Genomic DNA, 282243 nt, shown 5'->3' with positions numbered 1-282243 from the left:
TTTCCAGGAATTTTTTAACCTGAAGGTTGCCCTTGGCAAGCTACACTAACTTTTCTACCTATCCAAATTTGCACAAAGTAAATGTCAAATAGCAGTTAATATAAAAAGTATAGTACTTACTGCTATAATCACCATATCCATAGTAGTTGTTGTAACCAGTGTAGTCATATCCTCCATAACCACCGTAACCTTGGCTGTTATATCCATAGTTGCCATAGCCTTGATTCCAATAGTTACTATATCCCTGGTTCCAGTTTTGACTGGGGCCTGCAGCACATTAATAGGTTCACTAAAGTCAGATCAGCAAAGATCTTTACTTCAGGATAAGTAAAAGCAGAAAAGCTTAAGACAGAGTAAACTTAGGCTATAGCTTACCACCACCTCTTCCACGAGCTCTTCCTGCAAACCCTCCTCTAGATCCCCACTGCTGCTGTTGCTGATACTGTTCCTTCGACATGGCTACTTTTATTTCACACTAAAAAAAGAGAAAAAATAAAATTATTATATTGACTCAAGAAAATGACTGTAATCATCAGAACAGCTAATACTGTTTAAATTAAGCTGCATAACCTCGTCCGTCCTTCCACCCCAGTTTTCAGTTACTCGTTGTAACTCGGGAGGGGGCACCCTCGCTTCTGATGTGATTGATCAAAGACATGCTTGCTAAAAATCTACTACTTGTTCTGTTAGGTCCTAAAAATTTGGTAAAAGTTTATATAAAATACATTTTAATGCTGGTGGTGACACATGCCTTTAACCCCAGCAGATGGGAGGCAAAGGCAGGCAGATCTCTGAGTTCAAGGCCACCTTGGTCTACAGAGCCAGGGATCTGTGTATACAAAAACAGCCTCAAAAAAACCAAAATAAATAAATAATAAAAATACATTTAACAAACAAATTCCTGCTGCTCACCAATGAAAGCAAAGAGTTCACTGGTGACTTCAGCTAGTAGACTGTAAGTACAAGCAAGCAATTTGGATCCGACAGCCCAACATTGCACCACAAGTTTTCAGAGCCACTCACTCAATAACTGAACTTACTTTACTAAGACCAACATTGTGGTATTTCTTTTCCATTATCTTCTTCACTGGTTCCTCTTCCTTAAAGGTAATAAAACAGAACCCACGCCTCTTATTGGTCTTGTTGTCCATGGGGAGCTCTATGGATTCCACCTGATAGCAGGAATAAAAAAGAAGACTTAGTATTCTAGTTTGTGCTCTATTGTTACTAATAACAAATTTACACAGGAGGAGGAGGGGAGGAGGGTGGCAAATAAAACACATTTCACTCAAGCTTTATTCTGCTGTCTCCCCATTTTTCTAATCTTTCTACCTAACTCAAAGATCATAAATGCAGAGCCCCACAAGAACAAAATGAGACAATAGCCACCTTGAAAAAAACAAGAGGGAATCTGCATTTGAGAAAAAGATATGATGTAGTAACAGGACTACAAACTGGAGACACAGTGGCTGCAGCAGCTCCACTTTTGCTTGCTCCTATAATCGCATAAGAAAACCTATATACCCAGGCTTTTCATGTGTAATACTTAGGAGTATTAGGCATTCTATTTTTAAGCCCTAACACAAAAGCATGTATTCTTATTTGAATTGAGTAAGAGATGTCAGCATGTTGTCCTTGGAGACCAAGGCCACAAACATCTTGGCTTAGCTTTGATTATTAATTCATGAAAGGAACTGATAGTTCACTATTTCAGTACGTCTACAGCCTCACTAAATTGGCACTTATACATATTTAAATTGGTAAGTTACTACACTACTCTGTTGTTATTTCTTTACTATTCTTAAATGTTTCCTTTTTATATTTCAGGTAACTCAATCTTGACTTCCTCCTCATACTGCCTGTACTTTTCTTCCTTCTAAATGTTCTAAGTTAAGCATGCTGTACAACCCAGACACAATGGATCATTCCTGTAGTTTATGTGGGACAGAGGCAGGAAGGTGTCTTAAATTAAGGAGTTCAAAGAGAATAAGAAAGAAAAAGTTCCAAGGACTGCCTGGGTTTCCTAACAGACCCACCATCTAAGTGTCCAGTACATTACATATGCACATGCTCAACAACAAAAAAAAAAGTTCCCTAATCTTCTGATCTGCTCATTCAATTTCCTTATTACAAATTTTTGCAATTCTGAAAAACACAGTGGCCAAGTCCACTTAATGTACAATTACACATTAATTTTTGACATAAACACACATACCTCACCAAAACCACCAAAATACTCTCTTATTTTCTCTTCTGGTGTATCTGGAGAAAGGCCACCAACAAAAATTTTTTTGACGGGCTCTTTTGTTTTCATGGCTTTGGCCCTTTTAGGATCAATGACTTTCCCATTCAATTTATGTTCTTTCTGATCCATGACCTAAGAAAATTAAGTTTTTCACTTTAATATGTAAAACTTAAATGTACAGAAATAAACTACTTCAGCTAATACAGACTAGGGCCCAAGTATAAAAGTCACTAAGAATGATGGAGAGGAAGTATCACACCAGTTGAATTGATTACTAGGTAACCATCACCTTTAACTGATAAACAATGGTTGCTAATGACTTAAATTAAAAAGTTGATTGTTGTATAGATATCTGCCGGTGTGAGGGAACTACTCTATTCAGAGACTTGAGTGAGACAAATTGCTTGTCTAACAAAAATGTAAAACAGGCACTTTCTGCCAACTTGTCATACTTTATCTTTTTAATTAGACTTTTAAAATTCCCCACTACCTTCTTGAAAATGTCTGCTGGGACTGAACATACACCATGTGCTTATTACGCCTCAGTCCTTTTTAAAAATCACTTTTAATTTAGAAAGGCTGGCACATGGAAAGTATTCAGTAAATAATTCCCAAATCCTCCTCTCCCTTCAAACACAGGGTGTGTTAATGAACCTCCGCTGTCCCAGCATGTGGACAGCAGAGGACAGGAAATTCAAGTAATACAGCCTGGGTCCAGTCCAAGCAAGACACATGTAACCTTGTTTCAAACAAGGAAAGAATGTAAGAAACGTGTCTCATCTTTCTCATGAAAAGAACCCACAAGTAACATACAAGTTTACTCTATCAAATTCTCCATGTTTCATTAATCAGAACATATAACACACTACCTTATCTACACTCTCCGACTCTTTAAATAGCACAAAGCCAAAACCCCTTGATCGCCCTGTGATAGGATCTAACTTCAGAGTGCAGTCTACAACTTCACCAAATTTGGAAAAGTAGTCCTTCAGATCTTTCTTTGTAGTGTCCCAGCTAAGGCCTCCTATAAACATTTTCCTGTAAAGACAAAAAGCAGTATTAAAATGCTAAGAAAATTAAACCTTGCCCTGTATTTACTCACATCAATAACCCACCCTTTTCAAACTACATTTATTCAGTACAATAAAATATTATTCTTCCTACACAAAAACACATATCAAAAAACACTACTGTTTAAAGTTCCACTTAACATTGCCCCTTCTGATCAACCACAATACTAAGCAAGAAGCTAATTGCTGGTATTTACATACATATGCATATATACATAAACATATATATGCATGCATGCCAAATAAAAGTATTAGTTTTTTAAAGGTAAAATCCTGGCTTCTAGATCTTAACAAATCTTCATTAACCATGTCAACGGCTATGCTGCAATCTCCAGTGTGGCAGCCCCCAGCACACTGTCTATGCTGAGACTCCTTTTCTACTTTTTAATAGTTCTCCCATCTACAGAACTCTTAGAACATAAAATGGAAAAATGCTAAGCCCTCCAAACTGAACTAACCTTTTTCACTTCTGAGAGTCCTTAAAAAGAAACAAAGTAATCATGTAAACTGCATGGAGAAAGAATTACCCACTGAATCATATCTCACTAACTTAGATGATTTATTTACTTACAGTAAAACCTCAGCTAACAAGTTATGAAATGCTTAGGCCTATAAAATGGTAAATGGAAAACACCCAAGAAAAGGCCATATAGAGAACAAATTAAGTCTCAACATACAGTAAAATGCCAAAAAGCAGTTCTGGCAGCAGTTGAGATCCTTTCTACATCTGCTTGTTTTACCAATAAGTTAACAGCAGTAATTATAAAAGCACATCTGTACCTTTTACCCTTTAAGAGTCAAACTAAAAACATAAGTTGTCAAAATTAGCCCTATAAGGCTAAAATTTTCACTTCAGAGATAAAACCATGCTTGCTCAAGATGTTCTCACCTTCATAACTTGGGGGGGGGTCATGAAAAGGGATGGGGAAGATAAGGCACCAGCTCTCAGCTCTGCAAACAGTAAACATCTCCCCACTTTGACCTTTAACAGGCTGCCACTACAGCCCACTGGGCAGTAAGATGCTCATCAATCTCTTTATCTTCACCTCTAAGGCATCCAGTTAACTGAAATGTTATCATTCTTACCACAAGTTTGTTTGAATTAATGCTAATACCAAAGCTAACTTAGTACAAATAAACTTACTTCAGGTGACATTCAACTCTTTCCATTTAAAGTTAGGTTTTCAACCTGAACATATTACAGAACGGGCCCCAATTTTCAAGACTCTTTTAGGCCTAAAGTAAGACTTATAATCATTTAGTAATGTTATAATCAAATGAATATAACCAAAGTCCATTATGTACTTTTAAAGTCTGTTTATTGCCAATTCCATGGAAAATTTAAAACTTCTCAATACATGTTTCTTTCAACTCCTAATATATAACCCTTATTTAATAACCACTGCTATATACACAGTATTTTTTACCTACAGGACCAGAATACAACTTTCATAAGTGAAAATTCATTACCAACATACACCTTTCAAAGTGAGGCAGATGCTAGTTTTTAAAGACAAGGATATTAACTACAAAGCAATGGTCTCTTGCTTAGATACTATTAAGTTCTACAACAGAAACAAATTCAGCTAAATTTAACTACCTAGTAACCATTTCTGTTATTACAGAATTTCCACATAAATAACTGAATAATTTAGAATTATTTTGGTCTAACTAAACTGACATCCTAATAAAAGACGGTGTATAGGGTAAACCTGAAAACCAAGAAAAGTCTGTCTAGTCCATTACCCAACTACCAGGGACAGAATTTGTTTTTATTTCATGAAAGCAATGTATGGGGGAAAGTCCTCAATTTAAAATTGTTATATATACTTCCGAATAAAAATAACACAGAGGATTGCAGAGATGGCTCAGCAGTTAAGAGCTCTTCCAGAGGACCCGGGTTCAATTCCCAGCACACACTTGACAAGCTCAGAGCTATCTCTAGCTCCAGTTCCAGGAGATTCGACACCCTCACGTAGAATATAAACAGGCAAAACACAGCGCACGCTAAATAAACAAATCTTCAAAAAGAAATCACACACAGAATGAGGTGTCTACTATTTTCAAACCACATAACTGCTGTTTAGATAGGAAGTTAATTTTCTAAATATTAGATATGTATACCAAGTCACCAACTGACCCAATAGCCTAATGGAAGTGCACTCTTAATGAACAAAAACCTTCACACTCTTAATAGAGCTAAAACTGTTCACTGCAAACACATTCTATAAACAAACCTACTTTATCCAGAATATTAAATATTCTGGTCATCTTTTAACTTTTTATACATTACATAGTGTTACCTTTTTCTCCAAGTACTGTTTGTCCTCCCTAGTCCTGCAACTGTTTTCTATCTCCAACTATTTTAAATGAAATGTTTTAAGACTATTTGTGACGAGGTCTTACACTACAACTCAAGCTAACTTTAATTGATGCCAATTCTCCAGCCTCCAAATCTAGTGGAGCTCCCACAGTTGGCTCCAAGGAATGATAGTCTTCAACACAGCAGTCGTGATTTAACAGCCTATGGACCGACCATCTCTCTTAAACTACCGTAGTATGTTCATTTTATCTGAAGCAAGCTACTAATACATCAGGTGCATCTCACTTGCTTAGCTTTTAGAACACATTTTCTTTCGGTTTTGCCAGCAAGCAATTACTTGTTCTATAATGACTATTAATCTCCCTTTCAAGCTACAAGAGACCAGGTAACATGTTTCCAAATCTTCTGTGAAATTTAACATCTTTTGAACTAAAGCTTAAAATTAGTATTTTGGTAGTACAATAACCAGAAAAGCCAATACATTGCAACAAACATTGTATGCTACCTTTACTAGATGGGAGTATGAAGTCCACCCTATTTTTATTCTGTAGGCACAAGGTTTAACTATATAGTATGCAGCCTAGCGGGAGAATGTCTGCTAAACTTTATGGACAAATAGGCACCTATTATAAACTCTCTACAACACCAGCATGAACTTCCTCTTATTCTGAGATGGCTTGAGATTAACACTAATTTGGACTACTTTATACAGTCATTATCTTGTTTAAAGCACAATACTTATTGTCTGTCCAATAGGGATGGAGCCCGAAATCAAAGGTTTATTCTCAAATTGCTATTAACTCCTCAGACATAAACACCTTTTAGTAAGGGGACAGAACTTAATATCAAGAGAACTGTCAAAGTAACAACAAACTGTCTCCTAAAGCTATAATCTAAATTTAAAATGTGTTCCTTAGCTGTAAGTGAACCAACAATCCCAATTAAAGAATTTACCCTACAAAGGTCATCTGTCCCCTCCCTCTACTCCATTTTTTTTAGGTCTCATGTAATCCTACCTGATGGCAAACTTGTAGCAAATCTTCCTGCCTTAGCCCCCCCAGTGCTGAGTACTGGGATAATAGATGCACCACCATGCCTGACTGACAAAGTTTAATTTCTTAATTCCACTTATAAACAAAGTATTTCAATAGCCCAAAGAAAATACAGACTCAATAATGTGTTTTCACAGTTACTGATAAGAAAGTCAGTGTTGGGGCTGGAGAGATGGCTCAGTGGTTAAGAGCACTGCCTGCTCTTCTAAAGGTCCTGAGTTCAATTCCCAGCAACCACATGGTGGCTCACAACCATCTGTAATGAGATTTGGTGCCCTCTTCTGGCCTGCAGGAATACATGAGGCAGAATACTGTATACATAATAAATAAATAAGATTTAAAAAAAAAAATCAGTGTCAAGCATAGTTACAAAACTTAGTATTGATGACTAACTACCCAAATGCTGATTCTCAGCTCTGCAGGGTCACTCAGAAATTTAGACTCCTTTGTGGAACATCTTATTCCTTTTTAATGCAAGATTAGAGATAGGGGACCAACTGCCAGTTTTTATATGCTAGTTCTACCAACTATACAGCCCTAAAGGAGGTTAAAATGATAACGGTCACCTGCAGTCAGGAATAAAAATTGCCTTAATTTAGAGGAATGTACTTTAATTCAAGAATATTTTTAGAGGCAAAACACAATCTAAATAAAGTTTCTTGTTTTCATTTTCTTTTTTAATAATTTGTTTACTTTACTTTTATTTCCTTTGTATTGGTATTTTGCCTGCACGTATGCTCTGTGTGAGGTTGTCAAATCTTGGAGTTACAGACAGTTGTGAACCGCCATGTGGTCAATGGGAATTGAACCTGGGTCCTCTGAACCACTGAGTCAGCTCCCCAACTCATTTGCTTTCATTTTCAAGTGGAGAGGCTTTATAAATTCTAACATTAAAGGGGAAAACATCCAGGATAAAAGTTTTCCGTAAGATCATGTTTGTTCAATGCTCAAGCTCTAAAATACCCTATAGAAGACTGAAATACCCAGGTTAAGAAATTACGTCACTTTCCTTTAAGAAAAATTCTGAGCCAAGTGGTGGTGTTGCACATCTTTAATCTCAACACTCAGGGAGGCAGAGGCAGGCAGGTGTCAGAGTTTAAGGCCAGCCTAACCTACAGAGAGAGTTCCAGAACAGGCTCCAAAACTATACAGAGAAACCCTGCCTCAAAAAACAAAACAAAATGAAACAAAAAATCCAGAAAGTGTTAATGTCTCTGTGTTCTGTGCATGTGACTGCAGGTGCACCGGAAGCTGGAGTTACAAGGAGCCATGAACACCTGACTTGGTTGGATCCTCTGGTAGAATAAACCTCTATAAATGTAGCTTCTAAAGTCCTCTCAGTAACTCTACCTACATATATGCCAGTGTTTTTTTTTAAGTAATTAAAAGCATAAGAAGCAATACCTAGCAAGCAGTGATGGCTGATAGAAAATGCCTTAATAATTCTAATTACGAAGAACTATAATCCTAGCATTTAAGAAACTGAGGCAGAAGGATCAATAAACTGAGCTATTTGACTGTCTTAAAAAACAAAAGCCACTAGAAAAACTCTCACCAGGTACTGAGAGATGGCTCAGAGGTTAAGAGCACTGACTGTTCTTCCAGAGGTCCTGAGTTCAATTCCCAGCAACTACATGGTGGCTCACAACCATCTATGATGAGATCTGGTGCCCTCTTCTGGCCTGCAGGGATATATGCAGGCAGATGCTGTATACATAGTTAATAAATAAATCTTTAAAAAAAAAAAAGAAAAAGAAAAACTCTCACCCTCTTAGTATACAAAGCTAATTTTCCCCAGACCATGGAGATCACTAGTTTAATACTGCAAACTCAATAATATCTTATTTAAAGATGCTTTCCCTATTAAGTCTTTTGCTCCCACCACTTTTGAGCTAAAGCAATGTTTAACACCCCCCCCCACAACTCATACCAGGTGTAAGCCTGATCAACTGTAACAGCGCATTCACTGGCACCCTTTATAGTGGTGTTATTCAAGCACACTTATTTACATAATTCTCCTGGTTATCTACCATTAAAGCTCAACTTTTAAAGCACTACGATGATAAACTCTACAAATCTCAGCAGCATGTATTAAAGAGCATTTTCTTTAGAAATTATGGATTTATTTTAAATGTAATCACTGGTTACTTTTTAACACTGGGGAACCACCACTTGGTAGGGAGTGACTTTACAATCTATATTAAAGATCATTTTCTTTAGAAATTATGGATTTATTTTAAGTGTAATCACTGGTTACTTTTTAGCACTGGGGAACCACCACTTGGTAGGGAGTGACTTTACAATCTATATAAACTACCCTTGGAAACACCCTGACAAACCTTTAACAGTAACAAGACATATCTGATGTGGTTTACAGCACTTGAAAAATACTTTGAAACTATTTAAAACTGCATTAAAGTTAGCTAGTGAAGAAAACTATTTAATCAGTAAAACCTACATCTCAACATTATCTGCCCATTATTAAACAGGTAATTCCTCCATAAGATTTTTATATTATGGTATTTTAAAGTCAAGTGTGAAAAAGTATCCTAGTATTCAAGACTGACACATACATAGTAAGAGCAAACATTTCAAAGAATGATTTTAAATTATTTTATATTAAATCTCATTACTCCACAAGGAACCCACATCAACTACCATAAGAAAGATAACTAGAGGGGCTGGAGAGATGGCTCATTGGTTAAGAGCATTGCCTGCTCTTCCAAAGGTCCTGAGTTCAATTCCCAGCAACCACATGGTGGCTCACAACCATCTGTAATGGGGTCTGGTGCCCTCTTCTGGCCTGCAGGCATACACAGACAGAATATTGTATACATAATAAATAAATAAATATTTTTTAAAAAAAGAAAACCTCTTCCTAGCGCTCAGATGGCAGAGAGAAAGGTGGATCTACAAGAGTTCAAGGCCAGCTGGTCTATATGTGAGTTCCATGCCAGCAAGGGCTACATTGTAAGATCCTGTGTCAAAAAGAAAAAGAAAGGAAAACAGGCATAACATCTAAATTAAACAAGACAGCTTTTAAAAAGAAACCTTAAAAGCTTAACCCAGTATCTCTACCACACTGTTCAACACTGTAAATAAACTTCCAACCTTATAAAGTAAACTTCCACTTACCCACAAGTTACAGATTGGTGTTTCCTTAACATAGAGGTTAAGGTTTGAGTTAACTGAGGCCACTACCTATTCATAATCTTAGAAGTTTTCTACTAGGTATTAATTTAGATAACACTAATAAAGCAGAAATGGATGTTTACTTTTTTAACCCAAGATTAAAGGTAAGTTTTCTGACATCAAGCCAAATCACCAACCCCTACCATCTTTCAGAATCACATTACTTTTTAACGTAATGAAAATCTAAAGCTCATTTCAAAGACATTTGTTTACTGGTGGCTTGTTCAGTGTATCTGCTGACACTTTCCTCTGTCTCTTAAGACTACAGTGGAGACAGAAGGGGGGTTTCCTAACTCATTATTTACTCATTCATTCATCATTTATTTTGATGGCCAAAATAGATAAGTAAGTATTTCAGTACAGAACCCAATACTTAAAAGCTATCACTATGACTACTGGACAAATATGCCAATACAAAGTCTTCCCCCACCCTAAAATACTTAAGTACATAGCATGAACATACTATTTCACACTCCAGAAACTAAAATATGCTTACCTTTACTCCACAGGAGTAAATCACTGGCAGTAGCAACTATTAGAGCAATGGATAAATACACACAAGACATGAAAGTAGGCTGCGTAGTCAGTCTTCCTATGGTGAGCATTGTTTCCAGCAAATAGATCAGAAAACCAAGTAAAAACGTGTTCCATTACCTGAGACCACACTGTTGTTAAGTAACAGAAACAAATCCCAGGCCTCCTGCGTCAGTTTGGTGTCCCATCTACTATAACCCCAAAGCACAGCTACATCAAATCAAACAACTAACCAGTTCTGCATCACTCCATTTGTTAACATGCACATTCGAAGCATACAGCCCTAAGTGAAATGGGAGAGTCATTCTGTTTGTTTTCTTATGTTCTCAGGCATGGCTTCTAACATCACCTAAAGCTAAAGATCATCAGTTATCTTTCCTGGTGGCCTTAAGTCACAGCAAAATGGACTGTGAGGGACATACATACACAATCTAACAATCTAACTATAGAGGTACATATGAGATGTCTTCTATACCTCAGACTACCCAGGCTAAATTACTGAGACTACATATGCATGTATACAAGGTGTCACTTCAGCTCAAGAACTTGTCCAAATTTAAGACACCGCCTCAAAAACAAGCATTTGCCAAATAGCACTCCATGCCTATTATCTCAGATCCTAGGAGGCTGAGTGTGAGGAGTCTGGTGATTTTTAGACCAGCCTGGGCTAAAAAGTGAGATCCTGTCTTGAAAAACAACGGACTGAAACTGTAACTGACAATGCAGTCTAACCCCAGGCCTGTATATTCCGTGTCTCCTAACAGACGACGAATGAGCCTACTACTCCTAGATGGGAGCATGGCTCAGGAACGGAACATTCGCCCACACAGTTCCATCTCCATTATGGACGAGGAAAACACTGAATGTTGCTCCCCTAAATTTGGAGCTTCAGTTTCTACAATTTTACCCCTGCAAAGGTTCCAAAGCGAGTAAACACGGAGACACACCTACTTACACACCTACTTACAGTCCAGGCCTGTAAATCCAATCTTACTAAATCAAAAGGCCAGTAAATCTGGCATGAGACGAATCTAAAAATACTGGTTTTTCAAACAATGTTCAAACTGTCCCAGAAACACTGGGGTTTCTAACATATCCTCCAACATTCCAAACAAAAACACGTGGGAGTCCCTTCTCAAAAAGGAGAGAACTAAGGACCTCTAAGAAGAATCCCACTCAAGCTCTCACACTAATGGTAACAACACCGTGACACGTCTATACTGACAACTCAGTCAAACTGTTCTATTTCTCACTCAACCCCACCTCCAATGTATCTAATCTGGTAACATTGTCTATAGTATTCCAGGTTCCCAACAGTCTTTACATTTTGAAAACTGTCCCCATAGCTTACAACATGGCATGCACATGCACATTTCCCCAGACACCACCTACCCCAAGAACTGAGACACTGCAGAGTGATTTTACACACCGCATTTATATATATATAAAGTTGTAGATATTAAAGTGGCTAACAAGATAGCTCAAAAGGTAAAGGTACTTGCTGCTGTGTCTGAGACCAGAGTTCAATCCTCAGGACCCACATTATAAAATGAGGACAGACTCTCACCAGTTTCCTTTGATTTCCACATAAGCACTGGTACACAAACAAATCTAACATCAAAAACAATCTTAAAGGTGAACTCAGCCATTTTACTATGGTAATAAACCACTGTTGCCAAATCCCTGTGAAATAAGGAGACTCTTCTAAAAATAACTATTCATTTTCACATGCAAAGGAATTAACCACATCAAATAATGAATTCATCTTTAAAAATATTTTAGGAGGAAAAGCAGGAACAGTGAATGGCACCTACCTACAGCCCCTACCACAGATGGAGACATGAATACTAGGTTAAGGCCAGTCTAGGCACATAGACCATGTCTCAAAAATAGTATTTCAGGACAAAATCTCATTTTAACAGGAACTGCACACAGCAGTGTTTAAGAAATGAACTTTACATGATTTTTAGCCTACTAACCAGTCTCATCTTCACTATAGAAACTATTATTTAAATAACTATATACACTGGTGAGGAAGACAGAGAAACACAGGATATATACACGGGCACCAAAAATGTAATGTTTAAGCATCTTGATTGTTTTGTTCAGAAAGTTTAGCATCTGCAACAAAATGGAGTTGGATAAATGTACAATTATCAAGTCAACTTAGAGAAAGGAGGGATGGGTGAAGAGGATAGAAGGAGAACCTGGCCACATAGGGGCAACACACCTCTAGTCCAAGAAAGAGACTTGCGAAGTGAAGAAACAAGCCTCCTAAGCCTGGGCAACATAGTGAGACTGTCTCCAGAAAAAGGGTTGGAGGGTAAGAATGCCTTCCAAGTGTTTCTGAAAAACCTACCACCTCAAAGTCTGCCAGTGGAGAACTGGCCATCACATGAAATGCTCTGTAACACTGACAAAAGTTACCCAACTTTCTCCAAATGACCACAGAAAGCTCTACACATATTTGCTACTGAACAAAGGAGCAAAGATAATTCTTTTAACAGTGAAAACAATGACCTTCAAATCTAAAGATCAATACAACTTACTACACACAATTAACAATTACATAAGGTTCAAAGAGAAGACGAATGTAGTTAAATTTTAATTTGACATTATTACCTAGTTAACTAACTACACCCAGCAGGCACCAAAATATAAGGTTCATCCAAACATCATTATTTACTATGTCTCATTCAGACCCCACCCAGTCTTTCGCACGTTAGTCTACTTTACCTCCAACTTAAAACTGGCAGTTATGAGTAGATGAGAATAGTTAAAAAATAAACCCCATATAAAATTTAGTATTTCCAAAATAATAGACATGGTCTATAAAGACAGACATAAGGCGGTGTACTGGCTTTTTAACCTCCAATGGTGAGAGACACAGCCCAAGAAAATTAAAATATGAGCCTGAGGGCAGAGACTGACATTTTAGGAGGGAGAAGTGGGATAAAAAGAATACTCAACCTACCAGCCTCCAAAGGGAAGTCATGCAAATGTGAACACATGTCAACCAACTGTAATTAACATTCCAGCCAAATCACACTGAAAATAAAAGATCTGGTAAGAGCTGTAGTGGGAAAGCCACATTTAGCCCACCTATGTATAATACAATCAATGCTTAAAGTGTTTATATTGCTGGTGAAGATATAGGACTTTGCATAAAGCACAGTAATATACTTAAGGAACTGTCTATTTGACAGACTACTTCAGTATAACATGCAAGACATTTCAACACACAATATTTTTAATCAAGTAAACTTTATATTTAGCTTTAAGCTTAGAATTTAAACAAAAACTATTTCAACCTAATAAAAACTAAATGAAGTACAGTAACTTTTCTGCTTGCCCATATTTAAAAGAAAAATTACTAATTACATTTAGTTTAGGTTGGTCAAATTGTCATATCATGCATTACCACAAACCATATACCACGCAATGGCATCAATTTTGCCCACAGATTACTTAGGATATCTAGAAAGTCTTTATAGCCCAGGCACAAGACTCATCCTAGTGTATTAATGTCTAAAAAATCTCCTGGGGCTAAATGGGCAACTAAATTATAGAGCCTCTGCATGTTATGACTACTGAAATCTTTATAAGACAGAAATAAAATTTAAAAGTTTTACCATTCTTCCCGCTGTGCCGTCGCTGCTTCAGTGTGTCGTGGGGAGGAGTTTGAATGGCTAGGGAATTAACAACCGGTACAGCAACCAATCAAAATTCTAGTTTTAGTTTTTGACATTGTTAGGGTTAAAAACTAATTCATTTATAAGTCAGTTCAACAAGAAATAACTACATAGACAGCTAGCTACTTTGTAACTTTCAAAACTCAGGGGTAATAGAAAGCCTGCCCCAGTTACACAATTAACCATTTTGGTGCCTCTGTCCAAAGAACAGAATTCAGAAAGCAAAACCCAAAATGTTAAAAACTTAATTCTTCAAATAATTAACAGTTATTCCTTTTCTAAAACTAAGCCACATTACTATTCAAGATTAGTTCTGTTTAAACTCACTTCCCCTCCCACCAATTCCCCACTAAAGCCAGTACAACCAGTAGCTGACTGAAGAGTGTCAGTCTTGACTGAGATTTTTAAAAACTATATTACAAGTACTTCTCTGATGCCCCAACACCCCTACAAATCTGAAACTTTTAACCACTAAAGGAAATCATGTTTGCTAATACCAGGCTTAAATGACTTATTTTTACTTCCCACCGAAACTTTTTCTTTATATAGTGTAAAAAAATTGCATACGCACAGCCCCATTATTAAAAAAAGTATCGAAACGGTAACTCAAGATCAGCAATCTGTAATGGGAACATGAAAATCTAAGGACCCGGATCCATCCCACCTTCCTAACCTCCTGTGTTTTAACATATTAAAAGCAGCTTTTGGTGGCAAGACAAAAGTTACTTCAATTAGAGGAAGCAGATTAGCACTGAAAAAAATCCTGAAAAATTAACCCATTGAACAACACAGAATTTATTGTATTTTAAAGGGCGAGTGGGCTTCTTTCAACAATAGTAAGAGGGCGAGACTGAGAAGAAACCAAAACAGGCTCCTGGGCACTGAAAAGGCGGGAGAGAAAATTTTAAGTTGCACAGAGTAAGTAAGGAAAGACTACAATCTGTACAAATAGGCAACCCTGAAGGCGCGAAAAGGGTGCACAGCAGAGTAACTTGGCAGAATGGGGGAAGGGCAACCGCAGGCAGGAGGTAGAAGAGCCCCAGTCAAGTGCAGGCCCCATCGACCACAAGGACTTAAATGGAGCCCGAGGAGCCAGACCAACGCGCCATCAGGAAGGAGACCGGGGGCATCAGCAGGCCCAGTCTGTCTACAGCACAAATGCAGGGCCTGGTGTGAGCGTGCCGTGGGGTCGGCGTACAGTGGACAGAACGAACGCGTCCTAAGGCGAAACTTATTTAAAATGCTAAAAACCACTGGCCTGAAGCCGACGCGGGAGAGAGGTGGACAGCCTACACCTTCCTGAAAGCAAGAGCGGATAAATAATCGCGCCGTCTCGGGGTGGTGGTGAAGCACCCACCCAACCTCAGAAAGCCTAGTAAAAAGCATTCTGTGCGTTTGCATTTGTAAGCCTAAGAGGTTAGAAATCCGGGAGAGATGGCGGGGGGTGGAGGGGTAGCTCCGTCAGGCGGGAAAAAATCCTGGCGGCTAAGACGGTGGGAGGAGACCCACGGCGAGGGAGGAAAGAGGGCGGGCCGCGGAGTAGCATGGTGACGGCTAAAGGTGGAAACGTGTGTGATGGGGGAGGGGGCGAGCAGGCAGGGAAGGAGGAAATGCAGGCCCCGGGGAGCCGCAGGTACAAGAGGGGCGACCGGGCGAGCAGGCCGTGGCACTCGGGCCTGCGGGCGGGCGCGGGAGCGAGGCCTAATGGCGGGGAGGGGGAGGGGGCCTGGCGAGCGGCTGCCCGGGGCCGCCCCTTACTCACCCTTCATCCTCCTCGTTCTTACTGGCGTCGATCTTCGCCCCCTCGGCCTCGGCGCTGCCTCCCTCGGTGCCTCCGGCCGCGGAGCCGCCGCCGCTCCCGCTTCCCGCCGCCGCTGCCCCCGGCGCCGCCGCCGCCGCCGCCACCATGGCTCCCTCCTGCTCGCCCGCCGAGCCGCCTACCGCCGCCGTGGCCGCCGCCGCCGCCCCGTCCCCTCCGAACTGCTCCTCCGACATAGCGCTGCTGCCGCCGCCGCCGAGACGACACCCACCGCCGCCGCCGCGAACCGAAACTAGCAGCAAAGTGATCCCCGCCGCCGCCGCGCGTCCGCTCTACCTCGCGAGGCACACAAGACAAGGCGCGCGCGTGGCTGCAAGGGCTCCGGCGCCTCGTCCCCGGCCTGCCCCCCTCGCCTCCCGCTCTCGCGCGGCGCGCACTCGCACTCTTCCCCCGCCGGCCGCGCTGGAAAACGATGAAGGCGCAGCGGCGGCCACTCTCGCCTCCTCCTCGCTTTAATGGCGCCGCCGCGGACCACCTAAAATGGCCGACGGAAGAACGGCGCGTCCCGGTCACGTGACGCCGGAGCGCGCCCTTCGCGCCTCCTCCGCCCCTTCCACCGCGAGTCCCCACCCACCCGCCGCCCCCTCCCCTCGCGGGCCCGCCCCTCTCGTTCCCTTTCCCTGCTCGCTCTCACGCTCCTCCGGCGCGCCGCGCGGGCCTTTAAAGGGAACCGGAAGTGGCGCGCCGGAGAGGGGCGCACGGCTACCATCGAGAACAAGGAGCGCTGGTTCGAGGCCGCGGCTAGAGAGACCCCCGCGTCCCTTGGCCCCGCCCTTCCGCGGATTCCTGGAGTCCCTCGCTCCTCCTAGGCCGCGGCTGGCTCGGGACGGCCAGCCCGGAGGGGTGTGGTTTGGCCACGTCCCGGCGGTGGCTCAGGTCTCAGCGTCTGCGGCCCGGGTGGCCTGCGTGAGACGGTGGCCACGCGTGTGCCCTGCTCGCCGCGCTCCTCCGCCCGTCGTCCCCGCTTACTCCGGGTGACATTGAGGTTCCGCCGCGGCGCCGGCTGCTAGCTTAAGGCCGCTGGCGGCCGAAGCTGCTTTTTCTCAGAATTCCTTTCCAGCTCTTAACGCTTTACTTCCGTTACTAGAAGAGCCGAAAGCCGGCCACGATTCTTTGAAGTTCCTAGGGGTTGGGAAATGTGTTAAAGGCGACGCCGGGGTTCGTATTTTTTTAATGAGTTGCAGTCTTTGTATTAAGTAAGATATATAAATGTCATGAATCATCTTTACAAGATTTCTAAGTCTGCGGTGTTGCGGTGGCGATTTTATAAAAAGAAAAATGAAACACTGTTAGGCGTGTGGTTCAGGATTTAAAAATCATTCGTTAAGAAACCTCGTAGAATTCCTATTCAGGAGTTGGGCTTCACAGTTTCCTGCAAGACTCTTAGCAGAAAATGGGATTGCTATATACCTTTCTGACCTCAGCCACTTGACTGCCTACTAAGTGTCCAGACTGGGCTTCCCAAAACTCAGGAGGAAGAAGAAGGATGGATTGTTGAGGCCAACCTGGAATTATGCCTTTGCAAAACACATCAAAAACATTGAAGTAAATGCTTCCCATGGGGTACTTAATCAATTTAGAGTTACTATATATAATCAAAATATCCCAAAGAGGAAAACAAAAGGTTTATTACCATCAGAATTTATGCTACAAAATTATTCAAATAAAAGAGTCAAATTGGTGGAAATACCTTTAAAATACAATCTTATAAGACTTTAAAGCAGATTACAGAATGGCAGTGTCAAGACTGTTAAGAAGTAGAAGTGATTCCACGTTTGTCTCCTCTTTCCAAATATTAGCCAAATAGGCGGCTTTGTGCTCAGGTCAAATATTGCAGATTGGTGGCAAATGGGATGAACACAGAGAATTATTCCTCTGGATTCAAATGACAGGCCTACTTCTTACTGACTGTGGCAGTTTGAATGAGAACAGCCCCCATAGGTTCATATATTTGAATGCTTTGTGCCCAAGGGGTGGAACTGTTTGGGAAGGATGAGAAGGTATGAGTTTATTGGGGATGTGTCCTTGGGAGTTTGGAATTTCAAAAGGCCACTCTAGACCTGGTGTCTATTTCTACTTGCTGCCAGTGGATCAGGACATAAAGCTCTCAGCTTTTTTTTCCAGTGCCACGCCTGTCTACTTCCCACCTTGACAACCTTGGACTAATCCTCCAAAATTTTAACCAAGCACCTAATTAAATGCTTTTCTCTTCATGTTGCCTAGATCATGGTGTCTCCTCACAACAATAGAGCAGAAAGTCCGTTTTAATTCACAGGCAGCCCTGTAGTTTCTGGAATTTGAGTGATACTCAGAATTCCTCCTATTATGGTCCAGATGTCTGCCTCGCTTTGTGAATGCTAGGAACCGAAACCAGGTCCTCTGCAGGAGCAGCATATGCTCTTCAGTGCTGAGCCTTCCTTCCAGACCCAAAGCCAACTCTTACCCAAAGGGTTTGTGACCCACAGGTTGAGAACCACTGCCCAGAAGTAAGTGGGGGGGGGGGGACACCAAACACTAAGCTTAGGACATGTTGCCAAGGCAGAAGGGTTTGGCTGAGGTAGGAGTGTGCTTGCTGCTCAAGTGAACAGTGGAGGCCAGTGTGGCTGAAGAGAAGGGAGGAAAGAAGGTGCAGAGATTCATACCTCAGAGTGATTCAGGAATGAGGTCACCCAGAGCCTTGTAAGCGTTGCTTTTATTTTTAAAGTTATGAGAAAAGTGAAGGGTTTTGAACAGATGAAAGATTCCAACTTCCTTAAACTTTAAATAGGTCATTTTGGATGCTTTGTAGACAGTACACTGTGGGAAAGCATCAGGAAGGTGAATTAAAGGGTTGCTGTCATAAGTTGACTATTTTAGCCTCTTGGATGATTTGTTCTGTCAGGAAACAAATCTACAAAAACAATATTATTTACATGTGACTTAATTTTTCTAAATGCTATTTTCTGCACAGAGAAGCACATTTTAATGACATTGGTCATTAAAAATAAAACTTAAGGGTGGTGGTAGCACACACGTTTAATCCCAACACTCAGGAGGCAGAGGCAGGTGAATCTTTGAGTAAAAGGCTAGCCTGACCTATATAGTGAGTTCCAGGCCAGCCAGGGCTACATAGTGATACCTTGTTTAAACAGAAGAAGACTTGCAGGACTAAGGTGTGACTCGGTTGGTAGAGTGCTTGTCTAGCATGAATGAGGCCTGGGTTCGTTCCCAGCACTACATAAAACTGGAAGTGCTGGCACACAGTCTGCAATCCCAGCACTTGGAGGATGGAGGCAGGATTCTCAGAAGTTACACTGAATTCGAGACCCTACCTCAAATAAATGAAGAAATAAGTACTTGTACCCAGTGTTCAGAAGTGTGCTTGCTATCCTAGCGATTCTGGGGGCTGAGGCAAAAGGAGCATGTGACTTCATGAATTTGAAACCAATCATCAGAATTTATACAAACATCTTGTCTTCAAAAATAATAAAACTGAGCACAGTGTAGCTGCAAGACCTACATAAGACTGTCCCCATTATGTCCTGACAATGGAGATGGCACTTCATTAACCTCTCTCCCTTCCTGAAGAGCTATAGGCAGTTAACGGTTGCTAGGGGAAAGAGCACTATGTTCCTCAACGGTATAGTCACTGGTAAGTTGCTCTTGTTTGGATAAATAACCTTCCACCCATGCTCATGCAAGCAATTCTAATTAAATGCAGCACACACATACATTCACACATATATCTACACACACAGAGACATATACATTCACACACAGACACAAACATACATTCACATACATATACACACATAGACATAGTATGGTGCGGGAGAATTATCTGTATTCTGTCAATCATATTTTGAATAAACGCTGATAGGCCAGGCAGGAAGTATAGGTAGTTCAACCAGACAGGAAGTAGAGGCAGGGCGATGAGAACAGGAAAATTCTAAAAAGGAGGAAGCCCATTCCTCCCACTCCTGCCCAAACTCCAAAAAAAACAAGATGTAAGCTGCCCCGCTGAAAAAAGGTACCAAGCTGTGTGGCTAGCATAGATAAGAATAATGGGTTAATATAAACTATAAGAGCTAATAAGACTGAGCTAATGGGCCAGTTTTATAACTTACAGAGATCTCTGTGTGATTTTCTTTGGGACTTGCCGACTAGGGTACCGAGCGAGACAAAAACCCCAAGAAGCAAGCCCCCTCATGTTACAATAGTACACACAAACTTTATCTGTCTGTCTATCTATCTATCTATCTGCATACACACACACACAAAGGGCAAAGGAAAGAAGGAGGGGATATGTGTTTCACCAGGTGGTGGTGGTGCACACCTTTAATTTCAGCTATTGGGAGGCAGAGGCAGAAGATCTCTGTGAGTTCAAGGCCAGCCTGGTCTATCTATAAAGCAAGTTCTGGGACACCCAGGGCTACCCAGAAAAATCATGTCTTGAAAAAAAGAAAAAGTGAGGCAGAAAACAGACAGATCCCATCTTAACAGACTCAGACTTTATTGGATCTATGAGGGGCCACAACCTTTCCTCAGGATGAAGGCTGAACACACTTAGGGAGCTAAGGGACATACACGAGAGCTATCAGAAGTTACAGCTATTTTTAATAGGAGCAGGGTGATTTGTTTTCTCTACCCAGGAATATTGTTTTTGCAGGTGGAGCAGAAAGTTCAGGCTGGGGTTAAGTAATTATTCATGGCCCAAAGTTATCACACAATACAGCCTGACTCAATTCCTCATGGCCGCTGGCTATTACCCAACAAGTCCCAACTCTGGAAGGGTAAAAGGAAAAAGGGAAGGGGTCATAGTTTGGGAGTGGTTGCTTCCTGCTAGGCACTGTTGCAAAGGCAGAGGGGGCAAGTTGAGCAGGCTTCCAGGTTGGATATAATCTGGCAGCTTTCAGCCATGAAGAATTCTGTGGCCCTCTGAGTGGAGAAAGTTGTAGGCTTCACTGGAGGAACTCGGACAGGTAAAAGAGCAGGAGCCAAAGAGTAAAGTTAGTACAATCACAAAGACTGAGCCAACCAAGGGGGCAGTCCACGGTCCCCGAGCAGTCTAGGTATTCTTCCAGAAAATATTGTCTACACTTTTTCTGTTTTTCCTTCTAAAAATTGTTTTACATTTTCCCATAGTAGGGAGAACTGGTTTTCATATAAACAGCAATCTTCCTCTCGAAAGGCACAGATGCCTTGCATTTTGACAATCATTAATTCTGGTCATCTGTGGCATTGGAGGACCACTGTAGCCTGAGAATCTGTCTGGTTCTGTAGGGAGACTATGCTGTGTTGTTGTACCAGGGTCAGGTCTATCTGGTTGACCAGTTGGCTGTATTATACCTGCTGGATCCATATCATTGTTGCATCAGTGGTGGCTGCCCACTGCTAGGACACTTCCAGAAGTTTGGGGAGTAGAATAGAGCTTCTCTTTCTCCTACTATGATGGACATTGATAGATTACCTGACCCAGAAGACCAAGTCTGGAATGAGGAAGACTGTGGCACATTTCCCTCCAGGGAGGCAAGTCTAAGTGCCATCCTTACATGTAAAGCAACCATGTGGTGCTTGACTTGGAAGCCAAGTGGGTACAATTTGTTTATCTATAGTGGTTAGTGTTCTATTGCTGTGTTCTATCCCTGGCCCCCATAGGCTTGTAGCTATATCATAATGCAAAAACACATCCAGCCCAACTTCAAAAGTCCAAATAGGGTCCAGGTGTCGGTCTGGGACCTTTGAGGGAATAGGCAGGAACAAGAAAACTCTGTGGGTCCGGGCATGAGTCTGGGACCTCCAAGGGAGTAGATCAGAGCCAGAGACCTTTGCAGGAAACCCCAAGCCAGGGACCTTCACAGGAGCAGATCCAGACCAGGGACATTTACAGAAACAGGTCTGAGTCAGCAACCTAGACCAGAGCAGGCCTGAGAGAGTAAACTCCATGGGAGCAGAGTAAACCCCAGGAGCATTGAGCAACCTCCAGGAACATGGAGTGAACAATGGGGGAACTAGAACCATGGCACTGACTGTACCACTAGGAACAACCATCTGAGCCTTGGATCCTTTGGCACCTAGAAGATTAATCACCATAGTCACGGACAGCCCCAACCAATTAGAGGAAAAGATGAGTAGACAAGGTAAGGACAATGCAACACCACAAAGAGCAAAGTGACACCAGTAAAACCTAGAGACCCTACAACAGCAAGACTTGAACAACCAAATATAGATGAAGCAGAAGAAAATGGCCTAAAAAAATAACTTCAGGAGAAGGTTTGAGACTCTTAAAAAGGAAATGAGAAATTCCCTGAAAGAAATAGAGAAAAAGACAAACAAAAAATTAGAAGACATCAGTAAATCCCTTAAAACCAAGAAAAAGCAATCAAACATATGAAAGAAACTATTCAAGACTTGAAAACTGAAATAGAGACATTAATAAAAACATAAGCCGAGGGAATTACAAAAATGGAAATCATGAGAAAATGGTCAAGAAGCACAAATGCAAGCATAAACAGCAGAATACAAGAGATAGAAGAGAGAATCTCAAGCACTGAAGATACAGTAGAGGAAATAGACTCATCTGTAAAAAAAAAAAAAGAAATTAAATCTAACAAAAGCTTAATACAAAATATTCAGGAAATATGGGACACTGAAAAGACCAAACCTAAGAATAATAGGTACAGAAAAAGGAGAAGTTCAACTCAAAAGCACAGAAAATATGTTTAACAAAATAATAGAAGACAACTTTTCCAACCTAAAGAAAGATATGCCTATGAAGATACAAGAAGCACACAGAACACCAAATAGATGGAATCAAAAAAAAAGTCCCACATAATAATCAAAACACTAAACTTATGGAATGAAGAAAGAATATTAAGAGCTACAAAGGAAAAAGGCCAAGTGACATATAAAGGCAGACCTATCAGAATACATCTGACTTCTCATTGAAGACAATGAAAGCCAGAAGGTCATGGTCAAGCATTATGCAGATATTAAGAAACCACAGTGCCAGCCCAGACTACTATATCCAGCAAAACTTTCAATCATTATAGAAGGACAAAACAAGATATTCTATGACAGAACCAGATTTAACCAATACCTACCTACAAACCCAGCCATACAAAAAGTACTAGAATAAAAATTCCAACGCAAGGAAGTTGGCTACACCAACAAAAACGCAAACAATTGGTGATCTCACAGCAGCAAATCCCAAAAAAGGGAAAAATACACAAATTAACATCACCACCAACAAAAACTAAATTAACAGGAGATAGCAATCATTGGTCATTAATATCCCTTAATATAACTGGACTCAACTCACATATAAAAAGACACAGGTTAACAAATTGGATATGAAAACAGAATCCATCCTTCTGCTGCATACAAGAAACAAACCTCAACCTCAAAGACAGACATCGCCTTAGAGTAAAGGGTTGGGAAAACAATTTAAAGTCAAATGGACCTAAGAAGCAAGCTGGTGTAACTATCCTAGTATCTAACAAATGCCAAACTAACTTCAAACTAAAATCAATCAAAAGAAACAAAGAAGGACATTTCATATTGGTCACAGGAAAAATCCACCAAGAAGAAATCTCAATACTGAACATCTATGCCTCAAATACAAGGGCACCCTCATATGTAAGAGAAACACTACTAAAGCTTAAATCACACATTAAACACCACACACTAATAGTGGGAGACTTCAACACTCCACTCTCAGCACTGGACAGATCAGTCAGACAAAAAGTTAACAGAGAAATAAGAGAACTAACAGATGTTATGACTCAAATAGACTTATCAGACATTTATAGAATATTCCGTCCAAACAGAAAAGAATATACCTTCTTCTCAGCACCTCATGGAACCCTCTCAGAAACTGATCACACACTTAGTAACAAAACAAACCTTAACAGATACAAAAAAAAGTTGGAATAACCCCACACATCTTATCACATCAATATGGTTTAAAGCTAGAATTCAACAAATCCAGCAAGCTCACAAACATATGGAAATTAAATAATGCTCACCTGAATCATCAATGGGTCAAGGAAAAAATAAAGGGAGAAATTAAAGACTTCCTAAAATTCAATGAAAATGACCACACTACATATCCAAATTTATGGGAAACAATGAAAGCAATATTAAGAGGAAATGCCTACATAAAGAAACTGGAAAAATCCCACACTAGTGAATTAACAGAACATTTGAAAACTTTAGAAAAAAAAAGAAGCAAACTCACCCAAGAGAACTAGTCGGCAGGAAATAATCAAATTGAGAGCTGAAATAAAAAAAAAATAGGAAAGCTGTGCAGTGGTGGTGTACACCTTTAATCCCAGTACACAAGAGGCAGAGGCAGGTGGTTCTCTGTGAGTTTAAGGGCAGACAGGACTACACAAGCTAGTTCCAGGATGGGTTCCAAGGCTACAGAGAAATCTTGTCTCCAAAAACCAATATATATATATATATATATATATATATATATATATACACAAAAAAAAACAATACAAACAATACAAAGAGTGGGATCTTCAAGAAAATCAACAAAATAGACAAACCTTTATCCAAACTAACCAAAAGGCAGAGAGAGAATATCCAAATTAACATCAGAAATGAACAGGGGGAGATATCAACAGACACGGAAGAGAATCATCAGGTGCTATTTCAAAAACCTGTACTCCACAAAATTGGAAAACTTAAAAGAAATTGACAACTTTCTGGATATATTATCAAAATTAAATCAAAACCGGATAAGCAAATTAAACAGAACTATAACTGCTGAAGAAATAGAAACAGTCATCAAAAGTCTCCCAACCAAAAAAAAGAAGAAGAAGAAGAAGAAGAAGGAGGAGGAGGAGGAGGAGGAGGAGGAGGAGGAGGAGGAGGAGGAGGAAAGAAAGAAAGAAAGAAAGAAAGAAAGAAAGAAAGAGAGAAAGAGAAACCCAGGACCAGATGGTTTCAGCTTAGAATTCTACAAAATTTTCAGAGAAGAACTAATACCAATACTCCTCAAATTGTTTCACACAATAGAACAGAAAGAACATTGCCAAACTCTTTTTATATTTTTGGTTGTGAGCCTAGCCTTTAACGGCTGAGCCATCTCGCCAGCTCTGCCAAACTCTTTTTATGAGGCTTCAATTACCCTGATACCAAACCACATAAAGACATTACTAAGAAAGAGAATTACAGACCAATCTCACTCATGAACATTGATGCAAAAATACTGAATAAAATACTGAAAATTTGAATCCAAGAACACATCAGAACTGTCATCCACCATGATCGAGTCGGCTTCATTCCAGAGATGCAGGGATGGTTCAACATATAAAAATTGGTCAACGTAATCACTATATAAACAAACTGAAAAGTAAAAACTACACGATCATCTTATTAGATTCTGAAAAAGCTTTCAAACAAAATACAACATCCTTTCATGATAAAGGTCTTGGGGAGAGCAGGGATACAAGGAACATACCTAAACATAATAAAGGCAATATACAGCAAGCCAACAGCCAACATCAAACTAAATGGAGAGAAACTCACAGTGATCCCACTGAAATCAGGAACAAGACAAGACTGTCCACTCTCTCCATATCTATTCAACATAGTTCTTGAGGTCCTAGCTAGAGCAATAAGACAACTAAAGGAGATCAAGGGGATACAAATCAGAAAAGAAGAAGTCACTCTCACTATTTGCTGATGATACAATAGTTTACATAAGCAATCCCAAAAATTCTACCAAGGAACTTCTACAACTTATAAACACTTTTAGTTAATGTAGCAGGATACAAGATTAACTCAAAAAAATTAGTAGCCCTTCTTTACACAGATGATAAAGAAAGAAATCAGAGAAACATCACCATTTACAATAGCCACAAATAGCATAAAATATCTCAGAGTAACTCTAACTAAACAAGTGGAATACTTGTATGATAAGAACTTTAAATTTTTGAAGAAAGAAATTGAAGAAGACACCAGAAAGTGGAAAGATCTCCTATGTGCTTGGGTAGGTAGAATTAACATTGTAAAAATGGCAGTCTTACCAAAAGCAATCTACAGATTCAATGGAATGCCCAGCAAGATCCCAGCAAAATTCTTCACAGACCTCAAAAGAAAAGAACTTAATTTCATATGGAAAATAAAAAAAACCAGGATAGCGAAAACAATCCTGTACAGTAAAAGAACTTCTGGAGGCATCACAATCCCTGACTTCAAACTCTACTACAGAGCTACTGCACTGAAAACAGCCTGGTATTGGCAATAGAACAGACAGGAGACCAATGGAACTGAATTGAAAACCCAGATATTAATCCACATACTTTCAAAAACCTGATTTTTGACAAAGAAGCAAAAAATATCAAATGGAAAAAAGAAAATTTTATTTAACAAATGCTGTTGGCATAACTGGATATCAACATGTAGAAGAATGAAAATAGATTGATATCTGTTGCCATGCACAAAACTCAAGTCCGAATTGATCAAAGACTTCAACATAAAACCAGACACATTAAACCTTATAGAAGAGAAAGTGGGAAGTATACTTGAGCACATTGGCACAGGGGACCACTTCCTAAATATAACCCCAAGCAACATAGACACTGAGAGAAACAATTAATAAATGGGGCCTCCTAAAACTGAAAAGCTTCTGTAAAGCAAAGGGCATGGTCAACAAGACAGACAACAGCCTACAGAATGGGAAAAGATCTTCACCAACCCCACATCACACACAGGACTGATCTCCAAAATACACAAAGAACTCAAGAAATTGGTCATCAAACGAACAAATAATCCAATAAAAAATGGAGTACAGACCCAAACAGAGAACTCTCAAAGAGGAATCTAAAATGGCTGAAAGACACTTAAAGAAATGCTCAACATCCTTAGTCATTAGATAAATGCAAATCAAAACAACTCTGAAATTCTATCTTACAACTATAAGAATGACCAAGATCAAAAACACTGATGACAACTTATGCGGGAGAGGATGTTGGGGAAAGGGAACACTCCTGTATTTCTGGTGGGAGTCCAAGGTGGTACAGCCCCTTTTGATATCTGTCTGGTGATTTTTCAGAAAATAGAAAACAACCTTCTTCAAGACCCAGCAATACCACTTTTGGGCATATATCCAAAGGATGCTCAATCGTGCCACAAGGACATGTCCTCAACTATGTTCATAGCAGCAATGTTTGTCATAGCCAGAACCTGGAAACAACCTAAATGCCCCTCGACCAAAGAATGGATAAGGAAAATTTGGTACATTTACCCAATGGAGTACTACACAGCAGAAAAAAATGACACCTTGAAATTTGCAGGCAAATGGTGGAGCTAGAAAACATCATATTGAGTGAGGTAACCCAGACTCAGAAAGACAATTATTATATGCACTCACTCATAAGTGGTTTTTAAACATAAAGCAAAGAAAACCGGCCTATAAATCACAATCCCAGAGACCTAGACAACAATGAGGACTCTAAGAGGGACATACATGGATCTAATCTATATGGGAAGTAGAAAAAGACAAGATCTCCTGAGTAAATTGAGAGCCTGTAGACCTTGGGAGAGGGTTGAAGGGGAGTCAAGAGGCAGGGAGGGGAGCAGAGAAAAATGTGGAGCTCAATAAAAATCAATTAAAAAAAGATTTGAAGAATAAAAAACATTCCAATGTAGAAAGGATCAGTGGGCCACTTCCCGACGCCCAGCTCCTGGCTACCAGCTAGCTTTACCCGAAATAATTACATGGAAACTGTATTCTTTTAAACACTGCCTGGCCCATTAGTTCCAGCCTCTTATTGACTAATTCTCACATCTTGATTAACCCATTCCTAATAATCTGTGTAGCACCACAAAGTGATGGCTTACCGGGAAAGATTCAGCATGTCTGACCTGGCGGCTGGCTCCATGGCGTCTGACCAACTATGCTTTCTTTCTCCCAGCATTCTGTTCTGTCTACTCTGCCTACATAATTTTCTGTCCTATCAAAGGGCCAAGGCAGTTTCGTTATTAACCAATGAAAGTAACACATAGACAGATGACCCTCCTCCATCAGTCCAAATGGTCTATCACAATCTCAACACTGTTTAAAACTCTACATTTCAGCCAGGTATTGGTGGTGCACACCTTTAATCTTAGCACTTCTGAAGCAGAGATAGGCATCTTTGTGAGTTCAAGGTCAGCCTGCTCTATGGAGCGAGTTCTAGGACAGCCAAGGTACACAGAGAAACTCTCTGACTCCAAAAACAAAACAACAACAATAAAACCCTCCAAAGTTCAAACTCTCTTCTAAAATTTGTGCAATCTCTTAACTATAACCCCCTGTAAATTCAAAAAGGAGATCACATATTTCCACTATCATTGGCCCAGGATATGTATTACCATTCCAAAAGGGAGCATAGGGAGCATAGTGAAATACTAGTGGCCAGATGTCTTGTCAGAGCCACAGAACACTGACTAAGACAGAATGGAAGAAGGCACTAGACCAGAGAGTCAACAGGATGGTTAGGGAACTGGGGAGAGTTCTGGGTTTGAGAGTCATATAAACTGATCACATAGTGTGGCGGAGAATATGCTTACCTGACTCACAGTGAAGGATTGGAACATTCCTAATAACCAAATGATATCAAGGGTTTCTAGGTGAGGAGGGACCATCTCTGTTGGGTCCAGGGACAGTCGCAGATCTTCCTTTATCACAACCAGGAAAAGCAGAAATTGGGAATGTTGTATAACAAAACTTTTTCTGGGGAGGCAAAAACACACTTATCTAGTCACCCAGATAGGGAGCCCACAACAGAAAGTGCAGATACTGCCAAAACCCAACTTCATTCTTTGGTCAAGGGGTGTTTAGGTTGTTTCCAGGTTCTGGCTATGGCAAACAATGCTGCTATGAACATAGTTGAGGACATGTCCTTGTGGCATGATTAAGCATCCTTTGGATATATACCCAAAAATGGTATTGCTGGTCTTGAGGAAGACCGTTCCCTAATTTTCTGGGAAATCGCCATACTGGTTTTCAAAGTGGCTGTACCAGCTTGCACTCCCACCAGCAATGCAGCAGTGTTCCCTTTCCCCCACAGCCTCTCCCGCATAAGTTGTCATCAGTGTTTTTGATCTTGGCCATTCTTACAGGTGTGAAATGGAATCTCAGAGTTGTTTTGATTTGCATTTCTCTGATGGCTAAGGATGTTGAGCATTTCCTTAAGTATCTTTCAGTCATTTTAGATTCCTCTACTGAGAATTCTTTGTCTAGGTCTGTACCACATTTTTTACTAAATTATTTGTTCTTTTGAAGACCAATTTCTTGAGTTCTTTGTGTATTTTGGAGATCAGACCTCTGTCTGATGTGGGGTTAGTGAAGATCTTTTCCCATTCTGTAGGCTGTTGTCTGTCTTGTTGACCATGCCCTTTGCTTTACAGAAGCTTTTCAGTTTTAGGAAGTCCCATTTATTTATTTATTTATTTATTGTTTCTCTCAGTGTCTGTGCTGCTGGGGTTATATTTAGTAAGTGGTCTCCAGTGCCAATGTGTTCAAGTGTATTTCCCATTTTCTCTTCTATAAGGTTCAGACAGGGTTTCTCTGTAGCTTTGGTGTCTGTCCTGGAATTAACTCTTGTAGACCAGGTTGGCCTTGAACTCACAGAGATCCACCTGCCTCTGCCTCCAGAATGCTGGAGTTATAGGCATGTGCCACCACCACTGGTTAGAAGCTCCTGGACCTTCTGGGGGTCTAGTTAGGGCACCTATGAGTCAAACCCAGGAATTTACCTTGTACTGCACAATTGGGTGCATGAATGGCAATGATCTCTCTGTCTAAACATTAGAGAGCATGGGAGGAAAATGTCAGATGAACATGGAAGGGGAGGACCAGAGGAAAGCAGGTGATTGAGGTCAGGCTGTGTTTACATAGTGTGGTAGTTTGATTGTAACTGGCCCCCATAATCTCATAGGGACCAACACTATTTGGAGCTGTGACTTTGTTGGAGTAGGTATGATCTTGTTGGAGGAAGTATGTCACTGTGGGGGTGGGCTTTAAATTTTCCTATGCTCAGGATATGGCCCAGTGAGTCAGTCTACTTCCTGCTGTCTTCTGGCCAAAATGTAGCCAGCATCACATCTGTCTGCATTCTGCCATACTCCTTATCATGATGATAATGGACTGAACCTCTGAAACTGTAATCAAGCCACCCCAGTTAAATGTTTTCTTTATAAGAGTTGCTGTGGTCATGGTGTCTTTTTGCAGTAAAAATAAAAAAAAAACTAACTAAGACACACAGAACCCCAATAGAGTCCCAAGATTCTGTCTCTGGCAATTGTGCTGTTTGTAGAGGCAGTAATCACACAGATAGCAACTCGTGGCCACTTAGCCTTTATAGTGAGCTCAGAGGGTGACTGTGCTCCTGAAGGAACAATCCCTAGTAGAGAGAAGGAGAGCTTCCTGTACTAAGGGCCCTAAAAGTGTCCTGAGTTTTAGCACATGACACAGGGAATGTGAGATAGAGTTGATCAATGAGCTAAGATTGTTTATTGGAACATTGAGGAATCACAACCTTTGTATGGAATGAAGGTTGAGAAGACTGAGGGACATATATGTGTGTGCATGCATGTGTGTGTGTGTGTGTGTGTGTGTGTGTGTGTGTGTGTTTGTGTGCAGTTATCAGTATAGGTGAATGGGAGCAAGATGAATTGTTTTCACTACTCAAGCATACTGGTTTTGCAGGCAGAGCAGAATGAAAAGGTGATGTGGGAGAGTCTTCTGTTTTGTTGTGAGTTCATTGGTTAATAAAGAAACTGCCTTGGCCCTTTAATAGGACAGAAAATTAGGTAGCGGAGTAGACAGAACAGAATGCTGGGAGAAGAAGTTGAGTCAGGCAGTTGCCATGATTCTTCCACATGAGACAGACGCAGGTTAAGAATATTCCCGGTAAGACACCACCTTATGGTGCTACACAGATTATTAAATATGGGTTAAAGCAAGATGTGAGAATTAGCCAATAAGAGGCTGGAACTAATGGGCCAGGCAGTGTTTAAAAGAATACAGTTTCCATGTAATTATTTCGGGTAAAGCTAGCCGGGTGGCAGGACGCAGTCCGCTGCCCCATCTACAAAAAGGTCAGGCTGGGGTTAAGCAATTCCTGATGGCCTACGATTATCACCCAATGCAGCCTGACTCAATTCCTGACTCAGTTCCTGAGGCCTGAGACCCTTCATCACAGCAATGGAGCGAGTGTCTGGAGCAGAGCTCAGGATTCACATCTTAGACCACAACCAGAAAGCAGACACCAAATGGGAAATAGGTGGCTTTTAAAACCTCAGAGCCCATCTCTAGTGAGGCACTTCATGCAGCAAGGCCACACCTCCTATGCCTCCCCCAAACAGCACCACCCACTAGGAAACCAAGCATTCAAATGCCCAAGATAGTTGGGGACATTGCATTCAAACCACCACAAAAGGCTGTTGTGTGAGGTTTCCATCCTGCCTGCTCCCACATGGTCCCATAATAATCACATGAAAACATATTATTTGAAATATTGTTTGGCCAATAGCCTAAGTGTATTTCTGGTTAACTCATATCTTAAATTAACCCATCTTCATTAATCTGTGTATTGCTACAAGGCTGTGGCTTATCAGGTAAAGTTCCAGTGTCTGTCTTTGGTGGGGCCACATGGCTTCTCTCTAACTCTGCCTTCTTTCTCCCAGCATTCAGTTTAGTTTTCCTGCCTACCTATATTATTCCCTGCTTTAGGTCCAAAGCAGTTTCTTTATTAATCAGTGGTAATCACAGCATACAGAGTGGAATCCCACATCAAAAGGTTAACATTTTGGTTCAGTTTCACGGTTTGTTTTTGAGACAGGACCTTGCTATGTAACCCAGGCCAGCCTCAAACCCTCAACCCTTCTGCCTTCATCTCCTATGCACTGGAGTTACAGGCAAACACCCAGAGGGGCCAGCCTTGTAACATCTCTGCACCTGATCCTTCTGCCTCACCTCCAGAATCCTGGAATTATAGGTGGGCAGCACTGTGAATATTTTCCTTTGCCTTCCTGAAGATCTGCAATGAAATTTTGCTCATTCACTGCAGTCATAATTGTCCTTAATTCTACATCAGACCTGACAGGAAGTATAATTGTTGAACAGAATTGAAGTCCAGCATCCTGGATACTCTGAAATTCTTTTCCCAGAAAGTAAGGATAGTAACTCCAACCACAGTTTTACTTCATAATAGTTATTAGTTTTTATTTATTTATTTATTTTTAAGATATGGTCTCACTGTGTAGCCCTGGGTAGCCCAAAATACTGTGTGTAGACCATGTTGACTTTGAACTCAAGATATCTGCCTGTTTCTGCCTCCTGATTAAAGGTGTGTGCCACCACCACTGTCCTTTTAATTTTATTGTTCAAACACTAATTTTGCAGGAAATCACTATGGAAGAATCATAATAGAATCTATGGATTAAAGCTCACAGATCTGTTAGATAGGCGCCTCAGTTAGCTATTTGTCCTAGATTTGAGACCTAACATCATCAAGTACTGAAAGCCTCAGGAAAGAGTCAGGAAAAGCTTTCTGTCCTGTGACTCCACCTATGTTGCAGTGGCTGAGTTATTTGACTTTCCTCATCCCACTCCAGCTAAAGCAGAGCAATCACCTTTCACCTGAGCTGAGCATTCTTGGGGTTTTAAACTTGGTATAACTGCTCAAGGAGACATGTTCTCAGGTAGCCATGGAGGTGTTCCTGCCTCCAGCTCCAGAGTTCTGGGATTACAGGTGTGCACCACCACGCCCCTATGTGATGTCCAGCATCTAAGCCAAGGCTCTGTGCATGCCAGGGAGGTACTCTGTCAACTGAGCTACATGCCAGGCCCGACTGTTTTGCTGAGAGAGTCTCATTATGTAGCCCATGCTGTCTCCACAGTGCTCAGAAGTTCTCCGCCTTGAGAAGTTATTCTTGGGGCTGGGTACCTCCATTTAGACTTAGTCGTGTAACTCAAAATCCTGGGAGGGGTGCAGTAAGGGTGAGAAAGAATTGGAGCAAAGTATAATGATTCATGTATGAAGTCTATTACTTTGTTCGTTAACTTAAAAAGTCAATAAAGCCAGGGAGAGGCTCAGCAAATAAAGTGCTTGTCACGAAAGCATGACAACTGATCCTTGGAACCCGTGTAAAGGTGGAGAGAGAGAACCAATTCTACAGGATTTTCCTCTAGTTTCCACATAAAAACTATGTGGTACAGATGCCCATATACCCATCACACACATATACATGCTAAACACATACTAAATTTTAAAATATGCAAGTAGCAAAATATTCATACAAAAAAACTACCCCTTATTGGTTAAGCAAATATGACTTGCAGTTTCTCTAATGTACTGTAATTGAGCTGATTTGTTAGTTGTCAATTTTGCATCACGACTGCCCTCTTGCAATACCTCTGCACAGAGTAGGAGAAGCCAGGAACATTTCCCATATCTCCTCCCCTTTATGGAACAGAGCCAGAAGTTTGCCAGGTGAGGTACGTATGTCACAGTCCTTTCAGAAAGTTATAGAGAAGTACTGTATTACAGATTGGGAGCTTATCAATAATAGAGATTGATTTCCCTCCTGTGTGACCCTGCAGATGTGATTAAGTGGGAAGATTGGCCTGTCCTTATTGGAGCCAGAAGAGTAGAGCCTTGTAAAGAAAGATGTGAAGGTGCTTATACCATTGAGTTCAGATACAAAGGGGGAAGTCCAGGTATCACAGAATGCAGGTGGCCTCAGAAACTACCCTGATTCAGGAAAGCAACTGTTCTCTCAAGCCTCTATAAGGAACACAGCCCTACTGACAACTTTTTTACATCTGTGAGGCCCCCAGCGCTGTAAATCTTCATCGTTACACACCACCATATGTAACCTGTGTCAACAGTGGTAGCCCATCTCTTGCCGCTTGTCCTGGGAATTATCTTCCTCTGGACTAAAGAGCCTAAAACTGACCTATCTTGAAAGTGTTGCTTCCTGGGGGAGTGAGTGCTGATTCTCCTCAGCACCCACAGCTGCTACTTCACATTACAGCATGTCTAGAGGAATGATTAGACCCCAATCTAAAAGGAACTCAGCATAACAAATATATTGTTTGATACACTGTGGGTCTTGACAAGACCGACAAATTGTGAAAAATTTTTAAAAATATTGTTCAAACAATCTTTGTTTTGTTTTTTGAGACAGTGTTTCTCTATGCAACAATGTTGGCTGGCCTGGAACTCATTCTGTAGAGCAGACTGGCCTTGAACTCACAGAGATTTTTCCCACCTCTGCCTCTGCCTCCTGAGTGTTGGATTAGAGGTGTAGGCCACCACTTTCCAGCTTAAGAGTTTTGAAATTTTATGCATTTTATGTAAATGAATGTTCCATCTGAATGTTTGCCTGCAGGTCAGAAGAGGGCATCAAATCCCATTACAGATGGTTGTGAGTCACCAGCTAGGTGCTGAGAATTGAACTCAGGACTTCTAGAAGAGCAGCCAGTGCTCTTAATTGCTGAGACATCTCTCCAGCCTGGTTAAAACATATTTTTCAAAGGATACATGATGTGGGATTCCCTTCAGTGTGCTATGAATATGTTTTATTGCTATTGGTTAATAAGCAAGTTGCTGTTTTGGTCAATGGCTTAGCAGAATAGGGCAAGCAGGAATTCTAAGAAGATAGAGGAGGAGAGGGTAGGCAGAGTCAGGAAGAAGCCATATAGCCACCAGAGGAGAAAGATGCGAGCTGCCAGTTGGAACCTTGCTGGTAGGCCACAAGCCTCTGGGTAAAATATGAAATAATAGAAATTTGTTAATTTAAGATTTAAGAACTAGCTAGAAATATTCTTAAGCTATTGGCGAGACAGTATTGCAATGAATATGGTTTCAGCATGATTATTTCAAGTCTGTGTGGACAGGAAACAAACAAACAGCCTTCCCCAGCAATTTGGTGCCAATGTGGCTAACTATATCCACATGAAAACCTGAGAAAGCTTGAAAAGAAATTCTAGATAAAAAATAAATAGAATTTAGTGCAGTTTCTTGAAAGCCACAATATTTCCTCCCTGAACAGGCTTGTGGCTCCTTTAAAGGAGGTGCACCAAAAACTGTGTGGCTTCTTTAAAAAACGGCAGCTTTCTGGTTCACCAGCATGAACAGCTCTGACTATTTCAGGAGGTCTGGCTACAGAGCATTTAAATGGGGTTTGTGAGCAGAGTGTTACATTTTGCTTAAGGGCAACATAGACCCGCTTTGTGCCTGAAAATGGGGCTGTGAGCATGGCTCACACTGAACAGACCTCTGCCATGTTGGACTAGGTGGAGTCAAAAGGCAAAGAAGCCTTAGTCCTAGCCATGCTGCTTAGTATTTTTAGAAGTGGTCCTGGTCAGAAAAGGATTTCAGATACACAATAGGACAGACTCAGACATAAAAGACTGCTAAATGAGACACAGTATGCTTAAAAAATATACGAAGGCTTGGGAGAGAGAAGAAAAAGAGTAAAGAGACATTAAATGTAATATAAAAGAGTACAGACAATCATAGATTAAAGTAGTAAAGATAATAAAATAAATATTAAACTTGTAGAAAAAGTAATAGAGTAAGAAAAATAAGCCACATAAAATGGAATATACACATAGAATCTGGATTATATATATTATTGTGTTTTCTTTAACTTTTTGGCTGTAAAGGAGCTAAGTACAGAGACATTTCATTGTATTGGCTGCTAAGCTAAACCAACATATACATTTTAAAGGTATCTTGACTTCAAACTTTGGGTCTAAGGATATGTTGCTTTAGAAAAGAGGCTCCTTTTTTTTGTTTCCACAGAGGATGAGAATCTATGGATTCCTTCCAGACTAATGTTGTTTGATGGACCAAGACCCCCTGAAAGGTCACGGTGAACACCTCTGAAAATTACTTGGCCCAACAAAAAGCAGGAAGCAGTTTGGAAAGAACTACACCCAAATCTCCAAATAATGTTTATAAATGTTTCTTTACATTTAAAGGGGATATGCTATAGAAATGAATACTTTGCATTGTTTTTTTTTAAGATTTATTTATTTATTATGTACACAGTGTTCAGCCTCCATGTATGCCCTCAGGCCAGAAGAGGGCACCAAATCTCATTACAGATGGTTGTGAGCCACCATGTGGTTGCTGGGAATCGAACTCAGGACCTCTGGAAGAGCAGTCAGTGCTCTTAACCTTTGAGCCATCTCTCCAGCCCCCCAATACTTTGCATTGTTATGGATCTTGGTTTATAGATACACATTAAGGTCAATTTTAATATATGCTTATTTCTGCTCTTGATTAAGGTATTGTGTTTGTGCATCTCATTTAAAAATATTATGTATAATTAAGAAATACAGGTTAATAGATAGTCTTCTATAATAATCAAGCTTGTAGTCATGTTAGTTAGGTTTTCTAGATGTACAGAGATATATTTCAGTTAGATCAATATTCTTCAAATCTTTCAGAGACCTTCAGAATATGGAATTTAAAATGTTTTAAGAGCTTAAGACTTTTCATGACAATGAAACACATCTGCTCCTAGCAGCATCAATCTACTTCAATAGAATGATGGGCATCGAAGAGGCTCCTTATGGAGGTTGTTAGCCATTTGGGCAAGAAATTGTTCTTGCCTGAACTGCATGACTGAACTTGCAGAAACAGTCCTTAGGGGTTCCTGCTTCTTTAAAGCATCTGCCAGACATTCTGCAGGACATAGAAGAAAGTGGCTGGCAAACTGCCAATATAGATGGAACTACCTTTGAAATTTCCTGCTTCATGGAAAAATATTCTGGATACTATGGGCTAGAAGGCTGAAGATGGGTGCCTGCAATGTTACAGAAGACTTTGGGTGACTTTCCAGGTAGCGCAATGTCTCTGTCAATTCTAGAGTTTTGGAAGTTGTTTGAAATGCACTTCCTGTTAACTTAGGTAATATTATATCCTTCTGAAGTCTTTGATGGGGTTGAAGGATAGCTATTGTTATAGTTTTTATTATTTATGATAAAAGATAAAGTAGATATAAATATTGCAACTGTAATTCTTGCTGGATACCTGTTTTGTTATATGTAATTTTACTATGTTAAAGTTAAAACCTTCATTTTTTTTAGACAGAAAAGGGGAGGTGATGTGGGATTTCCCTCTGTATGCTATGAATATGTTTTATTGCCATTGGTTAATAAACAAGCTGCTGTTTCAGCCAATTACTTAGCAGATTAGGCCAAGGTGGGAATTCCAAGCAGATAGAGAAGGAGAAGGTAGAGAGTCAGGGAGAAGCCATGGAGCCACCAGAGGAGAAAGATGTGACCCATTAGGTGGAACCCTTCCCGTAGGCCATGAGCCTCTTGGTAAAATAAAATATAATAGAAATGGGATAATTTCTGATATAAGAAGTAGCTTAGAAATATGCTTAAGCTATTGGCCAAACAGTATTGCCATTAATATAGTTTCAGTATGATTATTTCAAGTCTGGATGGATGGGAAACAAACAAGCAGCCTTCCCCAGCAGACAGACACACAACAGATACATTCAAAGGCTGGGGTTTGTCTGCTGGTACTTTAACCCAAAGGATAACTGGCAATCCAGGTGCCATAAAGCTACGCTTATGGGAGTTGAGTTTTTTTCTTTTCATTACACGCCATGGAAGAACGCTGATGGTAATGACAGGGTGGAAGAGAACAGCTGGTGATGTGGGTGAGGCGATGAGGTGGTAATCACAGGAGCAAATTCTTACATAGGTGACTAGAACTGGGCCCACACACGAGGAGTACGTGGATCTGTGGGACCAAAGGAAGATCCCGTGAGTGATGATGTCATCAACGGTTCTCAGTCATTTAAGAAGACCATTGTTCACTGCAGACAGAAAAAGAGACTGAGGGATAATAAGGATATGGAAGGGAAAATTCACCAAGCCCACAGAATCAAAGAGTCTACGTTAATTAGAGAAGAACCTCTGTTGGTGACCAGGCTGCTGCAGGCTATTTTGATATCTACGGTCCGTGTTGCCGATGGAAGCCACGTGGACATCTGTGATCCCAGCCACTAGCTGCTATGGGCTGAGAAGCTTCTTTTGCAATATATCAATGATTGCAGGCTCAAATGAGAATGAGAGACATTGAAGGCTTCTGTGACAACCCTACACACACACACACATGCATGCACACGCATGTACACACGTGCGCGCACACACATACACTCACAGAGAGAGAGAGAGAAGGAGAGAGAGAGAGAGAGAGAGAGAGAGAGAGAGAGACCAGGAAGCTATTGAAGAGAGACCTTTAAAACTGTGATAAAGACGCTGAAGTGTAGCTCTTCACAACGGATGGCTTCCAGGGGCCAGGGAAGGACTTAGTTTTCTTTAAGGGGCTAACCAGTGGGTGTTTTACCCTGCTCTAATGATTTGGTAGGGAATTTTTTATTTTTTCATGGCAGGGAATAAGGGTGGGAAGTAGAAGCAAATGTGATCAGGTATATTGTATGAATTTCCCAAATAGTTAATAAAAATATGTTGGGGGGGAAAAAGGAATACACAAAAACAGTCAAACTCTTGGGAAATGATTTTCCCATCCAAACTGCTTAGGAAGAACATCACTGTACAGGTCCAACACTCTCTCTCTTTTAACTTAATCTTTAATATTTATCATATTTTGAAAATACTTTGCATAGAGCAATTTTATTTGATAAAATCGTAAAGCTTAAACCTCTGGGCTTTGTGTCTCTGAGCCAAGTTTCTGTCAAGAGAGTTCATCTGCAGTTAGATAATGCTTTGTGAATATGCATGCTCCTATGGCTACAATCTCTCCCAATTAAAGGAGTGGAGAATCACCAGGGTTGGGAATGCCCTTTTCAATTGATCTAGAGTGTCTTAACAATTTCAGCTGTATTAAAATCTAAACTTTTTATCAACTATGTCAAATCTAAGAATTCATTGAAAATGTCAAATTTTTCTTAACATCTTATGGTAAACTAAAGCAGTTACAAACATTAACAGGTCAATACCATAATTCTAGAGCAGAAATTAGCAATAAACACACAATTTGTCAAATCACAACTCTCTTAAATCTATTCCAATCAAAAAACAAGAAAAGGTTTCTCTGATGGGTGAGAATCCAACTGCATTGCTGCTTTTAAGTATTGTCCCAGTCTCTGAGCAGCAGGAAAAACCCTTAGGCTACCTTCCTTATATCTGAAGTAGGGCTTCAGTCACTCCTTATCATGAGTCTTTTTTCTCCTGAGGGGAAAACTGAGTTCTCACTTCTCAGGTCATATATTTCAAACAGAAGATTGAATATCATACTGACAAAATGAGTTCTGTGTTCCAAAGAATATAACAGTCAAATGTTCAGTCACATTTCTGGTCTGGCTCCAAGGTAAACAAGTAAACAGGACTCATTAGGTCTAGAAGTCTGTGTAGTAAGTCCATCAATAGGCTGGGAATCACCATGATCTTCTTTCCCTTCTCAGACTGCAGCAAGTTGTTGTAAGTCAGGAACATTGGTTCAGGTATCCCTTTCCTCAGCCTGAAGCATGGTGGTATGAGGAAATCAGGATCACAGGTTCAGCAACCTCTTTCCACTTCTCCTATGGAGTCATCAGTGGCTGCAATGTCATCAGGTGTAGTTGGAAGGTTGTTAGTTCATTCCTGACTGCCCATACTCCTGAAATAATCACACAGAAATCTTTATTAATTGTGATACTGTTTGGCCAATAGCTTATGTTTTTTCTGGATAACTCTTACATGTTAAACTAACACATCACATCTCCATTAATCTGTGTATTGCCACATGGTTGTGGCTTATCGAGTTCCCTGGCATCTGTCTCCAGCAGGGCTACATGGCAACTCTTTAATTCTGCCTTCTTTCTCCCAGCATTCAGTTTAGTTTTCCTGCCTAGCTCTATTCTGCTAAGCCACTGGCCAAAACAGCTTTACTCATTAATCAATAAAAGCAACGCATATACAGAATAACTCCCCACACTGTTTCCCCTTTTCTGTTTAAATAAAAGGGAAGGTTTTTAAACTTTAACATAGTAAAATTATATATGACAAAACAGGTATCAAGTAAGAATTAGAGTTACAACATTTATATATCTACTTTATCTTTTATCATGACTAAGGAAAACTATAACTATCTATTCTTCAACCCCATCAAAGACTCCAGAAGGATCTAATATTACCTAAGTGAACAGGAAGTGCATTGTAAGCAACTTCCAAAACTCTAGAATTGACGAGACATCTCTCTGCCTGGGCAGTCACCCAAAGTTTTTCTGTACCATTGGGGCATCCATCTTCAGCCTACTGACTGGTCAAGAGTATCTGGCAGACTTTTTCATGAAGTAGGAAATTTTAAAGGTAGCTCCATCTATATTGGCAGTTTGTCATTCACTTTCTTCTGTGTCTTGCAAAATGTCTGGCAGACTCTTTAATGAAGCAGGAACCCTGGAGGGCTGTTTCAACTTCTTTAGGCAACTTCAGCAGTCATTTTTCTGTGGGTCCTGCAAGTCAAGTCAAGAAATTCAGGCAAGAGCAGTTTCTTGCTCAAATGGCTAGCAAACTCCATGAGGAGCCTCTTCTATTCCCATCATCCTCTTGAAGTAGATTGATGCTGCCAGGAGCAGACTTGTCTCATTGTCATAAGCTCTTAAAACATCTTAAATGACATATTCTAAAGGTCTCTGGAAGATTTGAGGAATACCTATCTAATTGAAATATAGCTCTATATATCTAGAAAACCTAACATGACTACAAACTTAACTACTATAGATGATTATCTATTAATCTATATTTTTAAAATATACATTGCACTTTAAATGTGCTGCACAAGCACAATACCTTAATCAAGACCAGAAATATATATAACAAAATTGATCTTAAATTTGTATCAGTAAGGGGCTGGAGAGATGGCTCAGTGGTTAAGAGCATTGCCTGCTCTTCCAAAGGTCATGAGTTCAATTCCCAGCAACCACATGGTGGCTCACAACCATCTGTAATGAGATTTAGTGCCCTCTTCTGGCCTGCGGACACACACACACAGAATATTGTATACATAATAAATAAATAAATATTTAAAAAAATTTGTATCAGTAAACCAAGATCCATACCAATGCAAATCTCTATAGCATATCCCCCTTCAAAATGTAAACAAACATTTATAAACAATATTTGGGAATTTGTACATAGTTATCTCCAAATTTCTTTCTACTTTTTGTTGGTGAAGTAATTTTTGGGGGTGTTCATGGCAACCTTTCAGGGGGGTCTTCGTCCATCAAACTACTTTAGTCTGGAAAAAAATCCATAGGTTCTCATCCTCTGTAGAAACAAATATAGAATCTCTTTCCCAAAGCAACATATCCTTAGACCCAAATTTTGAAGTCAAGATACCTTTAAAGTATATATGTTAGTTTAGCTTAGCAGCCAATACAATGAAATGTCTCTCTGTACTTAGTTCCTTCACAGTCAAAAAATTCAAAGAAAACACAATAATATACATAATCCAGACTCTCTGTATATATTTCATTTTTACGTGGCTTATTTTTCTCACTCTATTACTTTTCTACAAGTTTCCTCTGTCTCTTTAAAGACTTTGTTTTATTTTTTTAAAAAAACAAATATACTTCTTTTTATAACTTTCTATACTCTTTTTCTTCTCTCTCCCAAGCCTACGTACATTTTAAAAACACACTGTGACCCATTTAGAGGTCTTTTTCATCTTAATTTGTCTTTATTGTGTATCTGTAATTCTTTTTTGACCAGAACCTCTTCTTACAATGCTAAGTGGCATGGCTAGGACTACATCTGCTTTGCCTTTTGGCTCTGCCCAGTCTAACACGGCCCAGCTGAGGTTTGTTCACTGCTTCTGAGACTGCCAGGTGGGATCCATGCTCACCACCTCAACTCTAGTAACCAGTTGTCCCATGCTGCACAAAGTAACTTGTAGCATGCTTCCTACAAACCCCACTCAAGTGTTCAACCTCCTAAAAGAGTCAGAGTTCCTGATGGCAGCATGGACCAGGAAGCCACCATTTCAAAACCATGCAGGTTTTCTTTTCTTCTACTACTAAATCAGGAAAATCTCTTTTAAAGGAATCCCACTTCTGCTTGCTTCTAGCAAACAGAGCCCAATCAAGAAAATGCTGCTACCAAAAAGTCGTGCTTAACTCTGTGTCTAGGATTCCTTTCCAAGTTTTCTCGGTTTTACATGAATTTAGTCAGTTCCTTGTTGGTGCACCAATTTGTTGAGGGAGACTGCTAGTTCATTTCCTGACCACCCTGACTCGAAATAATCACACAGAAATCATATTATTTGTAATACTGTTTGGCTGGTTGTAAAAGACAGTGTCTGCTCTACACTCTATGGTTTGCATGCCAGGAACCAGGCTGGAGATTTAAAAACACATGCACACCAACAGACAGTGACATGGGGACATGGGTCATCCTTGATACAAGAATGCCACTTTTATTATGCTCAGGGGCAGCTTAGAAGGGATCCTTAACTGATAGCCATGCCCCAGTTCTTGGGATTTTCAGCTGTTAAAGCCACTAGAGGGAGCTGGAGAGATGGCTCAGTGGTTAAGAGCATTGCCTGTTCTTCCAAAGGTCCTGAGTTCAATTCCCAGCAACCACATGGTGGTCCACAACCATCTGTATTGAGGTCTGGTGCCCTCTTCTGGCTAACTCCATACAAAATAAATAAATATTAAAAAAAAAAGCCACTAGAATTCACTCCTCTGCCATCAAGGTCCCGTGCTCAGAGCAGCTGCAGGCACAGGTAATCTAGTTGTTTTGCTCAGTTCACTCCGGCAGGCAAAGGGTCTGAGGCAGGCAGAGAAAGTCAAGGGGCCAGGGGTCTGCAGCCCCCAACAGCCAATAACTTAAGCGTATTTCTGCCTAACTCTTATATCTTAAATTAATCCATTTGTATTAAACTATGTATCACCACTTGGCTGTGGCTTAACAGCAAGATTCCAAAGGACTTCCCACACCATTAGTTTCCCCCTCCATTGTGCTCCAACATTTTGGCTAGACTGGGAAGCTCCCATGATTGGACTGGCAGGCAGCCTCTCAGTGCTGGGGTTCTAAGCGTGTGCCACAATATCTGGCTTTTCATGTGGGTGCTAGGGATTCAAACTCAGGTCCTCATGATAGGAAAGGAGAAATGTGCCTGTATTTGTGCAAAGAGGTTTTGTGCATGATTTATACCTTTTTCCTACAGTGTATTACTATTTAGTATCAAAGGTTCTCTTTTATTTATTTGTTTATTGATTGATTGATTGATTTGGTTTTTTGAAGCAGGTTTTCTCTGTGTAACTCTGGCTGTCCTAGAACTAGCTCTGTAGATCCGGTTGGCCTCAAACCCAGAGATCCACTGCCTCTGCCTCCCAAGTGCTGGGACTAAAGGTGTGTGCCACTAAGTCCAGCTCTCTTTTATTTATTTTTAGTGTGAGGTTGTTTTTCATTTAGTTATAAATGTGTGTGTGAGTGTTCATGCACACACATGACATGAAATTTGTGTGAAGTTTTCCTCTGACCTCCATATGTGCACCAAGATACATGTGCATGTAGGCACAGGTGAGCTTACAAACATATGCACAGCTACACAAATAAATAAAAATAAAACTTATATTGTACCCACACTGTATTATTTTAAAGGTAGGAAATTGGTCAAACTTAAATATTTACCTGTGGGAGAAAGAATTTATTATGGTAATTTGTTATATAGTCATAAGTGAAATATTAAAGGAAAAAATTATGAGAGTCTTTGAATAACATGATGGACTTCATGCCACATTTCCATCAGAGGTGGTCTGAGGAGGTCATGTTTTGTTTTGCTTTGTTTTTCCTGAAAGTTTGAATTGTGGTTGGAAAAAAATATTCTTTTGTTTGACTTATTTTTATGCATATGATTCATTTGCCTACTTGTATGTCTGTGTGCTGTGTGCATGTCTGGTGACCTCAGCAACTAAAAAATCACATCAGGTTCCTTGGAATTGGAGTTATAGGCAGTTGAGCTATCACATGGGTGGCGGAAAGAGGACAGCAAGTGCTCATAACTACCTAAGCCATCTCTTTAGCCCTTGGAAGCAAAAATATTTTGAATGTTTTTAAATTGACCCAGTTAAACAAGTTTCTACATATTTATGTGTACCATGCTGTATTTTTAATACCTCTCTGATCTGTATAATATTTAAATAAAATTATAGAGACAAATTTTTACTGTACCTCACAAAATTGTCACAGCAGTGCAAGACATGGGGCAGGGAGATGATTGAATGCTTAAGAGCACTTGCTGCTATCTGTAGAGGACCTGGCCTTGGTCGCTGACCGCCATATGGTGGCTCTAGACCATCTGTTAGTCTAGTTCCAGATGTACGTGTAGGCACATCTAACTAAGATAGAAGTTGGCACCAGGCACTGAGGTATTGCTGTGATAGGCCTGACTACGCTTTTGTTTGGAGGAATTTGGATTTGGGGATTTTGGATTATTTAAGCAGTGAAATGCTTTAAGCTGTTTAATGGGCCATACTAGTAGGAGCCTAGAAGACAGTGGTGCTGAAGGTGACTTGAAATGTGGGGCCCTGGCTTAAGAGGCTCCAGAGAAGAATGTTAGTATGTGACTCAGAGACTGGTCTTTTGATATTTTGGTAAAGAATTGCTGCCTTTTGCCCTTGTTCAAAAAGTCTGCCTGAGACTAAGGTGAAGAGTTTTGAATTAATTTCATTGGCAAAGGAAATTTCCAAACAGCCAAATATGGACTTTTTCATGTGGTTATAGTGTTTACTCTAATGAAGACCTATAATGAAAAGGAGCAACCTGAGAAAGAAAAAATACAAAATGTATAATTTGGGGGAAAGGAGGGGCACCAGGAAGCAGAATGGAACTAAGTCCTATGTTCAAGGAGATAAAAAGAAAAAAGAAAAGCTTGATGTTACGTGGAAAAAGACCCCATCTGGAAAAGTTTCCAACTTGTGAAAAGGAATTAAGGAAAAGCTCAGAGTCAGATGGTGGTGCACACCTGTAACCCCAGCACCGAGAAGGTAGAGGCTGGTGAATCTAAATTCAAGGCTGGCCTGATATACGGAACCAAGTTTAGGTTGTGAAGGAAAACATCAAAAACAGAAAGCTGATGAAGATGTAATTGAACAAGGGGCTATGTTCTAGCCCCAGCAAGCAGCAGAACTTGGTTTTGGCCTCATGTTTCTGGCTTTAGAGTCAAGGATAGAAGAAAGGTGTTTTGGAATCTCCCTCTGTGACTGAAAAAAGCTACTGAAGCCAGGAATGTGTCAGGGGTGTCCCTGAATAGAGACCTAGAGAGGACATGGTGTGAAGCTGTGAAGGTGAAGCCTGGATTACCTTGGGAACCCCAAGATGTTGGAGATGCCTGAGTCATGTGATCCTGCCGAGTAAAGCTGATAACAGGGAGTGGAATCAGCCCAGGAGAAAGAAGAGTGTTGCAGTCAACAAAGCTGAAAGGATTTGGAGATCTAAAAAAGATGTTGACATCAGACATTGAGATGCAGAGTTTGGAGTTTGCCCATCTTGCTTTTGATCTTGCTTAGGACCAGAATTTCCTCACTAGGCTCCATTTTTGAACAGTACTGCACATCCTGGAAAAAAATGCTATTATATTTTGGAAGTATATGATCTAAAAATGCTATTATATGTTGGAAGTATATGATCTAAAAATGCTATTATATGTTGGAAGTATATGATCTAAAAATGCTATTATATGTTGGTAGTATATGATCTAAAAATGCTATTATATGTTGGTAGTATATGATCTAAAAATGCTATTATATGTTGGAAGTATATGATCTAAAAATGCTATTATATGCTGGAAGTATATGATCTAAAAATGCTATTATATGCTGGAAGTATATGATCTAAAATGCTATTATATGTTGGAAGTATATGATCTAAAATGCTATTATATGTTGGAAGTATATGATCTGTCTTTTGATGTTACAGGGGGTTACAGTTAAGGGATTGTATGAATCTCAGAAGAGACTTTCAACTTTGGAATTTTAAACAAGTTTGAGATTGTTATAGACTATGGGGACTTTTAAAGTTGTATTGAATGTCTCTCTGCATTATGGCTACAAGTCCATGGGGGCCAGAGAGTGGAGTGTGGTGGTTTCAATAGGAACAGCCACCGAACACTCATGTGAGCATCACTATTCGGAGGTGTAGCCTTGATAGGGGAAGTGTGCCGCTGTACAGACAGGCTGAGAGTTCTTAGACGCTCCAGCTATGCTCAGGGTGGCACAGTCTTTTTCTGTTGCCTGTGGATCAGGATGTAGAGCTCTCAGCTCCTTCTCCAGCACCATGTCTGCATGCCACCATGCTTCCTGCCACAGTGATAATGGATTGAACCTCTGAAACTGTAAGCAAGACACCCCAATTAAATGTTTTCCTTCATAAGAATTGCTGTGGCCATGATGTCTCTTTATGGCAATAGAAACCTAATAAAATACCTCCCTTCCCCCTTTTTGAGACAAGAACCTCTGTAGACCTGGCTGGCCTGGAACTTCTATGGAGATCATGCTGGCCCCTAACTCATAGAGACCCATCTGCCTCTGTCTCCCCAGTTATGAGATTAAAGGTTTCCTCCACTGTACCTGCCTACCTTAGATAGGAAACCAGTAACAGATCAAAGTAATATTTACCAAAGTGGTGCAACCTGGCGAACTAATGAGGTGATTGGGATTATTTCCAGGAGCGTGGGTTACTCATGGGAGCAGGAATGAATCACTGAAACACCTACTCAAGTACGTGAGCACTTACGACAGCTGCAACGTTGGAGCTCTGAGCAAGCCCTGCAGGCAGCTTGGCCAGCATCTCCTCCCCCAGTCCTTGCTGGCTCAGTCTACAGCCTTGGAGAAGGACCTTGTGAATCTTACAAGTTCCTGCTTTCCCAGACAGACGTCTGTTTACCCCGAGTCAACACTGCAGGATGGAATGCTTCAGCTAAGTGGAAATGGACACATAATCCGTCTGGCTCAAACAAAGGCCCCGTGAGCTATAATACGACCTCGCTCTTTTCTGGATGTGTGTGCGGTTCCCCCACCCTCGTGGTCTTCTAGAGTTCCAGGACTTTATTAAAGCTTTTAAAAACCCTCACTGGCTCGTTCACTCTCCATTTTTTGACAGCCTATAATTAACCCCATCCTTTTACTATGTTACTGTGCCTGCGGGGTGTTTGAGAAATGACCTCAGGGTATGCGCTTGGAAAGAGCAAACACCCAGTCAGGGGAAATGAAGACAGGGGGCAGAGAGGTATTTCGGGAAGGGATGTGGAAGTGCACCCTGGTTTTGCCTCCCTCGCTCCTAAGCCCCTGCTTCGCACACCACTGTGCTGAGATGCTGTGAGTCTCAAGGCCTCTCTGGAGCTCCAAAAGGCTGACCAGAACTGTAAAGTTAAAAATCTCACAAGGCTCATGTTTCCTGCTGAAATAAAATCAGCTTTTGAACAAAAGCAAGTATTTTACAGATTGTTGTAAAATGTTACTTTCCAGGGTTCTGAAAAGTCCTCGTTTGGGGCATTTCCCCTCCCTTCTTTTCCTTGTTGCCTGTGTGGAGCCAACTTTTGGACATCCATATTCTTGTTCTCATGAAGACTTTTTTTTTTCGTTTTTAAAGATTTATTTTATTTTTCAATTGCGGTATGAGTGTGGGTACCCATACAGTCCAGGATCCCCTGGATCTGGAGTTACGGGATGTGAGCTACCTGATGTGGGTGCTGGGAACTGAGCTTAGGTCTTCTGCTATACCTGCCCTGTCTCCAGCACCTGGAAAAGCTTTGGATTAATGTTTATTATATTCCCGTTCTTCCCTGCTATTTATTTATTTAAGTAAATGAACTTCATACAATGGCTATGATACAGCTGGGTTTGTGGAAGCAGGAAGGATGCTGCCATAGTGAGCAGGACAGGACCAGGGATATGGCTGGATCAGTAGAATGCTTGTTTATATTAGCATTGAGTCCCCAGCAGTGCACAAACCTGCTGTGGTGGTTCATATCTGTAACCCCAGCACTCAGAAGATGGGGACAGGCTGGGCAGTGGTGGCACGTGCCTTTAACCCCAGCACTCAGGAGGCAGAGACAGGCAGATCTGTAAATTCAAGGCCAGAGCGAGTCCAAGGACAGGCTCCAAAAAGCTACACAGAAACCCTATCTCAAAAAACAAACAAAAAGGCAGAGCCGGAAGGTTCAGGAGTTCAAGGTCACCCTTGGCTCCACTGGGACTTAGGAGCAGCTGCAGACGAATGGTTTGGGGACTTATGCATTTAAACTACACAGGCAACCATGGTTCCTGGCATTCTGAGTTTGGAGCTGCTGCCATCTTCAGGTCTATTGGCACTGCCTATCTACTTGCTTCTATCTGCTGTGCCCTGAGCACTGTGGGCTACGATGGCTACTTTAAACAGCTATAGGAATGTCACCTGAGAGGTCCTGAGTCAGAGCCAGAAGGCCTGAGCCAACTTAGCACAAGGGCTGTGTTCCTGACACCCTAGAATCTTCCAGCCTGGACAGGCTTCCCTATATCCATTAAAGAGCAAGCTTGGTTCAAAAGAAAGAGGGGGAGGGAAAGGAGGGCGGGAGGAAGGGAGGGAGGGAAAGAATGAGTCATGGACTATTTTGGAATCTGACTTTCATAAAGGGTTGGAAAACTATACCTGGCCACTCTTGTCAGTAACTGTCTCTAGTCCACACAGACGCCTGTCTCCACTGGAGCTGCTCTTGCTACACAAAGATAACACTGCTTTCGATGTTGACACCATCGAGGCTCCTGGGCATCTCTCGGCCTCACTATCACTTTACTCAAGGTCTGCTGGTGTCACACATCTGCATTCTGGTGTAAAGAAGTCTGGGAAAGTAATTCTTACTTCTCTATATTGTGTGACTCGCGGTTTCTCACTAAAGTCCTGTGGTGGTCTGAAGAAAACTGACCCCCATGGGGCAATAGAGTAGCACTATCAGGAGGTGTGGTACGGGTGGGGTGGGTGTGACAGGGTGGAGCAGGTGCGATGTGGATGGAGTGGGTGTGACAGGGGTGGAGTGGGTATGGCAGAGGTGGAGCGGGTGTGGTGGGTGTGGCACAGGTGTGGTGGGGATGTGGTGGGTGTGTCACTGGTGGAGTGGGTGTGTCACGGGTGGAGTGGGTGTGTCATGGGTGGAGCGGGTGTGTCACGGGTGGAGCGGGTGTGTCACGGGTGGAGCGGGTGTGGCAGGGGTGGAGTGGGTGTGTCACGGGTGGAGTGGGTGTGGCAGGGGTGGAGAAACTGTCACTATGGGGTAGGCTTTGAGGTCAGTTTTCTTCCTGCTGCCTGTGAATCCAGATGTAAACTCGTAGCTACCTCTCCAGCACCACGTCTGTCTCTATACTGCCATGCTTCCTGTTGGGATGGTAATGGACTACACCTCTGAATTGTAAGTCAGCCCCAGTTAAATTTAATGTTTTCCTTTTTAAGAGTTGTCGTGGTCATGGTGTCTCTCACAGCAACAGAAACCCTAAGGCAGCCTCCAAAATGAAAACTTCCCCTTTCCCATAAAACACATCACATACAATGTACATACAGTGTCATGAAGAGCTCATGAGAGAGAGATTCAGTGGGTATCAGACCCTTGCAGCCTCTCAAGCCCTCAGCATCGCACACGGAGGGCCAAGTTTCCAACATAGTAATGCTTTCAGAGAACTCAAGCCATATTCAGATTGCAGCCATACTATGGACTAGATGTTTATGTGATGAGTGATCTTGGTTGTCTACTACACCAGATTTAAAATGACCACGGAAACGCACTTCTAGGAAGATGTAAAGGGGGATACCCATCCAGAACATAGGTAGCACCAACCATGGCCTGGAGTCTTGGGCTGAATAAAGAGGAGAAAGGACGCTTTCTCTACAGATGAGTTCATCACCCTGGCAGCAGTGTGGCAAGCTGCTTTGTTACCCAGTATGTGACTTCTCTGCCATGATGCACTGTACTTTCAAACCCTAACCTAAACCAAATTCTTCTTTTCAATTGTTCTAATCCCTCTCGTTTTAATTGTTTGGATAGGAAAGTACTATACACTCCCCTTTCCCCTTCCACTCCCTTGCCCCTCATGCTCCCAATTTGCTCAGGAGATCTCATCTTTTTCCCCTTCCTAGGCAGATATTATTATTATTATTAGTGGCACACACCTTTAATCCCAGCACTTGGAAGGCAGATGCAGGTGGATCTCTGTGAGTCTGAGGCAAGACTGGTCTACAGAGCAAGTAGGATAGCTAGGACCACACAGAGAGATCCTATCGCAAAAAAAAAAAAAAAGAAAAAAGAAAAAAAAAAGGTATTTTTGTGTGTGTGACTGCCTGTCTGGTATGCCTGTGTACCACATGTGTGTGCAGTACTCATGGAGGCCAGAAGGTGGCGTCAGATCCCCTGCAATTGGAATTAGTTGTGAGTCACCGGGGTGGGTGCTGGGAACCAAACTCAGGTCCTCTGTAACAGTGGCAAGTGCTCTTAAGTACTGACCACTTCTTCTTGAAGCTGCTTTCGCCAATGGGATGAACAACGGACTAGACCCATAACAAACCTGACCACGTGGGCTGTGGGCCTTTGGAACTGGCCTACAGAAGGAAAGCCGAAGCATTTAGAACTTCGGGCAAAGCAAGCTCTAGAATGGCAGAGAACTTACTGGGTTATTTTGCTGGGAGTTTGGAAGACCAGAACGCCGAGAGAAACGCAGTGGAAGCTGGTTTCTGAGAGAACTGGGACTCACTTGGGTATCAAACTCACTATGACGAAGAGTCTGCTGCCTTCTGCGCATGTCCTGGAGTCTGACTGAGTCTGGATTCAAAGGGAACTAACTTCTTCAGTACAGGAAATGTCAAGACATTGCTAGTCCGTTTGCTTGTGAGACAGTCTTCTTAAGTTTCCCATGTTGGCCTGAACTTGAGACATGTGTCAGCCTTCGGCATAGCTGGGATAAGTGGAGTGTGCCCCGTGCCTGCCCCCGATCTCTCAGGTGAGCCCCAGCGTCTGGTTAATTCTTTAGTGCTCTCACGGTTTTTTGTTATTTTGTTTTTCGATTTTAATATTCTGTTGGCAAAGAGTTGGAATTACCTAGACCACAGCTGTTAGAAGCAGAATCACATATATTCTCTTGAAAAATAATGATATGAAGCCATTTGTATGTGTATACACCTCACTAAAGCCCTGTGGTGGTCTGAAGAAAACTGCCCCCATAGGGCAATAGAGTAACACTATCAGGAGGTGTGGCACGGGCGGAGTGGGCAGGGCATACATACTCTTAAAAGAATATATTGGTCAATTCTAATGTATGCGAATGTGAATATGTAGTTCTAAACAAAATATTATCTTACGAGTAAATTCTGGGCTAATTCTGAGGACCTCTGACATTCTGAGAAAAAAGCCAACTTCTGAGAATAAACAGTTAAACTGTGACAGTTGTGCATTATATTATATTATTATTATTATTTTAGATAGGGTCTCATGTATCTCAAACTCGTGTGGCTGAGGATGACCTTGAACTTCTGATCACCTGCTTCACTTCCGGGAGTACCGAATTACAGCTATGAACCACCTCACCGTTTATGGGATGCTGGGAATTGAAGGAACCGCTCTACCAACTGAGTTACCTCTCCAGCCCAGACCATTGTTCTTAATCAAGTTATACTACCAGCGGGCATACTCTCCGCAGTTCTTAGCAATTCTATCTTCTGCCTGAGTCTATATCCACAGTTAGAAGCTTCCTCTTTGATATCCTTAAGGCAGAGAATGCTTTTATCAAGTGGTGAATATTTATTCTCCAGAAAAACTTAGGTGACTTTATTTTTTAGATATTTATTATGTATACAATGTTCTGTCTGTGTTTCTGCCGGCAGGCCAGAAGAGGGCACCAGACCTCATTAGAGATGGTTGTGAGCCACCATGTGGTTGCTGGGAATTGAATTCAGTACCTTTGGAAGAGCTCTTAACGGCTGAGCCATCTCTCCAGCCCTAGGTGATTTTAAAGTAGTAACCTGGAGGTTGTAGAGCTGCCTCTATCAGTCAAGTGCTCACCCCAAAGCATGAGGGCCCAAGTTTGTATCCTCAGCGCCAGTGTAAAAGCTGGGGCAGCAACTTCTGCCTTTCGCATAACACAACCTCAAACACAAAACCAAGCAAGACCCGGTGGTGCACGCCTTTCATCCCAGCACTGAGGTGACAGAGGCAAGGGGATCTGTGAGTTTGAGGCCAGCCTGGTCTACAGAGTGAATTCCAGGCTACACTGAGAAACCCTGAGTCAAACAGCACCCTTATACAAAAGTTTAAAAATCCTAGCCTGCTAATACCATGAATGTTGGCTGTGTGTGTCATTGGAAAGAAGATCTTGACCCATTTAAAAAAAAAAAAAAAAGAGGAGCAACATCACTGGAAATTTTATCATATCATGAAATCCTTCCAGGGACCCAGCACATTAAAACAATAATCTCATCCCAGCAGAGAATTGGAAGTGGAATGAATCATTTGAATTCAATTTTTTTTTTTTTTGAGACAGGGTCTCACCGGTGGTGTTGCTCTGCCTAGCCTTGAACTCCCTATAGAGATCAGGTTGGCCTTGCATTCAGAGATCCACCTGCCTTTGCCTCCTAAGTGCTGGGATTGAAAGTGGATGCCACCATGCTGGGCTAATTTTAACTTTTAAGCAATATGTGTGTGCATGTATGTCTGAGTGGAATGTTTGTGGGTGTGATTGCTGGGTCTGGGGGTATCTGGTCCCCAGGAACTGAAGGTACAGGCAGTTGTGAGCTCCTGAAGTGGGTTCTGGGAATCACACTGAGATTTTCTGCAATACAGTACATATTCTTTAAAAAAATGGTTTTCGAGATTTATTTACACTTTGTGTATGGGTGATCTTCTTGCATGTATGTCTATGCAACACACACATACAGTGTCTACAGAGGCACAGATGGTTTTGAGTCACCACATGGGCACTGGGAGCCGAACCCAGGTCCTCTGGATGAGTAGTCAGCCAGTGAGTGCTCTTAACCACTTAACCACAGAGTAGTTATTTGTCAGTACTGAATAAGAGGGTAAATTAAAAAAAAAAATCCTTTTTGCTAATTAATCCCTGTATCTCGGTGCCCCCAAAGAACAGGTCAATAGCAATTAAATAATTTTAATTAACAAAATTTTAAAAACTAACTAAAAAGGGAATAACTAGGTCACAGTGGAGTTACTACTTATGATAGACTCTAAGACTTTTGTGTACATACATTAACTATTGAAAAAAGGAACATGTATTCGACAAAATTGGGGGTGTCTTTATTTCCAAAGCCATTTAAATGCTAACTTAGAAGCTCATAAACACAGACACCCGCTACCTGCTAGTGCTTAGTTATTCCTTTCCTAAGCCTTTGTCCTTATCCCGATGATGTGCTAAGTGTGTGTCCAAAGTCTTAGGAAGAATCAAATTTCTTGGGCTAACTTTCAGTATTTTAGTAACTATGGCAGAAATGGTCATCAGTAGAACTAAAGATCTCGGCACTCAGGAGGCAGAGGCAGATGGATCTCTGAGTTCAAGGCCAGCTTGGTCTACAAAGGGAGTTCCGGGATGTCACACAGAAACCATCTTGGAAAACCAATCAACCAAACAAAACAATAAAAACCCCAGCATGTCAAAAGCATTGATTTTAATTGGCATGATACCTATCATCTCACAAAGTTCTGAAAGTTACCTATCTTTGGAACTCAAATCCATCACAAACTATTGGGAAAATTGGGCTCAAACAAAATCTAATGCATGGGAAAAGAAGAATCAAGTGTTTTGGTGATGAAAAATTTGGAAATCATACCACTCAAACGTCTTTCACCAAGTTTATTTAAAAAACAAAACAAAAACACACAACACAAGCGAGCAAGAACCCTAGAGAAAGGTGTGATAGTGCACACCTGTATACCAAGTAGTCAAGAGTCAAGGTCAGTCTGCGTTACACAGGACCAGTCTCAAAAATTTGGGGTTGTTGGAGAGATAGCTGAGCAGTTAAGAGCACTTGCTACAGCCAGGAAACAGAGATGATGGTGGTGACACACGCCTTTAATTCCAGTACTCCGCCGTGAGGCAGAGGTAGGTGGAGTTCTGAGTTCAAGACCAGCCTGGTCCACAAGGTTAGTCCCACAACAGCCATAGCTACAGAGAAACCATCTCAAAGATCAAAAACAACAAAAAGGTGCTGCAGAGAACCTGGGTTCAGTTCCTTGGCCCCAAAAGGTGGTTTACAAATGCTTTTAATTTTCATTCTAGAGGATCAGATGCCCTCTTCTGGCCTCCATGGGCACTACACACAGGTAGCGCAGACAAGCTTGAGGCAACACAACATGCAGAGACATGCACACACATACAACTTAAGTCAATTAGAGCCACTGTCACTCTCCAAGGACAGACCTTTCATAGGAGCAAATAGCTGCGTCTATCCTGGGCTTCCATCAGAGAAGTGTCCACTGTCGCCAATTTACTTCCCTCACAGCCAAGGGTATTAAAGAACACTGAACAGTCCCAATGCCCAAGCAGTTCACAATTACTTCATCTGAAAACCCAGGCCAAGATATGCCTAATAGTTAAATAGGAGTTTGATAGGGCTGGTTTATAAATCAGCTAACTGCCCTGACTTGAAAACCATGGAGTTAATGAAGGGTGAGGACCTTTGGCAGGGTGGTCTCCTCTCTAAGCCACACTAACATGTGTTCGCACGCACTTGTGCATGTGGTGTAGGAGGGTCTTCTTCTATGTGTTGCTTTCATTGGTTAAATAGAGACTGCCTTGGCCTTTTCATAGGGCAGCAGCTTAGATAGGCAGAGTAGACAGAATACTGGAGAAAGAAGGCAGAGGCAGAGAGCAGCCCGCCATGAAGCTGCCAGGTCAGACACGCTAAATCTTTCCCAGTAAGCTACAACTCCCTGGTGACATACAGATTATTAGAAATGGGTTGAATCAAGATGTGAGATAGCCAAGAGGCTAGAACTAATGGGCCAGGCAGTAATCTAATAAATACGATTTCCGTGTGGTTATTTCAGGTATAAACTAGCCGGGTGGCGGGAACGCAGCCCGCCGCTCCTTTTACTACATGCATGTGTACCCAAGGAGGCCAGAGCCACCGAAACTCCTGGAGGCAGAGTTACAGGCAAGTGTAAACTGATGTGGGTGCTGAACTCAGGTCCTTTCTTAACAATTGAGTCACTGCTCCCATTGACTCAAGACTTTTGCCTTTGAGAAACCACAATCTTGTATATATACTTTTTTTTCCCCTCTAAGACAGGGTTTCTCTGTAGCAGTCTTTGGACATTGCCCTAGAACTTGCTCTGTAGATCAGGCTGGCCTCGAACTCAGAGATCCACCCACCTCTGCCTTCTGAGCATGATGGGATTAAAAGTGTGCACCACCACATTTTTTCTTATGTATTTTTGTGTGAGTACTCAATTGGCATGTATGCCTGCGTGCCAGAAGGATCAGATCTCATTATACATATGGTACTGAGCTGTCTTATGGTTTCTGGGACTTGAACTTAGGACCTCTAGAAGAGTCAGTGCTCCCAACAGCTGAGCAGTCTCTCCAGCCCGTCTTAACTTTTATAACAATGTAACCTCTATGTGGCCTTTTCTTTAAGTGTTTGAAAATATATTCCTAGAAAAATATGAATAAACCAGCCTGGTCTTCAGAGCAAGTTTAAGGACAGACTCCAAAACCAGAGACACCAACTCAAAACATTGGGGAAAAAAAGTTCAGAGTATAGGTGATATTAGGCCAAGTTTGAGAGGAATTTTTCTTCACAATTAACATTTCTAAAGATTGCTCAGTACCACAAGGGATCCATGTGTACACACATACACACCTTGTTGGGAAGGCTGCCACTGTTGTTTCCTCCCTTGCTGCACCGAGGGGGCAATTTTGGAGTCAGTTTTTTCCATGTACTCCAGGTTGTAGGAACTGGTGCCTGTAAGGGCAAGGCCATTTTACCAGCCTGCCCGCTGCTTTCTGAGCTTAACAGTTTGGTTAGGATGGGAGAGAACATTAATGACCAAACACATTCTTACTAAGAGTCTTAATAAACCATCTCAATGATCTTTGTTTTCTTCAAGCCATACATAAAGACTTAACTAAAATTTTATTTTAAAAAGACTTTATTTTGATCAGGGAAAAATGACAATCTCAACGTCAACTTGTCACCTAATTGTAAGTTTGAACTCACAGGTATTTCTTATTCTGGCACTGTACCTATTAACATAATGTGCTCTCCCTTCTATTGTCTTGGTTGCAGTGATTCTTTTTAATAGCCCAACACTGGTACTTGGCCATAATAAAACGAGGCCAGTGCATTTTAACTTGATAGCCTAGCAAGTACAAATATCAGAACAAAGTTGTTGTAGGCATTTTAAAAAAGGTCATCAGTATAAAAAGCTTACACTGGTCTTCTAAGACCAAGTACTCTAAACTTGAACAAATCCCAAACCTAGAAGTGTCTGTGGAACCATGGAAACCCCTTTTCTAAGTCCAAGCATTCAATGGAAAACTCAAAGCTTGTATTACCTTAACATCTTAAGTTTTTAATGCCCCAGAAGATAGACCATGACTCATCATCTTTTCCACTGCCCCTTTCCTCTGCCTCAACACAGAACTGCTTAAATCTACTTAGCTCATGCATTATGGTGGGATGAATGCACCAGTGTTAGCTTTCCACTGCATCCAAACCTCAGGACAATCGAGGCCCCTACTACCAGTGTGACAGCATCCTTCTCTTGCATTTCTTTATCTATAGTACTAAAACCCCAAGAACTATGGTGATCAGCTAAAGCTTTTTCTAGCAGAAAAGCCATTAACTCTTAAAGCCAGAGCCAACTATTATCATACACGATTTGTCAGATAAGAACAAAGCAAAGATAGCCATTTAACAAGCTTTGTGCTAACAGGCTTTTATGGTGAGAGAAACCAGGGCTGTATGGATGCTCAGCTCAAAACAGCACTGTGCCAGCGAGGCAGTCCTAGCCCAGCAAGGTGCTTCCCTTAGAAACAGTCTGACAGCACAGCTCCCACTAGACAGCGTCAATCCCATAGACTGCAGTGTCAGTCTACAGATACCCCGGGGAAAACATCCAAAGGTATGGAATCAATCTCATTTAACAGAGAAATGAAGCCTTAGACTATAATCACAGAACACCTCTACAGAAACCAGGAACAAGGGGACACTAGGACCAGTCTCTTCCTGTGGGCCAATACCCCCTATAAAACAAGCTGTGCCTTAATTATTGCTTCTTTATAAATTTACATTTCCACAGAACTATGTAGTACCTGACGCAGAAAAACAATCACATAAGGAAGCATTTATTTGAGGTTTAACATGAATACAAACAAAAATTTGTGTAAACACAAATCCACATTGAGTCATAAGACAGATAGCAAAGGACAAAGTAAAAACAAGAAACTAATCGGCAGCTATATACAGTTGGACACAATCGTGTCATGTACACTAGAAAGTCTTTTACAAAATAATCATCTCAGGTCAACACAAGATCAAGCAATCTTCAATGTCGTCCTGTAAGATGGTTTCTTTACACCTCCTAAAACAAAAACAAAACAACCATTAGCTGTGTGCAACCCTCCCAAGTTTGCAAAGGTCCACTTTCATGAATTAAGTCCTCACTTTATTCTTTTCTTCAACAATTAAAGATCACATGCATGTTTATTGACAAAGTGTAGTTTGGGTGTTTGAAAAACTCACTGTGGAGTTCCCAAATGACATTAGGTGGATTCACTTTAGAATACAGGAATGTAATCTTTCCACAGTTATAAGCCTAGCAGATGAAGGCCAACTAGAGGCATAGCTCTAGCTAGCCAAGTAGAATGCTATCAACCAATACAAATTTCAGGCAGGTTTAGAGTATTAACATGACAATGAATTGCTTTGTGCATATGATCTTTAACTTATATCCCAGATTTAAAAGTTCTTGTTTTGGTTTGTAGATTTCACTATTAGCTATAAAAAGAAAAAGCAAGCATTAAATCTTAAAGAATGGACACTTAAAATGAGGCTCCACAATTGAAATACAACACTAAACAGAAGACCAAAATGATTAAGCTGTAAAAAGGCATTTATGTACTTTAACTCCTGCAAAAAACCATTTAAGTTAAGTTTAGACACTTAATCTCCAAAAAGATTAAAAAGAAGCAAAGTCTGAAGTTTCCACTTTTAATCTTTACGCTGGTACATGAAGTTGGAAGAGACCATACCACAGGACAGCCTTTTCTGGTGTATGCCTTGCGCTCTGCCCGCAACGTGCGACCCCCAGAGATAGACGTGGTCAGGGTGACACACGGCCTGCAATGAAGTTCCCGCTGGCGGGTACAAACAAGGTATAATGTCAGAGTTAGAAGACAACATTCTTGTTTTCCTTAAGTTGTACCCATTTCAGTACTTTACCTGTTAATAGTTCTAAAAAGTTTAAACCTCCTGGTACACAAAGCAAACAGAAAAACTCTTAAGTTTTTCTGTAATTCTAAAAAAGGTGAGGTAAGACTTTAAAGTTAAAGATCTATAGACACTTTAGGCAAAACAGGCTCATAAAGCAATTACAAATTTACAATTTAGTAAAGACTACATATATTGTTTACTCTTTTCCATTTGTCTATTGATCTTTAAATGAAATCAGACATTGCCAATGTTTCCTCGTAAGCTCACACACCTGCTTTCTCCCAGGTCCTCCTCAGTAGGGCTGGTAATTGTTCTGGTGATTGCCACCCCCTCGGGATGCCTTGCCGTAAGTGCTCTGTTGACCTAGTTTGAAAGGATACATGTTTTACTAAGAAAGTTTCCTATAAAACCGCCCCTTAAACTATGCATGCTGAACATTAAAAATATCAAGCCACCTTAACAGCCAATAGTTATAATTGCACTTTAAATAGCCATCACTGTCTGTTACTTTCCTATGACTACACAATTGTAACAACTTCAATTATCAATAGGAAACTCATACAAACAACTTCAGAATGGGAAAGTACTTCAAAACTGAATTTAATGCCACTGGTTTATAAAATTAAGTTAAGTATTCTTACCGCTGTAGTCTGCATATCCCTGTCCATATCCATAGTTCCCATAGTTATACCCAGTATAATCATATCCGCCATAGCCACTATAGTTTTGATCACCACCATAGGCACTATTATAATTTCCATATCCTTGATCATAATAGTTATTAAATCCTTGGTTCCAGTTTTGGCCCTGACCTGAAACAATGCACAATGATGGTTAGGAAACCACTTTGGACCCTCTCAATGCTAACACAACATGATGCATTCTGTCCCCTACACTGTACTTTAAAACAGAACACCCCCCCCCCCCCACAAAACAGCCTTTACCATGTGGGTTCATCATAAAAGATTCAATCTAGCTGCCTTTTCTTATGGGCCAATTGCACCTAGCAGTTAACTGCCTCAGCTTAAAAATCAGTGTCCCCCAAATTAAGTCTCACCTCTTCCACGTCCCCTAGCACCACCTCTTCCACCAGCCGTCCCACCTCGTCCACCTTTTTGTTGTTGCTGTTGCTGCCTGTATACCTCTTTGGGTTGTGCAACTTTGATTTCACACTAAAAACAAACAGAATTTTTGCTTATGTTCTAAGCTCTGAACACAAAATCACTTTTCTTTTCAAACAGGCTTTTCACATGCACACTTAATGTAATTCAATCCATTTACCTTCCCAGAACCTATTTGATGGTATCTGCTTTCTAACAATTTCTTTACTGGCTCTTCATCTGTATACGTGATAAAACAGAATCCTCTTCTTTCATTTGTTTTTGTATCCATGGGAAGCTCGATATTTTCTATCTGAAATCAGGTGCACATTCAAAACAAAACCAGCAGTTAAGGGAAGCGAATAGGTACTACAAGCTTCTCACGAACATCACAAGCCCATTCTACTGAGCATCACTTTCTAAAAAGTCGCTACATTCTTTTAAAGCATCTTCTACCCCAGAGTGGCCATAGGTTGGCTACACATCACTTTAAGCCTTTGAGCTTTGGCTACACCAGGCTCCTACTACAGCACAGAAAGCAGCCGCTGTTAAGATGCAGTAACTAGAGCATTTAGTCCTATCCTGTGAAATATTAATGACAACTACACAAAATTGACCAAGCACAAGTATTTCAAAAACACACCAGATGCATGCAAACAAACAGCCCACCTCTCCAAAGGCTCCAAAATATTCTTTGATTTGTTCTTCTGAAGTATCTGGACTCAATCCACCCACAAAAACCTTTTTAGGGGGTTCTTTTCCCTTTAAAGCTTTGGCCCTTTTGGGGTCTATCAATTTGCCATCCAGTTTGTGTTCTTTCAGTTCCAAAACCTGGAAGACAAGTTAATTTGACAGGCGCTTAGAAGCCCGGAGCAATTTAAAGGAGACACTAAAGACACAGTGCAGACCACATCCCTACCTTATCCACACTAGCAGCATCTTTGAAAAGCACAAATCCAAATCCTCTCGATCTTCCAGTGACTGGATCTGTTTTAATTGTGCAGTCTACAACTTCCCCAAATCGAGACAAATACTCAGTCAGATCTTTCTTGCTTGTGTCCCAGCTCAAGCCTCCAATAAACATTTTACTAGAAATAAAGTTATTAAAAAAAAAAGACTTAACAGTAACTTCGAGATTACTTCAACCCTGTAATTAAACAGTAAAAAAAAAGTACAGGGTAATTTATTCACTAAGTGCAAGCAGTCTGTTTTGATTACAAACGCTAATAGGCCACAAAAACCTTAAGATCACTTGCTCGGACCAGCAGACAGGTTGCTTTCTACCGTGCAAACACAAAGCGCCAACGAAATCCCGTAGGGGTTCTGCTCTGATGACTTTGGGTTACAAAGTACAACTTCTACAACCGAATCCCCCACAACCTAAAGTGAACTTTTACCCACAGCTCTAGACTCAACTTGCTACCTAAAGAACTCCACGCATCAGTCAGCTACCGGCGCCCAGACCAAGTTGCCAAATCCTCCCCAGGAAAAGCCGCCCCGGCAGCAACACACAATGAAGAGGCGGCGGCAGCTGCGGCGTGCGGCGCACCGAGCTCGGCCCCTCCCCCGCGGCTCCACGCGGCGCCTGCGCACTCGGGACACCGGCGGCGCCGCCCTCCTCCCCCCAACCCCTCCTCCCTTCCCCCACCCGCGGCGGGCCTCTCGAGTCACCCCGTCTTACTTTCCACTAGTGGGGAAGCTACTGGGGTCCAGCGGGCACGCGGAGAATCGACTCGGGGAAATAGTGGGGGCAGCGCGCGCAGCTCCAGAGGGACGAAGGGCGCGCGCGGGGCCCTGGGGGAGGGGAAGAGCGGAGCGTGCGGTACCCGTCATCCTGCTGATTCTTGCTCGCGTTGATCTTGGATCCCTCTGCGAACTCCTCTATGTTGCTGTACTCGTTCATGTCCTCCATGGTGGCGGAGCCGTCGGCGAGGGGTTGCTGGCGCGCAGTGCGGGTCCCGGCGGCGGCGGCGGCAGCAGAGCGTTGTATGGAGCCGGATTTAAAATGGCGGCGGAAGAGATCCGGCCGCCGCCTGCGCCCTCCCTTTATAGCCGCCCCGCCCGCCAATCGGGAGGGCTGCTGGGCGGTGACGTGGCGCGGGCTCCGGCGCGCCCCCTGCCGGGAGGCGCTAGAAGCGAGCGAAGGGAGGAGCGGGGCGAGCTGCCGCGGCGCCCGCGGCCGCCAATGGGAGAGGTTGCGGGAGGCGAGAGTCGCGGGAGCGGAGGGGAACAATGGCGGCGGCACATGGGAGAGCCGGGGCGGGACCTCCATCGCGGTGCTCCGGGTGAGGAGCGAGGTGGCGCTGGGGGTCGGGCTGAGCGGACAGGAGAGATCAGACGAGCGAGCCCGATGCGCAGCAAATCCCGGGCCGCGCCGTCGCAGGGCCACAGTCCCTCTTGCCTGCAGAGCCTTTTGTGTCGCGCGTCCGGTCCGGCCCACTCCCGTCCTGCGCCCTCAGTCCCCCAGTGCGGAGCCGCGGCGACGGCGGCGGCTGGGACCGCCTGGCTGCTCCGGGAAAAAGGCGGCGTGCACCCGAAGCTGCAGCGCGCTCGCCCGCCCTCCCGCCCGGCGCACGCGTGTTCTGTCCTCGCGCCGGACCCGCGATGACCCCCTGGGTGGTGGCGGCTGTTCCGCCGTCGCCGTGGGGCGGTGTCGCCTCTGGGGGGGGGGGGTCTCGGCTGCAGGGTCGCCGCAGCCCGGGTCCGAGCGGCCTCCCCGGCTGGCTGTGGCCGCGGCGGAGGGCGGGGCCTGCTCGGATGACTGAAGCGGTGCCCAAGCGCACGCGGTGGGCGGGGAAGGGGTCAGGTGCGGGCCAAGGCAAGGGGACACTCACGTCCCCAGCGCGCCACTCCAGGGGCTTCCGTCTGCACGTGCCCCGGCCGTGCCACTCGCGCTGGCTCCACCAGGCTGCGGATGGCTCGCGCCCGCGCTCCGGGCTCCGGGCTCGGGGGTTCGCTTCTTTGTTCCCGCCCACGCGAGGCCCATTTTGACGGATCGCGTTCGCGGCTCGCCGGTGGCCAATCGGCGCACGCGCCCTGTTTTCCACGCCCCTTGGGGGCCCCGGAGCACCGCCCCTCAGCCTGCTCACGTGGTCCGGGCCTGCGCTGCTCCTCTGCTCTTTGGGGTGCAGCACCTAGGGCGGCTTGCTCTGCCATCGCGAGTCCCCGGAGCCGGCCTGTGTGCGTTCTCGCTTCTAGTCTCTCGTCGCTGCCAGCGCTCCGACCGTTGCTGGGCGTCCCGGTGCGCAGGCGGCGCTCTCCCGTTTACCAGCGAGGCCGAGCCCGTGGTAGCATCCGGCAGGGAAATGGTTGTGGTTTCGGTGCCCGCCGAAGTCACAGTTATCCTGTTAGATATCGAAGGTACCACAACCCCGATTGCTTTCGTGAAGGTGAGGGGCGGAAGGGAGCGGCGGAGTTATTTGTGCCTAAAAGCGTCTGAAAAAGAAATTTTAAGTGTTGCGGATTTTGCCTGCGGGCTCGAGGAGACGTGATGTGGATTTGCGTCTCTGGAATGGGGAAGAGCGACGCTGCGGGGGTGCTTTTCCTCGCGCCACCATCTTCTGCCTTCCCTGTCCTTGCTTTTGGCTAGGAAGAGAAGGATAGGAAGAAGTGGAGGTGGTCTCAGCAAAGACTTGGGGGAAGGCAGGTTAGCTGGGAGGAGTTGCGATGACGGCAGCGTCCGTGGCCTGGCAGGTAGATGTGTACCCCGTCGCCTGGTGCCTGAGCGTCCACCACGTGCTGGGTTGCAGCCTGGAGAGATAGTGGCCTTGGTTAGTGGTCCTTGAGGTTTAGGTCTTCCCAGTGCAAAAGATAGAAGGGAAAGTTTTTCCGGTGGCTCTGGTGCCTTGGGATCATTGCTTTCCGCACCATGTCTCCTGTGCTGGTAAGTGACTGAGCTGTGTACACGCTTACTTCTCTTGACCTCCAGAACACTAGACTTAAATTCCATTCATTGTCCCTAGAAAACCACGCTTTGCTTTCTTCCACGTACTCAATTTAATCACCCGTATTAACTGCAGATGTTTATGTAGAATAGCTGAGATAGGATAGGGGAAATTTCTATCGTCTAGTAAATTGTGCAGCCTGTTTTAAGTTCTCTTTTGGTTGTTCACGTTTTACAATTACCCGATTTTCTGAGTGTAGATCATAATATTTGTACACAATTTTAGATTTCCAAATGTAACAGCTACCTTGTTTTTATTTTTATTTATTTTTGTAAGGCAGAGTCACTCCCTCAATTTATAACCCAGGTTGACCTAAGACTCCCGGCAATCCTGCCTCATCCTCCAGGGCTGAGATTATAGACAAGTGTCACCAAACCTGGCAGCTGTCTACTTCCTCCACCCCCACCCCCCAGAAGAGTTATGGTGCTTTAGACGCATAATGGAGGTCCAGAAAAAGTCCACTTGGCCGCCATTTCCCCGAGATTTTAATTACAGAAGAGAGCAGTGGGAAATTTCAAGACTGCGTGAGTGCTGAAAAGTGTATCCGTTCTCATGTTATAGAACTAGCTGCTTTGTGTGTGTGTGTGTGTGGGCTGGGGGAGGCAGGCATAGGGGTTATAGGCTGTGTGAGTCCTCAGGAGGGCCGCCAGCACCCAGTAAGAAATGCTTAGAAAGTCTGAGGGACTAAGCTTTGGAACCCTCTGAAGAGAATGACCCAGTCACATCCGTCTCCAGCTTTTCAGCATGGAGCTGGGAGTTTAAAGGTGTTCTGTTAAAACATTGTTAGTCAGGTAGGTCTTGTTTCCTGCTGTTTACATATGAGATTTAAACTTGTCTTCAAAATTATGAAGATGTATGCGCTATCCGAATTTAATAAGGTTCCAAAAGGTTGCGTAATTTAAATGCCTTGGATTGGAACCCAAACTGTCATGATTAAAACCTCTTACTCTTGACTGGATGGGCTCATTGGTAGAAGCTTATCCAGCCTGGTGTTAAAACAGCCAGACATTAGGTGTCTCAGGGTTTTTTTTATTGCTGTGAAGAGACACCATGACTGTGGCAACTCTTACAAAGGAAAACAGTTAATTGAGGGGGCTCGCTTGCAGTTTCATAGGTTCGGTTCATTATCATCAGAGCTTGGAGCATGACAGCATGCAGGCAGATGCATGCTGGAGGAATAGCTGAGAATCCGGCATCTTGTAAGCAAAGGAAGTGGGCTGTCACACTGAGTGAAGCTTGAGCAAAGATACCTCAAAGCCCACCCCCACAGTGACCTACTTCCTCCAACAAGACCATACACACCTACTCCAACAAGGCCACACCTCCTAGTAGTGCTACTCCCATTCGGGGGCCGTTTTCTTTCAAACCACCACACTAAGTATGGTGTTGAAGGTCTGTGATCCCATTACTAAGGAGGTAGGCACTGTAGAATTCCAAGGTCATCCTTAGCTAAAGAGCAAATTTGAGGCTAGTCTGGGCTACATAAGACTCTCTGTTTTAAAAAAGAGCCACTCAATATTTCTGTTATTGCACCTAACAATTTTAAATTAATTAGTTATTTTTATTTCATGTGCAAAGACCACTTTGTCTTTTTTCCCCCCCTGTGGTGAAGTAATGAGCATTTCCTTGAGCCTTCTTTTAGCCTGGGAAGACAAACTAGCACCAGTCAGCAGTTTTCGTGGTTATCTTACTTGGGAAACCAGCTATCGCTGCTGAGCTTGGGGAAAATTCTCATTTGATAAAATGCTTGCTGTTTCATGCCTTTTCTCTCATTGCATGTAAAAACAGTTGTGATAGTATTAATCAGTACTGAATCATTACCTCAGAGGGAACTCCCACAAGGTTCGGTCCTTGTTTTCATGAAATGATGGTCCTGTTTTCATGCCGATCGGTGCACAGCCTTGTTTTATGTGTTTCCGTTTGCTGTAGTTTGTGTGTGTGTAGGGAGACTCATTAGTACTGCAGTATAGCCATGTGTGTTTTCTCCACACGGTACTTCATGGCTGCCTTGAGCTGGGGAAGCACTAACAGCACATGGACACTCGCTGCCATTTTTAAAGCACAGCCACCAACTACGTGATGAACGGCAAATTGTTTGTGTGGGAGCTTAAGTAGGCGTCCGTTGTTTCTCCTCCTGGTCAACTGGGCTGCGGGCATCTTATCCTTGGGAAACCTTAGTGGTCTTTGTTTGCTTTTTGTTTTTTGGGGTTTTTTTGATATGATAACAAGCATGTGGAGAGTCTGAGGCAGGAGGATTGTGAGTTTTAGGGCAGCTTAGGGTGCATAGCGAGACTTTATCTCCAAAGACAAAAATTAAGTATTCCTTCTAATGTATAATTCCAGGAAAGGGCTCGTGTAGATTGTGTGATTCAAGATTACAGTTTAGTGGTTCATTTTTTTAGAATATTACCTTTTATGATATAGAACATGATCTATAATCTTTTAAAAAGATTTGACACTTGAATTTTTTATATTTGTTTTGTGTATGTGTATGGTGTACACATGCCACGGTGTATGTCTGAAGGTCAGAGGACAGCCTGTGGGAGTATGTTATCTCTTTCCACCATGTGGTTGTCAGGCTTGGGAGCAAGCACCTTTACTTGCTGAGCCATCCTGCTGGCCCAGGCTTTGCTTAGAAAAGATTGCGATGGTGAGGGTTATCAAAGCAGTGCTCAGGGCTGGAATTTGAACTTTGAGAATTAGATACTTGTTGGTTATGAACAAAAGAGGTTATGGTTAACCAAAAATCCCTCAGTTTTCAGTTCAAAATCTCTCAGAGCTGGGGAGATGGTGTAGTTAGCAAAGTATTGATCGCATGAACCTGAGGACCTGAGTTCTGACCTAGAACACATGTAAAAAGTAAAAAAACAAAACAATACCAAGCAAACAAAAGCCCACCAAATCTGGAGCATTCCTGTAATTCCTGTGGACCCCAGGGCTCTGCTGGCCCTCCAGTCTCATCAACACAGCAAGCTCCAGATGGAGTCAGAGTTGCTGTCCCTAAGGTGAACAAGTGCTTACAAGTGCTTGGCTTTGCTTTATTGTCTCCAGAGGTACATCCACCCCCTCTTCCAAGCCCCTTGCTATTAATGTTCAATTGGAATCCAGGGAGTTGGTGCTAGTGAGCTCTGCCACTTGACGACAGCTGCCCCTGGGGCCTGGATGACCTTACCTTGGTACTGGATTTGAGTAGCTTGTAATTGAGTTCTGGATATACTTTGGGACAACAGTAAACCCTCTTGGAACCTCAGCTTCTTCATCTACTAAATAGATGGATAGAATAAATGTGAGTTCTCTACACCCCCCCCCCCCAGAGTCTAGGAATCTGGGCCTGGCTGACACTCAGAAACTCACTGAGGATCTGACATTCTGTCTGCTGAGTTACTTTTAAAAACCTTACTCCACACCCACAGAGACAGTGGGGCTGATCTATTGGGAGCTCACCAAGGCCAGCTGGACTGTGACTGATAAAGCATGGGATAAAACCGGACTCTCTGAACATGGCGAACAATGAGGGTTGCTGAGAAGCCAAGGGCAATGGCACGGGGTTTTGATCCTACTTCATGTTCTGGCTTTGTGGGACCCTAGCCAGTTTGTATGTTCACCTTCCTAGACATGGACGGAGGGGGGAGGACCTTGGACTTTCCACAGGGCAGGGAACCCCGACTGCTCTTTGGACTGGAGAGGGAGGGGGAGAGGAGTGGGGGGAGGGGGAGAAAGGTGGGAGGAGGGAGAGGGAAATGGGAGGCTGGGAGGAGGCGGAAACTTTTTTTTTCTTTTTCTCAATAAAAAATTAAAAAAAAAAAAGATTGCCAGAGACAGCAAACCAAGAAAAAAAAACCTTACTCCAGTTCTTAGCCGGTTGTAATGATCCCAGTTCCTAGCTGGTTGCAATGATCCCAGTTCCTAGCTGGTTGTAATGACCCCAGTTCCTAGCTGGTTGTAATGACCCCAGTTTCTAGTTGGTTGTAATGACCCCAGTTCCTAGCTGGTTGTAATGACCCCAGTTCCTAGCTGGTTGTAATGACCCCAGTTTCTAGTTGGTTGTAATGACCCCAGTTCCTAGCTGGTTGCAATGATCCCAGTTCCTAGCTGGTTGCAATGACCCCAGTTCCTAGCTGGTTGTAATGACCCCAGTTCCTAGCTGGTTGTAATGACCCCAGTTCCTAGCTGGTTGTAATGACCCCAGTTCCTAACTGGTTGTAATGACCCCAGTTTCTAGCTGGTTGTTATAATGGAACTTGTTGTGGTGACTCATAACTCATAAGCTAGGGTTTATCTTTTCTTTAGTTACAGTTAACCTCCAGAACAGAATTTATGAGTTGGGCACTTTTATTTGGAGTGCAGATACCAGCTTTCAAAAGGGAACCCATTGTTTGGGTTCTGCCTCACTCACCTCCCTGGGACAGGGATAGTTTGTGAGCCCTTCTGGCCCCCAGGGCACCGTGGCAATGTGCATCTCTTAGTTTCTGATCTTGTCCTCGAGAAAGATGTTTAGTCCTCAGTACTGTAACTGCTGGGAGGTTCTGGAGATAGTGTGGCCGTTCTGTAAAGCAATTCCCTTGTTAGAAGTGTCCAAAATAAGCGTGGGAGGCAGTTATTTTAGTCTGGTATGGAGGCACATCCCTGTTATCCTAGAGGCTGTGACAGGAAGATTATGAGTTGGAGAACAGTTTAGGCTCGACATTACTCCGTACCTTTAAAAAATTAAAATTAAAAGGAAATTAATTTTAATTAATTTAATTAATCCTTTCAATTAATCAAATTAAAAGAAAAATCACAGTAAGCGTAGAGCTCGTTTGCCAGTGAGCCCAGCAGAATAGGTGATGGGAGCCTCACTTCTCACCAGCAGAGCATGCCGAGGTCATTGCCACAGGCTTGCTGGTTTCACTGGCATGTGTCCATACTGCAGAGACAGTGGTCAGATCATGAGGTTAGTAGATCTTAGGGAGCCATAGAATGTAATGGTATGAATTGTCTAATTCACATCCTCCAGCCACTCTGCGGGTGAATATTATGAATGAATATGCTGAGACTCAGAGGCTTGGGTTGAATCGCCCCTCCCATTCCCCTCCCTCCATCTGCTGGGTATGAAACTGTGTGTGGGCATGACAAATTAGCACGTTCTACCCACCCCCCGAGCTTTATCCTCAGCCCACAGTACTATTTTTGAAGGGAGAAAAAGGGCAACATTATAATTTACGTATATGATAAAACTAAGTTGTTCTTGCATGGGTGGGTAGGTTTCTCCGAAGTCACAAGAGAAGTTCCTACTCCTTGTCCTCTGTATGAAGCTGCCTTGAGACGACGCCTCCCATGTTAAAGGCAGCCTCATTCAGAGTGCTTGTCTTTACAGCCAGTGTTGTGCTGTCTCCCAATAAACACTCCTACCTGCTTTGAGCTAAGTGAATGCTTTACTTTTTTCTTTCTTCCTTTTTTCTTTTTTGGGTTTTCAAGACAAAGTTTCTCTGTCTAGCATTGCCTGTTCTGGAACTTGCTCTTTAGACCAGGCTGACCTCATATTTACAGAGATCTACCTGCCTCTACCTCCCAAATACTAAAGGTGTGCACCAACATCTTTACCAAACTCTTTAGCCATAGTTATGTATGACTAGCTACTCTTGGCTATTGCATTTATTTTCTCATAATTTCATTTAGGATAAATGGCTTCTAATTTGTTTTTTATGGTGAGTAGCTTTTTAAAATATTACCAATAAGCCCAGTGTGGTCGCATGTGTCTATAATGCTAGCACTCAGGTTCTTGAGTTTCAGACCAACCTGGGCTAAGAGTCTATCTCACACCTGACCAAAAAATACTTTTTAAATCTAATTTTATTGTTGACACAGGGTCTCACAAAGCTCAGGCTAGCCTCCAGCTTCCTCCATAGCCAAGGATGACCTGAAACTCCTGATTCTTTGGCCTTTACCCAAGTTCTGGGATTATAGGCATGTTGCTGTTAACATGGATTGACTTTTTAAAAGTTAAACTTTATCAGTTTTGTGCTCTATTATAATTACATGTTTTGGGCTGGTGATATGCTTCACTGGGTAAAGGCATTTGCCTGCAATCCTCATGACCTGAGTTTATCCCCAAGACCCATGAAGGAAAGAACAGACTCCTGACTGGTACACACATGTGTTGATGGAGGTTTCTGTTCCACCCAGTTCTGCAGCCATTCAGTCCCAAAGAAACACACAGAGGCTTACATTAATAATAAACTCGTTGGCCTATTAGCTCAGGTTTCTTATTAACTCTTACATCCTACATTAACCCATAATTCTTGTCTGTATCAGTGACATGGGTTGTTACCTTTTATCAGCAAGGCATTCTCATCTTGCTTCCTCTGCATCTGGGTTACAACTGCAGACTCAACTTTTCCACTTCCCAGATCTCCTGGTCTTGTTGCTTGCTTCTACTTCCTGCTTGGTCACCCTGCTTATACTTTCTGCCTGGCTACTGACCAAGCAGTGTTTTATTCAAACAAGTAACAGATCTTTACAAAGTACAGGACCATTGTCCCACAACATCCCCCCCTCCACACACCTTTTTCTTTTTATTTATTTTTTTGAGTCAGGGTTTCTCTGTGTATCTTTGGCTATCCTGGAACTCACTCTGTAGACCAGTCTGTTTTTGAACTCAGAGAGAGCTGACTGCCTCTGCCTCCCAAGTGCTGGGATTAAAGGTGTGTACCACCATACTCAACTACTTGCTTTCTCTCTTTTTTTTAAAACAGACTTTATTTTTTTCTTTTCTTTCCCAAGAGAAAATACATATTTTTTAAACACACTGTGACCGTTTTAGAGGTTTTCTTCATCTTTTAATCTATATTTACTGTAAATCTTTTTCTGACCACATGAGTCTTTAACTTGCTAGGCCATGTGGCTAGGATTAAAGCCGTGGCTTTGATGACTGGCTCCACCCCATTCCTTAGCTTTCTCAGAGTCTAGCTTCATGACAGAGGTACTGGTGGGAGCCATGTTTATTGCCAGAACTCTATAGAGTTTCAAGGTCCCTGCCACCACCTAGAAGCATGCTCTCAGCTATTCATAAAACACCATTTAAGTGTTTGCTGGCAGGTCCTCTTAACACAGCTCAAGGTTTTTGCAGTTAAAGCTGAGTCAGGAACCCTGTCTTAAATGAGACGCACTTGCCTCTAGCAAACAGAGCCCACCCAAGAAAATACTGCTACCAAGAAGCTGTGCTTAACTGTTTTTGTGTGTGTGTATGTGTGTGTGTGTCTAGAATTACTTCCTAAACTCTCAGGTTTTAATGGATTTAGCTGTCCATGTTGGCACCATTTGTTGCCAGAGTTTCTGTCTGCCCGATCCCGCAGCCGTTCAGCCCCAAAGAAACACACAGAGGTCTACATTAATTATAAACTGGTTGGCCTATTAGCTAAGACTTCTTATTAGCTAATTCTTTTATTTTTTATTTTTTTTTTGGATTTTCGAGTCAGGGTTTCTCTGTAGCTTTTGGTTCCTGTCCTGGAACTAGCTTTTCTAGACCAGGCTGGCCTCGAACTCACAGAGATCCGCCTGCCTCTGCCTCCCGAGTGCTGGGATTAAAGGCGTGCGCCACCACCGCCCGGCTTATTAGCTAATTCTTACATCTTAAAGTAGCCCATGATTCTTGTCTGTGTTAGCCCCAGCCACATGACTGGTACCTTTATCAGTGAGGCATTCTCATCTTGCTTCCTCTGTGATGACTGCTGACTCAGCCTTTCCTCTTCCCAGAATTCTACTCTGGGCGCCCCACCTATACTTCCCGCCTGGCTACTGGCCAGTCAGCGTTTTATTCAAACAAGTGACCCATCTTTATAAAGTATAAGACCATTGTCACACAACACACATGCTGTGGAACACAGAATGCAGTATGGATGCTCACTTGTACTCCCAGTACCAGAGACCAGGTTAGGGAGGTGTTGATTAGGAGAGTTGAAGCTCATTTCAGCCTGCACTAGAGTAGACCTTGGCCTAAAAAGAAAGATAGATGAAGTTATATCTTTCCAAAGTTTTTAATTAGACTATATTAATTATAAAGTATGGGCTCATTATGATAGTTTCATACATGTATGTACTATGACCATACTCTCTCTCCATAACCCTTTCTTGCCATTTCCCTACGCTCGCTAAACCCCTGCCTCTTCTGACCAGTCCCCCTTCATTCATGACTTTTTTCTTTTTTTGGTGACCCACTGAGTGAGTTTAGTTGCCACAACACTGAAGAAAACGCCCCATCTCCCCACCACCCACTCACTGGTTTAGAGCAGCAGGAGGAGGTGGAGCAAAGGTAGGGAGACCCACCCAGAGGGCACCCTACCAGAGCCGTTCTCCTTCCCTTTGTGTTTTATATTGCCCACAACAGGGTTTTACGTTTGGTATTGTGTTTTATTTCTTGCTTTGAAAATTGATTTGTTTTTAAGAACCACTAAGCCATTTCATTTCCCGTTTCCTTTGATCTTAGGGAGACTGTGGCCTCTTAGTATTGCCCGTGTTATCTTATGTTCTGGGTCAACAATTCTTGAGGTCTCAGCCTCTATCACTCGTCCTCTCTGGTTCCCCTGGAAGACTTTAATGGACTTTCTTTAAGTAGCTGCACACTGTTCCTAGGAGGAATCTCTCGTCGCCCATCTTCTTCAAAGAGAACTTGAATAAATATTGCAGCCACTGTTTTATTTTTATTGATCCTGTGATGTTTTCATTAAAACAACCACAGCCATAAAGCACATCCATATTTTGACTTCTAAACATTTACGAGGCAGCTTCTACAGTTAGATCGTCAGAAACGTTGTCTTAATGGCTCCATGAGCTGTCATTGAGCTGCGTGGAATAATATAGATTGCTGTTTGCACGGTATCTCCGTCAGCACTTAGTGGAGTTAATCATAGTTCCCTGAAAAGCAAACACTCTCATAAAGATTTCCAGCCTCCCCTACCCCCAGAGATTAAACCTACCCTTGCACATGCTAGACAAGCACTTTGCCGCTCCGCTGTTGTTCTGCCCCTAACCTTTTGTTCTGTGTGCTGCTAAGTCTAAATCCCTTAGACGTCTGGTGCACTAAAAACACGTAGGTTTATTTGTAGGCTCCAGGGTTAACAGCATCATGGTTTTCATACTAGAATATTTTGAAATTGCCAGCAAATGTGTTATAACTAAAATTAAAAGTTATGATCATTCTGGAATTACTTTTTAGGCCTGAACATTTCATTGGATTGTGTATTAAGCACTAGCTTTTTCAGTTTAATTTTCTTTTGAGATAAGGTCTCTCTAAGTAGACCAGCCTGGCCTTGTTCTGGATGTCTGGTCCCCCTCCCCTGTTGGAATTAAAGGCATGTACCACCACACCTGGCTTCCGTTTCTTTGCTAAACTTTTTTTTTATTACATATAGGTACTTTGCATGTTTGTATATGATTGAAGATACTTGTGAAGCCAGTTTTCTCCTCCCACCATATGGGTCCCAGGGTACTGGACTTGGTGGCAAGTGCCTTCACCCAGTGAGCCAGCCCCCCTTTTTTTTGTTTATTTTTAATAGTGTGTGTGTGTGTGTGTGTGTGTGTGTATAGGGGTGTGTGAGAGAGGGAGGGAGGGTATATGACTGGTGTGTGTGTGTGTGTGTGTGTGTGTGTGTGTGTGTGTGTGTGAGCACGCTTACACATATGTCCATGGAGTCCAGAGGCATCAGATCTCGTGGAGCTGTAGTTATAGGTGGTCCAGCAGTCTAATGTGGATTCTGGGAATTGAACTCTGGACTTCTGGAAAGAATAATGTGTGTTGTTAACCCTGAGCCATTTTCCGGCTCCCATGTATGCATACATACACATGGATGTATGGAGCACAGGGCCTCTTACACTTCAACCCTGTGTGTCCCCAGCCCCACTGCTAGCTTTAGAAGGCATGTTCTAGAGTGTTATATATGTGTAATGGTATATGGTGTAATTAATTATTGGCCATTTCCGTAAGCACCTTAAAGGCATTTTATGTTCACATAGAAACCGAGTAAGTGTTCAAGAATGGATGAAATCTTCAGAATGCACTGTCTGTTTCTCTGCTGTACAGTAGTACTTTCTCACCAAGTAGGACAGACAGATAGCTAACACATGGCCTCTAGATGATGCAAACATGCTGGGTGTCTTTCTTTTTACTCTGCCTTCTAGCTTTCTGTTTATCCCACCATGGGGTGGGAGGCTTTATAGGTAAGGATGGGGGCACGATGGATGAGAAGTTGGTTTAAATAGTCTCTAGCGTTTCAGGCTTTCTCCAAAAGTTTACAATTATCTCACACTTTGCACCTCTTCTCTGGGAGTTCTCCGAGAAGAGTGGCTGCAAACTTCTGACCCCACTATTTCCCCACTACACGCACACCTGCCCAGATTTCTAATACATACCCAGACCCTTGTTTTGGTCTTAAGGAAAATTATGCACACCAAGAAAACAGTTTTGTTCATATTGATCTATTAACTATTAGATATTCTAACTTTATTCCATGGCTGTTACTGGTAACTTCAGTTTTCTGCACAGTACCCATGTGTATTTGTATGTGTATGTGAGTGTAGTGTGTGTGGGAGAGAAAGAGAGAGAGCGTAGTGTGTGTGGGGGAAAGTATAGTGTGTGTGTATGTGTATGCGTGTGTGTCCATTCGTTAGTGCTGTGGCTCAGAAGCTTTGGAGGGGCCCCATGAAGTGAGCAGGCAGTGTCACCTGCAGCACACTGGGTGTACTGGTCCTGGAGGTGGGATCGGGAAAGGTGTGCATTTGTTTCTGTACATGATGGTAGTATGTGCTCATGCTGTGTGACCTGGAGGACCTGTTTTAATTACATAAGACATAGAGAGTCCATACATGATGGCAGCATGTACTGATGCTGTGTGACCTGGAGGACCTGTTTTAATTACATAAGATATAAGAGGACTCATATATTATGGTAGCATGTGCTAATGACGTGTGACCTGGAAGACCCGTTCTAATTACATAAGACACAGAGAACCCATACATGATGGCAGCGTGTGCTGATGCCGTGTGACCTGGAGGACCTGTTCTAATTACATAAGACACAGAGATCCCACTTTGCCAGGAAGAGGATTGTATATTTTCAGGGCCTTCTGTGCACTCTGGTGTGGTATGGATATATTTGAAAACCTGTTATTTTTACACTGAGTAGACCAGGTGACTAGGCCTGAGAGCCTTTTCTGATTGCGGTGTATCTTTGTAGAAATTAGTTTGGATTAACGTCTAACCTCTAGTCCTACATAAGTATTTATCATATTGGAATTAACACTGAGCAGTAGAGGACTTTTCATTGTGTTATAGTTTTGGTTGTGAGCCCAGCCTTTAATGGCCGAGCCGTCTCTCCAGCCTGTTAATTATTACTATTATTATTGCTCTTTTGTTTCTGAGACAAGCTCTCATTGTGTAGCTCTGGCTGGCCTAGAACTCATAGAAGTCCATGCTCTACCACACCTGACGAAGGACTTTTCATTTTAAGGAGGAGCAGTAAACTTCAGTACTTTGTTCATATGAATATCAACATGAAAAATGTTTGTTTAGGGAAACATGTTAGAAGAGTGCATTTTCTTTTCTTTCTTCTTCTTTTTTTTTTTTTTTTTAGACCGAGTTTCTCTGTAGCTATGCCTGGAACTAGCTCTTGTAGACCAGGCTGGCCTTGAACTCACAGAGATGTGCTGGGATTAAAGGCAGTGCACCACCACTGCCTGGCAGAGGAGTGCATTTTCAAGCAATATTTTATCTATTAATAAACAATTTTAGTTACTTCTTCCCTGCTGGACCAACAGTGACAAAGTCCTGATGGAGAGGTGACAGGGAATGAGAAGATAGAGGGGGGAAATATATATATATATATATATATATATATATATATATATATATATAGTGTGTGTGTGTGTGTGTGTGTATGTGTGTCTATAAATGCTGGGTTCTGGCCATCTTGCACAAACTTTGTTTTATGTCAAGCAAATTTATTAAAAAGTACAGCATCATATATACTGTTTGCAAGGGAAAAATGGCCATGGTCAGCAGAGAGCCAAATCAGACAATGTGTCAGCAGAGAGCACAGGACGTCTCAGACTCAGCTGCCTTAGAACTGATAACCACAGCCAAGGAGGAAGAGGTGGGTCTTCAGAAGCCACAACCTTGACTCCTCTGAGGCACTGGCTCCAGCTCTCAACCAGTCCTGCCAAGTCCACTCCTGTGTCAGGGCCTGGTATGCCCCAACATAGAAACTATTTTTCCTTAACGAGACACAATTCACACAGCCATCTTGGAAGGGCATCTCAGGCATTATCCATCCTGAAGATCTACCCGCATTTATTATACCAAACACCTTTTATCCCCCAGGTAAGCCAAGGTGGATACCCATTAATATTCTCTTTTCAGGGGACGTGGGGCTACCGAAACACCTGCAACTTAAGTCACCAGCTTTGGCAACAACACCTCTCCCCAGGCCATCTACGTTTTAACAGAGGAGAAGGAGCCATACATCCTGGCCTTTGTCAGGTGGCTAGCTTGTTTGGCAGGATTGCAGCTGTCTTGGAAATTAAGCATGGCCAGAGAGCCTGTCTGTAAACATTTTGTATGAAATATGGGCCCACAGCTCCTCTGAGGCGCTGGCTCCAGCCCTCAACCAGTCCTGCCAAATCCACTCCTGGACAAGGACACTGAGCCCTTTGTCCCTTTGTCTTTTCATTGGGGCCTCTGAAGAAGTCTTAGGTCGGTCCGACTCCCACACCATCTACCATTTCTCCTCTTCAGCTATCCCCCAACATTTGCCCTTCCTGACTATTTATCATCTCTCTCTCCTCTTTTGAAAATAATATCCCACAGGGTCCATGTAGTGCTGCTCATGTGCCCATGGTAATGGTGTGGGGCCAGCCACTGGAGCAGCGTGTCCTCGGTAGCTTTGTCAACTTGACATCACCTAGAGTCATCAGGGAAGAAGCCCTTTATCATTGCTTAGACCAGATTGGCCTGAGGGGGACTATCTTGATTATTGATTGATTGGGGGTGGGGTCCAGCTCTCTGGACAGCACCATCCTTGGCAGTGACCCTGGACTGTGTAAGAAGCTAGCAAAGCAGTCTTCTTCCAGAGCTTTGCTTCATGCTCCTGCTTAAGCTCCTGTCCTCACTTCCCCTATGGCTGTCTTAGTTAAGGTTTCCCTTGTATGATGAAACACCATGACCAAAAGCAAGCTGGAGAGGAAAGGGTTTATTTGTCTTCAAAAGGAAGTCACAACAGAAGCTCAAGCAGGGCAGGAACTTGGAGGCAGGAGCTGATGTAGAGGCCATGGAAGATGCTGCTTACTGGCTTGCTCAACTTGCTTTCTTACAGAACCCACCATCACCAGCGCAGGGATGGCAACACCCATAATGGGCTGGGACCTCCCCCATAAAAATACCCTACAGACTTGCTTGCTACTGAACCTTATGGAGGGAGGCATTTCTTTAACTGAGGTTCCCTCCTCTTTGATGACTCTAGATTACCTCAAGTTGACATAAAACTAGCCAACACAATGGTGGACTGAGACCTGAACATAAAAGCCAAATAAATCCTTCCTCCCGGGCTGGAGAGATGGCTCAGTGGTTAAGAGCACTGGCTGCTCTTCCAGAGGTCCTGAGTTCAATTCCCATCACCCCCACATGGTGGCTCACAACTCTCTGTAATGAGATCTGGTGCCCTCTTCTGGTCCTCAGGCATACATGCAGGCAGAACACTATACATAATAAAAAATAAAGTCTTTAAAAAAAAATTCTTCCTCCCTTAAGTTGGTCTTTGTCAAAATGTTTTATCACAGCAACAGAAATTGGAACAGTGGGCAGTTGGGGGAGGCTGCTTGTTCATTTCCCGGCTGCCTAGAGTCCCAAAATAATCACACATAAATCTATATTAATTGTAGTACTGTGTTGGGGGCCAGCCCCAACAAAAATACCTTTCTCCAGAGTGGAGGTGTGGAAATTTAGGAATATAGTAAAATGTACAAAGACGTGAACAAAAATAATAAAATACAGAAACCTATAGGACAGGATCAGTAGGGAACTTTTCAGTGGTTGCCAGTGTTTAATTTCCAACTGGTTAATATACCCCGACACCAAAAGGTAGGAGTAAAACAAATGACTGCATTGACATACCAATTGAAAGTCACAGGGTACATTCATCACACTCACACCCTAGACTCACACCCTAGACCAAACATTCTGTAGGCAAACCACTCCCTGGGTAGAATCCCAAGTGATTTCTTTAATGGTCTGTCCTATCCCTTTAAGAGACAAGCCCTGCCCACCCCCTCACCCCCCTACCCCCCCCCCACCCCTGTCCGCTGAGGCAGGCATATTTTTCCTTCCTGCTTGCATCCCGAGTCTCTTTCTGTCTCCCTGTCGAAGAGGCAGCTCTGTCTCTCCCTTCTCCCCACTTCTCCCCTTTCCCCTTCTGTTTCTCTGTCTCTCTTTGCCTCTCTCTCTCTGCCCTTCTCCCTTTCTCCCCTTTCTGATGTGGGAGTGTCATATATCAATCTGTTGATTTCATTGGTTAAAAAAATAAACTGCTTGGCTGGCCCTCATAGGTTAGAACACAGGTGGGTGGAGTAAACAGAACAGAATGCTGGGAGGAAGAGGAAGTGAGCTCAGACTCCACAGCTCTCCTCTCGGGAGCAGACGCCTCAGAGAGACGCCATGCTCCCCGCTCCCGGGAAGATGCATGCGATGAAGCTCCGACCCAGGATGGACGTAGGCTAGAATCTTCCTGGTAAGACCGGTGCTACACAGATGATAAGAAATGGGCTAGTCCAGGTGCGAGAATTAGCCTAGAAGAGGCTAGATGGAAATGGGCCAAGCAGTGTTTAAATGAATACAGTTTGTGTGTTGTTATTTTGGGCATAAGCTAGCCAAGCAGGCGGCCGGGGTGCTGGGAACGCAGCCCCACTGCTCTTATTTCAACACCTTTCCCCTCCATAACCCACTAAATATCCAGCCTCACCTGCTGTCTCTTACCCGCCATACAGCTCCCTGCCCTGGACCAGCTGCCTTCGGAGACCTGTGGAGTGGTCTTTTGGCCTGCCATCAGTCTGCCTCTCGTGGGACTGACTGCCCCATTGAGATCTCTCACCTACCACATGGCTGGGACTTGTGGCCTGCTGCAGCCACTTGAGAAATTGTGCCATCCCTGCCTGGGGTGGCTGCTCTTGGGACCTGAGGCGAGGTCTCATGGCCCACTGGGCCTACTGCGGCCACTTGGGGATTATCCGCATTTTACTTAATCCATTACAGTTTCCATTAAGGGAACTGAATTTAGTTGGATCCTTAGACTTGTAGTAGGAACCAACTACTTCCCTATTTCAGAAGCACAAGGTTTGGCAACTAGCCACACCTGTTGACAATAGCTTTGTGAGAGCAGAACTCTGATTTACAACTAGGTGGGACCTTTGTTTGAGCACAGTAACCTTGAATAAACTAGAAACAAGTCCCAAACTCTTTTGGCCTCTACAATACTGTTTGGCCAATAGCTTAAGTGTATTTCTGGCTAACTCCTATATCTTAAGTTAACCTATTTCCATTAATCTTTGTGCCATGTGACTGTGGTTTACTGTGTAAAGTTCTGGCATCTGTCTCTGGTGGGACTATGTGGCTTCTTCCTGACTCCACCTACTATCTCTGTATATTTCTTTGAGCCTAGCTTTACTTTGCTGAAAGCAGCTTCTTTATTAACCAATAAGAGCAATACATATACAGAAAGACTTCCCACACCAGTGGGCAACCTGCCAGTGCCCATATCCCCAAGGAAAAATGACCCCCTTGTTCCCCTGCAGCCAGCAGCCAGTAGGTCCTTTGCTGGGTGTGCATTCTGGCGTACCCTTCCCCCACCAATGTTGGACTTTTGACTGGCTTGATCTTGTTCATGGCATTTCCCAGCACATTCTGCCTCCTCATCCTTGAGATGTGCCCTGCGTTTTGGGAAAGTGGGGTTGATTTAGATGTGACATTAAGGTTAATAAAAGGAGTGCATGTTTGTACATTCCTTGAACGTCTATTATTGAAGATATCTGGATTCTTGAATTTTTCTATCTGTGAATGTGTGTGTACAGTGTGCATGCAGAGCCCCAAAGAGGGTAGTGTATCCCCTGATGGAAGTTAGAGGTGGTTGTGAGCCACCACGTGAGAGCTGGGAATGGGTCCTCTCCAAGAGCAGCCAGCGCTCTTAACCTCTCCAGCCCTGATGTCTGGGTTCTTATATCTGTCTTTGGTCTTTGTGGTACATCTGTGGCCTCTGGAAAACCCAATTCATACTCTCACTAAAAGAAAAGAAGGGAGGGGCGAAGGCAGTGACATCCTAAAATTTATCAGAAACTATTAATACTTGTTTGAAGGTGACTGAAACTCTGCTAACTTGTCTATAAAGTTTTCTTTATTATTGACAATATCAACATCTTAGTGTTCTGTGAAGGTACTTTGACTTTTCAGGTTCCGTAGAAGTTCCCAGAACACTCAAGGGTTTTGAGTTAATAGTTTTAGAATTTTTGTTTGGTTCTGTTACCATTTTCCTTTGGTTTCTTTTCTAGGCCAAAATGAGAGTATGTGAGCTGGGTGTGGTAGCCTGTGCCTGTAGTACCTGTAGTACTATAGTGCCTATAGTACCAGTACTCACTAGGTCAAGGCACATGGACGGGAGTTCTAGGCTAGCCTGGACGACATAGCAAACTTAGGTAGCAAAATATCCCCCCCCCCAAACTCTGTGTATTTCTTATTTTTGTAGAATTTATTAAATTAAAGTACCTTTTAGCCAAGCATGGTGTTGTATACCTATAATCTGGGAGGCTGAGGCATAAGGATTGCAAATGTGAGGCCAGTCTAGGCCCAATAGTGAGCCCCATCTCAAGAAGGCGAGTTTTTAATGAACAGAGTGAATTTAATCAGGCTTGTTGAATTTAACTCATTATAGAGTCTCACTTAAAATACAAGATCTCTGCAGCATGGATATACCGCACATGGGTTCTGCACTCAAGGTTGGATTTCTTCCGAAGACTGGCTGCACCACCTCACCCTGAACCTGCACGGTGCCCACTGTACTTGGCTGGTTCCCCCACTGCACTGCAGGAAAACCTTTGCACCTGCAGCTCCTCGAGCTCGTTGGCAGTGGGGGCTGGGCCTTCTCTTTGTAACCCACTTGTCCACTCCCTACTGAAGCATTACCATATCTTGATAATAGTAGACGATTGAAAGAAGCTGCTACATGTGCCGGAATATAATTTGAAGAGATACATGTATGTTTAGACATGTTAACTAAAGAGGATCCAAGAGTTATTAGTGTATCAGTAGAGCTTCTGCTTAGCAGGCTAAGGGCTCGGGGTTCAGTCCTCTGCACCAAACAATACTTTAAAAACTAAGTCATTTATGTGGTGTTTTGCTTGCATGCATGTCTGTGCACTACATGCTGGCAAGTTCTCTGGGAGGACAGAAGAGGGTGTGGGGTCCCTCGGGTCTTTGTCACAGTTGGTTGTGAGACCGATGTGGATTCGGGAATCAAATCCGGGTCCTCTGCAAGAGCCAGTTCTTAACTGTGGAGCCATCTCTTTAGCCTAGCCCCCAAATAAATAACATTTTGATCAATGAGAGATTATAGTCTCAGTGCATGAGTTACTGGCATATTATTTGTTAATGAGTTGCTTTGCATATAACTTTGTCTTCTGTTTGGTTTTTTAGTTTTGATTTTTTTTTTTTTTTTTTTTTTTTTGGTTTTTTCGAGACAGGGTTTCTCTGTGGTTTTGGAGCCTGTCCTGGAACTTGCTCTTGTAAACCAGGCTGGTCTCGAACTCACAGAGATCCGCCTGCCTCTGCCTCCCGAGTGCTGGGATTAAAGGCGTGCGCCACCACCGCCTGGCTGGTTTTTTAGTTTTTTGAGACAGGGTCTCGCATTGTATACCATACTGGCCTGGAACTCACTCACTATATATCTGAGGTTAGCTCACTCTGGGGCCGTTCCTCCTGTCTCAGTCTCCCAAGTGTGTACTCACAAGTGCAGGGCCTCACGCCTGCTGCATGTCTGCTGTAGAGTGCTCTCTAGGAATCCGAACCAAGAAAGCCACTTCCTCTCCTACATTGTCATGGCTTACCATCCAGCAGATGTCTGAGCCGGCCTCAGGATGGAGAGGGTTAGTGGTTAAAGGCACCTGCTGCTCTTGCTAAGGACCCACATTCCGTTCCCAGCATCCACATGGTAGCTCGCAATGTCTTAACTGTAGTTCCAGAGCACCTGGTGTCCTCTGGACATACGTACAAAGGGCCACACCCATACGCATAAAATAAAAATGAATAATAAAAAACAAAACAAAAATAAAGCAAGCAAACAGAAAGAATTTATGGTCTAACATGTAGTCTGAGAGTTAGCAGATTTGCATAAATAGCTGGGGAACTTGGTCTTTCTGGGCTACATGGTCTCAGCTCTGCCATTGTGGCCCCCAAATAGCCAGATAAATAAATGTAAATAAATGATTGTGGTTGAATTTCAATAAATCTTCATAAATGGAAGCAGGACCAGCTTGCCAGTTACTGCTCTAGTGTCCCTGTGTTAGTCTCCTTGTGTCCCACTGGGAGACCCACAGCAGCGATTTCCGTTGAGATTCCACTGCTGAAGTTGTTAGATGAGATTATAAAACACAGCTTACATGGTACAATTTAAAGAATAACATTCTTTTTCTTCCTGTCGTACCTTTTTCCCCAGGACACCTTATTTCCGTACATCAAAGAGAATGTCAAGGAGTACCTGCAGACACACTGGGACGAGGAGGAGTGTCAGCAGGATGTCAGCCTGCTGAGGAAACAGGTCAGGACTCTCCTCTTCCACATCCCAGAGTCTCAGAGTGGAGGGAACACGCTGTGAGCGCTGTCAGTCAGTGCCCTGGATGCTGAGGGGTGGAAGCTGCAGGGCCTTGTGGGCCTAGCCATCCACAGCGTGTCATAAAGCAAGCGAGTCATAGCAACTCGTCTGTGGAGTTGCTTCTCTCAGAGGCTGTTTATAAACTTGGGCCTTTCTGGTGGAGTCCAAGAGGTTTGGTAGAGTCATCACATCTCATTGATATCACCAGGTGACAGCACCTTGTCACTTTCTTCTGTCCTATCTCATGGCATGAAACTACCCCCTAACGGCCTCACAGGTCCCCACATCATGCTTCTCTGCCAGACTTCTCAACCAGACTGCACTCTGCTGCTCCAGTCAGTCTGTACTTTTTCCTTCCACATGGTGTGCTGGCGTCAGTGGCAAAGATCTTCATGGTGTGTGCCCCCCACCAGCCGTTTTCCTACACTGGATTGTGGAATGCTCTCTAAAAAACAGGTCTTTTATTTATGGTGAGAAGTTAGGTTTAGAAATAATTGTAACATCCATTGAATCATGCAGTGTTTGGGTTTGCTGAGTTTTCTGGATAATGTGAGGTCAGTGTGAAATAATCCCCTTCATCTTTTTATTGTCTCAAAAATGTTCCATACATACATATTTCATGTTCAGATAATGCATTACATTGTTACAGAGTCCTTGTATATGCATTTCTTTTAATTATGTGTATGTGTGTGCGTGTGTGCATGCATGCATCTATATACACACATGCCATGGTTCACTTGTGGAGGTCAGAGCACAAATTGAGAGAGTCATTTCTCTCCTTTTGATCATGTGGGTCCCCCAGAGATTGAACTCAGGTCATCAGGCTTAGTGGCAAGTGCTTTATACCTAGTGATCCATATTTGCCAGATCATTCCTTTAAGAATAATTTTTAACAGTTCTCAGGATAATTGATAGTCGGAGAAAACTGATCTGCCTGGTTTTGCTCTATCTTTTTTAATATAACTATGCATGGGTATGTGTGTGTGTGCAAGTATATGTGTGTAAGGCTCTTTAAATATATGCATGAACAGAGTTGATTTGTTTCTGATTTAAAGGCTGAGGAAGATGCACACCTGGATGGCGCTGTCCCGATCCCCGTGGCGTCTGGAAATGCAGTGGATGATCTCCAGCGGATGATCCAGGCCGTGGTGGACAATGTGTACTGGCAGATGTCTCATGACCGGAAGACCACGGCGCTCAAACAGCTGCAGGGTCACATGTGGAAGGCAGCTTTCGCAGCGGGCCGCATGAAGGCAGAGTATGTGCTCTAACGCTAAACCATTTCCCAGGCCTCAGATCCACAGCCCCCCCCTTCCTCTTTTTCCCGCGTAACTTGCACAGTTAGTAAAAATAAAGTTGCTAGGTGTGATAATACACCTTTAAATCCTAGCACTTAGGCAGAGGCATGAAGCACAAATTCCAATTGTTCTTAATAAAAATTCAGAGTCAGCTATCAGGGGTGAAAGCTGAAGGACAAGAGAAGCAGAGCGGCAGCCACTAGAGTTCTTACTTCTACCAATGCTCAGACCATAGGGTTGGTCCTGTCCTCAGACTGCACTGAGCTCCTGTCTCCTCCCGCCTTATATTCTTCTCCACCCCATCATATCACTCCTGTCTCCACCTCCCTAGTACTGGGATCACCTTTGTGTGAGCTCTGTTTCTCTTTTAGGCAGATTCAATCTTGTGTAGCCCAGGGTGGCCTTGAACTCACAGAGATCCCTCTGCCCCTGTCCCCCAAGTCCTGGGATTAAAGGTGTGTGCACCGTCCCCTGGCCTCTTGCTCTGTACTTTGATCTTCAGGCAAGCCTGATTTGTTAAAACACAAGCAAAATATCACCACAGAGGCAGGCAGGTTCTAGGCATGGCAAACCAAGGCTACATAGAGAGACCCTGTCTCAAGAAAGGTCAGATTGATGTTGCTCTCATTGTAGCTAATGAGTTGTTTTCTTTTCCCCTGGAAGCTGTGTCCCCCAGATCTGTGCTTTTGTGGGAGGTGAAAGACTTTGGTTCTGTTTTTTAATTCATCCTGGTGTGGTGTTGGGAGCTGGCCTTCCTGAGCCTTCTGTGGGCTAACCAGGTCACAGCCACCCTGTGGCAGGCACACAGTGACACCAGTGACAACACTCGATGACAGCGCTGGGGGTCACTTCTCTAGCCATCATGCTTTTTGCTGCTGAGAGAAGCGAGAGGGCTCAGCAGTCGGCTGGGCAGTTAGTAGTCCTGGGAGACCCAGTGCCCACTCTGACTGCCATGGGCACATACATACATTGTGCATGCAAAACAGTCAAACATATAAAATAATAAACATCAGAAAGAGAGAGAAGTAAGCCTGTGAAACCGTGTTACTTTGAGTTAGTCCCTGGCACTGTTACCTCCTCTGCTCTTTGAGCACCTTCATAATCTCGGAGTCTCAGTTTGGGATTTCTGCTAGTTCTCCTGCCAAGCGTTGTATTGCTGAGACTGAACAACAAATGGTAACAGTTGTGGGCCAGTGAGATGGCTTAGTAAGCAAGGGTTCTTGCTGCCAAGGCCGACAACCTGAGTTCAGTCCCTGGAGCCACACTGTGGAAGGAGATGAATGACTTCTGCAGGTTAACCTTTGACCTTGATATGTGTGCTATGGCATGTGCTGGTGTGTGCAGGTATGTGTCTGCACTTGCATGTACATGCACACAGAGACACACGCAGTTGGTACAAATATTAAAGATAGGGTCTCATCATATGTATATCCTAGGCCTGGACTTGGAGTCTAGCCAACATAGCTTCACCCTGGGATTTTCCTGCACCGGCCTTCTCAGGGCTGGACTTTATGGTGTGCTTCCACACCCAGCTGACCCGAGAGGGTCTTTTTAAAGGATTTTAGTCAGTTGCTTTATGTAAATCCTCAGGTTGAAGGCCATTTTCAGCTGCCTGTTTTTTTGTTTGTTTTTTGTATTTTTTATATTTTGTTTTGTTAAATGAGAGGTCTGTGTCTGCGACAAGATCTGCCTATTAAAGGAAACATTGCTGTCCCAGGGTGTGCCCTTACATATGTGCAGGAAGTACTCTTAACATATGTGCGGGATGGGGAGGAAAGCATTTTCATGGCTTCTCAAAGAACAGTGAAGGTAAATGAGTCTGTTCTTACAAATTGCATCAATTAAGCAATAATATTGTTCATGGTGTTTATTTATATTTAGCTCCTTGAATGAAAACATAGTCACTTTCTTAACTTTATTATTTATTTGTGTAAGTTTTTGGCCTTACACACTTACGTCTGTAAGTACATCACACACATGCCTGGTGCCCATGGAGGTCAGAAGAGGGCATTGGATTCCCTAGAACGGAGTTACAGGCGTTTGCGAGCCTCCATGTGGGTGCTGGGAGAGGAACACTAAATGCTCTTACATCTGAGCTGTGTCTGCCCATTAATTACTTTCTTATTTCATCTCTTCATGCTTTTCTATTGTCAAGTGCTATCCTCTCCATGAAACTTGTTGCTTCTAATCTGTGATCCTGGAACTCAGTGACCTGTGTCTTAGGACCACAGGAGTTTCCTGTCTCATGGAGTGGCTTCTCAGGTTACTGTTCATGCCAGGGCAGAGAGGCATGGCGACTGCGTATCCTCTGATTTTCACCTGGCTCCATGGTGTTTCTGCTTTGTAATTAGCTGCTTTCCCTCCAGGTTCTTTGCAGATGTGGTCCCAGCAGTCAGAAGGTGGAGAGAGGCTGGAATGAAGGTGTACATCTATTCTTCAGGGAGTGTGGAGGCTCAGAAGCTGCTCTTTGGGCATTCCACAGAAGGGGATATCCTTGAGGTCGGTTACTTGGTGGCTGTGTTGAATACCATGACCAAAGCCACCTGGGGAGGTTTTATTTGACTTACACTTTCTCACAAAGTCATTTGGGGAGTTAGGGTAGGAACTCAAGCAGGAAGCTGGAGGTGGGCACTGATGCAGAGACCGCAAATGAGGGCTGCTCTATTGGTTTGCTCAGCTTGTTTGTTCACGCATCTGAGGGCCACCTGCGCAAGGGTGGTACCACGCACTAATCAAGAAAATGCTCCTCAGATAAGTCCAGAGGCTAATCTGATGGAGAAAATCCCTTAATTGAGGTTTTGTTTTTTTATTTTCTTCAAAGATGACTCTAGTTGGTATCGAATTGACAAACTAACCAGCACCCTTGGATTTTTTTGTTTGCTACTGTCAAAACATGAAATATCGACTAGTGAAAAGCACCTACTGAGTAAGCTCCATCGGCAGCTAGACAGGGAAAAGATGTGGGAAACTGAAGGTACCTTGAGTGGAGGGGTGAATGACCTGGGCCACAGGTCATCCATCAGTGACAGGTTCCTTAGAAGTGAGTAGGGGGATGAGAAAATGGGATGCTGGGAAAGTTTGGGGTCAGGAGGTCCTGCACAAGCTGATGGTTCACACGGCAAGCGCATCTTACATACAGCTTGCAAGGGGGAAAATGGGGCAGTGCTGGTCGGGAGTTAATCAAGCACACTGTACAAGGGGACACAGGATGTCTTAGATGTGCCAGGGACTGAGCACAGCCACCTTGGGACTGATAACTCCAGTCTCGTGGGAAAGTCAAGTTTCCAGGAACAGAGACCACAACTCCTTTGAGGCCCTGCTTAGAGCCCCAGATTGGACCTTGCCAAGTCTGCCCTTGAGGGAAGACCGAACTAGGTTCCTTTTGTTCTTTTACCAGGGCCTCTGAGAGACCCTGGCTCTGCATGGCTTTCTGCAGGTGAACTGTTTCGTGTAGTAGCAGCTTTTGAAATAGAAGCCTCTTAAATTTTTCTTGAGCAAGATCACCAGAAGTTTGTTTAAACGTGGGTTCTAGGGCTGGGGTACCTCAGCTGGTAAGTGCTGCTGTGCACGCCGGAGGACCTGAGTTTGACTCCAACACCATGTAGACGCCAAGCTTCACGGCACACACTTTTTGTAGTAATAGGTGTGGCGGGGCTGCGTCCCCAGCACCCCGGCCGCCTGCTAGCTTATGCCTTGAAATAATTACATGGACACTGTATTCTTTTAAGCACTGCTTGACCCATTAGCTTTAGCCCTTACTGGCTAATTCTCATATCCCGATCAACCCGTCTCTAATAATCTGTGTAGCATCAGTCTTACCGGGAAAGATTCTAGCCTATGTCCATCCTGGGTCTGAGCTTCATGCGTCTGCCTCAGAGAGCAGAGCTATCTATGCCTCTGCCTGGGAGAGGGGAGCATGGCGTCTCTGCTCCAAAGAGCAGAGCTGGCGAGTCTGAGCTCACTTCCTCTTCCTCCCAGCATTCTGTTCTGTTTACTCCACCCACCTATGTTTTAACATATGAGGCCAAGCAGTTTCTTTATTATAATTAACCAATGACTTTCTGGAGGGCAGTTGCTGAGGTGTAACCACCAAGGTTTCTAGGGAGGTGCTCTGCCACTCAGCTGTGCCACCATCTCTAAAATTAATATTTTCTGGGCCCATCCTCGGTATGTAGGGTACAGGTTTTTTTTTTTTTTTTTTTTGGATAATGGCATATTCTAATTTCAGTATATGTTCTTTTTGTTTTTTATAGTAGATATAAAACCAGTAATGAGATCTTTTGATCAGCGGTGGCTATTTTCCAAATACAGACAGAAACTTTCTGTCCATTGAGATGGGCAGTTAGGTCGACTTGTGTATGGCACGATAATTACCTACTGATTTCAGTAGTGAAAGTCTCATTCTCCAGTTACCATGTGAGGCAAATAGAGAAAATAAGTATGCAAAATCGGTCTCAACTCTTTTAATCGTCAACCCGGGGGCCTGTGAGATGGCTCAGCAGGTAGATGTGCTTGCCTGGCCAGCCTGACGATCTGATAGTTAATAAACCAACCAAGCAACCCCGGGGGCCTGTGAGATGGCTCAGCAGGTAGATGTGCTTGCCTGGCCAGCCTGACGATCTGAATTCAATTCCTGGAACCCATTTTAAAAAGCCAGACATGGTAGCAGCCTTTGTTATCCCAGCTTTACAGTGTGCTCGGAAGGAGACAGGGACCACCCAGAAGCCAGTCTAGACTGTGTAGCATACAGAAGCTACAAGAGAGACCCTGGCCTCTCAAGTCCCGGTCCTCATACCTTAGGATTACCTTTTTGTTTCTGATTGTTAAACCTGTTTTTAGTTGGCAAAAGACACTCAGACAGTTGAAGCTGAACCTATTAAATATAAACTTACGGGCTGGAGAAATGGCTCAGTGGTTAAGAGCATTGCCTTCTCTTCCAAAGGTCCTGAGTTCAATTCCCGGCAACCACATGGTGGCTCACAACCATCTGTAATGACGTCTGGTGCCCTCTTCTGGCCTGCAGATATGCACACAGATAGAATATTGTATGCATAATAAATAAATAAAATATTTAAATAAATAAATATAAACTTACTTTAATTACTATTGGTTAAATTAGCAAGCATTTTAGTTATGTTTAAGACCTCAAGGGTAGTGTTCAAAGATGTGTTAACTAGAAATTAGAAATGAAGCTGGGTGTGGCTGTGCTTACTAGTAATCCTAGCACTTGGGAATGTTGAGGAGCTCAGGTTCAAGGCCAGCCTTGGCTTCAGTAATGAAAGTTTCTTGAAAGCAGAGTAATAACTAGGGTTCTGGCTAGAGATATCTTTTCACTCTTTGGTTTTTGAGGCAGGGTCTGGGTGTGAATCCCTGGCTGGCCTGGATTGTGCTGTGTGATTCTGGCTGGCCTTGGTAGTGAACCTCCTGCTGGCCTAGAACTGCTGTGATGGCAGGCAGGTGCCAAAACACTCGGCTAGGATCAGAGGGCACTGTCCACAACCTTCTTTTTGTTGTTGTTATTTTTTTTTGTGTGTTTTTGTTTTTGTTTTATGAGACTGGGTTTCTCTGTATAACTGCCCTGGCTGTCTTGGAACTCGCTCTATAGATCATGCTGACCTCGAACTCAGAGATCTACCCACCTCTGCCTGGGATTAAAGGCATGTGCCATCACCGCCCAGACACAACCTTCTTTTTCATCTGGAGCAAAACCCAGTCCAAGAAGTAGTTTGAATAGAAACAGTGTTACAGGGCATGCATATTTAAAGGATTTGGGGCATAAAACAATGCCAATGACAACCAAATGAAGCATAGGTTGAACTAGTAGATTTCTTCCAAGTATTTATTTCCATAAACCTTTATGGAATGACGCCTCCGTGACTGGCGTGCAGTTCAGAAGGCTGTGAGTGGGCGTGGTTCGCACGTGTACGTGTACTGAGTAGTTCCTCCCGTTCTCTCCAGCTTATTGACGGCCACTTCGATACCAAGATTGGACACAAAGTGGAGAGCGAGAGTTACCGGAAGATTGCAGATAGCATCGGGTGTTTAACCAGCAACATCTTGTTTCTCACAGACGTGACTTTAGGTAAGGAGCCGGCTGCTTGGTACGTAGTAGTGAGGGAAGCAGCTTGGCGGGAGCAGAGGTTTGGTTTTCTCATGGTCGCTGTGTCAACTCACACAAAGATCAGGAAGCACAGGAGACCAAAGCAGGTCTGGACCGTACCCTCTCCTGCCTACACCACCTTTTTCCTGAAGGTCCCACAACCTCCCCGATCTTAGCAACACCTGATGGAGACCAAGTGATGCCAGAGCTGTGGGGAGCAGATCACCATCCCGGTAGATCAGCTCTCTCATATGTGGATGTCCGCATCATCCTATGGGAGGGTTCAGGGCTAAGAGTGCTTGCTGTGCAATCATGAGATCCTGAATTCAGTTCCCCAGGAGCAATATAACCAAGTATGGCATTGAGTCAGGCTGACAGTTGAAAAGTTATGGGCCTACCACTTGCTTAGCTCAGTCTTCATATCTGTAGACTGGGACAGAGGTAACGGTGTAAGTTATTTTGAGTTGTTGGGAACCGTGTGAGAACAGGAGCTGCATGAAGATAGGAATCCTATTTGTTCACACGTCTCTCATCCAGCTGTGGCTCCTAGCACACAGTAGATGCTTTTACAGATGGTAGCTTTTGTCTTTTGCATAAAGATAAAATGGAGAGATGAATGTAAGCCACAGTGTATTAGAGATATCCACTATAGCACCTAGCCTTCCTGAGCTAATATGACAGGTCTTGTTTTTCCTCCCTGCCGCCCAGCACCGCCCTAGTCCCTGATCATAAGGTCCCCGCAGTCTAAGGAGGGTAAACAGTAATAAGCTCAGTGATGTCCCAGCGAGCATAGTGGGTGAGGCACACGCAGCTGCTGTAATACAGGGATGGTGACCCTGGATGTGTCCTGTTGAGTGGAATTTTGAAGAGCGGGAATTTGTCAGGCAGAAAAGATGTGGAATCTAGGCAGGGGCATGACATGCATGCTGGGGCCTGAGGTGAGAGTGTGTTCTTTGGGCCGGTTAGATCATAGGTCGCCTTTGTTCTCTGTCTACTTCATTGGTGTTAGACCCTACAGCTTGCCCTTTGAGAAACAGCTCAGCTGTCTGGGGCTAATATGTAGGACTGGATAGAGAGCATGGGCCAGAGCAGGCCTGTTACGTTCGTCAGTCACAGTACAGGATGAGCTGTGTTCTCTGTCGTCATGTACAGTCAGGTGCTTTCTACCATAGAATTAACATATATGTAAAGAATGATATAAATGCCTCAAGGTGTCCGTCTTTCAGCTGCAAGAAAAGCCAGGGCCCAACTCACTTCTTGATCTCTCTCCAGCGACTTGGCTCGTCTCAGGTGTCAGGTTTGCTGCATCTCACCTGTCACCTGTCCTTTGCTTCTCGCAGAGGCCAGTGCTGCTGAGGAAGCAGATGTGCATGTCGCTGTGGTGGTGAGACCCGGCAACGCGGGACTAACAGATGATGAGAAAACATACTACAACCTCATCACATCCTTCAGTGAGCTCTACCTGCCGTCAACATAGAGCAGGTTCTGAGGAAGACTAAACTGTCCCCCTAATGTCTAGCTTTATTCTAATTGTAAAAGTAACTTACTTGTGTGTACACACAGACATATGCAAGTGTATATACATGTCTGTGTGCTCAGATCAATTTCCATGGCACATGTGTGAGCAAAGTATCAGTTCTGTGAGAACCAAATTCATGTAAAGATGCTTTATGTGTGGACCATAACTCTAACTCTTACCAAGGCCAGAGTGTATTTGATAGAAGAAAATCAAATGTGTGATATTTATCAAATTGTTTATTAAAATGGAAAGCTAGTTTTGAGAAATTATTATCCAGAGACCTTGTTATTTTAAAAACTGGAAGTGCTTCACAGGCATTCGTAAGAGGAATCCCTGACTGCCTTGTGAACTCGAATCACACTGTGCACTCAGACTCGCTTCCCGCGTGCACGAGACAGAGCCATTGGTTCTGCTCAGACTCGCTTCCCGCGTGCACGAGACAGCGCCATTGGTTCTCAGACTCGCTTCCCGCGTGCACGAGACAGAGCCATTGGTTCTCAGACTCGCTTCCCGCGTGCACGAGACAGCCATTGGTTCTCAGACTCGCTTCCCGCGTGCACGAGACAGCCATTGGTTCTCAGACTCGCTTCCTGCGTGCACGAGACAGCCATTGGTTCTCAGACTCGCTTCCCGCGTGCACAAGACAGAGCCATTGGTTCTCAGACTCGCTTCCCCCGTGCACGAGACAGAGCCATTGGTTCTCAGACTCGCTTCCCGCGTGCACGAGACAGCCATTGGTTCTGCTCAGAGAAGGGAAATTGGTTTTGGTCAGTCAGGTGTCAGATGGTGCTAGGCAGCATGTCCACCTCTAGAGCAGTGTTCGTGGAGCAGCTGAGGTGACGATGGCTCCGCTCCCCCTGCCAGTGTTAGCACCGTTTTACAGTTGCCTTCTTATGTCTTAGCATAGCTTGAATATATGTTAATGACTATTTTTAAAATGTTTTATTGAAACCAGTGTAACACCACGAAGAACTCTAATGTGTAATATTTCCTCTGAAATGGATGTGCTAGATGTACATTTTATGACAGCATTGTTTATCCCCATGCTTTCCTGACAGGGTTTCATGTCCATGTCCTGGAATTAATTAATAAAGGCATTTTCCTCTTTCAGTTTCATATAGATTGTGGAGTGTACATCATGCTGCCAGAAGCAAAAAGGAAAGTAAGCCTGGAACAGCAGAACAGCTGGACTTTTAGTTTTTGCACTCAGTGTGTGATACACATGTCTCTTTTAACAGGCTATAAATGAAAATCATTACCTAGCTTCAACTTGTATTTAATTCCGGCAGTAAGCATTCATGTATGAGTGAATGTTGTAGCAGGCCGCTTGTTTGTCCCAGCTAGCTTAGACCCAAAATAATCACATAGGAACTGTATTAATTAAAACACTGCTTGGCCCATTAACTTTAGCTTCTCATTGGCTAACTCTTACATCTTAATTTAACCCATCTCCATTAATCTGTGTATCGCCACATGGCAGTGGCTTACCGGCAAAGTTTTGGCATGTCTGACTCTGGGGGCAGATCCATGGTGTCTCCCCGCTCTGCCTTCCTTCTCCCAGCATTCCTTTTGGTTTTTCCCACCTAGCTCTGTTCCCCTACAGCTCTGCTATAGGCCCAAAGCAGTTCCTTTATTAACCAATGAAAGCAACACATAGACAGAAGGACCTCCTACACCAAGTGAAGGTTCTTGGAACTTTTGATAACCGTGTTTTTTTCTTTTTAATTTTTTTAAAAATTTTTTTGTGTAAGTTTGTGTGTGGTGTGAATGTGTGTTTGATACGAATGTGAGTATGATGTCAATGTGTGGTGTGAATGTATGTGGTGTGAGTGTGTGTGGTGTGAATGTGGTGTGAGTGTGTGTGTGTGGTGTGAATGTATGTGGTGTGAGTGTGTGTGTGGTGTGAATGTGGTGTGAGTGTGTGTGTGGTGTGAATGTATGTGGTGTGAGTGTGTGTGTGGTGTGAATGTATGTGGTGTGAGTGTGTGTGTGGTGTGAATGTGTGTGGTGTGAATGTATGTGGTGTGAGTGTGTGTGTGGTGTGAATGTATGTGGTGTGAGTGTGTGTGTGGTGTGAATGTGTGTGGTGTGAATGTATGTGGTGTGAGTGTGTGTGTGGTGTGAATGTATGTGGTGTGAGTGTGTGTGTGGTGTGAATGTATGTGGTGTGAGTGTGTGTGTGTGGTGTGAATGTATGTGGTGTGAGTGTGTGTGTGTGGTGTGAATGTATGTGGTGTGAGTGTGTGTGTGTGTGGTGTGAATGTATGTGGTGTGAGTGTGTGTGTGGTGTGAATGTATGTGGTGTGAGTGTGTGTGTGTGGTGTGAATGTGTGTATTTGATGTGAATGTGTGTGTGGTGTGAAAGTGTATATGAGTTTGTATGTGGTGTGAAGTGAGTGTGTAAGGCAGGACAGTGTGATAGTTGGTTCTCTCTTGTCATCTGGGGTCCTGGGTATTGAATTTAGGTCATGAGTCTTGGTGGCAGAAACCTTTACCCACCAAGCCATCTCATTTTTTTGTTTTTTGGTTTTTTCAAGACAGGGTTTCTCTGTGGTTTTAGAGCCTGTCCTGGAACTAGCTCTTGTAGACCAGGCTGGTCTCGAACTCACAGAGATACACCTGCCTCTGCCTCCTGAGTGCTGGGATTAAAGGCGTGCACCACCACTGCCTGGCTCATTTTTTGTTTTTTGAGACAGGATTTTTCTGTGTCGCTTTGGCTGTCCTGGACCTCTTTTGTAGACCAGGTTGGCTGGACTCAGAGATTCTCCTGCCTCTTCCTCATTATTGCTGGGATTAAAGGTGTGCACCACCACCACCGCCCAGCAGTATCTCATTTTTTTAAGCTATGTAAGAACATGCTTGAAGAAAACAGTTATTTTTCTAATTAATCAAGAAAATCTTGGAAGAATAATTTTAGAGATGCATTGAATAAGGGGGAAAGTCTTGCAAATATGAGGGGGGAAGGGAATAGAAAAAAATGTTATGTTGATGATTCAGATTTTGTATCAGACTCGAAAATAGAATCAAATTCATGTAAGCCATAGAAATGGGACTAATTTGTAAATGATGATAAAACCATAAGCTAATGAAAGGGACAGTTGTGCATATTTTAAGCTATGTAAGAACATGCTTGAAGAAAACAGTTATTTCTAATTAATCAAGAAAATCCTGGAAGAATAATTTTTGGAGATGCATTGAATAAGGGGGAAAGTCTTGCAAATATGAGGGGGGAAGGCAGAAGGCAGAACGGGTTATTGTTTAATAGCAGTGTCTTAGGGTTTCTGCTGTGAAGAGACACCATGACCACAGCAACTCTTATAAAAGAAATATTTAATTGGGGTGGCTTATAGTTCAGAGGTTCAGTCCATTATTACCATGGTAGGACATAGTGGTGTGCAGGCATGGTGCTGGAGAGGCAGCTGAGATTTTACATAGTGCCACCTCCTTTGGGGGCCCTTTTCTTTCAAACTACAACATTCCATTCCCCGGCCCCCAAAGGTATGTAGCCACATCATAATGCATAAATGATTCAGCCTAACTTCGAAAGTCCCCATAGTCTATAATAGTCCCAAACTTATTTAAAAGTCTAAAGTCCCAAAATCTCTTCTGAGATTTATGCAATCTCTTAACTCTAATCCCCTATAAAATCAAAATAAAAAAGCAGATCACATACTTCCAACATATAGTGGCACAGGATACGCATTAGCATTCCAGAAGGGAAGGGAGCATGGTGAGGAAATACTGGACCTAATAAGACTGAAAGCCAGCTGGGCAAACTTTAAACTCTGCATCTCCATGTCTGATGTCAAAACGCTCTTCAGATCTCCAGCTCCTTTCAACTTTGTGGGGTACAACTTCTTTCTCTTGAGCTGGTTCCATTCCTTGTTAGCAGCTTTCCTTGGCAGGATCCCATAGCTTTACCGTCTCCAACATCTTGGGGTCTCTAAGGCAACCCAGGTTTCACCTTCACAGCTTCACACAATGACCGCCTAGGCCTCCATTCAGGGACACCCTGACATGTGCCTGGCCTCAATGGCTTTCTTTAGTTAACTCCTTTCTTCTATTCTTGACTCTAAAGCCAGAACCATGTGGCCAAAGTTGCCAAGTTCTGCTGCTTGCTGGGACTGGAACGTGGCCCCCTTGTTCAGTGACGTCTCCACCAGCTTTCTGTTTTTCTAGTTTCCTTCGCTGTCTAAGCTTGGCCTTTCTGGAACTTGCTCTGTAGACCAGGCTGGCTTCAAACTCAGGTTTGCCAGCGCCTACCTCCTGAGTGCGGTTAAAGGCATGCAGCACCGCACCTGTCCCTAAGCTTTTCTTTAATTCCTTTTCCAGAGTTGGAAACTTAGTTGTCCTGGAGGTCACCACTAACTCTTTTCTTTTCTACTGTCTCCTTGAACACAGGTCTTAACTCCATTCTGCTTCCTGCTGCTCTTTTTCCTCCTCAAATTGTTCTAACATCTTGTATTTTTTTCTTGCTCAGCTTGCTCCTTTTCTTTATAAATCTTCATTAGAATTACCACTAGTAACCACACAGCAGAGTCTATACTAGGCTGGGCTGTTTTGAAATTTCTTCTGTCAACAGAATTAATCCAAATCTCTTCACTTTAGCCTCAGGCAGAGCCTTCAGACAAGGTCAAAAAGCAGTCACTTCCTTCACCAAATTATCACAAGAATGATCTCCAATTCTCTGAAACCTCTTGAGCAGCCCCCCCCCCCAGTTCAAACCACTCCTACTAGTATGTCCCATTAAACAGTGCAGAAACCATTCCACTGCTTTCCTAACCCAAAGTACCAAAGTCCAAATTCCTCCAAACAAAAGTCTTTGGTACCAACTTCTGTTTTAGGGTTTCTATTACTGTGAGGAGACACCATGACCTTGGCAACTCATATAGAGGAAATCATTTAATTGGGTGGCTTAACAGTTCAGAGGTTCCGTCCATTATCATCATAGCAGGGTATGGCAGTCATGGTGCTGAGCATTCTACGTGTTGCTCAGGCAACAGGATGTGAACTGTCTCACTGGGTGTAGCTTGAGCTTATGTGAGACCTCAAAGCCTGCCTCCATAGTGATTCTTCTCCAATAAGGCCACACTTCCTACTAGTGCCACTCCCGTTGGTGGTCATTTTCTTTCAGACCACCACAAGCAGTAATTAGAAAAGTAAGGAATTGAGAGAAAGAGCCCCGTGTAGTGGTATATCGGGAACCAACTCTCAAAGAGAACCTTTAATCCCAGCTGAGGTTGGAGGATCTCTGAGTTCCAGGCCAGCTTGGTCTATATACCCATGAGTTCCAGGACATTCAAGACTGCATAGAGTTTCAAACAAACAAACAAAACCCCAACCAACCAAACAAGAAGCCCCTATCTTTAAGGTGCTGGAGGTTGCCCAGTGGTTAAGATACTGGATGCACCTGCAAAGGACCAGGATTTGGTTCCCAGCACCTACATGGTGACTCACAACCATATAACTTCAGTCCTAGGGGTCTGGTGCCTCTTCATGTACCAAATGTACATGTGGTCCATACATGCAGGCAGGATACTTATACATGTAAAATAAAATAGTTTCCCGCCCTGGTACAAGGGACTCTGGAAACGGTGGGTTTTTATGTCTGTCTAGACAGATATACTTTGTTCTGTGTTTTAGGGAGAGAAGTCTCAAAAGCCGATTATCTAAATCAGAAAATCTGGAGTGGAAAGGTTTGCTATTTATGTTGGCCTTGTTTGCTGAACTTGACTCATGTTTAGGGAAGGCTGACAGCCTTGGCCTTACTGCTAATATGGGTGCAGAACAGGCTCTTCCCAGCAGGTGGTGCTGTTCCCTCACAGACCTGATCAAATGGCTTCTCATCATCAGAGGGAGCAGGGAGGGAGAGGGGAGATGAATGAACAGTTCATTTCTCTTTAAAAGCCAATAGCATGGTTTACAAGAACAGAGTAGTTGGGCAAACTTTTGGCAATAATGCCAACTATAACCTGTCCGCTAATTCCCCTTCCCCCTCTTGTATCTAATACATTTAAAAAAGAACAACTTAATTTTTGAGTAGACAGGTTCTAGCAGCACTGCTTAAAAGGGCTCGCTTTCATATGTCTCTCATTGCTATCAGAGAAAAATATTAAATATAATATGTCCCATAATAATTTGCTATAGTACCACTTGGGCCTTTGTGTCAAAATTATACTATCTTAAGTAATATTCAACAATTACTTGCAGAGCCTAGCCTGGTGGTTTTCATCTATAATCCCTGAAGGTAGAGGCCTGGTGTGGGAGATCCTTTTGTATATGTGTTGCTTTTATTGGTTAATGAATAAAGAAGCTGCTTTGGGCATATGGCAAGGCAGAATAGAGCTAGGCAGGGAAACTAAATGAATGCTGGGAGGAAGAAGGCGGAGTCAGAGAGACACCATGTAGCTGCTGAAGGAGAAATGTTGTATTGTGAGAGGCAGGGCTGCTTCCCGCCACCCGGCTAGCTTTACCCGAAATAATTACACGGAAACTGTATTCTTTTAAATATTGCTTGGCCCATTAATTTTAACCTCTTATTGGCTAGCTCTTACATATTGATCTAACCCATTTTCTAATAATCTGTGTAACACCATGAGCTGGCTTACCAGGAAAGATCTTAACCTGCGTCTGTCTGGAGTGGGAGAATCATGGCGACTGCCTGACTTGGCTTCTTTCTCCCAGCATTCTGTCTGTCTACTCCACCTACCTAATTTTCTGTCCTATCAGGGCCAAGGCAGTCTCTTTATTTAACCAATGAAATTCCACAAAACAGAAGACTCTCCCCCATCAGAGAAAGACGCCCGCTGGAACCTTGCCAGGAGGCCACAGCCTCATGGTAATACACAGAATAATAGAAATGGGTTAGGATGTAGGAGCTAGCTAGAAATACACTTAAGCTATTAGCCTAACAGTATTGTAATTAACAAGGTTTGTGTGTGGTTATTTTGGGTCTGGGCTGCCAGGAAACGAACAAGCAGCCTCTTAACAGAAGCCAGCTTGGTTTGTATAGGGAGTTCCAGGCTAGTAGCCAGGGCTACATGGATCCTGTGTCAAAACAACAAAATCTATAGTTCTTGCTAATTGAATAACGAGTAAAAGCTACCCTCAAGTTTCACTCACATTCTGTCAAGATAAGAGTCCTGAGTTTGCTGCCACGGACACATTCTCCCTACGGTCGGAACACAGACACTCTTAGAGGTGTGAGAAAACTAAACAAAGTCAACACAGAATCAAGTGGAGGTGGAGCTGGGAATCTAATCAAGAAAGGTTAGATACAGAAGGAGGAAAGAACATTGCCTGCAGATTAAATGTAGAGATTTCAACATAGCTCTGCCTGGACCAGGGGATTAGGAGTTCAGTGGCTGGATCCCATTAGGCATGCAGAAACCTGATCATTAGGTCTTAGGAGCCTAGTAAAACATTTAGACCATAATCTAGATGCTGGAGAATTCGGGAACTATTTGATGGAGAATGGATTGGGGTACGGCCTACGAGCAGAGAGTTTGAAGCAGCAAGCACTTAGGTATCTTAAATGATTTAATATTTGTGTGTGTAAGGGGGGTGGAGGCTGGAAGATGGCATCAGAGCCCCAGAAACTGGAGTGACAGATAATTGTGGGTCGTCTGATGTCGGCACTGGGATCTACACTTAGGTGCTCTCCAAGAGCAGCAGGTGGTCTCTGCTCCATCTCTCCAGCCCCTACTTAGGTATTGTTGATCACAAAGGAATTTGAAACAGGTGTAAGGCTTTACACAAACCAATGGAAGGCTTAGAAGAGGAGTAACTAGGGGAGCTACCCCAGGAAACTCCACTGTAGTGACATCAGGAAGCTTGCCACGGAGGTCACAGCTGCTCCCCCGTGAAGCTGGCCAGGTGACACTTGTGTTTAAGTGACCTTGCTTGCCCACACCAACAGCGATAGGAAGATTGCACTACCACATTTAATTGAGTAATTCCACCCCAGAGCCACATGTGGGTATGTCTGGGGAATATTTTCAGCTTCTAGCTCCTCTAATCATGTTATTTGCTGATTTCAGTATCAGAGACTGTTGCAATGAAGGACTAGCTGTGGCTGGCTTCGGAGTGGTAACAGTGGAAATGTGGACACATCAGGGGTGTTGTAGAGGTGTCGATAGCTACGCGTGATTGACAGGATTTGAAAGGGCAACTGCTAGGTTCTTGGCTTGAGTCGCTGGACAGACAGTGACTTACTGTGGAGTGGAAAGCCGATGCAGACAGGGATCACCAAAAGCGGTGAGATACGAACCCAGAGCCCAGCCTGAACACGGAGCAGACCGAGGCTGAGGCCAGTTGGCAGGGAAGTGCTGTTAAATCATGTTGTTTGGTTTGGGAAAGACCTCTCTATGGAGGAGAGTCAGAGAACCCTGAAGTTCCAACATTTGAGCTCAAGCCACGGAAGGAAGCAAGCCAAGCAAATAAGGAAGAGGGTACATACAAGTCCCAGCAGTGATGCAAGCAAGGGTCTCCCTGCATTTTAATCACACACACACACACACACACACACACACACACACACACACACACAGAGTGTCCTGTGTCTTTGTGTTAGCACACCAGTCATAGTTGGTTAGGGGGTCTATCTTCATTTTAATTACACACAGAGACACATACTTTCTAAGTAAGCTTGCATTCTGAGTTACTAGGGACAAGACTTTCGGTGTATCTCAGAGAGGCAGGGAAGAGGGACACACAGAAGCCCCTATCAGCCAAGAAAGCACCAGGACTGCTCAAAGCCCTACTTCACTGAGGCATCTCATTTTCCATCTTTCCTAACAAGCTTTTTGGCTAAGTCTGTTGTTTGCCCAGCTGTTACTTATTTCACATAACCGTGGTTAATCTTTAACTGTTTCAGCTGCCTGGAAACTGGCAGAGTTCCAAGTTAGGGGAGGTTAAAGTCAGTCCCTTTGAGCCATTCTAAGGAATCATCCGACTGGTTGCTACGGTGCCCTGCCAGAATTGTGTTTTTTTAACTCATATGTTGAGTTCTAATCCAACATGGCCACATTTTGGGGTGGGTATTTAGGAGGTCATGAGATTAGTGGAGCTAAGGATGGTAGCCAGTGTCTGTAATCCCAGGACTCTAGAGATTGAGGCAGGAAGATCTGAACATGCGTTCCAGGCTAGCAGGGATGGATAGGATTCTGTCTCAATAACTGAAGAAAGAAAAGTATACAAATAGGTAGATAAATGTCATCAGGATAAGGCCCTAATCCAATAGGGGAGACAGGAGAGTGCTCGGTTTCATCTTAGTCCTGTGTCTACCGTGTGAGGACGCAGTGAAAAATTAGAACCTATAAGCAGAAAAGCCTTCACCCAAACCCCTAGCCACTGAGCCAGTCTCCTGCCTCAGGGCTCTACTGTGGAAGTTGTGTTGACTCTAGCTCTTTTGTCAAATGCTGGGGTTGGCACATTTGCTCTGGAGAAGCCAGCTACCATGCTGTGTGGAAACCCAGATTCACACCGCAGGCAGAGGAATGCACATTGAGGAACGGAGGCTCCAAGTGGATAGGCAGCCCCAGCTCCCAGCCATAAGAATAAGTCAGCACTCCACTGCTTCCAGCCTCTGCCTTCCAAGTCATCTAGTTGAGACCCCGGGTACCACGGAGCAGAGATGTCCCAGCTGTGCCCTCAGGTGCGAGTATGGAATCTGGGAGTCCAATACATGGTTCTATGCTGCTGCGTCTTGTGACAGCGTGTCCGACAGTCACAGTAGCTAGAACGGTCATCAAGTGGATCAGTGTTAGTAAGCAGTGGCCCAGGCAGGCCACAGTGTGCACGTAGGAGCATCAGGAACACCCCATCTTCCGCCCCAACAGTGGCTTTGCTCTTCTGGGATGTTGCAGTTGTTCCTGGCTCTACAGTCATGCAGGCTTGAAACCACGAGGGGTCTGACCTGCCTTCACCCTTCTCGTACACAGACAGTGCCCTTTTCACAGCATCTCTTGTTTTTTACATTCCCATGAATCTTTGCATTCAATCCCCTACGTTATAAACACAACACCCTATAGAAGGACTACCGTTGGCAAGTGTGCATTCAGGTTCCTCATTGATTAAAGGGCAGTGCTTGTTGGACATGGTGGTGCATGCCTATAGTACCAGTACTCAGGAGGAGGAGGAGGCTGCATATCATGGTGGTGCATGCCTATAGTACCAGTACTCAGGAGGAGGAGGAGGCTGCATATCATGGTGGTGCATGCCTATAGTACCAGTACTCAGGAGGAGGAGGAGGCTGCATATCATGGTGGTGCATGCCTATAGTACCAGTACTCAGGAGGAGGAGGAGGCTGCATATCATGGTGGTGCATGCCTATAGTACCAGTACTCAGGAGGAGGAGGCTGCATATCATGGTGGTGCATGCCTATAGTACCAGTACTCAGGAGGAGGAGGAGGCTGCATATCATGGTGGTGCATGCCTATAGTACCAGTACTCAGGAGGAGGAGGAGGCTGCATATCATGGTGGTGCATGCCTATAGTACCAGTACTCAGGAGGGGGAGTATCAACCTGGGGGCTATCCTGGGCTGTACAGGACCCCATCTTTAAAAACAAACAACCAACCCCAGAGCAAGGAATGATGATGTTTATAAACAGGAAGCACACTGTATTTTGAGAAAGCCGCTACCAGGGCAACAGAAAAATTGGACCATTGGCTGTTCTGAAGCACAGTGGTGGCTACAGTGAGTCACTGTACCTGTGTTTAGTCTGAACCCTGCTTTCCAGCTCCTACCTACCTGGGCTAGAAATCTAAGTCTGGCTTACAAAAGTCTAGAGGTGGTAAGTAGTACTCTCTTACTGGAAAATGAGCTCCTCAGCCTTGCTTCCTGCAGAAATACTGGTGGGATAGTGTTTCTTTATTCTTATCCACACACTTGTAAGGACTCTATCTGAGCAGCTAGACCAAGAAAAAAATAATAAAATAAAATAAAAAAGCTGACGCAAAGAGTCAAATTGGCTCTTTGGTTTAAAAACATGGAATTCATTGAGTTTTCCTCAGCCAGGAACCAGTTATCCTCAATGTTCCACAGGAAGCCACACAAGAGGACACCAGTCCTGTCTAGAGCTTGGGAATGTGGCCTGTAGTAATTGCACACATTATAAAACATAAGACTTTTTATAACAGCATTTGCTGCTGAAGACAGAAAGCTGCCTGCTGGGATGAGCAAGGGGACAACAGCGTCCTCTGAGAGCTCACGACAGTGACATGGCTTCTTATGTGCTTTGAGCACGAAGTGGCTTGTGGCAGACTAAAATCCCAAGAAGACAGTGAGAGGAGAGGAGTGTGTGTAAGTTGTGGGCTCTCTCTTGTTTTAGGTTATTTTTTATCCGTGTGTGTGTGTGCGCATGCACATGTGTTCTTGTGGATACAAATGCATGCACATGCAGAGGATGGAAGACAAACCTAGGTGCCAGCCCTTGACTTCCACCTGGCTTCAAATGCGCTCTCATTGTTCACTACTGCATGTGCCTTGCTAGTTGACCTGCAGGCTTCCATGGCTCCCCATCTCTGTTTTCCGTCTCAAGATAGCAATAACCTCTATTAGTGGGACATGCTATCCATGCTTGCACATGCTTACTCAGTGGGCCACCTCTCCAGTCTGTTTTTTAAGGGGACAGTCTTGCTGTGTAGGTCAGGATCACCTAGAATTTACAATCCTCCTTTCTCAGCTCCTAAGCGCTGGGATCACAGATACAGTTTTATTTTAGATAAATGTATGGATCACTTAACTCTGTGCCAGGAAGTAGTCTAGGTGCTAAGTGCATGGTGGACAAAAATCTTTGCCCTCCTAGAATTTGCAGTTCAGGAGAGAAATGCTAGACAATGACAAACTGTGCCAATGTCATATATTATAATTATTTTTTTAAACTTAGGAATGTTTTGCCTGCACGCATGTCTGGACACTGTGTTATGAGCCCACAGAGGTAGAAGACGGCATTGGGTCCCTTGGAAGTGGGGTTACAGACAGTTGTGAGCCACCATGTGGGTGTGGGGAAACAAACCCAGGTCCTTTGAAAGAGCGAACAATGTTCTTAACCACTGGGCCAACTCTCCAGCCCCACGATTTATAATTTATGTGCATTGGTGTGAAGGTGTCAGATCCCCTGGAACTGGATCTTCAGACAGTTGTGAGCTGCCATGTGGGTGCTGGGAATTGAACCTGGGTCCTCTGGAAGAACAAACAATGTTCTTAACCACTGAGCCAACTCTCCAGCCCCATGAATTATAATTTAAACCAACCACAGGGGTCGTACTTTATTAAATTTTTATTTACCTTGTGCATGTGTCCTGGCATTTATGTGGAGGTCTGAGAAAAAGAGTTAAAGGTTTAGAACCATGTTTGGGGCCTGCGGGGCTTTGTAGTGGTTTGAGATTTCAGTCTGAGTACACGGGGAAACAATGGAGCGCTCTCAGGGGAGGGGGGAAGTGAGCAGCCTTAGCTTTTAAGAAAGATGACTTCGTTGTATTAAGAGCAGGTTGAAGGGAACATAATGGAAGCAGAGAGACCAGGGCTTTGTTGTTTTGAAACTTCAGGAGGGATGGTTGATAGTGACAGTAGAAATTCATGGTCAACTTTAAAGCTAGGGTCTCATGTAGACCAGGCTGGCCTTGAATTTCTTTTCTTCTATTTTCCCTCCATGATCTCACTATGTAGCCCTGGTCATCCTGGAACTCACTAGGTTGACTTTGAATTTGCAGAGATCTGCCCATCTCTGTCTCCTAAGGGTTGGAATGAAAGGCGTGCTTGGCTCGTAGTCAACTTTGAAGGTAGCACTGCTAGGATTTCCCCACAGCTGTGCGAACAGACATAGGTGAGAAAAAGAGATCCTTGTAAACATCTGGAAGACAGACATCTTTAACTTACATGGGACAGCTGTGTGAAGGGTAGGCAAAAAGGCCTATGATCAGGGGTTAAAACTGAGATGCCCTACCGTGGAGATGCCATTAATTAGTAGTTAACAGACAACCAATCAGGATGGAGATCTGGGCTGGACAACTCGGAAGGGTCAATATGTGGTAATACTTAAATCTTTCTCTTCTCCTTGTTTGAGATAGGGACCTTACAATGCAGTTCAGTCCAGAATGGAAACCGGCCCTCCCACCTCTGCCTCCTTAGTGCTGGGATTACAGGTGTGGCCCATAACATACTTCTGGCCTTTTCTTCTTCAAGAGGCTCAGTTGAACCACCAAAATAAGTATGTCTGGAACTTAGGGCTGCCCATTCTACGTGCAAATTCCCCAATTATGGTTTCCTGTGTGGGTGTTGTGACTCAAACATTGATCTCCCCTTTTATTTGTGAGATAGCTTTTTTAATTTTTTTTTTTAAAGAAAAAAAGATTTGGAAGATCTCCTCCCAACCCCATATCCCTTACTAGCTACCTCTGTTGTTTTTGGATGGAAATATATATAGTTTAAAAGCTGATATCCACATGTAAGAGAAAACAGTGTTGATCATTTTGGGTCTAGATTACCTCACTCAGGATGATGATTTCTAGCTCCATCTATTTGCTGCAGATTTTAAAATTTCATTTTTCTTAACAGTTGAAAGGAGGGTGAGATGGGGTAGTGTTATAAAGAGATTAAAGGTAATCTAGAATAGGGTTAAATGGGAGAGGAGGGCAGTGTAAAGGAAGGGATATGGGAGGGACAACTACCCTAAAGACCTTTTGAAAAGTCATATGAAACTTACTATTGTAGAAGCTTCCTAATATGTGTATATGTATGTATGTAAATCTCTCTCTCTCTCTCTCTCTCTCTCTCTATATATATATATATATATATATATATATATATATATATGGAATTTAATTGGAGTCACCATATAATGGGGTAGCCAATGCCCAACTAGCCCTTATGCCACCAGTGAAACATCCAGTGCCGAGAATAGGTTATATCTTGTTGAGTTGTTGGCCAAAGGTTCCCACTGCTCCTCCTACCCCCAACATCAGAGGGTATTGGTTACTTTCTAGAACTTGAGGTAAGGCCACATTGCTGAAGACATACATGACTTCTGTCACTGAACATGGAGAAATCGAGCTGATGTCCAACTAGAAGCTTCATTCCTACTGACAAGTGTTCAAGGTGCTAAGAGGTGCTTTGCTCCATACCAGAGAAGAGTAGGCATAAATATCACCTAGCTACAAACTCTGTGACCAAAACAAAGAAGTACTTCCAGATATACTGGTGCAATAGTAGCGCAGATGTTACGGGAGTCACCAGCCACTTTTGATTGGTTCCAGGACAGGGAACACTGTGAAAGTAGCCAAGAACCGAGGCTAGATAGGTCGTGAGCCTGGGGGAAAACCTACTACTATGATTCTGCTAAAGAAACAGCAATAAAATGAATCCTAATGACATCGCTATACCCATTACTCATATCCTCAACCCTCATCAGAGCTTCTTGCAGTAGATGGCAATTAACAGAGACCCACAGCTGGACAGTGTGCAGAGAAAGAGAGGAGTGTGGAGTGCTTAGGACTACACAGGATTTCTTTATCAAACACCTGCTCCTTAAGGCTCAGAGATCTGTGCAGAAGCGGAGGCAGAAAGACTGCAAGTACCAGAGGTGATGGATGCTACAGGGAAACTGTTTTCTAGGCAGACAGGAACTCAAAGAGACAGTGCTAGCACACACAAGGCCCACATGGGTTCAAACCAGACAAAATCCCAGCACTGAGAAGGAAAATGGACACACAATTCCAAACCTTACCAAGAAGTGATTCCTGCTTGGAAACAGGAAACCCGTTTTCTGGAATGGCATCACTGGGTACATCAGCCACTCTCTAGGGCAGGTCCATGATCAGGAGTAGCTGGCTAACATAAAAAAAAAACAAAAAGCCCATGTTCTTTTGTGAGCTTTCTGGTTTTTGTTGTATTTTTTTGTGTTATTGCTTTTTTTTTTTCGTTTGCTTCGATTTTAGCTTTTTGTTGAGAGAGAGAGAGAGAGAGAGAAACTGGATGGGTATGGAGGTTGAGAAAATCTAGGAGAAGTTGGGGAGCGGAAAGAATATAAAATTTTATTGTATGTAAACATTTTCTCAAATAAGATGTTTAGCTTTTGTCTCTATTCCTGGCATGGAATTTCTAACATCCACAGAATATTAACAGCAATGTTTTATTTGTAATGTACCCCTTTTAGCATACCAGAGTTCATGCTGCTGAGGTAACTTCAGGATGAGGGCTGGTTACCTCAACTACCAAGTGCTTAGAACTCCAGCCCACCCACTTCCGGGAGGTGGAAGGGCAGTTGGGGGAAAGAGACCTAAGTCAGCCCTCCCTGCTCCTGAACCATGAACTGCAGATGGCTTCCAGACTGAGGGACACTGTGGGGAGCCAGGAGAGTGGAATGCTCTGAGGGCAGGCAGCCCCTGGCCCTCCTTTCCTCATGCACCTCTTCCGTTTGCCTGATCCCAAATTGTATCCTTCATAGTAAAACAGCGGACGTAAAGACAGTGTTCTGCATACTATTACCAGCCAACATGGCTATGGAGACACACACCCATGAAGAACTGTTAGCGGAACAGACAAGGAAGTCACAATTTTGCAAAAAACAACTTTATTTAGTGGCCAGATCCCAGTGAGTAACGCCAGACTTTGCTAGATTCTGCTAAGATGTGCAGTTACATATACTCCTAAGACAGCAGACGAGTGGGTCACCAAAAGCTGTTTAAAATAAAACCGTGTTTGTTCTTTGATAAAAAAATCTTTAAAATATAAAAAAGAAAGAAAAAGAAAGCCCAAAGCAGTTTTAAACGGAGACGTCACCCTGTACTATTTACAGTAAGAACACTTACTGCCTTTTCGATAAGAACACTCTGCTGGGGGAGGGGGCTCACATTCACTGCTGAGGGAGTCTCCCCCTGTTTCTCTTCTTCTCCTTCCTTACTTGAGATGGCTTCTGTTCCCAGTCACTCAGCTTCAAATCTCTTTGATACTCCTTACCTCCACTCGGAAACAACCTATTCAGTGGCCGCTTGCTCAGACCTACTGTGTGCCAGGCACTGTGCTTTGGGCTGCAGATTTAGGTGAACCAACATTTGAGCCCCTCTGTGGGAAGCTATACTTTGGATTGAATTTACAAAATTCTTCACATTATATTCCGGGGTATCCCAGGCCCTGTGAATTTTGGGATTTCTTGAGACAGTGCACTTGGTCAGGGTCATGGTGGTGTCGCTTATGCATTTGGCACACTGTTGGCACAGGGATCTAGGATGACCCCTAGATCACTTCTGAACTTGTAGGCGAGACACCCGTGTTCAGCATTGTGGTTCTGTTTGTACCAGTGTGGTTTGGGGGAGGACAATGTTTTAATTAGCTTCTATAAATTCCAAATTTGAAAAGGCCTCAGACCCTGAACTATAAAATTTGGGCAACACATCTATGTGAAACTCTCTCCACTGGCTGGGATATGTAGCAAGAATTCCAACCTTCTGTCTTTCCTAAAGATCACAGGCACCCTCATACCTCACCCACCCCCACCCCTGTGCAGGTTTCTTTGTGCTCCTTTGAGAATTCTCCCCCTCCCCCCCTTCTTTTGCTTCAAACATAAACTGAAACCAAAACAATGTTCTTGATTTCGGTTCACATCTTTGTTCATGAGGCCTACAGACACCATGAGGGTTGTATTTAAAAAAAAGAAAAAAAGAAAAGGCGGGCTATAAACCCAAAATTGTGCAGGACACAGCGTGGAAGCAAAAACTAAACTGTGCCCTCTCGACTGTACCCGTGCCATGCCTCGCAGCCTATCCCTGCGAACATTCAGAGTTGGAGATCTTTCTCAGGCAGAGTGAGCCAAGTCCAAATGGCGGTGGTGGGCCCCTCTCGCGCATGTTCTCTGCGTCCATGCTCCTTTCACTGGATCCACAAAGCCGAGCGCTGAAGGGTGGTGAAGTCAGCCTGGCGGCAAAGCTCTGCCTATGCCTTCCTCAGGCCACAGTCACAGCTTCAGTGCGGTGTGCATCCCGACAGACGCTGCGCGGGTGTCCACATCTCCCCAGGCTCACTCCAGGCCCTTCGGACCTGAAGGCGACTTCGAGAGTTGGCATCATTTTTATGGTACATCCGGTCAGCCGTCCTCTGCTGGAGGTAGATGCCAGGTTCGAAACGTGACGAAGATGAGAGGAGCAAGGCATACTGGGAGGGTGGGACGGGAGGCAATCATGCACAAGCTTCCGGCTCGGTCGTGCATATTTTTTTTCAGTGTGACAGCGTGTATTTCCACACATCAGGGCTTGTGCTTGTTCACAAAAGAAATAACCCGCCCTGAAAAGCTCTTTCTGCAAATGTGGCCACGAATATGTGTCCGCGGGTGTGAAACGTGTCATGAGGTGATGTGTCAAAGTCTCGGGAGTGTATCCTCCCGGCCCCTCCTCTGTGGTCACACCCACCGCATCCCCCAAGGACAAACTGATGGGTTACACCTGGTCGGTCTGATATTCAGAAGCTTCTGACAGGCTCTCCGAGAAGCTCAGGAAGTTCTCCTGGTACTCAGAGCACACGATCTCATAGCGGTAGTGTCGGAACTCCACGGCCAGGGTGCCGAAGTACGTCAGGAAGCACATAACGAGGCCCCACTGGACCCGGGCTGCAAACATGTGGATGTCTTGGGCCATGAGGATGAAGTCTGGGGAGCAGCCGTCAAGGAAGGTAACCAGACATCATTCTCCCCATCCCGGGCAAAGCTGGTAGCCAGAGCCACGCTCAAAAGTAACGTGGCAGGTGGAGCTGAGAGCTGGTGTTTGCATGCGTTATTAGATGTTATTGATCTATGCCGTGCTGGGCTTCTTCTTCTTTTTTATTAATATTTATTGAGTTCTACATTTTTCTCTGCTCCCCTCCCTGCCTCTCCCCTCTGCCCTTCAGACCTCCCCCAAGGTCCCCATGTCCCAATTTACTCAGGAGATCTTGTCTTTTTCTCCTTTCTACTTTCCATGTAGATTAGATCTATGTAAGCCTCTCTTAGTGTTTGCATTGTTGTCTAAATTCTCTGGGATTGTGGTTTGTAGACTGGTTTTCTTTGCTTTATGTTTAAAAACCACCTATGAGTGAGTACATGTGATATTTGTCTCTCTGGGTCTGGGTTACCTCACTCAAAATAATGTTTTCTAGCTCCATCCATTTTTCTGCAAAATTCAAGATGTCATTATTTTTTTCTGCTGTGTAGTACTCCATTGTAAATGTACCACATTAAAATATGGAACGCTCCACGAATTTGCGTGTCATCCTTGCGCAGGGGCCATGCTAATCTCTGTATCGTTCCAATTTTAGTCTGTGTGCTGCTGAAGCTAGCACAGCTGGGCTTATTTCTAGATGCCTTCGCAGAAAATCCCTCCTAACCCTCAGCGATCCTATCATCACGGACAGTTTTAGAGGCGGAGTAGGCAGGTTGCCTGAGGCCATTCTCACTCAGGTATGAATTGGTGGGTTTGCACAAACACCTGGGCCATGCCTCAACCACTCTGCTCCCGCCTGATTAAACGTGAGTATAAAACAGACTGCCGCCCTGCCGAGCAGTGCAGACCACAGCTATTCCACACAACAGCCTCCGCTCCGCAAGGCTAACAACGTGACCCCCTCGGCTCTTCTTTTAGGCAGTACTGTATAGGCTAGTCTCATTCCTGGTGACACGCTAAAACCTGTGACCAGATGAAGAGAAGCAACTTAAAAAGGCTTAGTGAGTTGTTTATGCCTGTAACCCCAGCTCTTGGTCACCTCATCTACACCATGAGTGGTGTGTGCCTGTATCCCCAGCTCTTGTCACCTCATCTACACCATGAGTGGTGTATGCCTGTAACCCCAGCTCTTGGTCACCTCATCTATACAGTGAGTGGTGTATGCCTGTAACCCCAGCTCTTGGTCACCTCATCTACACCATGAGTGGTGTGTGCCTGTATCCCCAGCTCTTGTCACCTCATCTACATCATGAGTGGTGTGTGCCTGTAACCCCAGCTCTTGTCACCTCATCTACACCATGAGTGGTGTATGCCTGTAACCCCAGCTCTTGGTCACCTCATCTACACCATGAGTGGTGTGTGCCTGTATCCCCAGCTCTTGTCACCTCATCTACACCATGAGTGGTGTATGCCTGTAACCCCAGCTCTTGGTCACCTCATCTATACAGTGAGTGGTGTATGCCTGTAACCCCAGCTCTTGGTCACCTCATCTACACCATGAGTGGTGTGTGCCTGTATCCCCAGCTCTTGGTCACCTCATCTACACCATGAGTGGTGTGTGCCTGTAACCCCAGCTCTTGTCACCTCATCTACACCATGAGTGGTGTATGCCTGTAACCCCAGCTCTTGTCACCTCATCTATACAGTGAGTGGTGTATGCCTGTAACCCCAGCTCTTGTCACCTTATCTACACCGTGAGTGGTGTGTGCCTGGGGGGTGTTGGAGGCAGGAGAACCCAAGGTTCATGGATAACATCTATACAGTGAACTTGAGGTCATCCTGTCTCAAAACAAAAAGGTTCACAAAAGCAGGACGGGACAAAAGGACTAGAAAGGGGGTTAATATGACCAAAATACATTATATATACATGAAATGCCATAATGAAGCCTAATTTTTTTAATTTTAAAATTAAATTGATTAATTTTATCTTACACATGAAGAAGTATGCATCTTACATGGTACATGTGCACCATGTCACGGTCAGAAGAGGGTGATGTAGCCCCAGGAACTGGAATTATGAATGGTTGTGAGCCATCAACATGCATTCTGGGAACTGGACCCAGGTCCTCTGCAAGAGCAGCCAGTGCCTTCACTACTGCATCATCTTTCGGGCTCCACGAAGCTCATTATTATATTCAGTCAGCACCCACACGATGGCTCAGAACCATCCATAATTTTAGTACCAGGGGATGACTCTTCCTGATCTTCGAGGGAACCAGGCACAAACGTGGTACACACAGAAGTTGGCAAAACAGTCACACAATTAAAAAATAAATAGAAAAACTTTTAAAGAGCAAAAGAATAACAAATGCTAATAAAAATCATGGTGGCCCCATTCCTAAAAATATATAAACCTATAGAAAAGAAATATATGTATTCAATACATAAGTGTGCATGCACATACATGTGATTGTGTGTGTGGAAGCCTAGGAGCTGAGAAAAGAGCAGGAAGTCCATAGCATATTCTAGTTAGCTATGAAAAGTCCGAGAACCAAAAACATTTAGAAAAATGAGATACGTCCCTAGACATATCTGAGAACTTATGTCTGTGCTCTCTCTTTAAATTACAGACCTATACTCTCCAGGGACTTTAAGAGAGTAAAAGGACAGGTGGAGCTGCGTCAGGCATCTTTGGTCTCTTGACTGAGCCTAGATGCAGGAAACCCAGGTAACTAGCTACAACACGATCGGAAACATTAGCTGTCAGCCTGAGAGTCACTGCAAGTCAGGGCACATTCTAACCGAGGGTAGAAAATATCACCAGGGCCGTGTTATCTCGCCGGGGAGATGGCGGCTTTGATTTATTTGATCATATTTTATCAGGTCGCTACAATCTTTGTGATCCTGGACAAATTAACCTACCCCTGAATCTCCACCCGTGATTAGAACAATCAATACATTCCAAGTGCTTAGGCTGATGGTTAGACACAGGAAATGCTCAACAAACACTGCTGGCTACTATAACCCAGGCGTGCAAGTGTTAGCTGTGTTTGATCACCTAAGAATCATGACCCCCTCTTCCGGTTTCTGAGGAGAGCCTGTGTGAGTAAACACAGGTGCTACAGGGTGTAGATGAGCCATTCCTCCCAATTTGCTAGGTATAAATCGGCTGATTTTGCTTTTCATCTGCTGTCTGCACTGGGTGACTGACGTGAGTGGTGGGGTGGGGTGGTGGCTGGAATGAGAAATGCCAACCCTAGGCTCTTGGATTGAATAACTCCATCCCCAGTTGGTGGCTCTGTTTGGGAAGCTTACAGAGCCCTCAGGAGATGGAGACTTGCTGCAGGAAGTATGTTGCTGAGTGCAGGCTTTGGAAAGCTACAGCATTGCCCGCTTCTGTTCTCTCTTTGTTTCTTGTGTATGGATGAAGACGTGAGCAGCCAGCTTCCTGCTCCAACCATCATGCTTTCCCTGTCTGTGGCCATGCTTTTCCCGCCATGATGGACCATAACCCTCAGACTCCGTAAGCTAACAAACCCTGTCATCTTCTAAGCTGCTCCTGGTCAGGGCATTTTATCACAGCAACAGAGAAGTGACCAGCACAGGTGGGAACTGGCAACTTCTCCCGGACCAGGTTCCTGTGGTATCACTGAGCCCTACGCCAGCTAGCAGGCTCTTGGGGACTTGTCTGGGCTTTAAGGGAGTAAGGCCTTTCCCTTCTGCTTGTCATGAGCAGGTGAGTGGACTATAGGGTGTGGATGGAGTCTGAGCCATTCTTCCCTGGTTTACTAGGAGTAAAAGCTGGTTTTCACCCAGCTCTTCTTTGTCTGTTCTCCATTGGTTCAAACTCCAAGAGAAGAAAAGGAAATGAACAACAGTTCAAAGCCTCACATATTTATTCAAGAAAACCACTCACTGTAGGTGGTCTAGTTCCTGAAACTGTTCTCCAGGAACATTCATAATCCTGAAAGATACAGACATGTCTTTTGACATTCATGTTAAGGCTAATAAATGCCCCGACTCTAATAGGAGTTAAAGTCATAGATGAATTTTTTTTAAGATGACAAAAAACCCCAGTACATGTTTTTTGGACTTTCTGTGCCATCGTTTCATAAATGGAATATTATATGACTAGAGACAGAATTATGACACTTTTCCCATAGGCCAAAGTAATCTTCAGACACCAGAATCTGCCTTAGTTTTAGTTCGTTGTCTCTCTTTGGCTTAAAAATCTGATCTTAATGTTTTTTAAAATTAATTTTAACTTACTTTTATTTTTGAGACAGGGTTTGATGTAGTCCAATGTGGTCTTGAACTCACTATGTAACCAAGGATGATATTTTAAACTCCCAATTCTCTTGCCTTTACCTCCCAGATTCTGGGATTACGTCTATAGTCCACCGTACCTATTCGTTTTTCTTTATTCATCCTTAAAAGACTTACAAGTATGTATGTGCACCCCTAGTGTGCCCAGTACCTGAGGAGGCCAGAAAAGAATGTTGGATCCCCTCTACCTGGAGTTACAGATAGTTGTGAGCCACCATGCAGGTGCTGGGAATCAAAGTCCCACTGTCTGCAAGAGCAGCAAGTGCTCTTGACCACTGAGCCACGTCTTTAGCTCCTGGCTATTCATTTTTAAAGTGATGGCTTCATTACGGCATTTCGGTCTGATTCTCTTTGATCTGACAGTTTTCCCACACCCCAGGAAGGGTCATAGTCTCGTCTTCGTCATATAAAACTTACCTGAGTCCTACTGTCCCTGGCAATGAGCCTTCAAAGGATACACAGGACTACACAGAGCGTGATCACAGCCGACAGAACAACTCGAGGAATCCCAACTCTCCGGCCTTCATTCTTGATGTTGACCTTGAGTGTCAAGGCGGCCTGGATCCAGCAGGTCAGTGTGCCAAACCCAAAGGTCAGGGACGTCCCCACATTATGGATTTCTTCATCGTTTGTGAGCTAGGGAACAGAGGAGCTATGTGGAGACTCATTCTGAAACTGTGCAGACGGACGAAAAGTATAGCGGAAAGATGAGGGAAGAACTTCTCGACAGCGAGAAACTACACCTTTTCATCTCCATAGACTCCTTGGGTCTACTCTCAAATGGCGAAAATCTACAGAGGGGGCAAAGAAACAGTTTTCCCGGAACTTAAAAACATTTGTTTAGAAAAGCCTGCAAGAGGCAGGGATCTATTTCCTGAATTTGTTTGCCAGAAAAAGCTTTTAAGGAAAGGAAATGAAGGAGCAGGAAATTACATGAAAAGGGAAATGTCAAGTTTCTATGGGCACACACCCCAGACGCAGCTTTCCGAGCTGAGGGAAGGAAGCTTGGGATGCTGCTGTGTGCTTACTGAGAATCGACAGTTCTGGCACGGGAAGATTTGATGGGCACACCATGATACCCCTGGGGACAATTGGCCTGTCCGTGGAACTCAACCTACTCAGTGTTGATAGGAATTCCCTGGGTCTTGTTTTCCTATAAAGAAAACTGCAAAAGCTCTGAGTGTCAGCCTGAGTCCCAGGCCATGAAGAACTGGGTCTGAAGAGCCACACTCATGGCTTCCGCAGAGTTGGAAGACGGAGGCTCTTGCTATTGCAGTCAGTTGTGAGAACTGTGAATATTCCCCGAGTCATTACCTAGCTGTTTTAAAAAGGCGCCTATCGCTAAAAACTCCTTCTGAAATCATCTGCATTTTAACTGCACACACACAAAAGTGAGACCTGCTGAAGAGACAGGTGGGTGGCCGTGTTGCTGTAGTGCTGTATCAAATCAATACACTTTCCCTATAACTTTCCTGTTGATTTTGGTTGCAGCCCCCACCCACTGCTAGGAAGACACTTTCTCCCTCATAATTCAAAAGGTATATTTTCAAATTTTATTTAAAATAATGACTTCGCAAGCTAAATTTCACATCCACGGAATCAATCTCTCATATCAAATGCAACCCATTTCATTTATCATCAACATTTTACCCGCTTTTAAGATAGGTAATACCGTAGTCATAGGGTTCAAACTTTTATAAATTAATAAAGAGGGGCAGCGACGGAAGCGATTCTCATCCCATCCTCCAGGGGGCTGATTATCGCACTCACGGACAGGACACTCCAGGTCTTCATATCGAGTGCCACCATTCATAGCTTTACATTTGGTCATTCTCCAAGACCACCCACTTCCGGGATTCTCCTAGGACTTTAGGGGGAAGCATGCACTTCCTATTCCTCAGCACTCAGAGCCCTGGCAGGCAGCGCAGGACGGCCACCACCATGATCTCAGCAGCAATCTCAGTGGACATGCTCTTGCTGAGTCTTCATCCTATGCAGTGCGCTCTAAGGATGCAGCTTTCGGGCTATCCAGCTTGATCTGGAATGGAAATGCCAAACAACTCACAATGCAAAACATGTTTGCTACCGTGTGCCAAGGTGAAGTCGTGAGGAATAGACGGTCCTGGTTTCGTGAATCAGCAAGAGCGAGGGTTAGAGAGAGACGGAGGAAAGCCATGAGTGTGTTTTGGTAAGAGCACGACTAAGCATTCCCTAGGATGCAGAGGGTCTGGAGTGCCTGTGGCATTTGGGGTTCATTCGGCAGATGGGGGAGGGTCGGACCTATCTCTTTGTTTGCTCATGGGAAGTTGGTAGCAGGGAAGGGTGGACTACAGTGTGCAGTGAACAGAGGCAGGGAAATCATCCAACTATCGAAATAGATGAAGCTGTTCAGAACAAGAGGAAGATGAGGTATTGGCAAAGCAAACCACTCTTCCGGGTGTGCTCCTGGGCTTCTGAGTTCTAGGAGGATGGACCAGGGATTCTGGAGAGGTTCTGGACTGTCCCTCTCTACTCTCACAGACACTTGTTATTCCGATGTGTGTGCTTTCATCAAAGACGGATAGTCAGAGGCAGTGATCTTAGTAATTTTCTAGAAGAGCGTACTGGGATACGATTTATGATGAAGAAGAGCGTGAAACACTCTGTAAAGACATCCTTTTAGGAAGTTCACGGCTGCTCTAAGATAACTCCCCAGTTGTCATGTCATCTGCATCAGCAGTTAGCACTCACGCATCTGACGGGAACAGGCGTGGCGACCCTGGGGATAACGGATGTGGAATCAAAGTGCAAAGTGTTTGTTTCTGAATTCACGCAGAATTCTACGGGTCACACGGAGACGGTACCCTAGGCTGCAATAACTTAGAAGTGGATAATCTTACCAGCATGAGAGGAGGCGAAAAAGCCAAAGGAAGTACCTGGAAGTTACCAAGCAAGGTCATTCCAAAGGAAGCCAGACACAGCGCCACCAATCCACTGATATTCAGCCATGGGTTTAAAACCTTTGGTTTCAGCTGGATGAAGCGCAGAACAGCTACCACGAGGGCTAGGAATAAGACAAATCTTAAAATTAAAGAATGTACTAGATTAAGGCAGAAGTGTAAAACCATAATGTACAAATACATATATAATAAATGAATAAATAAATAAAGACCCATTTAAAATCTTTTCTGAGACAAGGACTTGCTATGTAGCCTAGGCTGGCCTAGAAACTCGGTATGTAGTCCAGGCTGGGCAGGAACTCAGTATGTAGTCCAGGTTCAAACTCAGGATCTTCCTCCCTTAGCCTCCTGAATGCTGGGATTACAGACATGAGCCACCATGTGTGGCTCTCAGAGATCATCTTTAATCTCACCACAGAAAAGTTTTCTTCATTCTTTGATTTTTTCTGAGACTATAATTATATCATTTTCTCTTTCCCTTTCCTCCCCGCAAATCCTCCCATATACACATACATACTATCTCCCAAACTCATGGCTTCCTTTGTTCATTAATTGCTGTCAGACATATAGATGTATGCACATGTACACAATATACCTATAAGGGAATACAATAATGACTACCTGTGACTATTTTGATACTATATTTCAGCAGGAAAGACAAAATTCCCCTATTCATATAGCAATTAAATTGGAAATTATTTACTAAGGGTTTAACCTTGACGCCAGACCTTTGTCTCTCTAGCCATTAATACAGAAAAGCCATCCACATGATTGCATTACGCTGGTTGCTAGATTTCACTGTGCCAAGCTCTGAGGTCCTCCGACCAATGGGAGTAAAACATGATTCACATCTGGATTTTGCAATCAAAATGTGGATAACCCATGATTTACAAAACTGCAAATTATTCATCCTGATACAACTTTTGGTACACGTCCCAGCCAAGGTCTATGACTGATCAGAGAATAACTGCATTGACAAGAGTTCTCCAGCCAGTATCCCTGGAGTCACACTGGAGGTCTGTTAACCACACTGTATCCTGTGGGATGAGGAAGAAGCGTGACGCTGTATTTGCTTGTAGGCCGTGAACCGGAGAAGGAAGCTGGGAGAGCACTAATTACAGGGGAGCTAATAAAGAAAGTCTGATATGAGGACCGAGGGGCTCAGCACAGGACCCCATGGGGACACTTGCTAATCAACACCATGTGAAGCCCCCCACAGGAGGACAGAACACAAACAGCGCATTTGATCTGTTTAAAAGACAACTAGCAGAAAGCAGTTCCCTGGGAACTCTCTGCTGGTCACTTAAATTGGTGGGACATACTGTTCTAGAACTTTAGCCCACACTCAGACCCCAGTATGGCTCCTCACACGGACCCACCTGACAGTGTCTCTCCCTGGGAGGACTTGAGTTGCTTCGGGCACGATGCATGTCTTGCCACTGGAAGCAGTGTCTTCCTGTTTGGGATATGGGTGAGAAGCCACTTTCTAACAGACAGAAGCCTACTTGACTGTAATAACTTCACCCAGTTCCGACAGTTACATTCCAAACACGAAGCTTTGCCCTTTTCACCCGCCAGCTCTATACTACTCAGGTGAGACAGACTCTCCCTTTAAAAGAGCCTCGTTAGAAGGCTGGAACTAATGAGGCTTTGGCTTTATCAGAATTTATGAACTGAATTTGCCTCCAGGCAAATTATCAAATTTTCACCAAATAGTGTTTAAATTATAACTTCATAAAAGTAATTTCTAGGAATATGACCATTTCAAAATCATCTTTATATTGTATATGTTGACGTTTCCTCAGCACAGGACCAATAGATCCACTTAAAACTTTAAAAGATTATTATTTTTATGTGTTTTGCCTGCATATATGTCTGTGTACCACACATTTGTAGTACCTGCAGTGGTCAGAAGAGGGAGTCAGACTCCCTAGGACTGGATGGTTGTGAGTCATGTGGTTGCTGGGACTTGAACCCTGGTCCTCAGGAAGAGGAACCAGTGTTCTTAACAGCTGAGCCTTTCTCCAGCCCCTAATAGATTAATAGATATACTTTTAAGTTTCATTAAAGAAAATTTCAATTTGAGGCCAGTGAGATGGCTTGGTAAAGACACTTGCCACCAAGCCTGTCAACCTGAGTTCAATCCCAGGACCCACATCATAGGAGAAAACTAACTTTTAAATGTTTTCTTCTGGGGCTGGAGGTCCTGAGTTCAATTCCCAGCAACCACATGGTGGGTGGCTCACAACCATCTGTCGTGAGATCTGATGCCTTCTTCTGGCCTGCAGGCATACGAGCAGAACACTGTATATGTGATAAACAAATTTCTTTTTAAAGAGTTGTCCTCTGACTGCCACACACATTATGGCATGTCACCTCCCCTGACACAGACCCCTCAGTAAGGTGTAGTAAGTTTAGATTTGTATTAGCAGTTTTAGAAGAAGAACTTTTGTTTTGTGTTTGGGTTTTTTTTTTTTTTTTTTTTTTTTTGTTCATTGGTGTTTTTCAAGACAAGGTTTTTCTCTGTAACAGCTCTGGCTGTCCTGGAACTCACTGTGTAGAACAGGCTGGCCTCAAACTCACAGAGATCCGCCTGCCTCTGCCTCCCGAGTGCTGGAATTAAGGGCGTGCACCACCACCACTGGGTTAGAAAAAACTTTAAAATCTAGCCCTCTGCTATTTTTGTCTATGTAAGGTTTTGTTGTTGTTGTTGTTGTTTTTATCTAAGTGTCCCCTGTCTGATCTTCTATATTTTAAAAGGAACACAGATAGAACACTGCTGACTTTTTTTAAAATTAATTATTTATTAAAGATTTCTGCCTCCTCCCCGCCACCGCCTCCCATTTCCCTCCCCCTCCCCCCGGTAAAGTCCCCCTCCTCAGTCAGCCCAAAGAGCAATCAGGGTTCCCTGCCCTGTGGGAAGTCCAAGGACCACCCATCTCCATCCAGGTCTAGTAAGGTGAGCATCCGAACTGCCTAGGCTCCCACAAAGCCAGTATGTGCAGTGGGATCAAAAACCCATTGCCATTGTTCTTGAGTTCTCAGTAGTCCTCATTGTCCGCTATGTTCAGAGAGTCCGGTTTTATCCCATGCTTTTTCAGAACCACTGCTGATTTTTAACAATGAAATGTTTAAGATGTGATTCGAGTTTTCAAGTCAGAAACTGAGCAGCGTCTCCCCGTTCCAGTCCTAAGCTGGTACCCGGCCAACTTCTATTTTTTTTTTGTTTGTTTGTTTTGCTAGTTTTACTGTATGTGCATCAATGATTCCTATTTATGGCTGCGGTAAAGCAAGCCAGCCAGGGAGTTTTAGCTGCAGGAGGGAGGCAGCCAGGTTAGGTGACTGAAACCACTTAGCTGTTAGCTTCGCTCTCACACCCTCTCCAGGGCAGGGGAAAACATTCCTTTCAGCACCTTTGTCTTAGGTTCCTCCCCACAGCGGAGAGGAAAGCGTACATTTAGGACGAAGAATGTAGCTAAATCTGTGGAGAAAATAACCGAGCATTTAATCTTTGATTAGTCTGTCAAAAAGATAAAAGATCTTTGCTAACTAATTTTAATAAATGCCACATGGACTCCTTTTTAGACTATAAATTACACTCTATACGACTGTCAAAAACAGGGACTCGTAAGCAGAGAAAGCTATTTTCAGAGGCAGTTGGAGAGCGTGAAGTGATAGCCTGAAGTCGATCAGGGACCGGCCTGGGGAGAAGAAAGCGCCCGCCATATATAGCAATAATCTCTAGTGAGCAATGGATTCTTTGCCACTCCCAGAGTTGATAAATAGGTAATTGCTGCTTTGCTCTCATTGAACACTAATCTTAATCAGTTTTGTGTCTACCAGATGGCATCAAACATGATGAAAGATAATAGAGACTGAGCGCTGGCTGCTGCGGTACCTTCCAGCAAAAGCCGGTAAAAGCTTAATTGCTTCTTGGTGGAGCGGGGAGCGCTAGAGAATGAGACGATGATGAATGTCACCTGGAAGAGGGGCTCCGCTCGCGCTGCCTGTGTCTGCAAGCGCTTTTATAATTAGTTAATCACAGGCTGTGATGATGTAAGTTGGGAAGTGTGCAAACTGGCTGTTTTTAGATGCTATACCAAAGACTACTGGGAGGGGCTGGAGAGATGGCTCAGAGGTTAAGAGCATTGCCTGCTCTTCCAAAGGTCCTGAGTTCAATTCCCAGCAACCACATGGTGGCTCACAACCATCTGTAATGAGGTCTGGTGCCCTCTTCTGGCCTGCAGGCACACACAGACAGAATATTGTATAAATAAATAAATAAATAAATAAACCAAAGACTACTGGGAGATAGCAATTTGTCCATAGACTACGAAGGAAACAACGTGGAGCTTCCAATATGCTCGCTGGTTTCCTTAAAGCCCCATGGAGGACAGTCTGCAAGGGCATTCGCATGAACGCAGACTCCTGTGTGTCGTGATCAAAAGAGGCAGTGTTTAGAGGGCTCTCAGTCGTGGCTCTGGAGTGGAATCACGGCTGTTAATGTCCGTGTTGGGCCCTAGGGGATTCCCGGTGCAGAGTTTGTCAGCCTGTGGACCCCTGTGCCGCGACTGCAGAGCGTCTGGGAAAGGCCCCAGCCCTGCAATTCAAGTTCGCTCTTGTCTGTTAACTGCAAGGATTTGTTAGTAGCCACTTAGGCCATGGTGGATACTAACAAATGAATGTGCTTACCGGGTCATTTATTTACTTACTTATTTGTAGGCAGAGGCTTTCTATGTAGCCCAGGCTGGCCTGGAACTCACTATGTAGCTTAGTTCAGGCTGACCTTGAATTCTTCTGATTTCTGGGTTTAAAGGCACGAGCCACCACGACTGGCTTGGGGGTTTTTAGAGGAGCAGGTGTTAAGAGAAGGGTAAAGAAGTGTAAAGCTGGTAGTTATAAGACTAGGAAGATGAACGGTAGCCACACACTCTGCTTGCTGCTGAGTGCTGTGTCCTTAGACACTGTGACCATCTGAGACACAAAAACCCTGTGGTCAAGGGCAGGAAGGAATGCCCTTTGACCCAGAGACCCAGCATCATGACCTTCTGGTGGTTGTGGGGCAGACACTTCCAGGTTAGGAGACACCTCGGCAGGAAAGGCATTGACAAAGCACATTTAGCTCTAGGGCAAAACTTTGTGAACTTCAGGGAAGTCCTCTTCGGAGTCTCTCAGAGTGTTCTTCGTGTTTCTCGTGGTTTGAGCTTTTTGGACCAACCAAGACTCTACCCATGTTGCATCCTGGGCTAACAATCTTCCAGTGAGTTTGCTAAGTCTTCCCTTCCCTAAAGTAAACATTTTCTCAAAGTACACATGGGGCTGGGGAGATGGCACAGCAGTTAAGTGCACTTGCTGTTCTCGCAGAAGACCTGATTTGATTCCCAACACCCATGCTGTGGCTCACTAATGTCCGAAACGCCAGTTCCAGGGCATCTGATACCTCCTTCTGACATCCATAAGTTCCAGGGCATCTGACGCCTCCTTCTGACATCCATAAGTTCCAGGGCATCTGACGCCTCCTTCTGACATCCATAAGTTCCAGGGCATCTGACGCCTCCTTTTGACTTCCATAAGTTCCAGGCATGCAAGTGGTGCACATACATGCATGTAGGCAAAAGCCATATGCATAAAATGACAATAAATATTTTTCTTCTTTTTGTTTTCTTTTCTTTCTTTTTCTTTCTTTTTTTTTTTTTTGAGGCAGGGTTTTTCTGTGTATCCCTGGCTGTTCTGGAACTCACTCTGTAGACCAGGCTGGCCTTGAACTCACAGAAACCCACCTGTCTCTGCCTTCCAAGTGCTGGGATTAAAGGCATGCATCACCATACCTGGCTAAAATAAATAAAAATTAAAAAAAAAGAATACATGGCTCTAACCCAATGCTTGTGAGATGCAGGCAGGAGGATCAGGAGCTTAAAGCCATCATTACATAGTTAATTCAAGGCTAGCCTGGGCTAAATTAGATCCTATTTCAAGAAGAAGGAGGAGGAGAGGGGAGGAATAATAATATAATACACATGAGGCTGGGGATGGGGTTCAGTTGGTTGAATGCTTGCCTACCACGCCCAAAGCTCTGGATTTGATCTCCAGAACCATAGAAACTGGGCATGGTGGTGCGTGCCTGCAATTCCAGAACTCGGAAGGTAGAGGCAGGAAGTTGGAAGTTTAAGATCATCCTGGGCTACACAGTAAGCATTAGGCCAATCTGGGTTGCATAAAACCATATCTCAACGTGTATGTGTGGAGGCAAACAGCAGGTATGAGTAGGAAATTGTTTGGGATGGAGAGGCAAAGCTCTACATGTAAATGAACTATGTGAACATAGGGGATAAGGACACCCAAAGCCGACACTTTCTTTGCAGTGCTATCTATCTGTATCTTTTGCTAGGAATGAAAGTCTCACTGTGCAAAAAAAAATCCTTCAAAAAACTGGCATTGTTGTGCTGTTCCTGGTCCTCTCCCGACAGCATGCCAGCAATGACAGACAGCTGACAAGATGCTTAGAAGGCCTGGCTTGGTGGAAAATGGTATACAAAGTAGATTCAGCAAGAGAAAAGAGCATGGCTGGTTCCCACCATCTCCAGAGGACTGGCAGGGTTCAGAAAGTACCTGCAGATCCTGGGGGACAGGACATTGAAGGAGGGTCTTGGGTCTCAAAGAAATGGTACTTTTTCTTAAACCTACTTTTCTACACAGTGGCTTGATATGTATGTGGGCACACAGGAGGATATCATCCTAGGGTCAGTGTTAACAGAGATATGCACCACAGAGCCTACCTACTTTCCCATGACCGTGGAGTATTACTTTAACTAGGCGAAGGTGTGTTACGTTTGTTTCGGCTGCATTTGTTTAATGATGTAAAGATGGGCTGCTGTTTTACCTTGCCTGCCTAAGGCACCTGATTGGTCTAGGAAAAAGCTGAACGGCCAATAGCTAGGCAGTAACAGGAAAAGTGGGGCAGGCAGGCAGAGAGAATAAGTAGGAGGACTCTAGGCTCAAGAGAACAAGAGGGAGAGAGGAGAACAAGGAAAAGAGACAGCAGCCACCAGACAGACATGGAGTAAGACATACAGGATGAGAGAAAGGTGAAAAGCCCCAAGGCAAAATGTGGATGAGGAGAAACAGGTTAAATTCAGTTATAAGAGCTGGTGGGACAAGCCTAAGATAAGGCTGAGCATTCATAACTAATAGTAAGTCTCCCTGTCATGATTTGGGGGCCGGTTGGCTGCTCAAGAGAAAGCCTGCTACATCCATCTTTGCCAGGGAAGGAATAAATAAGGCGTCCTCTTTATAGAGCTACCATGTGGCATCCTAGTACCATCTCAGCAAGATTTCACGACATGTGAAATATATTATCTCACACAGCAGAAGAAATAAAGTTCCGAGTATGAAGAACCAGATAAAGATGGCAAAGGGAAGAGGGCTGGGAAGGAGACAGGGGATGCAGAAGGATTTATGGTGGCAAAGTGTCATTACTACAAAAACGTGCCTTCAGCATCCTGACACTACAAGATACTCAAAGGTCAGCGGGTCCCCCATCGTTCTGGTGTGGCTTCAGGAGGATTTAACACAGAAATGGAGCAGAGCCCATAAAGCACCGTTCCTGCCCATCTTACCTAGGAAGGCGGCCATGTTCATTACTTGGCTGAACACACAACTGGCGGGAGGATCATCGCCTGCAAAACTGGAGAAAGACGTAGCCTTAGCGGTTGGCTGTTCAAATCGGTAGCATCATGCATCACTTTCCTCAAACTCAACAGGTCAGGAAGAATCAGAGTTACCTGATGTACGGAGCATGCTTCACGCCAGATTTCCTAGAAACAAGAAACACAGAGGCACAGGTTAAGGCAAAGTCACTGCTGACTCTATGACGGAGCAGTGATTTCTCTAGATGTAATCTTTACCTTGAGGCTGAATTTAATGGCAAAATTTTGTCATCTTCCACGGCTATAAAGTACCTAGCAAGAAAGAATGACCAGTTTATAAAACAACACAATTTAAAATACCCCCCAAGAATTAATATTTCTCATTTTAATTGAGTTAAATATCTAATTTATTTATATCATGGGTAGATGTCATAGCCATTATTTTCTAAGAAACGCTCATTAGCTAGGAATGTTTGAACACATACAACTGTATTTCCAATATTTGGGATAGAGAAACAGTAGGATCAGGAATTCAATACCATCCTCGGCTACACAAGGAGTGGAAGACCAGCCTGGGCTACGTGAGACTCCCTCTCAAAACACTGAACTAACCAACCAACCAACCAACCAACAGACAGAAAAAGATCTTTAACTACATTTATCTTTCTTTTTGGGACAGGATTCCATTATAGCACTGGTTGGCCTGGAATTTGTTATGTAGCTCAGGCTGGCCTAAAACCTATCATTCTCTTATTTCAGCTTTCCAAGTGCTGGGGTTACAGCTGTGTATCAGCACAACCGTGCCAACTGCAATTCTTTACCCATAGATCACTGGTGCTTTAAAGCTCAAATGCCACGGTCGTCAGGCCCTGGAGATGTGGCTCAGCAGGGAAGAGCACGTGCTGCTCTTCCAGAGGACCTGAGTTCAGTTCTCAGCAGCACCCATGTCAGGTAGCTCACAGCTCCTGTGACTTCAGCTCTGGGGGAATCTGATGCCTCTAGGTTGCACACGCATCTACACTTAGCTGCACATATCCATGCAGAGACATAAGCATCCTTAAATTCCTTAGAAGAATTCATGTTCAAACAGTGACAATTATAATCTGAAAACTGGGGGCGAGGGATGAACATCACAGCTTTCATAAAATTTCTCAGGCATATATGACTACCATTTTTCCTTTTCTGTCTTCTTCCCCTCTCCTGGCCATCAAGCCTGTGGTGGTTTGAATGAGAACGGATACTTGGTCCCCAGTTGGTGAAACGGCCTGGGAAGGATTAAAAGGTGCGGTGTTGTTGAGGGAGGTGCCTCTGAGATGTGACCTTTGAGGGTCAAAGGACTCAGACGTTCCCAGTTAGTTCTCTCTACTTCCTCCTGACAGATCAAGACGTGAGCTCCCAGCTGTTCCAGCCTCCAGACTCTAACCCTCTGAAGCCAGAAGGCCCCAATAAAATGGTTTCCTGTATAAGCTTCCTTGGCTATGGTGTTTCATCACAGCAATAGAACAGTAGCTGCCCATGGCCTATTGTTTGGCTCTCCAAGCACTCTGTCACTGACCTACATCACAGGCCAGTGAAACCATTCTTCGTGAGTTTTCTTAAGACAGTACGGATTGAAATCAGCAACTATGGGACCTTGCTTTTGGTAGTAAGCCAGGCCTTCCAGTGTAGAGACACCTATTTTATAAACACCTCGGAGTTGGTCACGAGTTGGTTGCAAACAGAGCCCACAGCGCATTGACTGGTGTCAAATGAGAAAAGTTTGTAAATATGAACTCATGCAACCAGCTTTGAAAATATTCGTTACATGGAACAAGCCAGCCATCCTGGAACAGACTTCACCTGCCTACACAGTGCGACTCTGCCTGAAAACAAAGAACAGCTTCACGAGAAGAACAAATGGCTATGTAGTGGCACAAGCCTGTAATTTCAGTGTGCAGGGGTGGAAGGATGGTTGCAAGTTCAAGGCCAGCCTAGTCTACACAGCAAAACCTTCTGTTAAAGAAGGATGGGGTGGGGATCTTCATTACCTATTTTAAATAATTTATTATTCAACTTTGTTATTTTACTTTAAGTAATAAAGGATGAGAAAAATTGACAACTTTAGTAAGGTTGAATTAACACACACATATATTTACTTTAGAAAAACTATTTGATATATATATATATACATACATACATATATATGACATTTAGAAATACATCTATACAAATATGTCCTAGTACCCAAACCTGGATTTTCTCGATATTACACGTGACTCTTACATTGCTAACCAAAGTGTACTCACACTATCCACAAGCCAGCTGAAGTAAACACAGTAAACACGAGAGGTAGAAACAGCCACACGCTGCATTTCTTCCCATCCATGCCTGCACCACTGCAATCAAATGAACAGGCATTAATAGTGAAGGCAAGAATCCACAGGACTCTTTCAAGATGGAAAGTCCAACTGAGAACAACAACAGCAAAGAAACCCACGATTTTATAAAACCACGATTCAAGTCTGTTATTACTGCCACCTTCTTAGCAGGAAAATCCCAAGGTTAAAATAGGTCACCGTTGTCTGGTACTAGCATAAAGATTCCTAATCTCAGCTATGACCCAATGGGAGGGCTTTCATGAAAATGTTCAGCTTCACACATGCAGTGATATGTTCAAAGTATTTTGAGACAAAGTATTTTGAGATGCTGAGTATAGAAGTCCAGAGCAAGTATTAATATAAACAGCCTGATGGATCTGACATGTAGCTAAGGCTAGAGAAATGAGTGTTAGAAACAAATAGGTACGAAATAGACTAGCAGTTCATGGGGGAAGCGCCAGATGCTTTGCAAATCTGAACTTCACTGGTAGCAAGTTATTGAGCGGTTCCAGTGGGTTCTCAAGATGAACAAGGCTTTCGGTTAGCGCCAACCAGCACAGTGGAGAAATGACAGACATTGTGTTTGGGTGACTTAGCTTCACTTCCCGTGACTGTGACAAACTGCCCTGACAAAAATACTAGGGGACAGGAGGTTTGCTTTAGCTCACGGTTCCAGCTGACTGTTCACCATTATGGAGAAGTCACAGCAGCAAAAGAGAACGGATCACACACATTCCGCTTAGGAGCAGAGAGCAACGAACTAGCATGCACACTAGTGTCGGCTTGTCCTCTCTCCCTTCCATTCCGTCCAGGGCCCAATCAAATGGTGCTGGTCACATTCAGGGTGGCTCCTCCCACCTCCACGGACCCAGCTAAGAACTGCTCACAGCCTGCTCTCAGGCCAGCATAGTTCAGACGACTCCCCACAGATACCCCATTCCAGGCAATTCTACATTGTGCCCATTTGACAGCAACACACTAGCCACCACAGGGATGCCACATTTTTAAAGGCGGTGCAGGTCTTTATTGATGGTGGGGTGTTAGGATAGGATAATTATTGAAACATTTATTACATGTTTCTTGCTTGATATTGTTTATGCTGGTTGTAATTCTAATTTTTATGCCTGATATTTGTTCTTATTGTATATAACTTTGTATTAGGTTTAGAACTTTCTTTTTTCATTTGTTTTTTGTTTGTTTTTTTGTTTTTCGAGACAGGGTTTCTCTGTGGCTTTGGAGCCTGTCCTGGAACTAGCTCTGTAGACCAGGCTGGTCTCGAACTCACAGAGATCCGCCTGCCTCTGCCTCCCGAGTGCTGGGATTAAAGGCGTGCACCACCACCGCCCGGCTAGAACTAGGTGCTGTAGGAATTCCTACTGCCAGTAGCCTTTAAATTACCCACCCACTTGGGCATGACCTCTTACACTGTATTTGCTGATGTAAAGCGCATGTCCAGCCTCTTTTCCGGCTGTGGGATTCGATTGCTGTTCCCCATTCCAGCAGAGGACTGTGATCTGTGAGCCTACCCCTAAATAAATAACCCTCTATTATACTCAGTTCTGAGCTCGTGTGGGATATTTTTTTTTAAGCATCCTTCTTCAGTGATGGGGAACCTGGAAGGGGAGGTCTCTGTAAAGTCAGAGCCCCCAAACCTTACAAACTGGGGTAGTTACAGGGCAGAATTCTACAGGGTGTGGAGAATGAGGGTGAAAGCCCCGCCCCTTTTGGCTCAAGATTGGCTGTTGCTAGGAGTGACAACAGAATGGTGAGTAGTAAATAAAAGATTCCATTGGGCGGTGATGGTGCACGCCTTTCATCCCAGCACTCTGGAGGCAGAGGCAGGTGGATCTCTAAGTTAGAGCCTAGCCTGATCTACAGAGTGAGTTCCAGGATATCCAGGGCTACACAGAGTCTGGGAAAGAATTCCAGGTGACCAAAAAACCCCATCCCTTATGGAAAGCCAACATTAAGGATCTTCAGAGGTGGTGTGGAGCTTGTGTGACTTGCTTAGGTTTTCCAGTTTCCCACCATCTTCTGGAAAGCATCTGCCGTCTTAAGCCCCAAGCATAAGTCCATCTTTACTAAAAGCATTTCGATTCCTACATCTTTCCAACATCTCTTTCCCCCCTACTTACTGATTCCCCTTTATTTTTTTCTTAAGACCATGAGACAGTAACAAGTTAATTTATCATATTAAAAGAGAGTTGAATCCCAACTACACATATAGCATAATCCAATAAGTTAATATTACCTGTCTTCATACTGTTACTACGAAACTTTCTAAATTCCCGGCAAGTCCCAGGAAACACAGGACAATGAAAAGCCTTTTAAGTTTCTCATAGTCTGAAGACAGGTCTACCATCACAGTGCTTTTGGTTGGGAAGAGCCCAAGGAGCAGATAGAGAGGTAAGAAGAAGACGCAAACACCTTCCCATGGATGTTTACAACACCCAGCAGAAATCGGCTATGGAAGCCCTGTTAAACGGTGGTGGCAGAGTCAGGAAGATTCCCCTTAGCCGTTCTCTACAGGTGTCTTAGGCTATGAAATACAGCAGCCTTCTAGTTGCTCTCAAAGGCACAATGCTTCCACTTTGCATTTTAAGCGGTTTTGTTCTATTTTCAACCTGTTCCAGAGTCAAGGAGCAACTTGACCCAAGGCAGGAGAGTCTGAAGGACGCTTTGAGATCAACCGTCTTGAGTCTGAAGTGAGAGGATCACATCTTAGCTCTCCAGTCAGTTCCTTGGTGAACTCAAACAGCACAGACAATCTACCAAGACGGCACAAAAAACATTCACCATGCTTGCAGAAGATGGCTGATAAAATCAGAATACCAACCTGTAAACACACAGTGAGAAACAGAACAGTCAAAGGAGCCAATGCATTGACTCCTCTGCCAGGACTATGGGAAATCAGAGGTACACAAAAAGAGTTAAGAAGCCACCTCTAGGAACATGGCAACAAGCTGGCTGGCTGCCATCATTTCCTTGGAAGATGCAGTAGGACAGAAATGCCATGGACAGACCAGGATGTGAACGACGTCGCCAGCCACTAGCGACACGGTCTCTGGTGGGCTATCCCACCTCTTACACCTTAGTTTAACTAAGAGCAATTTCTGCTTTATAGGGTCGTGTTGCAGACCATCAATGGTGCAGGCTAAGAGCCTTGTATACAATCCGGTTCTAGAAGTGCTGTAACTGGACTGACTGAGCAGACGAATCCATGTGTTGGGACTGGGCTCCTATCTGCAGAGCACAACTCGGAAAAACAAGACTTTCTTCTCCAAGTAGCACTTATTCTAGAAAGGCACAGATAGCTTTTCTGGTAATATTGTTTTCCTTCAAATGACTTTCCAAAAAAAAAAAATCTTAACCACTTAATGTTTAGTCTGCCTTCCTGTGGCTTTATCTGTTTTTAGTGATGGGATATGCTCTTCCACTAATCCACAGATATGCTCTTGGTGATTTCTACATGTGGTACAGGGGAGTGCCAACGTGTGCACACACACGCAAAGGCCACAGGCTGACATTTGTGTCTTCCTGTGTTGCTCTCCACCTTATTTTTGGAGACAGGGCTTCTCCCTGAACCCGAGGTCACTATTTCAGCTAGACTGCTGACCAGTTCTGGATCCGCCGGTCTTTGTGCCCTCACCTCACTCCTGTGCTGGGGTCGGGAGAGTTTTCCCAGGCTTGGATTTTCACCTGGGTGTTGGGGATCCAAACCCAGGTCCCTATGTTGTATGGCAAGCACTTTACCTATGGAGCCGTCTCCTTAGCTCTTTCCATTCTGTTTTTTGTTATTGTTACTGTTATTGTTCGTGTTTTTGTTGGTTTGGTTTGAACCAGGCTGGCCCTAACACAACCTTCCTGGCTGAACTTCCCAAAGGCTGGGCTCTCAGGTCTCCCTCCCCATGCAGGCGTGTTTTTTTTATTTTTTCATTGTGTTAGTTGTTCGTTTTGCTTTAGAAAAACCTAATGTGACCAAGGCTTCTAAACCGTTTTTATTTTTTACTGGTTTAACTCTCCTAGGACAACTTATGTCCAAGTTATGGAAAAAATTCTCTATATTCCGCCTGAGGTTAGGTGAAAATTGCCCTTTCTTAGCATGAAGTGATGCTTTGGGAGATGTCTATGCATGACTGTATTACTAGCTTGCAGCAGAACTACCCTGGTGCATCTTCCAAAGGATTTCACATAGACTATGCATTTCTTCCCTTTAAAGATGATTGTAAATTCACTTCACTGCAAGGAATGACACAGTGCAACCCTGTCCAGTCATCATGCCTTCTCCCCACCAGCAATCCCCGGCATACCAATGTCTACCATCGTCAACTAGTAACTCACCTTACCATGACCCCTCACCTCTACCCATCATGCTCCAGAAATCTCCATGCCTAGTTCAGGGCTTACAGGTACACATGACCACATCTGGCTTCTCCAGGAGTGCTGGGGACCAAACTCAGGCCCTCACACTTGAGCAGCCAAGACTCTTCCCCACGGACACATCTTCTGCCTCACCTGTTTGTCTGAGGCAGGCTCACGGATAGCTTAGGCGGGCCTCAAACTCACAAGAGGGCTGAGGATGGCTCTGAACTCCCTTCCCCCTCCTGCCCCTCTCAAGAGCTGGGGCTTAGGAATGTGCCACATATCCCTGTGGCTCATTTAGAAAGTTACTTGCAAAGCAAGAAATTCTGCTTTTTAAAAAAATCTAACCTGCCCAGTTCTCTTTTTATAGGTCCCCCTTTTAAACTGTCAAACCTAGGAACTTCTCAATTATCCCTTGATCTCAGATTTCCCCCCATGTCCTTTTTACTAAAGGTTTATGGTTTTATACTGAAATCTCTGATCTGTTTTTTTTCTTTTAAAACTGTGAGTCTCAACTGTTTCATTGAATGTTGTTAGATCCTCAACAGTTTATAAATTACTGTGATAAGACTTGAGAAACATGTATGAGCTAAGTCAGATGAAGTCACAGAAAAAGATTCTTACACCGAAGGACATAAATCAGACACACAGTAGAACCCACCATGCTATGTTCTTCTGGTAGCTAACAGGTATGCTTAAGACCAGAGTGGTGTGTGTGTGTGGTGTGTGTGTGTGTGTGGTGTGTGTATGCATGGTGTGTGTGGCATGTGTATGGTATGTGTATGGTGTGTGTGTATGTGGGTGTGAATGGTGTGTGTGGTGTATGTGGTGTGTGTATGTGGTATGTGTGTGTATGGTTATGTGGGGTGTGGGGGGGTATATGTGTATATGGTATGTGTGTGTGTGGTGCATGTGTGTATGGTGTGTGTGTATGTGGGTGTGAATGGTGTGTGTGGTGTATGTGGTATGTGTGTGTGTTGGTTATGTGGGGTGTGGGGGGGTATATGTGTATATGGTATGTGTGTGTGTGGTGCATGTGTGTATGGTGTGTGTGTATTGCATGAAGGGGGAAAGTCCCCTTACTTACTCCATCTCCCTACTCACCCTTCCTTTGTAGGTGGTGCCAGCCCTGGGCTGGTGGTCCTGGGTGCTGTAAGAATTCAGACTGAGCAAGCCATGAGGAGCAAGTCAGTGGTCAGCACCCTCCATGACCTCAGTGTCAGCTCCTGCCTTCAGGATCCTGCCCTGCTTGAGTTCCTGCCCTTACTGCTTTTAATGATGAACTGTTATATGGAACGTATATTATATAACATATATTATATGCAGAATGGACCCTCCCCTCCCAAAGTTACTTTTGGTCATGGTGTTCAATCACAGCAAAAGTAACCCTAACTAAGACATAAGGGTAAGTTTCATTCTTCTCCTGAGCTAAATGAAGAAGCCTCTTCAAGGAAAGAGGAGATATTTCACATTCTTAGGAATTTTATTTAGGGCTGGAGAGATGGCTCAGTGGCTTAGAGCACTGCTGTTTTTGCAGAGGACCCTGGTTCAATTCCCACCACCAATATGGTGGCTGATAACCATTTGTGACTCCAGCTCCAGGGGATCTCAAGCCTCTGTGGGCACAAGGCACATACATGGTGTGCACGCACATGCAGGCAAAGCACTCGTACACAGAAAATAAAATAATAAGTCTAAAAAAAGAACCTTATCCATGTATAATAAATGCACTGTGATTCTTTTCATTCTGTGTGGTATTTACCCTGCTGATATTAATCTTCCATTGGTATTTCACAGTGAAAAACCAGGCATAAATGTTCCCCTGACCCCAAAGAGCTGAGCATAACAGGAATGTGACCTAACGAGTCTTTGACAAAAGGAGGGTACGAGCCAAAATTGCAAAAAAACCTTGAAAGGATTCTGGCCCTCAGCTTTGGTTTGAAACGCTCCTCCAAATGGCATTATTTATCGAAATGACTTGCTAAGCTGTTACCCAGATGGCCACATGGCACAGAGTCAGCACTGCCAGCTCTGCACGTCTTGCCATGTGTTCTCTTCCAATAAATGTCATTCCGTGAGTGTGAGTGATGTACACACTTACCCAATCTGTGCGCCAGGCAGGCTGCACAGCAAGGGGCGAGGTGGCGAAAACCTCTGCTCCCTCTGCTCCTTCTGTGTTTCCAAAACTCTTGCTTTTCCCCAGAGGGAAAAAAGAACCACAGATAAAGGATGGGGGCATCTCCCACCGTTTGCATTGTGATGTGTTAGAAGTATTCTGGCTTCAACAGACTGAGAGAAAAGTTAAACTCTCTTGAAAGCATGTATTCTATGCCCACATGAGCTTGTCCCCTAAGACCCCATGCACTTTAACTTGTCCAAAAAGGGGCACTTTATAAGTCAAAGTCACAACTAGATTCGGTGGCTCATGTCAATCAGCTCAGTACTTGGGAGGCTGAGGCAGTCTGAGACCAGCAAGGGTTTCATAAAGGGGCCCTATTTGAAAAAGCCAATGATAACAGTAATATTATTCATACTTTGTTATCAAGTGTCACGTAGCTCTTCCAGCACAAAGGAGGCTATCAAAACCTGGGAACATGGCATCCCTGCAGACAAATCTTCCATCGTACCACATGATGGACAGACAAACTCCCACCTACAGATGGAAAGGGAAAGCCCCCTGGATCATCGTTGCTTCAGGCCCTTGAGACCACTCTGACTGGTGACTGACAAGCTGCAGAACTTAAGATAACACTTTCCAGCAGCGGAAAGTGTCTGCCTGTAAGAGAGAAGGTTTGTCTGGCCTGAACCAGCAGGAGGAGGCAGTGTGGCTAATCCGCATGGGACCGGAGTTCAGAGTTCCAGCTCAGCTAATACTAGTCGTTATGTGACATTGGCTAGGCTTGCTCTGTGCCTCCGTCTCTTCATGGAACCGACCTTCCCACATTTTTTTTTTTTTTTTAATATTTATTTATTTATTTATTAAGTATACAATATTCTGTCTGTGTGTATGTCTGCAGGCCAGAAGAGGGCACCAGACCTCTTTACAGATGGTTGTGAGCCACCATGTGGTTGCCGGGAATTGAACTCAGGACCTTTGGAAGAGCAGGCAATGCTCTTAACCACTGAGCCATCTCTCCAGCCCCCTTCCCACATTTTTATAACAACTGCAAACACAGTTGAAGGCACACCTCCTGCCTGGTCAGCCTCCCAGAACTGCTCGCTGTCGTCACGTGCCGTGAATTAGCATTTCTGGTCGGGACAAACCTTGTCCCGTGAGATTATTGCCGTCGACCCCTGAGATTATTCCACCTGGCACCGTGTAGTCAGTGTGTGTAAGCATGTTACCATGAGGATGAGATCATCAAATGACACCCGTCTCAGGATGTGTCTCTGCGGCTAAGTGACACATGACCCTGAGCTCCGCTGCAAGCACCACTTGAGGTCTTTGCTTATCTTTTTTCACTTGGAAGTTTATCGGGAGATGAGCCCCTTGCCACAGCGATTTTTCATATACTCACAGGGCCTGCTGGTGTGGAGCACAAAAGATGAATGAGCCACCCACTAATGGCCAGGACCGTCACTGTGTCTATGAACCAGGAGCCTCCTGGGAGCCTCTGCCAGGCGTGTCATGAGCAAATGTGGAGGGCTTATATTATGTTGAAATCCATTGGCAATCACAGGTGAGAACGACAAGGATTGTTTGTTTTTTCTATAATTTTGATAGACTCTGAGATGCAAAGCAGCATGAGGAAAAGGAGCCAACTATTAAGTCACCAGTCCTGACATAAAAGTTGTTTTTACTGCATCCTAAGTTTTGGATACCACAAGAGTTAGGTGACCTGGTGTCCCCTGCAGAGTCTATGATGACTTGTCTTGACCAGCAGCATAAACAGCATCATTAAATCCACAAGGTCAGGCTCCACCACAAAATAATGTTTTTAAGGATGCTGGCAAAAAAAAAACAAAAACAAAAAAAAACATGCGCATAGTGAAGGCTTTCTATAAAATGTTGCCTTTCCCCAAATATGATGATCCCTAGACAGAAACAGCAGTGGTTGTTTCTCTCCGCCATTTTCTTGATTTCTAGTTTCACCCAGCAGATGACTACAGGGCCCTCCTAGACTCATGGCCCGGAGGATTATTTTTCTCAGAAATAGATGCAGCTCATTGTGCCAACACCATCCAAAAGAGAACCCCAACTTCCCTTTCACTAGCACAGGGATTGAATACGACCTCAGAGTCTCCATGCCATAGCCTCTCACAATTCGGTTATATGTTTAAGAATGAGAACAGACACTGCCCATATGTGGAGGATATAACTTCTGATTTTCTTAGTCAAGAGAAGTACCATTTTATTTGGGACAGCAATGTGCTTCGCCCAGGGATACCATATATGTCATGGTTGGTTAGGCCCAATAACTACCTCGTTTTTTTTTTTTTTTTTGCCGATACCATTCCAGACTCCCTTGAACCTAACCACTGACATGCAAAAGGAAGTCTGCTGGGTAGCAGATGGGAAGGGGCTGCATCCTCAATAGGGAAAACCCTTTCTACATATGCTCCTTCTTTCTTACTTGGGAGAGTGCAGTAAAAACACAGCAGCTGGAGCCATGGCATCCATCTTGTAACCACGAGACAACATATATGAGGACCCAAGGCACCATATTGAGGACAGCTGAATAGAAGGTGAAAAGAATGTGTCCTTTGTGAAAGCACTGAACTTCCAACTCCACTGCTCTGCAAACATAGTGAAAGTCAACCAGAAGTCCTCATTACAGGTTGGTACAGCACCAAACTCTCTCCACCCATCTCCCGCTGTAACGGGGCAAGTGACCTGTATTAGAAGGACTTTCTCTTGCCAGTGGGGCTTTGTGAGAAAATTCCCTCTCTCCAAAAAATGCTGAAGCCATCCACGACAGTGGGGCAAGGGTCCTAATTTCTAGAGACAAATACCAAAGTATTTAGACACCAAGTGTCATCCAATAAAATTGACTTAAAATTGTTCAACAGAGAAATAAAAAAGCTAGGAATAGGGTGTGATAGCTGCATGGCTCTGTGACTTAGCAGCCGCCTTTGAACGGTACGCTTCACAACGCTGGACAGATGGCTCAGTGGTTAGGAGCGCTGCGGATGCTCTTCCAGAGAACCCAAGTTTAGTTCCCAGCACCCACATCAGGCAGTTTACAATTCCAGCTCTAGGAGATCTGATTCCCCTGCGTCCTGTGTACACACCGGCACGCATGAACACACTCGTGTTCCTGATCCTGACACAAATCTCTGCCTCTGGACCTGTAAGCCAAAAATAAACACTTTTCTAAATTGTTCCTGGTCATAAAATTTTATCACAGCAGAGACAAGGACACAAACCACAGGAGTAAAACCAGGCACACTATGTGTAATCCAATACTTAAAGCAACAGACATTACATCAGCCAAAGACAGAAACAACCCAAGCGCCAATCAGTGGATGAAAAGAGTGGTACTTTACATACAATGAAACATTGTTTAGCTTTAAAAAGGAAAAACAAAACAAGCAAGCAACAACAAAACAAGCATGGTAGCTCACACTACAATCCCAGCACTCAGGAGGGTTGTCACAAGAGCAAGGCCAGTTCAAACAGGAAATTCTGACAAATGCCATACCATGAACAAAAGGACAATGTTGTATGATTTCACTTATGAGGTAGCAAGGTGGAACCAACAGAGACAGTGGAGCGGAGAGAAAGCAGGTGCTAGCTGTCAGGCCATGAATACAGTAAGTGTTTCCATTTGAAAGTAACAGTTTCTGGGTAACACACTGTCCTTTCCACACAGGGCAGATGCGATTGTTTTATATATATTATCGTGTGTATAACGTGTGCGTGCACACATGCACAGACACCATGGCATTTGTGGAGTCTCTCCTGCTGTTATGTGAGTTCTGGGGATCCAACTTAAGCTGACAAGCTGCACAGAAAGCCCTTTTACTCAGCGAGCCTAGAGGTAGTTCTTAGAAGTCTAACAAAGTGTAAACTAAATGCCAAGTTACCCACCGTCTACACTCAGGCTTGCACCCCGGTTACAATGGTGGAACGGTGTAGGAAGTAGAGATTTGCTGGGAGGCAGGGGAGTTGGCTGTGGCAGAGATTGCCCGCTGTCTATGGATGTCAGTTTCCTGCTTCTTCCGCTCTGTTAGGAGAACAGGTAAGCATACAGCTGCCTCGGCTGTACGTGGTATGGCTACATGATTAATTCCTTACCAATGGGGGACAAACAAGAGGGATTTCTCATGTATCTCCTCTGACCTAAGGCAACGGCCACCAATGCACTGATGCTATGTTGCAGATGGCCGCGCTGTTATCAACCCCTCCTCTCCGACTGATTCGGAACCTCCATCCCCTATGCTATATAAAATAAAAAGTCCTCCTGTTTCAAAGCCATCGTGTCATCGAATTCTTATTGCAGCTGCAGGATCTTTTATGGTAGCAATACGCTCAGATACACTTGGAGCTGAAGTCCAAACTCTTATCAAATGGCAGAGTCACCCTGTTCATGACCTACCTGGAAAGTTCTATCATTCGTAGGTGATACTAACATAGCCTTGCCTGGGGATTAGGTGACATCCAAGAGATTGGAGTGACTAGGCAGTTTCCTCGTGTCTGTGGTAGAACTGAGGCCAGGGAATGACTCCCTGAGCTAACAATATCTAATTTTTTTATATACGCACCTTTTTTCAGTTTTTTTTTTCCCTAGAGAGAGATGCCCAGGCTAGCCTCAAACTTGCCTCATAGTCAAGGTGACCTTGAACCCTGATCATCCTGCCTTCACCTCCCAAGTCCTGAGATTAGGACACACACCACCACATCTGGTTTATGTGGTGCTGGAGATTAAAGGAAGGTCCATACTAGACAAGCACTCATCGAGAGGAGCCTTCAGTCCTGTTCTCACAAAGATCTCATAAACACACGAATCCTTTCCCTACTGTCAAATATTTTCTGCATCAAGATGCACTCAAGACCCCTCTGAGACAGGGGGAAGACCGAGTTTCGTCACTGATGTAATTTGTAGATGGTGAGGTGATGTAATTTGATGTAATCTGTAGGTGGTGGGGTGATGTAATCTGTAGATGGTGGGGTGATGTAATTTGTAGGTGGTGGGGTGATGTAATTTGTAGATGGTGGGGTGATGTAATTTGTGGATTGGGAGGTGATGTAATTTGTAGATGGTGGGGTGATGTAATTTGTAGATGGTGGGGTGATGTAATCTGTAGATGGTGGGGTGATGATGTAATCTGTAGGTGGTGGGGTGATGTAATCTGTAGATGGTGGGGTGATGTAATTTGTGGATTGGGAGGTGATGTAATCTGTAGATGGTGGGGTGATGTAATTTGTAGATGGTGGGGTGATGTAATTTGTAGATGGTGGGGTGATGTAATTTGTAGATGGTGGGGTGATGTAATCTGTAGATGGTGGGGTGATGTAATTTGTGGATTGGGAGGTGATGTAATTTGTAGATGGTGGGGTGATGTAATTTGTAGATGGTGGGGTGATGTAATTTGCAGATGGTGAGGCTATGGATCTTGTCATCATAGGTAGGGTTTCTATTGTTGTGAAGAGGCACCATGACCACAGCAACTCTTACAAAGGAAAAACATTTAATTGGGGTGGCTTACAGGTTCAGAGGTTTAGTCCATTATCAACATGATGGGACATGGTGTCGTACAGACAGACACAGTGCTGGAGAAGTAGCTGAGAGTCCCTACATTTTGAGTCACAGGCAACAGGAAGTGGTCTGACTCACTGGGCATTGCTTGAGCATGTAAGAGACCTCAAAGCTCGCCTCCACAGTGACACACTTCCTCCAACAAGGCCACACCTCTCATTAGTGCCATTACCTTTGGGGGCCATTTTCTTTCAAACCACCACACTTCATTACCTGGCCTCCAAAGGCTTGAAGCCATATCATAATGCAAAAATGCATTCAATCCAACTTCAAACGTCCCCATAGTATAACAGACTCAAACTTACTTAAAAGTCTAAAGTTTGAAGTCTCTTCTGAGATTCATGCAGATTTTATAGCAGAATAGATTCTTAACTGCAATCTGCTATAAAACCAAAATCAAAAAGCAGATCACATATTTCCAACACATAACGGCACAGGATGTATATTATTATTCCAAAACACAGGGAGGGGAGCATTGTAGCATGAATTCTAATTGTTCTCAATAAATAAATAAAAATCTGGAGTCAGATATTAGGAGGCGAAAGCTGAGAGATCAAAGAAACAGAGCAGCCAGCCACTAGAGAGACCTTTTCCTCTACCAATGCTCAGACCGAAGGGGCGATCCTGTCCTCGGACTGTGTCCTCAGACTTTATCCTCAGACTTCAACTGCCTCCACCAAACCTCAGACTGCAGTGAGCTCTTGTGTCTTCCCTCCGTAGATTCCTCTCCTCATCTAGCCATATCCCTTTCTGTCTACACCTCCCTAGTGCTCGTATTAAAGGCGTGGGACTCCCGAGTACTGGGATTAAAGGTGTGAGACATTACCCCCTGGCCTCTACTGTCTTAGTTCAGCACTCTGATGTCCAGGCAAGCTCTATTTGATAAAACACAAGCGAAATATCACTATAGAGCACAATGGGGAAATACTGGATCAAAGCAAGAGCAAACACTCGCTGGGCAAACTCCAAACTCTGCATCTCCATGTCTGATGACAAAACACTCTTCAGATTTCCAACTCCACTTAGCTTTGTTGACTGCAGCATGCTTCTTTCTCCTGAGCTGGTTCCACTCCCTGTCAGCAGCTCCACTCGGCAGTCGTCTCTGCTGTGGCATCGCCAATATCTTGGGGTCTCCGAGGCAATCCAGGCTTCACATTCACAGCTTCATGCAGTGGCCTCTTTGGGTCTCTATTCAGTGACACCCATGACACATGCCTGGCCTCAGCAGATTTCCTTAGCTGTGGATGCAAATACCATAACACCCTTCTTTCATCCTTGACTCTAAAGCCAGAACCTTGTGGCCAAAGCTGGCAAGCTCTGCCACTTGCTGGGGTTGGAACATGGCCCTGTTCTTCTTCAATTGCATCTTCACCAGCTTTCTGGTTTCCATGGTTTTCTTCACTGCCTAAGCTTAGCTGTTCTGGAACTTGTTCTGTAGACCAGGCTGGCCTCAAACTCAGGCAATCTCTGCCTCTAGAGCGCTGGAATTAAAGGCGTGTGCCATCATGCCCAGCTCTAAGCTTTTCTTTAATCCTTTTTAATAAATTGGAAACTTGACTGGGTGGGATCTTGCCCTGAGGTCACCACTCCCTGAGTTCCGTTTCTTAACACATTTATCTCCTTGCACACAGGATTAGTTCTATTCTACTTTCTTGTGCCCCTTTCACAATCTGTACATTTTATGTTTTTATTTGCTCAGCTCCTCCTTTTCATTATAAATCTTCATCAGAGTCAACACTAGCAACCACACAACAGAGTCTGTACTAGGCTGTTTTGAGATTTCCGCTGCCAATGGAACCAGTTTGCAGTTTCAGAAGTTTAGTCCATTATCCTCATGGTAGGACATGGCAGCATGCAGGCAGACATGGTGCTGGAGAAGGAGCTGAGAGTCTCTGCATCTTAACTCACAGGCAACAGGAAGTGGTCTGACTCACTGAGCATGGCTTGAACATACATGAGACCTCAAAGCCTGCTTCCACAATGACACACTTCCTCCATCAGGGAAACATCTCCCTTTGGGGACCATTTCCTTTCAAACAAGCACAGATCAGGATTATTTTCTAGGCAGTCATCACCTAGCTGTCCTTTCACGACTCAAGACGTAAGTTCTTTCCATCACCTTGTCTACTTCTCCAGGAAGGTGGGTCATCTATCGACATCCTCCTCCACTCCTAGGCAAAGGCTGGTGGGTGGAGACCATCTCCTGTGGCACATGTGTGGGCAGCAAGCTCCTCCCTTTGCCCCTTATGTGATTTAATTGCCTGGTTTCTCAATGGGGGGTACTCAAGAGTCCCTCTCATCCTGTTGCTTGCCTACGCTGTTTTCCCTCCTCCCCAGAAACTGCATAGTTCACCCTTATAGCAGGGCTACAGAATCTGGTAGCATACCAAGAACAGGCTGAGAGACTGAGTATTTCTTAGGAATCCCACATGAGGGACCAGCAACATAGCTCAGTAAGTAAACAGGCTTTGGTACAAGCTTGATGACTAAGCCTACCTCCACAGCGGAAGAACTGGCTCCTCTAAGCTTTCTTCCGACATCTGTACGGTCGCAGGCGTGTACATGCACACGGTGCTAAGTGACATTTAAAACTAACTTAAAGGGACTGCTCATCACGGGCTTGCTCCGTGGTAGCATATGCAAGACCTGGGTCCCAGCACAAGAGTGGGCGTGAAAAAAATCTCATCAATTATTGGGTAATCCATTTTCCTTTCGATAAGAACAATTCGCAGAACATTAACTGTATATTCAAATAAGCTGGGCTCCCCCTAATATTTGGAGTTGTTCCTTGTCTAGGATAAATGAAGGTGAATTCACTGACTATGGGTATGTAACCATTAGAACTCTCAGTGTGTTAGAACAGTGCTGTTGTATAAGGGGAAAGTTGCTTCAGTTCTGAGCAGCTGCCTTAGCTTTCTGGAAAGAAATGACAGTGAGGAATAGTGACTTGACCTAGTGCCTGGGGGACAGAGTTAAGGGGGATCGCCATGATCGCAGATCCCGGTCAGCTGGGGTGACACAGTGAGATCTTGTCCAAAACAAAAACAAATGGTTACATAGACAGAGCATATCAAACCAAAGAGCTTGCACGCAGCAAAGGAAACAGCCAACAGAGTGAAGGCATGATCCCAGAATGGGAGAAAATCTCTGTAAATTACACATCTGAAGAAGGGTCAGATCCAGAATAACCTAGTGTAGCCCAGTCGACTTAATAGACTTAATATCCAGAATAGCAAAGGAGAACCAGTCCCATCAAGACAGGCCATAGATCTAAAGAGATACGCCTCAAAATGATGTAGCAATAGCTACCAGGTGAATGAGAAAGCATTCCAGTAATCATCACAGAAATGCAAATCAGAATTACAGCGGAGTCCCAGCTCCACCTCACTCCAGTGAGGATTCCTGTTGTGCAACAGGCACAAGATAAATGTGGAGAAAAGGGGATCCGTGCACTGTGAGGATGCTAGTTAGCAGCCATTCTGCAAAAAATAGTATGGGAATTCCTTTAAAAATCAAACCACACGACCCAAAGATATTACTCCTTCTAAAGGAAAGGAAGCAAGCATGCCTAGCCGATCCTACATTCCCATGGCTACTGTAGAACTAGTCACAATATCTAAGACATGGAAACAACCTACCTGTCTATCATCTGATAGAAAGATGCAGAAAATGTACATTCGGCAGGGAATACTATTCAGAACTGTAAGTCTGTAATTTGTGAAGACCATCATATTAGATGGAATGCCAGGCTCAGAAAGACAAATACCACACGATCTTATCACATGTGGAATCAAAAACAGCTGATCGCATAGAAATAAGGAGTGGACTGGTGGCTGCCCGAGACCGGGTGGGGGCTAGGAGCAGGCAGGAAGTTATAGTCAGAGAAGCCAGGTTGCAGCATGGTTCAGACGGGGACATATGGAGCTCGATTGGACCAGAGCTCGATTTTTCCTCCAACACAGTTGGAGGAAAACATGTCAATGTAATGATGTCTAACCATATTCTGCTGTACTCATAGACTGGTGCCCATCCCAATTGTCATCAGAAAGGCTTCATCCAGCAACTGATGGAAACAGATGCAGAGACTCACAGTCAAACATTAGGTGGACCGTGGGGAACCCTGTGGAAGAGGGGGAGGAAGGATTGTAGGAGCCAGAGGGGTCAAGAACATTACAAGAATAACCACAGATTAACTAACCTGGGTTCATAGGGTCTGAACCGACAGCCAGGGAGCCTGCATGGGACTGACCTAGTCCCTCTACATATACGTGACAGTTGTGTAGCTTGGCCTACTTGTGGGACTCTTAGTAGTGGGAGCAGGGGCTTTCTGTAGCACGATTAATAATAACCCAGAGATGGAAATTAGGGTTCAACCTGAAGGTCAGAAAATCAAAACAGCCAGTCACTGGCTCTTACCTCTGCCTCAGTCCGAAATGGTGATCCTGCCTCCAGGAATCTCAGAATGAGACTGTGTCTGAGAGCTGTCTCCTCCCGTCTTAAATTCCTCTCTAGGGGCTGGGATTAAAGGCATGAACCACTACTGCCCAGTTTCTATGGCAAACTAGTGTGGCTACTGGGATTAAAGGTGTGTGTCACCACTGCCTAGTCTGTAAGGCTGATCAGTGGGGCTGTTTTACTCTCTGATCTTCAGGCAAGCTTTATTTACTAAAATACAAATGAAATACCATTACAGCTGCCTCTAATGCTTTAGCTGGTTTGGGGGAACCTATTTCTCATACTGAGTCACCTTGCCCAGTTTTACTACAAGGGGAGGTTCTTGGTCCTACCTTGACTGATATGTCATGTTTTCCTGGGAGGCCTGACTCTTTCTGAACAGAAATGGAGGAGGGGTGGATGGGGGGGGGGGGCGGAAGGGGGGAAGGGAAAGAGAGGGGAGGAAAGAGGGGAAACTGCTGTAGGTATGTAAAATAAATAAATACATTTAATTAATAACAAAAAGCCAGAAGGATTCTGAGTTGTACCATAAATAAGTAACAGCTGTCTGAGACATTCTTAATCTGGTCCAAACATCACGCTACACACACAGGTGGCAAAGCATCTTTCCATGGTTTAATGTAGCAGTTTACATGTTTGTTTGGTTTTTTAGCAGAAAAAAAAAAAGCAACTCATCTACTAGGTCTTACCTGATGAAGGCATCCTCCAGGCTATCATTCTGAGTTTGATTTTAACCCTTCACCTGCTGGCCTAGGTGTGGTTTTCTACACAGAGTTAACGCCCAAGAAAGAATTCTCACAACAACTAGTCCTGCCTTGCCAGCATGCTGCCTGCTTCACTATTCCAGGCACGGATTCACCAGAGTGAGCTGTGGTTATGGTCTCCAGAGCGTGCAGCTTCTAGAGAGTGAGGGGTTTAAACCTTGGGTGGACTGGGGGATGGGGGTGGGGGTCCTGCTGCCGTCAGGAGAGTGAGGGGTTTAGACCTTGGGTGGACTGGGGGACGGGGGTGGGGGTCCTGCTGCCGTCAGCTCTGCTGCTTTGCTTCCTTGTGTGTACACTGAGGACAGGGATCTCACGCCCTCATAATTTTGGTCTTAGTGTTACCTGAACTTGTGGATTACATACACACAGAAGTAAAAACTGGAAAATGAGAAATAAAAATCCCTGATAATTAACTCTAAATATCTCCACATGTGCCCTCGTAGACCTTCCCCGGATGTAACTCTATAATGTCCTTTATCTGCATGTGTTAGAGCTGGTGGCCTTGCCCCTCCTCAGTGATAGTGGTTCTCAGCCTCAATGGCTCAGGTCATCTTAGAGACCTCAATCTTTGTGAATCCCTAGATTCGGGAAATCCTAAGGTTCCCGCCTAAACACTGCTCTCCACAGCAGTCGGGAAGATACCTTTAAAACATTCCAGGCTCCACTCCTGCCAGGCATAAGGGTTCAAATCCCCATTTCTTTGGTCTTTGCCTACAGTCCCCCATTCCCCACCCTGGGAGGGGGCTTCAGACCCTGGTCTCCTTACACTGGTTGCATGGTGAGGGTTTGAGAGCCCTGCCTTGTTCCTCTAAGATGTGCTTGCTTCTAATGTGAAACATGGCTGCTCCCTTGCTCTGCCCCAGCCCCCTTGCCCATCTCAGCTCTCTTCTCTACTCCAACCCCCTTGCCGTGCCCCAAGACTTTGCAAAATGAAGATGCCCTTGGAACGCTTTTACTGACATTCTGCTTAAAAGCACTCCCATTCCTCGACCCCAGAATTTCCTTTGGCAGCCTGATGCCCTCTCCTCCAGAGAATCCTGTCCTATATTTAACCTATTTATTCTATTCATGAGTTTTCTTTTTATCGCTAAATGGAAGCTCCATCAGGGTGGGAATTAAAAGAATCAGTCTATATTTGAATTCTTTGACTAACGAATTTAGTCTCATCCATCCTCTGCCACTTCCCACGCCACCTCTAACTTAAACCTTCTCATTCCCAACAAGTCCAAGGGCAGGAATTTTTGTCTTTTAGTCTATATTTTATTGACAGTTTCAGAAAAAGCCTACACCCATAGACATTTGATGGAGAATACAGGAAAGATGCCGTGCTGGGCATGGGAAACAGGAGATTCTAAAAAGCAAGATGAGGGGCTAGAGGGGTAGCCCAGCAGCTAAGAGCACTGGCTGCTCTTCCAGAGGACCTGGGTTAGTTTAGGTTCAGTAAAGAGGGAGAAATTACCGTGTTGAAAGGATCTGTGGACTGTTGTAAAATACGTGTGTAAATGAGTACAGCCAGGGCTAATCAATACAGAAATGGAGTACTAAGGCCAGAGGGACTGTATTGTTTTTCAAGTCTAGTTCAATCATTTCCACCATTCAAGTGGCCACAAACCAGAAAAATCTAATTAGAGATGGAAAGAGGGGAGGATGAGGATCAAAATTTATAGGAGATAAAGATTTATGAAGCCCTGGTGGTAATCAAGATGAAGAAAGTGATTTAGAACAGCCCCTTAATTAAAGGACAACATTCCTCTCTTTGTTTTTCATTGTTTAACAAACACAGGGAGATGCCCAGCCCATTTTTCTCAGGCAGCACTATGTCTAACAGCTTCTGAATACGGTTTTAAAACGGTAACCACAGTTGTGGATGATCACAGGCCATCTTTTCCACAACTAACAACTCAGTGACAAGGTGGCCAAGCGACCACTCCTTTGCACAAGTGGCCTGTGCACAAACACAGTCGTCACCCACCTCCTGAGCAGGCAGGGTGGTAGTGGCTCCAGCCACTGAGCTACACGCTCGTCCGAGGGCCCGGCACAGCAGGCACTGAACAAAAATGCAAATGAAAGACTTTTTACAAGAAAACTCAGGGACACTTTTGGGGTTGGACTCTGGAAATTAAATTTGAGACCAAAGGAACCACAAAAATAAGTAAAGGAGAGTTCTGATAACGGAAAGGCCACCTACCGAACTGGCCTGCCAGCCACACAGTCTTTGCAATCAACCTTCCCGGAAAGCATTTCCTGGGAAAATAATAGCCATAAAAGTAAAAGGCACAGCCACGATGATAACGAATTATTGGCAATGGTTTTGCCAATCGCTTTACATGAAGTCCATTCATCATATTTCAACTGTGATGCACAGACCAGCTTTACGGGAGACCACAATGGCCTGGGCTTTAGGGCTTTGCTCAGGGCTGTGCAGCTTGGAAGTGGTGGAGCCGGTCCAAGCTCTTGGACTCTTACCAGTACACTCTACTAAACTTTATTGCCCTTTGTTATGTGCAACACTCGCCAGAAACTCTCGGTTAACTCTAATGCTTAGATGATGAGCTAATCACTTAAAATGAGAAACTTCTCTTCCATTCCTCACTGATAACCGTTTCACAGCCCATCCTCCTGGTAAGACAATATACTGAACACAATTTTGTCTTTCATCGGTTACTAACGTCATCCAGGGAGGAGCAGTTTTGGCTCCCAGGGATGTCTTTCCCATGTAGTTTTCACTCACTGCTCACTGCAAGCTAACTCGTGAAGGGTTTCTCTCATTACCTAGTCCATATTGAATCTTGTTTGTTTGCATCGCTTTTGAAAAGGAGAAAATCACCCGAATCTCTGATCTTTTGCTTCAATGACTAAGCCTCTGGTAGTATGACATTTCAAAATCAGACATATGGCTTTTGTGGTGGCTCCAGGTCAGTTTGACTTGCCTCATCTGAATTAGATTCCTCAGAATTCCCTTCTTTATGTTTCTGGTAAAGGTGGAGGTCAAGGAACATCCACACAGGAGATCTGGAGGACAAGATGAAGCAGCAACAGTTGGAACAATATTAAAAAATAACTGTGAAATGATTTCTAAATGCAAACCATTTGGCTTTTATGCTTGGAATGTTGGGCATGTGTTTTGTAGCTAACACATCATTGTGTGTCTGCTGGCATCCCTCTTTTGACACAGAACAGCTGTTGGATCTGCAACTACTCCCCTTCCTCTGGACCTTCTGCAGCTTCTCTAACAGTTACACCAGAAATGAGCTTATCTTTATAGTGGATGGCACCCTGTTCTCTCTAGCTGTTCCCTCACAGCATCGAAGTTGGAGGCAGGAAGGACCAACCCAGTCCCAGCATCCTGCGGTTCCTCCTCATGTCCTTGAGCTCTGGCATGTGCTTGTGGGATTCACTTTTCCTTTGCTATCCCTTTGGGCCTCCTTTACATTCATGTTTCCTTTCTCAAGTGTCTTCCAAGTGGGAGTCAAGCCCCTGCCTCAGAGGAAAAGACAATAGACTTACACACTAGCACAAACATCTCCATGATTCTGTGGGTTCTGATGTCTGTAACCCTAACACACGTGAGTGTAGAGACTCACATAGGCTCTGACACTGTAATCTATCACACGTGTGTGAAGAGACTGTAGTTCTGACATTTGTAACATACCACACGTGTGTGCAGACTCATGTGGTCTGCTTCTTTCTTTGAATCTCGACTGACAACAGACAGACAAGAGGGTTAGAAGCCTGAATTCTATGAAACTTTGCCCTGTGCATGGCAAGATCTTTGTCATATTCATACTCAGAGGACGGCTTCAGGAAAAGATGGAAGAGTGTGGAGGGAAAGAAAAGGGATCCTGGGGGCAGAAAGCAGAAAGATAATCTGTGATAATGTGATATTTGTCTGTTTGGTGCCAGGACCGTGCCTGGTGCTGGAAATACGAACATCGATAACAAACTTAGAGCATATAATCTAAGGGGAAGGAGGACTCTTACAGAGCTAGCTATAATAGAATAAGTGCAGTATAATTGGTATGGATAAAATGCTGTGGGGACATGGAGAGGAAGTCATCAATTTTGTCTGGAAGAGTCAGTAAGAGCTCTGCAGATAGATAGGGTACTGATGCTTCACCATGGATAATAGATAGGCAGCACTGATACTGCACCATGGAGAATAGACAGGTACCACTGATGCTTCACCATGGAGAATAGATAGATACCATGGATGCTGCACCATGGAGAATAGATAGGTACCATGGATGCTGCACCATGGAGAATAGATAGGAACCACGGATGCTGCACCATGGAGAATAGATAGATACCATGGATGCTGCACCATGGAGAATAGATTAGATACCATGGATGCTGCACCATGGAGAATAGATAGGAACCACAGATGCTGCACCATGGAGAATAGATAGGTGCCATGGATGCTGCACCATGGAGAATAGATAGGAACCACGGATGCTGCACCATGGAGAATGGATAGATACCATGGATGCTGCACCATGGAGAATAGATTAGATACCATGGATGCTGCACCATGGAGAATAGATAGGAACCACAGATGCTGCACCATGGAGAATAGATAGGTGCCATGGATGCTGCACCATGGAGAATAGATAGGAACCACGGATGCTGCACCATGGAGAATAGATAGATACCATGGATGCTGCACCATGGAGAATAGATTAGATACCATGGATGCTGCACCATGGAGAATAGATAGGTACCATGGATGCTGCACCATGGAGAATAGATAGGAACCACGGATGCTGCACCATGGAGAATAGATAGATACCATGGATGCTGCACCATGGAGAATAGATTAGACCATGGATGCTGCACCATGGAGAATAGATAGGAACCACGGATGCTGCACCATGGAGAATAGATAGGTACCATGGATGCTGTACCATGGAGAATAGATAGGAACCACTGATGCTGAACCATAGAGTAACAGGCTTAGCAGTTAGCAGACATCTAATAAAAATGAACCTGCAGGTGAGAATGCTTGTAGACTTGCAAATCTTTCTAAATTTGCCAAGCAGGTTGGATGATACAGCCCAGGCTACTTGTAAGATAAATTAGTGGCCACAGTATTTTCATTACCATAAAGGAAGGAAGGGAGAGAAGAACTTAGCATTCTCATTATTCATCTAGAAAAAGACAGACAAAAAAGGAAATGAGGAAGGTGCTAACAATAAAGCCAAAGCAACAAATAATGAATTTTTTAAATGAACAAAAGTGGAGGGGTAGGGTTTCCCCATCTTCCTTAGTCTCGCCTTGGACTCCTGGGTTCAAGAGATTCATCTGCCTTTGATGTATTATTCTCTACAACCATTTATAGAATGGTTGATTTCAATGTAAAAAAAATGCCAGAATATGGAAAAATATGGTAAGGTATCCAAAATTTTTTGAAGTAGGACTATTTCTGATGCTCTAAGTCAGTAAGTTTATTTCTAAAAACTAAACACTATAGGCCGATTTTATTTCTAAGTAAAGATGATAAAGTCATGCTCATAGTTTTAAAATGGTGCAGTTTTATATTCCCCTGTCTTGGCCACTTGCAAAACTAATTTCATTAAAGAAAAAAGAAGAATAGAAGGAACATAAGTCAGGTTTTTGGATGTCTGCCTCAAAAGCGTTGGTCTCCAACACAAGATGAAAGTGTACATGGCTATCAGGGTACAGAATAGGTGAGAAGTTGAACCCCTGATGTGTTCATCCTCACATCCCAAGTCTGTGGGCTGTCTTTGTATCAGCAACGAGTGTCCCAGAAGTCTCCACAGGATCATCAGTGTCTGTCTATATAGCTCTCTTAGCTTTTACATCTAATCATTCCAGAATCGGAGCAGCTACATTGATAACTGCACTTTCTGAGCCAAAACCAAAGGTATTTGTCTAAAGCAATAGGCAAGCCCTTTCTGTTTGAATTGTTTTATCAACTGAATCCTTTAGGCTGCTCTTGAACCAAAATTGCTGTAGGCTTAACAGGCAATTGTGATCTTGAAGAAGAGTGTAGTCAAAGCCAGAACACCTGCCTTATAATAAAATCCACGTGTGTGCTGTCACTACCTCCCCGCCTCTCCCTACTTACCATCTATCTATTATTTTGTGGTACTGGAGACTAAATTCTGGTTGTAATCAATGTTCAGCAAGTACTATATCACTGAGTTATGTCCTGAGCTATCCATCTTGAAAGGATAAACATCTGTGAGATATTTTTCAAAGAACTTGGACCAGTCATGGCTGTGGATGTTCTTAAATTATTCCTGTTCTTGTAGGGAGGGCCTTGGACCTTCCCCAAAGCAATGTGCCTTACCCTCTCTGAGGAGTGGATGGGAGGTGGGGTGGAGGGGTAAGTGGAGGGAATGGGAGGAGGGGAGGGATTGGGAACTTAGATTACTATGTGTAATGAAAAAAGATAGTTTATTTTCCTTTTTAAAAAAAATTAAAAAATTATTCCTGCTTTCAATCTCTTCTCTTTTTTCTCTTCCCATCTCTTTTCCCTCCTCCCTTCTTCCTCCTCTTCTTCTTCCTCCCCTTCCTCCCCCTTCTTCTTCCTCTTCTTCCTCCTCCCCTTCCTCCTCCTCTTCTTCCTCCTCTCCCTCTTGATAAAGCCCCATATATCTCAGTCTAGCCTCAGACTTGTCTTGTATTCAAGGATGAGCTTGAAATCGTGACTCTTCTTATACCTCCACTTCCCAAGCACTGGACTTATAAATAAATATGCTCCCACTGTGCCTGGCTTATGCAGTGCTGGGGGCTGAACCCAGGGCTTCATACATGCTAGGCATGCACTGTATATATTGATCCATGTCCTTGGTCCCTATGTATGTTAAGGAAGCCAGCATCTAGAAACTACTTTAGCTATAAATCATCAATTTCTCAATGATACAAAGGCAGGAGGAATGCTTGTTAAATAGGCAGAGGATTTGCAGGAGTGGAGAGATAAGGAGCGGTGATGGGGTGAATATGAGCAAAATACAATAATATACATGTAAGAACAAGTAATGAAGAAAGTCACTATTTCCTATACTCACTAAAAATTAATTTTACAAGTATGAAGAAGGGCTAGAAAGAGGCTCAGAGGGTAAGAGAGCTTGCTGATAAGTGTGAGGCCCTGAGTTCTGATCTTCAGCACTAGCATAAGGAGCGGTGTATGGTGGGACAAATTTGTACCTTCAGCAGTGGGGAGGGAGAAACAGAGGATCACGAGTGAGGCAGAGGCAGGGGGATCACGAGGGAGGCAGAGGCAGGGGGATCACGAGGGAGGCAGAGGCAGGATGATCATGGTGGAGGCAGAGACAGGAGGATCATGGGGGAGACAAAGGCAGGAGGATCACTAGACTTATTAGCTGCTGGCATAGCTTGCGGGAAGAGCACAAACAGATCCAATCCAAATTTAATGAGAGACTCCATTTCAAAGGAACAGGCACAGTGATAGAGGAGAAATACCCAGCATCTTCCTCTGACCTGCACACACACACACACACACACACACACACACACACACACTATAGACACACAGCCAACACACAGATCTGCACATATATGTGTATACACACATACACATAGAAAGGGAGACACACACACACAAAGGGAGAGAGAGACCTGCACATGTGTGTATATATACACACACATACAATCTTTAAAAATTTATAAAGAAATGTCAATTATTACTGTCCTTAGGGCTGATGTGTATTTCCAGTGTTCTAGAAAGATCTCTTCTGGCTCCATCTTCTCAGTGTGTGGCTTCCTAGAGTTGGAAGTCTCTCGATAAAGTACCAGGGTCATGGAGATGTGACCCCTTCAGTTAAAGAATGTAAATCAAGAGATCCCACCATTGCCAACAAATCTGTTTGTTTTAGAGGAGGCGTCTACCTGGAGCCTTCACTCCTCAGCCACAGGCCCCTGGAAGCTGCTTTGTCTAAAGAGCATTGACTGCTCACATGAACTACAAGGTAACCAATGGGCAGGGTGAAAGCCTGGCAGCTTTGCCTTTGGTTTGTCTCTCTCTCCTCTGCTTTGGACCAGAATCCTGTCTGCTTCTATCTGCCTAGCTTACTTTTCCCCTTCCAAAGGTTAAGACAGGAGAAGTCACTGTCCTAGGCTGGCTGTCGCTCTGTATTCCAGGAAGAGCAGAACCTCGGAGGAAGGACAGCTTCCCACCCTCCTAACCCCACCGCCATGTGACACAGTTGCCCAAAAGAGCAAGGCTGCACCCTGGAACAGGAGAGAGCATCATGTAGGAACCAGACTAGTCCCCTCAGGTGATGAAAGCAATTACAGATGAACAATTTATCAGACCATCTCCCGGGCCCAAAGCTGCGGTGACAACAGATGTTTCATTATGCTTATCTTCTCCCCCCCACTCCGCCCCTGTTTTTCCTCAGGTTAAACCTAATGCTCTTGTCAGTACATTCAAAATGAACATGGAGGGGTCACTGGATCCTTCATTGTTCCTCTTCCCAGTGCCTATTTACTGAATCTTGTCTCTCTGCTTTTCAGCACCATTCCTTAGCTGACACATTGGAACGGGTGGCCAAGTCTAGCCAACGGGCAGCCGGAGCAAGGGCTTTCGCGGTAAAACCCTAGTTAAAAAGAGGGGAGAACAGGAGAGATGGCTTAGCAGTTAAGGGCCTTGAATGCCCTTTGAGAGGATTGGAGCTTGGTACCTGGCTCCCACTGTTGCTCAGCTCACAACTGCACACAACTCCAGCTCCAGGGGAATGTGACACCCTCTTCTGGTGTCTGTGGGTACCACACTCACAGGCACATACCCACACACAGACACAAAAATAAAAGTAAAATAAATTGCAGTTGTGTATTAAAAAAGAGGAGAGGGTAGATGGGGTGGGGGAAAAAGGCTATATTTAAAGCTATCTTCTTCTGAAGCATTATTTCAAATATGTGTATTAATGTTAATTTTTCTTGGAGACAAAAGAAATATGTGTGATCAGAAATATTCTGGTAGATAAGGAATTAAAATGTTTTTTATTGTTTTTTTTTGTTTTGTTTTTGTTTTTTCAAGACAGGGTTTCTCTGTGGTTTTGGAGCCTGTCCTAGAACTAGCTCTTGTAGACCAGGCAGATTTCAAACACTATACAAGAAAATATCCAAGCTGCTTGTAAAACATTTTCAAATGTTGGCCTCCATGGCTAGTGCTGGCCTCTCTGTAAGCAATAAAGAGGCACAGGCCACGTGAAGCTAATGGCAGAAGATGGACAGACACAGGGGTTTGACAGTGGCCACAGGGCTCAAAGGGGAGCTGATGACAGGATGGACAGTTAGCTTCCATTCCTTCCTATGTAAGACACACCTTGAGCTCCAAGTCACCTAGAGCCACTCTAGGGGGACTCAGACTGAATCAGATGATATGATGACAAACTTTTCCTATCTGTTTTCATGCCCCAGACCCATGTCACCCCAGAGGAGAGCAATTCTTTACCCCTTGAATAAAACTACAAGGAGCAGAGGCCCTGGACATCGGTTCTTTTCTGTCCCCCAGCATGTTCCTCTTGTCCTGCAAGGTCCTCTCATAACTCTCTCCTCTGTCCTCCTTCCTCCCTGCCCCCTACTCCCAACCTCCCCCCCTCCACTTGCCTGCCCTGCTTCTCTTTCTCTTTGACTCCAATAAGCTACCCCGGAGTTCCCTTCTGAGTCCATTTGAAATTTATTATATTAATGACACCTGCAAAAGGGACACTGTGCTCACCCCTACCTTCCCGTGACAAAAGCGCATTAAGAAGTGTTGGGATGTCCAACATGGTGGTGCATACCTTCAACTCCAGCACTTAAGAGGCAGAAGCAGGCAGATCTCTGTAGGCAGAGACTGCTCATTTGTTCCCAGCTGCCCAGACCCAAAATAATCACACAGAAACTGAATTAATTAAAATACTGCCTTGCCAATCACTTAGGTGTATTGCTAGCTAGTTCTTATATCTTAAATTAACCCATCTCTATTAATCTGTGCATCACCTTGAGGTCATGGCCTACTGGCAATGTTCCATGGCCTCCCGTGGGCGTCTTTCTCCTTCAGCAGCTACATGGCATCTCTTCTGACTCCGCCTACTTTCTCCCAGCATTCATTTTAGTTTTCCTGCCTAGCTCTGTTCTGCCCTGCTGTAGGCACAAGCAGCTTCTTTATTCATTAACCAATAAAAGCAACACATATACAGAAGGACCTCCCACATCAGATCTCCGAGAGTTTAAGGCCAGCCTGGTCTATATTGTTCTACACAGTGAGCTCCAGGTCACAGAGGGTTATACAGTGAGAACTGCCCTCTCCCCCTAAAAATATACTGGGACTGATATAAAATCAATAGGCAGTGCCACTTCTGACTTACATACCATGGCAGTAATAGATGTAACACTGTAAAGAAGGTAAAAACTATTTGTTTGCAGGTGAAGGACTTCCGTCAACTGCACCTTTGTCTCCTCACCTGCAGAGGTGTAACTATTTGACAAAAGAGCTGGGCAAATTGGTTGGATACAAAACATTTAAAAAATCAATACTTTCCTGTATATCAACAATAACAATTACAAGATGTAATAGGAAAAAGAATCCATTTACCATGCACAGGTGTACAGCATGGAGGATAAAGTTCTGGAAGATAATCAAGAGGAAAGGCAGTAAAAGGCTGCTCAGGTTGGACACGGCTTTCACAGTGGCATCTCCCTAAGTGGGGTTGAGGGAGGGCTACTTCAGAGTAACAGCGGGTGTCCCTCAGAATGCATATTCCTGGGCCTCCTTCCAACTTCCATAATGAGAAGGGAGGGAAGGACATTTTCAAAAAGTGTGTGTTAGGCCGGGTGTTACAGCATATAACTATAACCACTGTAGTGGGGCAGCTGAGCAGAAAAAATATGAGTTAGAGTCAGCCTGGGCTACACATCAATGCTTCTCCAAACAAAGCCAGAATAAAAACAAACTAACAAGCAAAAACCCAACCAAACCCTGAAAAAGGGAGGCATGTCTCGACACACAACATACCTCTGTGCAATGCTGGTACACAACACACCTACTGTGCAGTGCTAACACACGACACACCTACTGTGCAGTGCTAACACACGACACACCTACTGTGCAGTGCTAACACACCACACACCTACTGTGCAGGGCTAACACACCACACACCTACTGTGCAGGGCTAACACACCACACACCTACTGTGCAGGGCTAACACACCACACACCTACTGTGCAGGGCTAACACACGACACACCTACTGTGCAGTGCTAACACACGACACACCTACTGTGCAGTGCTAACACACCACACACCTACTGTGCAGTGCTAACACACGACACACCTACTGTGCAGTGCTAACACACGACACACCTACTGTGTAATACTAGCACACGACACACCTACTGTGCAGTGCTAACACACGATACACCTACTGTGCAGTGCTAACACACCACACACCTACTGTGCAGGGCTAACACACGACACACCTACTGTGTAATACTAGCACACGACACACCTACTGTGCAGGGCTAACACACGACACACCTACTGTGTAATACTAGCACACGACACACCTACTGTGTAATACTAGCACACGACACACCTACTGTGCAGTGCTAACACACGACACACCTACTGTGTAATACTAGCACACGACACACCTACTGTGCAGTGCTAACACACGACACACCTACTGTGTAATACTAGCACACGACACACCTACTGTGCACTGCTGGCACACGACACACCTACTGTGTAGGGCTAACACACGACACACCTAGTGTGCAGTGCTAACACACGACACACCTACTGTGCAGGGCTAACACACCACACACCTACTGTGCAGGGCTAACACACCACACACCTACTGTGCAGGGCTAACACACCACACACCTACTGTGCAGGGCTAACACACGACACACCTACTGTGCAGTGCTAACACACGACACACCTACTGTGTAATACTAGCACACGACACACCTACTGTGTAATACTAGCACACGACACACTTACTGTGCAGTGCTAACACACGACACACCTACTGTGTAATACTAGCACACGACACACCTACTGTGCAGTGCTAACACACGACACACCTACTGTGCAGTGCTAACACACGACACACCTACTGTGCAGGGCTAACACACCACACACCTACTGTGCAGGGCTAACACACGACACACCTACTGTGCAGGGCTAACACACCACACACCTACTGTGCAGGGCTAACACACCACACACCTACTGTGCAATGCTGGCACACGACACACCTACTGTGCAGGGCTAACACACGACACACCTACTGTTCAGTGCTAACACACTGGGAATTAAGCTGCCACAACTTTCCTCACTCTGGTTTCATAGAAGGCTCATGAAGATCACTGTTCTCACACAGGTCAAAGATAAAGTGTATCATAAACTTCAGCGTTAAAAATAATGGTGTCCTGCACAGAAACCAACAAGTCAACGGAGCAGAAAACATAGCCCTAAGACAAACTCCTCTACTCGGCTGCAGAAGCAAAATGCTTCATGTCCATTATACCATCACCAGGAAACTGCTGCACTTCCGCCCAACCAATTGGGAGAGTTCGCTTGGACCGGTCTGGCCACGGGGCATAGAAGCAATTTAGGTGTGCGGTGGGGAGGTCACAAGTACATCTTGGGGAGGATGCAAACCAGAGGCCACCCAACTTCAGGTCCCACTGATGAAAAGGTGCATGGTACCTATAAGGGGTTTCAGTTCAACCTACGGAAACGCAGGTACTGATCTGAACCCTGGCTGTCCCTCAAAGGGGCCACGCGCAGCAAGGCTGGAGTGATGAGGAATGGGGGTTTTACATATTTAAAAATGTTCTGGGATGAATCCCCACGAGCCTGGGTTCTCTCTCAGTCCAGCTGCAGCTGACATCTTGTGTCAGTTAACCCTTGCTTGGAGGACTGCCCTGTGCATTGTGAGGTTCGTAGCTGCACCCCTTCTTCTGCCTGTTGGCTCCTTACCCACCCAGCTCTAACAACAGAAATGCTGATACTGCCCAATATCCCTAGGGCAGGGGAGGCAAAAAGCACCTCTCACTGAGAACAGGTGTTTTAAAGGAACCACAGATAAATACAGCAATCATTCAAATCATTCAATAAATGTGCTGGGAAAATAAAATTTCAAATGGAAAAGATAACTATTCATTTAGATCCTGGTGTGCCAGTCAAACCAAAGTTTCCCTTGGAATAAGGTGATTGTCAAGTTGATGGGATTTATAGCCACCCTGGGCATGCCTATGGGGGAATTTTCTAGATTAGGTTAAGTGGGATGAGAAGACCTACCTGTAAAGAGGGCAGCCTGACTCCACAGGATGGAGTCCCAGACTAAATAAAAGGAAGAAAGGGAGCTGTGCAAGAGCGCTCATCTCCCTCAGTTTCCTGACTGTCGACGCAATGCAACGAGCTGCCCCCAGCCCCTGCCACCTGCCTTCCCTGCCATGATGGACTGTGTTCGTGACCTGAAGCCAAATCAACTCCTTATCCCTCAGTCTGCTTCTTGCTGGGCATTTGGTTGCAGCAAAGGCAGGAACCTGGGGGAACATCCTCAGCTCAGGGCTGCCTAGGGAAGCATTTTCATTCCTCCCTCTCTTTTAGATTGCCTTGTTTTCTTTTTGTGTGCGTGGGTGTTTTGCCTGCAGGTAGGTATGTGTATCCTGTGCACACAGGGAGGTCAGGAGAGTGTCGGAGCCCTAGGCACTGGAGGTTCAGGGAGTTGTCAGCCACTGTGGGTTCTGGGGAAAAAACCTAGGTCCTGCACAAGAGCAGGAAGTGCTCTTAACCAAGTCTTCTCTCCAGCCCTCAGAAAGTATTTTCTTCAATTTGAAATATAGGAAGAAATCACAAATGGATACCGATATTTTGACCACCTAGACTAAATTTTTGGGAAAACTAAAAGGTAAGTGATAATCTGTGGGAATTCTTATAAGCAGCATGAGGAAGAGCAATGGTCTTTACAGATAATGTCACAGGAATATAGCTACTGCACGGGGGAAATGGGTGAAAAATGATGCAAATAAAGATTTACGGGAGAAGAAAGAAATGCCCTGCTGTATGCAGGAATTTCTGCTGAACTCACCAAAGTTTTCGTTTTTTTCTCTGTCCAAGAGGTAAAGACCTAAAACCAGATTCTTAATGCAAGGGCAAGTGTAGGTAAACGGGGGTGATCTATACCCTGATGACAAAAACGTCAGGCTCCAGACAGTCGAGGAATACAAGTGTAGGTAAATGGGGGTGATCTATACCTTGATGACAAAAACGTCAGGCTCCAGACAGTCGAGGAATACAAGAGGCAATGGGATCGGGAGGCTTGAGAAATCTGTCCTCCAACACAAATCTATGGTCGGGGTGAACCTGGCTGCCACGGAAAAGATATGTCCAGGTCTTCACCCCCATTTCCTGCGAGTGTGACTATCTGAAAAAGGGCCTTTGTGAGGTGGGTGCTGACAATCTTAAGAGGTCCTCAGAGATTCATGGTGCTGCTGGTGTCCTTGTGCAGCGAGGGGAGGACACAGACACAGATGACAGCCACAGAGAGCATCGATGGTGCCACACACCAGGGAGGCAAGAGAAACTAGTCCCTGGACTCTTTAGAGGGAGCAAGACTTTAAAGGGCCAGCATCTTAATTCTAGATTTCTGGCTTCCAGGGCTGCTGTTTGTGGTGACTTGTTGAGGCCTCTGGAAACAAACACACTAAAGAAATGGCAAGGGGTAGGAACAGAGGTTCATACTCAAACCTGCATGTGTTGTAAACAGTAAACAATCAGGGAAAACTTGAACGATAAAAGAATGAATACAGGGAGTAACTGGTTGGCAAGATGTCTCAGTAGGAAAAGGTGTTTCCTGCCAAGTCTGATGGCCTGAGTTCGATCCCAGGACCCACCAAATAGGCAACTTCTGCAAACTGCCCTCACATCCCCCACAATAAATAAGTAAAAATATAATGTTTACATTTTAAAACTGGAAGGATTAAGTTATAATGAACCCATAGTATATAATACAGGCATTATAATGTGTCTTAAAAAACAATCTAAAAATTCTTATAGTATATAGATAGAAAATTCAGAACATAAAAGTATGTGTACAGTGTAATCCCCGAAGGTAACTGCATACAGTCTACCTGCTTACCGTTCTTATGAACAAATGGGGAAGAATCCAAATTGGATACAGCACATGAAGTCAACAAAACACTAGCATATGCACACCTATTGTCCTACATGTTCAGGAGGCTACGGAGGGAGGATAAACTGAGCTCAGAAGTTCCAGGCTGATCTGGCAACACAGTCAGATTTAGTCTCAAAAAAACTCTCATAATCTAAAAGAGTTTATCCTGAGAAATATTTATATTGATATCATCAGCATAAAGCATTCATGAGTCAAAGGTGAGCTCCATGGATATTGAATGATATTTAATAAAACACTGCTCATCTCTTAGAAACTACATGGGCAAACTATGGTCAGAGGGCTCTATGATGTTTCTCCCTGCTCTTCCTATTTGCCAATAGTATTCATTAGGATGAGAAGAGAGCTTTCCCCATAAACAAAAACTAGAGTAAATTAATACTATTGTGTTTATTTCTATTGTTCTAGCAAGAGACAGAAATAAAGACATATGGAAATGGGATTATTAGCAAAAACCGTGAGACCAGAGAACAGACTAAAATATTAGAGAAGTTAAAGAAAATTTATATAGAAGGTCAGATAAAACACATAAATCCAAACATCTCAGAATCATACAGCAGAAATGGACAAATGTATAAAAGCACCCCCCCCCCTAAAATGTGGGGCCTATCTGCAGCAATTTTCAAATGTCTGTTATATTGTTACCGACTCGAGTATCAAGAAGAATAGTAAACACCATGGATTTAGTATTCCAAGATAGGGAACAGGGTGCCTTGAATCCTGTCTGACTTTAGGAGACTTCTATCACCGTGGAACATGCCAATTCATTTATTTTTAAGTAGATTACTGAATCAACCTCAAATATTTGCATATGAATGTGGTCATATAATTTACCTAGCTCAGTGCTTGGCACATGCTAAAAGCATAAGTGTGAGTGACAAACTTCTACTTCTTTCTCTGTACAAAGTTTGCCTGCACAGCTCACTTAATCCTCATCCGAGTCAATCTCATATCCCCATTAGCTCACACTGGCCCTGCGGCTGTCTGCGGAGCTGTGTTTTCTTAGGGGAGGCGATGTTTCCTGCTCCTACACATCTACAGGGTTCCTAATAGAAACTACTTTTGATTCCAGTTACCCACTGGGAAAGAATAGGAGGAGAAAGGAGAAAAGGTGACACACACACTTAATGATACATGCTCAGCATACAGTAGCAGCAAAATTATACTCATTATGCCTTAAATTTACTAAAATCAGTATTTGAGAGGATGTGTTAAATTAGTACAGAAAGATAAAATAACAGGCACAAATCAGACTAAATCAATGACAACCCTGTGATAAACCCCAAATCACTCTGTCTACACTCTCTGAATTCCCACTAGACACTTAAACGCTCTCAGTGTTCTGGTTCTTATTCCTATAGTCCAGCTGTGCTGGTTTGAATGTAATTGGTCCCCATAAACTCTTACAGAGAGGCACTATTAGGAAGGATGGTTTGTTAAAGTAGGTGTGGCCTTGTTGGAGGAAGTATATCACTGTGGAAGTGGGCTCTGAGATCTCCTTTGTTCAAACTTTGCTCAGTATAATACTGAGACCACTTCCTGTTGCCTGGGGTACCAAGATGTAGCTCCTTCTCTACCCTCACTTCCTTCTCCAGCACCACGTATCCCTGAGAGCCACCATGTCCCACCATGATGATAGTGGACTAAACCTCTGAAACTACAAGCCACCCCTGATGGAGGAAGGTCATTGGCTAATAAAGGAATTGCATTGGCCCATTTTATTGGTTAGAAGATAGGTGGGAGGAGAAAACAGAACAGAACGCTGGGAGGAAGAGGAAGTGAGGTCAGATTCGAAAGCTCTCCTCTCGGGAGCAGATGCCTGAGAGAGACGCCATGCCCCGCTCCCGGGATGAAGCTCCGACCCAGGATGGACATAGGCTAGAATCTTCCCGGTAAGCGCACCTTGGGGTGCTACACACAGATGATTAGAAATGGGCTAAATTAATATGTGAGAATTAGCCTAGAAGAGAATGGGCCAAGCAGTGTTTAAATGAATACAGTCTGTGTGCTGTTATTTCGGGGCATAAGCTAGCCGGGCAGGCGGCCGGGGTGCTGGGGACGCAGCCCCGCCACCCTTATTACTACACACCCCAATTAAATGTTTCCCTTTTTAAGAGTTGCCATGGTCATGGTGTCTCTTCACAGCAATAGAAACCCTAACTAAGATACTAGCTATGGGTTGACAGTAAAGAAATGTGTGTACACAAGAATGGGCAAAGTCTCCCGGATTTAAAAGTACATATAACTAGACATGTTTCCTGTAACAGTACAGCCTTTGCCATATACTGCTATTTAAAAAATCTGTTTTGATAGATGGAGATCTCTCTCTCTCTCTCTCTCTCTCTCTCTCTCTCTCTGTGTGTGTGTGTGTGTGTGTGTGTGTGTGTGTTAATATACTTACACATACTAACAAGTATTACTTTTTCTTCAAGGTTGAAATCATTTTGCTGTAAATGTGGTGTATTCATACAGTGCAGCATTTCGGCTATAAAAGAGGAGCTTCCCTCATCTGCGGCAGTGCGAGTAAGCCTTGGGAAATCACACTAAGTGAAGCTCTCATTTACGAGGACACAAGCCAAGTGCGATGTGCACACTTTACAGTCCCAGAGCCCGGGAGGCGGGGGCAGGAGGACCTTGAGTTCCAAGCCAGAAGGGCTCCACTCACTTAACCTCTTTTTCACAAAACAAAAAAAGTCACTGGTCTGGTTCTACTCTGAAGAAGTCCCTAAGATTGTTGAGTCACACTAGGTTGGGGAAGAATTCACTTGGCGGAGCTCTCTGAGCATTTGTTCTCGGTTCAGTTTGTGATCAATTGTTCACGCAAAGATGTGCTTCTATCAGCATCTCAGTGACAACAGAGCCCCCACTGTGGGGTCCACCTGCTTTATTTAATGTCAGAAAAGAATGAATGAATAGAATCTGCAAATGTGTGACCAATGGAAAGGCACCGATCAAGAAGAGAAGAGGTAGGAAGCCACACAAGAGACAAAATGTTAGGCATGAAGAGGCACTGGCTTTGGAGCAGACTGGAGGAGTGACTGTCTCAGAATTTCTGTGATAAAACACCATGAGCAAAAGCAGTTTGGAGAAAAGGGGGTTTGATTCATCTCACGGCTGTCAGGCCACCCCCATCACTGAGGGAACTTAGGCCAGGAACTCGGGACAGGGACCTGGAGGCAGGAGCAGAAACAGAATGGTGGTGGGATGCTGTTTACTAGTTTGCTCCTCATGGCTTGCACAGACTTGCTTGCTAATACACTTCAGGACCACCTGCTGAGGGGTGCTCCCCCCCACCCACAGTGGACGGTCCTCCCTCATCAGTCATGAAAATCTCTACAAACTTTCCTGCAGGAAATTTTAGGAAGGGATTTTCTCAACTGAGAGTTCGTGCCTCTTCCCAATGACTCTGGCTTATGTCACGTTGACAAGGGGTCAGTTGCGTTGGCTAGTTTTTATACCAATGTTCTCTCCCAATATCCCATGCTTCTTCAGTATTATGCTATCCCAGGCTGTTTACATGTCTGCTCCTCCTGCACTGGGCACGTGCTTATCTCAAACATACGGTCACGGCAGAAATGTGTTCTGAAGGTATAATGTAAAGCCCTGGACATAAGAATCAGAAGAGGTTCCATGTTTCCTTCTTTGAAGCTAATCTGTAATACGCAAATTGGCACTTTGACACTATGGGGTAAGTGAGTCCTTGTTGCTATGACAACCTGTTGGGCCTAGACTCGAACCTCAAAGATTTGTCACAGTCTTCATGATTAAGATAATATCAGCCCCATTAGCCTTCAGACGTTCATTTCTGGCCACTGGCCCATAGGCACACTCTGTAATGCCCCAAGGGGACACTGTGGTACACAGACTGCCTTGTCACCCTCTGATGCCACCTCGCCAGCCAAACTTGATGGGATCACATGAGAGTTTTTAATAAAAATGTGGTACCTGTAAAGAGCCCCTCCGCCCCGAGATTCTGATCTGATTGATCAAGGATGCAGCTTGATCGTTAGCTCCTCGGATGCTTTTACCATGCAACCAGGCTAGGAACCTCTGCCCCTGGTTTGCCTGTCCCCCATCAAGCAGTGGCGCTGTCTGAGGTAGCAGCTCATTAAGAACTCTATCATTTCAGCACATGCCCATGCCTGTCAATGGACAAGGGTCTCTCTGGACTACTTAATGGAAGGATGCTGCACTTTAGACAGCACAAGAAGGCAGGTCACATGCTAACTACATCTAAAGCCACATACGGCTGGTAGAATTAAGTTCATAAAAATCTATCCCACAACAGGCCCGACTATAGATATCATTAGCTTTGGGGGCCGAATAGTCACTGACCCCGACACTCAACTCTTTGGTGGTATAGACGCAGTCTAGGCAATGTGGGGACAGATGAGTGGTTATGTCTAGTAAAACTTTATAGTATTTTGCTGGACTCTGCCATTAGATAGTCAAATGCCCTAAGATAAAACTAAATTGCCGACTATAACTTCTAAACACAGAGAGTACGGATTAATTGTAAGGTGAAGAGAAAAAGCACATTTGAAGGGGAAGTGAGTCTTAGGTATAGACCAGGAACCATGTTAAGACAGCCTGGATCACAGTATGTAAGAACTGTAAAATGGTCGTGGTCTGAGAGAGTAAAGAAGACTCCTCCTTTTCCTGTGGCGACTGGACTCGTGCCACCACTCCAAGAGATAAATCACATGACTTCCAAGGTGTTGTGTAGCTTTCAGACACCCTACAGGGAAACCATTGCCATCTAGAACACTTTTAATTTTCCACACAGAAAGAATGAGTTAAAATCTGTGTTATTAATAAGAAGGAAGTAACAGGGAGAAAAGGAGCCATCCTGAGAGGCTGGGCTGATGGCTCAGTCAACACAGTGCCTGCCACGCAAGTTGAGGACTTGAGTTCAGACCCTTGGCACCCTTGTAAAGACCAGGCATGCACACCGCCATGCTACGATTCGGAGAGTGGAGATGGACATTTTCCTGCTGCCTGCTGTCTAGCCAGACTAATCTAAAGGTGAGTCTTGGGATCAATGAGAGACGTCTCAAAACTCAAAAGGAAGAACAACTGGAGGAGAAACCTGGCATTAAACTCTGGGACGGACATGCATGCATCATACACAATTGTACATCCCATTCCTTCCCTCAAACAGTCATTCTGAGCCTCTGAGCCAGGAACCATGCTACAGGCACCATTAGAGCTAGAAGCCACATCTTTGAACTCTGTTAATGGCTTTGCAAGCATACATGACTTGGAGAAGTGGCCTGGTCTTAACAGATCACAACGTGTCCCTATCTGGTCACAACTGGAGCTGTTCTGCAATTCAGTTAATGGAGAAATTTTCTCTTTAGGTCTACAAGCCTAGATGTGCAATCAAAATTATGTTATGAAATGGCAGCCCACTTCCCTCCATGTAAATCAATTTTTATGCCACATATAAGCTGAAATTAAAAGGGAGAAATACCAATCAAAATGTCATAGGGAAGATAATTGTCTTTTTAAAGATCAATTGCATTAGCCGCTAAAGTTACAAGGGATATAAACATGGTCCTTGCAGGCGCTGTGCTGTCACTGATAAAAATGATAAAAATTTAAAAATATTAAGAGCGTTGAAGTGGAGGGTGTGTGGGGATACAGTGTCACAAAAGGAAGCACTGTTACCCCTAGCTTAACATCCTGTTACTGCTCCATCTTCATGATTCTGCCTACATCACTAAGTCTTGGTGGATCTGGAAGCTTTAACTTTTACTTCTGTTAGGAGCCCCAAGAGAGCTACATCGCAGAAGAAGCCTCATTTTAATAAACTAACACCCAAGTTCAATTAAAACTAATACTTCTGCTTGTGTTGTTTTTACAACAACGTCACCATTTTCTTTATTGATTTCATGTGTGCACGTGTTTTGCCACGCGTATACAATGTGTGGTGTGCAGACAGAGGTCAGAAGAGGATGCCATAACCTAAACTGGAGTTACCCACGGTTGTGAGCCACCAGTGAGTTCTGGGAATCCAACTCAGGTCCTCTGTGAGAACAAGCACTCTAAACCCCCGGGTCATCTCCCCAGCCTCAGTGTCACCATTGCTTAACTATTCTGTTCACTCACGAGTTGACAAACAGTGTGCAAGACTCTAACCAACTAGTGTAGATTTCCAGCATTGCAACACCCATTTTAGCTATTTTAAGAAGCCACTTTTTAACATGTCTTAAAACTCCCAGCTAATGCCATTTAAAACATTTCCTTGTCAGCCGAATCATCACAAATGTGAAAGAACAGAATAAACCTAATCAGAACATTTAATTTTGTCACATGCCTTAATCTCAACCTATGGGAAGAGGATCTGGGATTTTGGGTCATCTCCTGATGTTAACGTATAAAGAGATCAAGGGAAACAGAGGACGAGGGAATCTGAGGGAGAAGGGTGTGCGTGGAACTGGGAGGAGTGGAGGGGAGGGAAACTGAAGTCTCCATCTCATGTGTGGGAGAAGAGATATAGACATATATCTCAAAACAAGCCTGGGCTACATGATACTATACCCGAAAAAACACACAAAATGGGTTTTAAAAAATAATATTCAATGAGGGGTTGGGGAAATGGCTCAGCCTCTTGCCCCCAAACGTTGGATGAACGGTAGCTGTGTTCCTAAGCTCTGTTTGGAGATGCTTGCATTTACGTTAGTTATCATAGTCATTCACTACGAATGTTTCAGGGTGAGATGATGCCATTTCAACTGCAGGCTGATTTCCTCTACTGCCGCAGTTAAGAACGATTACTTCTCAGGCGTTGTCTACACGACTTGCAGTGTTTTCTCAAAGACAGTTCGTCAAGCTCGGTTCCACAGGCACAGTCGATGCCTCCGTTCAGAGAAGCAGACAATTCTGTGGCCTTGAACAAAGTGAGTCATTTACAGATTTTTTAGCGTGTTCGCCACAGCCTCTGGACTTTCAACAGAGGGAAACTAAGCTTGTTGGTGAGCTGTGGGTTCTCCTGTTCTACCCAGCACGGTCTCTGGTCACTTGTGTTTAGCCCTGTTCAAAAGGAAACCTGGGATCTGCTTCTAGATGACAGTGGAGCAGGGGGGAAAGATTTCCAGCCTCAGTCTGAAGACCTCCGAAGACACTGATTTTCATTTATGTTCTTATTTATATTAAACATTCTTTTTCCAGTTGTGGGGCTTGGGGTCAGATCCAGGACCTCTCCAGCACCAGGTAAGCCTGCACAACTGACTTAGCCGCCCAGCTGTTTTCCATTTACTGTCTGAGGACTACGCCAAGAGGCCCTCACAGGAAAGAAGTACTTTTGAAAAGAAAATGTTGGTGATTTTGCACAGCGGGGGACTTAGGAGATGGACCTGTTTCCTTAGAGTACTTGTCATTTGCTTGTTGCAAACCAGAATGCAGAAGTTAAGGGATGCAGGCAGGAAGAACACACTGCTGGAGATGTAATAGGTTGTCAGTCTCCAGGATGCTCAGATTTTGTAGGCACCAGGCCGCCTCTCCTCTTGAAGGGCATTAACCTTCCGAGACCACTGGCTGGCAGCAGTGAGGGCTCTTCACCCTAGAACTGTAGTGATTTCCCTCTCCCCATCACGCGCAGTCTCATGCAGAAAAATCACTATATTTGCACGAGTGCCATGATACACAGCGCCTGAGCGTCACAGGTCTGCAGATGTCCCGTCTATGTATGTGACGCTATCACATACGGGGCGTAGGGTGACTGAACCCATGGACTGTCTGTCTCCAGACTGATTGCTTCACTGCCAAATGAAACGTAGGTAGTGTGGGGAATAGAATTCCCTCATCAAAGGAAAACAGGATAACTTACGTAGGGCATGCAGCATGGAGTGCTTGGTAAGCACTGGTTATTGCTGGGGACCACATGTGTCTTCTCAAAGAGGGGTCACAAGATGAATTTCACAAGCGGGACTTTGCATCTGAGCCAGCACACACACACACACACACACACACACACACACACACACGACTGCAGATAATGAACATGCCTAAATCATGTTGAAGAGACGAACTGGGCTGTGCAGTGAAAGTTTAAATCCAGAGGTCCATTTCTCCAGGGCTCAAGCCACATCTGCCTGCTTCCTTGTGGCCTGGCCATGGTTATACATGGAGGAAACAGAAGGTCCCATAGAGGAATGTACAGGCATCTTTCTGGTTCTGTTTCAGAAGGGAAATGCTGATTCACATCTAGAAATTGATTTTAAGACCCAAGATAAGCAGTTTGAAAATACTATGGTGTATGAAAACACGAACAAAGTTTTTTTAAAAAAGCTAAAAAGACATGCTACTTTATTTCAGAGACTTTGGCATGGTATTGGAACTATATGAAGCATTCATTAAATTTATCTGAGCATCCCCATCACCTTGTGGGATGGCCAGTGTCCTTCTAGACTGATAATATCTTCAAGTCAAAAATACCTTAGGGCTATTTTAACCTAATTCTAATAAATCCCAACACATTCAACAATTCCTAAATAACTGACTGAAAGATTGTCCCTCCCTCAGAGACTGGGACCCCGATGACTCTCAGCTCTCCCCTGCAGAGGGGCTCGTAGGCCTCTGGGTGAGGGTTACTCATTCAAGAAATGTGAGAGGCAAGGTCTTGTGAAATCATCTCATTATAAAGTGTGCTTTCTCCACCACCAAAATAACAGTTTTAATCAAAGCGAATTAGTTTAAAAACGGTAGCCATCCAGTAGAAGCTGAATCAAATCCCACTTTACTAAAGATGATAGTAGGCAGTATTTTAAGTGGATTTGGTAAACCCCACAGGCGGTGTGGAGCAAGGGCGGGGGAGAGTGTCTAGATTGAAGTCCCAGAGAAAGAAGCCAGATATGAAGGGCTGTCACATGAAGACTTCAGCCTTCAATTGTCCCCGGAGTAAGCTGTTTGTCGCTTTTCTCAGGGATGAGAGGAGAGGAACAGTCAGGCGGTTGCCCTCCTTTCTCTATACCTCTTCCCCTCGGCTTTAAACTTATCAAGTGCAGAAACCAACACCGAGAATGAATGAGATCCACAGTGTGCACAAGAGCAAATGATGCTTCTGCGTGAGCACCCACCCACGTGCTCCTGTGTGAGCACCCACCCACGTGCTCCTCCTGTGTGAGCACCCGCCCACGTGCTCCTCCTGTGTGAGCACCCGCCCACGTGCTCCTCCTGTGTGAGCACCCGCCCACGTGCTCCTCCTGTGTGAGCACCCGCCCACGTGCTCCTCCTGTGTGAGCACCCGCCCACGTGCTCCTCCTGTGTGAGCACCCGCCCACGTGCTCCTGTGTGAGCACCCGCCCACGTGCTCCTCCTGTGTGAGCACCCGCCCACGTGCTCCTGAGTGAGCACCCACTCAAATGCTCCTATGTGAGCACCCACCCAAACACGGTGCCAACACCCAGGAGTGATGCTTATTTTTGTAACAGTCAGAGACAGGAATTTAAAAAGCCAACTGTTTTTAGAGTAGGAATGAACTCCAGCACAAATCCAAGTGCTTTTTCATAAGGCAGGATTCCCAAGTTAAATCTTAATTCCTGGCAGTATAATGCAAATTTCTACTTCTCCCTAATTAAGGGATAATTGTCATCAAAATGTATCTCTATCAGAAATGAGTGGTGGGAATTCAGAGTTGCACTACCTAATACGGTAGCCACTATGCCTATGTGGCAATTTAAATTAATTAAACTTAAATAAAATTTAAAATCTGTTCCACAATTGTACTGGCCACGTTTCAACAGCCACACGTGAATTGTGGTTATAAGACAGACTTATAGAATATTCCCATCCATGTGGAAAGTTATACTGGGTAGTACTGATCTCGACAGGGTTATATATAAAAAGGAAACTGTTCATTTCTAACCCAGTAGGAGAGCTCCAAACCTTGCCTAATCTACTAGAGCTGGCATGACCCAGGGAACACCCAGAATTTCCCATCATCTCATATCGTTCCTATTGTCCCATCTGAACTCTCTGTGTTGAGTATTTCCACTTTGGGCTGGGGAGACGGCTCAGCCTATAAAGTGTTTGGCAGGCAAGCCATGGGACCTGGGTTTGAATGCTCTAGTGCTCATGAAAAAGGCTGAGCATGGTGCTTGGTACCTACAACCCAAGCCAGGCTGACAGAAAGGGAGGTAGTAGACTTCTGAAGCTCATTGGTCCAGACAACCTGGTACAATCAAGGAGTTTCAAGTTTGGTGAGAAACTATCTCAAAAAACAACCGTGGCGAGATTAAGGAAAGACATGCAACATTGACCGCTAGCCTACACACACACACACACACACACACACACACACACACACGTATGCACATGTGCACACCACACTCCTACCCAAGACCACACAACAGTATGATAATGATAGTCACGTGGGCCTGACTAGAGCCTCACTCCTACTAAGTCTTGAGGCCAACGTCACAGGTTCTTTTTAGGAAGAGGAAGACTGCCAACCAGGTAGTGCATCATCTTCTCAGTATCGTTCTGCATAATTGGCCACTGAAACGATCCCAAAGGGCCAGATTACAGCGACATGCATTCCCTCTCTCAGGGCTCCAGACTGGCCACTGGACTACAGAGGTACTGGCCACAAGGAAAGAGTTTGGCAGTCACAAAGCAACACAGGTGAACACAGTCCTGCCAGCAGGCCGGAGCAGAGACCAGCAGGAAGCATCATCATGCTCATGAAAAACGATGACCCTGCAAAGCAAACCGCCCTCCTCACAAAGCGTCTGATGAGAAACACATGGGTTAAGCAACTGCTATCAAGATATTATAATGCAAATTTAGACAAGCCAAAGAAGTGTCATTCAGCTAACTGCAGACTATAAACATGCATTTTTCAAATAGTTTAAGTTTGTTCAATGTCAATTTACTATGTCCAGTTTCTGAGCTTCCAACTTGGGAGGCTTGCAAAACATTTAAGCAATTTATACATCAAGGACAAATCATTAAGATCCCCATGCTCACGCCGTGAAGATTAAATTCACACTTCTAGTTCACTCAGAGATGGCAGCTGCTAGGTGTGGCGGGGCACGCCTTTAATCCCAGTATTTAGGAGGCAGAGGCAGGTGGATCTCTGTGAGTTTGAGGCCAGCCTGGTCTACAGAGTAAGTTTCAGGAATCCAGTGCTACATAAGAGAGACCTTGTATGTGTGGGAGAAGACAGAGACAGAGAGAGAAAGATAGATGGGGGGGGGCAGGGAAGGAGATAAAGACAGACAGACACAGAGAAACAAGAGACAGAGAAAGATAGATGGGGGAGGGAAGGAGATAGAGACAGACAGACAGACAGACACAGAGAGACAGAGACAGAGCAAGACACACGCATGAAGGGACGGAGAGACAGCTACAGTTAATGTTAGAAGTAAGATCCTTTCTGGGACACATGTAAGAAAAAGTTAGGTATCTGGTGCATTAAAGTTGAGACTGTAAAATTACTCACTCTGCATTTATTACATGTATGTGCCTAACGGTTCACCCTCAACATGGGAAACGTTAAGTGGGTCAGCTTATTACTGCTACCATGGCTTTATACATTCACATTCGCCTCCCTTTTTATTAACTGCAGCCCAGAATGGAGCTACAGTCCTGCATTATTAAAATCTGTCTTCGATTCAAGCAGAGAACTGGAGAAGCAGAAACTAATATTGCCCTTTCGGCAGTGTTACTGTAATAGATCTAAGAACTGCTTTATTCTGCCCTGCTTTTTCAATATGCCGGTGTATTTCGGTTCCTTAACAGGACCACACATACAGGAGGTCGGCGTGAGATCGCCCAGGGAGATCGGCTGGCTTCCTTTCCACCTGGGCTGTGTTCTCACACTGGCAATCAGAACCCTGGCCCAGCCCTGAAAGACTTGGCCATAATAACCGCAACCGAAAGACCAGCAAAGTGCTTAGGGTATAATAAAGTGTCACGAGGGTAGGGGTGAATGGAGAGGGATGAACGGGGTGGGGTAGGGGGGGCGAAGGCACATGGGTTTCAACTGGGAAACCCCTCATTCTCCCTTGATTCATTTCAGGAGGGGAAAACCATTCTCTCAGTGAAGGCTCTCTCCATAACCCGAGGCTGACGACTTTTTAAAATTATTATGACCACGGACAACCAGAGCTGCCTAGTGCCCGGCGACCGGCACCCCTGCCCACACTCAGTCCCAAATCCCCGATTCTTCCCAGGAACGCGCGCCCAGCGGGGCACCGCAAGTTAGCGCCCGGGGTCGGCTCAGCTCTGCCGCTTTCTCCCGGTCCCCACCCGGGAGCGGCCGCGGAGATGGGACACCTGTCACCGGGCCGGGTGGGGGCCGCGGGCGGCACTGCGGCGGCGGGGAGCGGGACGGGCGAGCCGCGGAGCCGCACCGCCTGCCTCGGGCTCGGGAGCACACGCTCGGGGGCTGGGGAGGCAGTGCCACCGCCCGGGTGGTGTCTCCGCGGGGACCCGGAGCCGAACGAGCCGGGCAGCGGGGCTGAGGGACGGAGGAGGACGCCGCGCCTACCTGCTCCGGGCGGCAGCGGCTCGCGGGCCGTGACCTGCGGCGGCGGCGGCGGCGGCGGTGGCGCGGTGGTGGCAGCGGCGGCAGTCGCGGCGGGGAGGGCGCTTCCTTCAGGAAGAGGTGGGATCTGCCCGCCCGCCCCCTCCCGCCGCAGCGCGGCCGGTCCCCGACTTACTCCGGGGTCCCCGCTGCGGGGCCTCGGGTGGACGGCGGAGCCCCGCGGCCCCGGCTTCTACCTCCCCCAGTCCCCGGGTGCCTCCAGTCATCCGGGGCCGCGGCCGGGGTGGACGGTCCAACAGCTTCCTTCCAAAGCCTAGGTAGACGCGTTTGCCTGGCGCTCCTCACCCAACAAAAGGCAGAACGGAATCCGGGATCCTCCGCCTGCTGGTTATTTATTCCTGACCTGTTGTAACCTTCCTGCTGGCTCCTTTCTGTCCACACACCTAGGGCTTTGCACACAGCAGCTAGGATTCATTTTCAGGCCCGCCAGCCCTGGGTAGTTCTCTGTCACCCGCTGCCCTCCCGTGGCTTTTCTTTCGTCTTACTGAAGGGACACAGGGCCAACTTCTGACCCTGACAATGAACGGAGGACTTCAAGGCCGCGCTCCTACAGCCAGCTCACTCATCTAAATCCCTTGTGTCCTGGCCTAGTGTCATAAAACTGTATTCATCAGCATTTTTGTGGCAGCCCCCACCCAAACCCCAACTTCTGCGGTCTCACTCTCACTGACCCCTAAGCACCATAGCCCAGTGCCATTTTAATCTCAGATTCATAGCTAACTTACTTTACCGGCCTGCTATGTATGGTAGGGTCCCCTAGGTCAACTTGCCACACCCATCTATTTAAAGCCATTGCCTCAGAGTACAAATTTGTAAGGTCTCTCCCCAATTCAACCTGTTCAAATTCTCCACCACTGGCTTATAGTTATCCACATACGTGTTGATTTCTGGTCACCGTTTTTGTTCTGACGCTGGGCTGTTAGGTTTTTGAGGACTTATGCATGACTTTCTGTTTAGCATACATTAAGAAATGGGGCTATTATTTCGTCAATTAAGGCAGCAAAGCAAAAGTTAATTCTGGCGTAGAGTCAACGGTGCTGGAGTTTTTCTGAAGACTTGTCTGTGGTTTCTTCAGACTCCTGTGAGTCCCCCAAAGTTAAGAATTGCCTGAGGCCCACCATGAACCCCAGCTCTGAAAATTCTACCCCTACTCCCTGTCCCCTTGTTTGTTTGAGACAGAGGTAGCCTGTGTTGCCCAGGCTGGCATGTTGACACCAGAGGGCCCTTCTGCAGAAGGCCATTAAGACTGCATTTTGATCACGAGTATATAGGATATGCGTAAAAAAATCATTGATTCATGTTGCTGCTGGGGGTCATGACCATGGTGGGTTGGGGTGGGGAACGTTATTCAAATGCTGATGGGTACATTTTTATGACTGCCTGACCAAGACGAGAGAGGAGAAGAGCAAGGTGGCCCTGGAGAGCAGGTTTTTAGCATCCTTGAGGTTTTCTCCCTCCTCAGTCTCCCAAGCACTGAGGTTTCAGGTGCTTCTGCCTCTCTCCTTCCTAAGTCGACTGGACAAGGACTCTGGCTAGACTTCTTCCCACTCATCTTCTAAAAACGGTTTGGTTTTGTGTATACTAGAGTGCTGCTGTTCGGGTGTGTGCACTTGAGGGCAGCTGCCTTTGGAGCCCACAGGCGTCCGGCCAAACTCTGGGAACTAGAGTTATGGATGGTTGTGAACCACCCAATGTGGGTGCCGGGACTGAACTTGGGTTCTCTACTAGAGCAGCACATACTCTTAACTACTAAGACTTCTCTCCAGTTCCTTTAATTTATTCTTCTGCGTGTGTGTGTGTGTGTGTGTGTGTGTGTGTGTGGTGTTTGAGTGTGTGTGGTGTTTGAGACAAAGTCTCACACAACCTAGACTGGGCTAGGACTCACTGTCTTATGTAGTAAGGCTGGCCTTGAACTCCTGCCTCCACCTCCTGAGTGGTAGGATTCTGGCCAGCTTTGTTTTTGTCTTTGGAGAGGGTTTGTGTCGTGGTTACTATTGCTTGTCAATCCCAAAGAATCTAGAGTTACCTATGAGACCAACCTCTGGGCATGCCTGTGAGAGATTTCCTAGACTAGCTTATTCTCCAGATATGTCTGTAGGAAGTCTCTGGATTAAGTTGATTGACGGAACATGGCTCCATTCCATGGGCTGGAGTCCTGAACCGAATAGAAGGAGAAAGAGTGAGCTGGGCACTATCATTTATCCCCTTCTATTTCCCAACCACAGATGCAATGAAGCTGTCTAGCTCAAGCTCCTGCTCCTGCTGTCACAACTCCTCAGGTGATCCGCTCTACCCTGGAACCCTGAAACACAGTCAACCTTCTCTTCCTTAAGCTACTTTGTCTCCTATTTTGTTGCAACAAGGTGAAAAGTAACTACCAGTCCTGTTGTGTGGCTGATAGGGGCAAAAAACAGTTCACTAACCAGCTGAAGCAAGGATTCTAAGTTGGGTTTGGTAAAACTGAGTTTTTCTTCGGGTTACTTACAGAGCTTGGGTGAGGAATTGCTTACAGGGGCAAGAACTACTCAAAGGCAGTTGCGTCACCAAAAGATCCATTCCAGCGTGGTCAACACAGACACTGCATTTTGATTGCAGTAGGAGACCCCAGGCTGCAATGGGAACCAGTGACCAGAAGCAAAACATGAAAACCTCCAGTTATACCCCATCTTCGTCACGTTACCTCCACAGCCATGAAATATTCTCAAAGTGAGGAGGGGACTGAGATGAGGGCTAAACTGAGAACCCTTCTCAGTTTTCTGGGCTTCCCTCTGATTGGTTTCTGCCTTACACTTATTTTTCATACATACAGCTAACCAGTCAGGGCCTTCCTAAACCTACTAAAAGGCTCTAGACCCAGCCTCTTTGATGGCAAGCACTTTCTTTTTTTAAATGAACATTATTAAAAAAATAAAAACTTTCAAATAAACAAAAAGACCACATCAAAATTAACCAAATACAAACTCTATACATCTTAATAAACTTATATAGATCAGGATAGGCATTCAAAATAAAGGCTGTATAGGTTCACATTAAAACTTACATTTTCATTATTGAATATATTTTATGCCTTTATCCACCACCAAGGAGGAAATGTGGGCAATGGACAGGGGTTATGGAAGAGGATATAATTGTTTTCCTCCTTCTCACGCTGCCACGGAGTTCCTGGTTTTGGTGGTGGACATTTTCCAGTCTCCTGCTGCGGCATTGTGACCCATCTACAGCTTTCTTTTTCTCTTTGGCTTAAAAAACCCTTGTTCCGCTCACTCCTTTTGCTTTCTCATTCTTATTAGTCAGGAGACAAGAAGTAGGCAGAGAAGGAAGTCTGCAGCGACTCCCTGGACAGAGAGTGGGTTCCCCCCTGGACAGAGAGTGGGTTCCCCCTTCCCAGCCATTGCTCTTTCTGGTTATTACATTGTTATTCCTTGGGGGCGGGGCCTGTGACTCTTGTTACCGCTTTCTCACAGTTGTAAATTGAGTTTACTTTCGGCCTCTTGTGAACTTCCCTGTCCCTCCAGCTTGTGAATCCAGTTAAGGCTTTCTCTGCTGTAAATGTTGTTTACCTTCTGACTATGAACTTCCGTCTCCCTCCAGGAGTAGGAAATCACTCTCCCAGGGGCACACCCTGGGTTTTGCAGGCCACAGCTTGCAGTCCGCTTGCCTCAGCTTTCCCAATATCTGGGATCATAAGCACATGTCATAAATGTGTGCCACCAGGACCGGATAAGACACAGGTGATTGTCTCTTTCGATTTATTTCTTTTATTGTATGTGTATGAGTATTTCGCCTGTATGCATGCCTGTATACCACATTAATGCCTGGTGCTCAAGAAAGTCAGAAGAGGGTGTTGGATCCTCCAGAAGTGGAGACGTGGATGATGGTGAGCCATTATGTGGGTGTTGAGAGGCGATCACCTGCCCTCCACAAGGTCTGCAAGTGCTCCTAACCGTGGAGCCACCTCTCCAGCCCCAGGATGTTTCTGATGAAGAACCAGATGTAGTTTTTGACATGACTGTGAGGGGCACAGCCTTTTTTGGAAACGAGGAAGCCTCCAATCTGTGAAAGTTCCTTCCTTGGTTCTTGGTAGAAGGGTAAAGTTCCTTCCTTGGTAGAAGAGTTGACAAAGCTGGGCCCATGTTTACTTTTGATTTCACTTAGGGCCCTGCCCACTTTTACTTTAGAAGCCAACTTGAGTCTGGGAAGATAGTAGGCTCAGGGCCAGTTATCAGTAGTCTTCACCACTGCCGCCTTCATCTCCAAACTGTCCTTACAGATCAAGGCACAGAGTGAAGGGAATCCCGGTCCTGGCAGTGACAGTCTGGAGCGACATGTTAAAATGCTGGATACAGAGAAGAGCTCGGCACTAAAAGCAGATTCTATACTCACGTGCCTTACTTCTGTTCTATGTTCTACAGTTCAAGAGAGCTGGAGACAAATTACAGCTTGTCTGTGCTTTTCTATTCCTTTAATTGATATCCCACCCATTAAAAGTCTGTTGTCTGTTATTCACTTGGTATGGTCTTAGACATTAAATCCATATATGGCTAAGTCAGAGCATGGTAGCCCACAACTTAATAGCAGCATTCATAAGGTGAACACAGGAGGATTGCAAGTTCAAGGCTAACCTGGGCTCCATCGTAAGAGTTTATCTCAAAGATAAATAAATAAATAGCTAGCTTCTGAGAGCCGATTATCTTTTAATTCTTGTAAGATTCATCTTGTACCTTCAAGTGACCTATTGGTGGGATTCTAAACCACTTCATGCTGTGAGGAAAAGGCCGAGCACAGAGTTAGAGATCAAGTGTGGCGGGAAAGAGACTTTAGGCCTGTTTGCTGGTGCATGCTCACCACAGACTTTATCGGGACAATGGGGATCAGTATTCAGGGACATTATTCTGCAGGACCATGACAAGACATTGTGATTTTGGCACCATCTTGCTCTAGAGGCCCGCTGTCTGACCTCTGGCGACTTGCACAGCAGTTCACGCAACTGAGTAGGGGCACTGGATTTTCTGATGTAAGTGGTTCCTAGCAGAAGTCATGGCAGAACACTTAGAACTACAAAGGAACTCTATATTCTTGTGTATTTTCTTTCTCCAGGGCAGCCGGTTTGTTGTTGTTTACGATTCAAATCACTCCCCTTATTTATCGGAAACATCAGACTCGCACAGCTCATAAAGTCTCCGAGAGACTCTGGAAATTCAGGCTGTTGGTGAAATTGCAATGAATTCCATTATGATAAAAACCCCTGCATAACAAAACTGTCAGCTCTTCTCCGGCAGCTGGGAACTCAGCTACTGCACAAAGTTCCTGGGAATGCCATTTGATCTGCTTGTTAAAGAAAACCTTAGCTGGAAATAATGACACACACCTGTAATCCTAGCACCTGGGAAGCTGAGGCAGGAGGATTGCCCACACTGTGAGGCTAGCCTGGACTATTTAAGATAACTTAGGTTCTCTGTCTTGAAAAATGACCCTGTCCCACCAACAGCAACCAACGAAATGACAACAGAAGGAGGAGGAGGAGGAAGAAGAAGAAGAGAAAGAAGAAAGAAAGGAAAAGGAAAAAGGAAGAAAAGGAAACTGAGGTTGTGCTAGGAGGAGGGTGGGATGCTCTTGGAGAGGACGCCAAGCAGAAGGCATCATTTTCCTCTCACTCTGTGAGGCTCCTTCGCTGATAATAGTTGTCAACACTCTAACCACACAGTGTGCTATCCTTCACCAGGCAGGATTCCGATTACCTTACGTATAGATGCTGGCAGGGCGGTTGAGCATTAGGGAGGGTTTCTGTAGACATGGTTCCAAGGCTCCTTCGCAACCACAGTAGGGAAGCCAAGACAGTGTTTCTCTCTGGTGGGTGAGACTTCTCACACAGCCAAGTGAGTGTCCCTTATATTCTAAGGAGCGCCACAGACTGCCAGACTGAGGTGTGGCTCAGGTTTGAGAAACCAAAACTGACCAAAAAAATAAAAGCCTGCCTATGAATGGGAGGAACAGCAATGTAGTCCACAGATGTCAAGCCTGAGAGAGCACCAGGGGGTGGGACTGTGATCCCACTCAGTGACCGCCTAGAAAGAGCAAGCAACCTCAGCAGAACGAGGCAAGGGATTCATTTCTGCAGGTCCAGAACTGGAAGCCATCAGTGGGAGGGTAACGTGATCTTCCTGTACTAAAGGAAGAACTGGATGGTCAGCACCCACCCAATTGGCACTGGCGAGAAGCCAAGTTTTGACAAGCCTGTGAAAATAACAGGAGAGTGTGGAAGCGTGGCTATGGGCAAAAGCATCCTACCTGCAAGCCCTCGGAAACCATTCCATTTCCTTAGCTTTCTTCTTCCACTTCTTCCTGGGGGAGCTGGCCAGCTTAGGAAGGGGAGAAGTGCCTACATTACCCCCTTTCCCACTGGAGGGGATTTTTGTTATTAGCCTGTACCAGATATATTAATTACTGAGATGTCTGCATTTTTGACTAATGTAACCACAGACTCATTTAGTTCTTGAGAGTGGCCCCCAAAAGAAGAGGCCCTAATGCTTTCACTAATCAGGAGATAGGAAAGAGTTTACAGGCCAGCTCTGAACAGGGTCAGTGGGAAAGAATTTGATGGTTAATGAGTGTATCCATGTGGCTGGCTAAGTGCACCAGGCTTAAGGCATTCCATATCAGACTGTGAGCCTCTAAGTTCGCCCCTGGGTCTTTACCTGAATCCTAAGGAAGTGATATGCATCATGAAATCCCTTTTGGTGGCTGTATAATGATAATTTAGGATTTCCAACACAAATGTTGTAAGGATTTTGGATGAAAAGAACCGGACTCCTAAATGTAAGTTTTACTGTCTAATAAATACTGGTCCACAGAGGTCTCTTCATCTCTATTGGGCCCAGATTCGATGATTGTCAAGGTCTCCATCAGTCAGAAAATTATATTTCAAAGAAGGCTACAGAAAACCATACATCAAGGGCCGATATTTCAGGCCCTACTCTGTCAGACTCGGCTCTCACACTGGTATAGTTCTCTCAATGTTTCCAAAAATGGGGTTCTGACAAGGACAGCAGTGTCTTCCTGCAGAGGCAGACATGTGACTAGGGCTGATGTGATTGCCATGGTGACAGTCTCCACATTGTATGCCAGGCATCACCTGGGAATCCCCACACACTGTCCCATAGTCCCCTGAGTGCTCATTGCTCTTGCTGCTCTGCTCCGGTGGGAGAGGCTGGGTTGCACAGCATTGACGGCTGGCGTTCCTAGGGAGAGCCTCAGCCAAAGAATGGATTCCAGGCTGTGAAGTTCACTGTAGCTCCATAGGCCCTGTTTGCTAAGAGTCCGCTGCTGCTGCAAAGAACACATGCCAAGAAAGTGTGAAGGGTTTTCATTTCAATCAATGCTTTCTTTGGACCTTTTAGCTTCATGTGTTTCATTTATGTAAGGCATTCATTATTGACTTGCTTTTTTAAAAACCACTCTAAAGCAGAGAGCTAAAGATGAAGAAGTTTATGGTGTGGTATTCTTTTCATCATAAATGGCTGCTTTTGAGGAATTTAACGAATTCTTATTCAGACTTTTTCAAAGTTCTAGCCAGGAGACATTTCAGTGGTAGGGTTTCATTTTCTTACTCTGTGTCCTGCTACCCAAGTACTCCATCTCTATCTGCCCTGAGGCCTCACCAGCAACTCCTGAATCCTGCCAGGAGTCTGATGCGGGCTCTCCTTTCTGCCATTGGCTGCTAAGCAGTTTACATATCAGCTCTGGATGCAGGCTCACTGAAAATATTCTCACCTTCTCTCTACCCCAAATAACTTGTTCTTCCCTGCAGTCCTCCCTCCTTATGGTTCTTTCTACCCTTTTCCACTTTTCGAAGATGAGGGCCCCGACTTTACATCCAAGCCTACCACTTGCTACTCTCCTCTCCCACTTCTCTCTTAATGATTTCTTAATCTTCCCTCATCCAAAGACAAGATTCTTACATCCTCAGCTTACAAATCCATTTCCTCTGCTCTAAAACTGCCTTCCATACCTCCGGTGTGGCTCACACTCCTGTTTCATCTCTCCCCTTTCCTGCATGGGAAATTTCTCAAAAGTGCAGGTTTTGAGTGCTAGAAGTCTGAACTCCATCTCCTCTGGCGAAACACTCCCTTGAAGAGCCCCAGGGAATGACCTTGCAGGCACTGGGTCCTGCTGACTGCTGCTGGCCTCCTACCCCACCTTTCTGTTCTTCAAACTCTCTGGCCAGTTATGCTTGGTTGTTGGTTGTGCACTTCTGTAGTCCTAACATTTGGGAGACTAACTCCAGAGCTTCACAAGTTTGAGACTGGACTGGGCTATACAGTGCACCTTTGCCTAAGAAAGAAAAAGAAGGGAAGAGAAAGGAAGGAAAAAGTCTCACTGGTTCTTTCACTCCTGTGCTGTTCTGGGGGTCGCCTGAAGCTTTGCATGGGTATTGGTGATCTGAGCTTGGGTCCTCACATTTGTGTGGCAAGCATTTACTTACTGAGTCATCTTCCCGACATTCCCAGCCATCTTTTGATGACTCCTTGGATTGTTTCCATCTCTCGGTGAGTTGAATAATACTATTGTACGTAATAATGTTCATGTTCTTTTGTGGGTAGGTGTATTTATTTCTTTTAGGGACATGCTGTTTCTACAGTGATTCCACATTTAATTTCCAGAGAAACTGCCTATGTCTTTTCCAACATGGCTATACCATCTTACAATAGCACTAGGAATTATGAGAATTTTTAATTTCTCCACATCCTCACTAACACTTGTGACTGTCTATTTAAAAAAAAAAACACAGTCTATCCAAGCTGGAGAGATGGATCAATAGCTAAGAGCACCAGCTGCTTTTCCAGAGGACCCAGGTTCGGGACCTAGCACATCCACATGGTAGCTCACAACTGTCTATCACTCCAGGGGATCCACTGCCCTCTTCTGGCCTCCTTGGGCACCAGCCACACACATAGTACACAGACATACATGCAAACAAAACGTTCATACACATAAGAAAATTATCAAAAAATTAAAGCCCCAGGATACAAGATCAACTCCAAAAAATCAGTGGCCTTCCTATACACTAAGGATAAGGAAACAGAGAGGGAAGTTAGAGAAGCATCACCTTTCACGACAGCCACAAATAGCATAAAATATCTTGGGGTAACTCTGACCAAGGATGTAAAAGATCTATTTGACAAGAACTTTAAGTCTTTGAAGAAAGAAATTGAAGAGGACACCAGAAAATGGAAGGATCTCCGTTGCTCCTGGATTGGGAGGATCAACATAGTAAAAATGGCAATTCTACCAAAAGCAATCTATAGATTCAATGCAATCCCCATCAAAATTCTTCACAGATCTGGAGAAGACAATAATCAACTTTATATGGAAAAACAAAAAACCTAGGATAGCCAAAACAATCTTATACAACAAAGGATTGTCTGGAGGCATTACCATCCCTGACTTCAAACTCTATTACAGAGCTACAGTATTAAAAACAGCTTGGTATTGGCATAAAAACAGAGAAATCGACCAATGGAATCGAATAGAAGACCCTGACATTAACCCACAAACCTATGAACACCTGATTTTCGATAAAGGAGCTAAAAGTATACAATGGAGAAAAGAGAGCATCTTCAACAAATTGTGCTGGCAAAACTGGATGTCAACCTGTAGAAGAATGAAAATAGATCCATATCTATCACCATGCACAAAACTCAAGTCCAAATGGATTAAAGACCTCAATATCAGTCTGAACACACTGAACCTGATAGAAGAGAAAGTGGGAAGTACTCTACAACACATGGGCACAGGAGACCACTTCCTACGTATAACCCCAGTAGCACAGACATTAAGGACCTCATTGAATAAATGGGACCTCCTGAGACTGAGAAGCTTCTGTAAAGCAAAGGACACTGTCGCTAAGACACAAAGGCAACCCACTGACTGGGAGAAGATCTTCACCAACCCCGCAACTGACAAAGGTCTGATCTCCAAAATATATAAAGATCTCAAGAAACTAGACCGTAAAAGGCTAATCAACCCAATTATAAAATGGGGCACGGAGCTGAACAGAGAATTCTCAACAGAAGAAGTTCAAATGGCCAAAAGACACTTAAGGTCATGCTCAACCTCCTTAGTGATCAGGGAAATGCAAATCAAGACAACTTTAAGATACCATCTTACACCTGTCAGAATGGCTAAAATAAAAAACACCAAGGATAGCCTTTGCTGGAGAGGTTGTGGAGAAAGGGGTACACTCATCCATTGCTGGTGGGAATGCAAACTTGTGCAACCACTTTGGAAAGCAGTGTGGCGGTTTCTCAGGAAATTCGGGATCAACCTACCCCTGGACCCAGCAATACCACTCTTGGGAATATACCCAAGACAGGCCTTATCATACAACAAAAATATATGCTCAACTATGTTCATAGCAGCATTGTTTGTAATAGCCAGAACCTGGAAACAACCTAGATGCCCTTCAATAGAAGAATGGATGAAGAAAGTATGGAATATATACATATTAGAGTATTACTCAGCAGTAAAAAACAAGGACTTCTTGAATTCTGCATGCAAATGGATGTAAATAGAAAACACTATCCTGAGTGAGGTAAGCCAGATCCAAAAAGAGGAGCATGGGATGTACTCACTCATATTTGGTTTCTAGCCATAAACAAAGGACATTGAGCCTATAGTTAGTGATCCTAGAGAAGCTAAATAAGGAGAACCCAAAGAAAAACATATAGGCATCCTCATGAATATTAACCTTCATCAGGCGATGAAAGGAGACAGAGACCCACATTGGAGCACAGGACTGAAATCTCAAGGTCCAAATCAGGAGCAGAAGGAGAGAGAGCACGAGCAAGGAACTCAGGACCGCAAGGGGTGCGCCCACACACTGAGACAGTGGGGATGTTCTATTGGGAACTCACCAAGGCCAGCTGGCCTGGGTCTGAAAACGCATGGGATAAAACCGGACTCGCTGAACATAGCGGACAATGAGGACTACTGAGAACTCAAGAACAATGGCAATGGGTTTCTGATCCTACTGCACGTACTGGCTTTGTAGGAGCCTAGGCAGTTTGGATGCTCATCTTACTAGAACTGGATGGAGGTGGAGGTTCCTTGGACTTTCCACAGGGCAGGGAACCCTGATTGCTCTTCGGGCTGAGGAGGGAGGGGGACTTGATTGGGGGAGGGGGAGGGAAATGGGAGGTGGTGGCGGGGAAGAGACAGAAATCTTTAATAAATAAATAAATTAAAAAAAAAATTAAAGCCCCATCCTAACAATTCAAATGTTGTCTCCTTGTGGTTTTATGTTTCTTTCCCGATGGTTATGACTATGAAAACCTTTTCACGTTGTTATTGGCCATTTGTATATCTTCTTGGGAGCTATCCTGATCTTGGCCTATTTTTAAATTGGGTTGCTTGACCATTAGATATTGAGTCGTGACAGTTCTTTGTGCTGGGCGCTAACTAGGTATGAGCTTTGCAAATGTTTCCTCCTGTGCCATCACCTGTCTTTTTATCCTCGCCCCAGCATCCTATGAAACCAGCATCTTTAATGTTTATAAGTTCCTGTGGTCCACTTTTGTTTGTTCTTTCTGCTTTTGATGTCATGTTTAAGATGACTTTGCCTAACCCAAGGTTACAAAATATACTGCTATATTTTCTTCCAAGACTTTTATAGCTTAAGCTACTACATTTGAGTCTTTGCCTTATTTTATGCTCGAGGAAGGGGTCCAACATCATCTTTAGCATGCAGCTATCCAGCTGGCCCAGTGTCATTTGTTGAAAACACTATTTCCCTCCCACTGAACATTCTTCGCACCCTTATTGAAAATCAATTGACTGCAAATGTAGGAGTTTATTTCTGGCCTCTTAATTCTCGCCCATCGATCCATGTGTCTACCTTATGTCAGTACCACACTGTCTTAATTACTGTGGCTGGGTTTGAAATCAGGATGTATGAGTCTTCTGCTTTGGTTCGAATGTGTCCCCCAAAGACCGTATGCTGCACACTTGGGAAGTAGGTCACAATAGATATAATTAGGCTTCAAACCGTTTGACCCCGAGAGTGGACTAGTGCCGTTGCTGCAGCGTTCTGAAAAGGGCTTCTCAGATGCCAATCCTTTGGTCTTGGACTTTGCAGCTCTCAGAGGCCTAAGCCAATCCATTTTTGCTCACGACAAATTACTCCGTGCTGCTGTTCCAGGCTCAGCCAGCCTCCACCTCGATTCCCCACTTTTGATGCAGTTTTGGTTCTTCTCAGGCACTCTCATTTGCATGTGAGTAATTAGATTAACTTGTTCATTTCTGCAAAGCCAGTTGCTATTTTTATTTGGGTTGCATAGAATATGCAGAACAATTGGGAGAATATTGTCATCTTGTTATCTATTCTTCAAATGCGTGAAAAAGTGATGCCTTCTCATTTACTTAAGTTTTATATTTTTAAAATTTGAATTTATTTTATGTGGGCTGGTGTTTTACCTGCATGTATGTTTGTGCACCACATGTGTGCCTGGTGCCTTTGGAGGCCAGAAAAGAGAATTGGGTGCCCTGGAGTTGGAGTTGCAGACAGTCGTGAGCCACCATGTGGGTGCTGGGAATCAAACCTGGGTTTTCTGGGAGAGCAGTCAGTGCTTTACCTACTGTGCAATCTCTCCAGCCCTTAATTAAGTTTTCTTTAATTTACTTCAACAATACGTTTATCATTTCTAAAGTATGGATTCTTCTTTTGCTGAATTTATTCCAAAATATTTTACATTTTTTTGGTACTATTATACATGATTTTTTTTTTTTAGTTCTTATTTTAGTTTGTCTTTTGTTTCCAAGGAGAAGGACAGTTTATTTTGCACACTGACCTTGTAACCCAAACTTGGCTGAACTCAATGTGTGTGGTGTGTGTTCCTTAGGATTTTCTTCCGCAGATAGTTACAGTTTCCTGTCCTCCTTTCCAGTGTGGATGTGTCGGTTTCTTTTTCTTGTTCTACTTTGAACATCGAACATAAAACTGAATGACGGGACCAGAGTGAACATTTTTCTTCTCTCTTGATCTTAATAGAAAGCACCAGCCCTTTACTAGTGACCACAGTATTAGCTGTGTTTTTTTGTAGTTGGCTTTTCCATAAACCAAACAAAAGTGGACACGACTCTCACTTCCAAATAAACAAGCTGAGCTGTCCCATTTCAGAACCTTACAGAGTACCCAGTTTGAACGTATCACACTTCATTTTAACATAATCTATTGGTAAAACATTTAGATTGTTTCCTTTTCCTTCCCACAATTTACAACATAGAGGATAAATATACTTAAGTACGTGTGCTTTTTTTTTTTCCTTTTGAGACAGGGTTTCTCTGTAGCTTTGGAGCCTGTCCTGGAACTAGCTCTTGTAGACCAGGCTGTCCTTAAACTCACAGAGATTTGCCTGCCTCTTGCCGCCTGAGTGCTGGGATTAAAGGCGTGCACCACCACCGCCCAGCGCAAGTACGTGTGCTTTCAGCATTGAAACAAACTCCTAGATGTGGGGCTGGGGTATAGCTCAGTTAGCAGGGTGCTTGCCTAGCTTGCACTGTGTTTTATCATCAGTACCACAATTGGCCATGGTGCACACCTACAATCCCAGCATTGGGAGGTGGAGGGGGGAGAGTCAGAAGTTCACGACCATCCTGTACTACAAAAATCAGTCTAGTTAAGAAGAAAGAAAGAAAGAAAGAAAAAAAGAAAAAGATTCCAAAATGTGAGGTGTACAGTTTTAGCGTTCACTAATATTTCCAGGCAACTTTCTAAAGATTGTAGTGATGTTTAAAGATATTCGTTTCTGCACATCCCAGGTTTGATTCTTATTATTTTTAAAGATTTAAAAATAGACAACATGATGCTTCTCCCATTTCTCTGCTCTTTTTCTGGTGACTGGGGATAACCTTCCTTTTCTGCTATATATCTAAAAATACATTTAAGTTTATCTTTTCTATTCTCACTTTGGTTTTTGATGATTTTTAACATAAGATAGTTTGAATTTTAGGTCAGGCATTTCTCTTTAAAAAAAAAATCATCTGCATTTCCAGGATTACTGGAAAAGTATCTTTTCAGCCAAAGCTACTCAGACATTATTAATTTTTCCTAATGTTTTCATCCTGTGCACATGAATGCTTTTCTTCTTTACTTTTAACTTTTAATTCTCTGGTCTAGTCCTAATTGTAAAAACAGATGTGAAGGTAGCAGCCTGCCTTGCTGGTCTCCTCACGGTTTGGTTGATAATTATATCCCACGTTTAACTGCATAAATAGTCTCAGTGCCTTGCCCAAACTGGCCTCAGATCCTCCGGCCTCAGCCCCCTGAGCAGCTGAGATTATAGATGCGCATCCGCCCGGCCACCTCAGACTGCTTTTCCTTGTCAAACTGGTAACATCGGTCTTAATGCCGACTTACCTGGGCCGCACGTTTGGGTTCTCTCCAACCGTATGGTTCTGTTTGGCTGGTGTTGACAAAGGCAGGCGGGTTGTCCCACGTATCCTTTTTCATAACATCCCTTCCGTGTCCTTAGCATTGATTCTGCTCTCTGCAGTGGACATCTGCCTCCTCAGAGCTCATGCCCACTGTAGCCGTCACGCAGTTTGAGTAGACTGATGCTGGCCACGGGCACAGCTGCAGCTGCCCGACCAGTAGCTCAGTCTTCTCTCTAGTTACGTCACTTTGGTCACGAGAGACACAATGAGACTTAAATGAGTTCAATAAGGGAAATTTTAGACTTTTTGTTAATGGTTGGAGAAGCAATGAAATACCCTTGTATTTTGTTGGTAGCTATATGTAACTGTGAATGGAATCTTCAGCATTTAGGATGTTTGGTGGGAGGACCATGAGTTCAAGGCCAGCATGGGCTACATAGTGGGAGACTTGTCTCAGAAAGAAAGTTCAGAGCTGCTGTCTTACTGGTATGATGTAATCAGAGCCACTGTGGTTACCTGAGGGTGAGCCTAACAGAATCAGGCCTACTAACCTCTGGCTGGAGTGGGGGAAAGGTCACCAGATTCTTCTACAGTTTCAGCCACAGACTCCCGTCTGCCTTCTACCCCAGCTGGAATCCTGCCTTTGCTGTGGGTGGTCTCCTGAGGTGGTGCTGATTATATTATACTGCTAGGGGTAGATTATATTATATGGGGTGGAGGGGGGGATCCGTGGCGAAGTGAAACTTCTCAGTAGCGTGGTTTCTGTGGACTCACCTTTTTCTGGTATTCCTAAAAGTGAACCCATAAAGCCGTTGCTTTGTCAATCAGGACTTGGAAGGAATAGTTTCTTTGGTCTGTTTTTGGTACCATCTATATGGTGAATAGGTGTTTGTTCATGTTTGCCTGGGAAATGGTGTGTGAGTGTGTGTGTGTTTGTGTGTGTGTCTGTGTGTGTACAGGTTGAAGCTGACACCTGTACATGGAGGAAGAAGAAAACCAAGATATCAAAGAGGAATAAAGGTTGAATTGTGATCAAATTATGCGACATTGTACCTGAAGCCCACATGATTTTTCTGCTTTTTAGGTTTGCAAATAAGTAAATCCTTCTCTTTGTTGAAATTTAAAGTCAGGTCATGTGATGAGGGAATGGCTGACTGGAAACATACTTACCTACCATGAGTGAGGTCCTGGGTTTAGCCCCAGCATCAGACAGACACACATATGTGTACGTGAGTACACACACACACACACACACACACACACACAATTGGGTTATTATAGAAAAAAGTCATTATAAAGAGTACACATTTGGCCTTTGTGAGAATTTTATTTCTAAAACTGTGTGTGAAAATGATCCTTTATTGTCCTCCAAACCTTCATTCTTACCACAGGCTACAAAATGATGATCTAGCGGGTGGTCTGGGGTGTGACTCAGTCAACGGAGTGTTCAATTAATGCTCACCAAACGCTGGGTTCATCCTCAGCTCCATGGAAGCCCGGTAGGGCAGCACACACCTGTGATTTTATCACTGGGGGAGGAGGTGGAAGGAGAATCAGAGGTTCAGGGCCACCCTTACCTACGTGAGTTCAAGGCCCCATGGCTACATGAAATCTTGTCTCAAAATCAGGACAAAAAAAAGCTAAAAACAATCCAGCCGTTCAGCACAATCTGATCATTTCCAAGCTCGCTCTCCTCTTAGTGCCCCCCCCCCCACATGGACACACATCTGAACTTACCTCATCGCCCTGTTTCCAGTCTTCTCTTTCCTCCCTCGAAGGGTCAGCCCTATTTAAATTTTATAGGCATCTTGCTATGAGGTTTTAAATGCCTCCTCCAGTGGGAATTGCCCGTTGCAAGGTGGCAGAGACACAGATATGAATTTGAGATGATTGCCGCCCAAGAGAGCATGCTCCCAGCGGTGGGTTCAGGCTCATGAGCCCATCGTGTCAGTGAGATGGGCCGCCTGCTACCTGGCAACGAGGAAGAAGTCTAAACAATAGACTCTAAGGCTATGCTAATAAATTGTGGAGTCTAAACCCTTAAAGCTGTATTTATGCAAAGATAAACTATTGATTGGGGAAATTAAGAAAGCACATGAACTGAATGGGATCTTTTACAAACCAATTAGAGTACTTGAATAGTTATTTTCGTGTAATGTCTTTGGGATCATGAGTAATACAGGTCTCGGTAAGGGAGTTAAGTTAAATATTTTTGTACTAGCTTAATAATATTCTATAACTTGCTAGTACTCCACACTCAACCCACGTCCCTGTGCCCGCTTTGGGGTGGTGGCAGGCGGGAAAGTGGAAGCGAGATGCAGAGAACCAAGTCAGGAAGAGGAAAGCAAACCTTAAAAAGGATGCCTGATCGCCGAGCTCAGAGCAGGCTGTGAAGAGGGAGCCTTGGCTTTGCCCCCACCAGTGAGTCTCCGCCTTCTCCAGCTCCTTACACTGAAGACAGGCACTCAGTCGCTGCTTACTGAGCTAGCTGCAAACCCTACCCTCGACTCTCAAAAAGCTGAGGCTGCCTCCTGACTCACAAAGCCTGATTTTTAGCACCTGCCACAAGCTGTTTGTTTCCCCTCCCCATTCCTTTGTCCTTGAAAGATACTCACACCTCTTCTGGCTCCACAGTGACCTGTGGAGGGTGGCTGGGAAGGTAGGCACCACGCTCCCCGAATCCTAAGTGCGCTTAAGGTCTTCCCCCAACAAAAATAACAATAAACATCGATGATTGCTTTTAAAAAACAGGTTCCTGAAAATCAGTTCCCTTCCCCCCCACCCCTGCCTTGCAGTCTCAGACCCTGACTGCCACGTTTGTCGTGCAGCTCTGCCCTGTACACACACACACACACACACACACACACACACACACACACACACACACACATCAGTACCTTCCTCGCCTCGCCTGTGGCTTTTTTTTTTTTTTTGAAGGCACTAACTAAAAGGAGGGCATTGAGCACCACCACCTGCAATCTCGGAAGCGGTCTTTGCAGATCCGAGCCTCTGCACTCTCCCTCGGGTGACCCCTTTCAACCAAGAACCTTTAACCTTGCAAAGGTAGGCTGACTCGTCATTTCCCTGAGTGATGCGACCTGACTTCCTCTTGGCTGTCTCCCCGCAGCAGTTTTTATCACTATGGATACAATACATGAGAAAAGCAAGCACCTTCATCTTAGGCTTGCATGATGTTTCCCACAGGTTCAGCGTGACTCCTGATTTATGGTGAATTGGCCGGATTGGGTGTAAATACATAAGCTTCACGGGGACATGATCTATAGGCCAGCCAGACCCTTGAGCACTGGGTTAGGTGGTCCCTGTAGGGTTCCAGGGAAGGGGATGACCGTACAGCCTCCTAGTAGTACACGGAGTACAGGAGGGTTCTTGTGTTGTCGGCTGGCCATATCACCTTGGGTGAGCCAGTCTCTGGCTCGCGGCTGCGAAGGGGACCTAAGACATTTTTCCAGCTCTCACGGACTACCTTTCCAGGTGGAGATTTTCCACGTCCTTCCCCAATAGAGGTGCGCAAATGAATCCTGATTGGAAATGACACCAAGAACATCAAGCTTGGTTGATGAATTCAAGCTTCCAACACTGGACAGGGAGAATGGATTCTGGTTGCCAGGCAACCAGCCTGGGCCCTTGTTGGCAGAGGGGCTCAGGTCTTTTTAGCGATAATTGGCAAGGCTCCCTGTGACCTCCTTTTGACCAGAGCTAGCCTGTGGCGCTTTAACCACACTGTCCTTGCTGGATGGAGAAACGCTCCCACTCTCCCTCAGCTCCGAAGTTGGCAGTGAACACAGAGGAACTTACTTCCCCAAGAACTCTGCTGTCCAATTTCCATCCTTTACATATGAGCTAATGTTTGAACATCTCTACTTCATGAAATTCTTACCCCATTTGCTCCTCGGAGTTTACCCTTGCCCTTGACAGAGAGGTAAAAGTCTCCTCCACCAAAGAAGGGAAATCATGAGCTGCAAATACAGATGCTTCATGGCTGACACAGTATAAGGTATCATCGTGAATGCATTTACTGTACCTAGCCTAACCAGGTACCCAAATTACAGGTTTCCCTCCATGTAGTATAGGGGTGGAGACGAGAAGGCAAAGCCGAGGTAGAGGAGCATCTCAGTCTATGAGACACTGCGCTTCTTCCAGAGGAAGCTCCACCCATCGCCAATGTGAATGGGTCTCCAACCAGTGCCTGCTCTCCTTCTTTTGGCCACGATGGGCAGGCACCAGCCCATCCCTTGGTCAGGGATGTTGCCTTTCCCCAACCTCTTTGCAAACTCCCTGTACAACAGTCCGGGCCCTGCCACGTATCAAAGCACTCTCCAGAGGTGAGGTGTGCCTCTCGACACCCCAGGGGTAAGGTGAGATGAGAGGGCAGTCCTAGCTGATGAGAAAAGACAGCCTGCAGTCCTCCACGGAAACCACATGATACTGGAGCATGAGGCCAGCACTTTACAGACATGAACACACACACACACACACACACGTGCACACGCATGCAACACACATGAATGCACGCACACATGCACACACACGTGCACACACATGCAACACATGCTCGGCCCTCCCCCCGAATCTCTCTTCTTTTTACCATCCCTTTCTTCAACCTGTGATTATTTATAGCTTGTCTCCTTGTGTTTATTCTCCCCCCTCTACAATGCATTCCCCACTCAGCAGCCAGGTGGTTAAAAAACAAGCAGATCAAACAGACACACTTTTCTTAAATGGCTCTTCTCTCTGCTGAGACACAACTCCAACACCTCCCCCTTCCTCTGCGCTGCTGTGTGGTCTGGAGCCTAGACAGGTCTTCAGTCTTATCCAGGCTGCAGCCCCATCGCTGACCGTGTTCCAGCAGCCTTGGCCTTCAGCTCCAGCCCAACTCAGGCCAAACTCTTTCCTCCCCTTTTCACCAGCTGTTCTCACTGTCTGGGGAATTCTGCCCTGGGCTTTTCCCTGGGCAGACTTCCTTTGCCTTCTGTTTTCTCTCATCCCTGTGTATCTCCTTCACAGTATTCAGCACAAGCAGGAATTACAGCTGTTATACATTTCCTTTTACTTAGTTATTGCTGTTTTCTCCCACCAGAATGCAAGCTCAGTAAGATCATAAGACACCAATCTGGCTTGTGCAGGGTTTTATCCACATCTAATCCACTGTTTGGCTCATATCAGATTATTTGGCTCATATCATTGTTGATTAATGAAAGGGTGACAATGAACAATAGATATGCCAAAATTACACATTTACATGCAACTACACACATACACTAAACAACCCCCCACATAGAGCTTACTGTGCTGTGTGCTCAGTTCTTTGTACTGATAACTCACTTAGTTCTTACGTATCCCTGCTGAACAGGCAATGTAGCTATCCCTTTTCCAGACTGGTCTCGAACTCACAGAGATCTGCCTGTCTCTGCCTCCTGAGTGTTGCTCCTGAATCCTGGGATTGAAGGTGTGCGCCACCACCACCCAGTTTTAGCCCCTTTCATTGAGAAGAAAACAGGGGCACAGAATAGTTAGTCAAGTCTAAGGGCAAAGATTGGGCTAAGTAAGTGGTTGTGTTAGGATTCTAGGGCCTTTACAATGCCTTAAACAAAGACTCAATCTTCCCACAGCACTAGAGTTTGGAGGCTTCAATTTAGGGTGACAACAGTAACAACTTCAATTAGGGCCTCCCTTGTTGGTGGGCAGCTGGCTCATCTCTTCCTGTCTGTTTGCACAGTCATTTCTCTGTGCTCATGGGCCCCTGTCCTGATGGTCTCATGAGAACGCTCAGGTTTCATGAGGGTCAACCCTAGTAGCCTTATTTTAACTCAGTCACCTCTTTATGGGCCCCCGTCTCTGAACAGCTACATTCTGAGCTACTGGGATTGGGCTTTATCATATGAATTTAGGGTGATAGTTCAGCTGTAGGAGTGGAGCTGGCATCGCACCTTACCTGGCTCTCTCCAGCACCCGTGTTTGTAGCCACCATGCCATGAAAACGCTGAACATCTCATAACAGTTGGCGCGTTCTGAGTCTCCTGGCATGGGAGATGCTCTCAGCTGCCCACTCAAGACCCATCTCTGCAATTCTCCACTCTTTTTCTCTTGCCAACAAACCTGGCTTTGGTTCAGGAGGCAATGTGGCCAGCTTCAGCACTCAAAGTCTGGACCGCTCCCCAGCACTCTTGTTGCTCTCTGTTGATGTCCTCAGACCTTCCTGCGCTGGGTGGGGACAGGGGCATGGCTTCGTTCTGTTCTGTGAGCAACAAGAAGCCAGCGGTGGTGGCTTGCACTCGGATGAGCCACTAAAGAGCACACTGGGGCCACCTTTCTGTCTTTTCTGGGAGTCTGTTTCAGAGCTGTATGAGGGGAGCGCAGAGGGGTGGGAGGGTGGCAGTGGGTGAGGTCTGGATGGTCTTCAGGACTGGAGACTGGTTTCAGGGGGAAGATGGAAAAACTGCAGAATGGCTGGACCAAACCGCACTGCTCCCAGACATGTTGTTATAAGAGATCGCTAAATATCCACCCTCAGCTGACTTTAGATGAGCCCCTTCCTTCATTCCTGCTGTTGCTGGAAGGTGGTTTCCTTGTTGCAGACATATCCATGGGCTGTGAGGACCAGGTAGGAACACACCAAGCTACCAAAAGGAAGTGCTTCATGGAGCATCTAGAGAAGGCTGTCTGTGGACACAGAGGCGAATTAGCTTTCCTGAGACCCTGAGGACAAAAGCTCACTGCCAATTGATAGGAAAGCTCGTGTCCTTTGTAAAACTAATAACTTTCTCATCTGTGAAGTAAGGGGAGCCCAGTGAGTAACTCATCCTCCTCCATCCCCTCCTTCATGCCTCCTCTCCTCCTTTGCCTGATTCTCCTCTTCTCCTTCTTCACCTTCCTCCTCCTCTTCTTCTTCTTCTTCTTCTTCTTCTTCTTCTTCTCCTTCCTTCTCGTCTCCTTCCTCTTCTTCTGGACAGGATATCACTATGTAGCCAAGACTGGTCTTGAACTCAAGCTCCTTTTGCCTCAGCCTCCAAAATGTTGAGATCACAGGCATATACCATCACCCTTGGTTTGGCTAAAGACTTAACCTCCCCTTCAGCACTAATGTTATAAGAAATAAAACCAGTATTGAGTTGAGATAAAAACCCTACATCATTAAAAAAAAAAAAAAACAAAGCCATCTTACAACACCTCACCCCCTAAATGTTTAAAGTCGTGTTAGCATGGCTATTGTACTATATGAAAACTCAGAGCATCAGAAAACGTCTAGCAAGAGAGCTGCATTAGACAGGAAAGCGATTATATGCAGAAGAGATTAAACAAATTATGGGAAGCTTCATTTTGGCTGGGTACAGTGCCACAGGCCTATGATCCCATCGACTAGGAAGGCTGAATTAGGAAGGGTCTCAAGTTCAAGACCAGCCTGTGTAACAGCAAGAGGCAATTCTCCCCAAAGTGAAACCAAACAAAACACTGTTGTGGTAGGCAGCTGGCCTAGCGTGGATAAACACCTGAGCTGTGTCCCCAGCACTGGGGAGACAGAGGTGTGCTGTGTTCATGCGGATCTCTTACAGAACCAAGGGTAGAGATGGCTTAGAACACATTCTGTGTAGGACACTCTTGAGTGCCCAGACAGGAGCCTTTCCTTCGTAAGAGGGACAGTGTGGATTAGACTGTGACATGCTGGGGCCACTCATGGTTATAAAGACAGAGTCACATTTGTCCTTGAAGACTTACTGGTTGCTGCTCTTTGAAAAGGTCTGATGACGGATGGCATTGTTGCCGTGAGTGAAGCCTCCTGTGGGGTGACGTGACTGTTCTGCGCTGAGATCATAAGGACGCTTGCACAAATCTACACTGAGGTCATAAGGACGCTTGCACAAATCTACACTGAGGTCATAAGGACGCTTGCACAAATCTACACTGAGGTCATAAGGACGCTTGCACAAATCTACACTGAGGTCATAAGGACGCTTGCACAAATCTACACTGAGGTCATAAGGACGCTTGCACAAATCTACACTGAGGTCATAAGGACGCTTGCACAAATCTACACTGAGATCATAAGGACGCTTGCACAAATCTACACAAGTGTGAAAATTCACAGACATGAACTCAACGCATTAGAAAAGACAAGAGCAGTCTTAGCATATGCTAATTTTAAAATTAAACTCAGAAGTATTCTTATCTTTTGGAAGTACATGGTGAAATATTCATGGATGGAATGGTAACAGTATCCAATGTTTGCTTCGGATAACAGGAGGGTGGTAGGCCTGGGGTACAGATGAAAGAAGGCTGGCTGAGAACCAAGAATTGTTGAAACTCGGATTTTTTTTATATATGACTCTCCAGGGGCTCATTATGTTCTCTTCCTTAAAAAAAAAAATCTGTTAAAGATCTCCATCCTAAAAAGATAAAAATAGAAAACACTGGTGAGCAAGAACTTCAGAGAAGCTGCTGGCTGAGTGTTGGGCCTATGGCTGCCTCTAAGATAAGGCTTCGAAACAGAGCGAGAGATGAAGATTACATGACTTCCTGCAAAGCTTGTCAGGTCTTACAACAAGTGTGGACTTTAAAAAATTATCTGCAGCTACAGTAGCATCAACAGAACTTAAAAAAAAGTATCGAGGAGGTGGTAGCACACACCTTTAATCCCAGCACTCAGGAGGCAGAGGCAGGTGGATCTCTGTGAGTTCGAGGCCAGCCTGGTCTACAGAGCGAGTTCCAGGGCAGCCAGGGCTACACAGAGAAACTCTGACCCCAGAAAACAAAAAGACAAAGAGAGAGGGAAAGGTGGTAAGACTTTTCAGAATAAAGGCATGTGGTCCTACTGGGCTGCGAACATTTCACAGTTTACCTTTGTGTTGAATTAGAAGTGAGAGCTAACTAACAGAGATTGAAAACCTGCTTATGACTGTCATCAAAATACTCCTTCCAACTACTGATCTCAAGTCTCCCCCCTCACTTAAAAGCTTTTATTCTCATCTGATTAAGGAAACCAAGTCTTAGACTGTCAGGTGGTGTATCTGGGATATCCGAGCTGGGATGTAAATTCAGATCAGCTTCCACTGACGGTGCTTTTAACCAGTGGGCTGTGGTTTGCCTGCCAATACGAGCAGGACGCCTCCGTGCGTTCTGTATGCCCAGCCCACTTCTGCCTACTTCTTCTCTAGCAGTCCACACCTATAATCCTCTCCAGAGGACTTCCCAGCAGCTGCTCAGTTTATTCAAGTCTAGAGAGCCAGATGTGAGGGGTGCGGGCGGAGGGGAGGGGGGTAGTTGATCCTCAGAGCCAGTGCCTGCCTGGCAGGAAAGTACCAAGGTTCAGCTCCCTGACTTGCCAAGGTCAATTCTGGTATATAATTAACACTCCTGCGCTCCCCAGGGGTCAGGCAGGAATAGAAGTTTCACGTACCCTCCTGTAGAGCCCCCCTTTCCTTGTGTGGCTTCCCTGGCTTCCCCAGGAGCATTTCCTCAGGAAAACACTTGCTCATGACACCTATTCAGGGGCTGCTTCTTGGGAACCCAGCCAAAGACAACGTCTCTGTATTTGGGTTCAAGTTCATCGCTAATAATTCCTCACAAAGGAAACGTGTGAGCACACCCCGCGATGGAATAGACAGAGGTCATGGCCGCCAACACATTTAGGTGTGCAGTACCACATCTTCTGTTGTGACTTGTGATCAGAATATCCAAGGAGGACAAAACCTACCTTCTAGGAAGATCATTTCGATGAATAATAAAGACTAAAGAATGCATTTCTTCCCACGTGCACCCCCAGAAGAGCGTCCTTACCAGAAGAGGCTTGAGTCATCAGCCCAATGCTGTCTGAGAACACAGAGAGGGTTAAGCCTGACCGTGATGGGTGACAAACAGGAAGAGACTTGAGACGCGGTCTGAAGCAATGCTCTCCCATGGCCCCATCGGAGCAAAGACCACAGAACCCAGCTGCACCCCTTGCCCCGGAGAGGGGAGTTTGGTTCACTAAGGATTATCCTATTGGCATGTAGTGACCTAGGAGAGATGGCATTTATGCAGCTAAACTGGGTGAGTTCCTAGCTGCCTCCAGAAGTTCTGGGTAGTACAGACAGCCCTTGAACTCATGATCCTCCTGCAGTAGCCTCCCAAGGATGGGGGTTACAAGTGTGAGCCAGCTCTCCCTCGGTCAATTCTGTGACTTGTGTGAGCCTGGCAAGTTATTCTTACATCTCTGAGTCTCAGTTGTGAGAAGTGGGGAGGGCAATAAAAGTAATGGCCTCACATGTTCACTGAGAGGGTTGCGTTCTACTCTATGACAAAATTCAGAAAACAAGTTGTCGTTGTTACTAATATTATTGAGTCTCACGCTCCTGCCTTTGAATGCCTTTGGTAATAGCACTGGGGGCAGAGAGCCCACGAGGAAGTCGGAATGCCCATGCATTGCTGTGGGCAAAGAACATGACATCCTTCACTAGGAAATAGAGCCTAAAAAGCCAGCTCCAAGACAAGGGAGTCTGGCTTCACTGCGCATTGTTCTTCCCTTTGAGGTAACACTTTGACACGGCTTATTCTAATTTGTCTGCTATTATCTGTCTATTGCTTGGAAGAGAACTCTTTTTAACACTTGATTTTTATTAGTGTGCATGGATTATCCATGTTTTGTGATGGCATTTTCATACATACATATAACGCATCCTTGTCATGTGTACCCATGACCCTCTACTGTTTGTGTCTTGCTTCCTCTAGTCTCCTTCCTCCTCCTAATTCTCCTACTTCCATGTATCTATTTATCTGTTATTTAATTACTTTGGATGGCCCAGTCCATTTCACCAGGTTGCCTACAGAGTCATGGGTGAGGGGTCATTTAGAGCAGCATGGGGCTTTTAGCGCTGGAGAAAATGTCTGTCACTTCCTGCAGCAACCATTAACTGCCTGATGACACTCAGGGTGGGGTGGACCCTCGTGAGCTCGCTCCACTATCTACCATTATCAGCCTATGGTTCCTCCTTGGAGCCTCATGGACACGCACCCCTGCTGTGGCTGGATGCTGACAGGCCCAGTCTTGTACGGATCTTTTATTAGTCTTGCCAGCTGCTGTGAGATCCAGAGGGTGGCAGTCGTGTCTTGTTCTGACAAGTGTTCTGCCTTGTCACTCCACTCCTTCTGGCTCTTGTATTTTTTTTTTTTTTCTGGTCCACTTTCCAGGACAGTCTCTGAGCCTTGGATGGGGCTCCCATTCATGGCCAAGCACTCAGTCGTCTCTTATTTCCATTACTTTGATGAGTTATGAGTTTCTGCTGTTACTACTGTCCACTGCCAAAGAATAGTGTCTCTGACCAAAGCTAACAGTAGCGCTGATCTATGGATATAAATATAATCATTCCGATGACAGTGGGATGGGCACATTCTACCCTTTTAGCAGAACGGCAGCAGCAGGTTATCTTACCACCACCCTACCCAGACATGAGCTTTTGACCAGGTTTGCAGTGCCAGACATGGACTCCATCCTGTGGTGCAGGCCTCAGCTCCGACTAGAGAAGAGTTAGGTCCCCCATAACAGAGTTGCCACTATTGCACCAGGGACACTTCCCTGCCCAGTCAGTAGGGTCACATGCAGGGACCACAGCTGAGTAAGACTTTTGACGACAGCCTCCCCCTGTACCTGCATGGCACCCTCTGGCATGCCAGCAGGAAGGAGACAGGAAGGGAACACTTTGAGAGGCAGGACACTGCACCATTGTGGCTGTATCAGTTAGCAGCCAGAGTACTAGATTCTCAGTAAACGTCCATTGTTGAGCAAAGGTTGAGCCTTATGCCAGCCACAGGGATCTGGGCAGAGATATTCTACAAGAATCAAACTAAAAGAAGAGAAGAAATTATGTGATATTTTCCAAAGAAACCATATCAACAACAGATGGAAAGGAGGAAGAGACTGAGAGAGGAAATGGAGGAGAGAGAAGTGGGGGGAGTGAGCAGGACAGAGCGAGGAAGCGAAGCAATCTGAATATCAGTAGGAAAATTTAAGAATTTAATGTATATTTAATTAATTAAGATACCACTAGCTATTATTAAAACTTAGGAAGTCTAGACAGCAACAGAAAAAAATACTCAAACTATAATTATTACAGGAAATACATTTTTATCAGAAGGATCACTCCCGCCCTATAAATGGTATAGATACATATGATCAGGGGCTAGCGGGGGGGGGGGGGGAGGCGCTTTGGACACAGGCTCTATTGTAGGGATGACATTTGGATGAATTTTTTCTTGTTTAATATCTCAACGAGTATTGCTACACATTTCATGCATGTGAAGTTAGATTTTTTAAAATAAAAGCAGTTGGTGAATGCTCCATGACAAATGATGTCATGGTTCCAGACATCAATGACCTCCCATGGCTCCTTCTACCCCAGGAGTTGGGCATTTACCAGTTCCTGTTACAGCACTCAGAGGCTCTGAAGGGTCAGAGGCAATAGCTTGTGTTTGATGTATATGTTGTCAAAGCTTAATGCGAAAACAGAGTGATACCAAGCCAGGATCGATACAGGATGTGGAAGGTTGAATCCTAACTCAAAAAATACTTTCTAAATAATTTGAGTGTCTTCTGTATGCCAGTCCCTTGATTCAAAAGACAAGCAGGCCAACTTCTAACCCTCCAGGAAGCTCAGAGCCGCCCAGGAAGTAACAGTTATGGTGTGATATGATTAGTGTTAAGACAGCACATGGAAACGATCTGAGCGCTGGCTCAATGGTATGGAGCGCCGCCCGCGGAGTCCGAGGTCGCCTGTTCGAGTCCCAGGTAAGTGAGTACTGTGTGTGAATGTGTCTGTCTGTCTGTCTCTGTACTTGTGCTGTACTGTGCTGTCTGTGTGCTTGTGTGAGTGACGTGTGCTTGCATAATTAATCGGAAAAAAAAGTTTAAAAAAAGACAGCACATGGATTTAATACCATGGAATGTTGATTAGAGACGGGCAGGGGTGTTACAGGCTGCAGGGGAGACCCCAAGGAAGGCGGTACACCTGGCTTCATCAGATCCAGGAGCTGGAAGGAGAAGTTAAGCCAGGAGTCTCCCCCTCCTCCTCCGGGTGCCTCTCTCCCTTCTGGGTGAATGCACCCTCCATCCGTCTGTCCTTCGTCTGTCCGTCCGTCTGTCCTTCGTCTGTCCGTCCGTCTGTCCTTCGTCTGGACTCTTGCTGCGTACTAACCCCAACAATCTTCAGACCCAACACTAAACAGAGTTCTAACTCCAAACTCCCGAGGAAGAAAACCGTGTAGGGCAGTCTTGGATCTGGCCCAGTGTGGTGGTGCAGGACTCAGGAGCCTGCTTGTTTAGCAAAGGGAGAGAAGGGAGCCTGGGAAACAGACAATGACCAGCCTATCTCTTCACAGGAGAGCCAGGCACTAACTCTGACGGCATATACCAAGCAGATAGTCTGGGGTTGAGTTTTGTGGGTGATGGTGAAGAGGTTCAAGTTTCAAATTAAATTTCAAAGAAGCTGACTGGTTTATGGAAGGAAAGCTGCAAATCCCATGGCTGCTTTTGCTTGTTCTGAAGGAGTCTCCAAGATGTCACTGTGCTGGGAACCACCAGGATTATTTTCCACAGACACAACCAGAGAAACAATGTCCCTGTATCCATCACCAGTTCCAACTGCAGCAAAAACAGTCCCAGAAAGCAGTCTGATTCCTCAGAGGGATCTGACAAATCCTTTGAAGTTTAAGATTTTTGCTGAATGAAAAATATGTGCATACATGCCCACACATACTCATACTTGCACATATACAGATGCATGCCATACATATATATGCACACAGACATACACATATGCGTATACAAGCACACATGCTTACACACACATGCATTCGTGTATTTTCTGACTGTTTACCCTGTTTTTCCCTAATGTATAGAGCAAGTTCTCCTGTCAAATAGTTGAGAATTACTTTACAGAAGCTTGTGTTACAGTCTTTCTTTCCACTGCATGTAAATACAGTGTATTTATAAACACAGAGACTGTGTAGATGTCTGCTGAAAGTCAGCTCTGTGGGTGTTTTAAACCAGGGAGCTGTCAGTTTACAAATTATTTCCTTTTTGAACATTGGTTCTTCCTATATCTACCTTTCTACCCCCATCAGCTTGCTTCCGCGTTATCAACAGCATGCTTCCGCGTTATCAACAGCATGCTTCCGTGTTATCAACAGCATGTTTCCATGTTATCATCAGCATGCTTCCGTGTTATCATCAGCATGCTTCCGCGTTATCAACAGCATGCTTCCGTGTTATCAACAGCATGCTTCCGTGTTATCATCATCAGCATGCTTCCGCGTTATCAACAGCATGCTTCCATGTTATCATCAGCATGCTTCCGTGTTATCAACAGCATGCTTCCATGTTATCATCAGCATGCTTCCATGTTATCAACAGCATGCTTCCGTGTTATCAACAGCATGCTTCCGTGTTATCAACAGCATGCTTCCGTGTCATCATCAGCATGCTTCCGCGTTATCAACAGCATGCTTCCGTGTCATCAACAGCATGCTTCCGTGTTATCAACAGCATGCTTCCATGTTATCATCAGCATGCTTCCGTGTTATCAACAGCATGCTTCCATGTTATCATCAGCATGCTTCCGTGTTATCAACAGCATGCTTCCGTGTTATCATCAGCATGCTTCTGTATTACCGAGGCTTTCATCAGGGCCCTAACTGCTTTCACCAGATTTACATCCTTGCATGCATCCCTTGCCAAATGGTTCTCCCTGAATGCCAGCATCTTTTATTCCATTGGACCCACCAAATCAAGTCCAAAGTCTGTGTTCTAGCGCATGGCTTGGGACGGTCCTCCAGACTTCATGTGCTGGAAAACTAGACGTCAGGCCTTTGGGAAATAGGATTAGATGTCAGGAGACTGAGACCCGTGTGGTAACTTGTATGCTCCTCTCTCTAACCCTGTGACGTTCTCCACCAGTGGCAATGCAGCAGGAAGGCTTTGTCTGTGATGTCCTTACCCTGTAACCCCATAGCAGGAAGGCCCCACTGGAGGCTGGCACCATGCTCTTGGACTACTGCTTCTGAGCTGTGAGCCATATAAACATCTGTCCTTTACCCAGCCTCAGGCATTCTGCTACAGCAGCAGAAACGGATTAAGACACATCCAACATCCAACATCGTTAGAGTGCGTGGCCGTGGCCTTCATGCATCAGGTAAATTGGAGGCCTGCGCTGTCAGATAACTAACTGTCCAGTCAGGATCTAGTTCCCTCTGTTTTCCTTTCAGCTGTCTAGCCAACCTCACCTTTCTACTCTGTCTTTGCTAGGCTTTCAGCAGGAAGTGGTTGCGTCATCCTTCACATACCCACAAACTTAGCACATACGTGTGTGTGTGTGTGTGTGTGTGTGTGCAGTTCGCTGTCCTGCATGTGCTGTGACTGCTCACTACCATCCACTCTGGACGAGACAGCTCCCTTATCCATCTGTGCTTCAACCAATAGAGCTCAACCTTGCTTCTCCTTGAGCAATTGTTAGAAGGGTCTGGGAAATCAAAATCTACCATGCTTGAAGAGAAACAGGAACAAGAAATTAAGGAGAATGGTGACGAAGAAACACATCTGTCTTCGTGGGTTTCTGGGGCCACTGTGGCTGGCAGTGCTGCTCTTGGCTGCCTCTGAAAAGATCGCCACATGCCTGCATATCCGCTGTTGAGGAATTTTATGCTCTCTTTCTTTGGCCTTCTAGACCACAGTCTACACCCTGGGCTGAGGGAGTCTGAGAAACAGAATCGTATGAGTACACCCTCCTCCCAGGAAGAAAATGGAGCCTTTCCCCACTCCATCTTTCCCTGAGGGGGTTAAACCCAGTGACCCAACAGCCATACAAGATAAGAAGCTGATCGCATATAAGAGGGTGACTCAAGCTTGTATCCACAAAATGATGCATGTCAACAACATGTTTGCATGCGTTTGTATTAATTTAAGTTCCATTATACTATTTCAGACGTAATGAAAGGCCTGCTCTCTCCAGGTTAAAATTATCACATCAATCTTTTAATTTGCTTTTCTTATTTGCACATATGTAGGTGTATACGTACCTATGTGTGCGCTTTTGTTGTTGTCCTGGCTGTGCAGACTCAGTAGGAGAAGGTGGACAGTGACCTGTGGTAGTGATGATAATGAAATGTTCTTCATCAATGGATTGCCAGGAACAAAATCCCCAAGTTCATTTCTCCTTCCTCCCTGCAAGGACAGACACCGTCTTGTTAACAGCCTTGAAGTGGTCATCTGTCATGATATTCTACTTTTTTGTTTTGTTTTTTTCAAGACTGGGTTTCTCTGTGTAGCCCTGGCTATCCTGGAACTTGCTCTGTAGATCAGGCTGACCTTGGATTCAGAGATTTTACTTGTTTCTGCTTCTGGGTGCTGGGAATAAAGGCTTTCACCATGCCTGGTTTGACGTTGACGTTTTACTTTTAACCTCTCCCATGATCCATGTGGTACAGTGAAGAGAGTGCACGTTCTCCACGAAAGGCCAGGTTTTCCTGCCTCTCTGCATGTGGCCTGAGACAGATATGAAGACAGTGAACATGATGTTCAAGCCTCGATTGTGTGCCTCTCCCAGGCCTGGGCTATAAAGCCTCGATTGTTGCGGGCCTCTCCTGGGCCCTGGCTATAAAGCACATCCATGCTGTGATGGAGCCTAAGCGGCCATTTTTTATCATGGAAAAGAATCAAGACCCTGACCCCTAGTCAGCTTGAAAGTCAAGTGTCCCAGCAGATGCTACACGAAGCAGCTCGAGATAGCACCTACCCATCCCTGGCCTAATATCAGAATTATGAGACTCTAACCGTGGAGATAGCGTTAAGCCACCTGACTTTAGCCTGATGGACACAACCCCTAGTTGCTTCCGATTTTTTTTTCCTAGAGAGACAGGAAAGCTCTTATCTCTGGATAAGAGCCAGAAACTTGAGCCTCCAGTTTCCAGTCCCAATGTGAACTCCTAAGCTCTCTGACATTTAAGTCTCTGTATGGATGCTCTGCCTGTGGGTGTGTCTGTGTACTGTGTGCATACGGTGCTGGAGAATGACAGGGCAGGGAGCGGATCCTCTGGGGCTGGCGATACAGACAGCGGTGAGGCACCAAATGGGTGCCCGTCTTGTGGAAGAGCAATCAATGCTCATAACCACTGAGCCATCCTGTGGCCTCCCACTTAAGTGCCTTTAATGACTGATCAAGGTTTCTAGATAATTCTAAGAGCCTTTAATTTTGCCCTCTAAAAGAATAATCTTTCTAGCATCTGATGTCTAAACATCTAAACTCCAAAGAGAGCGAGTGAATGAGGGAAACACTGATATTTCCATTTTATTTAGGCCTCTTCATCACAGCTTCCTGGAGGCCAATTAGCAGTACCCCAAGACCTTATAGTCACCCAAAGATGCACCCATCTCTCTGATCTTGGCCTGTCTAGTAGGTGGCTCAGCTTCCATCCACTGCCCACACTTTGGCTGCTTGCATGGCACCGTATTAAGCCCACAGAAGCTGCCATAACTTGAATCGCCTTGTGGCAAGGCAGTGGGGTGTCTCTCCCTCGGGTGCTGCTTTCTAGACCCTGCACTTTCCTGCGTTTGATGCCCTTCAGAGGTTTGAGCGTCACTCCAGCGATGTCAATCATTCCCTCCTTCAGCTCTGCAGAGGGCTTTGTCTCCTAGTTCTGAGGGCAGCAGCAGGATGGGTTGCCGGGACTCCAGGGGTGACAAACCAGGGGAGTCTTTTAGAACACCCCCTTTCCTTTAGGCGGGAATACAAACACTCCAGTAAATAGTCAGGACACCAGTAGCTGAGAAAGACGGCTTTCTACGAGACAGCTGAGGCTCATCCAAACCAGCAGCTGCTCTCAAATCAAGCCTCCACGGTTGAGATCCCAGCACTTATGGAAAACCTTGGCAATCTGAACAGATCCTGGGTACACGCCATCCTGAGTCTGGGGAGTGATGGCGTGAAGATCCTAATGTGTGCCCTGGGAGCCCTCTAGTCACCTAAATAAGGACATCTTTAGAATAAAGGGTTTTCAATCAGTTACAAGCTGGCATTTTGTAGGTAAACAAGAATGCAAGTTTCGAGGAAGCCTAAGAACAGCAGGTGGGGTGACAGCAAGACACCACAGTAGTGTCCCCAAATGTACCTTCCACGTCCTTTGGGGCTTAGAGATCAACGGGTCTCAGGTTTAAATTGCCTAGTTGCTTTTCAAAAAAAAAAAAAAAAAAATCTTACGCTGCAGAGCCCCCATAGGCCAGCTGTGCCAGAAGTACAGGGTGAAGACCAGGATGACGTTCTTAATGCTGTCAAGTGACTTCAGCATTCAGGTGGCTGAGGACCACACCTGGAGCCTTGGGAAGACCAACACTTAAGCTCACACGGGTGCCAGCGGAAGCCAAAGGACTGAACCTAATCTCGCATAGCTAGGCCTGTGATTCAGGTTGCCTTCTGCTGTGAAGAACAGAAAACTCTGGCAATCAATAATGAGCTACTTAAAATAACACGGGTCATTACTTCCCATAGCGTGGATGCCTATGGTAGGGCCTAGGCTTGGCTGACTGAGCCTTTACCATACTCTTCCACTTTCTCCGCCATTCCTGCTTGCTGGCGCTCTTCTTGCCTAGTTCCCTACAGTTCTAAGAGGGTTTCCACAGTTCTAGGCAGCAGAGGGAGGGGTGAAGCTCCCAAAGACAGTCTCAATCTAAGGTCCAGAAGTTTCCAGAAAGGCCTCCTTGCCCAAGAGAAAAAAGTTACTCTTGCCATGGGGTTTGGGAGCAGTGAGCCCTTTTCCCGGGGGGCAATAATTGAAGGCTCAGGGTTCTACCGTCAGGGCTGAAGGAACCACGGTGCCTTCAACAACTGTCTGAAGTCAGGTTGGCTTGTGGGTAGGAAGATGCCTAATGAGGTTGCTCTGAGGACATTTGCAATAGTATACAAAAGTGTGTACACTGGATACTGTTTCTATAAACACCTTTAAAGTTCCTTTCTAAGGAAAAAAAAAACCTAAATACTGTTTTCTAGTTTCCCCAAGTGGTCCTCCTCAGAAGCTGTCTGAATTATTGATCCGTGTTCCCCACAGGTGGCCAGCATGCTCCTTAAAATATTCTCCATGGACTTCCTACAGTTTAGCTTTCTGCCACTCAGCTGCCAGTTCTTCCATTAGAATAGGAGAATATGTACAAAGGAAACTCAAAACAGAAGCAGAAAGAAATACTGTTGCAAAAAAAAAGAGTGCATTTGGAAAACATTGAGATTTTTAAATATATTATTGGCTTAATTAGTCCTACTATTAATTACTACTGACTGGCACAGTTGACGCCTATTGTTGTGTTGCTTAAATAATAACACCTACGTCAAAGGGAGTAAACAATACGTATTATGTGCTTTCAAACCAATAATCATTTTACATATATTCATGCTAAAGTAATAATGAATATCATATTTTTTGTGTTATTATGAAGCTTCTGGCAATGGCCAGATGGTTCTAATATAAAAAGTCAATCATAGACTATTTAAGTCAAGAAGAATCTCCAGAAATACAAACACGTGCGGTATCTTAGACAGGAGACTGCATTCTAAGGAGACCCAACCAGCTGTGGATTTCAATTAATAATGATTGAACTCACTTTTGCGATTATACCTGCCATATTAACATCAGGGATGAACAGTAGGGAAACTGGATTGGGGTATGAAGCTGCTGTTCTATTTGTGTGACTTTTCTACAAATGCAACATGATTCTAAATTTTAAATTTTATTAACAAACCATGTGTGATGATTGTTCATACTGTAATCCCAGCATTCAGGAGGCTGAGGCAGGAAGATTGCTGGGTTTAAGGCCAGGCTTGGCTACATCGCAAGAACTTGCTTCAAAATAAGATGGCAAAAGAATCATTAACAGATAAAGGAGGATCCTGACCGGGTGTTGTAGAAATGTTATTTATTGCAAACAGGGAAAGAAGAGATCAGTATTCCGTGTTTGGTAAGACTGCGAGAGCAAGAACACTCAGGTCACCTAAGAAAGGAAGAAGTCCCCGGGCGTGGTGGTGCAGTTCTTTAATCCCAGCACTTGGGAGACAGAGGCAGGTGAGCCTAAGGCCAGCCTGATCTACATCCTGAGTTTCAGAGCAGACAGGGCTACACAGAGAATCCCTGTCTTGAAAAACAAACAAACAAAGAGGAAGAGGAAGAAAAGAAGAAGTGAAAACAGACTGGTGATCCACAAACATCCACAGATGTCAGAAGAAGCCTTAAGAGGAAATTTTGGGAGGCAGGACATGATTTGTCAAGCTTAAAAAGGTTCAAAACACACGGTGTTGCATAGCGGGTTTCCGAATCCCAGAAGAATCTGTGCAGACGCCGATGAAGACAGGTGAGGCCACTGGACATGCATAGGGCAGGGTGACAGCTCCTGGGACAGACTCGCAAACGCCTGGGTGGCTTCTAAAGGAAAGAACAGAGACCTGAGACGGGCTCGCGCCTGAGATCTTCTGTTGAGTTCTGGAAACGGTTCACTTAGCACTTTGAAAGTGCGCCCATTGCTTCCGTTCCCTGCACACTGTCTCTCCTTCAAACCCTTAGCTCCAAGAGAAGCTGTTTCTTTGTGTTCTCGGTGTGGGTGTAATGATATGTTTGAGAATTTTGAAGACTCGATCATGAAACAAAACGTTCTGTGTTAAACCACAGTGCTATCAATAACCCTAACCAGCTCCCGACTCGTGCTTACTTCCTGGCTGGACTTGTTCCATGCAGATCCCAGCCTACGGTTGGAAGAGTAAAGCCAACCGCAGTAGAGCGATTCAGAGTTACACAACAGTTCAGTTCGTAGTAAAGGCATCTAAACAGGCAGAGCTGCTCTTGGGCAGAATTAGAAAGAAGGCAATGTTCCTCCGGGTGCCCACCCACTTCCCTTCCGCACGTCTCTGAGCACTAATTCCTTCCTTTCCCTTAGTGAGAGGATTAGAGCTCTCGGGCTTCAGCAGCATGCCAGAGTTCTCTGGGACACCATTACTTCCCCACCCGCCTCCCCCTGGCTCCGTGATGATAACACGCCTCAGCCCTCGGCACATACGTGAGAGGCACCCCGGTCTACACTAGGGACTGACAAACACCCATTGAGTATGCTAGCACATGCCTGTAATCCTAGGACTTGGGAGGCTGAGACAGGAGGACAGCCAGGAGTTTGAGGCCAACCGGGGCTACATAACAAGTTTAGGAATGCGTTCACTAGAGTTGGAAGGTAGAAAGATACTACCATTTGTGTAAGAATGGGGCAAGTAGGAAAAATACATGTGCGTATACGTACGTGCATCTATTCATATTTTGTTTAATATAAGCTATAAAAATAACAAAGCAGCATCTACTCAGAGAAAGGGGTAAGCGAGTGAGACAGAAGGCCAGGGAGTGGGAGTCTGAATCTATTGTACAGCTTTTGGATTTTTTTAGTCCTGAAAATGTATTCTGTGATGTGCATGGGCCTCTGAGGGGGTGATAGGCAGCCTGTTTAGGGCCAAGCACCTCCCAGTCACTTATTCTCTGCACAGTAAGCAGTTGGGAGTCTCTGCGGCTCACTGTAAACACAGAGCAGCCGCGGGGACCCAAATAAAACCACCAAAGACACGCAAGTGCATGGATGTTTTTAGGGCTAATCCCAAAGGGGTCACAAGCCCCCAGGTTGAGAACTGTTGGTATATACTGTACAAAATTCAAAGAGGATACAGATGCCTTCTTTTTGTTCTTGCTGTTGGGGAGTTGAATCCAGGACCTCCTCGCCACTGAACTACATACGTGTTCTCTTACATGCTTTTTATCTGAGGTGTAAGGTGTGGGTTCCCAGACGGTTTTGACCAGGAGGATGCAGAGGGAGTGACTCTACGCTGGGGCCTGGCTTGGGCAATAAAGAACAGCAGCTTCTACCTGCCCCTGCTTACTGGAAGGCTGGCCTGGAGCCCAGCACCTCCAGGCAAGAGGCAGTCTACCCTGCTAGAGAGACCTCTCCAGAGAGAAAGGGGCTGGCTCTCGGGGCATCAGGGATCCACACCTGTCACTCCAGCGCCATTAGTCACCAGCTGATTTCTACTAATGACATAGACCATAGGCGTTCCCTAGTCAAGCTCCGAGTCCTGGTCCACAGAACAGTCTAACGTGGCCTCTGTCTTAGGCTACCAAGCTTTGAGGAAGTTTGTTACACACACACACCACATACATCTCTCACACACAGCAAACACATCACATACACACCCATCATACACATGCACACACCTCTCACATACCTATCTCACACACATACACAACATGCATACACACACCACACAGAAAACACATATTTCTCTCTCTCTCTCTCTCCCTCTCTCTCTCTCTCTCTCTCTCTCTCTCTCTCTCACACACACACACACACACACACACACACACACACACTTTTATGGGAACCCAGCTTAAGAACATTTAGACGTGGAGATTTAAAATGCTGCAGGGACAAAATTGTGAAAAACTTGGTCCTTGGTGGGCCAAAAATATTTAAGTATTTGAAATTCAGGACAGCAATTTTTCAGGCAGGCAGGGTCTCTTCAGTAAGGAAACTGAAATCGGAGGTTGTGGAAATTTGCTTTTGGAGTCTGGGTAATTCTGCTAGCTTTCTTTCCATGCCAGCTTGGTTGTTGACAGAGCTAAGGAGAAGCATCAAATTCTGAACTCTCTCAAGAAGACAGAAGCTGCTGTGAGTATCCTCAGCCACATCTTACCAGGACTTGGTCTGCCGGCTGCTGGTCAGCTCCCACTGCTGTCCTCTCCAACGGACCCCACGTGTTGTGGAGCAAACAGACTTAATGGTGTTTCGTGAGCAGCTGCGGGTTTTCTAACCCAGCAGATTCATCGTTTGCCTTTATAAAATGCAATTGCTTTAGGTGGTAATTTCACATAGTGGATTGATTCTGTTAGCAAAACAACAGAAAAAAAAAACAAAGACAAACTGCGTGAGGGTGTGGCTTGCTTTATTAAAATCCTCTCTCAGGCTGGCATACAGGCAGCCTGATGTGGTTTTACCATCTAGCACCTCTCTCTCTCTCTCTCTCTCTCTCTCTCTCTCTCTCTCTCTCTCTCTGTGTGTGTGTGTGTGTGTGTGTGTGTGTGTGTGTGTGTGAACGTGTGAGCCACAGCCAGAATGTAGACATCAGAAGACACACTCAGGTACCTAACTTTTCTGAGGATTTTTTCATAGTTGCTGCACGCAGCAGGCCAGCTGGCCTGGGAACTCTGAGGCTTCTCTTCTCCCTCTCCTTGCCGGAACTTCGGCCTTGGATGCAGGTGCTACACATCTGGGCTTTACCGGGTTGGGGGGACTCTCATCTGCATGGCACCAGTTTTACCCACTAAGCTATCATCCAAGCCCTGTCTTCCATTTTCCTTCAGGTGTTTGCTCTTTTTCCTGCACTCGCACTAACTGTGGGCTATTTGAAGAAGAGGCCTTCAAACCCTACTGAGCTTGAAAGAATGGCTACCATGTTGGTATGTAACATTTTTATTTAACGAGTGAGGGCTTTCATTTCAGTTAATTCATGGTGGTATATCACCTAAAGATATCAAAATGTGAGGAAAGTTGCTAAGTTATGTGTTCCCAAGAACAGGAAGTAGCCTTTGTAAGCTAATGACTCAGCAGTTCTGAAGTAGAGGGGACAGGAGACCTTCAGCAGGTACCCCGGGTCTGCAGGAGCCCTCAAACACGTTCTTCTTCTTTTGGGAAAAGTGATTATTTACCTGAGTAGCAGAGGACAGACGTCCATGGCCCAGGTGAAGAGACTGCATTCTCTGTGGAACCAGCGAGCTCTCCAACTGCTTCTGCCAGCAGCCGCTCTGTGAGACGGCTCACTGCAGAAGGAGCCCGAGGCGTTCTGACTGGAAAGTGGCTGAGAGGACCACAACCTTCCCAGAAGTTCCATGTTAGATCATTTTCCTGGGGTCAGTTGGGAGGATCCTAGGCTAGTCCATCACCAGGGTCAGACAAAGGTGTCTTGAAATAAGTTTACACTGTAGGTGGACAGAGATGGCCTGGTGGGCAGTCTGGGCAAACAAACACGGGCCCATGAACAAGGAGACACGAATCTATTCAAGGGCAGCAGTTTGGGGAGAGTGACCTTATAAGGACTATGGTTACCATGGCAACTGACTCTCAGGCTACCTGTAACACTGTGCATTGGTGGAGTTCAAGCTACAGGTTCTATGACCCTAGAAACACCAGTTTTCTCTCAGGGGTCTTGGATAACACAGAAGCACCAAATTTCATCCCAGGGTGTCTCATCTACCCGAGTCAATAAATGGGTGCTCAAGAGAGTGAGGTGTGGCAGGCAGCTGGGCTAAACTGCCTGGGCTAGAGGCCACACCGAAGAGGGGATTCCAGTACCGCCCTCTGGGCTACTGTGGGGATGGAAAGACGTATGCATAGCTTGATACATGGCCGAAGTCAGATGTGAGATGGAAAGATGTACAGCTTGTTACGTGGCCGAAGTCGGATATCTCACTACATGCTGCACTGTCGGCTGAGTGAGCTCCTGGATAACCGGATTTATCTGGAGCACATGCAGATGAGCCGGCTAAGAAGAGAGCATGCTGCACCAGGAGGGGGGATGACATCAGATGACCGACAGCCTCACAGGTCCTCTGGACACATAATAGAGACACACAGGGAAAGGCCAGGTGAAGAAGCCAAGAGGCAGGAAAGGGCCCCGCCCTCAGGACCTCCAGGTCTTGTTTGGATCTCATTTCCAGGCTTTTAGCTCCAGCACTGGGGGAGAATACATTCTCGTTCTAAGTGACCTAGTTTGAGGGACTTTGTGTGGCAGCTATGGAAGTTAGTATATATGAATTTCTTGAATGTTCTTGATTTTGAAAAAATAAGCACATATTCACACACACACACACGTGTGTGTACGCACTGGGGAAAGTATACAGGAAAGTGGCACAGTACATGCGAGATTGTATAGCAAAATGTTAGTAATAACTATTTTTAAATATGCATTTATTTTTATTATTAGTGTGTGTACATTGTGTGTGTCTGTGTGTGTGTGTGTGTGTGCGTGTGTGTGTGTAGGGCATGCCACAGCATGAATATAGAGGTTAGAAGACACCTTTTATTTTTTTAGTTTATGTATATTCGTGTTTTGCCTGCATGTATATCTGTGTGAAGGTGTCAGATCCCCTGGGATTGGAGTTACAGACAGAGCCAACCCTGTGGGTGCTGGGAATTGAACCAAGATCCTCTGGAAGAGCAACCAGTGCTCTTATCTGCTGAGCTATCTCTCTGGCCCCAGTGGTAATTAGTTTTAATGGCAGAGGAATGAGCAACTTGGTTTCTGTTTTTTTTTCTTCAAATTCTCTGTTATGAAGTTATTACTTTAATAATCTGATCTAAATTAAGTGTTCATCTAATTGATGCTTCTGGGCAGATTAATATCCAAATCTACAAATCAGGAAGTATTAAATCCCATTCCAGAGACGACTTACTCTGGTGTTTTTATCAGTGTCAGTGGAAGTCTTTCTAAACTCACTATGGCGTGCCTGTATTTAGTGCTTTATGCTTTTGCCTATTTATCTGCCAGAAGGCAACTCCTGTGATTCCAGTCTTCTTAAAAATAACTGGTGTTATCTCCACGACAATGACAACTTACCATGTGTCAGGCACTCTTCTAAGTCATGAGCTGCCAGGCCTGGAGCGACCTTCCATCTCCAAAAACCCCATGAGATGCTCTTGTTGGCTCCATTTTACATATGAGGAAATGAAAGCAGGAAAGCTAAGCAGCCTGCTCAAGTTCTCACAGGGGAGCAAGTGCCAAGGCTCTGAAGTGGATCCGGGCTCCAGACTCCACACACTTAAGCATCCTGTGCAGCTAGGTAGAGGCTTGTCTGGCACGCCTTGAGGGCTCACACTGACGAGAGAGGAGGAGGAGAAAGCCCGATGTGGTCAAGCACACCTGTGATCTCAGCCTCAGGAGAGTTCAAGGGCAGCCTAGACTACGTACTCTACAGAGAGAGTAGAGTAGAGTCTTAATGGGACTCTACAGGGAGAGTACCTGTGTGGACTGTATCTCTTTCATTAGGTTCTTGAAGTGTAGCTTAGAGCCTGAAGTCTGTTTTATGTCCTGCCACCCCTGTGGTAAGGAGTAAGACTGGTGTAGAAGGTTCCAGTACAGCTCTGGGGAAAGGTGCAAACTGTTCACACATACCAGGGCAATGAACAGGCATTTACAGTCAGCTTACCAAAGACACAGTGGAGAGGTTGACCCTCCATTGCCTACTGTCCACTAAAAATCCAGTCAACATTCATGCCAGGCATGGTGACCTGTAAGTCCTGGCACTCAGAAGCTGACATAGGAGCCTGTGAGTGCCAGACCCAGCCTGGGTTATAGAATGAGACCCTGCCTCAACACACACACACACACACACACACACACACACACACACACACACACGCATACACACCAAAAGGGGTGGAAACTTTATAAGGACTCCAAGACCCTTCCCATCTTCTCACTTCTAGACTTTTTTTTTATGTTTCTGGAACATTCTGTTCCCACTGCCTTGCCAAGAAAGTTCAGCCAGGTGTTTCTTCGCTCCTGCTCCCGTCTCCCCTTCAGTGATGTACCCTGAGGGGGTGGCTCTGTCTGCCCAACTTTTCTTAATGGGGCTCTACTGTAACAGGGTGAGGGGCTTCCAGGAGCTGTAGAGCTGATGTCTACCTTGCCCTAGGCTGAGTCTAAAGCATAGAACATAAAGCGAACTATAATTAGCCAGCCTGCTGGCTACAGACTGATCAAGGGGGCCAGGCTTACAGTTCAGGCTTTAAAACGTTCCAATTAGTAGCGGCGCCAACAAACAAGTATCTCTAATGGTAGCATTGCAAGATCAACAGCCTGGTAGTGGTGCTGAGGCTGGAGCTGAACTACTCAGTTAACCAAAGCTGATTCTTTCTCTTTGAGAGGAATCGATAATTGTGGGAAGTGATTGAACTACAAAACCCGGCTTGCAGCTGGGATGCTCCCTCTCAGAATTGGAGGGCCAGTCTGTCTCAACCCTCGCGTTCTGGTAGAGATGACGCACAATAGCTGGACAGCCAGTGGAGTAGACATATCTCTGATTTCAAACGCCACACCGCACTGGCCATTCCATTTCTCCCTGCGATGCAAAGAGCCTGACTTCCGGTGGGTTTGCCGCCGTTGTTTTCTTGCCATCGGAGGGACAAGGTGCTTGTTTCCCTTAAGATGGCACGGCTCCAGAGTTGTCTGCGCACCCAGCCTTACAGAGAGAGACCTGTTGAGTTTGTGGCATTCCAGCCCCCCCCCCCCCCTCCCCTGGTCCGGGCCCCAGGAGTTGCACAGGTGCCTGACAGAGTTCGGGTCTGGAACCTGGCCTTCGGCCCTGGGTTTGCAGCGCCTTTCCTCACAGGAGTGTGTGCACGCTGCGGCTTCATTTCTCCCTTCATTCTGCTGAGATAATTGTACATTTGGGGAAAAGCATCTCAAATACCAGTAAGCAAATAAGAAAGGAGAAAGGCAATTTCTTAAGGTGGTCTATTAATTTGTCTTTATTTTGCTAAACTTCCCTCTGGCATCTGATTTTCTGTATTTACTTCTCAGGGTTGGGATAATTACATTTCTGATCTCTTCGTATGCAGGCAACCAGCATCGGCTTAGTAGTACCATTTTAATGCTTCAAAGGGTTCTTTTATTCTGGTCTGTTGGGTTTCTTTGTGTTGCATATCCTTGGTGTTCTTGCTGCTTCTGACTCCACCTCTCCCCCCTTTTCCCCTTTTCTCAAATTTTCCACTCTTTGCACACAGATCTCTTCACACTGGGGATTGCTGCCTGAGATGGCTGTGTTCTGCAGCCAAGAGGAGAGGTACTAAGATCACCGAGGTCCACATCTCACCCCCACAAAGAGATCTTTAACAGCACTATGGTTAAATCTCTGAGAACTAGACTCCTTCAGGACCCAAATGGTGCGAGACTTAGCTGCTGCCCTTTTGGTGGGGCTGTTAGTTTTAAATGAGAAAGAGTGACTACATAGGAAAGATTTATTCTTCTCCAAGGCAGCGATTTAACTGGTTATTATCCATTTTTAAAGGGAAATTCTTATTTTGGAAAGATGAAGGGGGGAACTCCACTAAATAGCAGCTTAAAACACCCAATCACCCAAATTTAAAAGTAGGTGCCACAATGTTGTCAAATGATGCCATTCTAGATACTGGGACACAATCACCAATTAATCTTTCCAGTTGCCTTGTCTATCTTTGAACACTGCTTCTATGGGAACAGTTGTCAAGGAAACCTGTAGAGCACGGCTCTTGTGTGGTTCCCTGGTCCCTGACGGCAGCACGGCCACATGGTGACGCCTTTCTCCGCACCTTCACACTGCTTTTGTTTTCACTAATACGAACCATCAGTGATCTGAAGAGGGGGCACTAGAAAAATTAACCTGCTATTTCGTGTGCAGGCTGGGTGCTAACTGGCATACCGCCTCACAAAATTCACAGATATTGGGTAGGGTTGACCACCTCCAATGTTTATAAATGAATTTCAACTAATATCCTAATAAGAGAGTGAGTCACAAAAACTGCCCAGATTTTCAGTTCTGCAAAGGGAAAAGTTGTGAGTTAACTACTGTTTGTAGGGCCCAGGCACAACAGCTCCACAGAGACCACCCAGGCACCACCCAGCCACGACAGCTCCACAGAGACCCAGGCACCACCCGGGAAGGGACCGTCCAAGGGTCACCCGATGTTCCTTAGCCCAGCACACACCCATCCCCTTTCACCAGAGCACCCCCATGTAATGACATTTCATTTGTATTTTAATAAATAAAGTTTGCCTGAAGATCAGAGAGTAAAACAGCCCCACTGGTCAGCCTTACAGACCAGGCAGTGGTGACACACACCTTTAATCCTAGTAGACACACTAGTTTGCCATAGAAACCGCGTGGTAGTAGTGTACGCCTTTAATCCCAGAACTAGAGAGACATTGTAAGATAGGAGGAGACAGCTCTCACACAGTCTCATTCTGAGATTCCTGGAGGCAGGATCGCCATTTCGGACTGAGGTAGAGGTAAGACTGTTTTGCTTTTCTGACCTTCAGGTTGAACCTCAATTTCTGTGTCTGGGATTTTATTAATTGTGCTACACCCCTAGACAAATGTCAGCCAATCAGGGGTCCTGAACCTTAGAAATCCCTCATCCCAACTTCTGTTACTATGAAAACCCCACCCCAAATGAGCTCAGGGCTTTCTGATCATGGCGATGTGTTAGACACACAGATTCCGAGTTTGAACTTGAATAAGAATAAAAGCTTTTTGGTTTACATACAGGACTCGGTCTTCTTGTTGGTTTTTGGGGACACTATTCACAGCCCCCATTTTCCTACGGTATGGGTGGGAGGCTCACTGAAGGGGCTCTTCACACCTCAGTGCGAGTCTGCTGGTGTCCTAGGAGTCCCTTTGCTGAAGCCACAGCTTCAAGGTGAGGATTTAAAACAGACACCTTCGCTCTCATCTCATTCAGGGAAAATCCATAACGCTGTATTCTGAATTTAGTTATTACCTAAGTCATATTTCAAGGAAACTGAGGGACCTGAAAAGCTCGTGTTTCCAATACAGCACAAAAGCAGCCTGAACTCAGCAACTGGTGTCAGCACCCATGGGCTACTGAACACACAGTCAGAGCTACGAAACGTCAGTCCCATCCTGCCCACCTAACCCCCCCAACATTTGCTTTGAGGAATAATTATGTTTTATTGCCTTAAGAAAGAAAATCATGCAACCTTAACAAAAGACTCTGAGGTATCTAGTGTTGCTGGGAAGCTACCTTTCTCAGGACCATATGACGCACACGTATACCCTGCACCACGCCACACACATACACACTACACGACACACCCATACACACACACCACACACATACACACACAGACCACACCACAGCACACACATACCACACATACACCACACACACATACCATACACCACACGACAGCACACACACACACACCACATACCTCACAAACCACACGCACCCAGGGACTTTTCTGCTGCAATTTTGTTAGTAGCTAGGGCAGCATCTTTGAAAGCTCCGTAGGAGACAGTAGGACCTAATAAAAGGTAGACCTGTCTACTAACAGGCTTCACTGGTTAGTGTGAGAAGCTATTCTCAGGTCTTGCCCTCAGATCAGATGTTCGACGACATGAGTCCGCCTTGAGGAAAGACTCATTGAGGCCTCATTCATGAGGCCAGTTGACCAAAGAAAGGCTGAAGTATTAATTACAATGAGAAATGTAACAATGCATAGGTTGTAATACTCATAGGGGAGTCAAGTTATTGCCTGATGAATATGAATTGGAGCAAGGGAGGCCCAAGGCCATGTGACACTGGCTTTAGGTTCCAAGAGCTTGCCCATCAACATCTCTGCTTAGAAGTACCCAATTCCCAGCCTGTCAGGAAGCAGTGGATGAGGCTAATGCCACCTATGCCAAGGGTCCAGCCCTCTCGCAGACCTGTGGTCCGTCTGGTCCACTGTCCCACTGTCTCTCTCTTCCTTTCTGTCCTTGAACACTAATCTCTTACAGCCTGATCACACCAGATGCTTTACCCTGATAAAACTTTTGGCTTCATCTTCTCAAGATTCTAGACTTTCATTCATGTGTTCCTAAGTTAGGGATTGGGATTCCCTGCTGCAGTTTCTGCTTATGGTTCACTGTTGATCTCGGTGCCTTTCTAGAAAATACCTTGAGGTTTTGTCTTCACAGAAGCTCAAATCTTTGTCCCTGCTTTGGATCTGTGCCAACTCCTTCAGCTTCTGGTTGGCATGGAGCCCTGAAAACCACCAACCAAAGAAAGAGACACTAAGATCTGACAGTGTGCCTTTGCACTACCCTGTAGGTTACAGTTAGTTCTGAGGGCAGCACAATGTATTCACAGATGGATACCTTTGGTTTATTCTGATCTACCGAGCATGTGAGGTGAAGAGGTAGATGAGAGAGAAGTCACAAACTCATGTGTCTCTCTCTCTGTCCTTGTCTCTCTTTTTCCCTGTATCTCTTTCTCCTTCCCCTCTTCTCTCTCTTGTCCTGTCTCTCTCCATCCCTGTCTCTCTCTCCATCCCTCCCTCTCTCTACTACTGTCACCGTGTCTCTGACAGTTGAGAAGGAAACGGCTTTCCACCCACCTCGATTAAACCAACATTTATTATCTATTGTATGACAGGCTTTCTATTATGTTTCAAATGAAGAACCTCAAAACACACTGTTTCTAGGACAGAAGAAATCCGCAAATCAGCTTTCCTAGCTGGCATCTTAGTAGCGATCCTTGTGAGGAATTAGGCAGAACAAGTAGCGGCGTAAACGAATGCAGACAGATTGTAAATATATATATCTTTAATGTAGAAATAGACTTACAGAACCACCGTTCCTGCAGAGACCAGGAAAGCAGAAGCAGCAGCTGGGAGCATGCTCACCAAATTTATAGGCAAACATTAGCTCGAGGCGAACACACCCCTAAGGGGAGGGACTTATCCCTACATCTCCCCTTTTTGTCTAAATAAGACAGAACTAAACCAAATACAACTATATACAATAATAACAAATAATAAATATAACAAACAATATTGAGAACAAAAGTTTTGCTAAACATTCTATCTCAAGGAGTCTAAATAATGTAGAGAGTAACTACAATTATATAATCTTCAACTCCGTCAAAGATCTGAGAAGGGAATAAATATTACTTAACAAATGAGACATATCCAAAATGTGCAACAATTGACAGAGACAACTGACTACCTGGGCAATCACCCAAAGTCTCGTTTGCAATGTTGAGCCAACCAACTTTGGCTAAGGCCTAACATAACTGACATACCATTATTAAAGGCAAGGAACTTTTCAAAACTATCTTACCCCGTCTTGGCAGGATATGACAGTCCTGTTTTATCCATTGATGCACGCTCTGTATCTCTGTCAGTAGTTGAGGTATGGGCATTTCTTTGCCCAAAGGCCAGTTCTGCCAAAAAGAAAGGCTCCAGGTGGAGTGTCTTTGGTGCTCAACATTCTCTCGGGAATAGAGCGGTGTTGCCAGGAGCAATTGTGTCTCACTATCACGAAACTCTGAGTTAGATTAAAGGCCATTTTCTACAGCTCTTTGAAGAGGTTGAAGATTATCTATCTATACTGAGTATAATCTCTATATATCTAGAGAACCTGATTAGTCTAATTATAAATGACAAACTTAGATGACTATTTATCTATATAATTCTCAATATCTATCTAACTTAAAGACTAAGACAATAAACAACTGTGTAACAAATGAGGATAATGACCTCAAAATATAAACACTGTACAAATATACATTGCAATATGGTAAATATATATCAATACACAGACATTATATAAGTATTTTAATCAGAGGTAGAAATGTACACTGCAATATGGTAAATATATATAATATATATCAATACATATGTCAATACATAAAAAATGTTTTAAACAGAGGTAGAAATATGCATGCATACAATAGTCAATATAATTTAACTTTGTATCAATATACAAGAATTGATACCAATATATTTGTCTAAAAGCAGTAACTCACAATTATAAATCTATTATCCCATCATTCCCTCTTTTTTTTTTCCAAAATGATCCCTGAGCTTATAAAATTCCTCCCCCAACCTCCCAACCCCTAAATGATGTCCCTAAACCCAGGGACAAACTTTACTGGGAGAGGGGACGTCGTCCTCTAGAATTACTTCCAGCTGTCATGGGGGCGACGTTCTTTCTGGGGGATCCTGTGAAAGTAAAATGATGGTTAAATTTCAATATCAATGTCTTCTAAAATTGCAAATAGTCTCTGAGTATTTTGTGGAGGTCTGGCCAGAATGTTGTACAAGATGTGCACCATTTCAGCTAACCAAGTTGGGATCGTCTTGTGCAGCTGGTACCCAAAGCAGGTCTTGTAGTAGCGCTATCAGTATCATGACGTCATATCAACCAGGTAGAGTTGTTGTTGTGGGGCCCCATCTTCTTCCTGGAAACTTCAAATGTCACTTCAGGAAAAACTCATTGTTCATTGTGAAAAACTTAAACATTAATCATATAGACATATATAGACATACATATATATATTCAATGAAAGGCATGATAGATATATTCAATGAAAAGTATGATAGATATGAAGAAAAGCAAAGATGTTTTCTAAACTCATATTTCTTTCTGTCCCATATCATGGCTCTTGACATGAGACAGAAACTCCAGAAACTCTGGGTTTTTCTCTTATTAACAGGCTTGGAATTGGAGAGGGACTGAGCCTGAGTCCAACTTCAAAACCAGCTCTACGTATTTATAAAGAAATGTTTAATAAGACATATATATAAAACAATTCTTACAAAAATGTGTCCATCCATCAGTAATTATATATTCAGGGTCCCTCAATTTCTTTGAAGATGAGTATTATCCTATGGAGATAAGAAAAGAACCCTGCCCCCAACCTATCTGTATTTCTTACCATAAGTATGCTCACCATCCTTGTGAATGAATTATTTATCTTTTCCAAGTGGCTTCTCTTCTTCAAACTGAACCTTTATTAATTTTGACGGTATCCACAATTTTTCCTCACTGTGGAGATAAGAGAAAACCCTTTCCCCAACGCAGCACATCTCCTGGCTTCCATTGTGAGGTCAGCACATCCTTGAAATAAACTGGTTGATTTAGTTCAGCAGACTTTTCCATTATCCTATGTCTTTCTGCAGCCGTCGTTCCCTTCTCATTAGCGTTGAGAAAATTCAAGGTTAACAAAGCATTATGTAACCTATTTCTGGGGGTGTTTTCCACCCCTTTCTGTTTGTTCAACATATCCTTTATAGTTCGATTTGATCTTTCTATGACTGCTTGACCTGTAGGATTGTATGGTATACCTGTAACATGCTTGATATTGTAATAATCAAAAAACCATTTCATTTTCCTAGAGACATAAGCAGGACCATTATCCGTCTTTATTTGTGTAGGTATACCCATGATAGCCATGACTTCTAATAAATGAGTGATTACTGAATCAGCTTTTTCTGAACTTAAAGCAGTTGCCCACTGAAAGCCTGAATGAGAGTCAATGGTGTGATGAACATATTTTAATTTGCCAAATTCTGCAAAGTGGAACACATCCATCTGCCAGATTTCATTCCTTTGGGTGCCCTTTGGATTAGCCCCTGCTGGCAGTGGCGTTTGGTTATAGAAAGAGCAAGTAGGGCATTTCTTTACAATCTCCTTAGCTTGTTGCCATGTAATTGAAAACTCTTTCTTCAAACCTTTGCTAATAACATGATGTTTTTTATGAAATTCAGAGGCTTGTAGCACACTACCAATCAATAATTGATCAATTTCTGCATTACCTTGTGCTAGAGGACCTGGCAGACCCGTATAGGATCGGATGTGTGTTATGTACATAGGGCAAAGTCTGTTCCTGATCAAATCTTGAACCTGGAGAAACAATGAGGTTAGTTCTGTATCATCAGGTATAAATTCAGCAGTTTCAATATGTAAAATAACTCTTTCTGCGTATTGTGAATCAGTGACTATATTAATAGGTTCTTTAAAATCCCTTAGCACCATAAGAATGGCATATAATTCCGCCTTCTGGACAGAATTATACGGACTTTGTTCCACCTTACCCAAGTCTTCTGATTTGTAACCATCTTTCCCTGATTTATTGGCATCAGTATAGAATGTACGGGCTCCAGTTATTGGAGCATCACGGACGATTCAAGGAAGAATCCAAGAAGTTCTCTTTATGAAGTTAAGACGCTTGCTTTTTGGATAGTTGTTATTAATGTCTCCCAAAAAATTAGCACAAGCTCTTTGCCATGGTTCATTATCTTCCCATAATTTCTTTAGTTCATCAGCAGTGAAAGGCACTATCATTTCTGCTGGGTTTATGCCTGCTAGTTGACGAAGTCTCAGCTTGCCTTTTATAATTAACTCAGAGACTTTTTCCACACAAGTTTTCAGTTTCTTACTTGGTTTATGTGGTAAAAAGATCCATTCCAAAATAATATCATCTCTCTGCATTAAAATTCCTGTAGGAGAAATTTTTGATTGTAGTATGACGAGAATACAATCGAGCTCTGGATTCACCCTGTCCACATGTGCCTGTTGTAATTTTTCCTCAATCATTGTCAGTTCCTTTTCTGCTTCAGCTGTTAATTCTCTGGGACTGTTTAAATCTTTATCACCATCCAAGGTTTTTTTCAAATAAATTATTAGATCAGGTGTTATTCCAATGGCTGGTCGTAGACTGGAAATGTCTCCTAACAGTCTTTGAAAGTCATTAAGAGTCCGTAGGCGATCTCTCCTAATTTGTGCTTTTTGTGTCTTAATTTTTTGCAAACCAATTTTATAACCTAAATAATTAACAGAATCTCCCTTCTGAATCTTTTCAGGAGTGATTTGCAATCCCCATTTAGGTAAAATTATCTTTATTTCTTCAAACAGTCTGTTCAAGGTATCCATGTTTGAATCAGATAACAAAATGTTGTCCATGTAATGGTATACTATAGATTTGGGAAATTTCTTGCGTATTATTTGCAATGGTTGGTTCACAAAATATTGGCACAGGGAGGGGCTATTTAACATACCCTGGGGGAGGACGGCCCAGTGGTACCTCCTCGAAGGTTGAGAATTGTTATAAGTAGGCACTATGAGTGCAAATTTTTCTCTATCTTCTTTCTGCAAAGGATAGTGAAAAAACAATCCTTTAAATCAATAACTATGAGAGGCCATCCTTTTGGTAATAAAGAGGGCAAAGGAATTCCAGATTGCAGAGGGCCCATAGGTTGAATAACCTTGTTGATGGCCCTGAGATCTGTCACCATTCTCCATTTACCTGATTTTTTTTAACCACAAATACAGGAGAATTCCAAGGGCTGGTAGATTCTTCTATATGTCCAGCATCTAATTGTTCTTGTACCAGCTGTTCTAAAGCCTGTAACTTTTCCTCAGCTAAAGGCCATTGCTTTGTCCATATTGGTTTCTCAGTCAACCATTTTAGAGGCAAGGCTGTTGGTATCTCTGAAGGGACATCAATTGCTTGTTCTTGTACAGCCCAAATGGCCGGTTTTCTCCGTTTGTAATATCTTTTACTATTATTCTCAGAAATATAGGTTCTAGAGTAGCAGGAATGTTAATTTGGGTATTCCATTGTTGTAATAGGTCACAACCCCATAAATTCACTGCAATATTGGCTACATATAGCCTTAATTTTCCTATTTGTCCCTCTGGCCCTATACATTCAACCCATCTCGTGCTCTGCCTTACTCGAGATAGGATTCCAATTCCCAGGAGCTGAACATTTACATTCTGAAGAGGCCAATACGGATGCCAAGATTCTGGGGCAATGATACTTACGTCAGCACCTGTGTCCAGCAGGCCAGTAATAAAAATGCCATTTACACACACTCTCAGTTTAGGTCTTTGATCATTTATAGAAGTTTGCCAAAACACACGTAACTTATCTTTCTGATTATTATTGCTTGTAACAGTAGGCATGGGGCTTCCTAATTGTCCTGACGAGGCACATTCTCTGCCAAAACTGGAAATGACTGAACCATGTTTGCCATGGGGGCCTGTGAGGCCCCCCCTCTCACGTTTCCCGTCTGTATCAGGTTGCCTTGTCTATCTCTTGTAGACCTGCATTCATTTGTCCAATGTCTGCCTTTTCCACATCTTCTACATAAACCTGAAGGCTGAGTCCTCCTATTTCTGTTATTTCTAGAAGATGCATTATTATTATTATTATTTCTGAAAGATGCATTATTATTATTATTATTTCTGAAAATCCGTTGTCTACAATTCCTTTTCATAGGACCCATTTTGCCACAATTAAAACATTTGGTATTCTGGTGTCTCCTTTTACCATTGGAAATTGCTTCTTCTACCCATGCTTCAGTGCCGTAATCAAATGTATCAACATTGAGTGTATGCAAGACCCATTCTTCCAAGGGCACTGATCTGAGCTTTAAAGGCCCCAAAATCCTTTTGCATCCCACATTTGCATTTTCATAAGCCAAAGACTCAATCATTGTATGTCTTGCTTCTGGGTCAGATATCCCTATTTGTACAGCCTTAGTTAACCTTTGTAAAAAGTCACTAAAGGGTTCTCTCTGACCCTGTTTAACTCTGACAAATGATTCCATTCTCTGTCCTGGGTCTTGTACCCTGTCCCAAGCCCTTAAGGCTGCTGTAGTACACATGGAGAGTGTGTTTTCATCCAAATTAGCTTGTTCCTGAGGATCGGAAAAGAGCCCTTCACCTAGAATTTTATCTAGGGAAATGTCAATTCCCTTCGCTTTTTCCGGCCGTTCTAAAAGTCTAGCCTCTTGCCTGAATAAGCATTTCCATTTCAATTGCGGTCCATTCTCAAGTCCCGCAGAGCTCAGCTGGAGCCAGTCCGAGGGGGTTGCTCTGCTTGTTGTGGCCCAAGATCTTAGCATTTCTTTAACAAAAGAGACTTGCATCCCAAAAGTCATGACAGCCTGTTTAATTTCCTTGAGGTCATTCATACGGAAAGGCTCCCATGTATCCTCCTTGATGACCCTAGGGTTTCTGGAACCAATCACCTTCTCTGTAGTTATTACTGGAAAGGCAGGTAGAGCTGTAGGTAGAGCTTTATGGAAATTGTCCCGGAGAGATTTACCCACAGATGTAGTTAAAATTTGCCGTTCTACCCTTTGCTCTTCTTCATCAGAATTTAGAAATTCCTCAATCTTTTCAATTCTATTCACCATTGCCTTCTGCAATGTCTGAATCTCCTGTCCAGAATTATGTTCCAAAGCCTTCATTGAGGATTCTAAAGTATGAAGTTAGTCCATTAGAGATAATATCTCATCTTTGGACATAATTTTTATGGCATAAACCGTGCCTTCTTGTATTGACAATCTCTCCGCCAATCTGTCATAAGCTTTAGACAAAATCCGATTGTCACATTCAGCAGTTTTGATTCTCTCAGTTAATGTTTCATTTCCTACAGAAAGGGATTGAATCTTACGATCCAAATCAGCTGTTCCCTCTTCCATAGTAATGAATTTCTCCTTAACATCAGCCTGGAGAACTTCAAACTGATTCTTGAGAAGATTGTTGTCATTCTCAATTGTTTTTAGGCGTTCAATCTCTGCCTTAAGAATCCTGGATTCGTCTCATAAAGACTTTATCATATTTCTATTATCAAACCATTTAATGCCAATGAAAACTACGAATCCCAGAAAGATCCATAGATGTGGGGTGATAGACACATCTTGTAAAATCTCCCACACTGTACAATTAAAAAAACTGTTAAATTCTTGAATAGTAACATGTTCAGACATTTTATTTATAAAAGAAAAATTTTTTTACCTGCAATGATCGGTTCCTGCCAGTGATGGTCTCTGTGTTTTTGGAGCCTGTCCTGGAACTAGCTCTTGTAGACCAGGCCGGCCTCGAACTCACAGAGATCTGCCTGCCTCTGCTTCCCAAGTGCTGGGATTAAAGGCGTGCACAACCACCGCCCAGCCAAGTCACTTTGTATCAGACCAAATCTGCTGCTGTGGCAGCTTTTGTTGCAAAACCGCAGGTACTTGAGTTTCTGCTAATTCAGGCAGTGGGGTTCCGCTGCAAACTTAGCCAAAGCAGGCAGGGAGGAATTAATTGCTCTGGTGAGCAGGCGGGGCACAATGGGCTTGTGTGGCCGAGTGTGTCTCGAACTCGGCACTGGGGCCCAAGTCACGAACTAAAAAACAGCACCCAGGAGCGTGCTGTGTTAATTAGCGGGCTATGTGCTTGAGTCGGGGGCAAAATAGCCCCATGTTGGGCGCCAAAATGTAGCGGCGTAAACGAATGCAGACAGATATATATATCTTTAATGTTGAAATAGACTTAGAGAACCACCGTTCCCGCAGAGACCAGGAAAGCAGAAGCAGCAGCTGGGAGCACGCTCACCAAATTTATAGGCAAACATTAGCCCAAGGCGAACACGCCCCCTAAGGGGCGGGACTTATCCCTACAAGAACATGTAACTGCCAGGACACAGATCTCATCCTCTGAGGACTCACAGCCTAGTGGGAACAAACTATGCCCATTTATTGAGGGCTTGTGATGTATGTCACACGCACTCCTCTCTCCTGACCCTCTGTGCTGTCTCACTTCCTCTTCCTGGGTCAGCTGAGAAGCAGGAACAAATGGGCTCTACTGAAGCAAGGATCAAGAGGAGACAGAAACAGTCAAGGTCACGCAGGGAGCCAGGCAAGGAAGAGCCTGGCTGAGACTTTAGGCGAGGTCCACGGATTGCCCAGAATACAGACAAACACGTTGGGGGACACAGAGGCAGGAAGTTAAACCAAGACAGGCACTTGGATCTGGGCCATTATTTTTGTGCAACACAGCTTTTGGCTAATGATCAATTCAGGCTCAGACATCTCTAATAACTGAGTGGAGACTTTTCTCAGAACCAAACACGAGTGGGCTCGTCCTCTGAATCCTGCTTTCCCACAAGCCATCTGCAGGTCCTAATTGCACCGCAGCTCAGATGTTCTCTGTGATTGTTCTCTCCATCAACTTCATGGATCTTCCTCAGTAAGCCCTTGGTATACCTAGGCCTACCCTACAGTCTGGTATGTCATCTTACAGCAGGAGACAAGCGGTAAGAGGCCTGGTGGGTGACTCCATGTGGCGGAAGAACAGATGTGAGCAGGCGCTGCGGTTTGAATACGAACTGTCTCCCGCAAGCCTGTGTTTGAAGACTTGGAAACCTGATGGCTCTGGGAAGTGTGGAACCCCTGTAATGGTGACTGTGGGGTTACCATTTTAACCCTGATCCACCTCGCTTCTAAACTATGTGGGAGACCCCACAAACACACACACACACACACACACACATATTATCTGAGCCTTTTATCTGAGTGTTTCATGAACACCCAAACAAACTCTAACTGGTACAAGTAAGTTGCACACGTAAACAAAATGATCCTAAGGCTGAAGAGAGAGAAGCTAGGTAAGGTGCGAGAGTACTTGGCATGAAGGGTGTGTCTAATAAAGCTGAGGTCGAGGAAGGAGAGGGTGGCCATGTGAATGTGGGGTAGGGGTGTCAAAGGAGAGGAAGCTTTAGCATGTGGGGTAATGGGTTGGACATCAGTGCGAAGAGGCCAATAGGACAACAGTGACCTCTCCTCTGGCCCTAGTGAGTGTGGATTGATGCAGCGGAGGAGCCTGTACCTGGGGAGGTTAAAAAGGAAAAGTTAGTTTCCAATGGGGATTTGGTGAAAGCAACGGAGATAGATCTGGTAGCACTAACTAGTGAAGGGGAGGAAGAAAACAAGAGTGAGAAGAGGAGGAGGAAAAGAGGGAGGGAGGATGGGAGGGAGGGAGGGAGGGAGGGAGGGAAGGGTGGCGTGTGGGGAGTCTTGAGGAGAAGGGTTGCTGGTTCTTTCCAACTGGTAGATCAGACCTGGGACCTAGAGGAAGGGACTGGGATAGGGGAAAATGATAGGACCTTTTTGGGAAATTGACTGTCTCCACACTGTCAGAGCGGCCCCTCAGTCCCCTGGCGGAGAGCAGGATCCCAGGAAATGAATGCTCTTGAACTCTCATTCACTGCCTGAGACTTCAGTGCCTGAGAATTGGCATTTGCTTTAAGTCTAGGAGCCTGGGAGGCTTTCCACCCTCTGGGCATTTTCTTATGCTTCCCCCATCTTACCCCCACCTCAAGGCAATAAACCACTACCCATCTAAGCATTTGAGTGGGGAGACACTAGCTAAGTGAGAAGACAGAACTGAATCAGTAGTTTGGATGCTGAGAAATACTCCAGCCACCATTCCCGTCTCCCTGTCTTTACTTCTGTCTTGAAAACGCTGCATGACAAACTGGACCAGATTTTCTGAACCCTAAAGAAAATGTGTGGTCCTATAATAAACATATTTGGTTAGCAGAATAATGTCTTTGAAATTACACCAACAGCCTTAGAAAATGCTGGCAGGGAGCTCGGGCTCTCTTCCCCTTTTCTTTTTATAAAAGAAGTTAATTTTCTTTTTCATATTATGTGACACAGGACAGAACGAGAAAACATAACTCTCACACAGAAACACACACACATCCATGCACACACGAATCCTAAACTTAAGCCATCAGAATGGTACCCACTTTACCATCTCTCCTCCATCATGTGGATCACGTGTGGAGAAGCCAAACAGCTGGCTCCAGGTTCAATCCTCAGTCAGTGTGGGCACCAAGACTGATGAGCAAACTCTGGCGCTTCCTTGTGTGACTCTTGCCTCCACGCTTCGATGACTTTGGACAGATTCTTCCAGTGGATTAGCATCAAATGGCTTTCCTCAGGTCCTGTTGAGAGAGCCACAGACCTGAGTTTTTCCTTTCCAGGACTGCTCACTGCCCACAGTCCAGTAGCTTCTCCTCCTGCCGACTTAACCTGGCTCCTTAGTTTCCGGGGTGTAGGGTGAGGAGAGAGGGGCCCAGATGTGGATGGTGAAGCCGGAAGATGTTGGTCTCTTTGTCTACAGGCATGGGCACAGCAGCTCCAGTGGAGTCCAAGCCAATACCACCACCCATAAGGAATGTTATTAAATCTGCTTCCACCTGCTTCTGCCAGGAACCTGACAGAAGGCCGGTGCACAGAGTTAACACTGATGAGCTACAAGGTCAAGTCAACACGACGGCCCAACTTTCCAGCAGGCAGCGTTAATCAGACTCAGTGGGTTGCAATAAACAAGCAAACAAACAAAAAATGCACAGCACATGAAGGGGACAGGATGACCAGTTGGCACCAGCAAAAGGGGAGGGAAGCTGGGTGGGAGATATCATCGTCAAGACACAGTGTTTGCGTGTATGAAACTGTCAACAGGTAAAGAAAAGATTTCATTTTTAAAAAGCCAAGCTCTTGGAGTTACCATGAAGCAGGTGTTAGATTTATTGTGGGCAAGGCTTGCGGAAGATAAAGTTGGGAAAGGAGAAAAACTTTCCGTCTTTAATGCAGATTTGACATAGAAAGGAACCAGGGAGCAAAGCACGCTCCCTGAGTACCACTCAGATCTAACCCGAGTCTAGACATCCCAGAGGAGCTGGAAACAGAGAGCTCTGGTTATGCAGGAGACTGCTCAGGAGGAAATGGCCAGGCCAAGAGTTGGGCAAGGCTGTAGCAAGAAGAACAAAGGGCCGAGCTGGAGGACTGAACCGCAGGCAGCCTTGCAGACCAGCCCCAAGTTCTTTCTTGAAAGAAGAGCAGAGGCACCACTCTGTGCTGTCCTGAAGGCTGCTCACAAACACTATATGGGGCAGAGAGAAGATTTAAAGGACTAGCAATGAGGGGTGCCATCCCTCCTGTGTCCCAAGGAACAGCATTGTGATCACACCAGAGGGAGGGGGCTAAGTGCTCACCCATCTCCCACCTCTGCCCACAGAAACTCCCTGTTCTTTATTCTCAGCCCATGGTACAATGAGGGGCTCAGCGCCTGGGCAGCGGAGAAGTCGGGGGAGGGGGACGGGGGGACGAGTATGCAGCCTACTCACATGTGTGCGTGTGTGCAGCCTACACCACATGTGTGCATGTGTGCAGCCTACCCACATGTGTGCGTGTGTGCAGCCTACCCCACACGTGTGTGTGTGCAGCCTACACCACATGTGCATGAGTGTGCAGCCTACCCCACACGTGCATGAGTGTGCAGCCTAACCACACATGCAAGAGTGTGCAGCCTACCCACACGTGCATGAGTGTGCAGCCTACCCACACGTGCATGAGTGTGCAGCCTAACCACACGTGCATGAGTGTGTAGCCGACCCCACACGTGCATGAGTGTGCAGCCTACCCCACATGTGTGCGAGTGTACAGCCTAATCACACGTGCATGAGTGTGTAGCCGACCCCACACGTGCATGAGTGTGCAGCCTACCCCACATGTGTGCGAGTGTGCAGCCTAACCACACGTGCATAAGTGTGCAGCCTAACCACATGTGCATGAGTGTGCAGCCTACCCCACATGTGTGCGAGTGTGCAGCCTATCCCACACGTGCATGAGTGTGTAGCCGACCCCACACGTGCATGAGTGTGCAGCCTACCCCACATGTGTGCGAGTGTGCAGCCTAACCACACGTGCATAAGTGTGCAGCCTACCCCACACGTGCATGAGTGTGCAGCCTACCCCACATGTGTGCGTGTGTGCAGCCTAACCACACGTGCATGAGTGTGCAGCCTACCCCACACGTGCATGAGTGTGCAGCCTAACCACACGTGCAAGAGTGTGCAGCCTACCCCACATGTGTGCGAGTGTGCAGCCTAACCACACATGCATAAGTGTGCAGCCTACCCCACACGTGCATGAGTGTGCAGCCTACCCCACATGTGTGCGAGTGTGCAGCCTAACCACACGTGCATGAGTGTGCAGCCTAACCACACGTGCATGAGTGTGCAGCCTAACCACACGTGCATGAGTGTGCAGCCTAACCACACGTGCATGAGTGTGCAGCCTACCCCACATGTGCATGAGTGTGCAGCCTACCCCACATGTGTGCGTGTGTGCAGCCTAACCACACGTGCATGAGTGTGCAGCCTACCCCACATGTGTGCGAGTGTGCAGCCTACCCCACACGTGCACGAGTGTGCAGCCTACCCCACACGTGCATGAGTGTGTAGCCGACCCCACATGTGTGCGAGTGTGCAGCCTAACCACACGTGCATGAGTGTGCAGCCTACCCCACATGTGTGCGAGTGTGCAGCCTAACCACACGTGCATGAGTGTGCAGCCTACCCCACATGTGTGCGAGTGTGCAGCCTACCCCACATGTGTGCGAGTGTGCAGCCTAACCACACGTGCATGAGTGTGTAGCCGACCCCACATGTGTGCGAGTGTGCAGCCTAACCACACGTGCATGAGTGTGCAGCCTACCCCACATGTGTGCGAGTGTGCAGCCTACCCCACACGTGCATGAGTGTGTAGCCGACCCCACACGTGCATGAGTGTGCAGCCTACCCCACATGTGTGCGAGTGTGCAGCCTAACCACACGTGCATGAGTGTGCAGCCTAACCACACGTGCATGAGTGTGCAGCCTACCCCACACGTGCATAAGTGTGCAGCCTAACCACACGTGCATGACTGTGCAGCCTACCCCACATGTGTGCGTGTGTGCAGCCTAACCACACGTGCATGAGTGTGCAGCCTACCCCACACGTGTGTGAGTGTGCAGCCTACCCCACACGTGCATGTGTGTGCACTTCTGCTTTCCTGAATTCTAAACCCTGGTGTAGGAGGCCATGGGGGAGCAGAACAAGAACACAGGCACTCCTTGTAGTGGTTACCTGCCCACCAAGTCGTCCACATTCTACTCACTCTGCCCACTTCTAGGGAGCACTGGTCTGGTCTGAGCCCCTCAGGATGCCCTTACAGCCCTGTGCATCCCTGCCCACGCCCCTACTCCCAGATCTTACCCTTTCCTAGAGTGTTCCATCCACTTCCATCAGCTCACTCTCCCCGGCTGTCTGCAGACCTGTATCCTGGGATGCTATTTCCCAGACATCCACAGCCACAGGAAGAGCGGGCGATGCTGGGCAAATGACTTCTGGCAGCGAGCAGTTACGATAATTTTTTAATGATACCAGCTGTACTGAGCCGGTAGTTTGATATAGGCCTGCTGGAGCAGAACGGGGCTGACGGAGGGCTTCTCTCCTAACGTGGTTTGACTTAGTGAGACGTTTGATTTGCACTTTTATTAAAGGGAAGTAATGTATTAAATTGGTCTGCTGCTGCTGCTCGGTTTACTCTTGGTGGAAGGATGCTCTCCATCCGTATCAGTGGTGGAAGGATGTTCTCCATCTGTATCAGTGGTGGAAGGATGCTCTCCATCTGTATCAGTGGTGGAAGGATGCTCTCCATCTGTATCAGTGGTGGAAGGATGCTCTCCATCTGTATCAGTGGTGGAAGGATGCTCTCCATCTGTATCAGTGGTGGAAGGATGCTCTCCATCTGTAACTGTGGTGGAAGGATGCTCTCCATCTGTATCAGTGGTGGAAGGATGCTCTCCATCTGTATCAGTGGCCGGCTCCCTTCTCCCACCACGCATTCACTCACAAGTCCACGGCCAGGTCCTCCTTTCAGTGTTTGTAGCCAAGCATGACCTTGAACTTATGATCCTTTTGCTTCCAGCTCCTGGGTGCAGCAATTACAAGCATGCACTGTTTTTGTGCCGTGCCGGCAATTGAACACAGGGCTTCACACATGCTAAACCAGTTCCTTAAGTGAAGGCTCAGGGCTTTTCTAAGTTGCTTATTTTTCTTCGGTGTTTGCAAAAGCAATTGTCACATCCAAATGGCCTATGTTTAGATGGTGGCCAGAGCCTGAAAAGGGTCAAAGTAACCCTCACTTTCTGTTGTGCATACTTCTACTCTCACCACAGAGAAAAACAAAACATGGGTTAGTGTTTTCTGTTGGGAGGCTGGAGAGTGTGGGTTGGCCAGGCAGCTCTGTCCTCAGGGTGTCCGGAAAGCCTCAGCTGAGCAGCCTGGGGTGAGGACTAGGAGGGGGAGGGGGCATCTCTTCTTTGTCTCCTGTTCATCTGGGGTTTGAAAACTTTTGTGCTGTATCTTTAGTCTGTCGAACAGTAAAAGGAAGACTAAAAATGTTTCCCCCATGTATATATATGCCTGCAATAATGTGTACCACAGACCCCGCAGCGCCCCGGGGATCTATCGTCTCCTGGTTCTGGAGGCCCAAGCATATTTGGAGGTTCTGCAGATCTGGCTTCTTCTGAGGCCCTGTTTTTACTAACAGACATCTGTCTTCTTGTGATGCCCTGGGTATTCCTCCACTCAGGCTGACAAGAGCTTACTTCAATCACTTACTTTTATCTGAAACACCCTTTTAAGGCTGGCTCTCCAGATGCAGATGCATCCTGGGATATTAGTGTGCTAGGATCTCAGCGTGAGAACGTAGAGGGAATGCATCCGCTCTGTGACTCTCTCCTAGTTACCTTTATTTGGGATATAGTCCTGTTCTGGTGGCTTACGGTGCCCTGTAAGGCTCTAACCCTGGCCATCTGGAGCTGTGATCTTGGTAGACAGGGGTCTCTTGCATTCACAGCACACTGCCCCTTAAAAGCGATGGCAGGCTTTCTGTGAAAGAAAACCTGTAGCAAGTGCTTCTATACAGCCAATAATTTTCTTCATGTGTATTTACTTTTGTAAGTTTGGATTCTGGGTCAGTAGGTCTCTGTAAGTACGGCCTACCTGTATTCACAAACAACAAAAGCTCAAACAAAAATTTCAAGAGTCTCTGTGTAGTCAGTCGGCTCTCACTGAGGAACTTGGAACACACCTGTGCACAAGACAAGCCTGGGGTCCTGTCTTCCAGAGCTTGGCATTTGTTTTCTGCTGTATTGAAAATTAAAGCCAGGACCTCACTCATGCTAAGCAAATACTCTTGAGCTAAATTTCTAGTACTTTCTAGTACTTGAGCTTTTAAAGGTATATTTTAAGGATTTATTCATTTTTTATGTATAAGAGTGGTATACATATGACATATACTCTGTGACAGATCAGAGAAGGACATTAGATCTTCCAGAACTGGAATTCCAGATGCTTGTGAGCTGCCACATGGGTGCTGGGAATCAAACCAAGGCCTCTGGAAGAGCAGCCAGTGCTCTTAACCTCTGAGTCGTCTCTCCAGTCCAGAGTCCCTAATTTCTCTTTCTTATTTTGAGATAGTGTCACACACTAAGTTGCCAAGACTGGCTTTGAACTCTCCATGTAACCCACGAAGGCCTTGAACTTGTAATCTTCCTGCTTCAGCTTCCCAGGTAACTGTGGTTACAGGTCTGTACCACCAAGATCCCTAGACTTCTCATTCCATGAAACAAACAAAAGATGTAACAAAGCAATGCTAAACAGTGTCCTTCTGCACTACTGTATGATTGTGTCTACCTGTCATCATCTATCCCTTCATCCATCTGCCCAGCCCTTCATCCACCCATCCATCCACACATCCCTTCATCCATCTGCCCAGCCCTTCATCCATCTGCCCAGCCCTTCATCCATCTGCCCAGCCCTTCATCCATCTGCCCAGCCCTTCATCCACCCATCCATCCACACATCCCTTCATCCATCTGCCCAGCCCTTCATCCATCTGCCCAGCCCTTCATCCATCTGCCCAGCCCTTCATCCATCTGCCCAGCCCTTCATCCATCTGCCCAGCCCTTCATCCACCCATTCATCCACCCATTCATCCACCCATCTACCCATCCCTTCATCCATCTGCCCAGCCCTTAATCCATCTGCCCAGCTCTTCATCCACCCATCTATCCACACATCCCTTCATCTACTCATTCATCAGCCCATCCTTTCATCCATCCATTATCCATCCATCATCCACACATCCATCCATCATCCACACATCCATCCATCATCCACACATCCATCCATCCATCATCCACCCATCCATCCACCCATCCCTTCATCCACTCATTCATCTGCCCAACCCTTCATCCATCCATCATCCACCCATTCATCCACCCATCTACCCATCCCTTCATCCATCTGCCCAGCCCTTAATCCATCAGCCCAGCTCTTCATCCATCCATCTACCCATCCCTTCATCCATTCATCATCCATCCATCATCCACCCATCCATCCACCCATTCATCTAGTAAATATGTAACAAGGACCTTCTGACTCTGAGGCCCTGTTGTATGAGCTAGGACAACACTAGTAAGAACTTCATGTTCTGCATGGCTCTTCAACAGGAGTGACAAATTCTCAGTGTATTGTTTTATAGATGTAGTTATATTTAGAAAATTGAACCAAATGTGATTAATGTTATGTATAGTTAGGGAAAGAACATCTTTCAAATGAAGCCTTCTTTCCTTCCCTCCCTCCCTCTCTCTTTCTCTTTTCTCTCTCTTCGTTTCTTCTCTCTCTTTCTTTTATGGTCAATTTCCCCCTTAAAACTAATGCGGTGAGCAGAATTTGTGAGATCTGAAATACTAGCCACCAGAGGTCCTACTAGTGATTTTTCAAGTTGGCTATGTTTTCGTTTGATTTCTCTCTCCTTTTTTTAATGAAAAATAAATGCTTAATGTGTGCTGTAATAAATGGCCTGGAATTAAAATAATCCCCAAGAGCAGTAACACTGATTTGTTGAGAGCTGGAAACTAAAGTGAGTTGAGACCACAGAGCTCAATCTGCATTCTCTCAGAAGAGCAATTGTGCTATTGCACCTCTTTAAGTGGCTCTGTGTGTGTGTGTGTACGCGCACGCATGTGTGTGTGACAAACTTAAATTACATGGGAAAGCAGCAGACCTGATGTCACAACAAAAGTTATTTTGTTTTATCACCAGATTAGCCAAGGCAAATGCATTGGGAGGTTTTTGAATCAAGTTGCCGAGTTGCTCTGCACACTCAGTGTTGTAATAGGAGTGGTGGGGCTGCGTCCCCAGCACCCCGGCCGCCTGCTAGCTTATGCCCGAAATAACAACACACAAACTGTATTCATTTAAACACTGCTTGGCCCATTTCTATCTAGCCTCTTCTAGGCTAATTCTCACATATTAATTTAGCCCATTTCTAATCATCTGTGTAGCACAGCTAGGTGCGTTTACTGGGAAGATTCTAACCTACGTCCATCCTGGGTCAGAGCTGAATCGCGTGTGCCTCAGAGAGCAGAGCTATCACGTCTACCAGGGAGAGAGGAGCATGGTATCTCTGCTCCAGAGAGCAGAGCTGTCGAGTCTGAGCTCACTTCCTCTTCCTCCCAGCATTCTGTTCTGTTTACTCCTCCCACCTATGTTTTAACCTATGAGGGCCAAGCAGTTTCTTTATTGCTTAACTAATGAAATCAACAGGTTGATATATGACACTCCCACATCAACTCAGTGAACTTTCAACAGAGAGCGAAAATCTTTGGCAGCCAAATCATCACAGCACATGCTGGCCACCGACCTTATTTTGAAGCAAGTCATTACATCATATTGTAGCTTCCTGTACCCATTGATGTTCAGTCTACCCTTTAAAAAGAAAAGCAGAAAAACTTTAAAAAGAGGCAACACAAAAACTAAGAAGCCATATTATTCATAATATCTGTTATAAGATGTTTTAAGATGTGTTACATTTGTTTATGGTGTGAAACTATTGTTTAACGATGCAAAAATGGGTTGCAGTCTTTTATGGTGCATTTGTTTAACTCCGTGAAGCTGTGTTACTTTGCCTGTCTAAAAAACACCTGATGGCCGAATGAAGAGCCAAATGGCCAATAGCTAGGCAGGAGAAAGGATTGGCTGGGCTGGCATGCAGAGAGGATAAATAGAAGAGGAAGGAGAAGGAGCAAAAGAGAACAAGGACAGGAGGACATCAGGGACCAGCTACCCAGCCAGCATGGAGTAAAAGTGAAAGTAAGATATACAGAAGCAAGGAAAGGAAAAAGCTCATAGGCAAAAGGTAGTTGAGATAATTTAAGAAAAGCTGGCTAGAAACAAGCCAAGCTAAGGCCAGGCATTCCTAAGTAACAACAAGACTCCCTGTGTGTGATTTATTTGGAAGCTGGGTGGAGGGCCCCCGAAAGAGAAAAGAACAAAGAGCCAAAAGAATAAAATAACAAGCAGCAATAATTATCTGGTCATCAAAATGTCATATCTTAAACATCAATCAACTTCATGATCCTGTCTGACACAGAGGGGATTATGTAAGAAGGTCTTCACCACAGGGTCAGCTCACTGCACAGCGCTCTGGCCCCAAGTCTCTTCCAGTTTTTCTTTTGGAGACATAAAAGCACGAGGGTGTGGGCGTGGGGGTGGGAAACGACACTGGTTTATGGCCCTATTTTTTTGCTTGGGTGGAAAAACAGAAACTAGTATTTCCTAAGTTTGCTGTGTTGGTTACTTTTGCTTGTCAGTTTGACTGGACTGAGGAATGTTTAGAAAATTTGTATTGAGAAGCCAGCATATGGCCATTTTTCTCTACCTAATAATATGGAAATGCCTTTAAAATGATTTATAGGAAGAACTTGAAAATATTTGGAGTAGTCTGGAAGCAGCTGAGCATTCTCTAAGTGGAGTTTAACGAGTGGCTGTAGTTGGGGTTCAGAAAGCCAGGGTGCTGGCAGGCATATGGACAGACAGGTGGAACTCAGGACTCGGGAAAGTGGATGGAGGCCATCCTTGTCAGACGATGGCAAAGGACTGAGCTGCACTTTGTCCATCCCTGAGACTCTGTGGGAGGCTGAGCTTAAAGACAGCCGCCAACTTCATCTGGCAAAGAACAACAAAGACAGCCCTGGGGCTGTGGTGTAATGGTCACGGAAGCTTAGCCACCACCACAGTCAGAATCCGGAATTCAAAAGGGCCAAGCGGAAAGAGTTGAAAGGTTTGCTATTGACCAAAAAGAGGGCGTATATATGTCTTTATCCAGGTGTGACTGAAAAGCCAAGCACTTTCTTTAGGATAATGGAAGAGATGGGTACCGGGAAGGCATCTGGGTATGGGGTAGCCCACAGCCACCAGAAGCTCATAGATAATGAAACTTATTTCAAATACTTCTCAGGGCAGAGATTTAGGAAAAGAGCCCCAGGGTGGGTGCTTAGAGAATTGTATTTTCATGTATGCCAACAAGGTATTCAGGAATCCACAGAAACAGTAAACGTTTTGCTATCTGTGAGATGTTGGTTTTGAAGGCATGCAGAATGCAGAGGATCATGGAAACATCCACTGAGAGATCACAGGAAAGCCTGGGAGCTCAGACAGAATATGATAGGTTTAGTGTCCCTATGGGCAGTCTCTGAAAGAGCAAGCTATGGCATTGGAAGGATGAACCAAAACAGCGGAGACCCTAGATGGTCAATGATTCCAGGAACGTGGTATGCTTGCTGGGAAAGCAGCAGGCAGCAGGCAGAGCCAGACAGAGTGAACACGTGGATTGCAACCAGAGCTCACAGAGCCAGGACTGCCCAAGCTCTGGGGAGCAGCTGTGGAGCAGATGTGAGCAGATGCCCAAACTCTGCTGGTTTTGGTGTTACTTCTCCATCACCCTCCTTGCTGGTGTGCTCTGCTCTCTATTTGGAATCCCTAGTCCACCACTGTATCTCAGAAGCATGTGATTTGTGCCTTTGATGTCTCTTAGCACACAGAAGCTGAGTTCTCCTTGACAGGAGATTTTGCCCTGACTTGGACTTTTAAGCAATGCTGAAATAGTTCAGAACTTTTTTGAGTAACTAGTGATTGTCAAAGATGAACAGTGTGAATTCTACGCCATGTGACAGACAGGAGGCTTTGAGAGACAGACAGACATAAGATGCTACTATACCTTGGATCTGAAATTTCAGTAATCAGCTGGCTGGGACCCTTTTGCCCTACCTGGACATGAGTAGTTTAAGAGGAGCTTTTAGTGTCAGGAGCACCAGGTCCTTGAGTGTCCAATGCCCAGATCCTGGACTGCCAGACTCCGGAGTTCACAGCTCCCATCTGTGGCAGGGGCCTGCTGTTTGGGGTTTTAAAAGCTGTTGTTCTAGATACTCAGGATGAAAACTCATTGCTCTCTGGATCGTGACCATCAACAGCTCTAGTACTTAGCAGCTCCAGTTCTATGTGGTTCCAGCAGCAGGCAAGGCCTGCTAGGGGTCTAGCTCCTGGACATCCTCAGGCATTGGGGCCCTCGGCTCCAATGGAATTGGAATCCTTGGTCCTTACAGCATACAGGTCCCTGGAATTCTTCCAGTGTTTAAGGTCCATGGTTTCTTGTCTTCAGCTGCTCACAGCCTTTGTCATTTTCACACCTGTGTCCCGGGTCCTGGTCATTCTCAGGACCTCGGCAGCTGTCTCTCACAGCTGGTGTGACTGTCACCGTTGGTCCCGCTGCCTCCACTGTCTCCTCTATGTATTCCCACCTGGGCTCACTCTACTAATCATAAAGATAAAAAATAGTCTAGAAAAGCCACTCGAGGGAAGCAAATCATCAGGTTTAGTATTGCAGCACTAGGGGACATCCCAGGAGGGTGTCTGTGCTGACTCAAGAAGTGATTGTAAATGACTGCTTTTATAATCAGGAGGGGGCGAGCGAGAGTGTTTGTCCCAATCATGGCACAGATTGCAGCAGAGTCCTCCCTACAAATGAAAGACTGCTGATTGTAGGAAGTGCTCCCTCTCTAGCCTCGAGGGAAACGGGCACCGGAGCTCACTGAGATGCCCGTGATGGAATCACTGAGATGTGATGGAAAAAAGTCCGTACAAACTGTTTGAAAAATCAGCAGCTTGAACAGCACCTTCTGGAGCAGGCAGCTGCGGTTACAGGGAAGCTTCCTCCAGGCCTCTGTGAAGAGTTCCAAGCAGTGAGGCTGCTGTGAGGGCAGTCTGTGTACAAATGGGATGACAATGGGATCTTCAGGAGTGGGGCCAGTGGGAGGTCTCTGGTCAAGGAGAACATGCTCTTGAGTGGACAGTGGGGACCCAGCCCTTTCGTATTCTTCTGCATCTTGGCTATGAGATGCCTTTTCTCTTCCATTTATTCTCACCAGGATGGGTCACTAAAGACCCAGAACATCAGGACCAATCAGTCCTGGGTCGTGACCAAAAAAGTTATCAGCCATAATTAATATTTCCCTTTTATAAGTTGATTATCTTGGATATTTCCCCATAGTTTGTGAGCTGAAAAGAAACCTCAGCAATTGTTGACTCTAACTTATTTATTATAGATGTGTGGTTTTCCTTAAGCTAAATTTGCACCCAACAATTTAAGAGTGTCTATGTGGGCCAGAGTTAGGGACTGTACTACAAACAAAGCCACATTGAAATGACCTGTTGAAGGGCTGGAGAGACGGCTCAGCAGTTAAGAGCACTTGTTGCTCTTGCAGAAGACTCATGTTTGGTTCCTGGCACTCCTTGATGGCTCACAATCCTCTGTAACTCCAGTTCCATGGAATTCAATGCCCTCTTCTGGCCTCTGAAGGCACAGGCTCACACCTGGTACACACGCACACACACACACACACACACACACACACACACGGTACACACACATGCATATGTGCAAGAAAAACACATGAATAAAATAAATAAATTTAGAAAAAAAATTAAGTGCTGTTTTGTCTTCAGTATCTTAAAGCTGACCTAGATCCCTGCCTTTACATATAGAAACAAGAATCAAGGTCCTTGATTTTTAGATAGTGCCTTGATACCATGTATCGTCTCAAGATCAAACCAAGATCAAAGCATCCATGTTGAGGCTGCCCCCCCCCCCCAACATCATTAGTTGTAACAAAAATGTGTACACTCCAAGACCTGAATTTCAGGATTTTGCTTGACCCTGTTATAAGCCGCTCAGTCGCAGGAACTGCAGAGGACTGTGCAAATGGATGCACTCACTGCTTGGCACCTCTGGAAGAAGCACTTTCTGATGCTAGACGCGTAAGTGCCCTTTAGTTCTGAGGCGAAGTGAAGGGAGCTCCATCAAGTCTGGCAGAGCTGCTCTTGCATTTGTAAGCAGCAACTGCAGAGCCAAGGAGCTGATGGGAGACTTTCCTGTTCCTTTATCCCAGCTAAGAGACACTCACCATCTACACAAAGATGCCCCAGACCGGGGCTGTGAACCCAAAATTCGGTAGTCAAAGTATGTAACTACACCTCATTCAGGTCCAGCCCTGCTGCTTTATCCATGGATGGCACAGGCAGAAAAGCAACTTCTGACGATTCTGCCAATAGCCACGTTTTCATGTTGCCTCATAGAGGAGAGAAAATAGAAGGACAGGAACTACAAGACAGACCCCAAGTTGTGAATGACATGGACAAGTAACCCAAGGCTTGTTTTCTCAAAAAACACAGGTCAGGGGCTGAAAGGAAGGGTACCCTTTCTCGGGGATGATGTGGGATTCCCCTCTGTATGCTGTGAATACCACTGGTGAATAAAGAAACTGCCTTGGCTTATTGCTAGGACAGGACTTCAGTTGGCAGGGAAAATTAAACTGAATGCTGGGAGAAAGGAGGCAGAGTCAGAGAGAAGCCATGGAGCCGCTGCCAGAGACAGATGTGCTGAAACTTTGCTGGTAGGCAAAGTGATGCACAGATTAATGGGGATGGGTTAAATTAAGATGTAAGAGTTAGCCAATAAGAAGCTAGAGCTAGTGGGCCAAGCAGTGATTTAAATAATATGGTTTCTGTGTGATTATTTCGGTTCTAGGCAGTTGGGAACCAACAAGTGGCCCTTCCTCCCACACAGGGCAAGGTCTTCCTAAGAACTTCAAAATTCTGTGAGACAGTCACCATCAAGGTATGGCTGGCTGCCCTTCCACACATGGGGTCAGAGAGACTGTGGAGGGCAAGAGGAAGAAAGTCTGCTGAAGGCTGTGGCAGAGCCACACCGTTTCTTCCCCACCAGGTTTGCTGTGCTCACAGGTGCCTGAGACCAGGACTTCCTCCCAAGAGGAAATCTGATGTTGTACATTTAGAAATCAGGGTTATTCCCAGGGGTGGGGCTGGGGTGGGGCCTCAGGCACAGAGGTCCGCAGGGGAAGGGCAGAGAGAGCAAGGAAGGAAGAGGTTCCAGTTCATTTATAACACTTCTGTGACGCGGAGGAAAGGAGTGTGAGTGACTCCTGGAAATTTGGAAACCTAAACAAAGGATCACAAAGTTTAGTTGGATGTGTGCTTCCTTCAATGTCCCATCATCAGCCAATGAGGACACAGCTTTACGCCATTGTCCCTGTGCCTGGGGACAGGACTGAAATAAAGAAATGAACCACACACAAGTAACTCCAAACAAAGCTAAGTGTTCATGAGCTTCGACCTCCCTCCTCACCAGTCCTGCCGTCCTAGCCCCCAAGTGAACCCTGGGATAGGAACAATGTGAGGCGCAGGGATAAGCCAGAGTTTCAGAGAAAAAAGACTCTGCTGGATGACACAGTGTTATGGTTTGGGGGTGACGTGCACCCCAAAAGCTCTTGTGGTAAAAGTTGGGTGGCCAGTCAGTGGGTTTGAAAAAAGTGAGTGGACCACAGGGCTTCAACCTCCTCAGTGGATTCCGAAACTGATAGAGTATGTAAATGAGGAGGTGGGGCCTGGCTGGAGGATGTGGTCCCTGGGGACTTGCCTCTGATGCAGGTGTCTGGTCAGATGCCCTGACTCAATACCTGTTGATGGCTGTTGGGAATTGTGAGTCAAAATAGAAAGGGCTCCTTTAAGCTGTGTGCCTGGATACTTCATCGCTGTGCTGAACACGGACCAACACACACGGCTGCTCTTCACACAGAGAGAATTTCGGAATGACAGATTCCAACTAGTGAACACCAAAATCAGGCCTGGAGGCTTCCGGCCTGTGACCCCTCTCTCTGCACCCCATTGGCAGCTGTGTCTGAGCCACGCTGCCACTCCCCTCTGCTGCCGTCTCTTGGGCTCCATGCTGCATCCCGCACTGAGGCGGGACACCTTGTGGTGCCGCATATCTTTCCTGTCTTGAACCTTCCCGATGCCAACACGACTGAGCCTTCCTTTCGCCCTCACATCTAACACAACTGGCATGCTGTCCCATCAATTCAACACGCTCTTTACAAGGCAAATTAGCATACAAAACTGTTCTGATCTAGACGCTACATAATGATCACTTTATATTTTGCAGCGAAATCAGTGATGGCCACATGCACATGACACATTAGCAGACACAGAGTTCCAGATGAACCGTTGGTTATTAAGTGGTGGTGGCCTGGTGTGGAAAATTAATACAGTTATTTAGTAGAAGTCACTAAAGTAACATGCATCAGTGGCTGAGATCAATTAGAATATAAATTAGGTGAATGAACAGTAGAATGAAGGCTTAATTTGTGTTTAATTTGATGTCTGGCATGTCTGAGTTATACACCTTTCAAATGGCAACAGCAAAGAGGAAATCAAACATCTAAATAGGCATTGATTTATAGTGTGGGCTGAGCAGTGGATACACGCCCTTTACAAACATTTTAAAGTTATGATTACTGTGTGTGCGCACAAGTGACTGTGAGCGTGCACGTGCACACATCTGGGTGTGCAGGTTCACACATCCACTCATGTGTGCTCGTTTGTGGGATCCAGTTCTCTCCTTTCACCATGTGGACCCCAAGGTCAGACTCAGCAAGTGCTGTTCCCCTCTCACCCTCTGGGCCACTTCACTGGTCCCAAACAGACAGTGGAACAACACTTATACTACAGACACATCTCCTTTTCCTTCTTCTCTTTTGGTTTTTCAAGACAGGGTTTCTCTGGGTAACAGTCCTGGATATCCTGGTTATCCTTGCTGTCCTGGCCTCAAAGCCACTGAGATCTGCCTGCCTCTGCCTCCTGAGTGCTGAGATTAAAGGTGTGTGCCACCACACCCAGCTTTGAGAACCATTTTCTCCATCTTTCCCTTTTACCTTTTCTTGTGCCATACACAGCGTAGTAAATTGTAAGCCAGGAGCCCTGCTGTCACTCACCACTGAGGCCCCGCCCTGTCTCTCTGCTCCTTCAGTGTGATTAGAAGCAAATGCTGTGTTCGTGAGCGAGAAGGAAATCAAATGCTCTCTGGGGTCACACAAACACAATTCCATGTTCATCCTGCCCTTGTTAGCATGTGTGAGCACATATACATAACACTGTGTATTTGATGATATAGCCTCAGTGACTGAATCACACATCCACATTCTAATAGTGAAAAATAGTTTTAATGTTGACTCATATCTTTTGTTGATATGTTGTCTGAGGTTTTCTGTTCTGTCTGGTTCCTGCAGTCATTAAGTCCCAAAGAAATCACATGGAGGTCTACATTAATTATAAACTGATTGGCCTAGAATCTAAGGCTCTTCTTAACTCTTATAGCTTATATTAGCCCACAATTCTTATCTGTGTTAGCCACATGGCTTGGTACCTTTTTCACATCTTGCTTGCTCTGTGTCTGGCTTCCTCTCAGTCTGGGTGACAACTGCAGACTGAAACTCCCCTCTCCCCAGAATTCTCATTTTACTTTACTCCCTTCCTGGCTACTGGTCAATCAGCGTTTATTTAAAATACAAGTGACAGGGTACAGACCATTGTCCCACAGCATTGATAGTTATAGTTGACACTGTCTGAGACAAAATTTCCCAGTTAATATATAGTTCACCCTCCCCCCACTACCCCTTCCTCCAAGCCAATGAGCAAGAGGACTGTAGAGACGAAAGCTGCTAGCCGGTTGTCATGGTAGCCACTGTGGACAGCATTCGGGAGGCTTCAGGCACTGCCATCTCCTGTCTTGGCTCTGCAGGCCTCGATCATCTGCTTGGTGGCCCATTTGAGGTCGGTGGAAAGTCCCAGGAAGCACATGAAGTCAATGAACCAGGTGGTTGGGTTGAAATTTAAGCCAAATTCACTGGCAGAGAAGTTAAGGGAAAGGTGTGGTGGTAATGGTGGAAGCCTTCCCCTGGAAGACTAAAGACGCAGAGTAGTGGGTTTCATTGCAACATCTTCACACACAAGTGCCATTCTTTCATTCTCAACTGTCCCCCCTCCCTTGCTGCCTTCTCTTCTATCCTCTGCCTTGCCCCGGCTGGTTCCCCTCCTTCCCCAGTGAGTCCACTCCTTGCTTTCTTATTGAAAGTCCTCAATTGCCTGCTCCTTTCCCTCCCTCCCTCCCTCCCTTGAAACCTCCCCCTTCTAAAGATCCCCTTTCTAGTTTTCTGAATGACATGCACATAAACACACATCTGTTCATACATATTATTTTAAATCTAGATTCTACATATAAAACATGTGGCACTTGTCTTTCTAAGCGTAGCTTATTTTGCTTGTCATAATGCCTGGTTCCAGTCATTTTCCTGTGACTCATGAGTTCACCTTGCCTTGCCATTGCATGAAATCTCACTGTGCGTATGAACCATATTCCTTTTTTTTTCTTTTTTTAAACAATCTTTTTTTTTTTTTTTGGTTTTTCGAGACAGAGTTTCTCTGTGGCTTTGGAGCCTGTCCTGGAACTAGCTCTATAGACCAGGCTGGTCTCAAACTCAGAGATCAGCCTGTCTCTGCCTCCCAAGTGCTGGGATTAAAGGCATGTGCCGCCACCATACCAACCCCAGTTTCTCCTCCCTCCCCTCTTCTCCTCCTGCTCCCCCTACCTTCTCCCTACTCCACACCCCATCCACTCCTCAGGGAGGGTAAGGCTTTTCTTTGGGAGTCATCACTTTGAGGCAGGACCAAGGCCCTCCCCCCCCCCAGTATCTAGACTGAGCAGGGTATCCCTTCATAGGGAATGGGTTCCAAAAAGACAGCTCATACACTGGTGGGGTGTGTGTGTGTGTGTGTGTGTGTGAATACCTCTCACCCTCCCTACTGTTGACTGAGGTTTCTTTCTCACCTGGTTCCACAGCTGTTCAGTGCCAAAGAAGTACACAGAGACTTACATTAATTATAGACTGGTTGGCCTATTAGCTCAGGTTTTCTTATTATATTAACTAACTCTTACATCTTAAATTAACCCAGAATTCTTTTTCTATATTAGCCATGTGGCTTGGTACCTTTTATCAGTGATACATTCTCATCTTGCTTCCTCTGTGTCTGAGTGATGACTACAGACTGAGCCTTTCCTCTTCCCAGAATTCTCCTATTCTGGTCACCCCACCTATACTTCCTGCCAAACTACTGGCCAATCAGTGTTTTATTAAACCAATACAAGTGACAAATCTATACAGAGTACAAGACCATTGTCTCACAACACCCTACATCTTCCAGTACCCTGTGACCCAGTTTTGCTCCCTGCTTCTTTGAGTTCCACATTTTGAGGCTCAACAAATATACAAGATGCTAGAGCCTTTGTCTTTCTGTGCCTGGAGCACTTCACTAAGTGTCTCAGCAAAGCCTTCAAGTTTGCTGCATATGACAGTTCCCCTTCTCCGTTCAGGCTGAAGAGCACTGTGTATCACACACTCACACATCGTGTTGTCTGTGACAACCCTCCGTTGGTGAATGTTCACTCAGTGTCCTGCTACTGTGAACAGTGCTTCCATAAACATGGGAGCTCAGATGTCTCCTCAGGCCGAGTTGCGTCTGGAAATGTGCAGCTAACAGTTTCGAGTCACTTACTGCACGCTGAGCACAGCACTGAGGGCTCCGTGGTAACTATGATTACCTTCATGCCTTTCAGCTAACTGCCATTGTAGTAATAAGGGGCGGCGGGGCTTCGTCCACAGCACTCCAGCCGCCTGCTCGGCTAGCTTATGCCCCGAAATAATTACACGGACACTGTATTCTTTTAAACACTGCTTGGCCCTTTAGCTCTAGCACTTACAGGCTAATTCTCACATCCCAATCAACCCATCTCTAATAATCTGTGAGAACCAGTCTTACCGGGAAGATTCTAGCCTAGTCCATCCTGGGTCGGAGCTTCATGCCGGGAGCGGGGCATGGCGTCTCTCTCAGGCGTCTGCTCCCTAGAGGAGAGCTGTCAAGTCTCTGAGCTCACTTCCTGTTCCTCCCAGCGTTCTGTTCTGTTTTCTCCTCCCACCTATCTTCTAACCAATAAAATGGGCCAATGCAATTCCTTTATTAGCCAATGACCTTCCTCCATCATTTCCCCTTTTTCGGTTTAAACAAAAAAAAAGCTTTAACTTTAACATAGCAAAATTACATATAACAAAAACAGTTATCAAGTAAAAGTTACAATAATCTTTATCATAACTAAGGAAAACTATAACTAACTATTCTTAACTCCATCAAAGACTCCAGAAAAATATAATATTACCTAAGTAAACAGGAACTAAGAAACTTCAAACTCTAGAAATGACAAAGACATCTCACTGCCTGGACAGTCACCCAAAGTTCTTTTGTACCGTTGGGGCATTCATCTTCAGCCTTCAGGCCCATGGTATCCAGCAGACATTTCCATAAAGCAGGAAAATTCAAAGTCAATTCAGTAACTATCTGTTGTGTCCTGCAGAATGTCTTGCAGACTCTTTCATGAATCAGGAACCCCGAAAGATCATCTCACCTTAGGCAAGTTCAGTAGTCCTCTCTCTGCGGGTTCTCTGTGTCCAGTTTATGCAATAGTCCAGGCAAGAGCAGTTTCTTGCCCAAATGGCTATCAAACTCCATAACAAGCCTCTTCGATGCCCATCTTCCTCTTGAAGTAGATTGGTGCTGCCAGGAGCAGAGTGTCTCATTGTCATGAAAAGTCCTCAGTTATTAAAACATTAAATGTCCTATTCTGTAATCTTTGAAAGACATGAAGAATGTCTATCTAAAATATATCTCTATGTATCTAGAAAATCTAACTAACATGACTACAAGCTTTACTATTATCGATGATTATCCATTAACAACCTATATTTCTTAATTATACAGTACATATTTAAATGAACTACACAATCACAATACCTTAATCAAAATCAGAAACACTTATACATATAACAAAATTGACCTTAAATCTCTATCAATAAAGCAAAATCTATACTAATGTAAATTATTCATACCTATATCATATCCCCCTTTAAATATAAAAGAACATTTATAAACCATATTTGGGAACATGGGCGCAGTTTTTTCTCTCCAAACTGCTTCCTGCTGAATGGGGGCGTCGTTAATTAGGTCTTTCATGGTATAACCTGTGTGCTAGTTTCATCTCAGTTTGTAGTTGAGTGAAGCAATTTTTTGAAGGCATGCACAGGAACCATTCAGGAGGACGTGGTCCATCATACCAAATCGGAATAGAAGAAATGAACAGGGTCTCATCCTCTGTGAAAACAAAATAAGAAACTCCTTTCCAAAGTATCATATCCTTAGATCCAAATTCATAATATCTATGTTGGATTAGTTCAGCAGTATTTATAAATAAATATCTTTTAGCAGCTGTTGCTCCTTCCTCAGCATTTAAATAATTCAAAGAGAGCATAATAGCATACAGTATCAAAATTCTCTGTGTATTTTCCATCTCTGTGCTGCTTTGTTTTAACCTCTATTTTGTTTATTTTTACTTTTAACTCTTTGCTTTTTGAGACAGGTTCTCTGTATCTTTGACCTGAAGTAACTCTGTAGACCAGGCTGTCTTTGAACTCTCAAAGATCCGCCTGTCTCTGCCTCCCAGGCATTTGGGATTAAAGGTGTACACTACTACACCTTGAACTCACAGAGATCTGTTTGTCTCTGCCTTCTAGGCACTGGGATTAAAGGCGTGTGCTACCACACACAACAACTCTCTTCCTTTTTTTATGTTTTTTACTTTAAGAACTTCAACTTTTAGTCTGCATATATTTTTAACACACTTTAAACCATTCAGAAATTTTCTCTGTCTTTGAATCTCTCTTTACTGTATATCTCTCTTTTTCTGACCACATGAATCTTTAATTTACCAAGCGATATCAGTAGGATTAAAGGCGTGGCTTTGCCAGCTAGATCCAGTCCATTCCTTAGCTTTCCAGCCTCATGGCTGAGGTACTGGCTTTAGCCAGCAAGCGAGCTTCAGCAGCCTGTGCTTGCAAACCGCACAAGCCGCCTGCGTAAAAGAGTCAGAGTTTGCCCTGGCAGGACGGCACAGAAAGCCGGCATTTTTAAACGGCGCAGCTTTTTTCCTGTTATGGCTGAAAACCGAAAAGCATGTGTTCAGCTTTTCGTCAACACCGTTTAAGTGTTTTGTGGCAGGACCTCTTAATGAGCTGCAGGCTTTGCAGCTAAAGCTGAGTCAGGAAGCCTCTCTTAGATGAGGCGCTTGCTTGCCTCTAGCAAGCAGAGTAGAACCAAGAAATTGCTGCTACCAAGAAACCAGGCACAATGCTTTCATTTTGTTCTAGAATTACTTCCCAAGCTGTCTCAGGCTTTATGTGGAAGCAGTTGTCCACGTGGGCGCCATATGTGGTAATAGGGGCGGCGGGGCTGCGTTCCCAGCACCCCAGCCGCCTGCTCGGCTAGCTTATGCCCCGAAATAATTACACGGACACTGTATTCTTTTAAACACTGCTTGGCCCTTTAGCTCTAGCACTTACAGGCTAATTCTCACATCCCAATCAACCCATCTCTAATAATCTGTGAGAACCAGTCTTACCGGGAAGATTCTAGCCTAGTCCATCCTGGGTCGGAGCTTCATGCCGGGAGCGGGGCATGGCGTCTCTCTCAGGCGTCTGCTCCCTAGAGGAGAGCTGTCAAGTCTCTGAGCTCACTTCCTGTTCCTCCCAGCGTTCTGTTCTGTTTTCTCCTCCCACCTATCTTCTAACCAATAAAATGGGCCAATGCAATTCCTTTATTAGCCAATGACCTTCCTCCATCATGCCATGATTATCCCTGTTTTAAAATGAGCACAGGCATGCACAGGAGGGACAAGTAACTCACCTAAGACCATGAAGCCGGCCCAGAAGGCAGTGCCACAGAAGGCCTATTTCATGCTAAGCACTGTGTATCAACTCAACTCACCCTCCAGTGACCCAGGGAGGAGGGAAGGGCTACTTGTTGTCTGAGGAGTTAGATAGTACACTACCCAGAGAGAAAACAGAGGACCCAGGATGTAACCTAACTTGGACTCTGCACTGGCCTTACTTTTAGCTACTTGTGGTCCCATGAGCCCCTTTCTTGCCATCACCTGCCTGAAGACTTTTTTCCCCTGACAAATGATTGGATAGACCAGCCTAGAGCAGTCAGGACTGTTTGAGAGAAAAGCAATTGCTACTTCTCCTGTGGGAAATTTTCGTAATGAAAGTAACTGTTGTACCATTTATGGATCGTCTTCTGTGCTCCAGAGCGACACGGAGTAGTGTGTATGCTCATGAGGAGACATTGTTATTTCCCATCTAACAGATAAGAAAACCATACATCAGAGAAGTCACCCGACCTGTTTAAGAGCTAGGATGCCAAGGCCAAAGTTTAATTTCTCCACACCCCTCTACTCTCTTTCTTATAGCCATAAAACCCTCCCTCCCTCAAAGTCAATAACATCTTGTTGCTCTCAACACCCCACTCACCAATGGCCCCCTTAGAGAGCTGCCCTGGCCTCTCTGGCTCTGAGAATTCATTGAAGTTTGGCTGCAGCCTGCAGGGTTTAGCCTCTACTCAAAGCCCTCTGCCTCCTCCTTGTAAGCTGCCCAAGGAACTAACTATACGGCTCCAGTTCCCAAAACTCTAATTGGCCAAGGCCATCAACATCTTGTGCAGAGAAAAGGCTCCCAACACGGCTTCCCCAAATGCAAGAGAAAAATGCAGTTGGCTTCACTGGCTAACGAGATCACATCCAGCCTAACTCCCTTTCCCTGAGAAAGATGTTCCTTACCAAAATGAAGCAATACGAAACCAACCTAAGAGCAAACCCTAGATCCTTTTCATCCCAAGCACAGCAGGTCCAATTGCAAATAGTCCATCCTGGTTCCCTGCGAGGCTTCTATGCGCACAATGGTGTGGATGGAAGGGGGAGCACAGGGGCCAGCGCAAGTCCAAGTGGGATGATCGCGGGTTGGGTTTTTATACCCTAAACCGTTACTCCCCCTGACCATTCCAGACTCCACAATTCTGTCCCCTGTGGACAAGAAGCCTCCCCAACATAGCACCATCCAAGCTGGTCTGCCTTTCATTACAGGCGTTGGCCTCTGTGTCCGAGGACAAGCCCAACACGAGATGACTCATCGGCTTCCTTCCTCAACAACGCTCAGTCTAAATGGTCTGATGCTCTTGCCAGCTGCCCACAGACAATCTCCAGAAGGCCTCCAGCGTGGAAACCCTGCTCATTTAAAACTCCTTTCTTCAGTCAGTGGCAGGGAGGAAGGCTGGAGAGGGGCCGTTGGTAATGTCTGGCTTTTTGCTTAATGGGTTTTTGAATTTTATAGAACATCACAGAGCATTTAACTACTCAACTTGGCTACTTCCGAGCTATGTGACCCTGAGTAGAATATTTCATTGTGTCAAGCCCCTGCTTTCTCATCTGTAAAATGCTGAACTAACAGATTTATTAAGTGCCGGCCCTATGCCAGGTTCTTCCCTTAGTACTGAGACTCCAGTGAAGTCAACAGATAAAAATCACTTCCTGTGTGGAACAGAGGCAGCCTGTACGGCTGATACATTCTGATAAGAAAGGCAAAGGCTGAACAGTATAGATGGAGCATAGAGTACGTTAGTCATCAGTGCAAGAAAAACAACGAAGGACAGTAGGCTATATTAAGGGCAAGTACTGTGAAATAAGGGGTCTGGGAAGGGCTAACTTACACCATGACTTCTCAGTGAAGACCTAAAGAAAGTGAGGCGCTACCCATTTATCTAAGTATGGCAGGGGAAACACAACACAAAGGCTCAGGAGACTTCAGGTAGGCGCAGGAGAGGGCAGTGGAAGGAGACAAGTGGTGGGGATGGGGGACCAAGAGGAAAAGGTCTCGAAGGGACTGTGGCAGTAAGGATGGCCGGGAGTGGCTAAATTCTAGGTCTATTTCAAAAGACAAGTGATAAGATTTGTTTTTTAAAGACGCTGATGTTGGAGAGAAGAGATGGAGTGGAAGAAGACACCAGAATGGAGACACTGTTAGCTGTCATGGGCAAGAGCTGCTATCTGCGAGCAAGTAGCACATAAGGGCTTAGGCCAGAAGTCAGAGAGGCTGTTTGTGTATTTAGCCAGGGATCCCAAGTTGGGGACACTGACACGGATTAGGGGCATTGACACAGGTGCCTAGAGTTAAGGGGTGCTCCAGACAGAGGAGGCAACAGGAGTAGACATTTGGAACATGTCTGCATCTTTATGTGTGCCAGGCACACGCACTTTCCCATCTGAATTCCACAACAGGCCACAAAGCTGTTTTATCATCTCTCTTTTGCAAGCGTGATACAGTGGTCCAGAGAGACACTGGACATACTCAAGGTCACAGTGGTTCAGAGCACAGCTACCCACCGAGGCCGCGGGAGGGAGGGGAACTTACTCAGGGGTGACCCACTCGCCCATGCACTGTAAGTGTTCACACAGAAGTGAAAATTCTGTTTTTTCGTGGTCAGACTCAAGACAAACTCTAGGTGAACTGAGCTACTACCCCACTCCTGGATGAACCACATTCCCCCTGCTCCGTGAGTCTGACTGTCCATGCTTCCTTATGCCCGTGTGGCTGACTCGTGCAATATCGGCCTAGTTATGTCTTCTTAGAGGCTTCCTCAGTCCCCACAGGCCAGGAAAGGTACTCTATAATGTGCCAGTCTCCCAGTGTTCCTACCTGCTGCGTTAATGCAAACTCTCACATAGAGATCAATGCTCTTAGCCCTCACTTCATGTGAAAAGCAACTGGAGAACGTTTTAAAGAGATGAACACTGGAAACACATGGTGCAGACCCACTGACTCAGAACCTCTGGTGAGCGTTTCTATTTTGAAGGCCTTCCTACATTGTAAACATGGAGGCCTATATGGTCCTGCTTTCTGACAGGCACTGCTTTTGTCCAGGCAGGGACTGCTTTTGTCCTCCTCGTAGCTGTGTGCCGGGGAATGCTGATCCTATCTATGTCAGCTCATTGGCTCAAAGCTGATTGTGATCGAATCTACCTCATCAATAATTATTTCTGGAATGGGCATGTGGCACCGTAGTGACTAACAGGGTAGGAGAGAGAGGATGACTGTTTTTCAAAAGGAAATAATAAATGCGGAGAAGGTCCAGAGAAATTACAGTGCGGACCCAGATACTGGAATGTGGGGATGGTAAATGGGGAAGCCATGGGGAAAAGAAAAAAGGAAAGAAGGAAAAGCTGGCACTTTCTCGAAAAGTCCAATGTCAAGTGATGACGTACTCAGTACTTCTGGTGTATAGCAAAGCAGAGACCCGAATAGAAATGTGTTTGCCGCTGGAGCAGTGTAATTCATAGTAGCCAACGTGTACAATCAATGCATGTGTTCATCAATAGATGGATGCACAGACAAAGGGTTATCTGTCCATAAAGCGAGGGGCAGGAAGAGAAGACACAGGACTGTTTAGTAACCACCAGGACTTTTGGGGGTGAGGATGATAAAGGTTTGGGTGATTTGATGATGACATCCTAGTGTCTTTTCTATTACTCAATAAACAACATGACCACAAAGCAACTTGGGGGGGGGTAAGAATTTGTTTTATATTATAGCTTTCTGTCTGTAATATTAAAAAAAAAAAAGCTAAGGTAGGAGCTCAAGGCAGGAACTGCAGCAGAGATCGTGAAGGAATGCTGCTCCCCATGGCTTGCTCAGCTACTTTCCCTAATAACCTAGAACCACCTACCCGGGGAGGTACCATCCACAATGGTTGGGGTTCTCCCACATCAGTCATTAATCAGCAAAATGCCCTGCCAGACACACCCACAAGCCAATCTGGTGGAGTCAGTCCCTCCATTGAGAGTCCCTATTCCCAGGGATGGCTAGGTATGGATCAAACTGACAAAAAAACAAAACAAAAAAACTAGGGCAGATGGTTATATAGCATTGTGAATGTTCTTAAAGCCACAAACTTGTACACTTAGGAATAGTTAAGATGGTAAATATTGTGACACATACTATCACGACAAAAAAAGATGGATACGAGGAACCCTTTTCTACAACATGAAAGTCACAGGGACAGACATGGTTCCTTGTTTCATGCAGTGACCCCTTGTTCCAGCATCTGTGGCTCTGACCAGAAGCATCCAGAATGTTGGAAGGACCTTGAAAATGTCATAGAGCCCTTGTGCTAACCAGTCTGGGGCTGCTGTATCCCGGATCCTTTTCTTTGTTTAAGCCAGTTGAATCAAGATTTTTTTTCAGGAGATTCTCTAAGGACACTGTCGTACCCCACACGGATCCCTTCTTAGAATGAAAGCCCCTAATCTCCCAGCTGCTGCACTGCTGCCACTGGCCGAGAATCATGCTGCACCAGGGACAGTCCCTCCACGGATAGCCACCACAGTGACTAACAGAAGTAGACCAGTGCCTGGACCGGGTCCCTGTGGTCTTGGTCGGTTCTGCTATGGACACTACACAGAGACTAGCTTCTTCTCTTGTCCCTTCCTGGTCCCATTGCTTCCTCTGTGGATGCTCATCCTAGGAGCACTCCCAGGTGACTCCCTCTGAGCTGGCCTCTTAGGTGACTGTTGATGATAGTTTCCTACCAGATAAAAGCATCCCATCCTGCAGGAAGCTCCTTAAGCAGGGAGGCAAACAACTCAAAACGGCTTCAGAATGTTCCTGAAACTGAACCGATTCACTAGGCCCCTCCCAGCCAGAGTAAGCAATAAAAACTGAGAGTCCCTCTTAGACAAGCCAGACTGCAAAGAGAACTCTGAGACCAGACCAGCTGTCTCAAAGAAACAGAAATCAGAGGAGCTTCCCGGGAGTGGTTTAGACCATGAGTTTGAGGCCAACCTGGTCTATAAGAGCTAGTTCCAGGACAGCTAGGATTGTTGCACAGAGGAACCCTATCTCAAAAAACCAAAAGAAAAAAGAAAGGATGGATGGAAGGAAGGAAAGAAAAAGATTTTGTCTTTCTTATTTATTTATTAAAAATTTCCACCTCCTCCCATCCTCCCATTAAGAGCTTTGTCTTTCATGTGTGGTGTCTTTAAGCAAAAGCAGGAATGATTACTGTGTTCAAAACATCCCCTGAAAGCTCTGAACCCAGACTTGACCGTTCTGAGTCTTTAACATCAGTTATGCAAGGTTAACATCCCCATGGAAGGAACCCTGTTGATGGGATCTCTAGAGGCACAGTCCTGGGTCTTCCAGAAGAGAAAGGGAAGATGATAGACCACAGCACCCCAAAACCATCAGTTAGAACCTTGCTGAGCCATGGGGAAATGGCGCCCCTGTGTTCTCTCTCTCCTATTGGCTTGATCTGCCTGGTTAAACTGCACCAGGTAGAACTAAGGCTGAGGAACCATTTGTCAGGTCACGTGCCCTCCAGGACCATCCTGGCTTTTCTCTGTTTCTCCTTTCTCTGTTTCTCTCCCCCCTTATTAGTCACCATTTGTACTCAATAAACTATATGGACAATAGCCCAGCTGCTAGTGGCTGTAGCACAGGATTACTGAACTAAGCAAAAATTATTTGCAAAGTTATCTTTTAAAACCAAGTGGCTGCATTTCCAGTGGCTTTCACCTTTAGGACCCCATCTGGTTCACTCTTCCTTCATGAGATAAACCGATTTCTGCAGGAGAAGACATAACTGCTTTCCTTAATCTGGGACCCATGAAATTGAATGCAATTCATTTGTGGGTTTCCATTTTCCTGGGGGGGCAAAAGCTATAACTCTTATGACATTGTCAGAGAGATTAGCTACTCGAGGGAACGTATTTGTAGCAGAACAACTGTTTTCTTTGATGATGGTACTGTTATTTAACTGTGATTTTCTTTTTTTTTAGGATTTACAGGAGAAATTTAATTCAATTTAAAGTGTGATCCTTTTTTAAAATGAGACTGCCACCCCCAATTTTTTTGTCAGTGAAAAAATGGAGAAATAATTATAGTGACATTAGATAAGTGTGTGTTTGTGTGTATGTGTCCCCTTGATTATTCTGTCATATATATATGTGAAGATCTTGTTCTGGATAGACAACTGCCAACCAACTCTGCCACGTCTATCAGTGATAAGCAGTCAGCCAGGTTCTGAGGGGAAAGAGGCAATGCAGTCATTTAGAGGTCCCTTCAGGACCAGCCAGCCCACTCCAACTGAAAGGATTAGGTGGATGGGCCATTGTTCTCTTTGGGGACACAAGTCAACTGGCTGATCTAACATGGCCACTTTGTTCCATGTGCAAAAGGCACACCCTTCACACATGTCACATGGGCTCCATTCCTGTGTTCAAGATGTGCTGTTCTTCCAAATTGCAGAAGCCCTCACTGCTAGGTCTGCTCTCTGTTGTGACTTCACATGTTCTGAATTTCATTGTGGCTGTGCCAAGACCTGAAGGTTTTCCTACTGATTGACAGTTGACAGGCTTAGCCACGGAAACTTATGAAAAATCAGTGTTTATGGGCAGGGATGTTGGAGCACACCTGTAATCCTAGCACTTGGGAGACTGAGGTAGGAGGGTCACAAGTTCAAGTCTGTATGGACTACACCATAAGTCTGAGAGACCAGTCTAAGTTATGTAGTGAGACCCTGCCCCCATTGCAATATATGTATATACATATTCAATATATAGTATATTAATATTTTTGTTCACTTTTCTGCCCTAATAATCAAGACCTTGATCTTCTTCGGATGGTAATGGAGGTCTAAAGCTGAATTGTTAGACAGGATTCTCTAGAGGAGCAGAACCATTAGAATATATCTATATTCTTCAGACTGTCTACTTTACCACTCACTCGTTCTTCTCCTAGTGAAATTTCTGGTAACTTATCAGGGTAAGTGCTTACTTAACTTTATCAGATTGACTCACAACAGAAGCTGGGTAGTCAGTAGACTGTGCTCACTACATTATGGACAGACAGAGATCCAGGCTCCTGACATGGGAAGGGAGATACTTTAGTCCCAATCTAGTACTGACAACTTGGATGATCCCTGGAAAGTGGTTGGCATTGAGTCCACACTGAACGTGCTCCTCACCACTGAGCCAACTCTCCAGCCCCTACTTAGCAAGTCGTTGACCCTTAGTACTTCATCCAGAGTTAAGCTGCCACTTCCGGTCACCAGTGTCCCCTCCTACTCTCTCTTCTCTGTCCCCTTGGAACTCAGTTTTCTTAATCTGTGAAGAATTTGAAAATCAGAGATCGGAGTTTGTTCATTGTGTGTGCAGATCAAGAACATGGAGGTGCTCAGTGAGCCCTAGAGGGTTTGCACGTGTGTTTTATTCCTGAACCTAGGGGAAGCTCATTAATACACAAAGTACCTTAATGAGAAACCATCTTGTAGTCAGCTTAGTTAGAGGAAACTACCCTGTAGACAGCTTAGTTAGCATTGACCAAGATATGTCATGTGTCAGAGAAGGAAATTTTCATTGGTAAAAAGATGATACCTAATTGGTGGAAATGCTGTAAGTAAAGTAAGAGGCAGTACCATTGGTGGAAACACTGTGTAGGCAATGCAAGAGGCAATACCATTGGTTGAAACCCTGTGTAGGCACCTAACTTTCTTCAGCATGCTGTAACTTGGGTTTTCCTTTGTTTCTGCTGGACCACGATGGGGTTCTGTGGTGAGATTCACCAAATAGTAAGCTGTGCTGCTTGTCACTTTGAAAGACTACCGTTTCCTGCAGGGGACTGCCAGCATGTCCAAAGGGAAGCACTTGGGGTATCAAGCTGACAGAAGTGTAGCATGGTGGGTTTTGTGTTTGGTCAAGATCAGCCAATGACAGGCAGGAGATCCACCTCATTGTCTATGTTCTTGTGGGCCTCTCTCCATACCTGTGAGAGGCACCACCCTTTAGAAGACACAACCAGCCCAGTGGAAGAGTGATGTTGAGGTAGGGATGGACCATGGTGTAAGAAGAGATCTGTTGCCGGGCGGTGGTGGCGCACGCCTTTAATCCCAGCACTCAGGAGGCAGAGGCAGGTGGATCTCTGTGAGTTCGAGGCCAGCCTGGTCTACAAGAGCTAGTTCCAGGACAGGAACCAAAAAGCTACAGAGAAACCCTGTCTCGAAAAAATCCAAAAAAAAAAAAAGAAGAGATCTGTTGAAAAGAAGAAGGAAGGTGAGAACACAGCCTCCACACCACTGTGCCCACATCCGTGGGGTCAGCAAACCATGGTCTTCACCGTGAAAGAAAAGCAGCCTCAACTGTGAGCAACATTTCTCGCCTTCTATCCTGTATCATGATAGGAAAAAGAAATAATTCTTGTTAAATCACCTGCCCCCCCCCCCACAAAAAAACCAGCAAAAACCCAGATAACCCTGTCCCCTAGATTAGCAGAAAATTTGCAAAAAACATCTGTAAAACATGACTCTTAAGAAGGTCCCTCTCTCTTTCTCTCTCTCTCTCTCTCTCTCTCTCTCTCTCCCCTCTCTCTCTCTCTCTCACCCTTTCCCTCTCCCCCCCCCCCAGACAGAGTTTTGCTATGCAGCCCAGAATGGTCTTATACTCAGGGTAATCTTCATGCCTCAGCCTCCGAGTGCCAGGATTACAGTCATGTACCACTGTGCCCAGTTCACCATCTCTGCCTTGAGTGTCTACTTCCCCTAATAAACCACACTTTCTTGCTTCTCTTTCCTCTGCCTCGTCTCTGAATTATTTTTCCAAAGGTGACAAGAACCTGGAAGCGTTAGGTTGAGGTCTCAGCTTCCCCGTCTCCTCTCAGGATCTCCCTAGCCCTCATCTATCAGTATTGGTGAAAGAAAGATGGGCAGTGTGCTCACTGGCCCTCCATACACCTCCCGGAGCTAGAACAGCCAGCTACTGAGCAAACCCAGAGGGCCAGAGCAAGCCAAGGACTGTTGCTGGTGTGGTCTGCACGTGACTCACGTCTTGATACACGCATCATCGACCTGGACTGACTACTGCTTTCTGTAGACTGCATAGTAAACACGCTTCATAGTGTCCAAGGGTTGAGGGACTTCGTTAAGTTCAACAAGCAAGAAGATGAACAGGACACAGCTGTTCCCCACACACGTGTGTGTGTCATATACTTGTTCTTATATGATATATATGTATATCATAAAGTGATAATTATTAAAGAAAGACAGTCCTGCGACACTGCAGGCCTGTTGAGGAGGGACACCTAATCAATCCCAGGAAAATGGATCTCAAACTTTTCATCTCAAGACCCTTTAACATGTTAAAATACTGAGGACTCCACTGTGCTTTTGTTTGCGTGGGTTATACAGCCTTTGATATAGCTGTGTGCCTTTGAAGGAAATTTAACCCAGAAAATTGTCAGTAACCCATTAAATATTAAATAAAAAATTAGGCATTTAATGTCATATGTTAAATATATAGTGTTAATAATATAAGATGTATGAATATTAAATCAACCACCTATTGAAGCAATCTTTATTTTATAAAGGAAAATTATACTTTTTTTCAAGATAGAGTTCCTTGAAAATTATACTTTTCTAAAGTTGATTTAAAAAAAAACTCTGTGAAGTGTTTTATAAACTCACTTTTGAGTTGTATTTTTGTTGTCATTGATACTTACTTATTTGAGGCAGGGTTACCTGTAGCCAAGCTAGTCTCAAACCCTCTAGGCAGCTGAATCTGACCTTGAATTCTTGATTCTCTTGCCTCCATCTCCTAAGTGTTGAGATGCAGGTGTGCAACGTCATGTCTGAGATGCAGGTGTGCACTGCCATGTCTGAGATGCAGGTGTGCACCGTCATGTCTGAGAGTGCAGCTGTGCACCGTCATGTGTGAGATGCAGGTGTGCACCGTCATGTCTGAGAGTGCAGGTGTGCACCGCCATGTCTGAGATGCAGGTGTGCACCGTCATGTCTGAGATGCAGGTGTGCACCGTCATGTCTGAGATGCAGGTGTGCACCGTCATGTCTGAGATGCAGGTGTGCACCGTCATGTCTGAGATGCAGGTGTGCACCGTCATGTCTGAGATGCAGGTGTGCACCGCCATGTCTGAGATGCAGGTGTGCACCGTCATGTCTGAGATGCAGGTGTGCACCGCCATGTCTGAGATGCAGGTGTGCACCGCCATGTCTGAGATGCAGGTGTGCACCGTCATGTCTGAGATGCAGGTGTGCACCGCCATGTCTGAGATGCAGGTGTGCACCGTCATGTCTGAGATGCAGGTGTGCACCGTCATGTCTGAGAGTGCAGGTGTGCACCGTCATGTCTGAGATGCAGGTGTGCACCGTCATGTCTGAGATGCAGGTGTGCACCGCCATGTCTGAGATGCAGGTGTGCACCGTCATGTCTGAGATGCAGGTGTGCACCGTCATGTCTGAGAGTGCAGGTGTGCACCGTCATGTCTGAGATGCAGGTGTGCACCGTCATGTCTGAGATGCAGGTGTGCACCATCATGTCTGAGATGCAGGTGTGCACCGTCATGTCTGAGATGCAAGTGTGCACCGTCATGTCTGAGATGCAGGTGTGCACCGTCATGTCTGAGATGCAGGTGTGCACTGCCATGTCTGAGATGCAGGTGTGCACCGTCATGTCTGAGATGCAGGTGTGCACCGCCATGTCTGAGATGCAGGTGTGCACCGTCATGTCTGAGATGCAGGTATGCACCGTCATGTGTGAGAGTGCAGATGTGCACCGTCATGTCTGAGATGCAGGTGTGCACCATCATGTCTGAGATGCAGGTGTGCACTGTCATGTCTGAGATGCAGGTGTGCACTGCCATGTCTGAAATGCAGATGTTCATCGTCATGTCTGAGATGCAGATGTGCATCGTCATGTGTGAGAGTGCAGATGTGCACCGCCATGTCTGAGATGCAGGTGTGCGTCATCATGTGTGAGAGTGCAGGTGTGCACCGTCATGTGTGAAATGCAGGTGTGCACTGTCATGTGTGAGAGTGCAGGTGTGCACCATCATGTCTGAGATGCAGGTGTGCACCGTCATGTCTGAGAGTGCAGGTGTGCACCGTCATGTCTGAGATGCAGGTGTGCACCGCCATGTCTGAGATGCAGGTGTGCACCGTCATGTCTGAGATGCAGGTGTGCACCGTCATGTCTGAGATGCAGGTGTGCACCGCCATGTCTGAGATGCAGGTGTGCACCGTCATGTCTGAGATGCAGGTGTGCACCGCCATGTCTGAGATGCAGGTGTGCACCGTCATGTCTGAGATGCAGGTGTGCACCGTCATGTCTGAGAGTGCAGGTGTGCACCGTCATGTCTGAGATGCAGGTGTGCACCGTCATGTCTGAGATGCAGGTGTGCACCGTCGTGTCTGAGATGCAGGTGTGCACCGTCGTGTCTGAGATGCAGGTGTGCACCGTCGTGTCTGAGATGCAGGTGTGCACCGTCATGTCTTAGATGCAGGTGTGCATCGCCATGTGTGAGAGTGCAGGTGTGCACCATCATGTCTGAGATGCAGGTGTGTACTGCCATGTCTGAGATGCAGGTGTGCACCACCATGTCTGAGATGCAGAAGCCTGTCAGCTCCAATTCTGTAGCTATAAGACAACACAGAGGCAGAACCCAGGAGTCTGCGCTGTGCAAATCGGGTGTGGTGCAGGTTTATCAGATACCAAGAACAGTCTACTGTGTGTATACAGTCACTCTCTGGACGTCAGTATGCCTGTGTTACAGAAGCAATACACCCAAGGTCACCACTGTAACATGCGACTTACATTCCACTAAGGAGAAGTCTTGCGGGTTTTGAGAGCAAGCTGTTCTAGGTGACCTGCTGAGGGGAATCCTGCACACATGTTTTGCTTATTTACACACGAGGCATTGTCCCTTGTGGTCACCCACAAAATAGAGGAAGTGGGGATGTAAACATGCTGCTGGCAATTCAGTGAAAAGTCTGACTTCAAGTGACTCAGCCCTGCTTCAAACCAGCTTGGCCCCACTTTCAATATGCCCATGAGTGGTTTGACTCGTATTCTCCTCTCCCATCGTCCTCTCTCTTGGTATGAAGGCCTGAAGGGCTAAGAGGAAGAAAGTGTCTATCGAATAGAATCTTTATCATTTTAAGACCCTCCTCTCTAATATCCTCTTATAAGAAAAAAAAAGACCCTCCTCTGCCTGAGCACCCATGTCAGAGGGCTTCCTAATTCCTATTTCTCTCTGGAAACACTTGGCCTTTAGTGTCCAGAAATCCCCTCCTCACCAGCAGGGATTCTGAGAGCTCAATATCTCTCACTTGCCCTAAAGCTAACCATAGCCACTCAGGATGTGACCTAGCTGCTCCTGGAGCTGAACATCTCGTCATCACGAACTCCAAGTACCTATACACATGAGAAAGAGAGAGAGAGAGAGAGAGAGAGAGAGAGAGAGAGAGAGAGAGAGAGGGATTGAATTTGAAGGAGAGCAGGGAGGGCATATGGGAGAGGGGAAAAGGAAGGAGAAGTGCTATATCATATTATAATCTCAAAAAGAAAACAAAAAATCTGTGTGCATTTTTTTGATGAAATAAACAAGCCTTCAAGTTCTATCCACTAAGACAGACACACACACATGCATGTCCACACATACACACACATCCAGAAACATACAGATAGACAGTCAGACATACACATATACACCAGAGAAAGAGAGGTACAGACACACAGATAGAAACACACACACACATACACACACACACACATCCAGAGACACATAGACACACACAAAACAACAGTCAGACACATACTCTTACACAGAGAGAGAGAGATACAGATACACACACACACACACACACACACACACACACACACACACACAACCTCCCTTCCACACACACACTGCTTCTTCCGATCCCTTGACGGTAATGCTTCTGACTTTCTCTATCATGGAAGGCAGCTAAAAGCAGTTCAGGAGAGCTGGAAGGCAGCCAGCTCCACCGTTCTGTTGAGTAGATGCATGCTCTGGCAAATTGCGTTATCTCAGCCCGGCTCCTTATCAGTGCACCCCGCTCGTGATATAGGAAGCAGGCGTGGAAAGAGAAGGGCACTTAGTGCCTGATCTGAGGGAACTCCTGACACAGCTCATCCCTGCTAGGCGGATGGAGGTCGCTCTGGTCTCTCTTTCATTTCACGGGATCCTTTCTGATCTTAGGAAATGTAGCATTTCGACTAAGACATCAACTCTTAGAACACTGCAATAAGGCATTCTTTCCCTAAGAAGGAGAATGCCCATGTTCCTTTTAATTTTTCAAATTTTATGAACCCATGAAAACATGTGTTTAAGTCAAGGAGAGAGAAGAGGGTGAACTTCTACTCTCAGGGCTGGATTGTGTTAGCTATCCAGACAGTGGGCCTCTACTGGGCCTTCCTCCTCCTGTAGGCATCACGCTGGCCAACCACTCAGAAGACGGTCTCTGCAGGCTGTGGCTCCCATGGTGCTCTGCAACTTCCTGGGCCACTTGTCAGTTCTGTGTTAACCAAAGCTGCTGAAGCAGGCCAGGCCAGACGTCTGCATATCTTTCCAGTGTGTGTCAGAAGAGCTGTGATCCCTGTGGACAACAACAACAATGATTTTATGTTGTTTGGAAACAAACCAAGTAGGAAACATGTAAGGCCCACACCACAGGACTTCAAACACAGACAAAAGTGGATATTAGTGGTGGGGCTGGCACTGTAGCTTAGTGGTCGAATACTCGCCTAGCACAAGCAAGGCCCTGGGCTCACGCCACAGACCTCACATGCACACAGACAAGAGTTGAGTCTGTATGGACTCAGTTCCTGAAGAGAAGCACAGACGGAGAGATGTCGCTTCCATAAAACTGCCAGGACTTCCATCCACCTTGGTCCTTGCGGGCAGGGAGTGCCTCAGCTTCTGATAAAATCATCACAGAGAGTCACTTTTGATGAGAACAGAAGATAAAAACTACATAAGCGTCTTAAGGCAAGGTCTCCAAAAGCCTCGGTTCTAGGGCAGTCCTTGCTGAAGGCCAGAAGAGGGCTCTGACTTAGTTCCTTGTTCTCTCTCCTCCTTAAAGAGCTCTTACCCTAGACCAGTGGTTCTCAGCCCTCCTAATGCTGTGGCCCTTTAACACAGCTCCTCATGTTGTAATGACCCCAACCATAAAATTATTTTTGTTGCCACTTCATAACTGTGATTTTGCCACTGCCATGAATCATAATGCAAATATCTATCTGGTGTGCAATCCTCCCAAAAGGGTCGTGACCCACAGAGCTCTCTAGGTAGGTGTCATTGAGACGCCAATCTAGACATAAACTCCCGATGTGGGATTCCCCTTTGTATGCTGTGAATACCGTTGATTTAATGAGTAAAGCTGTTTCAGCCAGTGGCTTAGCAGAATAGAGCAAGGCAGGAATTCCAAGCAGCTAGAGGAGGAAAGAAGGCGGAGTCAGAGAGAAGCCATGTCGCTGCCGCAGGAGACAGACACCAGACGCCAAATAGAACCTTATTGGTAGGCCACAAACATGTGGCAATACAGAGATTAATATAAATGAGTTAATTTAAGGTATAAGAGCTAGCTAGCTATACACTTAAGTGACTGGCCAAGCAGTGTTTTAAATAATACAGTTTCTGTGTGGTTATTTTGGGTCTGGGTGGCCTCCGACAACAAACTCCATGATAGAGATGGATTATATCTATTTCCCAATTTCAGCCCATCTCCTCAATGATGTGAGGGTCCTCCCACCCCCAATTAAGAGATCAATGTAACAGGCACCTTAAAGATCTTCCAGGATGGACCTTCCCTAATGGAATCTACCTCTGGTCCTGGGTGAAGACATGACCTCCTGAACTGCTACAGAGATTAGAACATTATATACGGCTGTGTCCTCCGTTAAGAGTCAACCCTTTAAGACGGTTAGATCACCTAAAGCCAGGTGAAAGAGAGGAATAGTTATCTGCTTAATGAGATAAGGTTTCCTTCCCGGGAACCCTGCCCTCTGTGCACTCACTTATAGGGCTGCCACCATGTAGCTAAGCCTGCCTGCTGCTGAGTCATGCTGCTGCTTGCTGACATCCACTGCTGAATATGCCAGCCTGACTCAAAGGACACATCTTTCTCTGTTCCTCTCCTCCATCTCCCTCCCTCCATCTGCTGCCAACATTCATAGCTTGAATGCCATTGTCCTTCTCTCTCAAAGTCTGGCCAAATTATTTATTAAGACGACTAAGAACCCAAAGGGGGCGCCCCAGTTTCCTTCCTATTATAGGGCACCCAATGTGGGGCTCTCTAAAACTTCCAGCAACCCTTTCATGTGTAGACAGGATGGTGGTGGGGTCTCTGGCTGGTCTTCATTTATGTCTTTACTTACCAGTCACGGTATAAGATCACAGGGACCATCTCTCTTCTCCCTCTATGTTTCCCTCTTAGTACAGAAATGCCTCTGCTTATAAATTTTCCATTAAAGATGGTCACAGGTACGAACAAAACAGAGTTTAGGAGACCCACACTGCCCACTGTGGCAGATGGCGTTAGTAGCCACACACTGCTGGTTACGCGGGGTATGAGAACAAGATTTGTACACAGCCTGGGATATTTCATGAGCATCAGTGCATTGTCAGTTTGAAGAGTATAAAAATGAATGTCTGTTAAAACACTGCTAAAAAGAGGCACATGCTTAGGATTGGGGAAAAAGTAGAGATTTTTTTCAAATTCGCAAGTCAGGGGACAATGCTAAATGTTAGAAGGAGCCTGTGGCAAAACTGGGGGGAAATGAAGTCCAAAGAGTGAGTGATGATTTAGAAGCAAAGAGTGGAAATGGAAAAATGAAAAGGGCAACTTGTGGGGTCGCAGCTAAAGGTTAGCAGCAACAAGTGATCGTGGTCTAAGCTCTTTAGTGCTGGGAAAGGCCAGGAGTTCAGGAGGGAAGATAAGACAGAGCCTGTGGATGACAAATCGGATAGAAGCCAGGGTAGTTCCGGGGGCCGAGAGCTGCACATTCAGGCCATCAGAACACCAGAGCAGCAAATGGCTGGATGGCAGTGGAGGTGTCACCATCCCTGCAGGAGTAACAGTATTCAAAGAGACGCCTGTGCCTCTTTCTTCAGCCATCAGACTAGAGAGACAGTAATTGGAAATTCCCCAAGGACTTGAAATTTCCTCGGGAGTCTCATATTTGGAAAGAGAAAGATTTAAGGTCTGATGCCCACCTGGGGAAGAACCTGTCTCTCAGGAAGGGATTTTACAAAGTGCTGACCACTGTAGGACATGTCAGGAGGCAGGTTCCGAGACAGTAAGGCAGTTTGGTTAGGACCATACCAGGACCAGGACTGCTTAGCCATCATTCCTCTTGCCTTCTGTTTAACCCAAAATGTCATGCCAATACCCCCGCTGGGGAGGCTGTTCCTGAAGCTCTTTGTTCTTCTTCCCATTGTGGTCACAAGGAGTAAATCTCCCTTTTCTGCTTCTCATTATTAATTGTCTTTTTAAATTGGCATACTGAAGGCCAATGGCCAAGGCCAGCTGGTTAGGACTGTCAGGGCATAGGCTTTGAGCTCCAGTAACAAGGAGCTGTAGACAGCAGAAGTCACAGTGAGGACGGCATGCAGCAGAAGACGAAGAAGTGTGTTCCTAGTTTAAAGCTTTTTGGGGGGCACTGCTGCCTGTAGCTATGGAGATGAGTCCAGACATCAGTAACTTAAGTGGATCTTAGTCATTTGGGGGTGATTTCAAGGAATGGAAACTAGGGGCTGAGAATATGGCTCAACAGTTAAGAGCATGTACTGCTCTTGCAGAGGAAGCAAGTTTGACTCCCAGGACCCACGTTGGATGCCTCACAATCACCTGTAGCTGCAGACCCAGAGGGACCAGGTGCCTCTGGCCTTTGTTGACACACTCGTGTTTCCAACCCCCTACATAAACACATAAACAAATAAACCTTTAAAGAAGAGGAAGAGTTATGCCTTTAAAAGGACAGAAATGGCAGCTGGGTGTGGCGGTGCATGCCTATAATCCTAGAACCGGGCAGGCTGAGTCAGAAGGATCATGAGTTTAAGTCCAGCTTGGCTATGAAGTAAGATATGGTCTTAAATAAAAAGCCATACAAATGACTTTTTGGGACCTAAACTCTTCATATGTGGAATGGCTACACTACAATGCTGTGTATGCAATTAAAAACACAGATATTCCATGTTCGCCTCCTCAGTAAGCTCACCCATAGTAAGTAACTCATTCAGCTATTTTGGAAGGGGGCTATTAACTCCATCATCATTTATCACTGCGGAAACAGAATCTCAGAGAGAGGATGAACGCATGGGCATTTTCCTTCTCGTATCTTACACTTCTGCAGCCGCCTCCCCGTGCGGACCGATTAAGTGAGCTAATATCTCGAGGCCAATCCAGACGATAATTCTGTCTGTGCTTCATGCCATTTAAAATTGTTTTGGTGTTTTGATTTCCTGTGTCACGTTAGTTCATGTCTTACTGTGAGTCTGGCCTTCAGAATACCTCCAGGGACCTGGAAGGAGCATGTGGCACCAGGCAGCAATTCTAAGATTGGCTTTAGTGATTCTGTGACAGTTAAGTGGTGTGCTCTGAGAATGTGCTCCTGATAGCTCTCAAAAAGCATGTCACAACACAGCCTCTCGGTTGAGGGCTCCTCCTTGTTTGGGGACATTTTTGTATGAATAAAGAAGGAAAATTACTGACGGTTCTGCCCAGGCATTCTCAGACAGGGGTTAGCCTTTCCAGCGATCCTGTATAAACTGTGTGCCCAAGAAAACTCCATACAGGTCAACCTAATCCTCCCTTAACACACATGGTTGGATAGAAGAGAATAAAATGGGACCAAGTAATTAGAAAATATTGTGTCAGAGGCGGGGAATATTCTCGAAGCTCTGACATGGCAGCCCACAGGTGGCTAATCTAAATATTCATTTGGGGTATCGAACAGCTATCAACAAACTCATTTTGAAGACAATATTTTCACTTCAACTGTCAACCAGCAATGGGTCTCCACAATACGTGGCTTTCAGCCATTGTGTCGGTAAGAGAGAAGTGTACTTAACTTAACAAGTACCAATGATTCACACCCTTTCCATTATAAAGGGAGCCCAGAGTCATTCTTTCGAAAAACTAGTTGTCGCAAAAGACATTAACCTCGTAAATCATTTCTTGGAAAAACTAAGAAGTTGTGAGGCAAACTGCTTTGTGGTGACCCAGTTCGTCTCTTAGATGCAGGCACTGTGATTTCAGGCGCTTTTTGTTTAGACAAAGCTTCTCTCTTATGCCCCTCCTAGCTGTGTATCAGCCGGATTTTTCATAAAGTGTGGAGCATTAACTGTTATTACACATAGAGTTCGGGTTGCTTGAGACAGGATCTCAGGTAGACCAGTAGACCGGATTCTGTGTCCTTCCTACCTTTGTCCAGCAGAAGTAGAGTGTGCATCAAGCTAAACTCCTACCCATTGACTCCCACTTCAGGATCAGGAGAGAAAAACCTGGGAACAGGTGTGAGACCAGACCTGCCCTTTGCTGCATAGAACTGCAGGGATGGTCAATTGTGTTAGGGGGCCAGCGGGACATCCTGTCTTTTCCCCCAGAGCTGTCTCCTGCAAGGCAAAAATCCTAGGCTACTCAGATAAAATAGAAAACCTGGCCTTTGGAATAAGACAAAAGAATATTGATTTAGATAAGCAATAAAAATAAATCAGATTTAGAGAAGGGGGTATAAAAAAAACTATGCCCAGAAAGGCAACAAGCCAACACTGTTGAAAGAGGTGAAAAAAAAAAGTTTTAGGTCCTTAAGGAAGAGTCAGGAGATCCTCTTTACCCATAATTCTCTACTGGTCCAAAGCACGGGTCTTTTATTACTGGGAAGGAGGCAAGTAGGCTGAGAACTGTGATCCCAAGATTCAGACCAAAACTCCATGGCCAAGATTGATTCTGGACAGGCTAGCAAAGAAGCCCACACTCTTCCAATAAGCAGGGAGACAAGCAGGGGGTAGCCAGGGCAGAAAGAGCAAAGGGAGGTAGCCTCGGGTGCATCCTTAGCTTGCATGGTTGAGAGCTGAGGGCTGAGGATTTAGAAAACTGCTCTGGCACCCTGGACTCCCCACCTGGAAACATCAGCCAACCACTGAAGCTTGTGGAGCACCCACTGAAGCTTGTGGAGCACCCCCTGAAGCTTGTGGAACACCCACACTGGTTAGAGCAATGGCAGCATCTGATGCAGATCAGCCCCTGGTTAACTGGCTCATTCTGTAATCCCTGCCACTCATTCACACAATAGCAGCCTGAAAAATAAGGTATTCTCAAGAATAAAAGTAATTGACCTTGATCTCTTTTTGTTCTTTTATGGTGACAGTATTTACGTCTTGGGAGTCAGGTCTCTCCCATCATGCAGGTGCCCGGGAGCAACCCCAAGCTCAACAGCAAATTTATTTACCCACTGAGCCACTTCACCCACCCACATCCGAAGTCTTAGAGAAGAAACAGGGGATAACTAATGCTGCTCTTGGCTATTGTTAAAAATCTTTGCCTGAAGGCTTGGAGCTAAAGCCATATACCTTCCTGGAAGGATTTTGCAATAGATTAAAATAGTAATCCCTCTTTAGTCTGGAAAGTATTTATTGGAAAGAGAATAGCTTGTGAAAACAATCACTTATTCTTTTGACTTGGTTAATCAGAGCAATGGAGAGCTAGGGTATTTAAAATTCAGGTCCAGGATCCAAGTTTCATCATCTGCATGGCAAAATTATTGAAAGGATCAGAAATAATTTGTGTAAAGAACAAATGTAAATACACAGTTAACAAATGAGGCTGTCATTGGCTACTAAAGTGAATCAGGATGCCCAGCGAGTCCCTCACTGTTATCAACAGTCAAGGTGGGGTTGCACCCACAGACAGCAGCGCCCGCACTCCCTGACTCCTGCTGGAGAAGGTCTCCCACGCTGCGGGAGAAAGCACTTTCTCATTCTTCCAGGGGAATTTCCTGTACACAGACACGAACAATGTGGGGAAAGAAAAGTGAGTACTAACGCAGTTGTTGTACACATGCACACACTTACACACTCACACACCCCCATACACAAACACACATGCATGTACACATACACACATGCACGCGTGCACACATGCACACACAGTCTCCCAACACTCAAGTAGGGAAATTCCCTTACACACAGAGAGAGACAAGTGACATTTTGAGTTGGAAAGTTTTTTAAAGTCAAAACAAGCCGTTGAATTGTCTGCCAGCCACACTGACTGCTTCCTGAAATTTGAACCACTAAGAGGGAAACTTTTGTATTGAGACTGTCAGCTGGGCCCCAATGCATCTCTGTCCTGCACTCAGATGATCCAGCAATCAAAGTCTCCTTCAAAGGACCAAGAGCTGAGTAACTGCAGAGAGAGAACGGCTTATCCCTTCCACCCACTTTCAGCAGAAAGGAATAATGAGACATGGGATACACTTGGAGAGTTGATTTTTATTAAGTCTGTGGAGCTGAATTCGTTCAGAATTTTCATCTTTGGCGACTCTATCTGGGTGCAGGGGAAATACTCAAGGAAACAGAATTACTTTATTCTCAACATTTTTGTAGAGCTAAGATAAGATGCAGAGAGATGAAGTTAAGTGGAGTGAGATGGTCTGGGATTCAGGGCTTGAAACCAAAGACAGGCTGCTTCCGTCAAAGGGAACATGAGACCAACAAGAAATAGTTATTTTCATAGGGATATTTAGAAAGATTAAATCAAAGCAAGATGGTGAAGTGAGGAGAGCCTACAAAAGGGTGAGAAACAGAAACTCTCTGTCTTCCTACCGGAAACAAAAGCACGGTCTGCTAAGGGACGTGACAAGTGGGTTTTTCTCTAATAAAGCTGGGAAGGAAGGGAAGCATGGGACAGAGCACACTGTGAGTTAGGGAAAGGGTCCCCATGCAGAGAAGAGCGCACAGTGAAGAGCAGAGCTGACCGGCAGGGGAAGCAAAGGAGCAAGGGGACAGACAGACAGACATCTAGGACAGATCACCAAGAACAGATCTGCTGCAGGGATAGAATTATGGGAGAGACCAAACAATGAGATGAGCAGAGAAATCAACCAGTGGTTGACAGACTCCTGGTGGAGCATCCTTCTCTTGCATCCCAGATCCAAGTTGAGAAGCTCTAGAAAGAAGGACCAAATGGCTTCCTGAATATTGCTCTCTTATTCACTGTTCAGTCCCCAGCATCTTCACCAATGACTGGGGTATAATGAACACTCAGTATAGTAAGTGTTCAGTGAGTTAAAGAAGTAACATGTGAAGGAAACAGAGTGAGGATAAATTACCCGACAAAGTACCGCATAGCGCTTGGTATCCGTTATCAAACGGTAGGTTCTCAGGCGGGATGGCAAGGAACTGGTTCTGCTGTAATTGAACCAAATTTAGTTTTCCATAATTCAGGAACTGCCCAGGACCCAAATGAAACAGGAAGTGTGCTAAGCCAAGAGGGGATGACTTTGGGAGTTGGTCGTGGAGACATCTGTAGTCTCCACATCGCCCCTAAGACTCAAGCACACATTCAGTGTCTGCATGTCATCACTTGACCTCCTTTGGAGATCATTTCTATAGTTTCCATACAATACAAATAACCAACCAAAGTCCTGAATATGTTCAGCCATTCAAAGCCACTACTGTCTGAATAAGAAATGGTCGATCAGTCTAACAATTGGCAGGGAAGGATCCATGATAAATGGCCTCAGAAGAGGCAGATTTCCTAACAGTCCTCCACAGAATCAAAATTAAAGGCAGAGGGGTTGCCCAAGGAATGTGGGGCCAGGATGGTTATGAATCTCCAATGATTCATCTTCCCCACAGAAATCCCCAAAGTGGAAGACAATGCTGGCAAGGATGGGTTGGCGCAGATGGCCTTCCTGCTTTGCCTGGGGTATACCAGATGGCCTGACTGCTCCACCCTGAGGAGATCATGCTCAAAATATAGGGATATACTTAGGTTCTGGGCAAATGCGGAGTTTTAAAGTAAAAAGCTGAACAGGTTGAAAATTTAACAATCCTTAGAGCAGTGAAATAAACAAAGTCCCAGGGTAAACTCCTGTACCTGTCCCGGAAGACAACTGGAAAACACCAGAAGTTACAACACAAGAAACAATTGTCTCCACAAAACCTGGTGCTGATGCAGAGAAACCTGAGCTTAACTGATGAGTTAAGATGGATGGGTGTATATGTGGGAGCTGATACTCCCAGGTGACCTCATCCTAAGTGGCTCTGTTGCTTTTGTGACTTTTAAGTCCAGGAGCTTGAGTAGGTTTCCACAGTAGAACCACACACACACACACACACACACACACACACACACACACACACACACTTCCCTTGTACTTAGATGTAGAGGGAGGAAAAGGGGCCATTTTTTTCTTTTTTTATTTTCTTGAAAAGAGATTTTTTTCTCATGTAATACATCCTGACTATGGTTCCCCTCCCTCTACTCCCTCCAGTCCCAACCCACCTCCCATTCAAATCTGCGCTTTTTCTCTCTCTCATTAGAAAAGAACGGGCTTCTGAGAGATAATGACCAAACATAACCAAACACTAAACAAAAACCATCACGTCGAAGTTGGACAAGGCAAACCAACAGAAGGAATAGAGTCGCAAGTGCAAGAATCAGAGACCTGCTCGGTCACACTCAGGAGTCCCATAAAAACATTAAGCTGCAAGCTATAATAGAAACGAGGACCAGGTGCAGAACCTTGCTGGCCCTGCCCTTGCTGAATTCAGCCTCTGGAGGGAGCCATTTCTTAAATGCACCAGCTTATTCTGTTCTTTAACAATGTCCACCAGAAAGAGAAACTAGCTATAGAGGACATGCTGGTGCTCTCTCAGAACATTGGCATGGGTACAGGAAAATATGCAACTAAAGCTAGATATAGCCTTCCACACGTGACGAGGGAACATTTGCTCTAAAAAAAAAAAAAAGCCTAAAAGAATGAGGAACACTTGCGACATTCTCAATGCAAGGGCCTAGGTGCCCTAAGACGGAGGCCTAGTCACAGAACTACAGGGGGCTCCCCTTCCCTGACTCCTCACTTCCACACTCCCAAAAGCTGAGGCTATGCACAAACTCTACCCAGTATATTGTGTCTAGAGAACAAAAGAAAAAGTGCAAGGTATACTGAAGACAAAAGCAGTGTGCAGAGGCAGAGGAGGTGTCAGAAGGAGCTGCAGCAGAGATGGCAGAGTTATCAGGCAGGGGACTGGGAGCAACTATGTGACTAGCTAGGTGCTCTACCCCATGAAACAGGCACCCAGTGAGAGTATAGGCGGAAAATCAGTAATCGTGGTCGCAGCCTTGCCGGCCCACAAAACCCAGAAATGATACTACAGCAGAGGCAAAGATCCGCCATGGGCTTTTAGGATTTGTAGACACAGCTGGGGAGAGTCTTCAAGAGCCAGGAGTCAAGTCTACAAGCCTTAACAAGCTGTTGGGGTAGCAGAACAATAGAAGACAGGAGGGAGGCAGGAGAGATGGCTAAAGCAATAAGGCAGACTTTCCAGGAAGCTCAGAGAATACAAAGCAGGTAAATGGGGGTAGGGAGAAGAACGTCAGACAGAAATAAACAATCCTATATGTAGGGTGACAAAAGAAATCAAAGACACTATTGAGGGGGCGTAGGGTGGAAGGAGGGGGAGGGAAATGGGAGGCTGGGAGGAGGTGGAAACTTGTTTTTTTTTCCCTCCTTTTCTCAATAAAAAAAAAACTGAAAAAAAAATCAAAGACACAGAAAAATACTGAAATAGTCTGGAAGGGAATAATACAAGCCCCTTTACCTATACAGAGGCTATGATAAAAACATCACTGAGCAAGCAAGAAGACAGTAGGCTGAAGGTCTTGACGTTTTAAAAGGAGAAAGCATTAAATGAAATTATCCCTGAAGAGTGGGGAAAAACAAGCATTCTCAGACCTAGAAAACTGATGGGGTCTGTTGCCTGCGTCTGCATTTCACAAAACAGGAAAAGGAGTCCAGAAGTAAGAAAGAGAACCATGCAGGTCAGAAACGCAGTGTGCAGAAAGAAAGGAAAAAACACCAAAGAAGGACGAGTAACTGAAAAAAGAAACATAAATGTTTAAAGTAATAAGAGCAGAAGAGTGTCTACACGTGTCCTTATCTACATATGGAGATCTATAAATGTATATTTAGAGATAAAGAGGCCTTCTGTGTGCTTACGGATAAGGGAAATGAGTAAAACAGAGGCATCAGGGACAGGGGAGGAATTCAAATGTCTTCATTGAATACGGAATGCTAGATGTGAGGTAATATAGAATCATTTCAAAGTGAACTCGAATTAGACATTATAAGCTTCATATATTATAAGCTTTAGAGCAACCGCTAAATTTATTTTTTAAGGGTAACATACCTGCTATTCAAAAAAGACAATGTAATCATAAAATATTCGAATCATGAACGACCAGACACAGTGACCCATGCCTGTAATTCCAGCAATCTGGAAGCTGAGGAAGTAGGATCTTAAATTCCAGCCCACCTGGGCTATACAGCAAAACCTGTCTCAAGAGCAAACAGACAGACAGACAGGGGTGCTAGAGAGATGATGGCTCAGCACTTAAGAGAGCTTACTATCATGGTTCCCAGTACCCGTAGCAGGTGGCTTCACAACCGTCAGTAACTTGTTTCAGGAACATTCAAACGTCTGGCCTCTACAGACTTCTGTATGTATGCGTGCATGTGAGTGTATACACACACACACACACACACACACAGTAATTTAAAATCATAAAAATAAGTTTGTAATATCAATAAAATAGAGAACAACCCATAACACCAAATGAAATTGCAAACTAGAAATCAATAGAGATTATTAATGAAATCCAAAGCTTGTTTATTGAACAAAGATCTATAAAATCATTAGCCTCATGAACAAATACATTATTATCATCAGAAATTATTAGTCTAAGAGGTGCTCTCTCTAAAGATGCCGTGGACATTAAAAAGATCACAGGTACGACCTCTCAAACTCACAGAAGAAGAAATCATTAGTCTAAGAGGTGCTCTCTCTAAACATGCCGTGGACATGAAAAAGATCACAAGGTACGACCTCTCAAACTCACAGAAGAGGAAATGGGCATTCTGAGTAGAATTACATCTACTAAAAAAGATAGGATTGACAATAATTTTCCAAAATAAAAAAGAGCAGGCCAAGACAGGTTTATTAGAGGATTCTGCCAAATTATCCTAAATCTCTATCAGTATCTTTCAGGAGATAACAATTGAGGGAATACATTCAAACTTATTCTGAGATATTATCACCATGTAGTTGTTTTAACTCTTTATTCTTTTTACTCTTTTGGGGACCTGGCCCCAGCTCCTGAATAAATACACATGGAGTCTTATTATTCCTTATGAATGCCCTACTTTAGCTTGGCTTATTTCTAGCCTGTTTTTCTTAACTTATCCCTTCTACCTTTTGCCTCCGGGCTTTTGTCTTCCTCTAGTCTATATACCTTTCTTTAGTTCTTCCTCCTTGACTTGCTGTGTAGCTGGGTTGCTAGACCCTGATGTCTTCTCTACTTCCTTGTCTTGTTTTGTCCTTGTCCTTGTCTATCTTTTCTCCCCCAGATTTCTTCTATTTATTCTCACTGCCTGCTAGCCCTGCTTATCCCTTCTCCTGCCTAACTATTGGCCATTCAGCTCTTTATTAGACCAATCAGGTGTTTTAGACAGGCAAAGTAACACAGCTTCACAAAGCTAAACAAATGCAACATAAAAGAATGCAACACATCTTTGCATCATTAAATATTCCATAGCATAAACAAATGTAACACATCTTAAAATAATATTCCACAACATCACCATAATACCAAAGCCATTTAAAAATATTACAAAAAGATGGCTACAGAAAACTGTCTCTCATGAACATAAATGCCATAAGTCTAAACAAAATATAAGTTGACATCATTGTCTAAAAAAAATATATGCTCTGACCAAGTGGGACATAAAATCCCATCTGCAGTGTGACTGCCGTCACGCCAAATCCACCAAATATATGCCTGAACATAGAGACGGCAGAGTGTTAACAGTGACCGTGTTGATGTGAAGGCTGTGGGTGATTCTGTTTCCTGTGCCTCTCGGTATGCCCCAGAAAGCTGTATCTCCAGCCCTATGATTTTTAATGTTTTTCTTTCATGGTGAAAACTCAAAATCAGGAAATCTCTTCCTCGCTAACTGAGAACACTGCTATTTCTGCTCTAACACTTTTGGCTCGTGGTATTGGGTATACTTGCCTGAAAGAGCAGAGACCTTATAGTACAGCCATGGGAGCAGAGAGAAAAACACAGTTCTGCATCCAAGCCAGCAGCTCACCTGGGCAGTGTGCAGGGGAAGGTGGGGGGAGAGCTCTGACTATCCACCAACCATTTCTCAAACTTTCCCTTCACAAAGCTGTGTGGAGTAAGTACTACTGTTACCCCATTTTATGACAAAGCAGAGACAGTATAACTAATTGTTCGCTGGCGAGTGGGAGCATGGCGGCGGATCAGGGTGGTCTCCTCTGCTCACGAGTACAGTCTATGCCACACTTCCTTTGTGCGAAGATGTTTGGGTCAGACAAAGGCACGGTGTCCGTTCCCAGGTTCAGCCTGAATAGATTCTGTGCTGAGAGGCCCCCAGCAGACTGCAGCCTGGCTGAGATGGTCTTGAGTAACCACCTCTGACTCCTCACGTTATCCCAAAGACCTGAGCACGGCATGGCCCCAAAGTTGTCTTCCTCACTCATAACTCCATTGCTTTCGGAGCAACAAGCCTATTTATAAATGCTTTTGGGGTGGCCAGTGTTGCAGACCCCAGCTAACATGAACACTGTACGTGGCATTGCCTAGCTAAAGGGAAAGGATGTGTTAATCCCACCAGGGGAGAATACGCCCACTACCACCATTTCGAGCCAAATCTAAAGTGAGTTTTAATTAAATATTGGATGACGAATGCTGGTCAGGTCCATTCTGGGAACTAGGGGAAGACTTGAAACACAAGGCACTGGTGAGATTCTCAAGTCCCAGGGGGCAGTTTACACTGGGGAAAGAGAGATGTACTGTGAGGACAAGACACGTTAGTCATCAGGAGAGTGGTACCCTTAAGCACGAAGGAAGGTCAGCCCTTCCCCTGGACCTTTCTGCCTCCCTTCCCGAACTGATGACCTCCACAAGGTCCAACTAAGAGAGCACAGGAAAGTGAGAGAGTGAACACCACCAAGCTCCTTCTCCAACTCTAAAAAAGGCCGAGGCACACATGATGTTGAAGAACTGCTCCAACTGGGTGTCACAGCCGGAGAGGGGCTGCAACTTCAGCTCTGTGAGGAATCCGGGGTATCAGACAGAACCCACCAGGTGACTCCCCCCATTGATACCTAAGTGGCAGTGTACACCATGGAAACACAGTTTATTAATTATAATCACACAGTTCAGGGTTAGGTGCCAAGCCTGCACGGCCTGGAACCAAAACCAAGTGAAGGACATCAGGATTGAACATGCATCCACCCCTTTAGCTGTGGGTAGAAGAAGCCCTTTACTGAACAGCACCATGGAGGTTTTATACCTAACACAGCCAGGTGGGCCAACAGGTGAAGACCTCATCGCCTGATCCTTGATCAAGGCCAGGGCAATGCGTGCTCAGGAAGCAGGGTTGGTAAACAACTTTGACATAGCTCTCAGAAGCTCAAATCACTAATGGGGGAGAGCAGTTGGAGACCAGGACTCCAGACAGTCCCAACAGTGAGGAAAGGAAAGTTTTTAGCTTACCACAGGGTCCATCTGAACATGACTTGGGAAGGAAGAACACAGTGCTCCCTGTTCACAACTACGAAAATTAAAGCTTAGATAATATTTCCTTAAGTTCATGTAGTTGTCAGAACAGTTAGAATTAAGTCCTCAGTTCACACTCCTAAGATGTGCCCCTTACTCATCAAATGAAGGGGAGAATCATCTACAGAGACCACTCGACCCTTTTAAAAGAGTGTAACAGTTCTTTAACGTATGCAATTTCTGAGGAAACCCGAAGTGGGACATTCCAAAGGGCTAGAGACATTGCTCTCCCCCAACCAGGCATAATCCAGAAGCAAAACGAAATGAAGCACAGCTAAGCAAGGGCACGATGCTGACAGGTCGGAACGGAGGCATTCTTTTTCATTCCTCTTGCTGGACGGCTTCCTTACAGAAGCTTAGTTCTGTAAGAATGGGATGAAGGAAGACTTTGGGTCCCGTTCCAAAAATACTTCAAGGGATACCTTTGCTCTTGCTGCAATTGTCACTGTGAAGCTGAGACCAGTGAAAGGGACTCACAGAACAAACGGAGAGCTAATAATAGAGCAGAAAAAAGAAACCAAGAGTCACGTGCTTGACCCACGGGTCTCTCCCCCACCTAGCCTGCATTTCAGTCTGATCTGGTAACAACAGGAAGCAGCTGGTGGAGGAGAAAGTGCCTACCTGGGGACAACATCCGTGACTGGCAAAAAGGTGTGTGTGCCGAGGGTGCTTGGGCACAGTCACTGTGTGTGTGTGCCGAGGGTGCTCGGGCACAGTCACTGTGTGTGTGTGCCGAGGGTGCTCGGGCACAGTCACTGTGTGTGTGTGCCGAGGGTGCTCGGGCACAGTCACTGTGTGTGTGTGCCGAGGGTGTGTTTGGGCACAGTCACTGTGTGTGTGTGCCGAGGGTGTGTTTGGGCACAGTCACTGTGTGTGTGTGCCGAGGGTGTGTTTGGGCACAGTCACTGTGTGTGTGTGCCGAGGGTGCTTGGGCACAGTCACTGTGTATGTGTGCCGAGGGTGTGTTTGGGTAGAGTCGTTGTGTACGTTACAGATGGTTGAAGGAAAACTGGGGATGAGTGAGAAGATCAAGATGAGCAAACTGAACCTCAGGATGCAGAGACAATGGGGACAAAAGCCAGAGTCCCATAGTGTCTTCATGAACTTTCCTCCTGCCCATGTTATACAGTGCTGACGGCTCCAGGCTAAAACTGTAGATGCCACAACATCCTCTTCATGTCGCCGCCCTTATTACTTCAGATTACTACAGATTGACGCCCAACATGATGGACTAAACCCACTTAAAAAACCTGAGAAAGCTTAAAAATAAGGGAGAGAGAGAGTTTAACACAGATTTTTGCTGTTTGTTGGTGGCGTGCTGTAGAGAGATTTCCTGATTCGGCAACAGTAGTGTCATTTTAAAGCGCGACTTCCTGGGGCTGTGCCGCCATTGCGATCTCTGTCTGGCTCCTATGGGAGACAGAGTTTTTGAATAGAGCATTTGGAGTAAAGTGCTACGATTTGTTTGATGGCAACTGTGTTCTCGGGTCTGCTCTGGTTGCTAGAGGCAAGCAAGCGCCTCATCTAAGAGAGGCTTCCTGACTCAGCTTCAGCTGCAAAACCCTGCAGCTCTTAAGAGGTCCTGCCACTTAACACTTAAATGGTGTTGATGAAAAGCTGAACGCATGCTTTTCGGTTTTCAGCCATAGCAGGAAAAAAGCTGCGCCGTTTAAAAATGCCGGCTTTCTGGGCTGTCCTGCCAGGGCAAACTCTGACTCTTTTACGCAGGCAGCTTGTGTGGTTTGCAAGCACAGGCTGCTGAAGCTCGCTTGCTGGCTACAGCCAGTACCTCAGCCATGAGGCTGGAAAGCTAAGGAATGGACTGGATCTAGCTGGCAAAGCCACGCCTTTAGTCCTACTGAGATTGCTTGGTAAATTAAAGGCGCTTGTGGTCAGAAAAAGAGAGATATACAGTAAAGAGAGATTCAAAGACAAACAAAATTTCTGAATGGTTTAAAGTGTGTTAAAAATATATGCAGACTAAAAGTTGAAGTTCTTAAAGTAAAAAACAAAAAAAGGAAGAGAGTTGTTGTGTGTGGTAGCACATGCCTTTAATCCCAGTGCCTAGAAGGCAGAGGCAAACAGATCTCTGTGAGTTCAAGGTGTAGTAGCTTACACCTTTAATCCCAATGCCTGGGAGGTAGAGATAGGCGGATCTCTGAGAGTTCAAAGACAGCCTGGTCTACAGAGTTACTTCAGGTCAAAGATACAGAGAACCTGTCTCAAAAAAGCAAAAAGTTAAAAGTAAAAATAAACGAAATAGAGGTTAAAACAAAGCTGTACAAAGATGGAAAATACACAGAGAATTTTGATACTGTATGCTATTATGCTCTCTTTGAATTGTTTGAATGCTGAGGAAAAAGCAAAATCTACTAAAAGATATTTGTTTATAAATGCTGCTGAACTAATCCAACATAGATATTTTGAAAATGCCTTGACTTTGAAATTTGGATCTAAGGACATGATGCTTTGGAAAGGAGTTTCTTATTTTGTTTTCACAGAGGATGAGACGCTGTTCATTTCTTCTATTCCGATTTGGTATGATGGACCACGCCCTCCTGAAGGGTTGGTGTGAACACCTTCAGAAAATTGCTTTGCTCAACTGCCAACTGAGATGAAACTAGCACACAGGTTATACCATGAAAGACCTAATTAACAACGCCCCCATTCAGCAGGAAGCAGTTTGGAGAGAAATAACTGCGCCCATATTCCCAAAAAAATGTTTATAAATGTTCTTTTACACTTAAAGGGGGATATGATATAGATATGAATAATTTGCATTAGTATAGATTTTGCTTTATTGATAGAGATTTAAGGTCAATTTTGTTATATGTATATGTATTTCTGATATTGATTAAGGTATTGTGATTGTGTAGTTCATTATTAAAATGTAATGTATAATTAGGAAATATAGGTTGTTGATGGATAATCATAAATAATAGTCAAGTTTGTAGTCATGTTAGTTAATATTTTCTAGATGTGCGTAGATATATTTCAGATAGGCATTCTTCATATCTCTCAAAGGCTGCAGAATATGGCATTTAAAATATTTTAATAACTTAGGACTTTTCATGACAATGAGACACTCTGCTCCTGGCAGCACCAATCTACTTCAAGAGGAAGATGGGCATCGAAGAGGATCCTTATGGAGTTTGATAGCCATTTGGGCAAGAAACTGCTCTTGCCTGGACTATTGCATAAACTGGACACAGAGAACCCACAGAGAGAGGACTACTGAACTTGTCTAAGGTGAGATGATCTTTCGGGGTTCCTGATTCATGAAAGAGTCCGCGAGACATTCTGCAGGACACAACAGATAGTGACTGAACTGACTTTGAATTTTCCTGCTTTATGGAAATGTCTGCTGGATACCATGGGCCTGAAGGCTGAAGATGGATGCCCCAACGATACAGAGGAACTTTGGGTGACTGTCCAGGCAGCGAGATGTCTCTGTCATTTCTAGAGTTTTAAAAGTTGCTTTTTTCTTGTTTGCTTAGGTAGTAGTGTATCTTTCTGGAGTATTTGATGGAGTTAAGAATAGTTAGTTATAGTTATAGTTTTCCTTAGTTATGATAAAGATTATTGTAACTTTTACTTGATAACTGTTTTGTTATATGTAATTTTGCTATGTTAAAGCCTTTTTTTTTTTTTTGTTTAAACCGAAAAAGGGGAAATGATGGAGGAAGGTCATTGGCTAATAAAGGCACTGCCCTGGCCCATTTTATTGGTTAGAGGATAGGTGGGAGGAGTAAACAGAACAAAATGCTGGGAGGAAGAGGAAGTGACCTCAGAGACTCGACCACTGTCCTCTCGGGAGCAGACGCCTGAGAGAGACGCCATGCTCCTGGCTCCTGGGCAGATGCACGCTAAGAAGCTCCGACCCAGGATGGACTAGGCTAGAATCTTCCCGGTAAGCGCACATTGGGGTGCTACACACAGATGATTCGAAATGGGCTAAATTAATATGTGAGAATTAGCCTAGAAGAGAATGGGCCAAGCAGTGTTTAAAAGAATACAGTGTCCGTGTAATTATTTTGGAGCATAAGCTAGCCAGGCTGCCGGGGTACTGGGGATGCAGCCCCGCCGCCCCTTATTACTACACAGCGTAGAACAGAACAGAGTAGAGAGGCACAGAGCGGAGCAAGTCCAACTGATGCCCTGACTCTCATGCCCGTGTATTCCATCTGTGCCTGTCTTGGGTGCACACCCTGAAAGAGACACAATAGTGAGTCAGTCACAGTGCTGAAAGCCTAAATTCATACACATTCGAAACTAGCAACTAAACTGTTAACATCACAGTTTGGAGTTTATATTTAATGGTAGGCTCTGACAACCCAGTCTTAACGCGGAACCCCCACTAACATTGCACATGGGCACCTCCAGACATTCATTGGTCATTCCTGAGAAACTATTGCAGAGTTGAAGGAGTGTGACGTTGGTTCTAAGACCCCAAGGAATAACTGGCAGAGGCAGGCGAGTGAGCAGGACAGAACTAGGAACTGAGAAAATCGAGAGGGTACAGTGATGGTGGCAGGTTTTATTAATGAAGAAGTCTTTCAACTGTCTTAGAAAATGTCTGTTTATACATACTATCACACACACACACACACACACACACACACACACTCACACCAAACATTCAAAATGCAACCAAAGCTTAAAAGCTAGTGAACATAGTTATAGAGAGGTTCATTATACCTTCCTTGAAACTTTCCTGGGCCTGAAGTTTTCAAAATTAAAACAAAATTTTAAAAAGTATATGAAAGAATAGTTCTGCTCTGGGGTGGGCCCTGTCCTGTGGAGTCAGCATGAAGCACTGAGACTCAGCCAGAGAAGCAATCCCACCAGTTAACATCTTCGTGCCTCTCCTTCTGTGTCTGCTCTCCTAGCACTGATGACCGTCATGTCAGCTAGTGTGCAGGGCGCTGTCCTAGCCTGCACGACTGTACTGCCTATCCCGGATAATGTCCATAAGCAAGGTCACCCGTGGACCAAACTGATCTCCCAGAGATTCTTCCTCGTGTGCCACCCTTCACAGCCACAGGAGACTTGAGAAAAGGCAACGGACCTCAAAAGCTGCAGTGCAGCATGCCCCGAAGCAGCCTGCCCTCTGCAACTGCTTTCTTCCTCCTTTATTTCATGATCAAAGCAAATTCCTGCCAGGCATGCTGGCACACCCCTGAAGTCCCAGCACTTGGGAGGTTGACATGGAAATACCATTTGCTCGAGGCCAACCTGGGCTTCAGGGAGACCCTGCCTCCAAGGGAAACACATCCAACCATCAGTGGGTGTTGTAAGACCTTGTCATTTCCCCTGCTGAGCAAGAGGAAGGCTGCTAGCCACACACAGCTCTGAGCTTGCCTCTTCCCAAAGGATGAAAACAAATCACTGCTTGGGGTTCCCCTGGCTCCCGTGGAAACAGATGTCTGCTCCTGAGCAGACACAGTGCGGCTGTTCTGTTCTCTAATTCAATTTTCTGGTTGCTTAAAAGTCCAAAAGAACTTTCCAGGTGGGCTCGAAACCCAGCCAAAGGGAATTCCGCTTTTATTCATAACTTGTCTGTGCTTCCAGTAAGTTCTGAAAAGGGAACTAGACCCAACATGTCAAAATCTCTGCTGAGACGGGGGTTTGGGAGAGGAAGGGTTTGTGTGCACAAACATGGCTGCACTCTTGAGTGTAAAGGCATTATTCTGCCAAGGGGTCAAATAGGAAAAGGCATGGTGCACGCCTCCTGGGAGCTGCAGGTCACTGGAAATCAGTCTCAGAGGTCTGGTCTTATTCCAGTCCAGCTCACACGCCAACGCTGCGCTGTTTAGACCGTGGAGAACTTACAATGCTTTCCCCACTGCTGATGCTAGGCCAGCACTAATTCACTTACAGATGATGTGTACAATCTGTAAAACTAGTCCAGAAAGTCTCCAACAGGGCCTGGCACACGTGTCCACCATCTGGCAGGGGGTGGCTCTGAGTGGGCCAGCTGCCACCTGCTAGTGCTTGTCTTAATAGGCTCCTCAGCCTACAGCAGGTTTGAGACGCTGGACGGGAGTTTAAAAGACAACCTAAGGGGTTTAAAAGGTAGAATTTAAAGTCTGCCAAGAGGTAAAGGGATGCTGCATCATTTACGCTTTATTTTACATTTATTTATTTATTATGTACACAGTGTTCTGTCTGCAAGTGTGCCTGCACGCCAGAAGAGGGCACCAGATCTCATTATAGATGGTTGTGAGCCACCACGGGGTTGCTGGGAATTGAACTCAGGACCTCTGGAAGAGAGGTCTGTGCTTTTAAGCTCTGAGCATCTCTCCGGCCCCCATCATTTACACTCCTTTTTAAGATCTCACTATTTAGCCCAAGCTGGTCTTGAACTCACTATATTGCCCAGGTTGGCCACAAACTTGCAGAAATGTAGCTGCCTTGATTTCCTAGAATTAAAGGTAGAAACCACCACACGTGGTTGATACTTTCTACAAGCATGTTGTTGGATGGGGGTGTACTTGTTAATCTATATAAGTGTATGAGTATGCACATGGAACCAG

General features: G+C 44.8%; 4 protein-coding genes and 1 non-coding gene across 13 annotated transcripts in view; 1 reads left to right on the top strand and 4 right to left on the bottom strand.

Moving 5' to 3' along the window:
- Hnrnpd (heterogeneous nuclear ribonucleoprotein D) overlaps window positions 1-16399 on the bottom strand; it is an 18828-nt gene extending 2429 nt beyond the window's left edge. Inside the window, exons 1-7 of one of the 4 annotated variants that reach the window (XM_041671135.1) lie at window positions 15871-16399; window positions 14049-14105; window positions 3115-3283; window positions 2216-2377; window positions 1041-1172; window positions 376-475; window positions 121-267 (exon numbers count right to left, since the gene is read on the bottom strand). In XM_041671135.1, coding sequence (XP_041527069.1) covers window positions 121-267; window positions 376-475; window positions 1041-1172; window positions 2216-2377; window positions 3115-3283; window positions 14049-14105; window positions 15871-16103 — 1000 coding nt within the window. In that variant the 5' untranslated portion in view covers window positions 16104-16399. The remainder of the gene's footprint in view (window positions 1-120; window positions 268-375; window positions 476-1040; window positions 1173-2215; window positions 2378-3114; window positions 3284-14048; window positions 14106-15870) is intronic. The other 3 variants (XM_041671137.1, XM_041671136.1, XM_041671138.1) reach the window with 3 other exon arrangements.
- Window positions 16400-57240: 40841 nt separating this feature from the next.
- On the bottom strand, window positions 57241-61890 carry Hnrnpdl (heterogeneous nuclear ribonucleoprotein D like). Of its 4 annotated transcripts, XR_005976099.1 has the most exons (9): window positions 61275-61887; window positions 60368-60536; window positions 60118-60279; window positions 59630-59761; window positions 59406-59520; window positions 58990-59160; window positions 58620-58711; window positions 58168-58272; window positions 57241-57497 (listed from the first exon to the last, which is right to left on the bottom strand). XR_005976099.1 is itself a non-coding variant. In XM_041671150.1 (8 exons), the coding sequence occupies exons 1-7, from the start codon at window positions 61718-61720 to the stop codon at window positions 58641-58643; spliced, it is 1266 nt and encodes a 421-aa protein (XP_041527084.1). In that variant the 5' UTR covers window positions 61721-61887; the 3' UTR covers window positions 57241-57497; window positions 58620-58640. The 4 variants fall into 4 exon arrangements, 2 of the variants coding, with proteins under 2 accessions (XP_041527084.1, XP_041527085.1); XR_005976100.1 differs by lacking the exon at window positions 58990-59160 and having other exon boundaries at window positions 61275-61890; XM_041671150.1 differs by lacking the exon at window positions 58168-58272.
- Window positions 61891-62545: 655 nt separating this feature from the next.
- Enoph1 (enolase-phosphatase 1) lies at window positions 62546-92366 on the top strand. The gene is made up of 6 exons (XM_041671152.1): window positions 62546-62837; window positions 82114-82215; window positions 83325-83527; window positions 85934-86066; window positions 89526-89649; window positions 91008-92366. The coding sequence occupies exons 1-6, from the start codon at window positions 62754-62756 to the stop codon at window positions 91142-91144; spliced, it is 783 nt and encodes a 260-aa protein (XP_041527086.1). The 5' UTR covers window positions 62546-62753; the 3' UTR covers window positions 91145-92366.
- Window positions 92367-106739: 14373 nt separating this feature from the next.
- On the bottom strand, window positions 106740-171574 carry Tmem150c (transmembrane protein 150C). 3 transcript variants are annotated; one of them, XM_041671557.1, is made up of 8 exons: window positions 171211-171574; window positions 126015-126104; window positions 123988-124041; window positions 123865-123897; window positions 123700-123767; window positions 116060-116187; window positions 113603-113780; window positions 106740-108829 (listed from the first exon to the last, which is right to left on the bottom strand). In XM_041671557.1, exons 2-8 carry the CDS (start codon window positions 126092-126094, stop codon window positions 108621-108623), a joined length of 750 nt encoding a protein of 249 aa, XP_041527491.1. In that variant the 5' UTR covers window positions 126095-126104; window positions 171211-171574; the 3' UTR covers window positions 106740-108620. The 3 variants fall into 3 exon arrangements, with proteins under 3 accessions (XP_041527491.1, XP_041527490.1, XP_041527489.1); XM_041671556.1 differs by having other exon boundaries at window positions 171039-171573; XM_041671555.1 differs by having other exon boundaries at window positions 171479-171516.
- On the bottom strand, window positions 109394-109497 carry LOC121460981. The gene has a single exon (XR_005976128.1). It is a non-coding gene; the product is annotated as a U6 spliceosomal RNA (small nuclear RNA).
- Window positions 171575-282243: the final 110669 nt, after the last annotated feature.

This window comes from Microtus oregoni, unplaced genomic scaffold (genome assembly GCF_018167655.1).
Source record: "Microtus oregoni isolate MIOR12 unplaced genomic scaffold, Mior012 000021F_ref0000039, whole genome shotgun sequence".
NCBI lineage: Eukaryota > Metazoa > Chordata > Mammalia > Rodentia > Cricetidae > Microtus > Microtus oregoni.
This window is presented reverse-complemented; position numbering and strand designations above follow the sequence as displayed.

What these genes read in the sequence shown, in the direction of transcription:
- Hnrnpdl (XM_041671150.1), bottom strand. Translation starts at nt 61,720, where the DNA reads ATGGAGGTCCCGCCCCGGCTCTCCCATGTGCCGCCGCCATTGTTCCCC. An exon ending in ATTTTGGAGCCTTTGGAGAG is followed by an intron (nt 59,762 to 60,117) that starts GTGGGCTGTTTG and finishes ACCTGATTTCAG; the next exon opens with ATAGAAAATATCGAGCTTCC. An exon ending in GGGATATGCAGACTACAGCG is followed by an intron (nt 58,712 to 58,989) that starts GTAAGAATACTT and finishes CTTTCAAACTAG; the next exon opens with GTCAACAGAGCACTTACGGC.
- Enoph1 (XM_041671152.1), top strand. Translation starts at nt 62,754, where the DNA reads ATGGTTGTGGTTTCGGTGCCCGCCGAAGTCACAGTTATCCTGTTAGAT. An exon ending in TCAGCCTGCTGAGGAAACAG is followed by an intron (nt 82,216 to 83,324) that starts GTCAGGACTCTC and finishes TCTGATTTAAAG; the next exon opens with GCTGAGGAAGATGCACACCT. An exon ending in GCGGGCCGCATGAAGGCAGA is followed by an intron (nt 83,528 to 85,933) that starts GTATGTGCTCTA and finishes CTTTCCCTCCAG; the next exon opens with GTTCTTTGCAGATGTGGTCC.
- Tmem150c (XM_041671555.1), bottom strand. Translation starts at nt 171,510, where the DNA reads ATGAATCCTAGCTGCTGTGTGCAAAGCCCTAG. An exon ending in CCATTAAATTCAGCCTCAAG is followed by an intron (nt 123,898 to 123,987) that starts GTAAAGATTACA and finishes TCTTGTTTCTAG; the next exon opens with GAAATCTGGCGTGAAGCATG. An exon ending in CACGCTCTGTGTAGTCCTGT is followed by an intron (nt 108,830 to 113,602) that starts GTATCCTTTGAA and finishes GCTGCTCCCCAG; the next exon opens with ACTTCATCCTCATGGCCCAA.